Source organism: Myotis myotis, unplaced genomic scaffold (assembly GCF_014108235.1).
Source record: "Myotis myotis isolate mMyoMyo1 unplaced genomic scaffold, mMyoMyo1.p scaffold_m19_p_1, whole genome shotgun sequence".
NCBI lineage: Eukaryota > Metazoa > Chordata > Mammalia > Chiroptera > Vespertilionidae > Myotis > Myotis myotis.
The window spans coordinates 77,354,638-77,602,442 of NW_023416313.1; the positions used below are offsets into that span (position 1 = coordinate 77,354,638).

A 247,805-nucleotide genomic window follows, 5' to 3' on the forward strand; every position below is an offset into this window, starting at 1 on the left:
CCACATGTGTAGAAATGGTACTGTATAGCCTTGCGAATTTTTCCCTCCTTTCCTTCTGAAATGTAAGCAGCACTAAATGGTTTCTGAGTTAAAAAAATACATGCTAAAATATTTTAACAATTTAATTTTTAAAATCAGTTACCGCCACCTAGTGTTATGATACTACATCATCTTTTTCCTTAAAATTTTAAACAAATATCTAAAACAGTATATTTATAATAATATCATGTTACTCAATACAACAAAGTCGCTGTTCATAATTCTTGAGTAATAAATTATTCATATTAGGTCATCAATCACACATTTAGGCATGTAGTTTAGATGATATTATTTTAAAAATGTATTAATCCTGTTTCCTTAAAGTATATATATATTTACAATTTTTATCTGCTTTTGATAGCTAAACTGCATCATCAAGATTGAGTGTCGACCCATGAACCAGGAGGTCTCGGTTTGATTCCTGGTCAGGGCACATTCCTGAGTTGTGGACTTGATCTTCAGTAGGGGCCGTGCCAACAGGCAGCTGATCAATGATTCCCTCTCATCATTGATATTTATATCTCTTTCTGACTCTCCCTTCTGCTCTCTGAAACCAATAAAAACATATTTTTTTAAAAGTATAGAGGTTAATTATTAAAAAAGAGTATTTATTATTGTACAAAGTTGTAATTAGAGTGAGAATATAATATTCTCACATATTGTAACTTATTGAATTTATATATGAGATGTTTCTCAGTAAGTCTAAAAGAAGTTGATTTACATTTGCAGAAAATTCTAGTAATTATATTATTATATTTTAAGATTTTTAGTCTAATTTTTTTCTTAGCCTAGCATTTAAGATTAATCATTATTAGCCTATCAGCCTTTATTTGCTTCAGTCAGTGAAACTGGGTATCCTATATAATAAAGAGGTAATATGCGAATTGACCCTCACGCCTTCACATCATCACAAGATGGCTGCCACAAGATGGCCACCCCCACATTGTCACAAGATGGCCGGCAGGGTAGGGCACTTGGGGGTGATCAGGCTTGCAGGGGAGAAGTTAGGTGTCAATCAGGCTGGCAGGGGAGCGGTTAGGGCAGTGATGGTGAACCTATGACATGCATGCATGTCAGAGGTGACACGTGAACTCATTTTTTTGGTTGATTTTTCTTTGCTAAATGGCATTTAAATATATAAAATAAATATCAAAAATATAAATCTTTGTTTTACTATGGTTGCAAATATCAAAAAAATTCTATATGTGACACGGCACCAGAGTTAAGTTAGGGTTTTTCAAAATGCTGACACGCCGAGCTCAAAAGGTTCACCATCACTGGGTTAGGGGGTGATCAGGCTGGCAGGCAGAAGCGGTTTGGGGAAACCAGGCAAGCAGGTGAGTGGCTCGGAGCCACCAGTCCTGGATTGTGAGAGGGATTTCCCACAGGGATCAGGCCTAAACCGGCAGTCGGACATCCCCTGAGGGGTCCCAGATTGGGGAGGGTGCAGGCTGGGCTGAGGGACACCCCCTATGCATGAATTTCATGCACCGGGCCCCTCTCTCTCTCTCTCTCTCTCTCTCTTTCTATATATATATATATATATATATATATATATATATATATATCCCCCAAATGTATACATACACTTTGAATAATTATAAAGGCAGTGCTTATTAAAATACATTTCATTTTCAAAATTGACCTGACAGCTGTTAAAGTATGTATACATTTTGGGGGGGACACCCTTTACATGCAGAACTTTATGTTCCTGAGTTTGTTTTACAGTCTTCTCCTCCATTCTCAATTATCACTTCTCACTGCTGTCATAGGATGCCTACAGAAGTTCCTCTAGGCTAGGGCCTTCCAAATTTGATGCTTGGAAACCAGATAAGAACAATGACAAGCATAGTGTAGGAATATGGAGCAGTGATTTTCAACCAAGGTGCCACAAGAATTTTTAAAACATGCAGTACCTGACTATTTAGTCAGGCACTGATATCTTTTCCCTTGGATTGTCAAATTAAAAAAATGACAACAGCCAACATAACAATAGCTAACCAATGTGAATGAATCAAAATTATACCTTTTTCTTTGTCAGATTAGCAAAACGTGTGTTTTTGGTGTGCCGCAGAATTTTAGTAATTAGTTTGTGTGTGCCAGGAGATGAAAATCGCTGATATGGAGACAAAGAGGACAAGGGCAAGAGGCAAAAGCGGAGTTGGAAGGGAAGGATCCAATTCAGGGACTGGTGGAGAGCTCCTTGGACTAGGGCAGTGGTCAGCAAACTGTGGCTCGCGAGCCACATGCGGCTCTTTGGCCCCTTGAGTGTGGCTCTTCCACACAATACCGACTTCTGCGCATGGGCCACGAAGTTTCAATCGCACTGTACATGCATGCCTGCACTTGGTATTTTGTGGAAGAGCCACACTCAAGGGGCCAAAGAGCCGCATGTGGCTCGTGAGCCACAGTTTGCCAACCACTGGACTAGGGGAAGATTTGGGTGTGTGTGTGGGGGGGTGTGCGTGGAGGGGGCTGGAGAAGATTGCAGGTGGGAGGGGTGATGTGAGCCACAACAGAGGATAAGGGTCATTATGATCAGACTTTACGTGAGGGCTACACTTCCTAGTTCAGAATTTGCTCTCACATCTGTCCTGCTGTGATTTTTCACAGTATTCCTGTGAGGTAGTTAGGGTGGGAAAGACAAATTTACTTCTGAAAAAGATTTCAGTGGATGTAATTGGTTAACTTTAGATGGACTTTAACAGGCTAGCAATGAACCCTGCTCTTTTATTTTATATTAATGAGCTGGAAATAGTGTTCAGATTTGTCCTCACTCTCTAGTACATTAATTTTGGCAAGCAGGTAACTTCAGAAACTCTGATATGAACCTCTGGTATAATAAGTAAGGATTTGGTCTTATTGAACATAATTGAGGTCTTCTGCTAGGAGGTTTTTGGGCCTGAACTAGCAGGTATAATATCACCATTAAAACGAAGCGGGTAGACGGCCCCACAATCCAGAAGACTTGTGTTGATTTGTGCGTCTCTAAGGGAACACTGCGGGCGCGTTGCCCAAGGGCGCCGCTAGGGGCCGCTCCTTCACGGCGGCTCCGTCAACAACAGGCGCCCTGGGTGCTCTCTCTCCGCCCGTCACTCACCTCAGCTTCCGCCGGAAGCGGCTGCTGTCAGTGAAGCGCTACAGTGTTTGGGCTACAGTGTTTACTTGCACCGCAGCGCCCGGCCGGGTGAGGCTTGGCCGGAGGAGCCGGAGAGAGGACCTCCAGCTTAAACCGGGCGACGACATGGACGTTCTGAAGTCGGAGATCCTCCGGAAGCGGCAGCTGGTGGAGGACAGGAACCTGTTGGCGGTGAGGAGCCTGGGGTCGTGGCGCGGGGTGCGTAGGGGGGGCGGCCAGAGGGGAGCCCGGGAGTCGGGTACTGAGAGGGTTGCGGGAGGCCGGGGGTGAGCGAGAGCCTCCCCCTGGGCCCCCCTCTCTCCCCTGGTTCTCCCCTACACTCCCTACTCGGCAGCCTCCGGAGAAAGTGGGGGAGTGGCAGGAAAACCCAGGATTTTGGCAGAACTCCACCCACATTTGCCCCTCCCTCCCGCGCAGGCTCTCGGCGCCTTGCCGCACGCCCACCTGTCGGTGTTCTTCGGCATTCTGCCCCAGCTCTCCTGTCCCTCACCTGTATGGTGTGACTCAGGGTTTGTGCCCAGCTGAAGCCTAGAGGAAGGGCAGACTCAGAATTAGTCTTTTTAAAGTATTTGATTCCTTCCGACAGTAAAACCGGTTATTTGTTACATTTTCTATCCCCCCCGCCCGCAATACACATAGAAAGGTCGGTCTGTCGGTCAGCTCTTCACCGAAAGGGAGGCTAACACTGTTGGAGAAACACGGGAGAAAGAGGAGGAAGATTAGGAACTTCCTTAAGTTGATCTCCATTACTTTGTTGCATAACAATAACTTAGATCATCGGTTCTCAAAGCTTTTGGTTTGAGGACCCCTTTACACTCTTCCAAATTAGTGAGGACCCCAAAAGGCTTTTGTTTAAGTGTTTATCGATATTTTACTGTATTACAAATGAAAACTGAGACGCTTTAAAGGTATTTATATGTTAATTCATTGATTATTTGAAAGTATTGGTTCAGAGTTATGCAGATCTTCCAGATGTTGATTACACCATATTTCATTACACCATATTTTTAAAATTACATTATTTAATATCAACAGGAACATCACGAGAAATTTCTTTATGTATTGGACCGCCGTCAAGCTCATGATGGCAGGTCTAAGATCTCCACAATTTTATTTCTCACTTGAAAGCTGGAATTTTATCATAGGCAGCAAATACTGTCAGTTGTTTCCCAGAAGTGGCAGGTTCACTTTTTGGAAGTTAAGTCTGAGTTAGTATAGTTTGTAGATATTCTTTCCTGTGAAAATGATATTCCACGATAAAAGCAGCGGGTTTAGCTTGCAGTTTAATCACGCAGGTGCTTTCTTGTCATACTTCCGTAGAAAGGAGAAGTGCTTTAGGGATACTTGCCAAGGCACCTGGAGACTTACCAGTGCCTTTCACCCTCGGTACAGATGACCACAGAAGGTACAGGGAAACAGTACCTTAGTATTGAAAATAGTTGACTTCACAGACTCTCAAAGGATCTTCAGGATCCCGGGGGTCTGAGGACCACACTTCGAGAATATCTGCTTAGGTCCTTGGATGGAATGTAGTATTAATATATATGATGTAGTGTAAGTTGGAATTGTTTGGTGGATGAGACTTTAAAAATACTTAGCAATATAGAGCTCCTTAAATAGAATATTATTTAGCAGATAGAGGGGGAAAGCTTACCCATATTTGTAACTTAATATCTTCAGGGACCTTTTTCTTCAGGTAAGTGATTTGAGAGTATTTGAAAAAAGTAATTTAGATGTTGGAATGCATAGCTGGTTTTAGGAAAGCCAGGATGTTGAAATTTAAGTACTTTAGAGGGAAAATTGAATCACGAAAAGCTGCGCTCGCCCCCCCCCCCCCAGGTTTATAATGTACGTATATGCATGATCAGATAAGTGAGTGCTCTTGAATAATACAAGCATACCTCATTATATTGTGTTTCACATTATTGCCCCCCCACAGATGTTGCATCTTTTACAATGTAAGGCGAAGACCCTCCACCAGCAAAAAAGTTACAACTCGCTTTATTGCAGCACTCATTTTATTTCAGTGTTCTGGAACCTAACCAGCAGTATCTTCGAGGAGTGCCTGTATAAGGGAATATGTGTAACCAGACATCTTTTCTTGTATGCATGGGAATAGTCTTTTGATTTATAGCTGTGTAATTTATAGCTGTATAGAACCTGTTACTTTATAGCCTTTATCTTTCTGCATCATAGTGTCAGTAACTTTCATATTTTTTCACTGCTCCAGCCACAGTAAGAAATATTTTTTTTAATATTTTGTTCTGATATATATGAAAAAAGTTTCATGAGATAATTCTTACCTTAACCACATGTGATCCTATAATTTGTTTTATTATTTTAATCCATTCTGTTTCATTTTAAAAAAAATGCTGATTGGAGATCACTGAATGGTTTTCATTGCCCTATCTTTAGCTGGAAAACACCTGTATTCTTGGTCATTTCAAGTGATGTCCTAGCTTTTTATTGTTAGTCTGACAGTTGAAATAGTAAACACCTTGTGACTGCCCCTTTGTTAAACTGCAGAAGCTCCTAAGATAAGCCTTCTAAGCCGCCTGTCACCTGTCCTAAAACATTCTGTCTGGTGTAACTACTGTGAGGTAATTGCTTGAATACCAATGCTTTGGAGCCCCGGGTTTGGTGAATCTGCACTTAATGCAACACCTCATTTATGTGGAAAACTAGGCTGTTGGGACATAATTAGAAGTTTCATTAGTTATTAGTTATGAAGATTTGTGTAGAATTATATTTATTGGATGTTTCTCATATGCATGATACTACACTCTGCCTCAGAGGATTAAAAATACAGTAATGCTTGATTCTTTAAAGACCATGCATGCATTCAATTTTACAGAAAAAAAGAAGCCAAAAGGCCAGAAATCTCTTCTCTTTTTCTCTGTTGAATAGAATGAGATATCAGTTACAGCTTGGGGTCAAAACTTCTACCTGCATGTTGGATCCCAGCTCATCTTTTTTTGCATCATCAGGAACCTTAGTATTACTTACCCCTTTCTTCCTGTATCTTTAGTCTGTCTACTGGCTTATCTCCATCAGCAATGAAACATAAAAATGTCTCTCCCATTTTTAAAAAGGTTCGTTGTTGTGTGTGTGTTTTTTAAGCAGCATCCTTTTTCTTTATAGCCAATCTTTAAAAGAATATATATATTTTACATGATTTCAGAGAGGAAGAGAGAAGGAAAGAGAGAGATAGAAACATCAATGGTGAGAGAGAATCATTGATTGGATGCCTCCTGCCCCCCCACCCCCACCCCCGGGAACCAAGCCCACAACCCAGGCATGCGCCCTGACCGGGAATCGAACCATGACCTCCTGGCTCATGGATTGACGCTCAACCACTGAGCCACACCAGCTGGGCTATAGCCAAGCTGCTGCTGCTGCTGCTGCTCCCCTCTCCTCCCCTCCCCCCTCCCACTCCCTCCCCCCCTTCTTCTTTCTTCATTAATTTCAGAGGGGAAGGGAGAGGGAGAGAAAAATAGAAACATCAATGATGAGAGAGAATCATTGATCGGTTGCCTCTTGCATGCCCCCTACTGGGGATGGAGCCCACAACCCGGGCATGTGCCCTTGGCTGGAATCAAAGCTGGGACCCTTCAGTCCGCAGGCCGACGTTCTGTCCACTGAGCCAAACCTGCTAGGGCATAGTCAAGCTTCCTAAAATAAATTTTAATTCTCGTTCCTTCACCAGATACAAACTGGTTTCTGCCCCCACAGTGATACTGTGACAACAGTGACCTCCATTTTCCTGACTGACAACAGCATTTGACACACTTGGCTGGTCGTCCTCCTTCATTCTTCCCTTGGCATTTCTTCTGCCACAGCTTCCTATTTTTCCTTCGACCTATCAGGCTGCTTATTCTTGATCTTTTTGAAAGACTTCTTCTTTTTGTGTGTGTGTGTGATTTTTTTGTCCCGTAAATGTTGGTTTTCTATAAAGTTCAGGCCTAGGCCACTTTCTCTCCACACTGAATATTCTCTTATATTAATTTTATAGCCACCTCTAGATTTCAGTTACCATCTATTTCAGGGTTTTTAAAATGCAGCCTTTGGATGGACTTCAGAATATCCATCAGCTTCTTGAAATTTTATAAAAAAATTTAGCATGTAGTTATATAATATAAATGCCCCCTCTTTCCTTTCTCCTGTGTATGATATTATTAAAGGGATCTTTGACTCAAAAAGGTCAAGAACTAGTAATATTTAAAAACAAAAAATAGAAGAAAAAAACAAAACCTAGTAATTTCTATGCTGGTGAAAATCTCCATGCCATTACCTCCTGGCTCTAGTGAACTTTTGAACTTTTTCAGTTCCTTGAACTTGCCTTTCCTCACACTTGTTTACCCCTTTACTTGCAACAGTCTTCTATGAGACATCCCTGAGAAAGGCAGGAGGAATTGATGGAATACATTTGGAAGGGATTGGCCTTAACTAGGAGGATGGTTTCCCCTTCCATTCTGAAATGATGAAGGGATTGGTACAGATCCAGGTAAGGTTTGGTGCTGGGAGGAATTTGGAGAAATTCTTGTTTCATGGCTTTTCATTTCTTTGTAGATTGGCTTAGTCATTTGCTGAAAGTGAGGGGAGAAATGAAGGGATAAGAGGTTTGAGAGAATGGGTTACGATCAGTATAGACAATAGGACAGAAAACTGAACAGTGAATTACACCTGGATCAGTGAACCCCACTGAGGCCCAAGTGGGCTCCCTGCATTTATAAAGGCCCACTAGGTGCAGGTGGGGAGAATACCAATAGGAAGAGTCTTCAAGGACAGTGTTCTCACTTACTGGTCTCAGGATCCCTTCACAGATTTTTTATTGATAGTTCTGGAGAACTTTTGTTTATGTCGGGTGTATTTATTGATAATGACTCTATTAGAAATTAAAACTGAGAAAATTAAAAATGTTTAGATATAGTCCATGTAGAAATACAATAGAAATCCATCATAAGTTAACATAAATAATACATTTTTATGAAAATTGACTATATTTTCCAAAACAAAAGAAATTTAGAGAGAAGAGTGGTATATTTGACAATTTTGCAGATCTCTTTATCTCTGGCATATTAGAAGATAGTTGGATTCTCTTTCGTGTTTCTCCATTCAACCTGCTGCAATATGCTGTTTTTGTTCAATTATGTGATGAAATTTCATCCTCCTACAGATAAGTAATTGGAAAAGGGAGTATTTTAATAACCTTTTCACATAATTGTGGTTCTCCTTTAATATTACACCAAAAATAGACAAGTGGTAAGTTTCTTAAAGATTAGTTAAGACTGGATTGTGACACATATCAATGACTTTTTGTATATAAAATCCATTGATATATTCTGCTCTACATTTGTTCTGATCTGTTCTGCTCATAGGTATTCTGCTTGTGCATGATTTTGTAACATCTTGCCTTTGTGACATGGTTTGCTGAGTTCAGCAGATCTTATAAATGTCGATATATTTCATTAGATGATATAAAATAAATCACGTTCACTAATACTATTTTTAGTTCATCAGAAAAACCGTTAAGTATTGGGAAACCATCAAGTTCACAGTGATGGATACATGTTTCCCACCATTCTAATTTTCGCTTGAAAGATGGAATTTTATAATAGATGATAAGTACTGTCATTGTTTTCCTTAAAGTGACTGACAGGCTTGCTTTGTTCAGTTTTGAGAAAATGTCTACTATGCAAGTCTGAATAATCAGTTGCGCAAGTGCTTTTCTTTGAGACAATGATCCTACTTTATTACGTAGCAGAAGTGCTTTGTATGTTTCATATCTTATTATTTCATCATATCAAATATTTAAAGGCTATGTATTAAAGGGTTGAGATTTAGCATAATTGTACTTTATCAAGACAAAAGAGAAACTGGCCTATTTTCCTGGCAGTGCATGGTGGTGAGGAATACAGTGACCACTGCTACAAAAATAAGGTACTTAGCCTTTATGTATGCTCAGATTCCAGTAGTTTCCTCACCATTGCTTTAGTACCATTAGTACAAGTGTGTGCACAGTGAAAAAATGGCACATAACATCTTAGTATTATTGTGAAAATAAATTTGACCTCACAGAATCTCTGAAAAGATCTAGGGGACACCCAGAAGCCTGTGAACCACATTTTGAGAATTGATATTCTAGGCTTAAGATTTTGTTAGGTGTGTCAATGAAATTGAGACATGTAAGTAAAAGATATCATCCATATATATAAAACCCTAATATGCAAATAGACCAAATGGCGAACAACCAAACAACCAGTCACTATGATGTGTGCTGACCACCACGGGGCACGTGCGGAACATGGCGGGCGTCGGCCATGGCAGGATGATGGAGCGGGTGAGCAGGGGCTCCTGACCAAGGCGGGGCGTTGGTCGCTGTCATCAGGGCAAGCTTCTGGTGGTTACTGAAAATTCTTTGCTCCTGCATGCCACAGTCCCACCTGGTGCTCGCACATGCTGCCGACATTGGCCCCGCTCACACCCACTGCCAGTGACAGCCCCGCTTGCACCCACTGCCGATGCTGGCCCTGCTTGCACCTGCAGCTGGTGCCAGAGCTGCTGCTTGCACCCGTTGCCAATGCCGGTCCCAATCGCTTGGCGCTGTCAGCAGATGCGAGCTATGGCTGCTGGCCCCGATCACCCCTGAGGGCTTCTCCACCTCCCCTTGCTCCTGAGGGGCGATCAGGGCAGCAGCTGTCACTCACACCCACTGACTGTGCTGGCCCTGCTTGCACCCGCTGTTGACGCCAGCCCCCATTGCTCTGTGCCATCAGTACGTGGGAGTGGCGGCAGCGGGAGCAGGGCTGCAGGCACATGGGACCAGGGGCCGCAGTGGGATGTGATGGGCAGGGGGTAGGTGGGGGCGTGGAGGGATGGGCTGAGACCTGCTCCTGTGCCCACAGCAGCCTCACAGCCCACAGTTCCTTTCAAGGTGCACGAATTTGTGCACTGGGCCCCTAGTAGTTATAGATTAGACCATGGACTCTGGCCTGGAGGGTCCTTTTACTTTCTTCCTTTATATCTGCTCTTTTTGAGAGGATACCATATGTGTTTGTCAACTTATTTATTTGAAATATGTAAATTACCTGCTGTATACTCAAAAAGAGCAGTTTAAGATGCTGAAATATCATTTGGGGGCCTTAACCGGTTTGGCTCAGTGGATAGAGCCATCGGCCTGTGGACTGAAGGGTCCCAGGTTTGATTCTGGTCAAGGGCATGTACCTTGGTTGCGGGCACATCCCCAGTAGGGGGTGTGCAGGAGGCAGCTGATCGATGTTTCTCTCTCATTGATGTTTCTATCTCTCTATCCCTCTCCCTTCCTCTCTGTAAAAAATCAATAAAATATATTTTTAAAAAATATCATTTGGGGAGTGAAGAACTGTAGCATGGAATCCTGTATAGTACAAAGGATTTAAGGACCAGAGTTCTAGTCCTGCTTCTGTTACTCATGAGGCTTACAAATTCTGGGAATGTCACCTCATCTTTCTTTTTTTTAAATTCTCACTCAAGAATATTTTTCCATTGATTTTTTTTTTTTTTAAGAGAGAGAGTGGAAGAGAGAGGGAAATACAAAGAGAAATATTGATGTGAGAGAAACACATCAATTGGTTGCCTCCTGCGCAAACCTTGACCAGGACCTGGGCCCGGGAGGGGCTTGCAACTGAGGTATGTGCCCTTGACTGGAATCGAACTCTGGGCCCTTCGGTCTGCAGGCCAATACTCTATCCACTGAGCCAAACAGTATAAGGCAGCTGATCTTTCTAATCAATGCTCAGGTTTCTTACCTCTACTGTGGGATTAATATTAGCTCTACCTTTTTCAGAGTAGTTTTGATATTCAGATGATACCGTTCATTCCTTACCCCAGGTAATATCTTCTTCATCGTTAAATCTATAAAGCTGTGCTTGGTATGTGTAGATATTTATTGAGTTTGTGGACTTTAAGAAACTTTATTACAAAAGTTTTAAACATACACAAAAACATAATCATATAATGAGCCCCTGTCTACCCCTTCACCTAAAGATTGGTAACTCTAGAAAATAAGAATATGTTTTTATATAGCCCTGGCTGGTGTGGCTCGTTTGGATCGTTGTCCTATGCACCAAAGGTTGGTGGATTTGATTCTCAGTCAGGGCACATGCCCGGGTTGTGGGTTCGATCCCTGGTTGGGGCACATGCAGAAGGCAACTGATTGATGCCCCTCAGTGCTTCTCTCCCTCTCTCTCCCTCCCTCTCTCTAAAGTCACTTAAAAAAATGTTTTTACATAAACAAAGTGCCACCTAAACAAAATTAAAATTAGGTCCTTAATATCATCAGGTACTCCTTTCATGTTCAAGTATCTCCTATTGAATTAAAATATGGGTATATATATCTTTTTATGGTTGGTTTGTTTGAAGCAGATCCACACAAACGGCAGTCATTGCATTTGTTTATTATGACTCTTGGTTTCTTTTCATTGAGAACATTTTTATTCCCCCCAGTTCCACCCCTTCTTGATGCCATTAACTTGTTGGAGAAAGTGGGGCTAGTTTGTAAAAACTTCTCAGTGTTTCATTGTTTCCTTAGGTGTTATTTAGTTTTGTCTTTTATTCCCTACATTTCTGGTAAACTGGAAGTTAGACCTAAATATTTTATTAGATTCATATTTACCTTTTTGGCAAGAATGCTGTATCTTACCAGATATCAAGCTATATTACAAGGCCACTGTTCTCAAAACTGCCTGGTACCGAACAGACATATAGACCAATGGAGCAGAACAGAGAACCCAGAAATCATCCCAAGCCATTATGCTTAATTAATATTTGACATAGGAGGCAAGAGCATACAGTGGAGTCAAGACAGTCTCTTTAGTAAATGGTGTTGGGAAAATTGGACAGAAACATGCAAAAAAATGAAACTAGACCACCAACTTATACAGCACACAAAAATAAACTCAAAATGGATAAAAGACTTACACATAATATGGGAAACCATAAAAATCTTAAAGAATCCATGGACAGCAAAATATCAGATATATCTCATAGCAATATATCTCCAAGGACAATGGAGAAAATAAACAAATGGGAATACATCAAAATACAAAGCTTCTGCACAACAAAAGAAACCATCAACAAAATGAAATGGAGCCCAATGTATGGGAGAACATATTTGCCAATGTTACATCTGATAAGGGGTTAATCTCCAAAATTTATAGGGAACTCATACAGTTTAACAAAAGGAAGATAATCCAATAAAAAAATGGGCAAAGGACCTAAATACTAGACACTTTTCGAAAGTGGACATACAGAAGGCCAAGAGACATGAAAACATGCTCAAAGTCACTAATCAAGAGATACAAATCAAAATGACAATGAGATGACATCTCACACCCGTCAGAATGGATATCCTCAACAAATCAACAAACGACAAGTGCTGGGGAGGATGTGGAGAAAAAGGAAACCCTCATACACTCTGGTGGGAATGCAGACTCTTGCAGTAACTGTGGAAAACAGTATGGAGTTTCCTCAAAAAATTAAAAATGAAACTCCTATTTGACTTAGCAATCCTGCTTCTAGGAACATAGCCCAAGAAATCAGAAACACCAGTCAGAAAGGATATATGCACCCCTTTGTTCATAGCAGCACAATTTACAATAGCTAAAATTTGGAAACAGCCTAAGTACCCATCTGCAGATAAGTGGATTAAAAACCTGTGGTACATCTACACAATGAATACTACGCTGCTGTAAAAAAGAAGGAACTCTTACCATTTGCAACAGCATGGATGGACCTGGAGAACATTATGCTAAATGAAATAAGCCAGTCTGAGGAAGATAAGCATCACATGATCTCACTCATTTGTGGAATATGATGAACAACATAAACTGATGAATAGAAAGAGATCCAGAGACATAGAAGCATCGAACAGACTGTCAAACCTTAAAGGGAGGGCAGAAGAGGGGGTAAGAGATCAACCAAAGGTCTTGTATGCATGCATATAAGCATAACCAATGGACACAGACAGTAGGGGGATGAGGGCCTGTGCTGATGGGCGGGAATGGGCAGGGAGAGGTCAATGGGGGAAAAAGGAGTCATGTAATAATTTAAACAATAAAGAATTTTTTTAAAATGCTGTATCAGTGGTGCTGTATACTTTTATGTGTATCACATAGGGAGGTGCATAATGTTTTCTTGATGTCAAATTTGATCAGTGGGTTCAAGTATTGGCAGACTGGTCTTTCCATTGTTCACCATCAGCCTTTCTTGTAATGGTCTTAGCATCCATTATGGTCATTGCCTGAGTGAATTAGCTTTGGATTATGAGGTGCTAAATACCTGAGGTAGTGTTGAGGTACTATTATAATTACTATTAATAAAGTAGGACAGTAGCTTTTAAAAAATGTTTTTATTGATTTTAGAGAGGGAGGAAGGGAGAGAGAAACATCAATGTGAGAGAAAAACATCGATTGGCTGCCTCCTAACCGGGGTTCAAACCTGCACCCTGGTCCTGACCAGGAAGCGAATTCGCCATCTTGTGGTGCATGGGACAACACTCAACCAACTGAGCCACACTGACCAAGGCAAGGCAGCGTCTTTGAGTCAAGTCATTAATGGAATAAGAGCTGTAGATAGTAACAAGCCTCCAAATTAGTGACTGTAGATTTAACAGCAAGGATAGTTTTATATATAGTGCTAGTGTAGGAAGAACTAATGTTTTTTTTCACCATTATAATAGATTTAGATCTTGTCTTTTTTGACATCAAGTCATATTAAAACAAATGCCTTTAAGCTGTCTTTAAATAAAAAGACTCTCTAAAACCATTCTATGCCTAGATTATTTTAAGAATTGATTAATTCAATTTTAAGAATTAATGAAATACAATTAATTGATATAGTAGGGTTTTTAGATGATGAAAAGAATTTGGACACACTCTTGGAACTCTCTTGGTAATGAGATGTAAGATGTTAGCTATAGATACCATAATTTCTGTTTGATTACTTCTGATGGAAAAAAAAACTTAAGCATTCTATTTTATGTGGTTCATAATAAATACGTTTGTAGAGATTATCACTGAACTCAAATATTGGGAAATTAAAAGTGTGAACATTTGGGAAATATTGTTTTCTTCTCTTTGCTATTGGATATGCCTGTTAAAATGATACTGCAAGAAAAATATGTACTTCAAATTTAGAGGTTGAGTACAGGTGTTGTGTTCAGGAAATCAATATAATTTCTATGCAACCAAAAACCTTTACCATTTCTTGAAAAACTGAAGAGTGTTTTCAGGTGTTGATTAGGGGACATTAAATTTTAAGCAAGGATATTTTATTAACTCACTTCTTCTTCAATAGGAAAATAAAAAATATTTCAAGCGTAGTGAACTTGCAAAAAAAGAAGAGGAAGCATATTATGAAAGATGTGGCTACAAGGTATGAATCCCTGCTTTTATGTTACATTGTCTTATTTCTGAGTTTAAATTTATACCGCTGTTGTTAAAGTGACAAAATTATTGATCTCTGTTCAATTTATCAATGTTATACATTAGCCTATAAATGAGAAGCCATCTGGAGAGGTATGAATTTTTGTTTTTGTTTTTCTTTATTTTTTATCTTGAATTTAGGAAAATACATGCATGACTTTTGGCTTGGAATGGTTTGGCCTTCTGTGGACAGCATGAAGTGGCTTGAGATCAAAGCTTGATTTTCTTTTCTTTTTTTTTTTTTTTTAAAGTCCTGGATCTGATGCTGCCTCATTTTCATCTCCCCACCAGTCCCTCACTCCACCTCTCCCAATAAAAGTCTATTTTTAAAGGGCTAAAAACATTTTATTCATTCAATAACAATGGTATTAGCAGTGGTATTTCCCCTGCTTTCTCCTGAATATTTTAAACCAGTTTTTATGTTTACATTGTTAATAATTCCTTTTGGCCTAAGCACCTCTGCCTGAAATATATTGCCGTATAACATTTATATGCTTTTGTGTATAAGGAACCACATTTCAAACACTGCTCAGTCTATTGGATAGAAGATGTAATATTGAAATATTTGTTCGAAACAAATGAGTTGTCTGGAAGACGGTACATTTTAGAACCATGCCTAAAATTATCTTTGATATTACCTCGTTGAATAACATTGGGGTTTTTTATTGGGAGGGGTTAAAGGTTATGTTTAAATTATTTTAAAAAGATTATATCTAGTTTAATAATTTTTAAACCAAATTTCAGAAGGCTCTCTTTTGCTAAATCATAAGTTTGAAATAACTTTTTGCTTGTGAAACATCAATATAAAATAATACTCTTGTGCATGTCATGTTAAAAGTTCTGGAAATTAATTTATCTGGCATAGCATTTCTAGAGGGATGCATGAATAATGCAAATGGTATGTATATGCATTTGGTTTTATTTTGTAGTGTTGGGAGAGGGCAAGTTTTAAAAATGTTATATTTCTGATAGGCTTCTAAATTATGAAAATTTATATTGGTATTTTGATATTTTCCATGAATATATTGATTTCGTTTGCTTCTAATTTAGGAAATTAAAATAATGTTTTGTGTTAGTAACCATTGGATACATATTCAGAAAGAATTCTCATCTTTTGCTTTCCCCCCAACATTGTCTAACTCCAATTTGATTTGGAATAAGAATTACTTACCCTGGGTATAGTCTGCTGACTTGTTGTTTTCCAAGATCCCTAAATTTCAACCTTTCAACTTTTTGATAAGGTAGGAAAAGAATGTAAGACTATGGTGGCAGTTTTGCTTTGCTTAGGTTGCTTCAGTGATAGCGCAGTTCTTCCTTGCTTACATAGAGAAAAGCACTGAAGCAAAATAATTACTGTAAAGGTACTGCTTGTAATGTCAAGTCCAGCTGCCATTCCTTAATTAAAACTACTTTTCATCCTAAGATTTTTTGAGAAATGACCTGTTTTTATGCTTACAAAGAAAGCAGAGGTTGTTCTTTCTTAAACATTTTTAATATTTCCTTCTTGGTAATAATGAAAATATTGCATGTATTATTTTATTCCTTTATATAAACTAGTTCCCATTTTTTTAAGGCTTGATGCTGATTTGGTTTGTGAAAATATGAAAGTTTAGTTTTTATCTCAATTTTCTGTTACACTTAATACTGATAAACGTAACTGTTAATCATAAACTATAGAATCATAAGTTATATAATTTTAACCATTTAGCCTTTCTTAGTTGAATGAATTTTTCCTTAAAGTTGATCTTCTTTTGTGTTGTTTTTTTTTTCTTCTTTTGGCATTTTAGATTGGTCTTATGGTCAGTTGGGAAACCATGTTTCAGTATCTTTTTACAGACCACACAATGGGGCTTATAAATTGCTGAACTCAATTTTCCCAAACTGTGACTTGGGCGGCAGACTCAAGAAAATATATGAAGAGATTTTTTCCCCTGCAGGTTCATATCAACAAGAATGTTCACTCTTTTCTTTGTGTGGTATGAGTAGAGAGGTGCTGTTTTTCATTATTTTCTCACAAGGTTTGTAGCTCACTTTTGTGGAAAAGTTCTATGTAGCATTGGAAATTTTTCTACATGTCCAACAGTGATTTCTGTGCGCTTGGAATAATACCTTTCAAAAAGTAGGGTAGGAAAAAGCTGGCTCTTGAAGCTTCACGGGCTTCTGTTAGAAAGCAGTTCCTGTTTTTGACTTTCATTTTAAACCCAGGGTAAGAATCAGGCAACCCTGTAGGATGATTTTCTCAAAGAGGAGAAGCAGGTTGATTTTTTTCCCCAAAAAACAAAGTAAAATTCTTTAGAGTTGAAGGAGAAAGTGAGTCTAAGTTTCAGCTCTTTTACGGCTTTGATTTTGGAAACCATTACACTTAATGTCACTTTTCTGTAGCAAGAATGCTGTCTCCGATGTGCATGCTTTCTGTGTGTGCTGTCCCTGAAATGGACAAGTTTGATACTAGTAAACTCTTAAAAGCTGGATATTTACTATGAGCTCTTTCCTCGGAGGGACATTTAGACCTTCAATATTTAAAACATGTTTAACTGTCTTGAACATTTAATCTAATAGAATGACAAATACTAACTATATTTTAAAAGCTGAACTTCTTTTTTTTTTTTTTGCTGTTAATATAGATACAGCCAAAAGAGGATGACCAGAAACCATTAACTTCATCAAATCCAGTATTAGAACTTGAACTGGCAGAGGAAAAATTACCAATGACCCTTTCTAGGCAAGAGGTAAGTTTATATATAGTTTCATGAAAAACAAAACAAAACAAAAAAACACAACAAAAAACTCTGCAGAACATTTACATTAATCTTTAGTTCTATCCAATAGTTTTTTGTCATTATTTCCCATATAAGATGACTTACTGAACACAGTTACTGTGCAGCTAGCCAGTTTTCTTCATGGGGTTCTACTAATAAATTACCTCTGCCTTTTTTTTTTAAATTTTATTATTTTTTTTTACATGCCCTTGACCAGAATCGAACCTGGGACCCTTCAGTCCGCAGGCCGACGCTCTATCCACTGAGCCAAACCAGTCAGGGCATCCTCTGCCTTTCTTGATACTATTATGTTAAAACTTTTTTTTTTTTTTTTAATATATTTTATTGATTTTTTACAGAGAGGAAGGGAGAGAGAGAGAGAGTTAGAAACATCGATGAGAGAGAAACATTGATCAGCTGCCTCCTGCACATCTCCCACTGGGGACATGCCCGCAACCCAGGTACATGCCCTTGACCGGAATCGAACCTGGGACCCTTGAGTCCGCAGGCCGACGCTCTATCCACTGAGCCAAACCGGTTTTGGCTATGTTAAAACTTTTAAAGTATCTATCATTCTAAACTTTAAAAACCAAATACTGTATTTTTTGTTTGTTTTTTTTAAATATATTTTTACTGATTTCAGAGAGGAAGGGAGAGGGAGAGAAAGACAGAAACATCAATGATGAGAGAGAATCATTGATTAGCTGCTTCCTGCACACCCCTTACTTGGGACTGGGGGGGATGGAGTCCACCACCCGGGCATGTGCCCTTGGCTGGAATCGAACCTGGAACCCTTCAGTCCGCAGTCCGGTGCTCTACCACTTAGCCAAACTGGTTAGGACTAAATACTGTTTTAAATGTATATATTCTAGATAATTATACTTAAATTATTTTAAATAATGTACTATTTTATAACTTACTTTCTTTTAATACATCTTTCTAGGTCAAAAAATATATATGTATAATTTTTTATGACCATATACTTTTCCATATTTTTAAAGCCAGTTCTTTATTAATGGTCATTTAGATTACTTCAGCATTTCCCTCTTATGAATCATACTTAGAGGAATATCCTTCTATAAACATGATTGCATGCATAATAATGTATGATTATTTCCTTTGGAAAATCTTCTAGAAGTGTGATATTTGGAGTGTATGTACTAAAGATTAAAGTCTATGTACATTTCTAAGATTTTCGATACATACTACCAGAGGGTTCTGTCCTAGTTATACCAGTTTATACTCTCACTTGTAGTGTTTGCCCATACCCTGGTTAAGATCAATTATCATTTTCTTTAAAAATATTTTTTAAGGATATTTATGTGATATAAAGAATTCAAACTATTCAGAAGGTACAAAACAAAAGTGAACTTTGAACAAAAGGAAACTTTCATAGGAAAGGATGGCTAACTCTGGAAGCTGTCATGTGAAAATTAGAGGAAGGTATTTTGAATAATTAGCCTAAATACTTTTAAAAGAATTTATTGACCACAGCTCTAATTTTGAAAAGGAATTGAATATTCTCTGTGGTTCCATAAAATAGAGCTAAGATAAATGAATAGAAATTTAAGGGAGGTAAATTTTAGTTTATTTTGAGAAGCAAACGTATCCAGAAATGGGGTAGGCTGTTTCATGAAGAGATGTGATTCCTGTCATTTGTCAGACAGCGACCTGACAGTTGTTTTTGGGAGTTAATTCAGCATTCATTAGAGAAAGCGATAGATGACCTCTTAAGTTTCTTTTTAATATCAAGCTTCAGTTAATCCATTGGGAGCCCTACCAGTGGTTTCTAAGTGTGTTCCCAGGTAAAGTTCTTGGTATTTTTTTTTTATTTGGATAAACTTATTATAATTTTTGTTTCTCCTTTTTGTGAACTATAGCATGTATATAGTGTATAAAACACATATGTTTAATACAATGGATAATTATTAAACAAACACCTGTTTAACTATCATCTAAGTCAAGAAGTAGAGTAGTATTTTTTTTTTAAATATATTTTACTGATTTTTTACAGAGAGGAAGGGAGAAGGATAGAGAGTTAGAAACATTGATGAGAGAGAAACATCAATCAGCTGCCTCCCACACACCCCCAACTGGTGATGTGCCCGCAACCAAGGTATATGCCCTTGACCAGAATCGAACCTGGAACCCTTGAGTCCGCAGGCCGATGCTCTATCCACTGAGCCAAACTAGTTAGGGAGAAATAGAGTAGTATTATCAGCCCTTCAAAAGCCCCGCATGTGCCCCATCCTGATCATACTCACTTTCTCTCCTAAGAGACAGTGTTTGGTTTAAAAGTTGTATTGCAATGCTGACCTTGGCTGTGGTCATCAGCTGCGTTATCAGCTGACTCCAAACTTTATTTTCCTTCTCAATATGAATATTATCACTTGCTACCATCTTAATGTTTTTCTTATGTATTCGATTATACAAATTGTGACTTTACTGAACCAGCCAAAAAACCTAACCCATTAGGACTGTTTAAGGTGTGACAATGACTCAGTATATTTGTTCATGGAAGATTAAAGAAAAAATAAACCTAACTTTTCCAACTGGCATTTCAAAATAAGTGTTTGGTCACCTAAAATAGGAATTGCTATTACTAACAACATAAGGAATTACTACTATCTTTTGATTTAAAAAACAATAGGTTATCAGAAGATTGAGAGAAAGAGGAGAACCAATCAGACTATTTGGAGAAACTGATTATGATGCTTTTCAGCGTTTAAGAAAAATAGAGATCCTGACTCCAGAAGTTAACAAGGTAAGAAATCAGACCAAAGCTAGAAGAATATCACTGTATCACATAAACTAGAATAGTGTGGAGTTTGATGTCTGACCCATTGCATTATTAGAGGAAAAAATGAAAAAGTTGCCAGGTGACTGCTGGTGAATATAAGTTTAAAAAAAATTTTTTTAAGTACCTATCTTATGTTTGTTTAGTGCATTTTGACAAATACATCCAAGTTTGTAACCACCAACCTTGTGAACATTTTCATCACCCAAGGAAGTTCTCCAGCACCCTTTCTGGGCCAATCCCCTATCCTTCTTTTCTACTCATGGGCAACCACTTTATAAAATTCTATCACCATAGATTAATTTTGCTTGTTCTACTATTTCTTATAGATGAAGTCATAGTGCCTGGCTTCTTTTGATCAGCATTACATTTTTTAGATTCATCCATGTTATTGCGGTTATCAGTAGTTTGTTCCTTTTCATTGCTGATGGTATTCGGTCTTATGAATATACCGTAATATGTTTTCAGTATTGGGCTGTAATGAATGAAACTGCTCTGAACATTCTTATACAAATCTTGTTTGAACCTATGTTATTTCTCTTGGATAAATATGGAGAAGTGGAATTGCTGAATAGCAAGAGTAAATGTATGCTTAACATTTTAAGAAATGCCGAATATTTCCAAATGCCATCAGCATTTTTATTGTTAGTCTTTTAAATTTTAACCATTTTCTTATATGTGTAATAGTATCTCATTGTGGTTGTGTTCACATTCCCCTGATAACTAAAGATTATGAGCATCTTCTTGTGGACTTCTGTAGGCTATATTTTTCTCTGTGCAGTGTGTATTAAAATGTTTTGTTCATGTTTTAGTTAGGTTGTCTTTTTATTTTTGAATTGTAGAAGTTCTTCATTTATTCTGGATAGAAGTCTTTTGTGAGATACAGATATATATTTTTGCAGGGGTCAAACCCCAGCAGGTCCAGGGGGTCCCCAAAGGCGTAGATGGAGTTGGCGAAGAAGGAATGACACGGAGACAGCGTTCAGTTGATCAGCAGCCTAGCCAGGATCTCTAGCGAAGTTCTGGTTAGGATCTCCAGCCAGGTTCTGCGTCCATGTTCTCTTGCTAGGTTCTCAAGCCAGGTTCTGTAGCCATGTTCCCTCGCTAGGTTCTCCAGCCAGGTTCAGTCACCAGGTTCTAGTCAGGTTCTCTTGCCCATTCCTGTAGTCAGGTTCAGTCCAGGATCTTTTGCCATGTTCTCTCCAGCGAAGTTCTTCTGTCTGTAGGTTCTGTGTAGGTTCTGTCTTCTTGGTGCTGTCTTCTGAGTTCTGTGTTCTAAGTTCTGTGTCTTGCTGTCTAGTTACAACTGTATTTATACCAGTTGATTCAATCCTATCAATCTCTATTACAAAGGTTAGGGCGTTTCTTATCTCCATTCCAGGGAGTAAAGATTATGTAGCTTAAGCATGATTGTTCATAGTTAAAGTGATTAATTACCCACCTGGCACTTAGTTAAGAGGTTTTATCCCCTCCCTGACTTCAGGGGAAAATCCCTACCTGGGGAAACAACCTTTCTCAGAGACCTTGGTTAAAACACATAGTGCCAAGAAGGTGAACAAACATATTAAGAACAGTATGCCATATGTGCCAGGTCCCTTGAAACAGCAAGCATGGACCGGCTCCCGGCATATTTTGTGACTATTTTCTCCTACTCTATAGTTTACCTGTTCTCTTATTCGTTTCTTTTGTGGGGGAGAGTTCTAAATTTTGGTGAAGTCCACTTTATCAGCTTTTGGTTTTATTGTTATTGCTTTTGGTATTTTACTTAAGAAACCTTTGCCTGTCCCAAGGTCTTGAAGAAACAGTCTTCTGCATTTTTTTTTTTTAGCTTAACAGTTTTAGCTTTTATATTTAGAGTTCTGATATTGTTTTATGGCTCAGCATATGGTCTCTTTTGGTTAATATTCCATGAGCTTTTGAAAAGAGTGTGTTTTATTTTTTATGCTTTGGGATAAATGTCATTTACAATAGTGTTCAGAGATTCTGAGGCTTTATCATCTACTGGCTCTAGCAATTATTTAGAAACAGGTGTAGTTGTTTATGGCTATGTAACAAACCACCAAAAACTTAGTAGCTTAAAACAATTTATTATTATAAAATCTTTTTCAGTCATCTATGACTATCACAAATCATTCTGAAACCTAGTAACTTAAGATAATTTATTATCTCTCACAGTTCTGTGGTTTGATTGGGTAAGCTGGCAGTGTTTGGCTCAGGATCTTGCACGTGATTGCAGTTAGGTGAGTGGTTAAGATCATCTGAAGGCTCCACTGGATCAGTCTTCTAACTTAACATAAAACCTTTAAGGTTCATCCATCTTGTAGCATGTGTCAGAATTTCCTTTTTTAAAAATCCTCACCCGAGGATATTTTTTCCCATTGAAAGAGAGTAGAAGGGAGGAAGGTGGAGACCGAGAGAAAAAAAAATGGATGTTCAGGAGAGACACATTGATTGATTGCCTCCTGCACGTGCCCCAATTGGGGCTAGGGAGCAGACCCACAATCCAGGTACCTTGACCAGGAATCAAACCCACAACCCTTCAGTCTGTGGGCCAGTGCTCTAACCATTGAACAACTGGCCGGGGCAGAATTTCTTTTTTTTTTCTTTTTTCTAAAAAAGGGCTGAAACATATTCCATTGTATAGAGGGAGAGAGACAGAAGGAGAGAGACATCGATGTGAGAAAGACTAATTGATTGGTTGCCTCCCACACATGCCTGACCAGGGCCAGAGATCAAGCCTGCAACCAAGGTATGTGCCCTTGACAGGAAAGGAACCCAGGACTCTTCAGTCCACGGGCTGACACTATCCACTGAGCCAAACCGGCTAGGGCTGGAACAGTCTGTTTTACATTGGTAAGAACTTAAGTTTGAACAAGTTCTAAAGTTCTACATTTTTACTTCACCCAGCCCATGTTTTATGTTTTTGATGTCACATTTTACATCTTTTTATCTTGTGTATCCCTAAACTAATTACTGTAATTATAATTATTTTTATTGCTTTTGTCTTAACCTTCATACTAGCTTTGTACATGATTAATTCACTACCTACTCTGTATGTACCTTTACCAATGAGATTTATACATTCATATTGTTTTCTTATTAATTAGCTTTCTTTTCAGTTTAAAAAAATCCCTTTAACAATTTCTTGTAAGGCCAGTTCAGTGGAGATGAACTTTAATTTTTGCTTTATTGGAAAACTCTTTTTTTTTTTTTTTTTTTTTTTTTTTTTTTTTTTCAAAGTCCCTAGTAAACAAACAGACAGAAATTTTTACTAGTTAGGCGGGCTGATTCCACCTCTGACAGAGAGCAAACGCCCTTGGGAAAAGAACCCGCTCGGGGCATTTTGCTATCGGTCAGAGCATTCAGCCTTAAATCAAACATTTTTTTCACAGACTTTCACACTTGCATGAACAAATAATTATACCTAATTAGACATACAAACATCAAATAAACATCCACACTTACACCCTTTCAGTGAACAAGTACTTTTACAGTCTTGGGATCTTGAGCAGATAACAGGAACACTGCCCAAGTCCCCTGATGGGGGCCTGACAGGAACAGATGTGGGGGCCTCCCTTTCCCACATCCCAGGACAGGATTCTCGACCCATGTCTCATCCCGACAGAAACGGTACTCATACTGAACAAAGAAAACAAGACTAAATAGACATGACAACTGGATACATTCCCCATTAAAAGCTTTGAATCACCACGGAAACTCAGAAGATGTTGTTGTGCCCAGATTTCATGATTCCCAAGAACCCACAGGGAGCCAGCGAGTCCGATGCAAAAGCAAAGAGTCATTCATTTCAAACCTAGGTTTGGCTCCCCTGCCACACTCACCGATGCAACGGTAAGCTCCAGTGGCTGAGAGAGAGAGAACTCTGTGTGGAGAGAGGTTTTATAGGGGTTTGGGGTAAGGGGAGGAGAAAGGACTGTGGGCCCTGCTGATTGGCCAGGCGCGAGTACACAGGATGTGGTCATAGTGATGGCGTGCACTTCCCTTGACTATCTTCCGGGAAGAAGCTTGCTGAGCACATGGCCAAGTTAAGATGAAGGGCATAGCCCTTACCTTGGGGCAAGGTGGAGGGCGTAGCTCTTACCCTGGGGTAAGGTGGAGGGCGTAGCCCTTACCCTGGGGCAAGGTGGAGGGCGTACTCCTCGCCCTTTCATTCCCCCCTTGTCTTGGAACTTCCGGCTCAATCATGAGACGGACTGCATTTCTATTCCACCATTGCTAGAGGCCCATACTGGGCACACAGAACTATCAACTGAACTATCCCTATAAGCTTAACAAATGGCCCGGTGGAAGGGAACGAAACCATTTTAGATTTAACAACTTCTATTGAAACAGGATTTTTCTTCTTAAAATTCCTCCATGGCTATCAAAAAGCCAAATCAAGATTAATTTATCTACTGTCCTGATGTTTGCATACACACAACAAGAATGGTAACTGACTACCTTTGCTGGAATTTCATGGTTGAATCTTAATGTGCCCCGTAGGGCCAGGAAGCCAAGCCATCCAGCTGCCATCAAGCCTGCCTGCAGTATCTGCTGAGTTAGGTGAATCCCTCACCTGTAGCAACTCCACCTGAGCCCACGCTCCAGGCTTTAAGGCCCATCTCAGTAGCCCTCCTACTTGTTGCGGCCCAGAGTGTGTGGGGTTCTGCAGGGATGCAGAGGCATCTTTACTGCTCCCCTTCTACTCTTACCAACCGCCAGTGATGGTAGGGCATCAGCCTGACGCTCCAGCGCCAGCCATCTTCAGGGCTCCCAAGCAGGATACCAGGCTTTCTTTGTGGCATTCTTAGTGGCTTCAAGTCTTTAGAGTTCAGATAGGGCTCTTTAAAACATGATACTCCAGTCAAAGTTTTCCGTTAATAAAACCACTATTATGAATCAGTCTCATTGGATCTATGCAAAGAAACGTACTTATTTAGCATTGCCAGATTTTGGAGGAATTACATAAGGAGAAAAACATACTGATCTACTCTAAGATTTTCTGACTTTCCTTGCTAATTCCTTTTCATGGATTTAAAACAAAACAGTAACTGTTGGCATAAAACCTTCTTTCTATGCATAACCATGCCTCAGACCTTCTATTCTAAACAGGCTTTTTCCAGCTTTACTACCCCTGACATGGCATGGTGACTCAGGCCTGCAAGACAGTATTACAGGCTGCCAAGTGTTAGCTGTCTCTCAAAAGAGACCAAAACCTGATGGGCACCCTTCCCTGCCCAGTTGGGCACCTGCCCTCTTGGCAGCTAGGCACCCTTTACTTTTGGGGGTCACTGCACACAGTCCCCTTTCAGGATAACCAACATACATTCAAACCTGCAAAAGAATCAAAGGTTAATATAACATATCAATACAATGAAACATAATATTGGCATCATGGCCGCTTCAGGCAGCCAAATCTTCTGCTACCAAACATGTGATCCTATAAATTGTCCTTGTCTCTTTGGAGCCATGTCCATGAAGATGCCGGCATTATCTAAATGTATTACACAGTCATGTTACCGGCATCAGGCAGGTCGAGCACGCCGTAGCTTGAGCTTGAGCGGGTTGCGTTGATCTTGATCGATGCTCCATTTGGTGAGGAAGTCTTTCCGGGTCATGGATGGAACCGCTGACCGGACGTGAGTGTGATGGACCCAGGTTGCGACGTCATCTACCTTGAGAGCGGTGGGGGTCGTCAGCACCACAGTGTAGGGACCCTTCCAATGTGGCTCTAGGGTCTCCCGGTGGTGCCTTCTGACGTGGACCCAATCTCCTGGTCTGTGCTGATGAGGAGTTGGGGTTGGGCTGCTCTCGTAGATGGCGCGGAGGCACAGCCAAATGTCCTCGTGCACCCTCTGGAGCCCTCTCAAGGAAAGAGATTGTTAAAGAAAAGCCACCCAGTCCTCGCCAGTCTCCGATTCAGATTCCTCCTCTCTTGGAGAACTTCAAAGTCCTGATGGCTTCTAGGTAACGCTGTTTATCAGTTACAGCGCTCTGCTTTTTTTGGCCTTTCTATCAGTTCCCTTTGTGGCAGAGCAGCAACCAGGCCTCTTTCAAGGGAGTGCGTTAGAAGTGGGTATCAGCCCCTCCTTTGCTAGCAGCAACAGGTACCAAACCCTTGCAGTACATTTGACCAGCTTCATTCCTGCCCACCTTTACAGATTCTAAGGCCCATTGTCTTCCTTTAACCAGAAAGCCAAATGACACTGGCCTGTATTATTTAATTCAGCACAGGCAGGGGGAAGGGCCCATGAAATCTCTGCCCTGAGGAACTGTGAGCCCCACCCTTAAATGTCCCAATCAGACTAGAAAAGCCACAAATACCTTTTAAATCTACCCCAGAATTCCAAAATCCCAACCCAGCACTGAATATCACATAGCAAATCAAAGTTCCCAGCAAACAAACAGACAGAGATGTTTACTAGTTAGGCGGGCCGATTCCACCTCTGACAGAGAGCAAGCGCTCTTGGGGCAAGCGTGTGCCTTTTTTTCCCACAGACTTCCACACTTACATGAACAGATAATTATACCCAAGTAGACATACAAACATCAAATAAATATTTACACTTACACCCTTTCAGTGACAGTCTTGGGATCTTGAGCAGATAACAGGAACACCGCCCAAGTCCCCTGATGGGGGCCTGACAGGAACAGATGTGGGGGCCTCCCTTTCCCACATCCCAGGACAGGATTCTTGACCTATGTCTCATCCAGATAGAAACGGTACTCATATTGAACAAGGAAATCAAGACTAAATAGACACGATAACTAGATACATTCCCCATTAAGAACTTCAAGGTACATGCCACATTTATACCACAAAATACCAACAAATCAGTTTCAGTTGTGTCGAGATACAGAACAAGTCCCTGAACAGAGGCAGTAGAAAACTGCTTAGGAATGCTTCTTTTCTACCTTTTTAAAAGATAGGCCAGATTCGAACCCTTAGCCAGTCCGGGCTTTGAATTCCCTCCGGAAGTCCCAGAGATGGTGAATACCATCTAGAAGCCATTCCTCCAGATACAGGACAAGTACCTTAGAGATTCTTGATAATCTACATCAGTAATCCATTCACACAATCCCCCAAAAGTTAAAGAGGAAGGAAAGAACCATTCAATGTCCTTACTTTACTTTAGAAATTGGATTACTGCTATCCTGGCATAGCTGCACAATTTTCCTGCTGGGGAATTCAAGAAGCAAACCCATAACTATTAAGGCCAAAACAGTCTCGGGTTTTTATTCTGTACACAGCAAAAGGTCAAGTTCAGCTCAAAACTATGCGCACTCGTTTTTAAACTGGCCTTTTCCTTTACATGTGCACAGAAATCCTGGATGCATTTATGAATTTGTAAAAGCTTTTCAATTCTCTATCTACAAGCCCTTTGAGAAATATGAGCTCTATTGTCGGCCCTTATAAAGCCAACTGCTCAAAACATTGGTCTATCATACCACTAAAATTATATTAAGACCGTGATTGCTAATTTAGTATTAAATAAATCTGGGAGGCAGGCACACTTTCTGCCCCATCTGCATTTCCTTAGTAAAACTCCGCCTAAAACTCCACCCCTGAAATCCCATCCTGCCTCAGTGAGCAGACATTCCTTTTGTGATTGACTAAGTCAGAGGGAGGGGCCTGCTGTTCCAAGATGGCGGCCCCCAGGGGCACGGCATGCCATGCGGCCAACATGGTGGCTGCCAAGTCAGGCAGCTCAACATTGTGGCGGTCTAAACTGTTCTCTGACAGAAAAGATGATTTCCTCATTCTCACAATAAACAAGGGAAGAGCAAACCAAAACCCCTAAAAGATAGATGGCCAACATTATATTGCAGAACTTTTTAAAATCTTAGGTAGCAAATTAAATACGCTAGCCCAAAACCCTATCCGAAAATGGACGGTGCACACATTAGTTTTAAGCCAGCTTTTCTCCTAACACGTGCACAGAAATCCCAGACGCATTTACTTGGGGAGGGGGTGACCTGTTTCCACAGACCCTCACTCAGGCAGCCGCCCGACCGCCACACAAAGGAGCGGGGAGGGCAATCCCCCTCCCTCCACACTCCCACACTTTCACCAGACATTCATTCAGACTTTAAACAATCCATTCAATTCCTAACAACTTCCCAACTCCTGAGGGAGCTCTAAAGCCTCCCCCAATCTCCTTGAAATGATCAATCACAATACCCAAAGGAGCAGTCTGAGTCCATCCCATAACATCCGTCCAGTACAAACACAGAACACTAAACAGGGCCCGAAAATACAGGCTTCCAACTCCATGGAAGCAACTAGACGTTGGCCTTACGCCAAACCGGCAGGAGCGACCTGCCTCGTCTCAAATCCGCGAGGGGTATATCCATCCCTCGTGAGGGGCATATCCATCCCTCCTGGGGTGAGGGGCATATCCATCCCTCCTGGGGAGCGGAACGTCTTCCAACTCTCCCCCGCCTGTGGTCGTTCACGGCGCGTCCGCCTAGACCCCTCAGGCAATTACAGATTCCAGAAACGAGCTCACACTGAACAGAACATACAACGACACACACATACCGCGGTCAGTCAGACTCTTCGGATCGGGGGTCCCTCGATGGTCTTGGGAATCCCGGACGAGCCCCCAAATGTTGTGCCCAGATTTCATGATTCCCAAGAACCCACAGGGAGCCAGCGAGTCCGATGCAAAAGCAAAGAGTCATTCATTTCAAACCTAGGTTTGGCTCCCCTGCCACACTCACCGATGCAACGGTAAGCTCCAGTGGCTGAGAGAGCTGGAAAACTCTTTATCTTTTCTTCAATTCTGAATTATAATTTTGCCAGGCAGAGTATTCTTGGTTGGAACTTTGTTTCTTTCAGTACTTTGAACATATTGTGCCATTGCCTTCTGGCCTGCAAAGTTCCTGCTGAAAAATGTGCTGATTGTCTTATGCATGTTTCATTGTATATAACAATTTTTTCCCCTCTTGCTCCTTTTAAGATCTCTACTTGTGTTTATTTTTTGACATTTTAATTATAATGTGTCTTGGCGTGGGTTGTTGAACTTTCTGAGGTATTGCCAATGGTTTCCCACAGCAGCTCCACCATTTTACATTTCCAGCAGTGCGAAGTGTCCCACTTATTTATATGCTAGTGTCAGAGCCCGGCACAAGCTCTGGTGCTCTGAGTGGCTTTGAGTCCATATATTCTTCTAAATTCTCCCATTTGACTATACCAGGGCTGGTTCTTCCTCGAACCCTGCCCACTGTACTAACTGTTGGGAACTTAGTCCAAGTTCCCCCTTTATCCTCTGCTCACTAGATACAGGTGTTGGGTCTGATCCCCCCTGCCTAGGGATGGACCTCCTTGAATGCTAGGTCTTAGATGGAGAAGCCATGAGAGGTTGTGGGTATATAAAAATGAGTCTTGGTTGCAGAAGCCAGTGGCCACACAGCCATCAGACAAGAACAGTCCTCACAGGAAAGTCCATACAGGCAGCCAGCCAGACACCAGCTGGTAGAAATCCCATAAAGCAGCATCAGTCTCTGTACCCACAGCTATTATCTGAGCAGCTGCATGCTGCCTCCTAGACTTACTGCCTCACATCATAGTGGTACCTGAGCTCTCTGGCTCAGCAGCTTTTCCTGTCTACTGCCCAGCTGCTTTCTCTAGCAGACTTCTTCACACACTCCATCCTAGCTATTCTCTCTCCATACTCCAGCTTACTAGCTGGTCAGTAACTTACTTTTATACTATTTAGACAAAGAAGGCTTTGTGCCAATAGTTAGATCAATCATATTGGCTACTGAAGGGCACAGTGTACTGTCAGAGTGCTATGGCCTTGCAGCCACTCATGGTATCTTGGTCTGATTAGGCTTCCCAGGCTCAGAGTCCTTGAACATCCCATTTAGGCTCATGCTCAGAGCGGCATTTGTCTATTCTGGTGTATAGATAACAAGGCCTCTGTGCTCTCATCGGCCTTGACTATCTGGGGACCTGGCATGGTTCCCACACCTAGCCACCACTTGTTATTTTCTGGTTTGTTTGTTTGTTTATCATAGCCATCTTAATGGGTGTGAAGTGATATTTTATTGTGGTCTCTACTCACTGGTGATGTTGAGCATCTTTTCATTTGCCATGGGCCATTTGCATGTCTTGTTCAAGTCCTTTGCCCATTTTTAATCTTGTTGGTTGTTTTCTGTTTTTAAGTTGTAGGAGTTTCTATGTGTTCTGGATATCAATCCTTATCAGATATATGATTTGAAAATATTTTCTCCCTTTCCTTGGGTTATCTTTTCATTCTATTAATAGTGTCTTTGATGCATAAAACTTTTTAACTTTTCTATTTTTGTTGTAGTTGTTGCCTGTGCTTGTGCTGTTGTATATAAGAAATCATTTCCAAATCCAGTGTCATGAAGCTTTCCCCCTATGTTTTTCTAAGTGTTTTATAGTTTTAGCTCTTGGATTTAGGTTTTTGATCCCTTTTGAGTTAATTTTTATATATTGTGTAAGTTAAGGGTTCAGCTTAAAGCGTTTCCTCCCTCCCTCTTTCGTTTCTTTCCCTCCCTCCCTCCCTCCCTCCTTCCCTCCCTCCCTTCCTTCCTTCCTTCCTTCCTTTCATTTTTTGTTTTGTTAATCCTCACCCCTGGATATTTTTCCCATTGATTTTTAGAGAGTGGAAGGGAAGGAGGGAGGGGGAGAGAAACATTGATGTGAGAGACACATTAGTTGGTTGCCTCCTGCACATACCCTGACTAGGGTTGGGGATTGAACCTGCAACCCAGATATGTGCCCTTGACCAGGAATTGCACCCATGACCCTTTGGTGCTAGGGCCAACACTCTAACAATTGAGTGACAACAGCCAGGGTTTAAGGCTTTCATTTTTATTAATAGCCACAAACTGGGTGTTAATAGAATGTGGAATTTGCTGGTGTTAGAAATGTAGTTGCTAGCCTAGGATATAGAGGAGACACTAGTTTTATACTGTTGACATTTCTGAAGGTTTTTGGAGTTCATAGTAGCCTTCAGGTGGTTCTCAATGATGGTTATTGTACCATTTAAATTGTAATTTTGATATGGTCACGGGAGGAGGTAAGTACAGTGTTTATCTACTCTGCCCTCTTGACTGGTAGTCTGAGATGAATTATACTTATTATTAGAGGCCTGTTGCACGAAGAGATTTGTGCAGTAGGCCTTCCCTTCTCCTGGCTGCCGGCACCGGTTTTCCTCCGGCACCCGGGACCCAGGCCTTCGCTCCAGCCGGAGCCACCTTCCGTCTTCCGTCTTCCGTCTTCGCTGCTCCGGCTTACCTTCAGTCTTCACACCGCTTGGAGCCTATGTATGCAAATTACCTGCCATCTTTGTTGGGTTAATTGCATACTCTCCTGATTGGTTGGTTAGCGTAGTGAAGGTACAGTCAATTTACATGTTAGTCTATTATTAGGTAAGATTAGTGAAAAATCAAGTGAAAGATAGTGAAATTTCAAACTAGGTATAATTTTTCACCTTTCTCAGGGATTGAGGAATGATCTGAAAGCAGCTTTGGATAAGATTGATCAGCAATACCTCAATGAACTTGTGGGTGGTCAAGAGCCTGGAGAAGAAGACACACAGAATGACTTGAAAGTTCATGAAGAAAACACCACAATTGAAGAGTTAGAGGTAATATCTACATCCACCTTACCTCATCTCCCATTACACCTTTCATTCCCTGCAACAAATGGTTGAGTTCATCAGATTACTCTGTTCAGAGCAGACTGTCGGTTTTGGTCATTACAAAGGCCCTCCTTTCATTTCATGCTTTCATTCATTCAGTCTCTTTTTTTCTCATTCTCCACTCACATTCCCCTACTCTCTGCCTTTAAAAGTAGTCATTCGAGTATGTTTGATGTGCATTATTTTATTTGTTGTTGGTCTTATATAATTAATAGGGTTTTGTGAGCATGTGTTTTTTATTTCCATAAATGGTATTGTACTGTGAAATTCTTTCTGCTTTTTCCTTTTCATACTTTGAACTGTTTTTAAAATCCATCCTTGATGCCTTATGTATGTCTAAACATTTGCCTTTAACTGCTAATACTTTAAATCTTGTGGCATTCACTGCCTTTTCCTTGTGTTCCTCCATAATATGAACAACTAGATTGCTCCCTGCTCTCTGTAACCACAAACAGCTTTGTGAAGAATAATCTTGTGCATCACCCCTATGGACTCAGAAGTGGGATCGCTGGGTTTATGTATAATTAACTTGTCTAAGGCTGCTAAGTTGCTCTCCAGATGGCTGTATTAGTCTGTACCCTACCAGTAGGGTGTCTCGTACATCCCTAATCCCTGTCAACACTGGGCAATCTTTTGTTTTCTAATTTTTGTCAGTGTGTTGAATGTGGAGTGTTATATGTAACCTCAATTAAAGAGCAGTATTATATTACTTAAATCTGAACCTCAAGCAAACAGTATGGCTTAGTTTAAAGCTCTTAATATAGTGTGAAGTGTTAGTTTTTTTCCCTTTCATTCCTTGCTCTTGCACATGTTGATGTCACAGGAGGATGTCCTTTTAATTGCACTCTCCCAACCACCACCATAGCACCTATCTATTCATGGAATGGTACAATTATCACAATCTAATTTTAGAACAATTTTGTTGCCCTGAAAAGAATTCTCATATGCATTAGCAATCATTTCCCTTACCCCTTCTTCTGTCTTTTGATTCATAAAAGAGAGCATGCTTTCAAAATTTAAATGGCAAATTACTGTTTTTAAAAATTTTATTTAGAAATTCCATTAGGTTTTTAAATAGAAATTGGACAGTCTGTGTAATAAAGAGCCATGTTTAGACTGGTGTTGATAACGTATATTCATTTGTTGCTCTTTACTAATGAGCAGGAGCATTATTTTTCTTTAGGCATTGGGAGAATCTTTAGGAAAAGGTGATGATCATAAAGACATGGACATCATTACCAAATTCCTTAAGGTATGTACTTTTAGGCTAAGAAAGGAGGACATTTTGGTTAGTTAAGAACTATTTTTTATGTTTTTGTATTGTTAAGAGTTAAAGACTGGGAAAGAAAATCTCAAACATTTCTGGCATGTACATGGTTTATGATATTGCAGTGTGCTTGGATATAGAGGTTAACCAAAGACAGTATATTTCTGTTCCTCTTGGCACTTTAAAAAAACTGATTAACGTAAACACAAAGAAAAGAATTATAGCAGTGGAATGAACAAGATGTTTGGGGAGGTCCACATTTTTTAAAGCATTCTAGGAAGGAGCATAGTGAGGATAGAGTTCTAGAACCTTTTATGAGAGGTGATGACAGTAACAAAAGGAAGGAAGTAAGAAGACATTGGCAAACACATCAGTAACCTTTTAGGGATTTCATTTTCTCATTTCTACAGATAGCTGTTTATTCTTCCTATGATATGCTCATTCCACCTTCTTAGCATTTCTGTTTTTAGTATTTTAGGTAGAGTGTGTGCAAATCCCAGGTTTAGTTCAGCATTTAGTCATAAGTTATTTGAGTTCAGGCCATGAGATTTAAATGCAAAATATGCTTTTACTTGCATTTACAATTTAAATACAACATTAGTCATCAAGATTCTGCATCAACTGAGGAAATGATAGGGAACTAGATAGGGCATGGGAACTGGGTAATATGAACTAGAATTTTCTCTGAGAGTGACTGCCTGTCCTTATATAGGATTACACAGGGATTGGCACTAGGGGAGTATGTTCTCCTCAGCCTTCACTGTTTAACTGCCTCTAGAAGGGTGCTCTGTATATAGATAAACCCAAGGGGCATTGCGGTAGTTTTACGGGGTGGGACGGGGGAGGGTATGGATCATAGTTTCTTTTATTTCTGTTCCTTTTTTTTCTTTCCTGCTCTTTAAGTTAGGCACGTTAGTGGGAATTTTAAATTGAATTATTGTTTCTACTGTAAAAGTAGAAAGTCCAAATACTACAACAACATACTTGGGTGATTCATTAAATATCACAGCACATATATTAATATGGCTGATGATCTAGGTAAATTTTATATAATAAAAATGCAAGTAAAAGCTTATTTCAGATAGTTACTCAGGTAATATTTTTAGGGAAAATGGATTATCTTTGAGCCAGGAATATATAGAGAATAAGAAAGTTTGTGAATTGCCAGAAGTGCTTCTTCAAAACATATGACAGAATAAGCAGGTATAGTTCATTCATTAAATATTAGTGGATGATATTGTAATCAGTTGAGAAATTAGTTTTAAGGATGACAGTTAACTGTTTTGTGTGTTGGGGAACTTTAAACTTGTTCAACAACTGGATGGCATTGTAGTCTAATTTTACCCATTCTTTCAATAGTTTCTTCTTGGTGTTTGGGCTAAAGAATTGAATGCCAGAGAAGATTATGTGAAGCGCAGCGTGCAGGGTAAACTGAACAGTGCTACTCAGAAACAGACCGAGTCCTATCTCAGACCCCTTTTCAGAAAGCTACGGAAAAGGGTAAGCTTTCTCAAAAAAAAATGCTTTTATTAACTGATTTTTAAAAATAGAATATATAAAATTAGAATAAGTGCAGTCTGTAACTACAGAGTCGCTTCCAAATTTAATTATGTTTTCTTTATTTTCCAGAATCTTCCTGCTGATATTAAAGAATCCATAACAGATATTATTAAATTCATGTTACAGAGAGAATATGTGAAGGTATATTATTATGCTGTGCTTTGGAAGTATGGTTATTTGTCTATTTAGGTTGTGTACATTATATTTCATTTAGTGTGGGAGAGTTTTACATAGGAAACTGAGAAGAAATGTAAAATGAATTAGTAGTTAAAAAACAAAAATCTTTTGCCCTGGTCAGTGTGGCTCAGTGGTAGGGTATTGGCCTGCACAACGAAGGGTCTTGGGTTCAATTCCCAGTTAAGGGCACATATCTCCACTGCGGGTTTGTTCCCCTGCCCTGGTCCTGGCACGTGCAGGAGGCAACTAATAGATGTGCCTCTCTCACATCGATGTTTCTCTCTCTCCATCCCTCCCTTTGAGTCTCTCTAAAAAAAAATCAATGGAAAAATATCCTCAGGTGAGGATGAACAACAAAACCTACCAAAAACTAAAACTTGTTATTTTCTTATGTATTGTCAGCTTTACTGTGGGGCATTCAATGTTAAACTTTCAGACCACACTGTATTTTTTAGTCATTTTAAAGATAGGTGTAAAAATTCTTAAGATCATGTACTGGATGTGGGCAAGGTACATTTCATGAGTGGAACAGAATTTAGAAATTTGTAGATTGTTGGTTATAGCTTGGAACAAATTTTCCCATAGAAACAATGCTATGTAGCTATAAATATCTACTTAATTCGTAAAATAGCTGAAGTGTTGTACTAATTGATACAGTGGAGTTTTACCACCCTTTATATGTGTTTCTATGAGAAATGTTCCAAGTCAGGCTCCTAGCGTTCATCTCTCCCATTTCAGGACTGCAGCAGTCCCACCACAGGAGAGACACTGGTTTCAGTGTCTTTCCTCCTGGGTGGCCTCTGGGAGGAGGTGGCGGGGGGAGAGAGCTCTGGTGTCCCAGTGCTGCTGGGGCAGAGTTTAGAAAGGAGAGAGTGGAGACTCTCAGTTGGTGGAGGGGACCCAGAAGAGAAGGGCCGAGTGCACCAGTAAAGGACATGCTTGGTGGGCCATCAGCGGAGGGAGAGGAGGGAGCTCTGGGCGACTGTGCCTCCCAAGAGAGTAGCAGGTAAGAGTTTCAGTGCAGTTGGAGTGACAGTTCCAGAACAGGAGACAGGCCCTGACAGAAAAGTGGGAACGACATTGCTTATGTCTGTCCTCTGAGTATCTGTATTCACGAGAAGGGACCGCTGGCCTCCCTGGGTGATTGGGTGGTCTCCTTGATCAGAGCCTCATGCTGATGAACCTAAGGTATTGTTCTTATTCCCTCTACAGGAGAGCCAGTTAGTTTCATCAAAGAAAATGTTTTTGTTTTATGGCTATAAACTTTATTCTTAGATAGTTTCTGTTAGTTGCATGCTACTTACTAAGGACTGCATTGGAATGGACGGTTAGGTCACTATCACTGCAGAAAGAATTTAGATCACTTGCCTTTCCTCTTGTTACATTTCTCATTCTCCTATGAGAATCAGGTAAAAGTTTATTTTGTGTAAACTACAGAAAGAACTGAGAAATAACCTATTTGGGGAGTTTTCTTTGGAAATTTAGGGAAACTAAATATTGGAAATTTTCAGTTAATATCCAGTATTAAAATTAACATACATAGAAATCAGTGATAAAAATGTGTATACGCCCCCCCTCATTTTTTCAAGTTGTTTTTGTTTGTTTTTTTAATTTCAGAACATCCTGGGTGGTCACTTTAGGTGTCTGAGTTTGCAAGGCCAGGCCAGGCCTCCCCGGAATGGGTCAGGTTAGCATGTGGGCGCCCACTCCTTTTTTTTTTTTTTAAATATATTTCTTTATTGATTTCAGAGAGGAAGAGAGAAGGAGAGAGAGATAGAAACATCAATGATGAGAGAGAATCATTGATTGGCTGCCTCCTGCACGCCCCCCACTGGGGATCAAGCCTGCAACCCAGGCTTGTGCTCTTGGCTGGGATTGAACCTGGGACCCTTCAATCCGCAGACTGACGCTCTATCCACTGAGCCAAGCTGGCCCGGGCTGCCCTTTTAAAATTAAGCTTTAAAAAAATTGAGAAGCTAAGCCAGTGATGGGTGGCCGGGGTTGTAGCATGGGAGCGGGAGGTTGGTATGTGGGCGCTGCAGCATGGGTTGTAGGGCAGGGTGTCCCCAGGTCCCCAGTGCAGCCCCCAGATGAACCCACAGTAGTTTCCTTATATGACTGGGCCCCTTATATAATTGGCAGCGACGCTTGCCCAGAGCCTAAGAGGATTATAACAGGTCAGGCGAACCGGGGAGCGGGACGGAGAAATGAGCAACCCCTTAGGCTAGAGATGAGGGACACTTAGGGAGACCTCTTCCGCTGTAACTGTTAGCCCTGGTCAATGATGACAAGACCACTGCGCAATCTGAGTTCTGGAAACCAGTGATGGAGTGTGTTCGGACTGAGACCGGGCGAAAAAAGAAAAAAAAATGAGTAGAGCAAATTCAAATTTATCTTTAGGGTAGAAATGATCTTTCAGTTAACCTATTTGTATTTCTTTGTACACCTTTGAATTAGGTATTTCAGTTAGCCTAGTATTTGTAGTACCTGATTTAAAAAAATCAACACCGCATATCAAACACATACGTGTTTGATGTTTTTAAATTAAAATCTCTTTGAGGCCTGGCTATGTAGGCTTCTCTGAGACCCTCAGAGTCTTTTAGAATTTACCTGCTTTCTATTTTGTTTTACTACTTTTTTCCCTCTTCACAAGTCGCCAGGTTTGGTTTAGAAAAGGAGCCATTTGTCTTCATTGGTTTCTGTCTTTACATTTCGTAGCTTTTATTTTAAGGTTCTTGCCAGGTGGGAGGTTTGGAGAGCCAATCTCATCCTTTAGCTATTTGACTCATGGGCCAGTACTTAATCTCTGTTTACACATCTGCCGTGGGCCTTATATAACAGTCCCAGCGTGCAGAGCTCCCACTGCTCTCAGAGGTCTGACTGCTGTTCAGGGAGTGGATATAGTTTCAGGTTGGATTATGGAAAACTAGTTAGCCTCTGTCTTCTGTGTGACCGCCTGTTGAGAAGACTAAGTTGAAAGGAGATCCACACTAGGGTTTCTGTCAGTACATCAAATACCTACCTGATAATTCCAGATCTGAAATGCATCAACTGTCAGTGCACAGAGGCTGCAGAGGATTGTTTGTCCTTTTACACACAAGGTTAGCTTTGGTTTCTGTTTTTCCATGGACATCTGTGGCCTGGGCAGGACAGTCAGTCATTACATATTTTAGTTTCTTTTGTTTGAATAAGGAGGATGGTAGTATTTTCAACATGCTTAAGAAATGGATGAAAATTACAGCATGAAGAGTTGTGAAATACTTGAAATAAAAATTTGGACCAATACATTATTTCTGTTTTTCTGATCTCTTCTTAATCTTTCTTTCTAGGCTAATGATGCTTATCTTCAGATGGCCATTGGAAATGCCCCTTGGCCCATTGGTGTCACTATGGTTGGTATCCATGCCAGAACGGGTAGGGAGAAGATTTTCTCCAAGCATGTTGCACATGTTTTAAATGATGAAACACAGCGGAAATATATTCAGGTAAGCAGTTTGGATAGAAAGGACATTTCTCTGGAGGTTAACATTCTCCAGTTCCAAGTATTTTGAGAGCAAAGGAATTATAGCAAATAGGATATAGCATGATGGGATTTAAGTTCATTTCTTATAAATACTTGTGATTAAGACATCTTCACTAAATAAAATAAAAACTTTTTAAGTTTCATATATGATGCAAGACAGGGCAAAGGGTTATGCTTTTAGTTACCTTAGCATTGAAATAAGACTATTGCAGTTTGCTTTAGAAGTTTAGTGATGAGCAGTTAATTTATACTATTTTGCAATCTTGTTATTTTTAAGGTAAGTTTAACATCTACGATAAAGAGTATGAATAGTACAAATTTGGCTTTAATGAACATAATTTTTAAGTAACATATAACAACAATACTTCTCTACACAAATAACTTTAACGTGTTTATAGTTTTATTTTCTTTGTTCAGTTGCTTAGGCTTTTATATATATAGATTAGCATTTAAAAAAATGATTTTAGGGTGTTTTTTTTTAATCCTTCCTCCTTAGATTCCAGATATGCTCTTCTGGTGCTGGGTTGTGAAGTTATAGCCACACTAGAGGCCTGGTGCACGGATTCATGCACTGGTGGGGTCCCCCGGCCTGGCCTGCAGGGATCGGGCCAAAACCAGCTCTCCAATATCCCCCAAGGGGTCCCAGATTGCGAGAGGGCAGTTCTCGGGTGACACACTCTGGATTTGGGTTCCCTCCTTTCTGGTTACGGGTGTGTCACCTGAGATCCACAGCTGCCAAGTCACCACAGCTGGGCAGCTCCTCCATTGAGCGTCTGCCCCCCAATGGTTATTGCGCATCATAGCTACTGGTTGGACAATCGCTTAGGCACATATACAGTGGGGCCTTGACTTACGAGTGTCCCGACTAACGAGTTTTTCGAGATATGAGCTGTCAGCTGATTTTTTTGCTTTGAGTTGCGAGCTAAAATTCGGGTTACGAGCCAGCTTCAGATACCCCACTGCTAGTTGGTGCAGTGAACATCACAGTGAACACCACAACATCAGCCCAGCATCACGTGTCTCACTCGTTCACTTTAAGATTTGACATACGAGTAATTTGAGTTACGAGCTCCATCACGGAACGAATTAAACTCAAAAGTCAAGGCTCCACTGTGTGTGTGTGTGTGTGTGTGTGTGTGTGTGTGTGTGTGTATTAGAGGCTTGGTGCATGATTTGTGACGGGTGGGGTCCCTCGGCCTGGCCATCCATCGGAGCCTGTTGGGGCCGTCTCCTGTTGGGGCCGTCTCACCCAGTCCAGGAGGAGGGACTAGGAGGTTGGTCGGCTGGGGGGTAGGGACTGCAGGAGGTTGGCCAGCCGCCCTGATCAGGGCCGACTGGGGCTGGCCTGCTGGGGGGGTAGGGCCCGTGGGAGGTTGGACAGCCGTGGGAGGTAGGCTGTGGGAGCACACTGACCACCAGGGGGCAGCCCCTGCATTGAGTGTCTGCCCTCTGGTCGTCAGTGCGCATCATAGCGACTAGTTGACTGGTCTTAATGGTCACTTAGGCTTAGATATATATAGATACTCTGCTTTCCCACGAGGTCATGAAGCTCTTAAGAACAGAAAATTAATTTGGGAGTAATACTAATTATCAGGTTATTCAGTATCTAACATAGGCCTGAAGTTGGGTGATTTTAATTTTTGTGAACCCAAACTGAGAAACCTTAAAATAATTTGTGCCAAAAATGGCACTGGATGTAATTAAAATTAAGTGCTGCTGTCCTTGGTAGATGTTATTTTTAATGACTAATCAATATTGCTGTAGATACATAGATTTCAGTAAGACATTTGACAAAGGTTCTCCTTGCAAATAAGAACACATGCAGGCTGGTAGATAAAATAGTTAATAGGATTCATTGCTGGTTGCAGAAGTCTTCCCAGAACTATTCTAATTTGTATGACTTAGAACTGGTGGATGAGAAAGTTAAGAGGAATAACTGAAAACGGAATGCCAACTAAGGGTTTTAAAAGATCACAGACTGAAGGATGAGTTTCAAGAGACCGAATGACTTTTTAGAATGACAGTTTTTGTCATCAGTGTAATTATTACTATAACGTTATAGACTAGGGAATAACTGACTTAATTGCAGAAGAGATAGAAAGCACTTGAAATTTGTGAGGTCATGGGAATTTGTGGTGTGTATTGTAGTTGTCTAAAAAGAACTGAAGGTCATGGTACCACAGATGCCAAAGGTATAGAACAAAGGCTGTGCAGTAGCATAATACTGAATTCTGTAGGATTGGCCAGATTACATTTGGAATGTTGTACTCAGTTTTTACACTATTAAAATGTTCTTATGGTATAGTATCTCATGCATACAAAAGAACACATGTATCATGTAAGTTAAAGTAAACAAAACATATCTAAAGGCCTTGCCCTGCTGGAGTGGCTCAGCTCAGTTGGTTGAGCATAGTCTGGTGCACCGAAAGGTCACCGGTTCGAATCCCATTCAGGAAACATACCTAGGGTGTGGGTTTGATCCCTGGTCAGGGTGTGTACAGAAGGCAACCAACTGATGTATCTCTCTCTGTTTCCCTCCTCTCCCCCTTCCTCTCTCCAAGCATGTCCTTGAGTCGGGATTTTAAAAAGAAAGGCCTAGGTTAAGAAATAGAGCATTTTGAAGTTCATGGATCTGTATTTTCCTTCTGCATCCCAGAATAGCCATTATTTTGAATTTATGTTTGCTTTTGCTTTTTTTATACATTTTTATTGATTATGGAGAGGGAGAGAGGAGAGATAGAAACATCAATGATAAGAATCATTGATTGGCTGCCTCCTGCACATTCCCTACTGGGAGTCAAGCCTGCAACCTGAGCATGTGTCCTGACCAGGAATGGAACCATGGCCTCCTGGTTCATAGATTGACACTTAACCACTGAGACACACCAGCCTGGTTTGCTTTGCTTTTTCAAAAATAATCCTGCCATGTTATATCTGTATTTCTAAGCAACATAATATTTTTTCTTGTTTTTGAGTTTTATTAAAATGCTACTATACTGTATGCAGCCTTTGCCACTTGCTGCTGTTAATTTTTTAAGTATTTTTTAAAATTGATTTCAGAGAAGAAGGGAGAGAGAGAGAAACATCAATGATGAGAGCCATTGATTGACTGCCTCTGGCATGCCCCACACTGGGGATTGAACCTGCAACCCAGGCATGTGCCCTTGACCAGAATCAAACCCGGGACCCTTTAGTCCACAGGCCAGTGCTCTATCAATTGAGCCAAACTGGCTAGGGTGCCACTTGCTATTTACATTCAACATGGTTTTAAGATTTATGCCTATCAGTTGTTTTCAACCAGAATTCCCCATCTGGACCACAGAACACAGATGATGACTTGATTTCCTATTTTCTTTTAAAATGTTTTTATTGATCTCAGAGAGAGAGGAAGGGAGAAGCATAGAGTGATAGAAACATCATTGATTGGCTGCCTCCTGCATGTCCCCTACTGGAGATTGAGCCTGAAACCCGGGCACGTGCCCTGACTGGGAATTAAACCAGCCATCTCTTGGTTCATGGGTTCATGCTCAACCACCAAGCCACAGCAGCTGGGCATGCCTATTATGTTTTTCAAAGATGGTACATATGTAGCACCCTTTAGATACACAGGAAAGGAGCTGTCTCATTATGTACATGGATGCTTTATGCTAGGCAGTGGGGCTTAATTCTCTACTGGAACCTGGTGGAGAAGGGCTGAGCTGTTTCATGTAGGTCTAGTTAATTCATTTCGACTGCTGTAAAATGTTCCATTTGTGAGCATACTTTTTCATATATTCTCCTATGATGGACATTTTGGTTATTTCCGGTTCTTTTGCTATTGTTATTGTGAACAATTCATCTATTACCATCTTGCACATATCTCTGGGTATACATGAATAAACATTTCTCTAATTATACATGTGAGTGGTATTGCTGGGGACTGCCATCTTTTATTTCATTTATAAATTATTTTGATTCTGTTTTTAAATATTTTAAAAATTGTTTTTGAAGAGAGGGGTATGGGAAGAGAGAAGGAGGCTGACAGTGATGTTTAGAGAAACATCAGTTGGTTGCCTCTCATACCCTGACTGGGGATCGAACACACAGTCTGGGTATATGCCCTGACTCGGGATCAAACCAGCAACCATTCAGTGCTTGGGATGACGCTCAACCAACAGAGCCACACTGCCACATTTTAATGGGGATATTGGTAATCAGGAGTGAGTACAGGACAATTAGAAAAGTTTCACTGTATCATAACCTTTATTTTCTTTATTTTCTTAGGGATTGAAGAGGTTAATGACGATTTGCCAGAAGCACTTTCCTACAGATCCATCAAAATGTGTGGAGTATAATGCACTGTGAGATCTGTGTATAACGAGAAGATAACAATAAGAAACTTAAGAGAGCATGATATGGACTTCTGCAGTTACCAATAGGAATGAAGGAAGAAGAAAACGAGTTTCTAGACTCTGGTTTCTACCTAGTGCAACTCGTGGCTTTTTAAGAACTGTCTTGGCTCTCATATCACATCTGACTGCATACTGATTTGTGTCTTGCTTTTATTTTAAATAGTTGAAAAGCTAAGTTCTAATAGACTCTTCCCCATAATTTAAATGTGTAAACAGTGGTCATAGAAGGAGGTTTAAAATGACTCTTTCCCTCTAGACCTGAAAGTTGCAGTTAGATTATTAAAAAGAAACATTTGAGGATGAACTTAAATGTTTCTGTAAAATGTGAATTTTACATTGTCTTTTGTCATATTTTTAGAAAATATTTTTATATATTTCAACAAAAATATGGAACCATTTAATGAAACTTATAGTCCTTAAATGTTTCTGAACTTTTGCCATCTTGCAATAGAACTTGAATGTAAATGTTATGACTGTTTACTCAAATGTTATTTTTCTTGCATTTCAAAGCTTGCTTTTATCTTCTAATGAATGTAAAGTTCATATTTGTCATCTCTTGGGACAGAGAGAATTAACAGGAAATAGAAATTTGAAAATCAAAGATATATTATACCCACAGAAGTTCAAACTAAACCACAGTGCATAGAGGTCAAGGTGGGAAAATGGACTGTCAAGCCAGCCAAGAATGGGGACATTTTGATGCTTCTGGTTCTTCTTAGAATAGGACTACCTGTAAGTTTCATCCTCATGAGACCTGTGGTAGGCTGCTATTCCTAGCTCCATCCCTCTCAGCAGCAGAGAAGGGTGCCATTATTCTCCTTACTGCCTGAGACAGTAGGTCCTGGGACTGATTTCAACAAATGGGAACTTCTGAATCTTGTAGTGTCATACCCAGATAATTGTGATGAATCACTGTGCCTAGGGAGTTGAGAGGGCTCAGCTAATAGAAGAAAGCTGGTTATAAAATGTTAGCAGACCAGGTGGAGAGGCGGTACCAGATAGTGGTTAAGAGTGGGGCTCTGTCCGAACTCAGAACTTCTAGCTTCAAGTTTTAGCTCTCCACCTGACTGAATGACTGTGAGTGAGTAACAATCTTTCTGAGTCTCAGTTTCCTTATGAGTAAGTAGTAGTTAATAACAGTAGCCCATGCCTCCTGGCATCATTGTTGTGTTATGAGTAAAAAAAAAAGAAGCTTGGTACTGCCTGACAAATAAGAGCTCACTCAACATTAGTCCTTATCATTAGGGTGAAGCCAAAGTAGCTGTCATGAACCCTGTGGTTACGGGCAGTGTGTGTTCACGTAATGTAACAGTGGTGGTGTTAGCAGCAACTATGGGAATAGAAACATCTCTTGCACATTTACTATATGCAGGCTCTGTGCTTACAAGGATAGAAGATGTGGGGGCTAGAGTCAGCTGAGTAGGTAAGTGGATATAGCTTCACAGCCACTGATTCTGGCCCCTCTGGGGAAGGCTTGAAAGCTGGTTTTGGCTACTTGTGTTCCAGGCCTGGGCTTATTGTTTCTGCTGGTTACTTGCGTGGATGGTGGCTGAAGCCTACTGTGCTAGATTGAATCAGGTTCCTCACCCCACAACCCACCCACTTCCCATTCTGGAAACTGTTTCTTAGACTTTCCTAAAATAAGACAATCTAGACCAGGGACTTTTCAACAATCTAGCCTCAGCACACTGGTGTGCTGCAAAAACTTTTAAAACATGCAATACCTGACTAGTTAGGGCACTGATCTCTTCTCTTAGATTGTCAAGTAAAAAAAGACAACAGTCAACACAACAATAGCTGTCCAGTGTGAAGAAATCAATACCTATTTTTTCGTCTGATCGACAAAACGTATTTTTGTGTGAGCTACAGAACTTTAGTAATTAGTTTATGTGTGCCCTAAGATGAAAAAGGTTAAAAATAGCTGATCTAGACTTTTGCTATGTAGTCATATTGTATAGGACTAGTTTATAAATATTGTTGACTAAATACTCCCACATTACTTTTTGTTTATTCACCAGGCCACACAAAGCATGGCAGTCAGTTAATTTCACGTCCCTTCCCTTTTGTTAGTTAATAGTCCACATAAAGAAGAAACCACATCACGTGACAGCAGTACCTTCTAAAATTGATCAGTGTGGACAGACAGTTGTAACATATTCCACAGGGCTGTGAATGTCAACCATTTTGAGCTTGGTTAGAGGCGGGCATGTTCGAACTTGTAGATCCCTCAAAGAAAAGTTTTCCATTTCCCTGAAACTAAAGATTTCAGATGATTACAAATATCATATATTAAAAGAAAGACCTCTTGCATTCTCTGAATCATGAAAATTATAGTTTAGCAGTTACTACATATTGTTCTTAGCGCTTTCTAAAACAATGAAGACATATCTTAAAATCAATCACAATCCTGAAATAACTTTATTCTTCCCTTCCTTCTTCCCCACCTCCTCAGAATCGCATCCAAAGTTGTGTCTTCTTAATTCAAATTTAGTTAAAACACTGATTTCCACTCAAAAGTCAATATACTACATTTCCCAGGAAGGAGTATTCTTGTCAACACTAAAGACAGCGATATTTTTCAGCATTGCAGGACAGAGCCTGCCTGCGGCAGTCTATAAGTCATGGCTGTGACTTCAATTTTTGGGGAAAATAAAGCTGAAGTCAGAGAGTTGACACAGAGAGAGAGAACCATCCACTTGTAGGAAGGAGGGGAGGTCCTGAGAGACCAGAGCTAGGAAGGAAGCCGTCACTAATAAGAGACGAAAGGGATCTGCTTTGGGCTCTGAACCCTCAGAATTGGAGGAGTAGGAAATAGGACTGATAGCAGTACATTTTTAAAGATGTTTTTATTGATTTCAAATGAGGAGGTCTGTCCATAGAGGGAAGGAGGAAGAAAGACAAGCAGCATAGAAGCCTCTATAAGAAAACTGCCAGTCAGGATAGGCTGGCTATAAATTATGTAAAGCAAGATTAAGCAAGGTATTCTAAAATAAACGGGAGGTCATTTAAAATTAAAAGACTACTACATCATGATAAATTTTTCAAAGTGAACATCTCCCAAGTGATTAGCACCCGAGAAAGGCAAGATAATGTTATTAGCACCCCAGAAATGCTTTCATACCTCTTTCTAGTCATAGCCATGTTTTCTTGTTAATCCTCACCCGAGAATATTCTTTCATTGATTTTTAGAGTGTGTGTGGCAGGGAGGGGGAGAGATGAGAGAGAAACATTGATGCGAGAGACACATCGACTGGCTGCCTCCCAACCAGGGCCAGGGATCGAACCTGCAACCTGAGACATGTGCCCTTGACCAGGAGGGAATCTGAAACCCTTCAGTCTGAAGACCAATGCTCTATCCACTGAGCCAAACCGGCGAGGGCATCATAGCCATGGTTTTGATTAAGCTCACAGCTTAATACACAGCACTTTAAAAAGGAACCATAAGTATGTATGTTATAGGGTAGTAAGTAGAGATACATACAAAGGGCTACTCTAAATCATTGTCAAATGGAACCTGGTACCCCAGTCCTATCAGTTCCCAGCTATCCTCCCCGCCCCTCCAAAACCCTAAGCAACACAGGATATTGACTCGGTGTCTCAGAGAGAGACGATGTCTGGGTATCTCCGATTACTCTGCTAGATGATATATGGCTGTTGTCATTTTTTTTTTTTTTTAATCTGACAATCTGAGGGAAAAGGTCAGTGCCCCTGACTCAATAGTCAGGTATCGCATATCTTAAAAATTCTTGTGGCACATCGGTTGAAAATCACTGACCTAGAGCGGTGAGAGGAGAAAAAGTTCAGGGAAGCACTTTGGTGGAGGTGGCATTTGAGCCTCGCAGGCAGATCTGTGCGGATCTGATAAGGGGGAGAAGGGCCTGCAGTCCTGATGGAGCAGCATGTCTGGGAAACAGCAAGCATTCTGGTGTAGCTGGCAGTCAGTGCATAGAGAGATCTAGTGATACAGCTAGAAATACAGGTGAAGTCCAAATTCAGGTTTAATAACATGGTTTCAAAAAGCTATTGCATAGTATGGAAGGATGGAATAGAGTTAAAATGACCAACTATCTCTTTAAGAATATTTCCAAACTTCTCACATGGTATAGAAGTCTCTTCACATTTGAGCACCCGAATTCCCTCCACTATTTACTTTGCTTGGAATGCTTATACATACTCTCTTTTTTCCACTAGCTAACTAGTTTTTATGCATCCTTTCATACTTGGCTCAAATGAAAGCATTTGTCACTTCATCAGAATTGAATTCCTTCACTTTCCTAATTACCAAACCAAGACCAGTTCCCTGTGGGGTTCTTCCCATAACATCTTGTCTACACCAACACCTATCACACTATATACACTATATTAATTACTAACTTCTGTTTTTTACCACTTAGATATGAGCTCCTTGAGATTCATCTCTGTACCTTTGCATCTAAGATGGGATAAATGTTCAGTGCAAGTTTATCAAATATAATAAAGGAGGAGGCTATTTTAATAATCTAAAATAAAAATTTTAGATTATTATTTCCCACATGAAAGTGGGAAATAAAAAGTTTAGGGCAGATACCAAAGCTCATGTGTTTTACTCATAGGAGAAACCTTCAGGACCCCACCCTAAATCTATTCTTATTTTAAGAATAATTTTAATAAACATGATCATCAGATTTTATAACCTATAAAAATATAGTTTCTAATAAAGAACCTGAATCATTAAGAAAAGGTTAAATTACAGTTGAGCATACTTCAGCTTAACAAGATATAGACATGTACTATTTCCAAAGTGTTTTCATCCAAATAAACATGAGGCTTTTTTTTTTTTTGCACACATCAGTTTACTGACATTGTGATAGACTGTAACAAAACAGAACTTCATACACTGTGAGGGTGTAATTTGACACAACTTTTATGGATATTATTTATCACCAGCTCTAGAAATTTAAAAGGGGGGATATTCTTTGGCCCAGTAAATCTACTTATAAAAAGTTACCTTGCAGATACACAGGGTGTCCCCCAAAAATGTATACACACTTCGAATAATTATAAAGGCAATGTTTATTAAAATACATTTCATTTTCCAATACTTCATTGAAGAGACTGTCTTTATTGTATGCTCTTGCCTCCTTTTTCAAATATTGAGCATAATGGCTTGGGGTGATTTCTGGGGTCTCTGTTATGTTCTACTGATCTATATTCCTGTTCTTGTGCTAATACCAACCTGTTTTGATTACAATGGCTTTGTAGTATAATTCGATATCATCCCTCCTACTTTATACTTCTTTCTCAAGGTTGCTGAGGCTATTTGGGGTCTTTTTTGGTTCCATATATATTTTTGAAGTATTTGTTGTTGAAATATGCCATTGGTATTTTAATAGGGTTTGATTTGAATCTATAGATTGCTTTGGGTAGTATGGACATTTTGATTGTTAATTCCATGAGCATGGTATATTCTTACATTTGTTTGTATCTTCCTCTATTTATTTCAATGTCCTGTAGTTTTCTGAATACAGGTCATATACCTCCTTGGTTAAGTTTATTTCAAGGTATCTTATTTTTGTTGTTGCAATGGTAAATGGGATTTTTTTAGTTTTTCTTTTTTTTATTTGATTTCAGAGAGGAAGGGAGAGGGAGAGAGAGATAGAAACATTAATGATGAGAGAGAATCATTGATCAGCTGCCTCCTTCACCTCCCACACTGGGAATCAAGCCCACAACCTGGGCATGTGCTCTGGTCGGGAATGGAATCGTGACCTCCTGGTTCAGAGGTCGATGCTCAACCACTGAGCCACTCTGGCTGGGCTTAGTTCCTCTTTCTAAGAGTCCATTATTGTGTATAAAAATGCCACTGATTTCTGGATTTTAATTTTGCATCCTGCTGCTTTGCCAAACTCATTACTAATAAGCCTACTAGGTTTTTTTGGTGGAGTTTTTAGGGTTCTCTATGTATGATACCATGTTATCTGCAAATAATGCCATAAATGGTGTTGGGAAAACTGGACAGGTACATGCAAACAAATGATACTAGACCACCAACTTACACCAAACACTAGAATCAACCCCAAATTAAAAGACTTAAATGTAAGTCGTGAAACCATAAAAATCCAAGAAGAAACCATAGGTAGCAAAATATCAGACATCTCTCATAGCAGTATGTTTGCTGATACATCTCCTAGGGCAGGGGTCCTCAAACTACGGCCCGCAGGCCACATGCAAATACAAATATTGTATTTGTTCCCGTTTTGTTTTTTTACTCCAAAATAAGATATGTGCAGTGTGCATAGGAATTTGTTCATAGTTTTTTTTTTTAAACTCTAGTCCGGCCCTCCAACGGTCTGAGGGACAGTGAACTGGCCCCCAGTTTAAAAAGTTTGAGGAACCCTGTCCTAGGGCAAAGGAGAAAATAAACAAATGGGACTACATCAAAATAAAAAGCTTCTGCACAGCAAAAGAAACCATCAGCAAAATAACAAGCCCACTGCAGGGGAGAACATATTTGCCAAGGATACATCTGATAAGTTAATTTCCAAAATATACACTAGTAAAGAACTCATACAACTTAACAAAAGGAAGACAAACCATTCAATTAACAAATGAGCAAAGGACCTAAATAGACACTTCTCCAAGGAGGACATACAGATGGCCCTGTACATAAAAAATGCTCAAAGTCACTAATCATCAGAGAGATGCAAATTAAAACGATAATGAGGTATCCACTCACACTTGTCAGAATGGCTACCATTAACAAAACAACAGACAACAAGTGCTGGAGAAGATGAAGAGAAAAGGGAACCCTAATAGAATCTTAGTACATTGCTGGTGGGAATGCAGAGTGGTGCAGCCGCCATGGAAAAAGATTTTGGAGTTTCCTCAAAAAAGTAAAAAATGGAACTGCTGTTTGACTCAGTGATCCAAATTCTGGGAATATATCCTAAGAATCCTAAAACACCAAACCGAAAAAATATATGTTCATAGCACTGTTTACAATAGCTACGATCTGGAAACAGCCCAAGTGCCCATCAGAATGGATAAAAAAGATGTAGTACATTTACACAATGGAATACTATGCAGCTGTAAAAAAGAAGGATCTCCTACTTTTTAAGACAGCAAAGAGGGACTGAGAGAGTATTATGCTAAGTGAAATAAGCCAGTCAGAGAAAAACAAATATCACATGACCTCATTATGCAGAATCTAGTGAATCAAATAAACTGAACAAAATAGATCCAGAGACATAGAAGCATGGAACAGAATGATGAATCTCCAAGGGAAGGAGGGACAGGAAGAGATTTCCCAAAGAACTTACATGCATATATGCATAACCCATGGACACCGACAATGGTGTAGTGAAGGCCCAGGGGAGACGGGGTGGGGTAAATGGAAAAATAAGGGGACACCTGTAATACTTTCAACAATAAAGATACATTTAAAAATAAAACACAAAAGAATACATTTTTCAAAATTGAATATAATCTTCAGACACTGTAATTGTTTGTCAACACCTTTCAAACTGATGTCCGTTCTGGTCCAGGCACTGCTAACACAAAGCAATGGAATCACAAACGTCTAGAAACATTTCATTTGGTATTTGAGTGCATTCTTGTTCAATGGCTACTCTCAATTCTGAGACTATTGCCAGTTTTGTAACATAGACTTTCTCTCTTAAGTATCCCCATAAAAGTTGAGAGGTGTGAGGTCTGGTAAACGAGGAGGGTATTCTGCAAAACCCCTTCGTCCAATCCACCTGTTTGGCAAGATCTCATCAAGGTAGGATCTTACACCACAATGGTAGTGTGGGGGTGCCACATCTTGCTGAAAATAAACTCAACTGCAAAGACCTCTCTAATGCTTGACATGAAAAATTGTTGCTGTAAGTTCAAGTAAGCGGGACCAGTCACAATAGCATCAAAAAATAATGTCCAATTAATCCTCTTGATGATAAACCACACCACACTGTAACTCCTGGTAAATTCACATGATGTTTTGTGGGGAAGCACAGGACTTGGTTGGAATGTTTGTAAGGATTTTTTGAAAGGTCAGGGGCCTCTGCAGCCTCTATTTAGACTTTTCCAAACAAGTCTGATTTCCTGGGGTGTTTTGCTAGAATCTTTGTTTACCCTTTAAAGACCTGACCTTGTAGAAGCATATACTTTCTCAAGGATACTTGCCCTGCTGATTGTATCTAGAGGTTAATTTGAGTTCAAGCTTTTATGACAATAAAAAGCCAACAAAGCAGGTGAACAGGACTGCTTTTACTACTGAAGTAAGAGTCCCTTAGCCCTCTCTTTCACAGAAACGTGTGTTGGAGTAATCTGTTCATCCATCGCTCAGGGGCAGCTGGTGGTCAGCCCCGGCAGCTGGTGCCCCCCGCCCCATGTGAGGAGGCCAGGAATGCAACGAAACACAGTGGAACCCTCGGAAACGAAGAGGAAGAAAACGAAAGTAACTGTGCGGTAAGTCATTGGAGCCTGCCTGGGATTTCCAAGTTTGAGGAGATTCTTTCTCAGCTAAGATTTCATAATGGGACAACAGTTGTCCACAAAACAGCAGCAATACATGACAGTGCTGAAACAGGTATTAAACGCAGATGGTGCCTCTGTTGCAGAGGAACAACTAAAAAACTTTTTCTTGACCTAAAATTGTCTTTAAATCATTTCAATAGGCTCTAAAATGCCTCAAATGTTTATTTTCTCTCATAAAAAAATTTATACTTAAAATATATAAAAACTGTCAAATAAAAAAATATAATTATATTCTATTTATATATACATATTAAATAAAATCTAATATGCTTTCATTTATAACTAATTGTTATAAATTATAATATTCTGGAGTATTGTGTTTTACAAAAAAACCAAAATTCCATATTATATAATTATTCTATAAAATTTCTAAATTTACAAAAACACTAGCAAAAAATAAACAAATTTTATTATAAAACTAAAAAATTATATTGTTTTTATAACTTTTATTAAAAATGTTACTAATTCTTGCCCTAACCGGTTAGGCTCAGTGGATAGAGCGCCGGCCTGCAGACTGAAGGGTCCCAGGTTCGATTCCTGTCAAGGGCATGTACACTGGTTGCGGGCACGTCCCCAGTAGGGGGTGTGCAGGAGGTAGCTGATTGATGTTTCTCTCTCATCGATGTTTCTAACTCTCTATCCTTCTCCCTTCCTCTCTGTAAAAAATCAATAAATATATTTTTAAAAAAATGTTACTGATTTTTAAACTTTTTGTTTTTCAAATATAAAAAAGCATTTTTAAAGCAATTTAATAAATTAAATATTTCTCTCAGCAGGCAATCTGGCCTGCGGTAATCTAACTAATGCTACTATGCCTCCCATCCCTCCATGTAAACAAAATAAGCAGTAAAATTCCTCTGCTGAGGCATTCCATTAAAAAGTTTATCAAAAAAATCATGCCCATTTAACAGTCCTAGGGGACCAACAAGTTATAAATTAAAATCGACATAGCCATTTACAAGCCAACCACATTAACATTCTGATACACCATGCGTCTAATGCTAGTTACATTGGTTATACAAACATACCTAAGGTTTAAACCAGGGGTGGGCAAACTTTTTGACTCGAGGGCCACAATGGGTTCTTAAACTGGACCGGAGGGCCGGAACAAAAGCATGGATGGAGTGTTTGTGTGAACTAATATAAATTCAAAGTAAACATCATTACATAAAAGGGTACGGTCTTTTTTTTCAATAGTTTTATTCATTTCAAACGGGCCGGATCCGGCCCACGGGCTGTAGTTTGCCCACAGCTGGTTTAAACTAAAATAAATAAATAAATAAATAAATCCCCCACGACCGCAAGTACTAGGCTTGTCAATTCAAAAAACTTTATAAAAATTAGGCCATATTTTCAGTCCTTTAAAATTGTGGCACAATTTCTACCAAAACTGCTATAGCCACTATAACTTTTACTAATAATCTTACTGACAATAGCCTGATTTACACCACTCACCCCTATGTCTTTGCTATGGGCCCTAATCTACTAATAAGCCATAATTCATCTTTTCTGATACAGATTTTTTAAAAAGCTTATTTTACGTCCTGTATTACCACCCAAAATATTATTTCATTAAACATCAGCACTATTATGGTACTTAAAAAACAAACACAAATCCTAATATCTGTTAATCTCACCAAAAAATGGCAAGGCTCATCAGCTATCAAAGTGTTAAAAAAAGCATTAAGCCAATTATGGCCCAAAAGATTTTTGGGAATACTCACTGTAGCCATTATCTTGGTGGTTGTTATTCTTACTACTGCCAGCATCGCTGTGGCAGCCCTTTCTAAATCTTTGCAAACGGCCACATTTATAGACAATATGGCCTATAATATAACTAAAAATTTCACTATACAACAGCATGTAAATAAAATATTAGCTAAACTACAAGCAATAAAGGCAGCCATTAAATATCTAAAAGAAAACACCACAAACACTATAGCATACAGGTCAGTGCTTAATTGCAATTAAAAACATAAGCACATATATATCACCCCTTTAAAATAAAACAATAGTCACCATCATTAAATTAATATTAAAAAAATCTATAAAGTCTTTCATAATAACCTTACTAAAAAAAAAATATTACAAAGGCAAATCAAAAAATCCTTACTTGCTATCAATAAACATAAAAAACAGACTACTGCTTAAAATACAATAAAAAACATTTAAAATAAATAAACCACATGGTTCCTAAAATCAACACCTAATCGAACTAACCATTGCTGTCATTGTAATTCTCTCTGTTTTTCTTATAAGCTACAAAATCAAAACCTGAGCAATAAATGTGCTTTGCAAACCCCAACCTTCCAAAGCAGAAAGTTCACCATCTCCATCTGTCTTCTGCAGCCAGCAAAACACAAGAGAGGTGGGAAGCACAGGACTTGGGTGGAATGTCTGAGGATTCTCTAAAACAGTGGTTCTCAACCTTCCTAATGCCTCGACCCTTTAATACAGTTCCTCATGTTGTGACCCCCAATTTCATTGTTACAAATTGCACATAATTAAAGCATAGTGATTAATCACAAAAACAATATGTGATTATATATGTGTTTTCCGATGGTCTTAGGCGACCCCTGTGAAAGGGTCGTTCGACCCCCAAAGGGGTCGCGGCCCACAGGTTGAGACCCGCTGCACTAAAAGGTCAGGGGCCTCTGAGGGGACCTTGCTTAAGGCAGCAGCCCCTACATTGACTTTTCCAAACAAGTCTAATCCCCTGGGGTGTTTTGCTAGAATCTCTATGTTTAGTCTTTAAAGACCTGACCTTGTAGAAGCATACACTTTCTCAAAAATACTTGCCCTGCTGACTGTATCTAGAGGTTAATTTGAGTTCAAGCTGTTATTTTTAAAAAAATATATTTTATTGATTTTTTACAGAGAGGAAGGGAGAGGGATAGAGAGTCAGAAACATCGATCAGCTGCCTCCTGCACACTCCCCACTGGGGATGTGCCCGCAACCAAGGTACATGCCCTTGACCGGAATCGAACCTGGGACCCTTGAGTCCGCAGGCTGACGCTCTATCCATTGAGCCAAACCGGTTAGGGCTCAAGCTGTTATTACAATAAAAAGCCAACAAGGAAGGTGAACAGGACTGCTTTTACTACTGAAGTAAGAGTCCCTTAGCCCTCTCTTTCACAGAAACCTGTGTTGGAGTAATTTGTTCATCCATCGCTCAGGGGCTGCTGGTCAGCCCTGGCAATGTTCCACCATAACATGTAGATTCTCAGTTCCCCAGAAGGTGCAGTTGTAGTGGTTAATCGAACCATTTAATTTAAATGTTGCCTCATGACTTCAATCTTTGTTGGAAAGTGTGCATCTACTACACATCTTGCCAAGTACTATTCGTAATACTCCACACTTAGGTCCGATCATCTTCATTGATTGCATGGACTAATCTTGGATGTCACTTTTCCAATGGGAGCGCTTTAAAATACGATGGACAATTTTGAAATTCCTACATCACAACTTGTTTGCTGCACAGATTTTCTTGGACTTTGGAGATACATTTCCAGTACCCTTTCTTGCTTTGTGGGTGTCTGTGGTTTTCCGGAACGCTTTTTGTGGACATTCTGAATACTAGTTCCATCGGCTTCAAACTTATTTCTAATTCAAGTAATGGTAAGTCTCGTAGATGGACCTGTTTGAAACTCCCTCATAAATTGTCTTTGTACTCCAACTACATTTTCAAACTTCCAGTAGCATTTTAGGATGAATTTCCTTTGTTCAAATCTGAGTCTGGCTTCCATTATTAATTCCAATGGGTTAAATCTGAAAAGAAAGAAACATCAATGGAGCTAGCAGCTGTTAAAGTGTGTATACATTTCTTTGTTAATCCTCATGCGAAGATATATTTTCATTGATTTTAGAGAGAATAGAAGGGAGGGGGAAGAGACAGAGAGAGAAACATCAATGTGAGAGAAACACATTGATTGGTTGCCTCCCGCAAGCGCCCTGAACAGGGCTGGGGTTTGAGCCTACAACCAAGGTACATGCCCTTGAGTGGAATCACACCTGTGAACCTTCAGTCTGCGGGCCAGCACTCTATCCAGTGAGCCAAACCAGCTAGGGCATGTGTATATATTTTTTGGGGACACCCTATAGTTCTGGTGTTCTAAATAAAAGACATTCATTCACTTAGCACTCCTTGTAACAACAAAAGACTACACAACCCACAAACGTATCAATAAGGTTACAGCTAATTAATCTATTTCACCCATACATTGGAAAATTATAGAGCAGTTCAAAAGAATAAGATAAATCTACAAGTACCTACATGTTAGGTGAATAACAAAATTTGCATACACAAATAATACTATATTTATGAAAAGGATATATTTGTTAATCCTCACCCAAGGATATTTTTTCCCATTGATTTTTAGAGAGTAGGAGGGAGGGCGATAGAAACATAGGTATCAGGGAGTCACATCGATTGGTTTTCTCCTGCACCCTGATGTGGCCAGGAACCGAGCCTGCAAGCAAGGTATGTGCCCTTGACCGGTACGGAACCTGATACCCTCCAGTCTGCAGGCCAGTGCTCTAACCACTAAGCAAAACCAGCTAGAACGAAAAGGATATATTTTGGTATGTCTATAAATTCATAGAAAACAGTCTGTCAGGATAAACACCCACTTTTTAAAATCCTCATCCAAGGGTGTTTATTGGTTTTAGAGAGAAAGTGAGCGAAAGAGAATGAGAGAAACATCAATGTGAGAAGTATAAATTGCTTGCCTCCTGTATATGCCTGGACCAGAGATCTAACCAGCAACTTTTCTGGTATATGACGTAATGCTCCAACCAATGGAGCCCCCTGCTAGGGCAACACCCACTTCTGAACACTTCCTTTAAGAAGAGGAATAGAAGGAAGGTTTGGGGTTGGGTTTTGGAGGGTTGTTCTTTCATTTTGCATTCTAACTTTTTACAAGAAAAATGTATGTATATATTACATTTGTAGTTAATAAAAATAGTAATAGATAATAGTATGGTGATTACTCGAAAGAAAGGAGGTAGAAGAGAGTATAGGGAAAATAAATGGTGATGGAAGGAGACTTGACTTGAGCTGGTGAACACTCAATACAATATACAGATAATGAATTGTAGAACTGTACACATGAAACATAATTTTACTAATCAATGTCACTCCAATAAATTCAATCTATACTAATAAAAGGGTAATATACTAATTAGACCAGACATCTTCCAGGCGTCCTTCCAGACAAAGCCACAATGGCGGGGGCTGAGGCAGAGGCGGTTAGGGGCAATCAGGCCAGCCGGGGAGGGCAGTTAGGGGGCGATCAGGCTGGTAGGGGAGAACAGTTAAGGGGGTGATCAGGTCAGCAGGCAGGGGCGGTTTGGGGCAATCAGGCGGCAGGCAGATGAGGTTAGGGGCGATCATACAGGCAGGGGAGCAGTGAGGGGCATCAGGCCAGCAGGCAGAGGTGGTTAGGGGCGATCAGGCAGGCAGGCAAGTGGTTAGGAGCCAGCGGTCCCAGATTGCAAGAGGGATCCCAGATTGGAGAGGGTGCAGGCCAGGCTGCTCCCCCCCCCCCGCATGAATTTTGTGCACCGGGCCTCTAGTAAAAATATAACTAAATTAGGTGGAACCAGGTTCACAAAAGCCTTACTTGGAAACTGCTACTGAACGATCCCCAGAAAGGTAAAAGCTGCCACTCAGAACACAGTATCTGTGCCATATGTATGTGTGTGTGCACCTGTGAACAAGCCAAATTCTCCCAATAACTTGAGGGTCATGTAGGACAGGCATACACATTATTTGCATTTAAAGTGTTTCTTATAATATCTGAACTCCTGAGAGGACAGGCCCACCACAGGCCCACAAATTGAAGGCTAATCAGGTTACCAGTCACCAGGTACTTCCCAAGAAGCACCAGCACCCAGGCATAAGCAGACTTCTTAGAACTCTTCAGGAAACCATGGGCTCTGGTGGAGACAGGTGCTTGATCTAGCAGCTACTTTCCAATCTGCTGTGGTATTTGAGAACATGGCCTTTCCTTCCCAGAAATCAGCCTCCATCCCTCCAAGGTTGCCCCAAATATGTCCAAGCCAGAGTTGCAGAAGCCAGAGGGTTGGGTGGAGGTGGGGGGCAAACTCAGATGTGGGGGAGCAGTGCTGTGTCAGGAATTGTTAGAATTTCTCCAGAAAACTGTCGGTTGAGGTGGGGATAGGTGCTTGGTCCAGCAGTTACACTCCACTCTGCTGTGGTGTTTGAAAAAGAGCCTCAGCCCTAACCGGTTTGGCTCAATGGATAAAGCGTCAGCCTGCGGACTCAAGGGTCCCAGGTTCGATTCCGGTCAAGGGCATGTACCTTGGTTGTGGGCACATCCCCAGTGGGGAGTGTGCAGGAGGCAGCTGATCAGTGTTTCTCTCTCATCGATGTTTCTGACTCTCTATCCCTCTCCCTTCCTCTCTGTAAAAAATCAATAAAATATATTTAAAAAAAGAAAGAAAAAGAGCCTCGCCTTTGTTTGAGAAGTCACACTGAGAAGCCAGGTTCTGATTCCCAGAAGGCCTCCTTTGTCTGTTAGGGGTTACTATCCTATTGTAGTTAAGCAAACTGAGGCTCAGAATAGTAGAGTGACTTGCCCAAGTTACCAAGGCAAGTACATCTGGGCCCAAACCCTGAGCTTTGAACATCCCCCCATGTGCTGTCTCCATAAATGCCAAGGCCCATGATCTAGGTTAGGACTTCTGGAGCAAAAGAGCCTCCCTTCTTACTCCACTCCCCTTACCTCCCTAATTCCAACAGCAGTTTGTCACCAGACAGGTCTAAATGATTTCTGGAACTTCCAAAAATACTATCCTTGAAGAAGCAAGATTTGTCATCCGAGCACATACATATATGTATGTCTTCTTCAGCTCACATATACTCAAAACTGTCACACCTTCAAACACTGTGTCTCACAGGCATCTCACACTCACACCCACGCACCCTCATTCACAGAAAGGACACAGTTCTTTAGGGTGCTTATGGTAGAGGTGACTGAGACACTTACGCGCTGCACTTCAGGGACTTTGTAAAAAAGATGTCAGCCGAAACCGGTTTGGCTCAGTGGATAGAGCGTCGGCCTGCGGACTGAAAGGTCCCAGGTTCGATTCCGGTCAGGGGCATGTACCTTGGTTGCGGGCACATCCCCAGTGGGGAGTGTGCAGGAGGCAGCTGGTCGATGTTTCTCTCTCATCGATGTTTCTAACTCTCTATCTCTCTCCTTTCCTCTCTGTAAAAACTCAATAAAATATATTTAAAAAAAAAAAAAAAAAAAAAAAAGATGTCAGTACCAGTGATATCATTATAATTAACTTAGTTACTAATAATAGGAAAAGAGCAAAGGGAAGGCCAAATATTATAGGCATGTATCTTGTGCAGCTTTGCTAGAGAGCTGCAGTTTAATAGTAACACTACCCAGTGAGCCACCAGTCTATTCCCTGCAGATCATGGGGGAAGGGATTGGATGAGGGGGAGAGGGAGGAGAGATAGACACATGTCCAGTAAAGTTTGGGTGAAATAGGGAAGGTACTTTTGGCTGTCTGTCACACTTGGAAACAGATCATGGACCAGAGTAGGCATGGCCACTGTAAGCATGGGAAGATTTGAGATATTTAATCCCCTGAACAAAGGAGTTCACTCTTCTTGGCTCCTGGCCCTCTTGATTTTTGGGGGACTCTTGTTGCAGGGGGTGTGCTCTTTGCTCCCCTGCATTTGTCCACAGGGCTCACAGCTATGTGAACCACACAATGGACTAATGGACTGCAATTAGCCTAATGCTAAACCAGACCCAATTCCAACATGGAACAGAAGCTCTGGCACTGGCTTTGCTTTTAGCTCTACTAAATCCCCAGCTGCACTTATTCCAGGTCTGGATTAAGGGAAATGGGACTTCGGAAAACAAGGTATGTAATATGTAATTCCATGCAAATAAAAATCACTTTAGCCTCCAAAAAAAAAAAAAAAAAAGAAAGAAAAAGAGCCGCAATCCCTCTGGAGGTGGAGCCTGAACCCAAAGCAAAGCAAGAGCTGCAGTCTGTGACAGCGTTGTGGAGGCCGGCAGGGCCTGGGTTAAACTCAAATGTGGGGGCATTACAACTGTTCCTGCACTCAAGAGTAGTCGGCGCTGCTCTTGGTATCAAGTCAGGAACAGGAGGTGAGGTGGGCTTCAGGGCAGTGCGCAGAGCCACTAGGAGTGATGAGCTGAAGTCACATTCTCGCAGAGTCCGTGCCACAGTTGTGGAAGCCAGCTGGGCCTGGGCCAGACTGGATTGTGGGGGTGGGTAAGGGAACAGCCCCACATCAGAATTTCTTAGAATTTCTCTGGGAAACCTTCCGCTGAGGTAGTGATAGGTGCCTGCTCCAGAAGCTACTTTCCAGCCTGCTGTGATTTGGGGGAGTTGGCCTTTTCTTCACGGAAATGAGGCTCAATCCCTCTAAGGTTGCCACAGAGGCAGAGTCCGAGCCCTCAGCAAAGCAAGAACCTGAATCTTGGGCAGGGTTGTGAGAGCTGGTAAAGCCTGGACCACACTCAGATGTGGGGGCAGATCTCCCAGCCTCAAGTCACAAGTCTGAGTGCCCCTTGGTGTCAAATCAGAAAGAGAAACTCGAAGTGAAATGGGTTTCAGGGCAGTGACCAAAGCCACTAGGAGCGACTGAGCAGGAGTCACATTCTCACCTGGTGTTGGTGAGGTGGGTGTCACCTCTGCCAGAATCACAGTTGTTAACTGAAGCGTCTCACAGGTGCTGCTGCCACACCAACTGCCTAGAGCCGTGGTCGGCAAACTGCGGCTCTTTGGCCCCTTGAGTGTGGCTCTTCCTAAGCCTTAGGAGTACCCTAATTAAGTTAATAACAATGTACCTACCTATATAGTTTAAGTTTAAAAAATTTGGCTCTCAAAAGAAATTTCAATCGTTGTACTGTTGATATTTGGCTCTGTTGACTAATGAGTTTGCCGACCACTGGCCTAGAGGCTCCATTCTCCCGGGCCTTCCAATGGCTGGGATGGGAGGTGGGCTGGCATCCCTGGGTCCTCCTGCCGGCACCCATACTGCTGATGGCCTCTCTGGGCAGTGGCTTGATTTACCAGCCCAAGGATGAAGAAGAGGACTTTGAGGAGTAGTACACCCCAATCGGGAGCCCAGCCGAGGCTTTGTGCAGGGCTATTTCACACCACTGACCACTCTTATCCCTTCTCCATCTCCTTATTTCCATTCACTACAATTGTTTTTACCTTAAAATGAACACCTATTGCTGCTGCAAGTTCTGGACATCAAGAGCAGGCTAGCCTTGCCCACACTATTCTCCCCAATGATGATGATCTTCAGGGTGGCCGGCACATCCTTGACCATCCTGTCCCTTGTCAGCTTCAAACCTAGCTGCTCCATCTGGCTCTCAACTCTTTAGGGAGAGCTGCTTATGCAAGAGGTGGGGGTCCTGCAGATACACTGGTGACCCATGTGCCGGAGCCAAAAGCAAGGAGGGCTGGTCAGGAGTGCAGAGCAGGGGGAAACACTAGTGCCCTCTAACTGGAACCCTCTAACCCAGCGGTTCTCAACCTGTGGGTCGCAACCCCTTTGGGGGTCGAATGACCCTTTCACAGGGGTCGCCTAAGACCATCGGAAAACACATATATAATTACATATTGTTTTTGTGATTAATCACTATGCTTTAATTATGTTCAATTTGTAACAATGAAATTGGGGGTCACCACAACATGAGGAACTGTATTAAAGGGTCGCGGCATTAGGAAGGTTGAGAACCACTGCTCTAACCAGTGCCAACAGGGGAACTAGGGGCGGTGCACACCAGTGGCAGTGGCAAGTGGTGGTGGTGGTTTTGCACGAACAAGCTCCTGCCAAGGTGCCGGCACCGACCAGAGGGGCATGGGATGGGCGAGAAAGGGGTGCATGGATGTACTGGGGCCCCAGGTATCAAAGCAAAAGGCGGGGCAACTGGAGCAGAAAGAGGTGGAGGGGCAGCACTGGATGTGGAAGCAGCAGCAAGGCTGAGACGTACAGGAGGGAATGGCCTAAGCATCCAGCTCTGATTTGTGGGATGGGCCTTGTGGTGGAACTTGGGGCCAGCGGAAGGGTCTGACCAGCACACCCAGCAGTGAATCTGAGGGACCCTTTATTTTCTGGTAGAACTTTTGAAAGAGAGTAAGACAGAGGGTGGGCAATGGGGCCCAAAAAAAGAGGATTGGTCCTCCCCACCTCGAGTGCAGGGTTCTGCTCCACCATTTGGTGACTGGAGGCAAGGGGGAATGACTCTGGGCTGGAAATCTGCATACTTGCAGCTTCATCTGGCAGTATGGGGGACTCAAACATAAGGACTAGCATGAGCCTGGGTGAAGGCCCCACCCAGCTGGGCCAGCCATGCTGAAAGATTGGAGTGCCAAGTAGGGCCGATTTTTTAATTTGTTTAATCCCCTCCTACTTATGTTGGAGGCGAGGGGGTACCAGCAGCCTAGGCACAATAAGAACCATCTAGTTTATTTTCCCTGCTATAGGAAAATACTATCTTGTTTTGTTTTGGTTAATTCTCACCTAAGGATATTTTTTCATTGATTTTTAGGGAGTGGAAAGAGAGGGAAAGACAGAAACATCAATGTGAGAGAAATACATTGATTGGTTGCCTCCTGCATGAGCCATCGCTGTGGCCCGGGTCAGTGAGAAGCCTGCAACCCAGGTATGTGCCCTTGCCCGGAATTGAACCCAGGACCCTATGGTCTGCAGGCCGATGCTCTATCCACTGAGCCAAACAGGGTAAGGCGGAAAATACTATCTTGTTCTCTTCTGATTTCTACCATGAACATTTATACTTTAAAATTTAAAAAGAGGATTATATATGTCATTCTTCTTCCTCTATAGTACATAATGCAAAAGTACCACAGAATGTCCTTCACAATTTACTATTATGAAAGATTAGAGGCCTGGTGCACAAGATGCTTGCGTCCTCTCATAGTCCGGGAGCCCTGGGGGTTGGGCCGGGGGGGGGGGGGGGGGGGGGAATGTCCAACTGACAGCTTAAGCCATCAGTAGGACTTCTTTAGCGCTGCTGCAGAGGCAGGAGAGGCTCCTGCCACCGCCGCTGCGCTCACCATGGCTTGTGGCTGAGAGGTGCTCCCCCTGTGGGAGTGCAATGACCACCAGGGGGCAGCTCCTGCATTGAACATCTGCCCCCTGGTGGTCAATGAGCATCATAGCGATGGTCAGTCTGCTGTTCAGTCGATTTGCATATTAGCCTTTTATTATAAAGGACTAGAGGCCTGGTGCACAAAAATTTGTGCACTGGCGGGGGGGTGGGTGGGGGAGGGTCCCTCAGCACGGCCTGTGCCCATTCACAGTCCAGGACCCCTTGGGGGATGTCCACCTGTCGACTTAGGCCCACTTCCCAGGGGATCAGGCCTAAGCTTGCAGTTAGACATCCTTCTGGCAACCAGGGAGCCCTCGGGGGATATCCGACTAAAGGCTTAGGCCCCCAAGGGATCGGCTCTAAACCGTTAACTGGACACTCTTAGTGCTGTCGCGGAGGTGGGAGAGGCTCCTGCCACCACCTCTGTGCTGGCCAGCCATGAGCCAGCTTCTGGCTGAGTGGCACTCCCCATATGGAAGTGCACTGACCACCAGGGGGCAGCTCCTGCATTGAGCGTCTGCCCCCTGGTGGCCAGTGTGCATCATAGCAACCGGCCATTCTGCTGTTCAGTCAATTTGCATATTAGTCTTTTATTATAATTATATAGAATGTCCCTATTTCCCCCCTTTTGCCCTCTCTACCCAGCTCTTGCCCCCCACTTCTCTCTGGCCATCACCATACTGTTGTCTGTGTCCATGGGTTGTGCATATATTTTCTTTGGCTAATCCCTTCTTTAAATTCACTTTTTAATTTATTTCAGATAAGTGCTTATAACTGCACTATTATATATTTTCTATTATATCACTTAGAATTAAGATATCTTTTAACTGAACCCTTGTAAATTTTAGCACAATTTAATAAATTATGCTAGAAGCAATTAGGAGATTTTTCATGTAATGCAGATATGTTTCAATTAATATTTTATCAATTTTTAATTTTTTAATATTTTAATTTAAAATAATCTCATACATGTAAAAAAAAACACCTATAAAATACTACAGCATATTATATGTACCCTTCACCCAATTTCTTAGGTGTTAATAATGTAAACATAACCATTATACAACTAACAAAATTTGGAATATTTTTTTCTTATAATCTCTTTAATGTTACTTAATCCATTTACAGTGGGGCCTTGACTTCCGAGTTTAATTCGTTCTGAGACTGAGCTCGTTAAGGGGCTTAACTCAAATTACTCTGTCAACTCAAAGCAAAAAGTCGGCCAAGAGACAGCTGGTATCTCAAAAAACTCGTTAGTCGGATCACTCGTAAGTCAAGGTCCCACTGTACTTTGTTTTTGTTAATCTTCACCCAAGGATATTTTTCCACTGAATTTTAGAGAGAGTGAAGGGAAAGGGAGAGACACATTGATTGGTTGCCTCCTGCACATGCTCTGATAGGGACTGGGGATCAAGCCAGCAACTGAGGTACATGCCCTTGACTGGAATTGAACCTGGGACGCTTCAGGGACCCTTGCTTGCTCTATCCACTGAGCAAAGCAGGCTGCAGCTTAATTCATTTACTTTTAATCTATATGTGTCTTTATATTTAAAGTGGATTTTGTTTTTGATTCACCCTCATAATCTGTCTTTTAATTGGCGCACTTATGCCAGTGACTTTCAGAGTGCTTACTGATAGAGTTACTGCCATATCAGGTGGCTTCTGGGGCTGGCCTGCAACCTGGGATCAGATCTGATCCCAGGCAGCAGGCAGGAGGCTTCTGGGGTCGCACACAGGGGCCTGGATGGTGACTTGCGCTAGCGGCTCGTGCTGCCCTGCCCTGCCTGCAGTATGCAAATTAGCCACCATCTTTGTTGGTGGTTAATTTGCATATCATGCTGATTAGCCAATGGGAGGCATGGCGAAGGTACGGTCAATTACCATGTTTGTCTATTATTAGATAGGATTGGAGGGATTACTAGCCCTAGATAATTTGTTCCATGAAGATGATTTAAAATAAACTAGGTTAAAAAAATATCCACTTTATAAAGTTATATTTACAAACAGACAATTCTCCCCCAATTCTTATTTTCCATAAAGGCTATCCTTAGCTTCCACAAAGCTCCACAATCAGAATAGCTCTTCACTGTTAACACTTCTATTATACCAGGTTATATTTTTGTCTATCTCACAATCTATTGTAAACTGTACAGCATATAGTACATTTCTCAATAAAATTCTAAAAATAAAAAACCTCTGTTTAAGTTACTATTTCCCCATACTCCCTGAATATCCTCATTATAGTCAGAATGTCTGCAGCCTTTTTCCCATAACAATGTAGAAACTGAGTTGAATCCTTTAAAAACTCCATCTGCTGTCCTCATCTACCTGAGACTACGCATAAATTTGCCCTTATCCAGAATACTAGAGTCCCGGTGCACGAATTCTTGCATGGGTGGGGTCCCTCGGCCTGGCCAGTGACGGGAGCCAATAGGGGCTGTCTTGCCCAGTCTGGGGGGAGGGACCACAGGAGGTTGGCCAGCCGGGGAGGTAGGCTGTGGGAGCACACTAACCACCAGGGGCAGCTCCTGCATTGAGCATAGTGCCCCCTTGGTGGTCAGTGTGTGTCATAGCTACCGGCCAGTCATCCGGTCGTCCAGTCATCCGGTCATAACAGTTGCTTAGGTTTTTATACATAAAAACATATATATATAGATGTTTTTCATCCATTCACCTGATTCTAGCAATAAGTACCTTCAAAGGCTGGCTCTCCTTTACTGTTCCCAAAGAAGCTTTTACTCTGACCTGATTACCACTCCTCAAACCTCTCTCTGCCTTATTGGCAGTTCCCAGAATGCACTATGGGAATGCAGGCTAAGGCAGGGAACCTTTTCCCCATCAGACTCAGTTATAAGCATCACTCCCTCTTGAAAATATTTCCAGACCCCACTCTAAGGCCTTCAGATCAACCCAGGCATGTTTTTATTACTAGAGGCACAGTGCACAAAATTCGTGCCTGGTAGGGTCCCTAGAGGCTGCCCGTGGGGACTCCCACCTTGGCCTAGCACTGCCTGCTCACCTGCTCCACCATCCCGCCATGGTCCCGCTCTCATCAGGGCCCATTAGGCCCTGCACCATGTCACCAATGCCCGCCATGTTTCCGCTGCCCCCTGGTGGTCAGCGCACATCTAACTCCCGGTTGGTCGAACTCCTGCAGTAGGCACAATTTGCATATTAGCCTTTTATTATATAGGACTAGAGGCCCCATGCACGAAATTCGTGCACGAGTAGGGTCCTTAAGCCTGGCCGGAGATCAGGGCCGCTGGCACCACGTTGAGCGTCTGCCCCCTAGTGGTCAGTGCCTTCTTAGCAACCAGTCGTTAGGGCTTAAGATATGCTGGCAGCTTGAACATCGACGCTGAAACGCCAGACGGAGGTAACACCGGAGTCGCTCTTCTTGCCAGGAAACCCCACGTCTTCGCGGGGTATGACCTGTGGGGTCCATGGCCCAGGAAGGGAAAAGCTTCTCTCCGCTCCACCCCCGGCTCAGAGGCAGCCAGTGCGCTGGGCCACAGGTGACACGGGCCGGCCACAGGGCACCGGCAACTTTTCCGACACACGATCAACGGCGGGGAGCGAAAAACGTCCTCGGGCCCAAGGCAGACGGACACAGACAGACGGTGAAAGAATGGCGAGCAGAGAGGAAGAGCCCGAGGCCCGGTGACCCGAGGCAGATAAAGGAAAGCGGCGGCCGGCGCGCAGGAAACGGAGGGACTCACTGTCCCCTGCCGGCGGGAGGCCCGCACTGCACCTCCCTTCCGTCGGGGGGCGCCTGGAGTCCGAGGGCGCCGGCGGCTCGGGGACCGACCGGCCCGGGACCTCCCGCCCCAGTGCGACGCGGTCTAAAGCCGCGGTCTCCCGTCCAAATGCCCCCGCGGAGGCGCTCCCGCCCCGCCTCCCGCCAGGCTTCCCGTCCCGGTGCCCCCGGGGCGCCACTTACCCGGTCCGCCAGGCCGACCCTCCCCATGGGCCGCAGCGCCGCACCAAGGCCCAGGCGCCCGGCGCCAATTCCGGCGCCGAGTCCGCAGGGCGCGTGCGGGCGCGGGGTCAGGGAAGCGAGCGGCAGGCAGGGAGGCACTCACTGTCCCCTGCCGGCGGGAGGACCGCACTGCACCTCCCTTCCGTCGGCGTCCTTCTCTTCTGCCAAAAGGTGTCGCAGTGACTCAAGTTCGTGAAATTTCAGACTCCCGGGAGAGCCTTGCAGTGACCCCAGGTAGTGAGGAAGAGAAATGGTCCAAGGCTGGAAAGATCGTCGTTGGGAGCCAACTGTGTTCTAACAGGAGAGAAGGGGAGGATCCCTCCCAGCCCTTCGTTCTCATTCATTCAGAACCATTCCATTCATCTGTAGGCACAGTGCTGAACATTTCTCACGGTAGGAGAGACGAACGGAAAAGCTGATGCAAAAGAAATGGCAACAAGCATTGGATTAACTCTACGACTAAGGAAACAACAGATATATATGGAGTTTAACGTTACATAAATGTATAAAGCTCCTCAATAGAAAAATGATATAACAAAAGTTGAGAGGAAAAAGAAAATGGGACTTATGTAAATATGATTTTCATATCTATAATTGGGGTTAAATATTTCAAGCTGATAAATCAAAGAGTAGAGATATAAGTATATCTTAGGACAAAGGAACTTACTGAGAAAGAATATAATCAACTAAAATCTGGCAATTAAGAAAAAGGAGAAAATAAAGACATATAGTAATGAGTCAATAGACAATCTAAGGAAATAGATAATTAAGGACACCAGATAAGATAATTATTATGGCAACCCAGAACAAAAATACAAACCTTTCAAATTATCGAAACACATGCACAAAACTACAACAAATCAAACAAAATCACATAGTGAAATCTTTGAAAAAAATTCAAAACAGAAAGCATAACAACACAATACAACAGAACTAAGACCAAACATCTTACATGAAGAAACACAAATGAGCAAAATTGGCTTATTTAAAATAGACAGCTTTAGACTGGAACATAAACCATAACACAACTTTATGTTGTGTACAATTTTGAGTTATTTTAAAAGTTGGAAAATACAAGAATAGAAAAACTATACCAGGAATATACAAACATAAAGAAATCAGGTATCACAAACTTACTATTACACAGGCTTGATTTCATGACAGAAAGCATTGACTGAGATTAAGAAGGGCATTTTATAATCATAAAAGTCATAATTCACAATGAAGAAGATATAGGAATATTTGTACAAATAACAATTTCATTATTCATAAGAATGATAGGAGATATAAAGAAAAAGACAGAAGTAATTGGTATACTTCTTGCTAGCTTAAGAGCATAAAAGATAAATGAGGACAGAGAAGAGCTAAATATATAATTAATATGGTAGATCTAATATATCAAACTCTGTACAGAGATTACATCTTTTTAAGTGTCCTGGGTACACTCAGAACAACTGACCATATTTTAGGTCAGAGAGAAACTCTTAATATCTTCCAATAAGTTCTATTTATTTTATGGATACTATCTGATCACAATTTAAAAACAACTAGAAATTAATGGCAACTGTGGTTTAGTTGGTTGGCCATTGTCCTGTGTACCGAGGGGTTGCTGATGTGATGCCCACTTGGTGCACATGCCTGGGTTTTGGGCTCCATCCCAATGGGGGGCATGCAAGGGGAGGCCAAATTGATGTTCCGATCTCGCATTGATGTTTCTCTCTCCCTTCCTCTTTCAGAAAAAAAAATCAATAAACATATTTTTTAAATAAAAATGAAATAAAACAGAAAAATACAGACTTAAAACAATAAATCCAAGGACTGATTCTTTGACAATAAATAGGTGAGCTGTTAACTAAACAAGAAGAAGGGAGGAAAAGCACAAATATACAAAATATGGAATAGGGAGAATTAACTCCAGATGCAGAGAAAAGTACCATTTTCTTAAGAGCTGACTCTGTTTAGTTTTAGCAAATAAATTAGAAAATATAGATGAAATAAATAATTTTAGGACAATATAATTTCTCAAAATGGACTTTAAATGAGTTATAAAATTTAAACAGACCAACTATCACAGGAGAAATGGGGAAGGAGACGACGAAAGAGCTGCTCTCCAAAATAGCACCAGGTCCAGATGTTTCCACAGGGGAATTTTACCAGGCCTTTAGGGCCAATGAATTCTGATGTACTGTTTCTGAGCCCAGAGAAAGAAGGAAAGCTTCAAATTTCTTGTATGGAGCCAGCACAGTAGTGATTCCCAGCAAATATAGCCCAAAGGAAACTGCAGGCCATTCTCACTTATGACTCTCAATCCAAAAATCCTAAGCAAAATATTAGTACAGCATTTGCACAGAGACCCTCAGTCCTAGAATAATGTTATTCCCAGAGCTTCAGGTATCAGCATCCCCTACCAACCACCACCACCATGGGAAGGGGAACATTCTGGAGGTAAGACAACATGCTTAGGACTGGAGTGCTCAGGCTAAGTTTCAGGAAGACTTAAAATGTGATTAATAACCCTGGCCAGAGTGGCTCAGTTGGTAGGAGCATTGTTCCATGCACTGGAAGATCTCGGGTTCAATTCTGGATCATGGCACATACCTAGGTTATGGGGACTATCCCCCATCAGGTACAAGAGGCAACCGATCCATGTATGTTTCATATCAATCATTTTTCTCTCCCTCTGTCCCTCCCTCTCTAAATCAATAAAAAAATAAATCAAAATTTTAAAAAATCTGAGAGGGGAAAGTCGAACATTTAAGAAGTAAAATGAATTTATCAGGTGTCTTTGATAGTTTCGGCGGGTGGGCACAAAAGCCCTGATGCTGAGGCCAAGAGCCTTGGGGACGCTCCAAGTGGAATCTACTGTCTACCAAGCCTCCCTCATTTGCTGGACATCTCCAATTTGCAGGCTACTGACTACCACTGCCCTCCTTCTGCTTGGAGTTTTGCGCATTTCCAAATCATTAAGTCACACATTGACAACCTTTTGATTACAGACCATAGATGCAATCAACTTCATTGTTTGGGAATTTTCTATTTTAATTCTCAGGAGGAAATCTTTTTGCTTCTCATCTCTGAGTATATTAGAAACATCATTCTTACTTCCACTTCTTGTCCAAGGTAACTAATATTACTTTAGTTTACAAACTGAGAATCCAAGGCTTAATGAGATGGAGGACTGTAACCCAGGACATGCAATTAGAAGGAAGGGCAAACAAATTGTGGATCTTGGACAGAAATAAGTGAAAAGATAGTATTAAAAGAAGGGAAAACATTCAAAAGATTTTCCAGATGCTTTAAAACCAGGGAGCGCATTTAATTCTGGTTCGATCTGGGATATGAATTAGTCCACTTACTTTTTGTCTGAATCATACAACTTGTTCCTGAATTGAATGTTCATCTGCGCCCTTGTGAACAGTTCCACCACAGTTAGAGATGAAATTACTGGAGAGGTTTCCACAAATCTGAGTCATTCAAGGGTAATTATGTTGCTTTTGTCCTTTTTTCCTTTTCATGATTAAAAAAAAAATGTAATAAAAGCATTGTTTTTGCCATAATTTCAAAGACAGAACATTTATAGATCTTAGCAAAGGTGGATCGTTTAGGTAACTACTTATTCCAACTTTGAGATAGATGTAGAGTAACATGCTGTAGGTGTTATCTGTACTTAAGAGTCTCATGAAATATAAAACCCATTCATTGTAAAAAAAAAAAAAAAAAAAAAAAAAAAAAAAAAAAAAAGAGGCACAGGGGCCAGTCCAGGCTGGAGAGCATACATGCCTAGTGACACCTGGTGAAACAAGTTGTATGCTTTTTCTCCAGCAGTCCTCTGCATCCCGGAGGGAGGAGGGCAGAAAGTAGATGGTAGCATCAGTCAAAAACTAGAATTTAGCAAGGCAGGTGTTCTAGAAAGAAGGGCGCTTAGGTTAGGCTGGCAGGAAGTGGCTAGAATGAAAAGACATAGCGTACAGGACAGAGACTGGAGGAGGACCAGGAAGAGTGAAAAACAAGTGGGTGTATTAGAAGAAAAACATATTAGTTAAGATGACAGTTTGGTCAAAATTATAATTTGATAAAAAATGATTATTTCCAGGGACTCTATATATAGTGACACTTTTTATATATCATGAAGGATGGTTTTTGTTCACTTTTATGTAACTCTAAGCAGTTTTGTCCATTTTTCAGAATTTTTTTGCTCCCTCCCCCCCTACATTTTCTTTCCTTCTAAGTCATCCTTTACAGTTATTCCTACTCTGTAAATTTATAAAAGCAAAAATTTAGAAACAAACTAGGTAGTCAATAATAAAGACAGTGAAATGAAATGATTTTTGGTGACAATTTATATGGAAGAATCCCATTTTTGTTTTTAAGTAATGTAAATATATGGAGAGAAGTATGTAAGGGATATTTACCTATATGGTTTTCTCTGGGTTGGTGGGATTATAGCAGTTCTGCATTTATATATTTTGCTTATTTGTATTTTCCCCCAGTGAAATTTAAAAAATATATGTAGAATTTTCTGACATTTTAAACACAGTTTTAACTCCCTTTCTATCAATTGATGTCTGTTCTGCTTGTTGACAAGATTTTCCATAAACTTTGAATCGTTTTGATTTGTTGAAAACTAATCCTTTCAATAAGAAATTTACATTAAAAAATCATAATTTTCCTGCATTTTAAAAACTTTAATGAGGATATACTTTAGATGCTGAGTTTATATATATATATATATATGTATGCACACACCTAAAATGGTCAGTAAAATTAAGGAAATGTTTTTTATCACTTTCCAGCCGTGAAGTTCCCACTTTTCAAGCAGGGAAGCTAAGACCTTGATCTGAGAGAGATGACTCTGTGGGGTCTGTTATCTTTTCCACCTGTAGTTTGGTGCCATCCCCAGAGTGTGTGGGCAGAAGCAAGCCTCACTTCAGAACTTTGATCATGAGTACAGCTTTGAGTGACAACCTTAATGTGGTCCTCAACGTGTAATCAGGTCATCAAAGCCAAATCAGCGATTTACGTGGCAGGATTGGGAAATGAGTTTATCTGTGATCAGAGGGTTTCGAGGGATTAGTAACCCTTTCAGGTTACACTCCCTCCCTCTGTGGAGCAGAGAGTAGTGATGACAGCTACGTGCAGAGATAAAACTTTCATAGAATGGTAGAGAGAACTAGTGCCAACAGAGTGCTGGGAATTTTAATATAAATCATCCCTCTTATCCCTAGAAATCCAACGAGACAGGCGTTATTACCGTTTGAACAGGAAACTGACTCTCAGAGAGGTCAAATAATTTGTTGAAATTACACAATTAGCACATGGCTGAACTGTGATGAGAACACAGGTCTCTCTATCTGAAGCTAGCATGTTTTTTTAATATATTAAGCTGCCTCCCAATGAGAACACAATTTAACTAACGAGTAGGACAGTGATGCTAGCCCAGATGTATCTCTAGCACTCTATGGCTTATGATATTCTACAGTGTAGTCTCCTCACGCCCACTGGAACTCCCCTGTCCTTCCTACTCTGATAAACAATGCCATTTATCAATCACTTTCTATGTACCAGGCTCTGGGCTGAGTAATTTACATATGCTACCTGAGACCTCTAAGGTAGCCATCATCACCCTCACTCACAGATGAAGAAATGGAACTTTGGAGAAATTACTTACTTAAGGTCCTAACTACCTGAACCCAGAATTTCCTAATTCCAAAGCCTGTTTGTTTTCTTAAACTAGCTAAACATGAGCAGAGAGCAAGCTGGTGAAATGCCAGCTCTATAAAATGAAAAATATTTGTAAGGTGAGATAACATTTTATTTCTAACAACATTGCAGTAGGACTTAATATCCTTGGATGCTTTCTTAGATTTTATTGAATTCCACCTTGCAATTTCTGAGCCCAGTTTCATAGGAACTTGTCCAAGATCAGTATCGTAGTTTAGGAAGTTTGTATATCCAAGCCACGGCTAAACAAACCCTCCAGTTTTAAAAGGGAATGGGAGAGTTGGCACTGCTTTTTATCTTCTCAGGTGTCACCGAAAAACAGAATCAGAAACAGAAGTGCAAACTCCATCTTTACCCAGAATGCATCCCTGACTCTGGACTGTGGGGAACGGCTGCTATATGCAGGGAAAGAAAAACAGCACAGGATAAAACTCTCTGCAGTCAACCATCTCAGACACAGAAGAACTCAGCTCTTCAAAGTACCAGGCTTATACTGATGAGCAACATCACATTTCCTTGTTGGGACCAGTAGAAATGAAATGTAGGAGAAGCAGAGAAGGTGGGGTGGGTGGAAGGCACTTTTGCAGGAAGCTGTAACTGAAGCAGGGTAGAGGAGAGAAATTTCATGTGAGTATCCTTGTAGCTGAGTATGAAGAGAAATAACGGCTAAAATTTAAAACACACACACACACACACACACACACACACACACACACACACACAGATTCTAACACAAACTCTCTGTGCCTGAGAATTTCTGCTGCTCTGGACTACGACCCCAGAATATTTCTTATCCAAGCCCCTGTAAATAGATTGTTTAGGAAGGACTTATTGAAATTTCCACAAAAACAAAACAGGAAAATGTACCCCAAACAGATCAATACAAAGTTATACTTTAAAATGAAAGGAAGAAAGTAAGTTACCCAACAAAAATATTGTGATGGAATAGGTGAGTCCTGGAACCAAATGCATTGCCATGGATTTTAAAATGTAATGGAGCAATAGCCTCTACAAACAAGAGCTCATAGCAGAGATTTAAGACAATATAATGTATATTTTAAAAAGGAGGTAAAGCACGGGGTGTTTGTGCTCAGGAAATTAGTGTGAAGGTCACAGTGGAAGCGGCACATCTGATAATAGCCCCGCTGAAAACACAGTTTGAGGCCCGGATGGCAAGGCTTTGAGAAAATGAGAAGAAACCTGAGTGGGCATGAACAGAGTTATAATTTTGGAGAACTTTCTAGGTGAACTGGAATAGTACACCAGTGGAAAGAAATGAACTATCTGGTGTGAGATGTTAGGTATTTGGGAAAGTCAAGGAAACAAAATGATAAGGATAATAGGATTGGATGGTGTCTTAGTTCATTCAAGCTACTATAACAAAATACCGTAGATTGGGTAGCTTATAAACAGAAATTTATTTCTCATAGTTCTGGAGACTGGCAAATCCAAGATCAAGGTGCCAGCATATTCGTTGTCTGGTGAGAGCCTACTTCCTGCTTCACAGATGGAATCTTCTAGTTGTGTTTTCACATGAAGGGGCTAGGGAGCCCCATGGATTCTGATCTCATGTAAGTGCACTAATCCATTCATGGGGGCTCCACCCTCATGACCTAATCACCTCCCAGAGGCTCTGCCTCCTAACACCATAACAAAGGTTAGGATTCCAGCATATGGTTGTGGGGGACACAAACATTAAGGCCATAGCAGAGGCTTTTTCTAGGTTACAGTGGTATTTTACAAAAAGAAAATAAAAAACTGTGGGATTTAACAAGCAACTGAAAGCCAAGTTTAAAATCCAGAGGATAGTTCAAAATATTTTTAATTTCTCTTGAGATTTCGTCTTTGACCCATGTGCTAACCTCTACACATTTGGGGGGATTTCCAGTTATCTTTCTGTTATTGATTTCTGGTTTAATTCCATTGTGGTCTGAGAGCAGGCATTGTATGATTTCTAGTCTTCTAAATTTGTTAAGGTGTGTTTTATGGGCAAAAATATGGTCTATTTTGGTGAATGTTTTATGTGAGCTTGAGAAAAATGTGTATTTTGTTGTTGAATCAAGTAGTCTACAAAGCCATTATACCTATTTGATTGAAAATGTCAAGTTCAGCTACCTCCTTACTGATTTTCTGCCTGCTGAATCTTTCCATTTTTTTAATGTGTGTGTTTTTTGACTTTTGTTTTTGAGAGAGGAAGGGAGGGGGAGAGAGAGAAACATCTATCGGCTGCCTCCTACACGCCTCCTACTGAGGATTTCAACCACAACCCAGGTATGTGCCCTGACCAGAATGGAACCAGCAGCTTCTTGGTGCATAGGATGATGCTCAACCAACTGAGAGAGGGCTGTTGTCCCCAATTATGATAGTGGATCCATCTATTTCTCTTTGCAGTTCTATCAGTTTTTGCCTCACATAGTTTGATGCTATTGTTAGGTAAGTACACATAAAGAACTGTTATGTCCTTTTGGAGAATTGACCTCTATCATTATGTGATGTCCTGCTTCATCCTGGATAATTTTCCCTGCTTTGAAGCCTGCTCTGTTTGAAATTTTTATAGTTACTCCTGCTTACTTTTGACTAGTGTTAGAATGGTGTATCTTTCTTCATCCATTTACTTTGAATCTGTGTTTTTATATTTAAAGTGGGTGTCTTACAGACAACATAGAGTTGGAAGACTTTTGATCTAACGTTAAAAACTTCAAAGGTGAAGGTGTTGTAAGTATTTACTTGGTTCCTAAATATTTGTTCTAGAAGAGAGCTGAGGACTCTCACCTTTGAGCTCTCCTGGTGGGCAGACAGGAGGCCCTTAAATTCCTGGTGCTATTGCCATTTTAAGACAGTGTGCCCACATTCCAACTTTTTAGGATTTCATCAGCATCAACTGTAAATTATGTGCACTGTGTATGTTATATGACTCTTCTCTGGGCTGATATAGAGAGGAAACTTGCAAATGGATATGAGGTATACAAAGAGGACAATGGGTTGAGGAATCCCAAGTGCATTAGATGGGTCACTGAAGTGGATATGTCATAACACACATGAAACACACCAAAATATACCCCAAGCAGATTTCTAGGAATGGGTACCAGCTGTAATTTCACTCACTTTTTCTCTTAAAAGAAGAGCCATACACAGGCCAGTTGGAATGAAGTTCTAAGGATAACTATAGTCTAATTTATGAAACTGGTGAATGCCAGTATTTTTGTAACTGATTACTTGCCACATTTCTCGCCACAGGTAAAGACCCACCAATGTGTAAAGACAGTACCGTTTCAAGTCATGGACTTGATGACCCCTTTTACATAAGGCTCTACTTCTGATTTTTTTTAAGGGACTGGTAATGAGAGGAGAGTCTAGAAGAGGAAATGAAAGGAGAGTCTAGAAGAGGAACTTTGGAACCTAAGAGAATAATGTAAGGCCAAGCAGTAGACAAATTATCTAGAGCTGACTCTTACAATGTTGCCTGTGTCCACCTTCATCCACAAGAGAAGCACTCTTGTTGGATGAGTAGAGCACTTTCTCCTTGGAAAACAAAGTCTTGCTCTTTGGGCTTCCTTTCAAAAACTTTCTGGAGTCAATCTTCCTTTTGTTAGAACATTCTTTCAACAGGCAACCAAAAATGACTAGATTTAAGTTTTTAAAAATTACATTCATATTTCAGCTCTCCCCACTTCATACACACACACACACATTATCTTCGTTGGACATGTATTCCCGGACATTCATGGCAATAATTTCTGATTTGACTTCTATAGGGGCTTACATTCCCCTGTTAATTTTTGTTTCAGGAGGTAATCTATTTCTAAGCTCTAGGGTTTTGTGTACTGGCCACATGCATACTACTTAGTATCTTATATAAAAATGTATTTTGCAATAAAAATTTCAAGAAATTATCTCCTATTGTTACTGGTTGTGTGCTCTTTGTGTATATATACACACACTAGAGGCCCAGTGCACAAAATTTGTGCATGGCGAGCCCTCAGCCCAGCCTTCACCCTCTGCAATCCGGGACCCCTCAGGGGATGTCTGACTGTCTTTCACAATCCAGGACCACTGGCTCCTAAACGCTTGCCTGCCTGCCTGCCTGATCACCCCTAACCACCTCTACCTACTTGCCTGATCGCCCCTAACTGCTCCCCTATCGGCCTGATCACCTCTAACTGCTCCCCTGCTGGCTTGATCACCCCTAACTGCCTCTGTCTCCCCCCCGCATCCAGGACCAGGATTCCCTCCTCCGGTTGGTTGCAGGCACCTGGGACCTGGGCTTCCCTCCCTCTGGCCGGCTGCAGGCACCCAAGACCCGGGTCGGCTTTGCCTGGATTGCCGCAGCCGCAGGGGACCGTGGGTGGGCGACTTCACCTGGGCCGCAGCCACAGGCTCTGAGGAGCAGGCAGCTCCTGGGCCACAGCCCCATCTGCTGGCGCCCAGGACTGCAGGGTGTGCGGCTTGTCCCTTTCCTGGGCTGCAGCTTGGCTGGTCCCCATTCCTCTCTCATGAGCTCATTTGTGCCTGGCTGGTCCCCATTTCCCTCTCCCCAGTGTTGACTGAGCAGTTCCAGTGTGAGGGCGTGATGACCATGTGCATATTAGCTCTTTATTATAATATATATAATAATATATATACTTTTATATTATAATATATATTATACATATGCTTTTATATTACAAAAGTATATATATAATATATATTATATATAATATATATATGAATATATAATATATATAATACATATATATGCTTTTTTTATTTCAGAGAGGAAGGGAGAGGGAGAGGCAGATAGAAACATCAATGGTGAGAATCACTGATAGGCTGCCTCCTGCATACCCCCTACTGGGGATTGAGCCTGCAATCCGGGCATGTGCCCTTGACTGGAATCAAACCTGGGACTCTTCAGTCTGTAGGCCAACGCTCTATCCATTGAGCCAAATCAGCCAGGGCCCCACCACCTGTTATTGGTGGAAGTGGAGCTCTTGGAGTGCGGTGGGAGAAAAAATTTTCTGAGGCTCCCATGGGAAGATGAGGTATGGTGGAAAGCTTTATTGATGAGGTAACATTAAGGGAGTTTCCCTTCAAGGTCCCATTTCCCTCTGTCCCACCATGGAAAAAGTCCCATTTTATCTTTTTTTTTTTTTTTTTTTAAAAAAACACATTTTATTGATTTTTTACAGAGAGGAAGGGAGAGGGATAGAGAGTTAGAAACATCGATGAGAGAGAAACATCAATCAGCTGCCTCCTTCACACCTCCCACTGGGGATGTGCCCACAACCAAGGTACATGCCCTTGACCAGAATCAAACCCGGGACCCTTCAGTCTGCAGGCCGATGCTCTATCCACTGAGCCAAACCAGTCAGGACCCCATTTTATCTTTAGCAGAGATAGGATTAAAGCCACGGCCCAGAGTTTCTATTCCATATTAAGGTCCAGTCCAGTCCATCTGAATTGCTTAGTTTGTGCTCCCAACTGCAGTCCATTGTGTGTGAGGTCCAAATGGCCATAGGCTATGGGGCTTATAGAGCCACATGGCAGGCTAGCACAGGTCATGGAGCAAGCGAGTGCAAGAAAGCAGAAATGAAACAAGGGGAACAAGAGAGTAAGAATTCTTTGTCTGGGGCTTTCAACCTTTTAAGATTTTGTGCCTTCCTCCCTTTAGCCAATTATCTTTTTTTTTTTTTTTTTTTTTTTTAGGTTACATTGACAGGTAAGCACCTTCCCTAGGTCACCCTGTGCATGTCTCCATCTCCCTTCCCCCAGTGATTTACAGGGAATGGACCAGTGGTTACCTGGGGAGTGTAAAATTGCAGCTTCCTGGTGAAGCTGCCCAGATGACTATGTTTATAATGTCTGGCCTCCCCTTTGCTTCTTTCCTAGTATTTTTTAAAAATATTTTTTTATTGATTTCAAAGAGGAAGGGAGAGGGGGAGAGCGATAGAAACATCAATGATGAGAGAGAATCATTGATTGGCTGCCTCCTGCACACCCCCTACTGGGGATTGAGCCCACAACCTGGGCATGTGCCCTGACAGGGAATTGAACCGTGACCTTCTGGTTCATAGATCAATGCTCAACCACTGAGCCACACCAGTTGGGCATCCTATTATTAATATTAGCTAGCTAATTACAATGGTAACTATAATCTCTTAGATATTTCATTATAAACTCAGTGATAGATTATTGATTAATTCAATGACTTGTTTATGATCCTACCTAAAGTTCTCTTTCTAGTCTAATAACTCCAAATAATGATTGCTCACAGTCTACTCTCATATTCCAAAACATTCTTAAATGAGGATTGTTTTCTAACAGGGAACATGAGAATCAAGATGAAAAGTGTGGAGTACACATATATGTGTGGTTAGGAAAATGATAAAGATGACCTCAAAGAAAATAAAAATCTTTTCTTCTGTTTTCCTCACCTGCTACCATTCACTACATCTCAAGGTAAGGTGGCAACTCTGTGGACCAAACAGTACCAACTGTATCTCACTTATCATGTGAAAAGATCACACGAAAAATATCTGTAACTGTGATCTTCAAAGAAACAGAACAACAAGTGCTGGTGAATATTTTTGTTTTCCAACAGGTATCCCTCCTTCCTTCCTTGCCTTCATTTCCTTTAAATTAAGTCTTTATTGTTCAGATTATTACATTTGTTCCTCTTTTTCCCCCCCATAACTCCCCTCCTCCCAGTTCCCACCCCACCCTCTGCCCTCACTCCCCACACACTGTCCTCATCCATAGGTGCACGATTTTTGTCCAGACTCTTCCTGAATCCCCCACACCTCTTTCCCCGCCAAGAATAGTCAGTCCATTCCCTTTCTATGTCCCTGATTCTATTATAATCACCAGTTCATTCTGTTCATCAGATTATTTATTCACTTGCTTCTTAGATTCACTTGTTGATAGATGCGTATTTGTTGTTCATAATTTGTATCTTTACCTTTTTCTTCCTCTTCCTCTTCTTAAAGGATACCTTTCAGCATTTCATATAATACTGGTTTGGTGGTGATGAACTCCTTTAACTTTTCCTTATCTGTGAAGCTCTTTATCTGACCTTCAATTCTGAATGATAGCTTTGCTAGATAAAGTAATCTTGGTTGTAGGTTCTTGGTATTCATCACTTTGAATATTTCTTGCCACTTCCTTCTGGCCTGCAAAGTTTCTGTTGAGAAATCAGCTGACAGTCGTATGGGTATTCCCTTGTAGGTAACTGAGTTTCTTTCTCTTGCTGCTTTTTTTTTTTTTTTTTTTAGTAAGCATTTTATTTTTTATTTTTTATTTTTATTTATTTATTTATTTATTTTTTTTATTGCTTAAAGTATTACAAAGGGTATTACATATGTGTCCATTTTATCCCCCCGCCCTAGACAGTTCCCTAGCCTCCCCTATCCCCCAATGTCTTATGTCCACTGGTTATGCTTATATGCATGCATACAAGTCCTTTAGTTGATCTCTTACCCCCCTACCTCCTGTCCCGCAACCCTCCCCGGCCTTCCTGCTGCAGTTTGACAATCTGTTTGAGGCAGCTCTGCCTCTGTATCTATTATTGTTCAAAAGTTTATAATGGTCTCTATTATCCATGAATGAGTGAGATCATGTGGTATTTTTCCTTCATTGACTGGCTTATTTCACTTAGCATAATGCTCTCCAGTTCCATCCATGACGTTGCAAATGGTAAGAGTTCCTTCCTTTTTAGAGCAGCATAGTATTCCATCGTGTAGATGTACCACAGTTTTCTAATCCATTCATCTACTGATGGGCACTTAGGCTGTTTCCAGATCTTAGCTATGGTGAATTGTGCTGCTATGAACATAGGGGTGCATATATCCTTTCTGATTGGTGTTTCTGGTTTCTTGGGATATATTCCTAGAAGTGGGATCACAGGGTCAAATGGGAGTTCCATTTGTAGTTTTTTGAGGAAACTCCATACTGTCTTCCATAGTGGCTGCACCAGTCTGCATTCCCACCAGCAGTGCACAAGTGTTCCTTTTTCTCCACATCCTCTCCAGCACTTGTCGTTTGTTGATTTGTTGATGATAGCCAGTCTGACAGGTGTGAGATGGTACCTCATTGTTGTTTTGATTTGCATCTCTCGGATGATTAGTGACTTTGAGCATGTTTTCATATGTCTCTTGGCTTTCTGAATGTCCTCTTTTGAAAGGTGTCTATTTAGGTCCTTTGCCCATTTTTTGATTGGATTGTTTATCTTCCTTTTGTTAAGTTGTATGAGTTCCCTATAAATTTTGGAGATTAGGCCCTTATCAGATATGACATTGGCAAATATGTTTTCCCACACAGTGGGTTTTCTCGTTGTTTTGTTGATGGTTTCTTTTGCTGTGCAGAAGCTTTTTATTTTGATGTAGTCCCATTTGTTCATTTTCTCTTTCGTTTCAAGTGCCCTAGGAGCTGTATCAGTGAAGAAATTGCTTCGGCATATGTCTGAGATTTTGTTGCCTTTGGATTCTTCTAGAATTTTTATGGTTTCCTGTCGTACATTTAAGTCCTTTATCCATTTTGAGTTTATTTTTGTGTATGGTGTAAGTTGGTGGTCTAGTTTCATTTTATTGCATATATCTGTCCAATTTTCCCAACACCATTTATTGAAGAGACTATCTTGGCTCCATTGTATGTTCTTGCCTCCTTTGTCAAATATTAATTGAGCATATTGGTTCGGGCTGATTTCTGGGCTCTCTATTCTATTCCATTGATCTATATGCCTATTCTTGTGCCAGTACCAGGCAGTTTTGAGAACAGTGGCTTTGTAATACATCTTGATATCTGGTATTGAGATCCCACCTACTTTGGTCTTTTTCAGGATTGCTGCAGCTATTCGGGGTCTTTTTTTATTCCAGATGAATTTTTGGAGAGTTCGTTCTAGATCTCTGAAGTATGCCGTTGGTATTTTAATGGGAAGTGCGTTGAATTTATAGATTGCTTTGGGTAGTATGGACATTTTAATGATGTTGATTCTACCAATCCATGAACACGGTATGTTCTTCCATCTGTTTATGTCTTCCTCTATATCTTTTTTCAACGTCCTGTAGTTTTCTGAGTAGAGGTCTTTTACCTCTTTAGTTAAGTTTGTTCCTAGGTAGCTTAATTTTTTTGGTGCGATGGTAAACGGGATTGTTTTTATAATCTCTCTTTCTGAAAGTTCACTATTGGTGTATAGAAATGCCTCGGATTTCTTGGGGTTAATTTTGTATCCTGCTACATTGCCAAATTCATGTATTAAGTCCAGTAGCTTTTTGATGGAGTCTCTAGGGTTTTGTATGTATAATATCATGTCGTCTGCAAATAAGGACAGTTTTACTTCCTCTTTTCCAATTTGGATGCCTTTTATTTCTTCTTCTTGCCGAATTGCAATGGCTAACACTTCCAGTACTATGTTGAACAGGAGTGGTGAGAGGGGGCATCCCTGTCTTGTTCCTGTTCTTAGGGGAAATGGTGTTAGTTTCTTGCTGCTTTTAAGATTCTTTGTCTTTTGCTCTTGGCATTTTAATTATGATGTGTCTTGGTGTGATCCTCTTTGGATTCCTTTTGTTTGGGGTTCTCTGTGCTTCCTGGACCTGTAAGTCTATTTCTTTCACCAGGTAGGGGAAGTTTTCTGTCATTATTTCTTCAAATAGGTTTTCAATATCTTGCTCTTTCTCATCTTCTGGCACCCCTACAATTCGGATGTTGGTACGATTGAAGCTGTCCCGGAGGCTCCTTACACTATCTTCGTATTTTCGGATTGTTTTTTCATTTTGCTTTTCCGGTCGGGTGTTTTTTGCTTCTTCTCATTTCAAATCTTTGCCTTGATTCTTGCGCTCCTCTGGTCTGCTGTTGGGAGTCTGTATAATATTCTTTATTTCAGTCAGTGTATGCTTATTTCTAGTTGGTCCTTTATCACAACATCGAGGGTCTCATTAGATTTCTCTAGGATCTCAGTATATTTATCGGCGGTCTCACCAGTCTTTTCGAGGGCCTTACTAAATTTATCGGCAGCTTCTAGACAGTTCTTGAGAGACCTTAAAGTGTGTTTTTTGAACTCTATATGTAGCATTTTGCTTTCCTCCATTTCTGTCATTTGTGTCCTGTTTCTTTGTCTCCGCATTTTTTATGCTTTCTTGGTGCACCCCCTAGTGGTCTTTGTGCGCAGTCTTGTTGTAGCTTAGCCTTGATTGTTATAGGTAACACTGGGGGGGGGGGGGGAATTTGACCTCCAGGCCAACTGGCTGTGAGAATCAGCTGTGTCTGCAGTGGGAGAACTTCTGTCCTCTAGGGAGGTGCTAATCTAGCCTTTGCCTGAGGCTATCCAGCAAATGCCTCTGTGCAGGGCTTGGGCAGGGCAGGTCCCAGGGGATCAACAGGGTGGGCCGAGCGAGCAGTTATGGCTGCTCTCAGAAATGTCCCCAGAGGCTCTGCCTCTCAGTGTCCCAGCAACTGCTGCAAACCTCGGAGAGAAAGCTGCCCTTGAGTTCTGACTGATGCCAGACAGTCCCGCTTCTCCCGTTTGAGTCTGGGTCCCCAGAGACTCGCCTGGAACTGGAGCTCAGAGCCTGAGACTCCCTCCTGATTGAAACATACAACCGCGCCCTCAGCCGCCAGCCTGCTCCGCACGCACCTCCGCACCTTTGTATTTCACTTCCGCACTGCGCCTCCTCTGAGTCTCGGTATGCTTTTCTCATTCCTTCTAGTTGTAGAATTTCCCCTCAGCCAGCCTTCCTGTGGTTCTGGGTGATGTCCGTTCCATCTTTTAGTTGTATTTTTGAAGTGGTTGTGCGAGGCAGCCATCTCCGGTGTTTACCTATGCCGCCATCTTCGTTTCTCTCTTCTCATATTCAAAAGCTTTGTGCCTGCAATGATAATAATCTCTCTCTCTCTCTCTCTCTCTCTCTCTCTCTTTCTCTCTCTCTCTCTCTCTCTTCATCAGCATACCATTATACCATAACTCCCTTCTTAAAAAAAACAAAGTAAAATTTTTTTAAAAAACCTCACTACTTGCCAGGTGTTAGAGGGATGGAGAGATGAAAAGGTGGAACACAGAGGGTTTTTATGACAGTGACACTACTCTGTATTATACTCTAACCCAGCAGTTCTCAACCTGTGGGTCGCGACCCCTTTGGGGGTCGAACGACCCTTTCACAGGGGTCGCCTAAGACCATCGGAAAACACATATATAATTACATATTGTTTTTGTGATTAATCACTATGATTTAATTATGTTCAATTTGTAACAATGAAAATACATGCTGCATATCAGATATTTACATTATGATTCATAACAGTAGCAAAACTACAGTTATGAAGTAGCAATGAAAATAATTTTATGGCATGAGGAACTGTATTAAAGGATCGTGGCACTAGGAAGGTTGAGAACCACTGCTCTAACCCATAGAATGTACACCACCAAGAGTAAACCCTAATGTCAACTATGAACTCTGGGGTGATGATGATGTGTCAATGTAGGTTTATAAATTGTCACAAATGTACCACTCTGGCTTGTTCCCTTACTTCACTGAGATTTCTCGCCAAGTATCACCTTCTCAAAGGGTTTTTTCTTGACATCTTCACCTATAAAAGTATCATTTCCTCCCCTGTCTCAGGCATGCTTTACTTACCTACATTATTTTTATTTGTAACACTTATCACCACGGATCATTACAATATATATTCATTTGTTTATTTGTTTATTGTCTGTCTGCTGCATCAGAACTTAAACTCCATAATAATGACAAGGATTTTGTCTATTTTATTCTCACTTAATGCCCATGCAATGTGCCTGGCACATAGCAGGTACTCAATAAAATAGTAGCAGTAACAGAGCACCAGAAAACGAATAATTGTCTTCTTTGTATAAAGCAGATAAACAAGTCACCAACATGAGGAAATATAGGTAATAATAAGAGAGGTATGGGTTTTTCAAAAAAGATAAACAGGTGAGAAAATTAGAAATTAGTTTTGTCTTTACCATGGATAAAATTAACCTAATCTCAACAGATCTGAATCTCTTCATTTATCAAACAAGAAATAGAAAATTTCACAGTGGTTTGGGGTGGGGAGGGAGAGGAGGTAATTCAAACAAAAAAGTTCTGAACTTCTCAGAAAAAATAAATTTCATCAATTCGAGGTATTGTTAATACCCCATCTGGCCACGACTGATGAAACAGATACGTGGATTCCATGAATTTAAGCACTTGTTAATGTCACTTCTAGATTCTTCAGACAGGTTCTTTTGTTCTATTTTAATCCTCCAGGTGTCACATAAAAAAAGTTGACCTATTATGAAATTACCCCAAAATTCTTCATTTTGTTTCTGTTTTTAATTTTTATTTTATTATCTCAAGTACTGAAAGTAGAAGTTGCTGGAAAAATTGTGGGGAAAGCTGTCAGTTTTTTTAAAAAAATATATTTTTTTATTGATTTTTACAGAGAGGAAGGGAGAGGAATAGAGAGTTAGAAACATCGATGAGAGAGAAACACTGATCAGCTGCCTCCTGCACATCCCCTACTGGGTACTCTGCAACCAAGGTACATGCCCTTGACCGGAATCGAACCTGGGACCCTTCAGTCCGCAGGCTGACACTCTATCCACTGAGCCAAACCAGTCAGGGCGAAAGCTGTCAGTTTTTATGGAGGGGCAAAGTTGCTCAAAACCTAAATAAGCAAAATGTTATCCTCCTCTCTCTTTACCTAGGCCCACACATTCAGAAGACAAGGCTATCCAGCTCAGTTTATGGAGGCCCATCTGCTCTTAAGAAGAGGCTAGTCCAGAGCCAAAGAGAACAAACTTTGCTCTTAAAAGAAAGGAACTTATATCAGCTAGCTAACTGCATCCAATTCTCTGAATTCATTGTTGAGAATACTGACCATCCTGACTCCTGAAACAGAAGATACAAGTACAATCAAACCTGTGTAAACAAACACGTTGCCTAATTGTGGACCCAGATATACCACAATTGAATATTTCCCCTCAAACCCAACTCCATAAAGTAAAAGCCTGATGAAAAACCAGTTGAGGCTGATACCATATTAATCTTGTCTCCCTAAACCAGAGCTCCAATGGGGTTCTCCATGCAAGCATTCATTCAACAGATACTACTGGGCATCTATTATGTGCATAGAGCATCTATTAGGCACTGGGAATAAAAACGTGACTTAGAGGCATTTCCTGCCTCTAAATGCATGTTGGAATGATCAACCATGTCTCCAGAAACCGATAACTCAATTATAAATTTGAAAATGCAGAATGATGGACTAGCAGCATTGTTTAAAAGGTAGGTCTAGACATGCGACCTGGGGATCTAGACATGATACTAAGTAATTGTGAGAGTGTGGGCGTTTCACAACCACCATGAGATTCAATGGCTTCATTTATAAAATGGAAATTGTGATAGTACACTGATCTCATCTAATTCCTGCGAGAAGTCAATGAGATAGATAATACATATGATATGCTTAGCACAGTGCCTGCCATTTGGTATGTGTTTAATCAATGCTCAGCATAGTGCCTGCTATGTAGTATGTGTTTAATCAATGCTAGTGATTATTATTGACTAGAGGCACAGTGCACAAAATTCATGCACAGGTAGGGTTCCTAGGCCTGCCTGGTGATCAGGGCCCATTGGGGCCTTCATTCCCCCGGCTGCCTTTGTTCCATGTCATCCCCTGGTGGTCAGCACACATCATAGGTCGAACTCCCAGTCAGTTGAACTCCCAAGGAGACAATTTGTATATTAGCCTTTTATTATATAGGATATTACTGAGACAGAAGAGAAAGGATACTTCCCAATGTAGGGATAAAGTGAGATTTCTTTTAGGAGGTGGCATTTAAGCTGGATCTTAAAGAGTAAGTTAGATTTGGACTTAGAGATTTTCAGAAACAACCACGAAAAGAGAATGTCATGCTGGGGTATTAGTGAGCAGTTGATTTTTGTTATTGTTTTGCTGTTTGTTTTCATGAAGCAAAGACAGCATGAGAATGCTGTTGAAGAGATAGGCTAGGGCAGATTATGTAGGATCTTGAATGCCAGGCTTAAGGAATCTGGGCTTAATTTCACAGACATTATGGACATTCTTAGGATATGGAAAGGGAAAAAATAGTGTTCTTCAGAAAGACTAAACTGGAAGCAATGGGCAACAATGATGGAGGTGTGAAGAGATACATTGGAAAGCTGGGTAGAAGTCTGGACAAAAAATGGCACAGGCATGCCTACAAGTCTTATCCTAATACCTACAGCCCACTGAGCTCAGCCTAGGCCCCTGGATCTGCTCCAGGCAGCCAGCGCTAACTGATCAGTGCTAGCTTGAAAGACAAAATGTATTATTATCCATATTAAAACTATAGTCACGACGAAGAGGTGAGGGACCTTTTTCTGATATTCATCCCGTAAACATATCCTGCCCTCAAATGGAAAGGGAGTAAAGGAATCTGACTGTTAGACAATCTGTGAGATCTAACAAGAATGGTCATCATAAGTTTCAAACTGATACCAAAGTCAATTTTCAACTATCACAGATGGAGGGCTCTGTCTTTTATTCATATAAGCAACTGTTCTCTTCCAGGGTTTTATAGGCAGAGCAATTCACGATAGTTAGGTAGCTCATTGGGAACTTGACAAGTGAGTAGGGGGCAGTTATTTGATTCATAGTGGATTTTGGTTTTCCACAGTAACTTCTGTGCCCCATCTAGTAAAATCTGGTGGAAATTACAAACTGTAGAAATTCAACTCAGTATAACAATAACAGGATGCACCTGTAGATTTCGTAGAATTGGCAGCAGCATTCTCTCAACACCAGTTTGAGAGAAGTAAAACTGTTTGTATAGCAGCAACTGGGCCAAAATTTGAAGTAGTATTACACATCTCTCAATGATGGGAGGTATCAATCATGGCAGATACTGTTCATTCCTCCACCATCCATTCAACAAACATGTACTGAAGACCTCCATTGTCCAGCTTCTTTTCATTGGTTGATTTGCTATTAGGGAGTTTATCAAGTTGATAGCTGGTCTGCAGTTAGTTGGGGCTTTTCTGCTCCCCAACTCTCATAATTAGATTGTAAACTCTTTGAGAGCAAAAACCTGAGTATTATTTGTCTTTGCATCTTAGGTGGAGTGTCCTGTACCTGGATCCTTAATCTGTACTCATTAAATTGAATTATACTAAAAGATGCATCCAAGAGTACATGAACAATTTAAAAAAGTAAATTGTGTGACCTTAAATGGAAGTTTCAGCCTTGGGTGGTGTTGCTTAGTGGTTACAGTGTCAGCCTGTACACAGAAGGGTTGAGGGTTCAATTCCTGGTCAAGGGCACATATCTGGGTTGCAGGTTTGATCCCCCATCCCAGGTGGGGTGTGTGCAGGAGGCAACCAATTGATTTGTCTCTCACATCGATGTTTCTCTCCCTCTCCCTCTCCCCTCTTCCTCTCCTTCTCCTTCTCTCCCACCCTCCCTTCCACTCTTTCTAAAAATCAATGGGAAAATATCCTGGAATGAGATTAACAATAACAACAAATGGAGATTTCAGGTTCATATCTAAAAGATAAAGGTCAGAAAGGCCCGTGGTTCAGTTCTTACTGAAATGAACAAGAACATCAACTATGTCAATAGTAGGCTCTATTCACCACCTCTGGTCATTCTGCTGCCACTATCCAAGAAAGCAAAGAGTTCTCTTCTTTTTGGATCATGACTCTGAAACCGCAGCTCAGCCCATCACTCTGCTAGAGAAAGGAAGATGTGAGATGAGAGAGCAAGGCTGCTTTTATGTGGTGCAGCTGGGTAAGGCAGAGCAGGGCTGAGTGTTTAAAGCAGTGGTTCTCAACCTTGGCTGCACATTAGAATCACCTGGGACTCTTTTTAAAATCCTGATTTCTGGGCCTCATCCTCCGGCAATTCTGTTTCTTTGTTACTAATGTTGTGGCCCCACCCCATAACAAAGAAACAGAATTTCCAGAGGATGAGGCCTAGAAATCAGGATTTTAAAAAGATTCCCAGGTGACTCTAATGTGCAGCCAAGGTTGAGAACCACTGGTTTAAAGGATCCCTGCAGAACACACCAGTCATTTCTTTTGTCAAGGGCCCAGCTCTTCTCTCTGAGTCAGTATCCTCAGAGTTTAATTTCTTAGATCTCCCCTATATCCTAGCATAATGCTTTAACTGTAGGTGTTCAGTCAACATCTGTTGATGGATTACTTGATGGCAGTGAAATTCTTTTATCGAAATTTCACCTTTCCCTTCCTTAGACTTCCCCAGTAAAAATGCTAGCAAACAATGAAATGGTAAAGAGGACAGCAACAGGAAAGAAAAGAGAAATCGCATGATTCCTGAGCTAAATAGATTTGCCTCTTGACCCTATCTCATAGAGAAAGCTGTGCTCAGCATTTTAACTCATCATCAAAGCTAATTCAATTCCAGAAGCCATGAACAAAAAATGGGAATTTTATTCAAGATTTTTGTGGATTGTTAGGAAAAAGGTTTAATGTTACAAAGCAAATTGAAACTATTATCTTCCAATGATTTTTAAAAATCCCTTTTAAGTTCCCTATTATTTCCCCCAAAGTTCCTCTTAATTTTTCACTCTATCCTAATCTCTTCTCTGGCACTCTCAACTCTACTTCTCCATCATCTGTCCACCATTTCTTTTTTTCCTATAGAGCAATTTTTTTGTTCCTGGCATCTCTAATGTGCAAACTCATGTCCCCCCTATCAACCAAGCCTTGGAGAACTAGTGTTTTAATAAGTAATAAGTGGATTCATTAGAGAGCTCATCTTAGCAACCTTTAGTCTCCAGTATGACTCCGTCCTCAATGATCAGGAGTTAGCAAGCTATGGCAGCCCATTATCAAGTGGAACTCACCATCTCTCATTGTGTTCACTTTTTTCTTACTTCTTTTTTCCCCTTATCCCATCCTTTCTCCTTACTTTTTCTTTCTGTACTCAATCATCATGATCCATTGATTTTATGTTTCTTTCATAAAAGAATCTGTACCACTGCTCATTAGGGAAGTGTGGGGAGAGACTGGGGATCCAAAGCTTAAAATAGTCTGGATGATAAATGTCAAAAATAAGCTTCTGTCTTCAAGGACTTTCCAAAATAGTGAGAATGAGAGAACAACCAAAAGAGAACGACTAATTCCTACCCATTAATGGTACCACCTTTCTGCCACTCACCTAACCTCAGTCTCATGCACGTGGATTTAATCATCTGTTGTCTTCTCCCACCTCCTCTACCCCTCCTGGTCTCTTTGTTTTGTATTTACTTGCATCTTCACCATGGAGTGTCCAAGGAAGAAAAAGATGAAACTCTAATCAGTGAATTCCACCTCTGCCAAAGTTCACAGATTCCATTCTTCATATATCAGGTATTAAAAACTGCATTTTTCCTTTGCAATATATTCTGACATCATTCCTCCTTGTCATTCTCATTGGCATAACTTTATTCAAATCCTTACTATTTCACGCCTAGAGAGCATCTTAGCATTTGTATGTATCCAATCTCCTCTTTACCTTTACTCTCTCCTGCACACTGCACCAGCTCAGGCTAATTATGATGTCACTTGGATCATGCCCTGCCCTTATTTAGATATCTTCAGGGGCTAAAGTCCAAATATCTTATTCCATCCTTCAAGGTCCATCCCACTCTAAATCCAACTAACTTTGTTTCTACCCTTAGCTTTCACCACCTGTGTACACAACTACACCTCTGGTGAACCACAGACCATGCCTTACTACCTCAGTAGCCACCAATCAAGGCTACACCCATCCTTCAAGGATAATTTTTAGGTCTGTCCCAATCATATCAACCTCATAAATTTTCCCTCTCTGAATTTCTATTGCTCTTCTTATAATGAACATAAGTGTTTGTCAATTTTTACTGTTAGAAAATTGTCTCAAGTCAAAGATAAGGCAGCCTGGGTCAGAAATTTATTGTCTGATGTAAAGAACAGTTTATTTTGGTAATTACCAAGCATTTCTGATAATAGAACTGAGCAATTTCCTGATAGACTTAGATTCAGCTTGCACATTTCACCATCTGTCCTGTGAGGAACTTAGTTACCTTTAACCAAATGTTCCTTTCTTGAACCCAATCTTTCAATGTTATCTAACTACCCTTTCATCTTAAGGGGAAAAAAATCTATCGAGAAAGAAATCTTTGAACTGGACTTATTGGAAAGTACCTTAAAGAAGGTTTGAAATTAAACTTTGACATATACTCACAAATAATTTGAGCCCCGTCAGCATGACTCAGTGGTTGAGCATTGATCTATGGAACCAGAAGGTCACTGTTTGATTCCCGGTCAAGGCACATACCAGGTTGCAGGCTTGTTCCCCAATAGGGGTGTACAGGAGGCAGCCACCCAATGATTCTCTCTTGACATTGATATTTCTATCTCTCTCTCCCTCTCCCTTCCTCTCTGAAATCAATAAAAAAACATTTTTGAAAAATGGTCTTAAATTGCTTTAACATATGGTAGTGATATTTTTTATGCAGATATGTCTTAACAAATAACAGCTTGACAACCACATGTGTTACTCACTGTGTTAGGTGACACGAGTTCAAAGATAAATTGGGTGTAGGACTATCCTCTAGAGGCCCACAGTTTGGCATGGAGATCCTTAATCTGTGATTCTCAGACCCTTAAAGTTCAAAGTGCCCATGACTTTTTTGAAACAGCCTGCCAACTTGCTGAGTATATGCTGATGACCATTTTTTCCCCCCAAGGGAAGAAACCATAGATTCCAACAGATTCTCAAGAGGCTTCTTAACCCCCCAAAATATTAACCAACAGAGTAGAGGAAGAAAAGGTGTATAAACAGTGGATTACAATTCAGCATGGCAAGTACCATGATAGAGTGAGTATAAAGGATTAGAAAAGGCCTCCTGGCCTGTCCCTTCGATAGCTCAGCTGGTAGAGCGGAGGACTGTAGTTGATTTCCGGATCAGAAAAGGCCTCCTGGAGGAAGTGGTCCTCAGGTGTTTTTCCATCTCACCTGTAAATTCATTAAGGGCATCAGCTTTGATATATTTAAAGCCTCTGTATGAGATTATATACAATTCATGACAAAATGAGTCTACTTTTTCTTCCCTCTCTCTCTCCATCTTGTCTCTACATAGTGCAGTGAAGCAACAACTGGAAAGCTCAAGGTCATCAATGACTGAGTATTCAGACTGAAAGTTCAGCTCAGTGCAAACTATAAAAGCCAATTGGGTTGTTTGTTTTACATTAGTTCACCCTACTACCAAGAGTTGATCCTCTTATTTTGTCAGAAAAAATTATGGGGGGCTTTGTGATATGGTATTTTAAATTTTTTTCAGTAATATGAATTCAAATATTTTATAATTACAATCAGTTAAATACTTGAAGATATTTGCTCTTCTGCTTTACTAGGAGCCTTAGGTGTTGCTTAGCTACTGAGCTTCAGGCAATATGTTGGTTCAAATATCAAGGTAATGCTTATATGAAACTTAAAAATAATCTTAGGAAGAAACCTTGAATAACAACATGTCAAACAATTGAATCATTTAGTTAGATTTATTGTTTTAAGAAAAATGGCAGGGTCCCCATATTTTGGAAAGATAAGGTGAAACATATTTTATTAGAAGCTCACAAAATGCTGTTTTTCTACTTATGAAGAATCAGATGAAAGCTATTACATTATGATGGTTATTCTTACGTGATTTGAGAATTTTTTTAAAAATATATTTTATTGATTTTTCACAGAGAGGAAGGGAGAGAAATAGAGAGTTAGAAACATCAATGAGAAACATCGACCAGCCACCTCCTGCACATCTCCTACTGGGGATGTGCCCACAACCCAGGTACATGCCCTTGACCGGAATCGAACCTGGGACCCTTCAGTTCGCAGGCCAATGCTCTATCCACTGAGCCAAACTGGTTTCAGCTGAGAATTGTTGAACCATTCCTAAGTAAGCCTGCTGCCCCATGGGAAATAACTGATACAGGAACATGTGGTGTTTGATCTGTCCAACGAGGCTAATTATACTGTTAGGGTAAGCTAAGCTGTTGTAACAAAAGAGCCAACAAAAATGTGGCTTAATGTACAAGAAAGTTTACTGCTTTTTTACATAGTAATTTGAGGTACGTGTTCTGGGTCATAGGCCGCTGTGCTCCAGGCATTCAGGAACCCAGGTGGAGCACAGTGCTGCCATTGTCAACACCCAGCTCCCAAGGTTACTCAGGTCACAGCATTCCAGCCAGCAGGAAAGAAGAAAAACCAGGGTTTCCAGTTAAACAAACAAGGCAGAGGTGCTAAACGTCACTTCTGTTGATGTTTTTTGGCAATAACTATTACATAACCAGACTTGGCCACAGGAGGCTGAGGAATGTATTCTGTTCAGTTGCCCAAGAAGGATTTTGGTGAACTACTGGCAGTCTCTACCATACCAACTGTCAGATTGTTGGTTTATTGGTCTCTGGTCCCTGTCACATAATGAGTTTTAATTTCATCATATGTTTATGGTATTATTCAGCTTAATGAACACCCAACATTTATATCACGCAATCATATTGACTTGGCTCTATGACTAAAAGACTTTTACACGGTTCCCCAGCTGGGACTGCCAGATGATCTGGGGTTAGTTAGGGGCTTTTCTTCCCCCCAACCCTCATAATTAGATTGTGAACTGTTTGAGAGCACGAACTCTATTTTTATTTGTCTTTGCATCTCCCAGACCCTGGGTGGAATATATTGTACCTGGACCCTGAAGGAGAGAGCCCACGTAAATTGATGCCTGCAGATTGAATTTCCAGAGTCTTAGGAGGAGGAAGTTCTCCGATGTCATGTGTCCAGGCCTTGCTCAGGAAGCTCTGTATTCAGGAGGCCATCATTTAAGGTTTTCAGATGAGCTCAGAGGGCAATCTTAAAGTCCAAATCAGATACATCTGAGCCAAGTTTCATGCCTAGTCACTGGTTAAGAATCATCATGCCAACATATTTTTAAACATATTTTTTTAACCCAGAAGACAAAAAAAAAGGAAAAAACCCCAAGGGCAATTTTAATCTGTATAGGAAATTTTAAAAGTTTTGGGAATTTAAAAAGTTTTAAGTGAAATTTAAAGGCAAGAGGGACAAGATAATAAAAAGCTACTGGTATAACTTTACCAATTCAATAGATGCATCTCAAACATGATGCATCTTGGGTGATCAGATCCTTCCCTATATTTTTACAATCAGTCCATATTTAGAAAAGCCACCCACCAATCAGTTTACTCCCCAAACAGATTTTGGCTGATAGTTTCCCCTTTAGTACTGGATCATTTAAAAAACACAAACTTTCACCCGGCTGATGCGGTTCGGTGGTTGAGCGTCGACCTATGAACCAGAAGGTCATGGCTCGATTCCCAGTCCGGGCACGTGTCCTGGATGTGAGCTGGATGCCCAGTGGGGGGCATTCAGGAGGCAGCTGATAGCGATTCACTCTGATCACTGATGTCTCTATCTCTCCTCCCTTAAAACTAAAGATATGATGGCTTATAAGCTAATCCTTGGAACATGGGTTGTTTGCTACCAAATATTGCAGTAATTTTACAGTGACCACAACAGGTTATTTGGTTGTCTTTGTTATGACTATTAAAAGACAATAGTAAACAAAACGTTTGTTGTTATTTTTTTTTAATTAAATCTTTATTGTTCAGATTATTACATTTGTTCCTTTTTTCCCCCCCCCATAACTCCCCTCCTCCCAGTTCCCGCCCCACCCTCCGCCCTCACTCCCCACCCACTGTCCTCATCCATAGGTGCACGATTTTTGTCCAGTCTCTTCCCGCATCTCCCACACCCCTTCCCCCCCAAGAATAGTCAGTCTATTCCCTTTCTATGTCCCTGATTCTATTATAATCACCAGTTCATTCTGTTCATCAGATTATTTATTCACTTGATTCTTAGATTCACTTGTTGATAGATGCATATTTGTTGTTCATAATTTGTATCTTTACCTTTTTCTTCCTCTTCCTCTTCTTAAAGGATACCTTTCAGCATTTCATATAATCCTGGTTTGGCGGTGATGAACTCCTTTAGCTTTTCCTTATCTGTGAAGCTCTTTATCTGACCTTCAATTCTGAATGATAGCTTTGCTGGATAAAGTAATCTTGGTTGTAGGTTCTTGGTATTCATCACTTTGAATATTTCTTGCCACTTCCTTCTGGCCTGCAAAGTTCCTGTTGAGAAATCAGCTGACAGTCGTATGGGTATTCCCTTGTAGGTAACTGAGTTTCTTTCTCTTGCTGTTTTTAAGATTCTCTCTTTATCTTTTGCTCTTGGCATTTTAATTATGATGTGTCTTGGTGTGGTCCTCTTTGGATTCCTTTTGTTTGGGGTTCTCTGCGCTTCTTGGACCTGTAAGTCCATTTCTTTCACCAGGTGGGGGAAGTTTTCTGTCATTATTTCTTCAAATAGGTTTTCAATATCTTGCTCTCTCTCATCTTCTGGCACCCCTATAATTCTGATGTTGGTACGCTTGAAGCTGTCCCAGAGGCTCCTTACACTATCCTCGCATTTTTGGATTCTTTTTTCATTTTGCTTTTCCGGTTGGGTGTTTTATGCTTCCTCGCATTTCAAATCATTGACTTGATTCTTGCGCTCCTCTGGTCTGCTGTCGGGAGTCTGTATAATATTCGTTATTTCAGTCCGTGTATGCTTAATTTCTAGTTGGTTCCCCAATATAACATCGAGGGTCTCATTAGTTTTCTTGTAGATCTCATTAAGTTTATCGGCGGCTTCTAAACAGTTCTTGAGAGACCTTAAAAGTGTGGTTCTGAACTCTATATCTTCCATTGACAATTTTGTCCTGTTTGTTTGTCTCTGCATTTTGTTATGCTTCCTTGGTGCACCCCCTAGTGGTCTTTGTGCGCAGTCTTATAGTTAAACCTTGATTGTTGTAGCTAATACCAGGGAGGGTTTGACCTCCAGGCCAAGTGGCTATGAGAATCAGCTGTGTCTGCAGTGAGAGAACTTCTGTCCTCTAGGGAGGTGCTAATCTAGCCTTTGCCTGAGGCTATCTGGCAAATGCCTCTGTGCAGGGCTTGGGCGGGGCGGGTCGCACAGGATCAACAGGGTGGGCCGGAGAGAGTAGTTATGGCGGCTCTCAGTCCTGTCCCCAGGGGCTCTGCCTCTCTGAGTCCCAGCACCCGCTGCAAACCTCGGAGAGAAAGCTGCACTCGCTCTGACCGAAGCCAGACAGTCCCGCTTCTCCCGTTTGAGTCTGGGTCCCTAAAGACTCGCCTGTATCTGGAGCTCAGAGTCTGCGACTCCCTCCGGATTGAAAACGCCAACCGCGCCCTCCGCCGCCGGCCGGCTCCGCGCACTCCGCACCTCAGAATTTGACTTCAGCACTGCGCCTCCTCTGAGTGTCCGTATGCGTTTCTCTTTCCTCCTAGTTGTAGGACTTCCACTCAGCCAGTGTTCCTGTGGTTCTGGGTGATGTCCGTTCTGTTTTTTAGTTTCACTTTTGAAGTAGTTGTTCAAGGCAGCAAACTCCGGCGTTAAACTATGCCGCCATCTTGGTTCTCAACTTTTGTTGTTATTAATACTGACCACAAATAAAAGACAACTGGTGTGTTTATAAGGCACATTGTAACATACAAAATTCCTTTAGAAATCTTTGTTTTTCACTTTGCTCAGAATTTTCAATCACAAACTCAAAGTGAATAAAAATGAGTTACAAACCAAGAAGAGTAACCAAAAAGAGTACATCTAATCTCATCTTAAGTGTACACCCAAATCTCAAATGTAAATACTTTAAAAGCCCACAATTTGAACATTTAAATTCTTTCTAAGACTCACCTTCACAGTTTTAGATAAAACCACTTAAGAAGCTTGCAAAGCAGTGAAGGATGTTAATACTCTGCTGAGGCAAGTTTTTGACACCCATCTTTCAATTGCTTTTTCCTCTGCACAGAGAGTTTTAAGTGCTTTTAGAAGGTTCCTAAGAAACTTTTGTGCTTCCAAGCAACAATTCAACTAGCATTAACAATTTAAAAATAATTAGTATTTTCTTTTCCCATGAGCTCAATTAAATTCTCATGAACTCTGCCCACTGATGTCTCCAGAGAATTCCCTTCAACCCACAATCTGCAATATACCTAATCTCTCCTCTCCTTTCTTCACCCCCACCCCTCCCAGTACCAGGGTCAACCTGTGCCCTCCCACTCCGATAACCCTCACCCAGGGTCCTCCCATTTGAATGCCAAGATTACTTTGAAATCTAATCAAGTAAAATTCAAGTTAAAAAACATAAAAATGAATCAAAGATCACTATCAGTACCAGGACCATTCTCCTGTCTTAGTCATCTGCAATGCAACTGGAATGCCCAAAGGAGACCTGCCATTTCTAACAGAATTTGGGCATGACCAACTTGTACCTTCCCAGACTGCAGCACAATAAAACCCCCGCCTCCCCTCGCCAATTGCTTCATCCAAGCCTTTGCCTAAGGCATTTCAAACTTGAACTTTTCCCCACAGTTATATCATTACACTAAGAATTTCTCTGACCAATGCACAGGCAGGTAGGTAGGTGGGTAGGTGAGAGGGTCACTGGGCTCCATCTGCAAGCCCCATCTACAAGGCATCACTCTGCACTGCAGCATCAACATAAAATGTTCTACAGCTTAAGAACCTCTGGGAACAAGGATTGTAGCAGAGAACTAGCCTGACAGGAGACTCGATATAGAAGATACAGCATCTGAAAACCTCCACCCTAAAAAGGCGGGGTGCCTGCTGGCATTCATGTGCCTGGAGGTAGGTGTTCCAAGTCAAAATTCAAATAAACACATCTGCTGGTGTCTCGGCTACATCTGATTTGGACTCTAAGATTGCTCCCTGGGAAGCTCATCTGATAACCGTAAATGATGGCCTCCTAAATACAGGGCTTCCTGAGCAAGGCCTGGACACATGACAATGGAGAACGTCCTCCTCCTAAGACTCTGGAAATTCAATCTGCAGGCATCATTTAGGCAGGCTCTCCTGCAGGGTCTCCCCTCCTGCACAGCTATGACTCACACTGTCCCAGGGCTCCATTTCTCCTGGTGCCACCTGATCGCATGATGAACACAATAGTAACAATCCGCAGCCCATAAGGCACTTTTGTAACTTTCATCTGGTACCATCGCTGCGGGCCCACCCAAGGCTGAACATTTACTCCCCACCCCCTCTCCACTGGCAAGAAACACCAACCCACCCCACCCAGAGTCTCAGCAGGGAGAGCCTTTCCTCTTTCAAGATTACCAACACTGACTCCAACGGGGACTTCAGCAACTTTCTCAGGCTTGCCAGATTACGGGAAGCAATGTTTTCAGTGAATGGAATACAGAGAGAGAGAGAGAGAGAGAGAGAGAGAGAGAGAGAGAGAGAGAGAGAGAGTGTGTAAAGGGGAGGAGTCGGGGCAGAGTGAGCTCACAGGAGAGTTTAGCACCGAACCTAGAGGAAAAGTCCAAAAGGAAGCACTGCCACCTGGAACATAAAGTGTGGGTCACTTTTTCCAGAGACATAAAAATGTGCCTCAGCGGCCCTGCCTGTCAGACACATCAGGTGCCGCAACAGTAACTGCTTAAGATATCAGCTTCTCTCCTAAATCACTCCTTGACCACTCTCATCGCAGACCAGGGGTCTGGCCTTGCCCCCAGACCTGCCTTCCACCAGAATGGGCCTGACCTCGACCCTCTTCCGGGACAACCCAAAATTACATACCACCCTGGGCCAGAGCCTTCAGCCCTGTGAAGCTAAGTTCAATTTCCATAAGACCAGGCCTCATCCCCAGGCCAGTTCACAACCCTTTGTCTAGAAAATAAGGGGGCTACTGGTATTGATAAGTTCAAGGTCTGCCCTCCCAACCCACCTGTGGCCTTGTACCCCACTACTTTCCTTCCAAATCATTTTTAGGCATCAACTGCCCAATTCCATCTGGTCTCCAGCAGGGGTAATGAGACCCTCAGTCTCCTCCTCTCTCTGCCTTCCTCCTTCCAGACAAACCAGGGCACTGGAAGATCTCTGAGCCCATGTAGGCATGGCTCCCTCCCAGAGGTCAAGTGCTCCTTCTCCAACAGACAGCAGGGATAGCCTGGACTGGAGTGTTGCCATCCACCCTCTCAGTTACTATGGGTCCTTTCAATGTAGCTTTCCCCAGGATGGTTTCCCCAAGATCTAGTCTCCTCCTTAACCTTCCTTCTCCTTGTATCACCACCTCCCCAGTCTCATTGAACTCTGCCATCGCCCTCATCTATCCGCTAAGGCCCTAGACTGACCACTTCCTCCTGCACAACTAGGCCCAAGCACATGACCCTCCCTGTTGCTAATTCCTCTGATTAATCAGTGAGATTAATTTTTACTGTCTACTTTAATCCAAGTATAACTTATGAGTCCTGGTTAGTATTTTTTTATCTTCAAAATATTTATAAATAACTATAATTAAAATTAACTTCATAGAGAAAAAAGAAACTGGTATAAAACTGAAGAGCTTAGTAAACTTCAGGTAATTATTACTTTCTAATAAGAAATATTAATTCCCAAGATGTTCTAGAGTTTAAAAAAATATGAAGCACATTAAAATCTTAGAGATCATTATGGTTTTGTTTGTGTCTTCATCACATATGACTTTATTCTCTAAGGTTGTCTGGATTCCACATTTTGGCCTCATTTTCCTTTTACCGCCTTACTCTAGAATAGTGGCCACGAACCTTCCTCTTCTCCTTCCCTTTCTGAATAATTCGGTCTTAAAGCTTTCATGCAGAACAAAGTAAGAGAGGCAACTGTGGTGGACAGTGGACAGTGACAGCTAGTAGCCCAGAGCGGGAAGGTATCACAGCACAGGATGGTGAAAAAAGTGTCTCCATAAGGAGACTGTCTAGAATAGGAAGTCAGGGTCCAAGCACAGTGGAGCAGGGACCCCCACAGGGAGCAGCCCATGGGGTAGTCAGAACCTGACCGTGATGAGAAGGGAGTCCACAAAGATAGGCAGATACTCAAGGGCTATCTGAGCCCAAGTCGGGTGGGTTGGAGGAGGTTCACACACGGAGCTGGTGGCAAGGTGTCAGAACCAAGCAAGTGGAAGAGGTTGTCCCCAAGGGGAATGGCCCAGCATAAGCTTTCAGCATCCAGTGTCAGAAGGGTATCCATGGGAGCGTGGGGACTAGCTAGGTAAGGGGTGTCGGAGCCTGATCAGTGTGAGGAAGCCATTCTCTCAGAGTCTGGGCATTGGCTCAGAATAGAGCTTCACAGCCTACACAGGGAGAAGAGGATACCCATGAGGGGAGCAGGGTGGTGGCAGAGGTGAGAGATTGATAGCATATATGGGAATTGATAAAAAAGTAAATAGACTAGGGATAATGGAAGCCAAATCTCTCACAGTCAGAGAAGGGAGTTACAAACAGAGAAAAGGACAAAATTAGAATTCAACCCTGTGGTGTTAGATTGGAATTGGGATGTATCAGTGTGAACTTCGGTTTTCAATATGTACAGATTGATATAGACATAAATATAGATATAAAGGTGAGTGTGTGTATACATGCATTGAATCCCTAACACTCTCCATGGGAAGAGCCTAGGAGTAGTGCCACCCAAATAGCAATGAGCATATCTTGGCTGATAAAGACTATCTGCCTCTAAAGCAGCGCTTCTCAACCTGTGGGTCGCGACCCCTTTGGTGGTCAAACGACCCTTTCACAGGGGTCGCCTAAGACCATCCTGCATATCAGATATTCACATTACGATTCATAACAGTAGCAACATTACAGTTATGAAGTAGCAATAAAAATAATTTTATGGTTGGGTCACAACATGAGGAACTGTATTTAAAGGGCCAGAAGGTTGAGAACCACTGCTCTAAAGGAATCAGGGAACTTTGGATAAATGGCTAATTCCAGGGATTGGACAGAGAAAGCACAAGATGAGCCTGGAAAATATTTTTATCCCCCAAAGCAAGGAAGTATTCAAAGAATGATGGGGACATGTCCAAAGGACACAGAAGCCAACTTGAATGGATTTCCAGTGGACAAACAGGAGACAATTTAGGCATTGAACTAAATGATAGTGATAGATTAGAACCCTCTGAATAAAATAGAAAATAATGAGTCCATATAGATATAAGTAAATGAATACGTTGAAAGTTTGGTATCACAAAGATGACAACAGTGACTTTAAAGTGGGGTGCCTGGGAGATACCACTTTAATCAAGTGATCAAAGTGAACATTGTCAGTAATGGGATAAAAGGGTGCCACAAGTACACAGTATCACTACAGCCAAAGATGCAAAACCTGAATCTAACCATGAGGAAACAATTAAGAAATCCAAATTGAGGGATAAGCTATAAAATAACTTGCCTGTATTCATCAAAAGTGCTGGGTCGGTCATGAAATCAGGAAAAGACAGAGGACCTGTTAAGGACACGTGACAACTAAATACAACAAGTGGTTCTGAACAGGATCCTTTTGCTTGAAAGGACATTATTGAGACAACTAGAGAAACCTGGCCTGGAGATTCAATGGCAGTGATGCATCAATGTCATTTCCTGATTTTAATTATAGTGACGTTGGAGAATGTCCTTGCTCATACGAAATACACACTAAAGTGTTCTAGCGTGATGAAATATCACATTGGCAACACTCTTAAATGGTTTTTTGGGGGGAGGGGATATTACTTGTAATGAAATTCCAATTTTTCTGTAAGTTTGTTTCAGGATGATATTTATAATTACAGGATGATAAGTATAGCTAGGGATTGCTTAAAAGGTAATCTTGTCACATTTTGGTAAGTATCCCACTCTGAGAAAGAGATCAGTTTACTATTTTTCTCTGTAAATTCTTGCACTGGAAAATCTGGAAGCCACTCTTACTCCATTGGCAGAATCCCAAGGCTCTTTCCAGAGGTAGCTATCTTTCTGAGAGGTTAGGGGTAGAAGAAACACGTACTGGAGCCATGAACTGCGTGGGCTTGCCCAGATAGTCTTCCTTTTGTCAATATCCTTGCTTTCTTTCTAATATTTTAAAAATTGTATTTTAATATAACAAGATGATTGTTAATGGACATGAATTTCCAGATAGCAAAAATAGTCAACCATTGCATGAAAATCAGGAGATAGTGCTCTGATAATTAAACAAGGAAGCAAGATTTAATTTTGCAAAAAAAGTCCAAAGTTTAAAACCAAAGCCCACCTTTAATATTTTCCTTTAAGAGAAAGACTAATCTGGAAGCAAAATATAAAACAACAACTCCCATTTGGGAACCCAGAACATCCTGGTAAAATGACTGGTACCAATTATAAATCTTGGGAGATTGTTAATGTATTCTGAGTATGGGTCAATCTGCTGCTTCCTATTCAAATCCTGACTCTTGGAGACCTGTCCTGATGCCCACTAGACTTTTTAAAGGGATCAGTGGTCACACAGCTTTAGGAATTGCCGTCTACGGTCAAGGCTCCTCTTACACAGGCCATGCTCCCCCAACTATCTGACCCCTGCTGACTCCCCAGGGAGCTGCAAGTTTGGGGGAAGACCTCAATTTATGAAGTGCTAGATGAGACCACTGCCAAGAAGTGCTTGCTCACCTTCCTTTAACGGCAGGGGAATCTCCCTTTCCTGTTCTGGGTGAAGCTGAAGAAGACTCAATCCTTCTCACCAACCTCAGCCCACACCTCCCAGCAATTGAACTTGAAAACACCTGGTTAAAACCACTTCCTATCTGAGACTAGAGAAGAGAATGTCAGGCACGATTTCCTGGCTGAACAAATCAGCCTAACGCTTATAGAGAGCCACTCCTCACTGTCACAGAGACTGGATGGACCAGCAAGGATGACAACCCTAATGGATTGATCCTTTCATCTTCCATCCTCCCAGCACGATGCTAACAAGAGGCTGACTGGAAACCCAGAATTCTGCAGAGAAAGATCTTCTCTTCACTGTCCCCAAGTAGGCAGTCTATCCTAGGTGCCAAGATGAAGTCAAGCTTGCTGATGTGGAGATTCTTCACATTCATCATGGTAACTGACTGCGTGACAGGTAAGGGGTTACAGGTGCCCTCAGGAACTTGGAAAGGCTATTGGATGTTACCTCTCCCCAGCCACAGATTCACAGAGAGCACCTAAGTAGAAGGTACAGAGAAGGAGGTTGAATCCTGGGCTCTACCCGTTCTTCACAACCCTCTGAAGGCCCATTTTATGCCCCAATTGTTCCTGATCTATATAAAGAGCTAGGAATGATGGGCTCTCCTGTCATTACCCAGTTAATTTTGGGATGAATAGAGTGGTCTGGTAATTGAAAAGAAATTTTCTTTTATTTCCCAATGGATTTAGTTTTCTGCTGCACCCACCAGCTATTAAGATATGGCTAAAAATATGCTCGAAATCTCTCTAAGAGCAGGTAAATGTGCCTGGATGTCAGTAACTCATATAGGAAATATTGAGGTAATTTAAGATCTCAGAATAGTTTGGCTTCAAGGATGTATACTTGGTTCTCTACTGCCTCAGGAAATCATACCTAGGAAGCTTCTTATATGTGCGACTTTATAGATATTTTGGAAATATAAGTGTGTTCACTTTCAGAACACTTTTTCTTGTGTTCTTATGTGTGTATATGCATGTACTATGTATGTGTATAGGATATATATATATGTATATGCAAGTTTTGAATTTCATTCATCCTTTCACATGGGGTTTGTCAACGTTTTCTGTTTTTTTTTTTTTTTTTTTTTTTTAAGAAATAACTACCAACTTCTACCTCAAAACCATCCTTCCTACCTGAGTGTGAATTTTCTCATAACTTCTCTTGCTTACTCAGGAAGACAGATAAGGTGGCAAAGTCTATAATTTCATATCCTTGATGTCTAGATATGTAACAATGCTAACTGGCCACAGAAAGATGTGCTAAGAAGTGAAACACAATGATGCATATAGTCTTTTTGCTTGTTTGGGGGAAGTGGCCAAGTTATGTTGGGCTGTGAACTGACCCAGGTGTAGGTACTTCTTCACTTTGGAGCTAAAGTGGGCATGATTTTAGGAATGCTTATAATGTGATTTCTCTCTCAGCAGGGTCTTTACAAAGTGGGAGGTCAGTTCAAGCCAGAACAGAGAAGTCTTTACAATTATACATGTCCTATTTCTGGGAAACAAGTTTCAAGTAAACTTGTGTTATTGCTAGCAAATGGTGATTTATCTGAGGAATAGTCTTGGTGGCAGTGGGGCAAGTGGAATTATTATGAGGACTCTTTCATTCACTCAGTTCTCCAAAAATCTATCCAATATCTCTTATTCCTATTTTCAGCACTGTAGGAAATATAAAAATAAACCAGACAGTCTCTATCCTGAAGAGATTTATAACCTAGTAAGAGAAAAAAGGCATAGACATAATAAAAGTAATGCAATAATAAAGTTTGAATGTGATAAGATCTATGGGAGCTATTAGAGAAGGCTTCGTGAAGGAGGCATGCAAGAAGAGCCCTGATGGACTAGTAAATTTCCATAAGCAGAGATTCCAGACAGAGAGGACCATATGAGCAAAGACACAGGAGAGCATTAGAGAACCACAAGTGGTCTGCTGCAACCCCCAGCATTGCATGGAGATGTGAGGATATTGGGAATTAAGATTGGAATGGTAGAATGAGGTCAAATTAATGATCCAAGGCCTTAGATAACAAGTTAAAAAATTTTAACTCCATTTGGTAGTCAAGGAAAGACTACTAGAAAGAAAAGTTATCATCTATAGAGTGCCTTCTATGTGCTGGTATAGATCTTATTTTAATCTTTATAACGACTTTGCAATGTGGATGTCACAAACCCACTAGATGAAGAAGAACCCAAAATTCAGAAGTCTTACAGGCCATAACAGAGCTGGGGCTCAAACCCAGGTCTCTCTTCCTTGTGCTCTGTCTGTTCTGTTCCCTTGAGACAGGGTCAGAGCTCTGTGGAGGGGTCTCTGGTATAGGGTAGAGAGACATTAGGTGCACAGAGGCAGTTCATGAGGCTCTGAATAGTCCAATCCAGAGGCAAATGAGGACTTGGTGGTTAAAGAGAATGAAATGGGTTGGGTAACAAATAATCTCATCTCAGACTTTTTCCTCCAAGAACCCAGTCTTAAGTTTTTTTATTCATCAGGAGTGAGAGGTCTCAATTGAAATCAAACAGGTTGTCAACAGATGCAATTTCTAGCTGATTCATAAGGCAGATTTTCATTCTGAAAGTTTCCAAAGCCACCATTTAAAAATTGTATGTGTTACAATTAATCAACTTGAATGTTTTTAGTCTCTATATTACTGGGTCCTGGGATGTGGTTAAAAGAAAATTCTCCTGATGTTACCATGGCACATTATTGAGGCACTTTTCTCAGAATTGTGGAAATTCTGAGAGTTTATCTATGCCTTGATCATCTTTCTTTCATTCTAGGAATTCTGTGAACAAATCTTTATCCCTTAGACTAAAAAATAAAAAAAAACAAAAAAGCGCAGAAACCCATTAAGATGATATTTCTAATTATCCCTTCTTGTAAAGATTACTGCCCACACTGGAATTTCCCATCTTCACATTTGTCATTAAAACAAAAATTTTTTAACTCTTCACACCTAATCATTCAATTTCTCTATATCCTAAAATGTTATTACCACTATTACCTTGCTCATCTTCAAGGTATACCTCAGTGAGCCCTGGCTGTGTAGCTCAATTGGTTAGAGCAGTGGTTGGCAAACTGCGGCTCATGAGCCACATGCGGCTCTTTGGCCCCTTGAGTGTGGCTCTTCCACAAAATACCGACTTCTGCACATGGGCCATGAAGTTTCAATCACACTGTACGTGCGTGCCTGAACGTAGTATTTTGTGGAAGAGCCACACTCAAGGGGCCAAAGAGCCACATGTGGCTCGCGAGCCGCAGTTTGCCGACCACTGGGTTAGAGTATCATCTGCATACACCAAAGTTTTGGGGCACATACAAGAATCAACCAATGAATGCATAAAAAAGTGAATTACAAACTGATATTTTTCTCTCTTTCTAAAATCAATCAATAAAAAATCATTTTAAAAAAAGATATACCTTGGTGAGGCAGGGTTTTGGTAAGCATAGGAAGTATCTCATAAAATAGTTTCTACTTTTTAAAAAATAGTCTGTCTTGCCCTAACTGGTTTGGCTCAGTGGATAGAGCATCAGCCCGTGGACTGCAGGATCCTGGGTTCAATTCCAGTTAAAGGCACGCACCTTGGTTGTGCAAGCTCGATCCCTGGCCCTGGTCGGGATGTGTGCGGGAGGCAATCCATTGATGTGTCTCTCTCACATCGATGTTTCTCTCTCTGTCTCTTCCACTTTCTAAATATCAATGGAAAAATATCCTCAGGTGAGATTTAACAACAACAACAAAAAAGTGTGTCTTACATAAGCAGTGCTGTATACACATGTACATATGCTCCATTTTTGATTTAAGAAAAATGAGGCACAAAAGAATTGACTTCACAAATGGACAGTTAGAGATGCTAGCAAAGAACTGTGGGTGAGCTCTATAGCCCTACCACTTGACCCCCCTCATCTCAAAGAAAAGTATTCTTAAAACTTTTTTGGCAAAATCCTTGAGTATGCTGAGTACTTCTGTGTAATTTCTTGTTGAAGTCATTCCTATAATAGCTAGAGTGACCCTTAAGTCAGGCTATCCCTCAACATGGTGGCCACTGGAGTTATTTCCCTGTACCTCTCATCGCCCAATGAGCTGTACTGGTAGAAACCTTGCAAATAGAGCTCCCTTAGGGATTAGGGCATGTCACCTGAGGTCAGTGGATAGAAGAATTAGAGGGAAACTGAACTTTGTAAGGAGCTGATAGAGGGCCAAAGCACTTCCTAACAAACATTGTTGGAGGACTAAAGAGAAGACATGTGAAGGATGTGATTTTTGACAAATTTGTATACTTCCCTGGACCTCTTTGTAAAATGAGAGGGTTGATAGAGATGATTTCAAGGCCTCCTTCCAGTCTATGTAAAAAATTCTGATGGGGGGCCGGGGGGGGGGGGCGTGAAATAAGCTCTGCTTGAAAGGCATTTTCAAGCTGGGGTTCTTTGGGACAAAAAAGTTTCCCCCAAATGAAGACATACACAACAGGATCTGGGCCTAGCGACCTTTCAGTGTCAAAGTACCAAAGCTGACATCTCATTGTAGGTTATTTCCAATTCCCTCCGCTGCTCTCAAGCATGACCCAGTGCCTTGGTAATTGTTGCAGTTGTAAGAGGCAAGGCAAAAACACCACTCACTGTTGGCCTTCGGCTACTAGTTTGCTTCTTTAAGGAATTTTTGCCTGAAACCATTTCCTCGTTTCTCACAGGAGAGATCTTAGATGAGTGGGAACCGATTTCTCTTCTCTTTATCCCAGGCCATTCCCTGTGAGAAAAGGAAAGAGTATCTTAATTCAATTGATTGCTTCAAAAAGTTATAAGCCCTTCACCCTGAAAATGTTCAAATAGAAGCTTGGCCACTCCTGTGGGATGCCATGGCGGGGTGCATGCCGGCCAGGAAGGTGGATGGGTGACGTTCTGGGCTCCTTCCTACCTCTTCATTCTGGTTCTCCTCTGCCTCCTTCCAACCTGTATTTATTTTAAAAAACATATATACCTTTGAAGATTTCAGAGAGGAAGGGAGAGGGAGAAAGATATAGAAACATCAATGATGAGAGAGAATCATTGATCGGCTACCTCCTGCACGCCTCACACTGGGGATTGAGTCCGAAACCCGGGCATATGCCCTGACTGGGAATCAAACCGTGATCTCCTGGTTCATGGATTGATGCTGAACCATGCCAGCCAGCCCACCTGTACTTTTTACTTCCCCTCCGAGAAAATGAAATTAGGGATATGTGATTTTCATCCTTTTCAAATCCAAAAGAATCCAGGTACCATATAAGTGTGGATTCTTGGTTTTAATCCACTGTGTGCTCCCCAACTCCAAACTTTGGGTGGCAGTGAGAAACATAAAAGGAAGGAGAATTTGAGTGGGAAGGTGACTGAGGCTGGGTGAGGGGAGCCAACTAAAAAGGTAAAATGTGAACCATGAGTTTATCTGTACAGGGTTGGACAAAAGTAGGTTTACAGTTGTTCATATGGAAATTTCCATAATTAACAAATAATAATACAAGAATAAACTGTTTTTTGTACTCCCAACTGTAAACTTACTTTTGCCCCACCCTGTATTTGGTGAACTTCCAATAGCCAAACACCCCGAGTAAGGAGCTCCTCCACTCCTGCCCTCTCCACAAAGGCAGAGGCTCCCTTCCTCTGGAAGCAGAAAGCGAAAGTGATAGGCTCAGATCCCTTTGGATTTAGAACAGCCAGTGGGCAAACTATGGCCCGAGGGCCGGATCCGGCCCGTTTGAAATGAATAAAACTAAAAAAAAAAAAAAAGACCGTACCCTTTTATGTAATGATGTTTACTTTGAATTTATATTAGTTCACACAAACACTCCATCCATGCTTTTGTTCCGGTCCTCCGGTCCAGTTTAAGAACCCATTGTGGCCCTCGAGTCAAAAAGTTTGCCCACCCCTGGTATAGAACCTAGGGTTTCTTCCCTCTGGACTGACAATGTGTATCCCCCTGGCATCAATCTAGGGCCTGTCCGAGGCCCCTCTGTCACTGGGGGTCTCTACACTTCCCGAGACCCTCTTTCTCTTGTTCAATTCTTTGTCTAGGCAGCTATCAGGTAAGGAAAGATTAGAGACCCTTAAAGAGCTCCCTTATCTCCTGCCAAATCTTTGGTGACCCTTGCTGATGATTTCTTCAGGAAGTTCTGGTTAGGTAAAGTCATCTGCTGCCCCAAGTACCATCAAAAATGGGGAGGGGAGGGGGAGAAAAAGGCCCAGCAAGCCTCACTACATAAAGATGAACCTCATATATCACTCCTATGTACACAGCCTGCATTTCTCAACAGGAAAAACAATGTGATAGCAACAATCCATCTAGCTTTTGGTTCTTAATTAATTTATTTTTTGAGTGGTAAGTTGGTAAATCCTTGAGAAAATTTGATGAGATCTATCAACTGTCTTCTTTAAAAAAAAGTGCAAATGCATGAAATTTTGAATAAAATTCTTGGGGATTAAAGCCCCCCTATAAACCAGGGTCCCCAGGTAGAACATCTGATACATTATTTGATAGCTTAACACCCATTGTCTTGAACAGAGAGAATGAGATACAAGAAGTTAACCTCCTTGGAAAGGGAACTATAATTGGCAAGGGCAACCTAAGAGGTCTGGGAGCCTAGATAAGACAGCAGGTAAAGGGTACCCAGGACAAACCAATGACACAAGGCAAGCAAGAAAAGTGGCAAAGCCAGGACTAGAATCTAGACCTCTTAAATTCCAGTCCAATATTCCCTGCATGTCTCTACACAGACTCTCAATGACAAATCCATCTAGCAGGATTACTGAGATGAAAAAAGTGATAGTCCTTGCCCTCAAACTGCTTTTGGCTGAACAATGAGGATGAAACACCTGCTGAGCAATTCTTCTCTTGACTGACAAGGGAAGCCAACAGTGTTTGCCAATGAGTCAACAGCCCATCACTGAATCCCCCCACAAGGCTTTCAAATAAATCACCCATTTAGGGGAAAAGAGTAATATAATTATTTCTAGATATTTTAGGTATTTTCCATTCTAAGATTACTCAGATAGTTTTTGGCTATTTGACTTGTTTTAAGGTTACTCTGGGACTTGCTGCCTTCAATAAGGAAACACTGGGAAATGCATTTAGGCATATTATGCTATATATATACATATATACACATATATATAAGCATATAAGCATTTGTGTGTGTGTGTGCACGTGTGTGCGTGCTGCACAAAATGAGGCTAAATGGCTAGTGATTCTCTGATTTAAAGAAAAAACTTTTGCTCATACAAAAAGTATATCACTTTAATCCTCTGTCTACACACATCACTGGGACCTGGTAGACTTCATTCACACAGTAGATCCCTGGATCAGCATCACCAAGGCTGCATGACACCTTTGGGTAATAGTTAAGAAGCCCAGGGTCTTATTTCCCCACATCCAAATGTTGTCCCTGACCCAGCCCCAGCTAACTGCATGCTGGTGGCTAGAGTATCCTGACAGCTCACACCTACACCCCACCACCCAGTTCATGGGGCTTTTGATCAGCAACTCTGCCTGCAGCCCAGTGCAAGGCATCCTACAAGAGGAAACTAGGGCACCACAGTGTGGGTGTCATAGGAGGGGGTCACCAGGCTGGGAGAAAGATGAAGGGAAGGAGTAAGGTGCTGGTCAGAAGTCTGTGCCTCTGGGCAGGCCCACCCCATAGTGGAAGGAGAGGGTCAGATTAGCCAGACATGCTTTCTGGGCTGCTTTCTCCCTTGCCCAGGAGTCCCCACACTCCTTATTCCAAATGCAGTGAAAGAATAGGCTGGTGTCAGACTAGGAGCAGTTGAGTACTTTTTCCTCAAAAAAAAAAAAAAAAAAGAAAGAAAAAGAAAAAGCAGCATGTTTCTAAAGATTAAAAGGAAGTTCAAAGAAGACAATTGGTTCCTTTACACTAAAGAGCATGGAAAGTTGACTAGTTTCCAGTAGGCCCTGATCGCCTGTGGTGACAAAGAAGGGTGAGCTGATGAGCGAAGCTGTGAACTGGAAAACAGATGGCTGGTTACGGCAGGCTGTGCCTAAATACTGATACCAACACGTAGTTTCTCCTTTTAGGCTTATTTATTCTCAGCCTGTCCAATAAATATTTTAAACTGTAATGATAACAACAAGAGCGACTATTCATATTCTATAGGCTTTCAGGTATTGTGTGAAAACATAGTATTACTTCAGTTAATCCTCAAAGTAAGGCAGGCCGTATTGTTATTCCCATTTTACACCTGGAAAACTGAGGCTTTACAGGTTAAATATGTGGCGCAATGTCACACAATTAGGCTGTGAGCCAGGCAGTCTTACCCCAGAGCCTGCGTTCTTTACTGTTCTTCTAAACCAGTGATGGCGAACCTATGACACGCGTGTCAGAGGTGAAACGCGAACTCATTTTTTTGGTTGATTTTTCTTTGTTAAATGGCATTTAAATATATAAAATAAATATCAAAAATATAAGTCTTTGTTTTACTATGGTTGCAAATATCAAAACATTTCTATATGTGACACGGCACCAGAGTTAAGTTAGGGTTTTTCAAAATGCTGACACGCCGAGCTCAAAAGGTTCGCCATCACTGTTCTAAACTGCTGCTAAGGGTCAAAGATATATGTGCCGTGTTAACAAGAAGTTCATTTTCACTCTTTCAAAAGTTGAAGTAAATATGTCCTGGGGTATGTCCCACTGCTTCTGTGGCTGTGCATTAATGTGCCTGTGCCTACAGGAACCAACCCCTGATGCCATGGGGAGCTGTCCCTTAATGTATGAGAGGGATGGTCTCTTAAGGCCCATCAAGTCCCTTGAGTCTTAAATTCTCTGAATCTTGCTGTTCCCCTTCAGTGCTCCTTCTACCCTCAAAAGAGCAGCTGGAGTTGTCTTCCTTGCATTTGATGGTGCTTCAAAGAAACTTCAGTCGGGCCACGTCTGCCCCAAACGCCCACAAAACAGAGGAAATTCTGAGCACCTCCGGGCATGAGTCAACCACACCATGTTCAGGAATTGCCATCTCTGCCCACGGAATCACCCACTCTTTTCTGTTTGGGACCAAAATAGATACCTCCTTCAGCAGCCTCACTGCTTTCTGTACTCTCAGCAATAAAAACAAAGGCAGGATAGGTGGGTGCCTCTAAGGCAACATGGTGGGGGATTTCTCTGCTGTGATGGTTTTCAGAATGAAAACATTGCTGCCAAGGTAGAGCCGACAGACAGGGATGGGTGGGGCAGGTGGAAGAGGGAAGCCATAGGGTGGCTGGGGACAATCTTGCCTGTGGCAGACCTTCCAGTCATTTGTTCATTCCTTTGTTTACATTCAGCAAGTATGTATTGAGCAACTACTATGTGCCAAATACAAAGTAGGAGATGAATGTAACTCAGTCCTTAGTCTCCAGGAGCTCATCAGGCAGCAGGGGAGAAATACATGGCACAGATAATTACAACCCAAGATTTAAGGTACAAGAGTAAATAAAGAAAGAGTGATGGAACACACAGATAGATAGATGGTCATTCTTACTGCAAGTCCCAACATCTTAAGTCAATAACTGCCTCAAGTTTACACTAACATTTGGGACAAAAAAAAAAAAAAGGAAGCTGAGAGCATTATTTGGTCATTGTTAATGACTAAGATCAAACACTAATTTTGAATTTGGAATAACATAGAGAGAGGGTGTGCAGAAACTATCTTTTTCTCAAGAAATTGCTTTACAGGAAAATGGAAATATTTCAACTGGGAGTATTTACTGCTCTTTAAGATCCAACTGTTTGATTTTCCCTGAAGCCCCCAAGTGGTGCAGAAGCCCCATTTACAGATGGTGCTGACCACGTGCTGCCTCCCCAGCGGGGCATGAACCCTTCCCCCACCCTAAACACCCAGGGAGGACGGAAGGGAACCTAACAGGTTTGATTTATGTTATTATGTACTTAAAAGCAAAGCAACAGTGGTGGGTTATTTTTTATTTCATGAAATGAGCCCTGTAGAGCAAATTGACCCATCTCCTCATTGAAAGATCAGTTATCACGATACCAAGTAAAGGGCAAAGAATCATTTCTAAGAGTTTTGTTTGAAGTCCCCAAAACACAAGTTGACGTCAGCTTCTTCCTGTCTCAGAGCGCTGTGAGTTTCCCGGGAGTTTTGGGGGCGATGACTTTACAAGAGGTTGCTCATCTGACACCTTTCCTGACTGTGGCCACGGCTGTCTCGGCTTCCCCGACTGATGAGACCGGGCACAGCCTTCAAACCCAACTGAGCATCTGTGTGGTATCTGTTTCCGGCCCCTGTGGTAGTGACACCTCTGTTCAGAGCCTGATTTAGAATAAAAGTATCTTTGAAAAAAGAAAACTCCTTATTTTAAGTGGAAAGCAAAACAAGCAACTACAAACACACACACACACACACCCACCCACCCCAAAACCATTTAAAATAAAAGGGCAATTTCTTCAGACATCCTGCTAACACCCAAGAGAGCACGGAGACCGCAAAGGGTTAGCATTTCAGCTCTCGGTATTCAAACATTTTTTCATTTATTTCACTTTTGGCTTTCACTGCATTTCATTCATTGGGCCATGAATTTCACTTTCCCTCCCCCAGGGAGTTTTGAGCTTCCCTCCTCTGGTCTGGGTTTGCCATAGGCTGGGGCAGGAGGAACTTTGACCCAGAGCAGGCTAGGCCACCTGAGCACCCTCCATTCCGCCTCTTCATGTGGTAGTAATTGCGGCTCTGAAGCCTTTCTGTGGGCCAGCCATGCCTCGAGCTGTACACTTTTCATGTTTTATCTCGCGGAATCCTCAGAACAACCCTATGAGACAGGTACCATTATTATCAACCCCATTTTACAGGTGAGGAAATAGGTTGTGAGGCCCAAAATAGCAGTAGAAGTGGGCTATCTGCTCCATCCTTGTACAAGGAAAGCAACTGTCCCATGGCTTGTATGCAAGCCAGCCTCCCATCTCTCATTTGAAGTCATTCTTTGATTTATCCCCAAATTAATCTCTCCTGAAAGCAAATTTCATGATGACTTTTCCCCGGTCAAAGAGCTCAAATCATTTCCCACTGCCTATAGGACACATCTACTCGTCCTGGCATCTAATATTCTTTTTTTTTTTTTTTGACTGTTTATAACAACTTTATTTGTAATAACCCCAAACTGGAAACAACCCAAGTTTTTCAACAGGGGAATGTTTAAACCAATTGTGATATATCCATTCCATTAAATACTACTTAGCAACAAAAAGGAGCAAGCTATTGATACATAAACTATTTGGATCAATTTCTAGAGAATTTTCAGATTGAAAAATGTCAATCTCAGAAGATTACACCTGTATGATTCTATTTATATAACATTCTTTTTTTTAAAATTAAATCTTTATTGTTCAGATTATTACATTTGTTCCTCTTTTTCCCCCCCCCATAACTCCCCTCCTCCCAGTTCCCGCCCCACCCTCCGCCCTCACTCTCCACCCACTGTCCTCATCCATAGGTGCACGATTTTCGTCCAGTCTCTTCCCGCATCTCCCACACCCCTTTCCCCCCCAAGAATAGTCAGTCCATTCCCTTTCTATGTCCCTGATTCTATTATAATCACCAGTTCATTCTGTTCATCAGATTATTTATTCACTTGATTCTTAGATTCACTTGTTGATAGATGCATATTTGTTGTTCATAATTTGTATCTTTACCTTTTTCTTCCTCTTCCTCTTCTTAAAGGATACGTTTCAGCATTTCATCTAATCCTGGTTTGGTGGTGATGAACTCCTTTAGCTTTTCCTTATCTGTGAAGCTCTTTATCTGACCTTCAATTCTGAATGATAGCTTTGCTGGATAAAGTAATCTTGGTTGTAGGTTCTTGGTATTCATCACTTTGAATATTTCTTGCCACTTCCTTCTGGCCTGCAAAGTTCCTGTTGAGAAATCAGCTGACAGTCGTATGGGTATTCCCTTGTAGGTAACTGAGTTTCTTTCTCTTGCTGTTTTTAAGATTCTCTCTTTATCTTTTGCTCTTGGCATTTTAATTATGATGTGTCTTGGTGTGGTCCTCTTTGGATTCCTTTTGTTTGGGGTTCTCTGCGCTTCTTGGACCTGTAAGTCCATTTCTTTCACCAGGTGGGGGAAGTTTTCTGTCATTATTTCTTCAAATAGGTTTTCAATATCTTGCTCTCTCTCATCTTCTGGCACCCCTATAATTCTGATGTTGGTACGCTTGAAGCTGTCCCAGAGGCTCCTTACACTATCCTCGCATTTTTGGATTCTTTTTTCATTTTGCTTTTCCGGTTGGGTGTTTTATGCTTCCTCGCATTTCAAATCATTGACTTGATTCTTGCGCTCCTCTGGTCTGCTGTCGGGAGTCTGTATAATATTCGTTATTTCAGTCCGTGTATGCTTAATTTCTAGTTGGTTCCCCAATATAACATCGAGGGTCTCATTAGTTTTCTTGTAGATCTCATTAAGTTTATCAGCGGCTTCTAAACAGTTCTTGAGAGACCTTAAAAGTGTGGTTCTGAACTCTATATCTTCCATTGACAATTTTGTCCTGTTTGTTTGTCTCTGCATTTTGTTATGCTTCCTTGGTGCACCCCCTAGTGGTCTTTGTGCGCAGTCTTATAGTTAAATCTTGATTGTTGTAGCTAATACCAGGGAGGGTTTGACCTCCAGGCCAAGTGGCTATGAGAATCAGCTGTATCAGCAGTGAGAGAACTTCTGTCCTCTAGGGAGGTGCTAATCTAGCCTTTGCCTGAGGCTATCTGGCAAATGCCTCTGTGCAGGGCTTGGGCAGGGCGGGTCGCACAGGATCAACAGGGTGGGCTGGAGAGAGCAGTTATGGCGGCTCTCAGTCCTGTCCCCAGGGGCTCTGCCTCTCTGAGTCCCAGCACCCGCTGCAAACCTCGGAGAGAAAGCTGCACTCGCTCTGACTGAAGCCAGACAGTCCCGCTTCTCCCGTTTGAGTCTGGGCCCCTAAAGACTCGCCTGTATCTGGAGCTCAGAGTCTGCGACTCCCTCCGGATTGAAAACGCCAACCACGCCCTCCGCCGCCAGCCCGCTCCGTGCACTCCGCACCTCAGAATTTGACTTCAGCACTGCGCCTCCTCTGAGTGTCCGTATGCGTTTCTCTTTCCTCCTAGTTGTAGGACTTCCACTCAGCCAGTGTTCCTGTGGTTCTGGGTGATGTCCCTTCCGTTTTTTAGTTTCACTTTTGAAGTAGTTGTTCAAGGCAGCAAACTCTGGCGTTAACCTATGCCGCCATCTTGGTTCTCCTCCAGCATCTAATATTCTTACCTGGATGTCCACATGTCCTTTGCAGAGGGCACCCCAGCTCCTTGCATCTCTGCCAGCAGCTCCCCTATTCTTCACCTGTGGTTTCAAAGCTTGGCTCCTAGGGAAGCCTTATTTCCGGCCCCCATCCTCCTTACTGGAATAATCTTCCACATCTCAGCTGCCTACTTGGGATTCTGACCAACTGGAAAATATCTTGGGACAGCAGAAAGGGCTCATTAGGGAATCTATAGGCTTGAATTCAGATCCTAGCTCGGACTTGCATGACTCTAGTTTCCTTTAAACCAGGCATTGAGTGCCATTCTCTGCAGGCACTAGCAAGGTGGTGGGAGCTGATGGACACAGTGTGGTAAGCACTGTCTGAAGAAATGGCAGGGTAGCCTGTGAGTGCAAAGGAATCCCACAAAACTAAGGCTGGGGAGGGCCCAGAAGGCTTCCTAGAGAAAAACCACAACGAGGGAGATCTGCAGGAGAAGCAAGAGTCAAGAAGGGAGAAACTAAGTTTTAAGTCCAGCATGAGCAAGGCCAACGACAAAAGACACAGTGAGTTCCGAGAGTGGCACATAGTTCGAGGCCGGAGCATTCAGGTGCACAGCAGAGGCGGAGACATTTGAAGCCGGGTGTGAGCTATATCACAAAGCCTTGCCAAGTACAGGGGTAAGCACTGTATCCTGAGAGGAACAGAACACCGCAGAGCAGTCTTAGGCAAGGGAGGGACATGATCTGGAGAGTTGGCACCTGTCTTCATTGTGAATGATTAGCAGCAGACGGGATGGGAGTCAGGGAGTGGCAGACCCCAAAGGCGCTGAGTTAGGCTGCTAGCTGAGGTGAGAGTGGATGGTAGGCAGGTTTCTTAAACCTTCAGGGGCTTCAGTTGCTGTGGGTATAAAATGGGAACAACACCCCTCAACCCTCCGCCCACTGGCTATGTAAGACAAGCTGCCTAAAATAAACAGGATATAGAAGGTGCTCAATAAACATGACTTGCTGGATTTCTAATCTGCATGACCAAAGGCCCAGTGGACCTTTCCACATGGCTATCTCTTAGGCTTCTCACACTGAATACATCCAGAATTGCTCCGCCAGGCTCTTTCTCCCCCATTTTCTGTTTCAATGGCAACACCATTATCCACCCAGCTGTCCTGGAAATCTGGGAAAATTCCTTGTTTCTTTCCTTTCACTGGTCCCATGTACCCAATCAAGCCCCAATCTCTGGAGACTCCAGCCCTTACAATCTCTGAACATTAGCAACCTCTCTCCATGATCACTCTCATCACCCCCACTGAGAAGACCCACGACAGCATCCCCACAATGCAGGACAGATGCAGGACAAGGGCAATGGGAGGTCATAGGCTGCAGTGACCACAGGAACCGATGCCGCCAAGGCACAAAAGGGAGGAAAGGTCTGAACGATACAGCTCTTAGGCTGCTGGGTCCAAATACAGTGGGGCCTTGACTTACGAGTGTCCCGACTAACGAGTTTTTTGAGATACCAGCTGTCTCTCCACCGATTTTTTGCATTGAGTTGACAGAGTAATTTGAGTTAACGAGCTCCTTAATGAGCTCGGTCTCCGATCATAAGTCAAGGCCCCACTGTACTGCCTGTGCAACCGACAGGCTATGTGGCTCTGGGAAGGTCATTCACTGAACATATCGGTGCCTCACTTCCACCACCTATAAAATGCAGATGATAAGAACTACTTATCTAATAATTAATTAATTATTCAATGATTCTTACTGATAATTATGTTAATTAAACTATAGTACTTTGTATATTATTTACCATATACTTAATTCTATTTTAATAGTATACTATTGTATTATTTAGCATTACTATTTATAATAGCCTATTTCATAGGTGACTGAGAGGAACAGGGGAGTCAATGTGTGTGAAGTGCCTAGAATAGCTCCTGGCGTGCAGTTAGTTACTCTGAGATACCTTGGACAAAGTGTATGCTCTTAAGCAAGCAAGCAGTTTGAGAGAGGAGTCTTGGAGCCCCCTTTCCGTCCTGACATTCTAGGGCTTAATAAATACTTGCCCTATAATGGAGTGAAAAGTAACATCTCTTCAATATCATGCTGACTATGCCATTTAACTTCCCAGGGGGACAGCTATAACGACCACATGCTTGATGAGTTTCATTTGTTACTTTTTAGCACAAAGCAATTCCCAGTGAATCAGGGTAACAGACCTTAAGTTTCCATGTCCTTAGAAAATTCAGCCACCTTGGATTTAACACCCAATGTTAATGCCCATTGCAGGCCCAGAAACCATGATTTCACGGGGTAACTAAGAATTTATGTAAGGCGGGAATGGTGCAGAGCAGTGAGAACGTGGAAGGCTGTGTTTCCCTCAGTGCTGGCTGAGGGAGAGCAGCCCACTCTTGAGTCCACAGACTGAACTCCACAAAAGCCTTTAAGTTAACACATCGCGGACCCGTAGCTTTATTGCCAGCTTTACCCAGTGGTCAGATCAGTTTCTACTGAATGAGTACAAAAAACGTTTTACATATATGTTAAAGGCACGCTTTAAAATTAAATACCCATTGCATTTTGAAGTTATTTATTACATGTTCTTACAAGCTAATATCTTTTTAAAGTATGATACTTTGTAAAACACTGTGTAATATGAAGTAGAACCAAACAAAGCTGGCAACTGTAATGCATTTCTCTTCTCTTACTATTACTTTTGCATACTTTGCAAACTTTAGTAGGATATTTCTTTTTATATAAAGTTTCTGCAATTGAAACGCTATTGTAATAGTTATCTTGGTGTATGTGATGCCCCAATTCCAGATACAGCTGAAGTAGTGACACAGTAGAGTCATTCAATTTTTTTCCATGCACCTGTGTAAATTTTCATATTGCAAATATACCCAGTCTTGCTCTCACATACTATTATTACAAGTAAACCATATTTAATGATTTTAGCTGGATTGTAAGTTCAAAATATAAGACGTCCCCTTCAGGGAATCATGCCTTCATCTAATGATAATTCTCGCATAGGTTTATAGATTGTTTGAAATTTACTAAAAAAGTGGTCGAGTACAGAATGAATTTTAAATAGCCTGGATGAAGATTTAGTCATGTTTGCACTGTCATTGAAATGCTAATAAGTCCAGATTTGTTCAAAAATGACTTTGACTCATCGTCTGAGGAAATATTGGAACAGCTAGAACTGGATTTGTAGACCAATATTCTTTCCAAGTATCCTTTCGAGTATGCCCCATTAGCACTATAAGTCCTAAAATATTTTTCATATCTGTTGGAGTAACAGGAGACCACTTTATTGCTATTGAAATTTTGTGTTTTCCCAAATTTTGGTTATAATATATGCTCAATTGACAGCAAAATAGTTCAAACAGATCGTCATCAAAATCAAGTTGGTGACTTCAATGATGTTCTTAGAATTACACAGTATAACTGGAACCCCAGAATTACCTTCAAATTTTTCCAAATTAGGTTGAAAGTCCTCTTTTGACCAATCATTATCTTGGCAACCAAGACACAAATTACACTCAAAATCATGTGTAGAATTGTTCAAATTTTCAGGTTCAGAATCACTTGAAATTACTATTTTTCGCCTTTTTGAAGGAATAACTATATCACTGTCACTGTCAAAGCTTTCATCACTTTCACTTGGAAAATCTGGCAAATTGTTAGCAAATATACCCAGAATTTTATCATCTTCTTCGTCACTATCCATGGTTACTGAGCACTTTAAAAATATCAAATTGATATAAAAAACAGTTTTTATTACTAACGACAAGAGACTAATCACTTTTAATTCCTTTTGTAATTTTTAACTTTAGCGAATGCATTTTCCGTTACACCATTTCTCTCTAAATGATAACAAAAAACCAAGAATTTTCATGATTGGCCACAAGCCTTAGAACAGAAAACACGAGAATTCCCGTGATCCGTCCGCAATGTGTTAAATTGGCTTTTCTAGCCCTAACTGGTTTGGCTCAATGGATAGAGCGTCAGCCTGGGGACTCAAGGGTCCCAGGTTCGATTCCGGTCAAGGGCATGTACCTTGGTTGCAGGCACATACCCAATAGGGAGTGTGCAGGAGGCAGCTGATCAACGTTTCTCTCTCATCGATGTTTCTAACTCTCTATCCCTCTTCCTTCCTCTCTGTAAGAAATCAATAAAAAAAAATATTAAAAAAATTGGCTTTTCTAAGGCCAGACCCTGGGGTATAAGAGAGGATTTTTGGTAACATAACCTCCTCCCTATCTTGTGTTTCCCACCCCATCATCCCACTGGAAGTGCAAGGTCAGGGGCAACATGGTGGGGGTCTGGTGAGAACCTGTTTCAGGATCACAGATGCCCACCTCCTTGCTGGGTCATCACATGGCAGAGGGCAGGGAGAGGAAGGCAGCTCTCTCTGAATCTTAGAAGGTCATGAATCCCATTCATGAGGCGTCACCCTCATGACCTCATCTAACTGTAAAGGCACCACCTTCTAATAACATCACATTGGACAGTAGGGTATTGGGGGTGGGGTGGGTGGGTACAAATATTCAGTCCAAACAATATACGCTTGTGTCTTGTTTAAAATTGTGATTCTAAGAGCAAAGAGTGCCTTCGAGTGAGGGGCCCAAGCGTCACTCCCAGGAGATGGGAATGGAGATGACGGGAGAGGGTGGCTGAAGGCAACATTTGAGCCAGGGTCATTCCAGGTTTTGCACATGTGGATTTGGTGTGCTGACACAACTAGTGCCTGTGTCGACGTGGCTGGCCCTTGCCTGACACCCAGACTGGGCTACGGTTCTGAGGAGAAACCCTGTTGCTGAAGTCTCCATTGTTTCACATGACTTTTTCCTTTTTCCATCTTTTCTTTGTTTCTCTTCTCGTCTTAAGTTTCTACCTGGCATCATACTTAACCTATCTAGTATTCTTTACAGTTTCAGTGGAAATTCCGTTGTTATCCAGTTGAAAATCTTCTCAACTCTGCAGTCTAATTCTGCAGAAAACTCTCCTCGTAGTAGAAGACGTAGAAGATGGTGGGTGGGATTCACCCAATTAGCATATTTCTACTAAAAATATTATTCCATCCCAAGAATTAGATTTCAAAGATTTGAAGGAAAACTGCTTTTAGATTTCAGAGAAAGAACAAGAGTATATTTTTACCCCCTTGTTTTTCTTATCTGACAACCCTTTAAGTTTCATCAGGTTGACATTCTGTGGTGAACTTGTGGTTAACCCTTTCACGTACAGAAGCTTGAGAAGACTTGAGGGGCAGAGAATAACAGTCTCAACATTTCACTGGCAGAAGCGCTTGAGATTCCAAAACATGACAGTTTCGATGTAGATTCAGCTGCTGGGAAAACTATTTTTGGTTGCCTGCCTTCTTTTTTCCTTCCAAGGTGAAGAGAAAATAACTGGATTCCCACCCCTGTCTCCCCTTTTATTCTTGGTAACAAGTGTTGAAGAAGGCACCGGTTGTTGTCCAGAAGGGTCTTACCCCATGAGCCACTCATTCTTCAACTGTGGAAACTCTGACTATTTGACCTAGTAGGCCCAGCCAGGCCTCAGGAACTGTGGGTCAGAAAACACGGAGATCATAGATGCTAATCACTGCAGAATGTGCCCGCCTGCACCCAAGTTTCCTCCCTCAGAGCACACAGTCTCCCCTCTTATTTCCCCAGGGAACCAGGTGCTTTTTCTTTTTCTTTAATCCTCACCTGAGGATGCGTTTTTTATCCCACAACCTAGGTATGTGCCCTGACTGGGAATCGAACCTACAATCTTTTGGGGCTCAGGATGGCGATCCAAACCACTGAGCCACCTAGACAGGACAGTGTCTTTTCCTTAATGACAGTAACTTCCCTTGACCCAGTTGCCCCAGCCCCCATCCTTGTGACGTCAAACTTTGCTTCTGCCACATTCCCCTCAACATTTATTCCTGCTGAACAAAGATGGATATTTGTTTGAGTGAATGAACAGTATTACCACTGCCAGTGCTCCCAATAATTTATCCAGTGCCCGTGTTGATGAAATAGTTTAAATAAATAATAGGTGATGCAGGCAGCCAGCAACAACCAGAAGTGGCTGGAAGTATTCAAACTAAACTATGGGGACCTAGCTGGCAGTGATCAGGGAATTGACCATATTTTATTTTATTATTTATTTAAAAATTTTCTTTCTTTCTTTTTTATCCTCTCCTGAGTATAAGTTTGTATTGATTTTTAGAGAGCGAGGGAGGGAGAGAGACAGAGAGACATTTATGTGAGATAAAAACATAGATTGATTGCTTCCCGTACACGCCCCGACCAAGGATTGAACCTGCAACCTCATTACATGCCCTGACTGGGAATCGAACCTGCAAACTTTTGGTGTACTCCAACCAACTGAGCCACATGGACAAGGATACCATATTTTAATAGATTGAAACCCATTATAAACTATTCATGTGAATATAGGTGGGAGGGAGGAAACTAATATAGAACTCTCATAAATAGTTCTTAGATGATGAATCCATAAGAAACTCCATTTCTTTGCTCTGACACAATCAAGCTGTAAATAGTTAACATTTTAAATATTTTTTTTCCAGCTCACAAAGTGACCTTACGTATTTTATTACTTTGTCCTAAAAGCTGCACTGCTTGAGAGCTATAAAGGCAACAAACAGGATTTATGGGGCTTTTTACAGATTTCAAGATCCGTTGGCTTACATTATTTCTACTGATATATTTCTGTCATTCATAACTTTGCCATTCACACTCCAGCAAAACATTCTACTTATAGTCCCCTGAGCACAACATTCCCTCTGCCAAATGGGTGACCTATTCTGCTGAACCTGTCAGGTGAACCTCTTTTCACCCTTCAAACATGGTAGAATCAAGAGCAGCCTTTCTCCTTATCTGGCTCATAGCCAGGGGCAGAATTCCCCATTGGGGGGCGGAGGCACCATGTCAGGAGACCCAGAGGACTAAATGGCAGGGCCAAAGGCAAAGACTTGGAGTGTCCAAGAAGCTCCTATGGACATCTGCTCTTTGATTGGCAAACTCAATCGCTAAAGTAAAGCAACAAAATGCAGTCAACATCTCCCAACAAAAACTCAGTCCGTGTTAGACAAACCCACTTCCTGGATCAAAGGAAAAAGAAGGGAGGCTTGTTATTGTTATAACCAGAGTTGAGTCATACAGGTGGAGAACACATGAAACCTCGCCTCTAGGCCATTTATTTATGCTACTAGTACAATCAGTTCTATGCTTTAGGATGCTTGATTTGACAATATTTTAAAGACATATTAGAGGAATGGAGAGAGGAATGGTAGAGAGAAATGATAAGATGCTATTGCTATGGCAGGTGAACATGAGGAGGTGGTGAAAGTGGAGCTCAGAGGCGATGTGAACAAGGGTATTGCACAGAGTCCCTAGCCAGGTTTCTCAGTTGGTTAGAGTGTCATCCTGATACACCAAGGTTGTAGGTTTGATCCTTGGTCGGGGTACTTACAAGAAGCAACCAATGAATGCATGAATAAGTAGAACAACAAATCCATGTTTCTCTCTCTTTCTCTCAAAATCAATTATAAAAAGAGTATTGATCAGATAAAAATAATGACTCTTAGGAAGAGATTTGATATGAGGGCAAAGGAGAGGTGGAATTTAAAGAGGATGCAGAAGGATCAAGCTTGGGAGACTCAGATGATGGGAATGTGAGGGTCAGTAAGAGAAATGAGGGTCATTAAGAGAAATAAGCCCAAGAAGAGGATCAGAGGGTTGTCTGTATATTTGTTTTTAACTTTTAATTTTGAGATAATTGTAGATTCACGTGCAGTTGTAAATTATAGAGATCCAATATATTCTTCATGACTATAGCACAATATCACAAGCATAAAATTGACATTGATATAATCTATGAATCTTATTCAGATTGCACCAATTTTATATGAACTCAATAGTGTATGTGTATGTCTAATTCTATGCAACTTTATCACATGTATAGATTCGCATGACCACCACAACAGTTAAGATACACAATGGTTTCCACCACAAGAATCCCTCTTGCTACCCTGTTGGAGCCACAGACACCTCCTTCTTTCCTAATCCCTGACAACCACTAAACTATTATCCATTTCTATAATTTGTCATTTTAAGAATGTTATATAAATGGAATAATATAATATGAAAACTTTGAAATTGACTTTTTTCACTCAACTTAAGTCCCTGGAGATCCATTTTTCTCCACTTAATTCTCCTGAGATACATTTTCAGCATCCCTTAGTTGGCATTATCTTATGAAGAAGAGTGGAAAAATAGAAGGGCACAGAGTATGTCTAGACTAGCACTCAGGGCTAGAGATACAGATCTGAAAGAGACAGCATGGCATCATTACTAAGAATATGGGCTCTGAAGCCTAGAGGAGATGCCAGCTCCATTAATGTGGGTCCTTGCGCTGTGCGATCAAGCCAGAAATTACATCGGGCAATTTATCAAACCTTCCAGCACTTTAATGTCTCATTTGAAAAATGGCAGTAATAATTATAACATTTGTTTCATAGTACAGTTTTCAGAATTAAATTAGTAAATATATATAAAGGGCTGAAATGATGAGACTTCTGAGAAAAAATAGAATGACAAGAGCCAAGGTCAGTTCATTGGCAAATTCCTACACTGCACCCTTCTTAACAAATTTTTGGTCATGTATTACTTTGAGAATCTTATGAAAGCTATCTTTCTAATTCCAGGCTAATTATAACAAGAACATCAGACAAATTCCAATAGTGAGACATCCTACAAAATATCTGACTAGTATTCTTCAAAATTGTCAAGATCATCAAAAACAAGGAAAATGAGAAACTATCATATCCTCTTCATAACCAAGAGGAGCCTAAAGAGACATGACAACTAAGTGTAATTTGGAACTCTAGATGGGATCTTGGAACAGAAAAAGGACATTAGGGAAAAACTGAGGAAATCTGAATAAAGTATAAACTTAATAATAAGGTATCCATATTGGTTCAGTAGCTGTGACAAATGTACCATCCTCAGATATCAATAATGGGGAAAACCTGGGTCAGCGAATTTAAAGAATGAGAGTCAAGTGAGTATTCAAAGAAAGAAAGCCAAAGAGATGAGGAACCAGGGGATCATGATGTCTTAGGATAACAAAAGTGAAATTTCAAAAGGGAAGAGTTAAATTTGGGAGAACATGCTAAACAAACTTTGAGGAGAATGAGAGCCACTGGACTTGGCAACTCATAGCTTTTTAGTGTGTGCTTAAAAAGATACTCCAGTGGAAGCAGAAGACACATTGAATAGTAATGGAATGAATTGGTAGGGAGGAAATAGAAACAATGAGGTGAACTATTGTTATGATATACTGAATTAGGAGGCAAAGAAATAAGGATTGATTTTGGGGGGCAACTTAAGTACTAGATGCTTATAGGCTGAGGAGGGGAGTCCAGTGGGAGTTGGGAGCTAGAGCAGGGACAGCTGACAGGGCACAGTGCCAGAGGCAGTAGAGGAGAAGTAATCCAAAGCACAATGGTGTTAGGTTTAGAGAGATCAGGAATATGTCTTAAGTGGAAAGACAGAACAGTGGAAATGATGACTAAAGACGGGGCCATTATGAAATGTAAAAAGGAAAGTTGAGGATACTCAGAAGCAAGAGAGAATGCAGAAGGCAAGTGAGAAAGGGATACGAAGCAAATACATCACTTGACCAAATTCTTAGTATAACTAAGAGTAGGGGTGGCAGTAGAATGCAGAATAGTGCCCAATCTTTTGACTTCTGGCTCTCACTCTGCACCACTAGCTGTGTAATTTTGAGTAAGTTACTCAGACAGACTCTTAGGCTACATTTCTTCATATATGAGTAAGATTGGAATTCTTTTCAAAGGCGTGTCATGAAAAATGTAGGGTAAACTTAAAAAAATATGTGTACCAAAAGATATTATAATTTTCAAGCTAGCACATATCATCTAAGCATCCTCAAATTTTCATAAACTTCACCCAACTATCAAAGATAGCCTCTCATTCCATGGCCCTTTTCCTAGCCTCCCACAGGATTGCCTCCAGGGGGTAAATGAGCTTAAGGCACTGTGAAATTTGACCAGGGACCTGGGAGGAATTCTTCCTACTCCATCTTATGGATGAGCATCCACGGTGAGGAGGGACCACAGTGAACCAGTGAGTGGAACAGGAAGAAGACTTGGGTCTCTGACACTCAGAACTGATTTACTTTCCTTAAACGTTTAGGTGGTAGACTAAAATTGGCCAACAAGCTCTCAATCTAAGGTCATCATACTAAACATCTGTCATTTTAAAATGAAGACAAAGTGTTCTCTTCTTTTAAGGTGTTCACATTTCTTACCTCACCAACATCTACTCTATTGACTGCATCAGCAACTCTCTTTGTCCTACTGGGATCCATTGTGTCATCTCCCTTTGCTCCCCACCTGCCAGTGGTTGTCCAGTCATACTGATCATCCCTTCTCTCCCATCTCTCCAATCTACCTACCCCCTCTGCTCTTTCCCAGTCCCAAGGCTTCTCTTAGCTCTCACTCAGCCTATTATAATGGTTTATTAATTCCTTACCCCTCAAACTGTGGTTGGAACAGCAGCAGCAACCCCTGGGAGAAATTCAGGTTCTCAGGTCCCACTCCAAACCTGCTGGATCTGAATTTGCATTTTAATAAATTCCCCATGGAACTCATGTGCACACAAAAGTTTGAGAAGCACTAGCCTAATTGATCACTCTACCTCCCACCTCTTGCTGCCCCCAGTTAGCCATCTGTAAATGCCCCCATTCCCCCAAAATGTTCTTCTTAAAAAATAGATCTGAATACAGCATCCCATAGTCATAAACCTTCAAATGGCTCCCTGGTGCCTCACAGATGACATTCACATGATTTCCTCCATGATTTTGTCCTAACCATCTACCATCTAGCTTTCTCTGCTAGACGTCCTAAGTGCTGAGACTCAATGCTGACCTAAGTGGAATGGAGAGCTCTCAGTTCCTCATACATACACAGTATTTCCCCAACACATCATCTTGTCTCTCTCATGCTGTTCCCTTTCTTCTACTAATCCGTGCCTGGGAAATCCCTTTTATCCCTCCAGACTCTGCTCACAGAGTCGTTATTTTCATAGCTCTCTTCCACTGTCCTACCTACCATACACAAGTAATTGCTTCCTTCTGGGAGTTCACATCACTTTGCATTTGCTTTTTTTTTTTTTTCCTACCAGTTATCATTTTTCTGCAGTTCATAATGTTAGGGCACTCTTTGAGTTTCATTAAGCAGATAATGTTTTCATTTATGCAGGAAAAAGTTCACTTTACAAATAATTTGGTTTGGCTGCAAAACGCTTATATAAAAGTCATAGCTTTGAGACGTCTTTATATCATAGTAACTTCATATGTTGTGAAATGGTTTTCTATAATCTTGACATTTTCTTCAGAGAGCCAGTTCTTCTGTTTTAGTTGCCTTATAAGAGCTTCCAAAGACTTCAATCTCCCTAGAGTTTGTTGCTCTTGTAGCTCAAGAAGAGTAATCTTTGAATGTAATTTAGAGACTTTCTGCCAAAGATGCTCCTTATTTATATCCTGTCTGCAGTAAGAATGTTCAAGTTGTAAGACTTCTGTCTCATAGTCTAGCTCCTGATTGGAGTCTTCACTGTCTATGTCTTCCATTTCTACAGTTTCTTTTTGGACAGGCATAAAAAAATTAGTTATAGGTTTGGAATTTTCTGTGGGTACATAAATGGCAATAACAGATTCTTTATTTAGGTTTAATTCTTCAACCGTTTGAGTAATTGTGCTGAGTAAGAATGAATTTTCCTGTGCTGACTTAATTTCCACTGAATTATTTGTAACAAGATGATTGGTAGTTATTTCAAGCACATCTTGGGTTTCCAAGGACTGCGGAATACTTTCTGAATTTGAAATTGTCAAAAGTAATAGTTGTTGAATTTAGATTCTCAAAAGATGTGTGAAAACCACCTATGTCTTGGTTAATTGATGTTTCCAAGGTAGATTCTAGTTTTCCAGTATCTTCCAGTTTAACTAGATTAAGAGTTAATATATGTTATTGTGTATACTTCCTGCTTTTGGAGCTGGTGGCTTCACCAACACAGATGAATGGAGTGATTCTGCATGTTCAGGGAGGACTCCTGTATTAACTGTATTTTTCTTTGGCTCTTTTGATGCAAATGATTCTTGTGACTTGCCTTTCAGGCACACCTCTTTCTCATACTCTATTTTTTTCTTCTGACAGTTGTTTTTGGAGGGTCTTTCTCCTGACTGTCTTCAGGCAAAGAAAATATTGTTGGAATTGCAGTTTGTTTCAAATATCGAATCCCCCATCTGATGTCAAGAGAGTCAGGTGTGAAATGGTCATTACACAGGAACTGGTATTTACTGGGCATCCATGAATCTCGTTTCATGTTCTTTAACCATTTTTCTCAACTTTCTTTGTCATGTAGAGGAAACGGGTAAAAACTCAGCTCGAGGTCCTTATTATTCCTTCCCCACGGTTATTACAGCAAATTGCTGCACAGTAGCGAGGCATTGCTCCAGCACGCCCCGGAGGGAGACCCAAGACCTTGCTGACTCCGGCACAGCTAGGCCCTTCTGGCCCATGTGAGCAGGTCCCACTCCAAACCTGCTGGCCCTTGTGGGGGGTGGGGGGCAAGTCCAGGCCACACGCCACCGCGCCTGCGCCCGGACAGCTTCCTTTTCCCCATTTTTTTCTATCACAATCTCTGATTTGTCATTACTCCTACCTAATGTTTCTTGAAAGTTTCTCACCATGGTCTGCCAAATTCCTAATTCATTTTACTGCTATATTCATATTTGTTCCTGAGTCTGCTATCCTGCTTGTTCAATATTTTGAATCTGACTTCTGCACAAAGCCAATGGCATCACCCTCTGAGCTTTTATGGTTCCTTAAGGTCAGTGAAAACCTTTTATCCACACTTCTGTCCTCTTCATCCTTTCTTCTTTCTGAAATATTTAAGTTTGCTTCTTGAAAGAATTTCTAAAAGTGAAAGTAAAAAATTTAAAGGCAGAAAAGAGGGCAGCAATAGTAGGCTTTCTTGTGATTCCTGTCCCACCACCTCTCTCTGAACTTCAGTCTCCTGCCATGTAAAGTCAGGATGACAATATCTACCTTTCAGTGGTGTAGTAAACATGAAAGGCAATCTAGACAAAGGATCAGCACACAGGCAAGGCTGAGCTATTATAGTTACTATTATATAAATGGCCCCAATTGGAGGACCTGAGTTCTCTGACTTCTTCAAAGATAATGATCTGAATTAAACCACAACATTTCATAAGCACTTTCCAGTGACCCAGATAGTTTAGACATAGCTCTACTTCTCCTCGAGAAAGAACCTTCCCCAGCTGGGTGAAAAGCACAGTCGTTCCTGAAGATTATGATTCTATATGATGGGAAAGTACTGAACTGGGAATCAGGTTGCCACACAACCTATTTCCTCATCCACAAAATGTGGAGGTTGACCTAAATGATCTTTAGGGTTTCTCCCAGCTCTCAGTTTTAAGATCCTTAAGAGTTATAGTCAACATGTCCTATGGTATTTTGCACCAGAAATACTTGGTTTTTGCTGGTTGGGCTTCCTAAGGAAGTTGGATACTACCTTTGACATCGGGTATATCATGGTTCTTCTTAGATCTAACATAGAAGATGAATGGCTTTAAGTGAAGAACCAGATCATTTCTTTATTGGGTGCCCTGAACTCTTAATATACTTCTATACCCTTTGTGTAAAGCTTAGTAAATCATCATCTAGAATCTTCTGTGCTTAGTGCAGTGGTCAGCAAACTGCGGCTCGTGAGCCACATGCAGCTCTTTGGCCCCTTGAGTGTGGCTCTTCCACAAAATACCACATGTGGGCGCACACGTACAGTGCGATTGAAACTTTGTGGCTCATGCGCAGTATAGATCAGGGGTGGGGAACACAGAACCTGAGGGCCCTATAAGACCTGCAAAATCACTTGATCTGGCCCTGCCAAGTAAACTGAAGGCAGGACTTGAAATTCAATAAATCTGGGAGCTCTTTTCATAGCAACATAAATTTATATTAAGTGAATTATATCAAAAAAATGTTATAAACATCCAAATGGCCCTTGGCAGAAGAAAGGTTCCGCACCCTGGTATAGATGGAGAAGAAGAGAGGCACAAAGATGAAGCCACTCAGTTTTAGAAACAGTGATGGTTGAGCTGTGGGTAAGCATAACTTGACCTTGATTCACCCACAGAGCGAAGAGTTTTATCACAGACTCTGTCCACATCCTTTTGAAGCCCCATCCTTTCCCTTATTTTTCAAGTTGCTCACACGGGCCACAAGGGCCAGATGAGTTCCTTCTCATTTTAAATAACATCAGACCAAAAAAACCAAACAACAACAACAACAAAAAGCAAGCGTTTTTCACCCACCCATCTTTCCTCCAGCTAGAAAATTTTCACTGCACCCTCTTAGATATTGAGTAAAACAGCCTAGAAACAAATTGCTTTGTAAGCAGGTTGCACAGCACCTGAGGCCCCTGCTCACTGTCTACTGGGGGAGGTAGTCCTTAGGAAGAGGGCAGCTAGAGAGAGAGAGGTTGCAGCAGCCATTGCTACTCTCAGTGTGTGATTGCAGCACCAGCAGCATTTGGGAGCTTGTTAGACATTGTCTTAGCTTCCACATTCACCTATCAAATCCAAATGAGCATTTTAACAAGATCCCCCAGGGGACTTGTGTGCACATTGAAGTTTGAGAAGCGTGGCTGTGAACAACTTAAGCATAGGTCCTACTGGTTGGAAAGAATCCAACTTAGACGTCACTTTCCCAGATCAAATGACTTCCAAGTGTTGATATTTCTAGGACACAACATATCTCAGCACAAAACTCATTTTAGTTATATTCCCTTTAGAAAAAACCAAAAGGGTAAAAAAAATAAAGGAGTGGGCTTTATGTAGGGGGAGTTGGCAAAATAAAATAAGGGGTGTCAGGATTCCAAATCCAGTTAAGAATCCCTGAATCTCTTGCTCCTGTTCTTCTTCCTGTGTGATGGAAACACTTATAGGAAGAAAAGAGAATACCTCCTTTAGCTACATTTCTCATCTTTTTTTTTTCTTTGAAACCCAAGCAATAGAAGCTACACATTTCTATTTGAGAATAGTGATGGGTGGTTGGTGATATGGTCTAACACTTGAAAGGAGAGAGCAGATGTCTGGGAGACAGCAAAGCTGGTTTGAATCCCTAAAATTGTTGCTATGTATCATACAAAAGTCTAATTTTTCCCTACCTAGCATGGCATGTGAGTGACATGGAGAAGTTGAGTCTCCAGCAATCCATTGGAGGGAAAACAAAAAAACAAAACAGCAGGAAAAAGAGAAGAGTGTCTCAGGGCTCCTCACTCTTCTCTCCAGACCTGTTGGGTGATACAAGCCACAGGAAGGTGGCTCTGTTATTGTCACTAGTGTCAGCTGAAGAAGCCAAAAGTGCACTCAGAGTGTTATACTTCAGTTGAGGAAGAGGCAACAAATCCATAAATATCCCAAGGTAAGATGCACCTGTGATAGTATTTCAGAGACAGTGATGGAGGCGGGATGTGAGAAGGGAGTGGAACACATGGATCCTGCTTGTGTCTTCCAAATTACCATTCTTAGAAAAAATGTGAAATAATATGTGAAACATTTTCAACATCAGAAGAGCTCAGTTTAATGCTCTCTTAATGGATGCCTAAACCCTTGGGATTTTCAGGATTAGTAATGTGTTGCTGTTTCCCTTTCCCACAGTTCACATAAAAGGTATAAGAGCTAAAGGGTCAGGCCATGTCAGTGTACTCCTGCATCTATTGTAGGACTTCCCTGCTGTGAGCCCCACTTTCCAAGCTCTGGGAACTTACTTATCACCATCTCCCAAGGTTAGGAATCTAAAGTTTTACTCCAATGCATAGGCAGCATACACTTTTTAAAATTTTTTAATCAAGTATTTTTTGACACCCATATATCTTGGTTTATAATAACATTAACTAAAGAGAGAATCTGGTGTTCAACTGGAAAGAGATATGAAATCAGATGAGATGGTTGGAAGTCTTTACCCATTAGTTCCTCCTCTGCCTCCCACTTCTCCTTAATTTTTTTCTTCTCTCTCATCATTTATGTTTCTGCAGAGTTTGTTTTCAGGCTCTAGAACTGAGGATGGAATGATTATATTAGCTACACTACAGGCCTGGTGCACGAAATTTGTGCACCTGGGGGGGGGGGGTCCCTCATCCTGGCCTTCACCCTCTCCAATCCGGGACCCCTCGGGGGATGTCTGACTGCCTCTTGCAATCTGGGACTGCTGGATCCTAACCACTCACCTGCCTGCCTGCCTAATCACCCCTAACCCCTCTGCCTGCCTGCCTGATCGCCCCTAACCACCTCTGCTAGATTGCCTCTAACTGCTCCCCTACTGGCCTGATTGCCCCTAACTGCCTCTGCCTCACCCCGCACCCAGGACCCAGGATTCCCTCCTCCGGCTGGTCGCAGGCACCCAGGACCCAGGCCGGCTTAGCCAGGGCTGGCTGCAGCCGCAGGGGACCGTGGGTGGGCGGCTTCGCACGCTGCAGGCACTCGGGACCACGGGGTGGGCGACTTGTCCCTCTCCTGGGCCACAGCCTGGCTGGTCCCCATTCCTCTCTCACAAGCTCATTTGTGCCTCGCTGGTCCCCATTCCTCTCTCCTCAGTGTTGAGTGTCTGAGCAGTTGTGGCGCAAGGGTGTGAGGGCATGATGACCATTTGCATATTAGCTCTTTATTATATAAGACTAGTGGCCTGAATTCGTGCACATTGAAAGGAAATTAATTAGAAGAATTATTTTAATATTGCTATTCACCCTTTCTCTACAATAGAAGTGTCAACCAAATTCACATCAACAATGACAGATGGAAACACACACATGCATTTGGCACCAGGAAGAGCTTTATATGTATTGCGCATGTGCGAGTCAACTTAGCCTTTTATAGATATAGAATAAACTTGCTTACTTAGACCTGCTTTCTGATGTAGTTACACTTTTTCTAGCCCTGTGAAGCACCCCAACTTCTCTTTCAGGTAATTGTCAGCAACACAGCAGTAAATATCAACATGAAGCAGATTATTATTGTAGATCACTCAGGGAGAACAAAGGGTGAGATATTTAACTGCAGCAGTGTTTGACTATATTTTGTGCAGTGAGAAAACCTGAAGTCATTTTCAAGGTCCACCATTTCTTACTTCTTTTCAGTTGAGTCAACTTCCTAAGCTTTCTAAGTCTCCATTTTCTGGCTACAGCAAACCTGAAAAGCCAAAGGTACTTGACATCTGTGGGATGCAATGCTAATGGGGAGTTCAGGCTCTGAGGATGACCTTGAGAGAACCACATGTCTTCTATGAGATTCTGGTTCCTCATCTATGAAATGGAGACAGTGTTTCCTCAAACACTGTTATCAGGGTGAAATGCTAATGCAAAAGTCCTTTGGAACAAAATAATCCTATACAAAAGTCACATATTAATGATTTATCAACCTTCCTCCTTCTTTTTCTCTATCTCTTACTTCCAATCCTTCACCCTTCTCCTGTGTTTAACTCCTTATAATTAATTATTTGGGAGTCCAGATCATTCCCTTCTTGGGAAGAACATTTTTCCATTTCTACTCCAAACTTCAACTAGTTGGAAAAGAGCAGAGGATTGTATGAACTAATTTATGTTAATGAGGGATATTAGTCTGCTCAGGCTGCCATAATAAAATACCAGACTTAGCAGCTTAAATAACAGAAATTTACTTTCTTAAACCTTTGGAGGCTGGAAGACCAAGATCAAGGTGCCAGCAGGGTTGGTTTCCTCTGAGGCCTCTCTCCTTGGCTTGCAGACAACGGCCTTCTTGCTGCCTCTTCACAGGGTCTTTTCTCTGTGCCCATCCCTGGCATTTCCCAATTCCTCTTCTTATAAGGAAAAAAGTCAGATTGGATTAGGGCCTGCTCATGTGAACTAATTTAATCTTAATTACGCCTTTAAAGGCCCATTCTCTAAATACAGTCACATTCTGAGTTTCTGGGGGTGAGAGCTTCAACATATGTATTTTGGGGGATGCAATTCATCCCATAACAAAGAGTCAATGATAAGTGATATTCTAAAATTCCTGGCATTGTAAAGAAGATGCTGAAGGAGAAAGCCATAAAGGATGACTAAATGAAGGATGGAGATTGCAGCATCTCATGAGCAGTTGGATAGCAGGGCAAGGGGGGGGGGGCGTGTTGGGGGGATTGGGGCTAAGGGCTGTCTTGGCATCCTTCACAGACCAACACATAGGCAACCACCAGCAGCAGACACTTTAAATACTCTCAGTAGAGAAAATGACATCTAAATCCAGAATTGTACCAATACTTACAATTACAGAGAGAAAATATTTCCCCTCCCACCTTCTAAAGAAAATTCTGTGTTTGCCTCCTGAGCTTCTAGGCCCATTGTGAGCAAAAGAAATAATAGAGCTCAGTGCACAGAACAATTTAGAGTCAGAGCCTTAGGTAGAAATGAGAAAGGTAGGCACAAGAATAAAGGCAGACAAATATCACATGATCTCACTTATATGTGGAATCTAATGAATACAATAAACTGACAAATAAAATAGAACCAGAAGCATGGAAACATGGAACAGACTGAGGAATCTCAGAGGAAATGGGGAGAGGGGTTGGGAAGAGATTAACCAAAGAATTTATATGCATACTAGAGGCCCGGTGCACGAATTCGTGGATGGGAGGGGTCCCTCAGCGTGGCCTGCAGGGATTGGGCTGAAACCAGCAGTCCAAGCCGTCTGCCACTCCTACCTGTGGCTCCCGCTCATCCCGGCTGCCCCGCTGCGCCTGCTGTGGGCTCACACTCAGTCAGTCCTGATCAGGAGAGGCTTGTGCTGCTGTAGCAGCACTCACCAGACATGAGTCCTGGGGTCTGGCGCCTGTGGGGAGGGGGGTGGTGGAACACAATCTGCCCTCCAGGTGGACAGTGGGATGCCCTTGCTGGCCAAGGATCCTGATCTGTCCCACTGATTCGCATGGGTTGTCGGGAGCCACCTGGTGGCCACTTTTATATTGTTTCTTCCTTGTGAAGTGTCTAGGGTGGGGAAGTGGCTGCAGTGCCTGAGGCTGATTTGCAGGAGGCTGGTCCATTGGTGTCTGGTCTGTTCTCCGGAGATTGGACCTGCAGGACTACTGGGGGAGTGAGTGACTGCTGTGGGGCTGGTGGGCCGCCGGGGCAGGTTTGTCAGCTGAGTGGCACTCCCGCTGTGGGAGCACACTGACGACCAGGGGGCAACTCCTGCATTGAGCATCTGCCCCCTGGTGGTCAGTGAGCATCATAGCGACCAGTTGACCGGTCATTTAGTCGTTTGGTTGTTCAGTTGCTTAGGCTCTTATATGTATAGATATGCATAACCCATGGACACAGACAATAGTATGGTGAAGGCCTTGGGTGTGAACCCAGTGGAGGCGAGTAATAGGGGAGAAGAAGGGGAGGGGCATCTGTAATGCTCTCAACAATAAAGATTAAAATAAATAAATAAATAAATACATAAATAAATAAATAAACAAACAAACAAATAAATAAAATAAAGAATAAAGGCAGAGAAAAGCTCCTCTCTGTTAGCTGAATTTTGAGAAAGAATTTTCAGAGATTTTAGTGAGTAAAAGTAGAGAATAAGGAAAGCTGCCATGCTATGTGGGAAGCAATTTTTAAGGGCTATTATAGGGAAAGAAAATTCAAAGACGTTTTGCTGGGTCACGTAAATGGAATTCTCCTTTGTTATTTCTCTGCAAGATTTCAGGATAGACAAAGCACTTTCAATTCTTTTTTAGATGTTGTACTATGGTTTCTTTTATGGCAGCTAAAAATATTCCAGATTTATTACTATTAGAGTAAAAAGGAACAAACCCCCAGGGCTATCTTTCCCACTCACTCTCCCAGCTCCCACTTTTTTTTAGATGGTGTTTTAGCAAGACATTTCAGGGAAAAGCATTTTAACCAAGCTCATTGCTACTTCTTAGCTAGAGACCAGGTAAGTTTCAGTGTTCTAAATTCCAGGAAAGATGCTTTTATAAAAGGAAAGTCTGTAGGAGAAAGAAGTTCTGGAACTTCTTCTCCCCACATGATCTCTTCAGATACTCAGGCTAATTCATAACAACTCAGGAAATTTCCATGATCTTATTTAGAAAAGCATGCTATTATGGCAATTAGAGTTTTTTAAAAAATATATTTTATTGATTTTTTACAGAGAGGAAGGGAGAGAGCTAGAGAGCTAGAAACATCGATGAGAGAGAAACATTGACCAGCTGCCTCCTGCACATACCCCACTGGGGATGTGCCCCCAACCCAGGTACATGCCCTTGACCGGAATCGAACCTGGGACCCCTGAGTCCGCAGGCCGATGCTCCATCCACTGAGCCAAACCGGTTTCGGCAGATTTAATAAAAAATAAAAAAAAAATCATTAAGCAGATTGCTTAACAACTCTTGTAATTATTGGTTACTGCAAATAATCAAGGATTGACCAACCTCTGATGCATTTGGAATCTGATAATTCAACCAGAAACCAAAAAAATTTATAACCACATAAATTTGAAAAAACACACAAATGTCCTTAAAAACTCTAATTGCTTGCCAAAACCGGTTTAAAAATAAATAAATAAATCTTTATTGTTCAGATTATTACAGTTGTTTCTCTCCCCCCCCCCCAAAGCTCCCACCCCCACCCACTGCCCTTACGCGTTCCCACTGTCCTCATCCATAGGTGTACAATTTTTGTCCAGTCTCTTCTTGCACCCCCCACACCCTTACCCCCCACCCCGAGAATAGTCAGTCCACTCCCTTTCTATGCCCCTGATTCTATTATATTCACCCGTTTATTCTGTTCATCAGATTATTTATTCACTTGATTTTTAGATTCACGTGTTGATAGATGTGTATTTGTTGTTCATAATTTGTATCTTTACCTTTTTCTTCTTCTTCCTCTTCTTAAAGGATACCTTTCAGCATTTCATATAATACTGGTTTGGTGGTGATGAACTCCTTTAGCTTTTTCTTATCTGTGAAGCTCTTTATCTGACCTTCAATTCTGAAAGATAGCTTTGCTGGATAAAGTAATCTTGGTTGTAGGTTCTTGGTGTTCATCGCTTTGAATATTTCTTGCCACTCCCTTCTGGCCTGCATAGTTTCTGTTGAGAAATCAGCTGACAATCGTATGGGTACTCCCTTGTAGGTAACTAACTATTTTTCTCTTGCTGCTTTTAAGATTCTCTCTTTGTCTTTTGCTCTTGGCATTTTAATTATGATGTGTCTTGGTGTGGTCCTCTTTGGATTCCTTTTGTTTGGGGTTCTCTGCACTTCCTGTACTTGTAAGTATATTTCTTTCACCAGGTAGGGGAAATTTTCTGTCACTATTTCTTCAAATAGGTTTTCAATATCTTTCTCTCTTCTTCTGGAACCCCCATAATTCGGATGTTGGTACGCTTAATGATTTTTTTTTAGATAAAATTACTAATAGTGAAATGCACAGATGTGTACAATTTGATGAGTTTTGGCAAATCTGAACACCCATATAATCAACGTCTCCGTCACCTCACTTTGAATCAATCCCCACCCACCACAAGAAACCTGATTCTTTCTGTATACTAGTTTTATCTTTTCTTGAACTTCATATAAATGGAATCAGACATTATGTAGTATTTTGTGTCTAACATCTTTGTTCAATATGATGTTTCTGAGGTTATTTAAAGCTACTCATATGCTTTCATTTCTACTAGTCAAATACCTAGGAGTGGAGAGGCTAAATGTAGGGTAGATGTATTTAACTTCATTTTTAAAACTTTCAGTTTCCCAAAGTAATGGTATTATTTTACACTCCTATCAATAATATAAGAGTTCCAGTAGCTTTACTTCCTCTCTAGCATTTGGTAGTGGCTCCAATTTGCTTTTTCTTTATGTCTACTGATGTTGAGCACTCTTTCTAGTGCTTATTGATCATCATGTATTTTCTTTGGAGAAGTGACCCTTCAGGTGTTTACCCGTGTATTTATAGGGTTACTTGCCTCTTTTATTGATTTGTAATTCTTTTTATAATGTGGACATAAGTCTTTTTCTCAGACATATAAGTTGCAAATATTTTCTCCAAGTCTATCTCTAGCATTTATTTTTTCCATTTTCTACTCATCTTAGGATAAGTAGAAGTTTTTAATTTACTCTCCTTTTATGGTTAGTGTTTTTCTTCTTATCTCTAGGAACTCTCTGCCTATAACTAGCTTGAAGAGCTATTTTCCTTTATTTTCTTTTACCAGCATAATAGTTTTTAACTTTTATTTTTATATCTACAATGTATAGATCTAGTGTCTAAATATTTAGATATGTAACAAAATGTATTTTTGGGTATGCAGTATTTGTTGATCTAGCTTGTCCAGTCTTTCACCAATACCACACTATCTTGATTACTGCAGCTTTATGGTAAGTCTTGAAGTCAGGTAGTGTCAGTCCTCCAACTTTGTTCTTCAATATTGTGTTAGCTATTCTGGGCCTTTTGCTTCTCCATATAAACTTTGGAATCAGTTTGTTGACATCCACAAGATAACTAGCTGAAATTTTTACTGGGATTGTATTGATTCTATAGATCAAGTTGGGAAGAACTGACATATTGACAATATTGACTCATCCTATCCATGAACATGGAATATCTCTCCATTTATTTAGTTATTTGATTTTTTTCATCAGAGTTTTACAGTTTTCCTTATATAGATCTCATAAATATGTTGTTAAATTTATATCCAAGTACTTTATTTTTTGGGTGCTAATGTAAATGCTATTGTGTTTTTAATTTCAATTTCACTTGTTCATTGCTGCTATATAGCCAAGCAGTTGACTTTTATATATTATTTTTGTATTCTTTTTTAAAATCCTCACCCAAGGATATTTTTCCATTGATTTTTAGAGAGAGGGGAAAGACAGAGAGAAATATCGATGTGAGAGAAACACATCGATTGGTTGCCTCCTGCACGAGCCCCAAGCAAAGCCTAGGCTGGGGAGGAGCCTGCAATCGAGGTATGTGCCCTTCACCGGAATTGAACCTGGAACCCTTCGATCTGCAGGCTGACCTCTCTCCACTGAGCCAAATCGGTTAGGGCAGTGGTCAGCAAACTGGGGCTCGCGAGCCACATGCGGCTCTTTGGCCCCTTGAGTGTGGCTCTTCCACAAAATACCACGTGCGGGCATGCACGTACAGTGTGATTGAAACTTTGTGGTCCATGCGCAGAAGTCAGTTTTCAGAAAGGAGATAGAGGAAACAAGTATACGAGATGAGTATCGATGGGAGAGTTGGAAGGGGTCCACCTCAGCAAACGTACCTCAATCAGATTGAGGACGTTTTTAGCAAAGGCCAGCTCAGGAGTACCCTAATTAAGTTAATAACAATGTACCTACCTATGTAGTTTAAGTTTAAAAAATTTGGCTCTCAAAAGAAATTTCAATCGTTGTACTGTTGATATTTGGCTCTGTTGACTAATGAGTTTGCCAACCACTGGACTAGGTCTAGCTTTGTATTCTGTAACTCTGTTATAATCACTTATTAGTATGAAGAAGGTTTTTTCTTGTCTGTTCTTTCAGATTTTCTACACAGTCAGTCATGACAACTGCAAACACAGGCAATTTTATTCTTTCTACCCAATCTGTATACCCTTTTTTCCCTTTCCTTTTCTGTTGCATTAGCTAGGACTTCTAGTACAATGTTGGAAAATGGTGGTTAAAAGGAACATCCTTGCCCTGGCCAAGTGGCTCAGTTAGTTAGAACAGCAGCTTATGCACCAAAGGGTTGCAGGTTCGATTCCTGGTCAGGGCGTGTATGGGAAACAACCAATCAATGTTTCTCTCTTACTTTGATGTTTATCTCTCTCTAAAATCAATAAAAACATATACTTGAGTGAGGATGAATTAAAAAAAATGGGGGGAGGGGCGGACATGCTTGCCATGTACCTCCATTGGTTGTTCTGATTATTATGCCTATCTTGGTTTAACAGCCAGATTTACCTTCTAATACTTAAAAAGTTGCTTGGTATTGATGTCTGATAAGTGCCAGTGAGTGATACTGATGATATGGGCTGTAGAGAGAAATGCCCTTTTGCAGGAGTTAAGGGATAAAATAAACTTTAGCCCAGTCTCTATATGAATTACCACTCTTTTTTTCTGGACAGAGAGAAAAAGCAGAACTAGTATCTATCTATGCCTATTATGTGCCCAGTGCTCTGCAAGTTACCTTAGTATGTTATATGTTACATCAAGTAATCTTTAAAACAAATTAGTAAAATAATTATGATAATACCCACTTTATGGAAAAGGAAGCCACATCATAGGTAAGTAAAAATAATAAAGTTATACAACTAGTTAACTGGTAGAGCTAGAATTTAGAAAATCACCTTTCTCCCCTTTCTTTCCTTATTGTGGTGATTATTATGATTACCAGAATGTACTGAGTGCTTATGATACATGTTCCTCTATAACTGCTGGCCCACTGAGCCAGTGAGATTGCTTTTATTTAGTCCTTTCTTGGTTAGAGGTGGGGCAAGCTGTCCACATTCTTCTCACCTTCTGTTCTTGGGGGCAATAGGAGTGTCCTAAGTCTTAGATGGGGGGTGATAGCTAGGATGACAAGATGCTCGTGAGCAGAGTGTGCGGGCACCGGGAACCTTCACTACAATCCAAGTTATTAATAAGCAATTGGCAGATCATCCTCTACCAGCAACTACTGCAGCAACCAGCCCGGATTAGCTGCCTTTCTGGTGGGTGGAGAGGCTGGCTGTGGTAGGGGCCCCAGCTTTCTCACCTTTTCCTTTTTCCTGTGATCCTTCTTATCCACTTCTTTTATCCAATGTGTGGCTTCTTCCTAAAAATCTAGTTTCTTAAAAGGGGAACTTGTTGCATCTTTCTGATTAGACCAATATACTTCCCCCTTTATAGTTGAGTGTTTGGCCACTACATCAAGGGTAGGAAATCAGGGTCCATTTTTTGAGCTGAGTGAGGGGCAGGTCTTTACAGTATAAAAAGGAATTTGGAAAACTCACAAATGGGTAGGAGGGTGAGAAACACACACTTCCTACTAGCCAGACATTGAGGGAAGCATTTTAAATTTCTATTTTTTTTTTTTTAGTGGTGCAGAATCATTAATTATAGAAAGTCAGGCAATCCTGAAAGGTTCTTTTCTCACACACACATTTTGTTTTTTAATTAAATTTACATGGCCCTAAATAAATAAATAAATAAATTTACATGGCTTTCCTCATATTCCTTGGTCTTCCTCTCTCTACTTGCTCAGCATGAGGCATATTCAGAATAAAACTTCATTCATTTCTATTCATTTACTTTAAAATATATTGTAGTTTATGTTTTAATTTGGTTGAAATTAAATTTTGAACTGTCTCTCATAAAAAAGTTTCTAAAGAACAATGGCAATGGACTTAGTTTCTTTCTAGGAAAAAGTGGGGTATATATAAATCCTTTAAATAAAACACAGATATGTGTGATTAAATCACTGCATGGTTAAATGTGTGAATGTTTAACTGGTAATATGCTTCTTTTCCTTCTCAGAGTTTTGTTATCCCAGCCCACCAAATCTCAGACACGCCACATTCAAAGCCATCACTTACGAAATGGGCACCTTGATAAACTGTGACTGCAAGACAGGATTCCGCAGAAGCAGCGAGACGATCTTCATGAATTGTACAGGAAACGCGGGCCACTCTGCCTGGGAAAACCAATGTCAGTGCAAAATGAATTGTAAGTGTTTCCTTTTGTAGCTGCCCAGGGGAAGAGAAGATCATAGCAGAGAGTGAGACAGAGCTTCAGATTTTGTTCACTTGGCCCCACAGACAAACATTGTTCGGTCTGAACTACACAGGAACTAATTTTACTGGTTTCTGGAATATTCATATATTAAACAAATATTTAAGGAGTGTCTTCTAGGTCCAAGTACTGGTCTAGGCATGCAGGATACCCAGTACTCAAGAAACTTGTATTTCAGGGTCAGGAAGGAAACAGACATTACACTAATAATTATCGAACAATTAAAAAACAATTTTAGTTCACAACAATGTGAATATACTGAATGCCACTGAACTGTACACTTAAAATGATTGATATGGCAAATTTTGTTATGTCTATGCTGAAGGCCATTGTCATTACACACATGCATACTGACAGGCCAGTGCTGTTCTGGGCTTGACATGAACAGGGCCCACTAAAATCACCCCAAGGGCAGGGCACATGTGTAGCACATCTTCGTAACCGCAGCACTTTGATATTTCCTGGTGCACTGCAAGCACTAGAAAGATCCTTTCTGAGTAAGTGAATACATGAAGAGTGTTTACTATTATAAACATTTGTGAAGTTATTTGCTTCATTCCATTCATATTCTCTAGCCCTCAGGAACACACAAAAACAAGCTACTCCTAAACCTGAAGAACAGAAGGAAAGAAAAGCCACAGAAATGCAAAGCCAAACACAGCCCACAGACCAAGTTAACCTAGGTAAGAGGTGAATCTGAACAACTGTTGTCTGAGTACTAGGAGCCAGCCCTTTTCTTGCAGGTATATGATGTGGTCCCCAAAGGAAGAAAGTCTGTCCCATTATCCTCTCCTCTAAGGATATCATGTCAACAATAGCATTTGCAGGCTCTTGGCTCAGCATTTCAAGTCACTTTCACAGAAGCCAACCTGGCCTCAGGAATTCTTCCTGGTTTGAGAACTGGCTAAATATAATTCAATTCAACTCAATTCAATTGGATTCGATTCAAAAAGCACGTGTTGGGACTAAAGGTACCAGGCACTGCCAACAGAAGATATAAACATGAGCAGACAATAGCTCCTTCTCTAAAGGAAATACTTTGTTTTTTTTCCTTAAATAGAAGATAATGAACTGCCCGCACAGCAATTTACTTCAAGATGTTTCTTAGGAGGAGTGTGTGTGTGTGTGTGTGTGTGTGTAAAATGTGCTGGGTCATACTGGTGAGTCGTGAAGCTGCAGACAAATACCTCCTGGCTAATGGGCTATGGATTAGTGAGCACCATAACTACCCAGTTGCTGCTGCAACTTTCCGAGATGAATCATGTTGATTAAAGTCAAGTCATAATGTCAGGAGGAAATAGAGCCCATTAGGAAAGCCTGAGCTGTTGGGAGACCAGCTGACCTTACAGAAACCTATGGTCCCATGCTGATTGTATAAGATTATAAAGAATTTGAACATATTGTATAAAATCTCACTTGAACCTCACAACTCAGTGAGTGAGGGAGGAAGAGTATTACTTCAATTTACTGAAGACATTGAGAAGGTAAAAGACTTGGCTAAACTCACATATTTTAGGAATAAGATCTTGGGTCTCCCGAATTAGACTAGAAATCTTTCTACTGATTACTTATTTTAGACTAGTTCGAATTTATTTACATCTTCCATTATTTTTTTTTAAAAGAATAATCCAGGGGCATTGTTGCATTGTGAGGTTTTTATCCATGTACACACACACACACACACCCAACTTTGTACTGGAATGGTATTTCAAAGCAAGTTTAGTTGTTGTTTTTTTCTCTACTTCTCCCATAATACCTTCCACAATTATTGAAAGGTTTCTCAAAAAGTCAATGTTTGTTGTCCTTACTCAAGAGATAACCAGCTGGTTTTAGCTAATGGACATTTCACATATTGTCTTAATTAGTATGTTTTCATTTAAAAGAAGCAAACCCAATTAAAAACAGGTTCAGTCAGTTATAGATATCACTGACTGTAAAAGAAATTTTTTGAGACTAAAACATAAGTTCAGCCATGATTTGCCAGGTGTTAGAGCAAACTGCTCAGGACAGAACCACTAAGCTTCCAGGTGGGGCCGAAGGTTACACAGAGTATTTGTAGAGCTCATATTGGGTATTCAGGCTGTGGAAGGTCAGAGAATATGTGTAGCTTCCTATGTCTGAAGAATAGAGGGTACATATGGTTCCATATGTCCAGATTGGGAATGGAGTGAAAAATCCTGAGATTATATCATAGCAGGACACGATCTTTAGGGTTAAAGGTCAGTCAGGCTTGGGTTTTAGTTTGGGAGTGGAAAGTTACTAAACACAGGGAATTTCCAGAAGCCTTCATTGGTCTAATTCAGGGCAAGCTTCAGGTATGGCTTGATCAGAGACCAGGCTCCACTTCTCTGAGATTCTCTCAGCTGCTCTCTCCTCTGGGCTTTGGCTTTGTCCCCAGTCCTTCTACCATGGTCCCAAGGTGACCATCAGCTGCAACCTGAGGATGTAGCTTCCTCAATCAGCAGTGGAGATAAGGGGTGGTTGGTCTTCACTTTTCAGTGACCCAAATTGAGTTAAGCCTGCTCTTATCCCTCAGCTGAGACCATCCTTCCCAGTCCTGTGCACTTACCAAAGCTCTCACTATCGTCAGAAGTAATTACTCATGCCTCTGTGTTCCCATAATGAACGTCTGTTCTTTAACTATAATACTCAGCACATTCTGCCTTCATATGTCTTTCTTACCCAATTGACTGACCCCTTTTGCAGGAGTGACTGAGTCTCTGTGCCTTCTCACAAAGTACTTATCCAAGTCCTGATACATAGACATTCTCAATACATACTGGTTAAATGAAAGAAAATAAATGAACAAACAAAAAAGTAAGAACCAAGGTCTGGTCTCTAGGAAGGGGAAACTTGGACTCACAGTGCTCTCTCCAACTTGCCTTTGGAATTTCCTTTCCCTCTTCCAGGTCATTGCAAGGAGCCTCCACCATGGGAACATGAAGCTTCAAAGAGAATTTATCATTTCGTGGTGGGCCAGACAGTTCACTATAAGTGCGCCCAGGGATTCAGGGCCGAACAGAAAGGTCCTGCCACAAGCACCTGCAAAATGATCTGTGGGAAGACGAGATGGACACAGCCCCAGCTCAAGTGCACAAGTGAGAGTGAGAATGATCAGTTTCTAGGTATGGTGGCACCTTCCTGAGTTCACTAGATTGCTTTTTCCATCAGGCCGACCAGGGTGGAATTCCTCACCCACCAGCTGTGTAACCTTGGACAAGTTAATCTCCTTGGGCCTCTATTTTTTCTCATTCTATAAAAAACACTAGAGAGACTCAAAGGCAGGGGTCCTCAAACTACGGCCCATGGGCCACATGCAAATACAAATATTGTATTTGTTCCTTTACTTCAAAATAAGATATGTGCAGTGTGCATAGGAATTTGTTCATAGTTTTTTTTTTTAAACTATAGTCTGGCCCTCCAATGGTCTGAGGGACAGTGAACTGGCCCCCTGTTTAAAAAGTTTGAGGACCCCTGCTCAAAGGTCTCTATCACTTAAGGTCCCCTGTACCCTGAGTGGAGATAAGTAGCAGGAGAGGGAAGAAGAGAAAAGATCTTTGGAGTGTTCCAGAGCCCCCAGCTCACTCACTGGTGATAATGCTTCCCCTTTCTTAGCTGATCCTGAAACCCCACTTCTTCCTCTAAGCTACCAAGACTTCCTCTCTCCCTCGTTCAAAGGGGAAAGTCCAACCTGCAACCCACACCTTTCTAATTTACTGATAATGTAAATCCATTATTTGTACAGTGCTACACTGTTGACAGGCAACTTCCCCTTGCATACTTCCCACCTGAGCTTTGATACAAATGCAAATGTGCAGAGAAGAGACTTATTTGAACACTAGCAGGCACACTCACGCACTCATTCATCCATACATACAACCAATATATGTTGAGATCTTCGCTATTTTCATTCTGAAATCATACTACTATTTCTACAATCTAAAATCACTTACATTGTCCTAGCCAGGTGGTTCAGTTGGTTGGAGTATGTCCCATACACCAAAAGGTTGCAGGTTTGATCCCCTGTTGGGACACATACAGGAGGTAACCCATTGATATCCCTCTGTCTCTGTCTCTCCCCTTTCCTCCCTGTCTCTCTAAAATCAATAAAAACATATCCTCAGATGAGAATGATATAGAAATGTGTGTGTGTGTGTGTGTGTGTGTGTATTAAAAGTCAGTTACATTTAACAATGGGTTACAGGTTTCTTTGCTCATCACTCTTTTCCATATTCCATGACTTCCTCTTGGATTCTTGAGAATTCTGAGTTTCTTTCCCATAGCTTGTCTCCAGTAAGCCATACTGCTGGTCATAGCGTGTCCCTGGTTTCCTTTGTAAAAGGATGACAAGGTGGGGCAGTGTCCTGGGTAAATGACAACACCCATGCTGAATGGGGGCCTATAACAGAGAAAAGCTACCCTTTTGTGCCTTTCTACTTTGTTTGATAGTTCAATGGTATTGGCATTGTTATGACCTGTTTCCAAGACACAGATGGAAACCAGGCTGAGTAGGAAGCTTAGAGAAAGGAGTTTCTCAAAGTTCTATGGAAAACCAAGGTCAGAATTAGAATTCCCTCTCACTGGGCTCTGCTGGGGCCTCTTATGCCACTCCCTGTGACTCTGATGTAGAGCCATGTGACGTGGCACCCGCAGATAACATGCCCAGCACTGAGATTCACACCTTAGCTAGTGTGTATAGAGTCAACTGAGGTGGGTGGGTGGGGCTGGATGTGAGACCCCTTCCCCTTTCAGTTCCACAAGCATTGCTCACTCTCTCCACCAGATGATGAAGAGTTTCCAGCAATCACAGACATTCCTTCTGGGAGTGAAGCTTCCTGTCCCTTCACCACGACAAGTATTCCTACAGGTATGGCTAGAATCTGTTTCTATGAAGATAAAAGCCATTATATCAAATGGGAGAGAGGGAAGACAGTTTGCCTGGAGCAGCCTCGCCAGCATGGGCAGAGCTGTCCCATGGATGTTAAGATGATCAAGATCCACATCCGACCTCCCAATCCTCAAAGGCTGGAAAACAAGTGTCAGAAAGAGGTGATACCATACTGAGGGTGGTGTCTTGAGGCAGAAGAAGGAAATACTTGCGCACGGCCTCTCCTTGTCCTTTATGTCCCTTCCATCAGTCTCTGAGGTTCTAGCTCAGGGAGAACCCTAGCACTCTCCAGCCTGTGCAATCCAATAATTGCCTAAACAGAGCATCTTCCCCTCTCTCTTCTGCATAGATTTTCAGAAACCTACAGAAGTGTCTACAACCACAGAGATGTTCATATTTACCACTGAGTATCAGATAGCAGGTGGGTAGGAGTCACTTCTATTATTAACAAAATGTACACAAGACAGCAATTGTGGGACATGTTGCTTGGTGGGTGGGTGGGTTGGTTAGTTGTTTATCATGACCCCCTATTTACACTATATGTCTATAAGAGTTAAATACTAATGCAGAAATTAACATAACCTAAAATCACAATGAAGTCTCAAACTAGCCTCATTCAGCTCCTCCTGAATGGATCCTAAATGACAAAACACTCCATACTTGGAAGTGAGGGTTGAAGCAAAGAGGGAGGGAGAACGTATAACCAGGGGAAGAAGAAAAAAATCCTAAAACAGTACAGTTGTTTCCTGGTAGGAGGGAAAAACATGCTTTGCAGCAAGAAAAAAAATAAAATTAAAAATGAGCTCATGGAAAAAGAATAGGATGGAGATCATCAGGGGCTGGTGCTGGGGCCAATAGGGAGATGGTGGTCAGAGGGCACAAACTCCAGTTAAAAGAGAAGTTCTGGGTATGAATGCATAGCATGGTGGTTGTAGTAAACAATACTGTATTGTATAATTGAAAGTTGCTAAGAGAGGAGATCTTAAATGTTCTTACCACAAAAAAGAAATGGTAATTATGTGACATGATGGAGGTGTTAGCCAATGCCATGGTGGTAATCATATGGCACTATGTAAATGTATCAAATCAACATGTACATCTTAAACTCACACATGTATATCTATATATATAAAAAGCCAGCGACCATAACAACGTAACGACTGGAATGACCGGTCGCTATGACGCCCACTGCAACCAGCGAACCGCCTGATTGGCCTCTCCCACCCTGATCGAGGGTGGGCGGCCGGCCAACCCCCCCATGGCCCATTCCCCAGGCTGGCCATGCCCCCAATTGGCCCACCCCACTCCCATCAGCCCACAGCCCCTCTCCCTGGCTTGCCCTGCCCCTGATTGCCCCCCTCTACCTCAATAGGGGGCAGGGCCAGCCGGCCAATCCCTCATGGCCCCTCCCCCTGTGCCAGCCCCATCCCTGATGGGCCCCCACCATCTCATCTGCCCGCAGCTCCTTCCCCTGCCAGCCCTGACCCTGATCGCCCCCCGACCCCAATAGGGGGCAGGGCCAGCTGGCCAACCTCCTGCAGCCTCTGCCCCCAGCCAGCCCCACCCCTGATGGGCCCCCACCACCCCGATCAGTCCGCAGCCCCTCCCCATGGCCGACCCCACCCCTGATAGCTCCCCCACCCCAATTGGGGGTGGGGCCCACTGGCCAATTGCATGCAGCTCCTCCCCCCAGCCAGCCCAGCCCTGATCAGGCCCTAATCGGGCAGACTGGCCAGACCCCAACCATGCACGAATTCGTACACTGGGCCTCTAGTGTCAATTATCTATACCAGCGGTTCTCAACCTGTGGGTCGCGACCCCTTTGGGGGTCGAACAACCCTTTCACAGGGGTCGCCTAAGACCATCTGAAAACACATATATAATTACATACTGTTTTTGTGATTAATCACTATGCTTTAATTATGTTCAATTTGTAACAATGAAATTGGGGGTCACCACAACATGAGGAACTGTATTAAAGGGTCACGGCATTAGGAAAGTTGAGAACCACTGATCTATACTAATAAAAGGATAATATGCTAATTAGACCTGATAGACCGGACGCCTTCCGGACATCCTTCCAGACAAAGCTGCAGCAGCTGTGAGGGCTGAGGAGGGCTGGCAGCTGCGGCAGCAGCAGTGTGATGGGAGCAGCTCCCTCCCCTGATCACCTAGTCGCCTCCCACAGAGGGAGGCCAGAGGCAGCAGCAGCAGCGGGGTGATGGGGACAGTGCCTTCACCTGTTCAGCCCCGTCGCTTCCCGCAGAGGGAGGCCAGACTGTGGCTTAGGCCCGCTCCCCACAGGGAGCCCACAGGGAGCGGGCCTAAGCCATCAGTAGGACATCCCCTGAGGGCTCTCGCAGGCTAGGCTGAGGGACCCCCTCTCCCAGTGCACAAATTTTCATGCACTGGGCCTCTAGTATGTCAATAAAGCTGGGGATAAAAGAAGAAAAACATGGTTTGTGGCCCATTTAAGATAGATAGGTAGGTAGATAGATGGCTCACTCCAGTACTATTGGGAAATATGAACACTTTCAAAAGATGCTAAAGTGTTTATGATTTATCTTTATGTTCCGATATTTCTTTTACCTGTCACAGGCCTCACTTTCAGCCTCTTTAACTGAAGCCTGGGCTTTGAACCTTTCTGAAAAGAAGGTCTTTCAGTTTGATCTCACCTGAAAGCCTCTTGAGGAAAGGCACCATGCCCTTCTCCATCCATGCCACCTCACCCAGTCTTAGAGCACCTAAGAAATCTGTTGGGGGAGGGAGCTGCACTCTGGGAGGGGAAATCAGAAGCTGCAGAGCCCACCTCTTTGGGATGTCCTTGCTTATGGGGGGATTTTCTCAGCCTGCTCTGTGACTTGGCCCAGGACATACTGTGTTGATCTACTTCTCTGTTGGCAGTGGCCGGCTGCATTCTCCTGCTGATCAGTATTTTCCTTCTGAGTGTGCTCACCTGGCAGCGGAGACGGTAAGTCCCTTATTAAGCAAGCCCTTGCCCAAGCTATCTGTGAAGCCAGAGTAGGAAAACCCTCAGGGCAGAGATACCTGAGCAGTGCTCCCCATCTTCCTACTATCCACCAGCAGTTTGGAGAGCAGTAGAAAAAGAATTGGCCAAGTATGCACTCCCAAAGAGTCAATCACAAATTGTGAGTTTAATCACAAATTAAAGTCACAGGGAATTGGGAGAGCAAAGGAAACTAACATTTGTTGAGCACCTATTGTATACCAGTTTCTTTTTTTTTAAAATTATATTTTTTATTGACTAAGGTATTACATATGTGTCCTTATCCCCACGTTACCCCCTACCCCCCCACCTCCCCGCTCATGCCCTCACCCCCCCCCATTGTCCATGTCCATTGGTTAGGCCTATATGCTTGCATATAAGTCCTTTGGTTGATCTTTCTCCCTTACCCCCACCCTCCCCTACCTTCCCTCCAAGTCCCGACAGTCCAATCAATGCCTCTCCGTCTCTGGATCAGTCCTTGTTCATCAGTTTATGTTGTTCATTATATTCCACAAATGAGTGAGATCATGTGGTATTTATCCTTTTCTGACTGGCTTATTTCACTTAGCATAATGACCTCCAGTTCCATCCATGCTGTGGCAAATGGTAAGAGTTCCTTTTTTCTTTTTCCTCTTCTTAAAGAATACCTTTCAGCATTTCATATAATGCTGGTTTGGTGGTGATGAACTCCTTTAGCTTTTTCTTATCTGTGAAGCTCTTTATCTGACCTTCTATTCTGAATGATAGCTTTGCTGGATAAAGTAATCTTGGTTATAGGTTCTTGCTATTCATCACTTTGAATATTTCTTGCCACTCTCTTCTGGCCTGCATAGTTTCTGTTGAGAAATCAGCTGACAGTCATATGGGTACTCCCTTGTAGGTAATTGACTTTTTTTCTCTTGCTGCTTTTAAGAGTCTCTCTTTGTCTTTTGCTCTTGGCATTTTAATTATGATGTGTCTTGGTGTGGTCCTCTTTGGATTCCTTTTGTTTGGGGTTCTCTGCACTTCCTGGACTTGTAAGTCTATTTCTTTCACCAGGTAGGGGAAGTTTTCTATCATTATTTCTTCAAATAGGTTTTCAATATCTTGCCCTCTCTCTTCTTCTGGCACCCCTATAATTCTGATGTTGGTACGCTTGAAGTTGTCCCAGAGGCTCCTTACACTATCTTCATATTTTTGGATTCTTTTTTCTTTTCTGGTTGGGTATTTTTTGTTTCTTCGTATTTCAAATCATTGACTTGATTCTTGGGATCCTCTTGTCTGCTGTTGGATCTCTGTATATTATTCTTTATTTCAGTCAGTGTATGCTTAATTCTAGTTGATCTTTTTTCATATCCTCCAGGGTCTCACTAAATTTATCGGCGGTTTCCAGAAAATTCTTGAAAAACCTTATAAACATGGTTTTGAACTCTATATCCAGTCATTTGCTTTCTTCCATTTCTGTCATTTGTGACCTGTTTCTTTGTCTCCGCATTTTTTATGCTTCCCTGTGTTGGTAGAGTGGTTTTGTGTGTTAGGTGTCCTATAGGGCCCAGTGGCTCAGCCTCCCCAGTTACCTGAGGTGGACACTCTTGGTGCACCCCTTTGTGGGCTTTGTGCACAGTCTTGTTGTAGTTATGCCTTGATTGTTGTTGGTATCACTGGGAGGAATTGACCTCCAGGCCAATTGACTGTGAGAATCAGCTGTGTCTGCAGTGGGAGAACTTCTGTGCTGGAGACACCCCTCCGGGGCAAGACTTTCTTCAATGGGACTTTGGTGCTCACTGAGTCTGCCCCCTGAGTGTGTCCCTTATGGATCTGAGGAGTTGTAATCTGGATGGTCCCACTCTGACCACTGCGTACACTGGCTCTTGGATCTAAGGAGGTGCTAATTTAGCCTCTGCTTGGAGTTACCCAGCAGGAGCTATGAAGAGATCTGCAGATTCCCCTTCCTTTTTTGGAGTTTGGAGGTGCCCAGATGAGGCCCAGCTGTGAAGCAATGCAAGCTGCTGTGGGGCCTTGGGCCTTCTCTTGGAAGTTCTGGGTCTGTCTGGCCCAGCTGCAATTTTTTAGGTAATTTTTCAGGTTGCAAAGGGCTAGGGCATTCATATGCAAAAGCCTCTGCTGCAGCCTGGATGGGGCGGGGTCTCAAGGAATCAACAGGGCGGAGCAAGCAGCTATGGCTGATCCTCAGCCCTGCCCTAAGGGGCCCAGTGTCTCAGTGTCCTGATAATTGCTGCAAGCACCTCTGAGGGAAAGCCGCCTTCAAGTTCCGAGTTCTGCCTGCTGCCAGACAGTCCAGTTGCTCCCCGTATGAGTCCTGGGTCCCCAGAGACTTCCCGGAACCGGAGTTCAGAGCAGTCGGGAGCTTGTGACTCCCTCCCGATTCAAAAAGACAGCTGCGTCCTCAGGTGCCAGCCCCTTTCCACACGCGCGCTCGAGCCTCCATACCTCTGCACTTTACTTCCGCAGCTCCTCTGAGTCTCAGTGTGCTTTTCTCTTTCCTTCTAGTTGTAGAATTTCCACTCAGCCAGCCTTCCTGTAGTTCTGGATGATGTCCGTTTTGTCTTTTCATTGTATTTTTGAATACAATGTTTTTGAAGTTGTTTTGGGAGGCAGCAATTTCCTCCCACAACCTATGCCGCCATCTTGGTTTTCTCCTGTATACTAGTTTCAATAAACATTATCACACCCTGTCTTCTCAGAAACCTTCTCATAGCTACATCTTGGATAAATTAAGTAACGTAAACTAGATTGCACAGCAGAGCTCCAACTGCAACTTGAATGGAGAGCCCAAGGTCTTTCTGCCCCATCACCTGGCTAAAAGGAAGCTAAGTCCACCCTAAGCTTCTCCTCTCCTGAGCTCTCACCCCACCTCCTGCAGACACTCACACCAGAGCCCCCTTGACTAGGAACATGACCCATGTGTGGCCTTATTTCTACTAACTTGGATTCTCAATCTTGGCTGCAGATTGGAACAACCAGGAGCTATTTTTGTAAATTGATTTGAGAGAGAGAGAGAGAGAGAGAGAGAGAGAGAGAGAGAGAGGTGAGAGACATCAATCAACTGCCTCCTGCCTAAACCCTGACCAGGGATCAAACTCAAAACCTGGGTATGTGCCTTGACTGGGAATGGAACCTATCGCCTTTTGGTGCATCAGATGATGCTCCAACCGATTGAGTCCACCAGCCAGGGCAGGAGATATTCTTTAAAATACTAATGCTTGGGTCTCAACCAAAATCTTTGGGGGTTGTCCCCCAACATCAGTACTTTTTTCTTTTCAATTGAGATAAAATTAATTATTTTAACAATTTTCAAGTGCATAGCTCAGTGGTTTTAGCAATGTTGGAGATACACCACCACTGTCTAATTCTACATTAGAACATTTCCATCACCCCAGAAAGAAACCCTGAACTTCCCAATTCCCCTGGTCTCTGTCAACCACTAATCTACTTTCTGTCTCTGTGAATTTACCTATTCTGGACATTTTATATAAATGGAATCACACAACATATACCGTCATGTGACTATGAATACATGCTTTTAAAAACTCAGATGCATCAAATACATTCACATCCAATTTTTCCAACTCTGCACTAAGACACTGATTCTTAAATTTGATGGGCATCAGAATCTCCTGGTGGTTTTGTTCATACAGACTTCCAGCTATACACCCAGTGTTTCTGATTCAGCAGGTCTGGGGATGGGTCCTGAAAATGTACATTTCTAACAAATCCACAGATGATACTGATACTTCTGTTCCAGGAACCAAACTTTGAGAACCACTGCATGAGCCTAACAGTATTGAGAATCAAAAGAGTGAAATGATTTTACACACACACACACACACACACACACACACACACACACACACACACACCCTGCTTCTCCCTTCCTTTAGCCAACAAGCTATAGAGACCTATTATGTCACTTTTTCAAAGATACAGGCTATCCCTATCCATATACCAGAGTACACTCTGGCCCCACCCTAATATAAACTCCCCAGTAAGACCCTCAGAAGATATTTGTTAGATCTTCTCCTTCCTTCAGTGATAAGACTTAATATCTCTCAAGGATCTTTTCATTTCAGTAGCTTAAAGACAATAAGCCTTCAGACATGAAGGGGTGAAGCTATTTGGGGGTGGTAAAGGTTTTGGAATTCATGTTGTGAAATCATGAGTCCCACAGCTCCTCCAGAATTACAATCTTCCAGGAGACTCAAACTGACCCCTCTGTCAGAGACTAGTCCAAAATCTTTTCTAAAGTCAAATTTCATCTAATAATGCCCTCTCATGGCCAAACAGAATCCTACATTTGATCTTATTTACCTTCCAGCAATTACTAGGAACTAGTGATGAGCCAGAGCTGGCTTACACTGGCTCCTGAGAGCCAACGTTAAATTTTCAGGAATTTTACAAACTGTTTTAAAGCATAACCATTGTGAAAAATTAAAGTATGCAAACTTATAAATAAATTGCATTAAATACAAAATTAAATACTCAAAACCAATCACTTTCCTAATTATTTTACTACATTTTACTGCTCCCTTTGTTCTCAGAGTTATTTACGGCTGTTGTGTCTATATCAAGACAATATTATATAATGATTTGCTAGTGAATATCTCTTTCCAACTCTGTATTCAATGATGACACATTAGTAGCCTGAAAGTAGGTATGGTAGGAGTATTTACACATGGAAATCAGCAAACTTTTTCAGAGAGCTAGTTGGATATACATTAAACATTTCCCAGCACACCACTTAATTGAAGCCTTGCCTCATGGAGCTCTGAGCAAGGTAGAAAGCAACCAACTGGGCGAAGCAAAAACTAGGGAAAATAAGCACAGTTTTGTCTAATATGGTAGCCACTAGACACATGTGGATATTTAAATTTAAACTTAAATAAAATAAATATAATTAAAAATTGAGTTCATTAGTTGCACTAGCCACATTTATATTTCCATCATCACAGAAAGTTCAGTTAGGACAGTGCTGGCTAGAAAATAAGAGTTTTCTCTCATGAAAATCACTGAGCACTGTTAGTTGCTATTATTATTCCTTTTCTGCAACTACTGTCCACACAATTAAAAACTTTTTATAGACTATCTCCTCTGTCGATGTGGGTCAAAGGGTACAAACTTCCAGGTAGTAGATGAATAAGTTCTAGGAATCTAATGCACAGCACTGTGCTTATCATCAACAAAACTGTATTATATACTTCAAAGTTGCCAAGAGACTAGATCTTATATATTCTTACCATAAAAATAAAATGATTATTATGTGATACAACAGAGGTGTTAGCTGATGCTACAGTAGTACTCATATTGCAATATATAAAACGTGTCAAATCAACATGTTTACACCTTGAACTCACACAATGTTATATGTCAGTTATATTAAAAAAAAAACTATTCCTAGAATATTTGAATTTTATTAACCAATGTTACCCTAATAAATTCAATAAAAATATATTGGGGTGGGCAAAAGTAGGTTAAATTATCAGCCATCATTACCTAAAATATAAATCATAAATAAGGATACACAATAATAAGGAGAATAACAAATAATATAATAATTAATATATAAATAATAAAATAAGAAAAAACTCCTTGTTTCATGTAGTACAACTGTAAACCTGCTTTTGCCTATATATATATATATTTATATATATATATATGAATATTTTCCATGTGTCGGGCACTTGTCAGGGGCCTGAAGATAAATACAAATGTCCTCTGTTCTCAAGAGCTTACAGTCTAGTAGAGAAGGGAAAAAATAGAGAATTTAATATGATTTGTTGGAGCCTAAGATTAAGGTGTTATAGGAGCAAAGAAAAAGGGCACTTAACCATATGTGGGGGTGCCAAGAAGGCTTTTAGAGTTGAAGGTGCCTAAGAAGCCTGAGGCCAGATTTTAAAAAGGCAGGACATAGCTGCTGGGCAGAGGGAGTGTGGGGAGAGGGAAAGCAGTGAGAGGGAGTATCATAATGTTTGGGAGAAGCCAAGGAGTTCTGAACATAAAGTGCATGGGGCAGTGGTGACAATGATGCTCTGGGAATGGACCAAGTCATGAAAATCAGGCCAGAATGAGGGGGGTTTAGACCCTATCCTGAGGGCAACAGAGAGCTCCACAGAAGCTTTACTTATGGGAAAAATGGTAGCATTAACCCTTTGAATGGTCCAGCTACAACAGAGGCTGGATGTAAGATGAGTGATAGTGGTGGCAGTCTGGTTATGTTATAATGGAGTAGATCCACACGGGGGATGATTACAGCATAAACTAGGTCAGTGGGTGTATGTTAAAAAGGAGCAAAATAATCAAGAAATATATAAAGGAGGTCAAGGTAGCTGGTTTTAAGTGAAGTTAAGGAAGAGGGATGACTCAGGGTTGAGTCCAGGTTTTAGAGTGTGACAGTAGGACCTGGTAGTCACTACGTAAAGTGAGAATGAAATGTAAAGTGAGGATCTAGAGGAGTATCCCCCTTGGGGATTAACCCCCAAGCAGAGCCCATCCTCTGGTCCATTACACGGGACACGCTCAGCCTCCACACCTACAACTGTCCAGTCCTGGAACTGACAGGGAAATGGAAGGGCTACCTTGGGCTCTTTCTCAGATTACCTCACTGCACAATGATTGAATTTTCATGCTGTAAGAACCACGAGGCAGTCTTGGCTTGGTGGGATAGAGAAGACTTGAGGTCAGATTTCAGCATGTAGGAAGGTAATAGTATCCTGGGGTGGAATTTAAAGTTAGCAGGTCAATGTGGGCTTAGTTGAATGTTCTACCCACTGAGCAGTTCTCAACCTGTGGGTCTCAAACAATGAAAATACATCCTGCATATCAGATATTTCCATTACGATTCATAACAGTAGCAAAATTACAGTTATGAAGTAGCAACGAAAATAATTTTATGGTTGGGGGTCACCACAACATGAGGAACTGTATTAAAGGGTCGCGGCATTAGGAAGGTTGAGAACCACTGGAAACACATTTTTCTTGGTTCAGTATTACACTGATAACTATGACTTCGTTATATCACTACAGGAGGAAGAGTAGAAGAACACTCTAGAAAGCTAGAGTGGTAAGAAGCTGAGAACAGCCCACAGCAGTCATGAAGCACAAGAGAAATCAAAGAAATTAAACACTCACCTAAGCTGCATCTCCTGTGATAACCGTGGGTTTTGAAAAACTCTGAAGTCACATCACAGAACAGGCAACTGCAACCCCATAACGAAGCCAGCTCTGGAGTATCAATGAGTGAGTTCAACCTGCTTCTAAGTACATCATTGGAGGCACAGCAAGAAACAACTACAACTCTCGCTCTATTTTCATGTATATGTAAAGCTTGATGGGCCAGGAACTCTCTCCACACCCTAAATAGTATAAAGAAAATAGCTTAATGTTAATTTCATCCCAACTGCCCAGTTTAGACATCCCAAGGAAAAACCCAGTGCTAATGTAAATAGAGATACACACACTCTCTAGCCTACATAATAGAGGATCTTGTCTCCTAATCCACGTAGTTCCTTTCCCAGCCTCTGAATGACTAATCCATTCTCCTGTCACATTCCTTAATGAATGTCCTCTAAGAACTCTGGACTGGTAACTTGAACACATCTTTTTGTCCTTAGGTCAGTCCTCTAAACTAGCCCGACTCCACTGAACCTTCAATTTTGAATATCAAAAGAGCAGAGACTGGCAGAATTATCTTTGGGTAACACCAAAATGGGGCAATTGAGCCGTTGGAATTGTAGAACTTCAATATTTGAAAGGATTTTACTAGAGTTCATGTTGGATCAGAAGAATAAACTAGGTCCAAGATAATGAATTATACCTCCTATTAAAAAGTGCCACCTATTCATTACTAATATGTTTCTTTAAGAGTTAGTTTCTTTGAGCATGCTGTAAATGACACTCTGAATTTGTCCTGCAAGAATTAGATGTTTGTAAACAGACATATTATGTGCAAATGTTTACACTTTCAAATAAGTGTCATAAAAACACCAGTAAGAGATCAATGTTTATGGAAAGAAAGAAGAAAAAAGGGATGAGTGGGGAAGGAGATCACACTGATAGGATGCAACTATGGAAAAGGTCATACCAGTAGTCCTCAAACTGTTAGCAAATCAGAATCACATGGAGGCCTTGTTAAAACACAGATGGCTGGGTCCATTTCCAGAGTTTCAGAGTCAACAGGTCTGGGTTGGGTCTGAAAATTTACATTTCTAACAAATTCCAGATGATGCTGGTGACTATTCCAGGTACCACACTTTGAGAACCATTGGGTTATATCTCTCCATGCCCACTGATCCCCAATGCCTACTGAAAAATCAGCTTCAGGTGCTGGGATTTCAGTGAAAGTTCTTATACAGCCTTTAGTGTAAGAGCTCAATCTTAAAATCAGTTGACTCAGATGTCACAGTTAGACAAAATCACATGACCAAAGCAATTAATGAAAAGTTTAAACCTGCATCCAGTTTTCATTTTGGAAAGGGCAGGAAAGTGTTAAGAAAAATATAGGAAGTGCCAGCAGGTCCATATTCAGATTAAAGAAACATTTTCTGTTTTTTCTGTGACCAACCAAGTACCATACAGATTCCATTGTCAATATCCCCCCATCACTGCCCCAAATTTGTGTTTTCTAGTTCAACTAAAGTTGAGAGGAATCTCAGACCATAATTTTTATTTTATTTTATTGTATTATTTGAGTAACTTTGAATTGAATTATCATTACTCATTTTGGGGGAGGGAGTTCTGTGAGATCAAAATTTTTTCATAATAATTAAGATGTTTATTTACCTTTTTTACTCTAATTCTCTTACAAGTGTATGGTGGAGTTTTCTAGAAACTATGTGATATGTGATCATGTTATCATTCTGATGTTAACATGCAATGAGTTTATTACTGTTGTTTGTAAAGAAATTAATAAACAATATTCTTTGAATTTCTTAGTTTTAGTATCTAAATATGGTACGTATCACTAGCTGTAACTATATAAACAAAAGGTCTTTGGCATCCTCAATACTTTTTAGTAACATACAGATCCTAACAAATAACTAATAACCACATCATCATTAGACATTTCAGACATGCAGATCAAAACCACAATGAGATTCCATGTCATACCTACTAAGATGACTTTAAACAAAACGAAACAAACAAAAAATTTAAAAAAAGGAGAAGCCTGGCCAGTGTGGCTCAGTGGTTGAGCATTGACCTATAAACCAGGAGGTCAGAGTTCAATTCCCAGTCAGGGCACATGCCCAGGTTGTGGGCTCGATCCCCAGTACGGGCATGCAGGGGGCAGCTGATCAATGATTCTCTCATCATTGATGTTTCCATCTCTTTCTCCCTCTCCCTTCCTCTCTATGAAATCAATGAAAATATATTTTAAAAAAGAAGAAGAAAGAAAAGAAAAGAACAAATGTTGACAAGGACATGGAAAAACTATGGAAAAATAGGAATCCTTATACATTGGTGGTGGAATGTAAATGGTGGTGCAGCCACTGTGGAAAACAAGTTGGCAGTTCCTCAAAAAGTTGAACATTGAGCCCTACCTGGTTTGGCTCAGTGGATAGAGTGTCGGTCCATGGACTGAAGTGTCCTGGATTTGATTCCCAGTCAATGGCACGTACCTGGTTGTAGGCTTGATCCGTGGCCCTGGTCAGGGGGTGTGCAGTAGGCAACAAATTGCTGTGTCTCTCTCATATTGATGTTTCTCTTTCTTTTGTTCACTCCCTCTAAAAAATCAATGGGAAAATATCCTTGGGTGAGGATTAACGACAACAACAACAAAAAGTTAAACACTGAATTACCACATGATAGCAATTCTACTCCTGACTCTAATTCTAGCTATGTACCCAAGAGAAATGAAAATCTATGTCCACACAGAAACTAGTACATGACTGTTTATAACATCACTATAGCCAAATAGCCAAGAGGTGAAAACAACCCAAATGCCCATCAATGGAAAGGTATTGTTAAAACACAGATGCCTGGGTCCATCTCCAGAGTTTCAAGGTCTGGGGTGGGCCTAAAACTTTACATTTTTAACAAATTCCAGGTGATGTTGATGATTCTGCATGATGATACTACACTTTGAGAAACAGTGGTCCAGGTACCACACTTTGAGAACCACTAGAAATTGTGGGATGTCCATACACTGCAATATTATTCAGTCACAAAAGGAATGAAGTACTGATACATGCTACGATGTAGATGAGCCTCAAAAACATTATGCTAAATGAAAAAAGCCAGATGTTGTATGATTCTTTTATATGGCATATCCAGAATAGGCAGCTCCATATAGACAGAAAATAAATTAGTGCTTACCAACGCATGGAAAGAGTAATCACTTAATGGGTATTCATGTTTTCTGGGATGATAAGCACAACAACTCACTAAAAGACTGAAACCTAATCCCTAATTGTAGCATGGTGGACCAGTTCCCTCCCCCAACCTCAACACCACGTCAATAGTTCGCCTGTATGGTAACAGGGAAAAGCAGCTAAAAGAACCCCACATCTCATACTCTACTTAAGAAGTCTCTCCAGAAACCCAGAGACAATAGGAGAGACAAAGACACTAGAAAAGATTTTTGCCTCTTACCTCACAGCAACAGCAAAGAGTAAACACAACCACAACCTAACTCCTAGCCAGATAAACACAAAGCCTCACACCAAAGGCCTGCTTACTTCAGTTCCTTTTGTCTACTACATCATGTCCAGCTTTCAACAAAAAATTACAAGATACACTAAAGGACTGCAGACACAGCTGACTCTCACAGCCAGTTGGCCTGGAGGTCAAATCCCCCCAGTATTAACTACAACAATCAAGGCTTAACTACAACAAGACTGCGCACAAAGACCACTAGGGGGTGCACCAAGAAAGCATAAAAAAATGCGGAGACAAAGAAACAGGACAAAATTATCAATGGAAGATATAGAGTTCAGAACCACACTTTTAAGGTCTCTTAAGAACTGTCTAGAAGCCGCCGATAAACTTAATGAGATCTACAAGAAATCTAATGAGACCTCGATGTTATGATAAAGAACCAACTAGAAAGTAAGCATACACGGACTGAAATAAAGAATACTATATAGACTCCCAACAGCAGACCAGTGGAGCGCAAGAATCAAGTCAAAGATTTGAAATGCGAAGAAGCAAAAAACACCCAACCAGAAAAGCAAAATGAAAAAAGAATCCAAAAATGCGAAGATAGTGTAAGGAGCCTCTGGGACAGCTTCAAGCGTACCAACATCAGAATTATAGGGGTTCCAGAAGATGAGAGAGAGCAAGATATTGAAAACCTATTTGAAGAAATAATGACAGAAAACTTCCCCCACCTGGTGAAAGAAATAGACTCACAGGTCCAAGAAGCGCAGAGAAGCCCAAACAAAAGGAATCCAAAGAGGACCACACCAAGACACATCATAATTAAAATGCCAAGAGCAAAAGACAAAGAGAGAATCTTAAAAACAGCAAGAGAAAGAAACTCAGTTACCTGCAAGGGAGTACCCATACGACTGTCAGCTGATTTCTCAACAGAAACTTTGCAGGCCAGAAGGGAATGGCAAGAAATATTCAAAGTGATGAATACCAAGAACCTACAACCAAGATTACTTTATCTAGCAAAGCTATCATTCAGAACTGAAGGTCAGATAAAGAGCTTCACAGATAAGGAAAAGCTAAAGGAGTTCATCACCACCAAACCAGTATTATATGAAATGCTGAAAGGTATCCTTTAAGAAGAGGAAGAAGAAGAAAAAGGTAAAGATACAAATTATGAACAACAAACATGCATCTATCAACAAGTGAATCTAAGAATCAAGTGAATAAATAATCTGGTGATCATAATAGAATCAGGGACATAGAAAGGGAATGGACTGACTATTCTTGGGGGGGAAAGGGGTGTGGGAGATGCGGGAAGAGACTGGACAAAAATCGTGCACCTATGGATGAGGATAGTGGGTGGGGAGTAAGGGCGGAGGGTGGGGCGGGAACTGGGAGGAGCGGAGTTATGGGGGGAAAAAAGAGGAACAAATGTAATAATCTGAACAATAAAGATTTAATTTAAAAAAAAAGAAATTTCAAAAAAAAAAAAAAAAGATACACTAAAGCAAAAAACAATCAGTTTGGAGAGACAAAGGCAGCATTAGAACCAAATTCATAATGGCAGAGATGTTGGAATCATCAGACTGGGAATTATTTAAAACCACTATGGAAAAGAAATCGTTTTGCCTGGCTGGTGTGGCTCAGTGGTTGAGTGTTGACCCATGAATCAAGAGGTCACCGGTTTGATTCCCTGGGTTGTGGCACATGCCTGGGTTGTGGGCTCGATCCCCTGTAGGGGGCATGCAAGAGACACCTAATTGATGTTTCTGTCTCTCTGCCCCTCTCCCTTCCTCTCCCTCTAAAATGATTAAAACCTTTTAAAAAATAAATAAATCATTCTGACACCTATGGCTATGTCCTCCTAAATCTATCCTTCTATTGGTAATAAAAAAACCCCAGGTTTTAGTGGAACACATCCCTCTCCCCAGCTAAGGATAATGTTTGCTAGCCTCCCTTTCAGCTAGGTGTGGTCATGTGACTAAGTTCTGACCAACAAGACCTGAACAGAAGCAAAGTGCAATTTTCAGGATGTGTCTTTGAAGAGAACAGGTATGCCTTTCCCCTTCTTTGTCTCTTCCACTGGCTGGCAGGTGGTCTTTATAGTGGGTGTTAGGACTACCAATGTGATAGAAACTGCATGTTAAGTTTGACTGGGAAACAAAACCAACGGAGCCTGGATGCCTGACACCATAGAGGTGCCACACCAGGACAGCTTACACTTGGACTGTACCTAAGACAGAAAGATTCTCCCAATCAGGACACTGTGATTTTTTCCCCTATATCAGCATCCTATAACAATTATCCGTTCTTACTAATATATGACATATACATGCTCCTCTACCAAATTTGGCTTATACTGTCATATTAGCAACAAAATATTTCAATAGAAAATGGGACAAGAATTAGCTTTCAATACTTAAGCATGATTTCATGTAAATACATGTTTTTGTTTCCATAAATATTATCTTAAAATTTTTCCCACTAGGAGGTAAATAAGTATACCAGAGAAAATGGTGTCAATTGCTTGTGGTAATATGACTAGTCCCTTACTCATCTTCAAAGAATGACTTCAATTAACTTACAATGTCCCTGAAGTCTTTCCAAATATGTTGGCTTACAGGAGATGTTCCTATCAGATGGTGGTTTCTGGCCAAGTTAGGAATTAGAAAGAGATTTTCAAAGTCAATCTCTGTTATTCCATTCCTTTTTTCAAGAATGTCTTCTTCCTCTTCTACAATATTGAGAAACATGCCTTTGTAGTTATACTACTGTTTTGGGAATAGGGACCAAAAGAAATATGTGGTCAAAAGATAAGAATTATCAAGCACAGTATTAGCATGTGTATCACTTAGGATTCTAAGTAGCAAATAATAACAAATCCAAAACAACTTTTCACATAACTGTGTACTCCTCAGTGGTAGTTTTCTTCATAGCTCAACAACCTTATCAAGAATGTATTTGGGTTTTTTTGTTTGTTTTTTTTCCCTCTCTCTCTTCTCCATTTCCAGTGATGTCAGCTTTAACCCATAGCAAGATTAACTTCATGTGGCCCTTACAATGTAAATATTCCAGAATTTTTATCAGATCATCATATCAAGAAATAAAAATAGCTCCTTTCCTAAGAATGTCCCAAAAAATGGCTTCTCTAGTCTTATTGATTCAAATTAAGCCTTATGTCTACCTTGCACAGTAAGATGACAGTTATTTCTTTAGGCGAGACCCACACATCCCACCCCTAGAATTAAGAGTGGAATCAGCTTCTCTTATTGGCTACTTGGAGTGGGGAGAATGGTAAACAAATGAAAAGTAGATTGTTACCAAGAGAAGGGAGAATGGATGTAAGCAAACATACTTTTCTTTATGGCCTATAAGAAAGTACCTATACTAATAATAGCCTAGGTGGTCGTCACGCCCTCATGCATCATGCCCTAACATCGTCACAAGATGGCCATCACAATAGGGTCATCACAAGATGGCCGCATGCACAGTGGAGGCAGGGCCTGGGGGAGAAGGTGGGTCACAGCAGGGGAGGGCAGTTGGGAGCGATCAGGCCGGCAGGGGAGCAGTTAGGCATAAATCAGGCCAGCAGGGGAGTGGTTAGGGGGTGATCAGGTTGGCAGGCAAAAGTGGTTAGGGGCAATCAGGCAGGCAGGCAGGCATTTGAGCGGTTAGGAGTCAGCGGTCCTAGATTGTGAGAGGGATGTCCGAATGCCGGTTTAGGCCTGATCCCTTCAGGCCTAAATCGGCAGTTGGACATCTCCTGAGGAGTCCCAGATTGGAGAGGATACAGGACAGGCTGAGGGGCACAGTGCCCCCCACCCCATGCATGAATTTCATGCACCAGGCCTCTAGTTATTTTATTAAAAAACCTAAGTTTTCAAATAATCATACCATTACAAAACTTAGAAAGTACTATCTCAAAGCTCAGTCTTGGGAATAGGAAAGAAAATGTGGACTTAGGCTTTATTAGGAGTGGAATGTGGGGTTTTTTTAAGGGCGTAGAGAAACTTCTTTAATGTTCTTCCATTGCCAATGTGCTAGGCAGTCCAAGTAAAATTTGGGCTTAGTATTTGAGATGCAGCACTATGTACTGGAATGTTTGTGTGAAATGCTCACCACAATCAAGCTAATTAACATGTCCATCACATCAAATAGATATAGTTTTTATATATGTGAGAACAATTAAGATCTGCTCTCTTAGCAAATCTTAAGTGCACTAGAAAGTATTAACAGTATTAACAGTCACCAAGCTATAATTAGATCTCCAGAACTTATTCGTCCTGGATACCTGAAACTTTGTATTCCTTGACCAACATCACCCATTTCCCCCCTCCCCACCCCTGGTACCACCATTCTACTCTATAACTATGAGTTTGACTTTTATAAGTTCCTCATATAAGTGGGATCATTTGCTCAAAGTATTTGTCTTTCTGTGTCTGGCTTATTTCATTTAGTATACTGTCCTCCAGTGTTTTCCATGCGTTGCAAATGCAGAATTTTCTTTCTTAAGGTTGAATAATATTCCATTTTGTGTGTGTGTATTTTTTTTTTAACCTATTCATCTGTTGATGGACACTTAGGTTGTTTCCACACCTTGACTAATGTGAATAATGCTGCAATGGACGCAGGAATGCAGGTATCTTATGAAGACACATATATATTTCCTCTGGATATATACCCAGAAGTTGGATTGCTGAATGATATGACAGTTCTTCTTTTAATATTTGAAGAACATATATGCCATTTTCATAATGGCTGTACCATGTCAGCAAACTTTTTATATTTTATTTCATCCCTTCTCCCCAAAATTTAAACTTGTTGTACTTCACAGAATTCCATTGTCTACTTTTGCACTATGCACATACCAGTAATAGGCATCCATTAATATTTGTGGAAAGAATAGTCTCTTACTTCATTAGACCTGTAGAGTAACATCTATTGGTTGAGTAGCAGGTGAAGAGTACAGATCCATTGAGCTTCCCCCCAGAGTTCTAAGTGTATCTTCTGGTCCTTATTAGTGCCCACTGATAAATCCTTTCTCTTATATTCTTTGTGCTTGGTATGTAGGACATTTCTTTGTGGGAAAGGTTTTAAAATTCTGCATTTAAATCAACTGCCAGATAATTTTTTTCCTACATTAATCTGTTCAACATTTATGCACACAGCCAATAGTACCATAGTTCTTTAGGGTATGCAACTGCCATCTCCTACATCTTCTGTTTCGGGTTCCCTGGAAAATATGTTTCCATCAGTAACTTTGAAAGAAAAATAGTGTGGTAAGTTGAATAGACCAACAAGGACAAAATTATACAAAGATCAAATGACAAAATATTATGAGCACACCACTAAGAAAAGAACGCATCTTGGGGGGTAGAATAGACTAATAGCTAACTATCTTTGAACAGTTAGAGAGCAAGGTGTTTTCATTTCTAATTAGATCTGAAAGAGAAAATTTGATTTAAGCTCTTTAGATTACCTTGAAAGAATAGGGCCTAATAAGAGAAGATACTACATGTTTGAAATCTTCAATACTTTAGGTGGAATAAATGCTTTAGAGCAAAGTGATTAATTGTGAAAGTAGTACTATTAATCAGCAAAGGAGTAAAAGACCCAACACCAGAAGTGCTGAAGCATTCCTGTCCTTTCAAACCCTATTCTTTATGGTTAGGGGCTGAATCTTTGCAAATTATACTTCCCAGATGATTTGCCCTTGCTTCTGGCTAGGTTTGGTCAATGGCAAGTCCTAAAAAGAATTAGAAGGCAGATGAAAAAAGAGAAGACACAATCCTTCCTTTTTATCTGCTTCTAGTGATATCTCTATCAGTAAGAGATGGTCCAGACTCCAGCAGCCCTTGGCAGTTCCAACAAAGAGAGCAGTGGTTGACCACTATCAGATTCTGTGAGTTACAGACTTTGAAATGTTTGCCTTTACAGCAGCACTGATTTCAGTAGCAGCAACAGTTTCCACCATATCAGCCATAAGTACTCCTGGACTCAGGTAATACCATCTCTTCCCTTTTGTTCCTCCAGACCTTGCTTTCTGCAAATCGCTGAGCTATTTCACCATTTCAATTTTTCTCCTTCAACCCTTTAGACATTTTTGTAACCAGATCCTGGTTTTTAAAAAAAATCTGTTTAGCCTTCGATTTCTGGCCAAGATGGAGTAATAGGGAACAATTTTACCCTTATGTATACAACAACTAAAAAATGAACAAAATATATGAGATAACAATCTTTAAGACATTGGATATGAGATAATGAATCGGATCCCTAAGAGACAGGAAACAATCAGGGTGAGCCCTCTGCTGGTCCCAGCTTGCTACCATGAGAGAGTTTTGGGGCCTGGTGCCAGGAAGAGAAGCTCAGGTGGAGACTAGCTGAGTGTCCAGAAAGACAGAGCACAAAGAGGAAAGGGCAGCACTGAGAAAGAACCCAGAGACCTGAAGATTATGAAAAGACTGCTTGAGTGTCCTATATTTCAGCAGAGTACTATCACCAATGTGTGTAAGAAAACTACTCAAGGCCAGGAAAAGATGCAGTGGTTCTCAACCTTCTGGCCCTTTAAATACAGTTCCTCATGTTGTGATCCAACCATAAAATTATTTTCGTTGCTACTTCATAACTTTAATGTTGCTACTGTTAGGAATCGTAATGTAAATATCTGATATGCAGGGTGGTCTTAGGCGACCCCTGTGAAAGGGCCATTCGACTGCCAAAGGGGTCGCGACCCACAGGTTGAGAACCACTGGTTTAGAAGGAACAACATTCCGCTTACATGGGGTTGAGAATAATGCCTATTTTCACCAGCTAGCCTGAATCACTTCCTAATTCCATAATTAATGGAACATTAGGTAGGGTGCTCAGAAAGGCTAAGCCTCAGTAGTGGGGAATAATTATCCCTAGACTAAAAGCTGCTCTAATCCTGCTTAACACACCTTAAAAGCAAGACCCCAAAGGATCAAAATATTTCCAGGCAATTAAATACACCCCAGAACTAAGTTCAAGAACTTTTACAGGAATGCAAAAAATATCCAGCAACCAAGAAGGTAAAACCCACAATTCAGTCAAGAATTACCAGCCTTGCAAATAAGCAGGAATATATGACTCATAATGATAAGATGGTCAGTCAATCAAAATCAAAGCAGAACTGACACAGATGTTAGAATTAGCAGGCCAGCACATTAAAGCAGTAACAATAACTTAGTTCAATTTATTTAAAAAGCTAGAGGAAAAATTATACATGTCAAGTAAAAACATGGAAGATAATTTTTTGAAGGCCCAAATAAAATGTCTACTCTTGAAACTATATGGTTTTAAAACACACTGGATGGGATTAACCTGGATTAAATATTGCAGAAGAAAAAGTTAGTGAACTTGAAGAGTTGGCAATAGAAACCACCTAAAATAACCACAGAAGGGGAAATGGTAACAACAAAAACACAACTGTGAGCTCTGGGAAAAATTGGAAAGAAACCATCAAAAATAAAACACTGAGGGAAAAAAGACTAAGAAAAATAATAGCACATCAAAAGATCCTCAATGTCACTAATCCTTAGGGAAATGCAAATCAACACTGTAATAAATTACCTCACACCCGTCAGAATGATGATTAAAAACAAAACAACACAGAAAAATAACAAGTGGTGGCAAAGATGTGGAGAAATTGGAACCTTTGTGCACCATTGGTGGGAATGTGAAATGGTGCAGCTGCTAAGGAAACAGTATAGCAGTTCCTCAAAATATTAAAAATAGAACTGCCATATGAATCAGACATTATACTTCTGGTAATATACCCAAAAGAATTGAAAGCAATGTATCAAAAAGATATCTGTATCCCCATGTTTATAGCAGCATTATTCATAATAGCTAATGCATTGGAACAGTACAGAGAAGATTAGCACGGCCCATGCACAAGGATGACATGCAAATTTGTGAAGCCTTCCATATTTTTTAAAAATCAAGTAGTCATATCAATTGACACAGAAAAAGCATTTGACAATATCCAACACTCTTTCTTCATAAAAACTCTCAGCAAGGTAGGAATAGAAGGATCATACCTCAACATAATTAAAGACATATATGACAAACCCACAGTCAACATCATACTCAACGGTCAAAAACTAAAACCATTCCCCTTAAGAACAGGAACAAGAGAGGGATGCCCACTCTCACCACTCCTGTTCGACATAGTACTGGAAGTACTAGCCATTGCGATCAGACAAGAAGAAGAAATAAAAGGCATCCAAATTGGAAAAGAAGAAGTAAAACTGTCCTTATTTGCAGATGGCATGATACTGTACATAGAAAACCCTAAAGACTCCATCAAAAAATTATTAGACCTAATAAATAAATTCATCAATGTAGCAGGATACAAAATTAATGCCAAGAAATCTATGGCATTTCTTTACACCAATAGTGAACTTATAGAAAGAGAAACTAAAAAAGCAATCCCATTTACCATCGCACCAAAAAAGTTAAGATACCTAGGAATAAACTTAACTAAGGAGGTAAAAGACTTATATGCGAAAAACTACAGGACACTGAAAAAAGAGATAGAGGAAGACATAAACAGATGGGAGAATATACCGTGTTCATGGATTGGTAGAATCAACATCATCAAAATGTCCATACTACCCAAAGCAATTTATAGATTCAATGCAATCCCCATTAAATTACCAACGGCATATTTCACAGATCTAGAACGAACGTTCCAAAAATTCATCTGGAATAAAAAAAAGACCTCGAATAGCTGCAGCAATCCTGAGAAAGAACAAAGTAGGTGAGATCTCAATACTTGATATCAAGCTGTATTGCAAAGCCACTGTTCTTAAAACAGCTTGGTACTGGCACAAGAACAGACATATAGATCAATGGAATAGAATAGAGAACCCAGAAATTGACCCAAACCACTATGCCCAATTAATATTCGACAAAGGAGGCAAGAACATACTATGTAGTCAAGACAGTCTCTTCAATAAATGGTGTTGGAAAATTGAACAGATACATGCAAAAAAAAATGAAACTAGACCACCAACTTACACCATACATAAAAACTCAAAATGGATAAAGGACTTAAACATAAGAGGGGAAACCATAAAATTACTAGAGGAACCCACAGGCAGCGAAATCGCAGACATATGCCGAAGGAATTTCTTCACTGATACTGCTTCTAGGGCAATGGAAACTAAAGAGAAAATAAACAAATGGGACTACATCAAAATAAAAAGCTTCTGCACAGCAAAGGAAACCATCAACAAAACAAGAAAGCCCACTGTATGGGAGAACATATTTGCTGTTATCACCGATAAGGGTTTAATCTCCAACATTTACAGGGAACTCATACAACTTAACAAAAGAAAGATAAACAATCCAATCAAAAAATGAGCAACAGACCTAAATAGACACTTTTTGAAACAGGATATACAAAAGGCCGAAAGACATATGAAAACGTGCTCAAAGTCACTAATTATACTAGAGATGCAACTCAAAACAACAATGCAGTATCATCTCACACCAGTCAGAATGGCTATCATCAACAAATCAACAAACAACAAGTGTTGGAGAGGATGTGGTGAAAAAGGAACCCTTTGCACTGCTGGTGGGAATGCAGACTGGTGCAGCCACTGTGGAGAACAGTATGGAGTTACCTCAAAAAACTAAAAATGGAACTCCCATTTGACTCAGTGATCCCACTTCTGGGAATATATCCCAAGAAGCCAGAAACACCAATCAGAAAGGATATATGCATCCCTATGCTCATAGCAGCACAATTCACCATAGCTAAGATTTGAAAACAGCCTAAGTGCCCATCAGCAGATGAGTGGATTAAAAAACTGTGGTACCTCTACATAATGAAATACTACACTGTGGTAAAAAGAAGGAATTCTTGCCATTTGCAACAGCATGGATGGAACTGGAGAGCATTATGCTAAGTGAAATAAGCCAGTCAGAGAAAGATAAATACCACATAATCTCATTCATTTGTGGAATCTAATGAACAACATAGACTGATGAACAGGGACAGATCCAGAGACAGAGAAGCAACAATCAGATTGTCAAACCTCAGAGGGAAAGTAGGGGAGGGTGGGGGTAAGGGGGAGAGATCAACCAAAGGACTTGTATGCATGCATATAAGCCCAACCAATGGACACAGACAACAGGGGGATGAGAGCATGAGTGGGGGGTTGGGGGGGTTGGGGGAGCTAATGGGGGGATGAGGACACATATGTAATATCTTAACCAATAAAGAAATTAAAGATAAAAAAGACAGAAGATAGAATAGTGGCTGCTAGAGCTGTGGAAACTGGAGGATGGGGAGATATATATATATAAGCCTAATATGGTAAGTGTCTGACTAAGTCAGTGGTCAGCAAACTCATTAGTCAACAGAGCCAAATATCAACAGTACAACAATTGAAATTTCTTTTGAGAGCCAAATTTTTTAAACTTAAACTACATAGGTAGGTACAGTGTTATTAACTTAATTAGGGCACTCCTAAGCTGGCCTTTGCTAAAAACATCCTCAATCTGATTGAGGTACGTTTGCTGAGGTCGATTCCTTCCAACTCTCCCATCCACACTCATCTTGTATACTTGTTTCATCTATCTCCTTTCCAAAAACCAACCTCTGCGCATGGGCCACGAAGTTTCAATTGTACTGTACGTGCGTGCCCGCATGTGGTATTTTGTGGAAGAGCCACACTCAAGGGGCCAAAGAGCCGCATGTGGCTCGTGAGCCGTGGTTTGCCGACCACTGGACTAAGTGGTAGACTGACTGGGTGCTATGACGTGCACTGACCACCAGGGGGAAGATGTTCTGACCAGTAGGTTAGCTTGCTGTTGGGGTCTGGCCGATCGGGACTGGGCAAGATGGGGCCGGACATGCCCTGGAGCCCTCCCGCAGCCCCTCACATGGTCCCGCCCTAGCCACCGGCCCTGATTTGCCCCAATTGGGACTGGGTAAGATGGCTTTGATAGCCCCGATAGCTGGCCAGGCAAAGGGACCCCACCTATGCACGAATTTCGTGCACTGGGCCTTTAGTTGTTTAATAAGTACAGAGTTTCAGTTTTGAAAGATGAAAAGAGTTCTGAAGATGGATGGTGGTGATGTTTGCACAACAGTGTAAATATATACATAATGACACGAATTGCACACTTAAAATGGTTAAAATTGTATACTTTGTGTTTATATTTTACCACAATTTTCTAAAAACAAGAGTATTTACTATTTGAGTCCATTTATTTTATATAAATTTCTAGAAAATGTAAACTAATATACAGTGTAAAAGCAGATTATCAGGAGAGAGGACAGGAAGGGGCAGGAGTGAGATTACAAAGGGGCATTGTCTTGATCGTGGTTTTACAGGTTTTATATGTCAAAACTTATCAAATTGTATGCTTCACATATGTGCAGTTTTTGCATGCCAACTAAACCCCTAATAAAACTCATAAAAAATCGCCTCTGAAATTACTGGCCGAATGTCTGGGATTTGGGGGAGGGATGTCTTTTTTGTTTTCTGGTTGTGGGATTTGTCTCTGACTGAAATGTTCCCTGGCCTCACCAGCTGGTAGATTCAGATAAGATCATGCTATTGATAATAACCAATAATTCCTTGATTTTTGCTCCACCTGATAGTGTAGAATTTTATCCCTACACTCACCCGCGCACATTCAGATGCTTTTGGGAGTCCCCAGGAAACAGTTGGCAGGATTGTATTTGCACTAAAACAATTTATTTGTGCCCTAGTCTTACCGAATCCTCCATGAAACCTGTATCCTCAGGTTATGCCTGTAGTTTTTCTTTCCATCAAGTTCTCACACATGGCCAAGAGGCAGACCAGGGGCAACCTCAGACAAACACCTGTATGTCTTCTCTTTTCCTCCCTATTCTTCTCCCCTTGGGTCCCTCCTCCCAAACTGCCAATAGATTCCTGCATCCTGCCCCGTAGGTTCATCAGATGTGCCCAGAGAGATGTGATTTCCACTGGCCAATTCAAGTGACTGCAACTTCCAATCCACATATATCAAGATGACAGTGTTGACACATCTGTTAGGGCCTCTGGACTTAAGTTCTTTTATTTTCTGTTCATGAATCTCGGGTCCCTTGTGTGCTGCCAGTGGTCACTCCATCTGTAAGGTTCAGTTTTTATTCCCCTCTGGGAATAAACCTCTATGTACTCATGCTACAGTAGGCATCCACTGTGTTGTTTTTATGTTGGAGAAATGTCCAGCTTTGTCCAAGAAGATGTAGAAGCGGTGGTCTTTGACCTTCAGAGGCAACATGGCAGGGACTTTACCCCATTGGGTCATGCAAGATACTTGGTTCAACGGAACAGTGAAATGGGCACCCAAGCCAAAAGGAGCATGAGTGGGGAGGGTCACCTGCTCCCCTACAGCCTGAACTCCCCTATAGCATCACTGAACGCACAGAGAGGAGGGAGAAGATCAGCACCAAGTACCAGGGTACGATGGCGCCACAGCTTACGGCCAAGCCTAGCACCAGAGCGTGGAGCACACGTCCAAGCGGCCCTGTCTGGAAACTCCACATCTGGAGGCACATTGGGACCAGAGTTGAGCCAAGGCTGCCATGGCCAGGGAGGCCCAGAAGATGCCCTGGCCAGGGCAAAACAACCCGAAAGCTGTGAAGAAGTGCCCTGCTCATGTTGGGAGAGCAGCCTGCCCTGGAGCGGGTGGCCTAGTACAGTTAGGTTCCATGCGCGGACAGGTTCTGCAGCGTGACAAGCAGCTGCAGTGGCCACCGCTGCCCAGGGGCCACCATGGCCCACACAGTGCTGCTTCTGGGGGCGGGACTACCTCTATGTACTCATTTTATATGTAACACCACTCCCTAGGGAAAACCGGCAAACAGGAGGCTCCATAGCTGTTGTGATAGGCTGATAGGTAAAGTAATACATTTTGGCAGAGTTAGAAATTAGGCGATCACACTATGTTCTGCACCCCTGCTACCACCTACACTTAGATTCATCGAAACAAAGTCACAAGATGTTAATCTACTGGAACAATAAATGTGGGGAAATATGGGACGACCAGGAGAATTGGTTTCCTTCCCTATACCATTCTCACTGCCCAAACTGTGAAGGAAAAACAGAAAGGAGATAGTGACATGTACGCTCAAGGCCTCCACCTTCCTCCTGCTCTGTGATCTGTGCAGGAAGGTGAGGTTCTGATACACAGTACCCCATTAAATTGAGACGGCCGACAAGCTAGGCAACTACATAGAGTGATGGAGATGTTAATTTGCTTGATTGTGGTGATCTTTTCACAATGCACACATGTATCAAAACATCAAATTGTACACCTTAAGTATATACAATTTTTATGTCAAAAATATCTCAATAAAGCTGTTAAAGTGCGGGGAAGGTGCTAGGGGAGTCTGGCTGTTTTGAGAGCACAGCCAGGAATACAAATCGTGTACCACTAGAAGTGGGAAAATCAAGAAGGAGCTTCCAGGGATGCCTCTGAGTTTTCCTCAGGGCAAATGTGGCCTGAACAGGGCCCAAATGTCCCCATGTGTCCACGTGGAGAAGAGAGGTTAACTTAGGGCCTGAACAGGCACACTTTCCAGGGCATCACAGAGGAAGGAGCCTGAGCACCTGCCATAGACCCCAAAGGAGTTGGGTCTCTGTGTCAAGGAGAGAATGGCTCCCACAGACCTGCATGCTGCCACCTGCCAGGGCCTGGGACAGGAAGTCCTCAGCACTGTTGATATCTGAGGCAGAAACGAGAGAGACCTCCCCTCTCCAGTGTGTGGCCAATTGGAACTGTCATGAGTCTCTCACTCCTGGAATCCCAGACTGCCTGAGCCCTAACAGCAGTATTGGAGGAAGAGGGCATGGAATCCTGAGGTAGAATTCTGAATTAAACCCTGACTGAGTTAATAATTGGCCTAAGAAATTAATGGACAGAGGGGAAACATGGAGTAAGATTCAACTGAAGGCACCTGGCAGATCAGAGATTTAGAATCAGAAATTAAATGTCATGAGTCTAAAATGCTTCTGCCACCCTGGGCCTTGCAAGGGTAACTGCTCACTCTGCCTGGAAAAATCAGATGGCATCTTTGCTCCTCAAAGTATACCTTTGGGATTCACAGTTTTTTCCTTTCCTCCTCTCTAATAGTTTGCCTCCTTGGAGTTGTATCAGTCATTATACACTGATAAACCATTTGCTGCAGCTCAAAGGAATCCTACAAGACAATGATATTAGAGAATAAAAAAACTGCAAGTATGGCAGGTCACATAATCCCTCTAATGCAGTGGTACTCAACCTTCCTAATGCCGAGACCCTTTAATACAGTTCCTCATGTTGTGGTGACCCCCAACCATAAAATTATTTTCGTTGCTACTTCATAACTGTAGTTTTGCTACTGTTATGAATCATAATGTAAATATCTGATATGCAGGATGTATTTTCATTGTGACAAATTGAACATAATTAAAGCATAGTGATTAGTCACAAAAACAATATGTAATTATATATGTGTTTTCCGATGGTCTTAGGCGACCCCTGTGAAAGGGTCATTTGACCCCCAAAGGGGCCGCACCCACAGGTTGAGAACTGCTACTCTAATGGGTACCTTTGTTCCCAAATATTCAGTGCCCCACCATGCAGGAGAATTCTGTTGTTCACCCTCTTAAACTCAGGCATGGCTATGTGACTTGCTTTTACTAATAAACATGAGAAGTGTGTGTGTCACCTCTGGGCTGAAGCTTTAAGAGACAGCACAGCAAGTTTCCAGATAGAAGTTTCTCTGTCAGTCTGGGTCTCAGTGTGAAGGCAAGTTGGAGCAGAGTATTAGCCAACCTGATAAAATGTAACTTGAATAAGAATCAAACTTGTGTTGTGATAAGCCACTAATATTTGCAGGCTGTTTTTCACCGAAGCCTAATCTGCCTCTGATTCATACACTATCATTCAGAAATACACAGAAATCATAGCTTCTGTAATCTATAATAAATCTATAATGAGTCAGGCAGACCCACCTACTAGTTGATAAGAAAAATAACACTATGTCCCATCAATTTAAACAATCCTTGTGGGCAATGTTTAGTCTCTTTAATAGAAATGCTCAGTGTCTCAAATATCCTCTCCCTCCGTTTTTTACCCTAAAATGTTTTCCAGGTAGTGTGGAGAGGGGTGCAGAAGAGAATGGCTCGGGCAACTTCACGCCCATGGGAAAGAGCCAGGATCCTCAAAGGCCATCTCCGTTCCTCCAGACCCTGACACTGATTGCCCAGCTGGAATTCTCAGCTGCAGCTGTAGCGGTCATAAATTATGCCCTAACCTTTCTCGGTCCCAGCACCACCCCTGATAGCTCTGCCCTGCTGACCCAGCTTTATCTCATCTCCCACAGGCTTCACAGGCCATTCTGGAGGGGCCTGGGACCCACAACAGCCTCACTTCTGTCCCACCTTGCAGATGAGAAAATGGAGGCAATGTGTAGGAAACTAAAACTCCAGTACTCTGACTTCAAAACCTATAGGCTCACAGCGCAGAGCATGCTGGCACTGTGACAACCAATGACACCCAGCGCTTCCCTTGGAGCACTGCCTGGGAGAAGACCGATAGTAGAACCATGATTCTGAGTCCAGTACAATAATACAAATGTTTTCTCAGGGACCCAATGATTATTTTAATTCCCATTCTTGCTATTTGGATGGCGTTTTCAATAATTAATCTGATCCTAACTGAATGAAAAGAGAAATGTATTCTAGTTAGTTCCTTCAGATGTTCCTGGAAACAACCTTTCTGATTTCATAGACTGATCTGGGGAAGTCTCAACAGAGCATTAATCAGGAAAGAACATGCCTGGCTGAGTGTGCATTTCTTTACCTACAGCAAGAATCTGAGCCTTGTTCCCTCTACTTTCTCAGGTTTGAAATGAAGGATAAGATCTTGTTCTCCATGGTTTCATCATAAGGGAGCCAAGATCACTCTGCTTTGCATGGATCTCTGGGCCTCTCATTTAATATAGCGAGGAAAAAAAGCTTTCTAGAACTGTAAGCAATTTCTATATTTCATAGGCGCCTATCAGTCATCAAGTTTTCTTCATCATTCCATTCCCAGTATGTATGTATGTATGTATGTATTCATACATTTTGGCTTTTTCTTGTTTTGGATGATTGAAATAAAGAGTCAGATTGATAGTTATAGAAGAGTCGTGGGGATGTAAAAGACAGCACAGGGAATATGGTCAATAATATTGTAATAATTATGTATGGTGCCAGGTGAGTACTGAAAATACTGGAGGAACCATTTTTTAAGTTATAGAAGTGTCTAATCACTGGCTTGTACATCTGATACTAATATAATATTGTATATAAACTGTAACTGAAAAATAAAAAATTGCTAAATTAAAAAAACACACAATGGTGTCCATCTGAGCAACACATTATATTTCACCAGATATTATGCCCTTCTTGATCTCCACTACAGGAATCCCGTGGAGACACACCTCTCCTGGAGTAGTTTATTCATGGGAGAGTTAATTTGCAGACCCATGCATAAAGGCACATGGGAATGATGGAGCATGGCAGAGGGACTATTCAATTATCAAAGCTAGAAAAAGTGGATTTTCCATATGGAAAAAAATGAAATTAGATCTGTACTTCATACTATGCAAACAAATTAACTTCAGATGAATTAAGGACTTGAAGGTCAAAAACAATATTTCAAACTTCTTATAAATACTTGTTATTGAAACCATCAGTACCTGGAGTTCTCTTTGGGGTAGGTTATTAACTACAGTTCTTTAATAAATGTAGGTATATTCAGGTTATCTATTTCTTCTTGGGTTGAGCTTTGGTAGTTTCTGTTTTTCATGGAATTTGTTCATTTTACCTGTTATCAAATTATTGCTCATAAATATTATCCTTTTAATGCCTGTAGAATCTGTAGTGACATATATCCTTTAATTGATATTATTTTTAATGTGTGTCTTTTGTAACTTTTTAAAAAGTCAGTCTGGTTTGTTAATTTTATTGCTTATTTCAAACAACTACCTATTAGTGTCTTTGATTTTTTTCTATTAGTTTCTGTTTCAATATCAGTGATCTGCTAATAAAGTCATTATTCCTTCATTCTGACTACTCTTTGCTTTATTTGCTTTTCTCTTTCTGTTTCCTTTAGATGGAAGTTGAGCTAATTGATTTGAAATCTTCCTTTGTCTTTAATATAGGAATTTAATATGATAAATTTGCCTCTAAGCTTTGCATTAGCTGTATCTCACAAATTTTGAAATGTATCTTCATATCATTAAGTTAAAAATCTCTATCTCATCTTATGATTTCCTTCTTGATCCATGGATTATTTAGAAATGTTTTATTTGTTTTCCAAATATTTTACACTTTTCCAAGTGTCTTTCTGTTAGCCATTTTCATTTTATTATGTTGTGGTGAGAGAATATAGTTTGTGTGGTATGAATTTTTTGAGGCCCAGAATAAGATCCCTTTTTTTCTGACCTAGAAAATGATCTATCTTGGTGGAATGTTCCATGTGAATAAACAAATATGTACTCTACTGTTGTGTGCTACAGATATCAATCAGGTCAAGTTGGTTGGTAGTATTTTCAATCTTCTATATCTTACTGATCTCTTGGTCACTTGTTCTATCAATTACTGAGAGGAGTATTGAACCATACTCAAATTATGCTTATAGATTGTTTTCTTTCTCCTTTCAGTTGTTTAACATGTTTTAAAGCTCTGTTATTAAGTACTTTAACATTTATATTGCAATGTCTTCTTGATTAATTTACCCTGTTAATATATGATGTCCTTCTTTATCCTTGGTAATATTTTTTATTTTTTCCATTCAAAATCTTCTGTTACAGAATATCTAGGTTTGGAACTGTTAATGCCATGTTTTGTGCTTTTTTGAAGGTGTGTTTCTTAAAAGTGAGCATTCATAAATGTCAATATAAGAAATTCTGGTAGTTTACTGTTTAGTTATCATTGGAAAATTAAGGTTTCTAAGAGTTAAGAATTCTAATTAAATTAGAAATAAATTGTATGGTTTTGGAAATAGAAGGCATGAGGCATGGACATGCATTTTGAAGGAAAAAGAAAGTGAGTTAAAGTTGTAAAAAGGTTTGTGAAAGTTATAGAAGGTTTATAAGGAGACATGTTAAGAGAAAGTTATATAAATGATACAGACCAGTAAGTCAGAACAAGCAGAGTAGGGAAACTGAGTTAAATAGCAGTTTGAAGCCATATAGAAAATCTAGATGCCAAGCAGTCCATAGCCATCTAGTAAATCCTATCTCCCCTAAACCAGGAACACTTAAAGAGTAAATGGTTTGCATTTTTCCTCCCAACCAGAAGGTAAATAGTTTATATCAACCTACTTAGAGAGACAGATAGCAGAAATCCAATTAGTGTCATTTGCTGACCACACCCAAAGACAAGTTAAGAGAATAGACCTCGCCTGGCCAACATGGCTCAGTGGTTGAGTATCAATGTATGAACCAGGAAGTCATGGTTTGATTCCCAGTCGGGGCACATGCCCAAGTTCTGGGCTTGATCCCCAGTTGTTGGGCATGCAGAAGGTAGTCAATAAATGATTCTCTCTCATCATTGATGTTTCTTTTTTCTTTTTTTTTTAAATATATATTTTATTGATTTTTTACAGAGAGGAAGGGAGAGAGATAGAGAGTTAGAAACATCGATGAGAGAGAAACATCGATCAGCTGCCTCCTGCACATCTCCTACTGGGGATGTGCCCACAACCCAGGTACATGCCCTTGACCGGAATCAAACCTGGGACCTTTCAGTCCGCAGGCCGACACTCTATCCACTGAGCCAAACCGGTTTCGGCCATTGATGTTTCTCATTCTCTCTCCTCCCTTCCTCTCTGAAATCAATGAACATATTTTTTTTTTAAAGAGAGAGAAAAGACCTCGTCTTGGAATATCAGCATAAAGCTGATGAATTCTATTGAGATCCCCCACTAGACTTCCTGAAAATGCCCACTTTAAAACCCCTTAAAATGAAGACCTAGCATGCACTTTCCTGATTAATAAATTTAATTAAGTAAATAAATTTAAAGATCAAAAGTAAGCTAATACAGCATTAGATTTTGGTTCTTTCCCACTTCATTAAAAGGACAAGGATTTTCCTCTTGCTTTTCAGATATAAGGAGACTTGGTTTTTAAGCACTTTGGTAAATTATATTTTTCTCCCTACCTTATCCCTCCAGAATTTGGCAATTCTTAATGATTACTGAATCATGGCAATACAATTCTTTTATATATATATAGATTTTTTTTTTATTGATTTCAGAGAGGAAGGTAGAGGGAGAGAGAAATAGAAACATCAATGATGAGAGAGAATCATTGATTGGCTTCCTACTGCATGCCCTACTGGGGATGGATCCACAACCTGGGCATATGCCTTTGACCAGAATTGAACCCAGGACCCTTCAGTCTGCAGGCCAACGCTCTATCCACTAAGCCAAAGCAGCTAAGGTGGCAATATGTTTCTTTGCATGAATTCAATAAGACCAATTTTCAATTGTAGTTTTATTAATCAAGACTTTGACTGGCATGTCATGTCTAAGAGAGTCATGCCTGGACTCTGAATGTCACCAGAAAGCTTTATGGAGTGAAAACTGACTTTGAAGCCAATTAGAGCTCCTTGGAGAAAGCTGTTACCTTGCTTGGTCATGTGGTTCTTGGCAGTCTTTCCATGTAAGGAATGAAGGTTACTTTCCTGAGAGATGTCAAGAAAGAAACCTCAAGATATTTGGGGAACCTGAAGAACTTGAGGAATTCACCCAAGTCTACAGGTATTGAAGGGAAGGCAAACCTGATTGCAACTAGGTGGCTCAGATTCTTTGCCCTGTGGGGCTAATTAAAGCTCAATCATGAGATTCCAGCAAAGCAGATTTTAAGAGCCCATACAATCAATTGCTATTTTTATTGTGTTTATACAGTCAGGCCAATTTGAAACTGGACTTAATATAGTAAATAAATTGGTCTTAATTTGGTCTTTAATAAAAATGAGGGTGATTTTAGGGGGGAAAATTGTACTTCAATAGACTCTAATACACAGTTGTGAATATTAGGCACTAATTTAATTAATTGTCTCCAAATTTTTATTTTTCACCTGTGAATTAAACTGGATCCTGAATTTTTCTAATGTTGTTAAATATTTGGCTACAACCTTCCAAACTGATGTTTCCTTTTTCTCCTATCCTTTTACTTGAAATTATGAGAACTAAAACTTTTTTTCTTCCATTGGACCATTTATCATAATTCTTGTTCCAGTTTTTACCCCAATAATACTAAGATTTATAATGAAATTTATCTCCACCAGGGTATAAGCTCTACTCGTACTCAGGAAATACCACCTCTAGACACCATCGCCACCTCCTTTGTGCCCAGGCTTCATCATCCCTCTGACAGAGAGCAAGGATCTCTTGACTCTAAAAAACAACAACACATTGCCCCCATTCGGCAGGAAGCAGCTATAAAAGAGACCCTGCACCCTTTTTCTCTGAGAAATTTCAGAGCCAAGAACCTTGGGGTGAGGGAGGGTCTGGTGCGGGGGGGGGGGGTGGGGGGGGAGGCAATGCTGTAGGCAGTTAGACATAAGCAGAGCAAAGACAATGGGCCAGGTACAGAAGGTCACAAGGGTGGGAAGCCCCAGGTGCCTAGCAATGGATAATCAATTGTAGGGTGAGACTTTGCTTCCAGGGTGACTTTTCCTCCCATTTCATATCATTACTAGTAGTCAGGTGGTCTAAACGGCCTTTTCCTCCCTAAAGATAACATCTAGGCCTCAGAAAAGCTCCAGGCCCAGAAAAGCAGCAAAACCAGACATGTGACACACTGGCTGCCTCAGGACCAGCTTTTACCTCCCAAGTCACTCAACAGGTTTACTCAGCCTTGGATATCACATATAAACCCCACCCAGCATTCTAATCAAACACTGACTGTAATTAATGATTTAGCAAGTGCTAGGGATTTTTTTTTCTACATCCCTTCTTAGCAGAAGACAGGGTTCTAAAACAGGGATGATCAACTGGACGGGAACCTGTACTCTATCTCTCACCCAATGTACACATAGCCCTCCAATAATCAATCTTTACCTGCTCTGTAACCCATCATATCCAACACAAAAGGGCAGTCCAGATAATCCCTCTCCTCATAACCCTCAGGATCTCAGCAGGTGTCGGGACTGACATAGGGGGCTTAACCACTGCTCTATCATATTTTGAAAATTCATGTGACTACTGGCTAAAAAATATAAACTGGTGTCTACTTCCCTTCATAGGGCCATTAACATTCCTATTCCTCACCCTCGTTTTTGGCCCAGGTATTCTGCGTCATTTTTCATCTTTCCTTCAGGACCGCTTTTGAGCTTCACCAACAAGTCTCTCAGGGGAATCATGCTGCTGCAACCCCTCACTCCAACCATGAGGAATCTACATACTGTTCCAGCCAACTGTAATCAAAGCCCATCCCTTTATGATCTCAATGTACCCTCTCAGCAGGAAATAACAACAGAAGAAATGACCTCCATCCCTATTCCATAAAACAAAAAGACTGGAATGTTAGGTCTGATCAAATAATCAAATCAATACCCATTCCCCTAGGAAACTGACTTCTAGGTAATTTCGCAACGGACATTCCCTTTCGCTTAGACCACATTCCATTTGCTGAGACCAGTAAAGTTCCTCTCCAGATTGCCCAGGATCCAGACTCACCCAGAGAATTCCCCACCTAAAAAGCCCTTCTAGAATCCTTTAAAATCTCCAACTCCCCCCATCCTTAGGTGCTGGCACCATTTTGGGGCTTAGCTCATCTGGTTTCCAGATAACCTAATAAATTTATAATTTTAAAAATATGATATAAATATAGCTCCAGTTTTCCTTTGATTAGTACCAGCATGATGTATTTTTCCCCATTGTTTTAACCCATTTGTGTCTTTATATTTTAAATGTTTTTTATAGTGGTAATATAGTTGAGTTGCTTTTTAAATCCAATCTGACCATCTCTCTAATTTATTGGACTGTTTAAACCATTTAATTTCATTATTGATATGGTTGAGTTTAAATCTATCATCTTACTACATGTTTTCTATTTGTACTATCTGTTCCTTGTTAATTTTTTCGTGACTTTTTTTTTTTTATCTCTACTATCAGTTCATTAGTTCTATCTTTTTATGTGTATGTGTGTATGTGTTAATCCTCACCCAAGGATATTTTTTCCATTGATTTTTAGGGAGAGTGGAAGAGAGAAAGGAAAGACAGAGAGAAACACTGAACACTGGACCCTTTGGTCTGAAGGCTGACACTCTATCCACTGAGCCAAACCGGCTAGGGTCTACCTTTTGCTTTTTTAGTGGTTGCTCTAAGGTTTATACTTATCAAAATTTAACTTTAAATAATATTGTTGCACTTTACCTTAAGTGTAATAATCTTTCAATAATATATTTCCATTTCCTCACTCCCATTCTTTGTGCTATTGCTGAAATGCATTTTACATCTACATGTTATAATTCCCATAATACATCTTACTATTTTTGCTTTAGATAGTAAATTATCCTTTAAAGAGATTAAAAATAAGAAAACATTCATATTTGTCCACATTTTTACCATTTCTAGCACTCTACATTCCTTTATGTAGATCCAAATTTCTTTTTTTTTTATTGCTTAAAGTATTACAAAGGGTATTACATATGTGTCCTTCCCCCCCCCCCCCCCGCCGCCCTTGACAGTCCCCTAGCCTCCCCTATCCCCCAGTGTCTTATGTCCATTGGTTATGCTTATATGCATACATACAAGTCCTTTGGTTGATCTCTTACCCCCCTCCCTCCTGCCCCCCAACCCTCCCCGGCCTTCCCGCTGCAGTTTGACAATCTGTTTGAGGCAGCTCTGCCTCTGTATCTATTATTGTTCAAAAGTTTATAATGGTCTCTATTATCCATGAATGAGTGAGATCATGTGGTATTTTTCCTACATTGACTGGCTTATTTCACTTAGCATAATGCTCTCCAGTTCCATCCATGCCGTTGCAAATGGTAAGAGTTCCTTCCTTTTTAGAGCAGCATAGTATTCCATCGTGTAGATGTACCACAGTTTTCTAATCCATTCATCTACTGATGGGCACTTAGGCTGTTTCCAGATCTTAGCTATGGTGAATTGTGCTGCTATGAACATAGGGGTGCATATATCCTTTCTGATTGGTGTTCCAAATTTCTTTCTAGTCTCATATTCCTTCTAAGAATTTACCTTAATATTTCCTGTAGTGCAAGTCTACAAGTGATAAATGCATTTAGCATGCATTTAGTACCTTAACCAATAAATAAATTAAAGATTAAAAAATAATAAAGACACATGCATTAAATAACAGCTATTTAATGTAATTTAAATGCATATGTTATATAATAAATGTAATTTAAAGTATATATATATATATATATATATATATATATATATATATATATATTTTTTATTTTTTTTTCTTTCAGCCCTAGCATGCAGATAGAGTGGACCAAAGTGTCCCAAGTTCGATTCTGGTCAAGGGTACATATCTTGGTTGCAAGCTCCTCCCTGGCCCAGGCCCTGGTCAGTGTGGGTACAGGAGGCAACCAATTACTGTGTTTCTCTCACATCAATGTTTCTCTCTGCCTTTCCCTCTGTCTTCCACTCTCCCTAAAAATCAATGGAAAAATAACCTGGAGTGAGGATTAACACCAAAAATAACTTTTCCCTCTCAATGGTTTGACTCAGTGGATAGAGCGTTGGCCTGCGGACCAAAGGGTCCCAGATTCGATTCTGGTCAAGGGCACATGCCTAGGGTTGCAGGCTCGATCCCCAGGAGAGGGTGTGCAGGAGGCAGCCAATCAATGATTCTCTCTCATCATTCATGTTTCTATCTCTCTCTTCCTCTCTGAAATCAATAAAAATATATTAATAAAAAAAAAAAAGAACTGAGTCAAATATGGCAAATTTTAAGGTGTTTTTTTTAAAAAAAAACAAAAAACTTTTCATCTGTGAAAGATATTTTCACTAAATATAGAATTCTAGGTTGATATTTTTCTTTCAGTACAGATGCTCTTTGGCATATGATGGGGTTCTGTCCCAATAAACACATTGTATGTTGAAAATATCATTAAGTCGAAATATCTTTACTAGACCTAACCTACTGAACATCAAAACCAGGCCTACAAAACATTTACATTAGCCTACAATTAGGCAAAACCATCCAACTCAAAGTCTAGTTCATAATAAAGTGTTGTCTATCTCATGAAATTTATTATGTGTATCACTTTCACACCATTGTAAAGTTGAAAAATCACAAATCGAACCATTGTTAAGTTGGGACCATGTGTATTTTAAATATGTCACTCCATCTTCTTCTGTTGCACAGTGCCTAATGTAAAGTCTGCTGAATATGGACTATTTCATTATTCTCATGCCATCTTTAAGATTTTCCCCTTACCATTGATTTTCAGCAGTCTGAGTATGATGTGCTAGTTGTATTTTTATTTGTGTTGGTTGGGGTTCTCTGAGCTTCCTGGATCTGGAGTTTGTTGTTGTTTTTCATTCATTTGGGGAAAATCTCAGCTATTATCTCTTCTGTCTTCCTCTTTCCCTTAATCCTCATAGGACTCAGTTGCATGTGTGTTTAGAACATTTCATATTATTTCACAGCTTTTGGATGCTGTTTTATTTTTGTCTTGCCTTTTTTACTCCTTATATTTCAGATTTACCTATCTCCAAATTCACTGATTCTTTCCTCTGCTAAGCCCATTATGCTAATAAATCTGTTGAAGGAATTCTTCATGTCTCATATCATGGTTGTATTAGACTGCTAGGGCAGGCCCTATGTCCAAATACAGTCATATTGGGGGTTAGGGCTTCAACATATAAATTAGAGGGGGAAAAGGGGAGGTCACAATTTAGCCCGTAAAAATGGTATTCATTTATAGTATTATCATTTCACTCTTTTTTAGAATTTCCATCTGATAAAATTCCCCATCATTCATGTTGTTCAACTTTTCTACTAGAACCTTTTAACATTAACTACAGTTATTTTAAGGTCTCTGATAGTTTCAACATGTGCACCACCTCTGTGTCTAACTCTGTTGACTACTTTACCTAATTTTTTTTAAATGTTTCATATATTTATTCAGAAGGTGATTCAACTATAGAATGAAGCATTTTTAGAACTATGAAATACAATGTTTTGAAATCGTATTTCCCTGCAATTGTTTATTATAATTTTTATAATCCTGAAGAGATTCTCGTATCTGAAGTTTTTTAAGCATTCAGGTATTTTGCATGATGTCTGATGTAATCAGTAATAAAGGTAGCAATGAAGTAGTAGCTATGACCATAACCCTCTTGTAACCTAAAAACAACAAGGATTTTCTATTCTGTACAGGCAGCTATGAAGTTATCAAGTAGTAACTGTCCATCTGAAAGAAACTGGTCATCTTTTCCTTGATCAATTAGTATGTCAAGCTGAGAACCTGGAAAGGACTTCACAAGATGAGTAGCATCATAAGCTTTCCATTTATTTTGATCTGCTCCCAAATATGCATTAAAGGCTTTTTTGCCCCAAGGACAAAGCACTGGATTGCAAATTAAAGCAAATGCTGACACAGATTTGTATTTTCCAGGATTCTTTAAAGCACAAATCAGCCCTGACCGGTTTGGCTCAGTGGGTAGAGCGTCGGCGTGCAGACTGAAGAGTCCCGGGTTCGATTCCGGTCAAGGGCATGTACCTTGGTTGCGGGCACATCCCCAGTAGGGGGTGTGCAGGAGGCAGCTGGTCGATGTTTCTCTCTCATCGATGTTTTTAACTCTCTATCCCTCTCCCTTCCTCTCTGTAAAAAAATCAATAAAATATATTTAAAGCACAAATCAGAGCTCCATGGCCTCCTATGGAGTGGCTAAAAATAGACATCCTTTGGGGGTCCACTGGAAAATTGGCATTTATGAGTTGAGGAAGCTCCTCCGTTACATAAGAGTACATTCTGTAGTTAGTTTTCCAAGGATGTTCAGTGGCATCCACATAAAACCCAGCACCAGTGCCAAAGTCCTAGCTCTTATCTTCTCCTTTAATATTGCAGCCACGAGGGCTGGTATCTGGAGCAATGACAAGGCCATGTTTTGAGGCAGCCTGATGATAACCAGATTTTCATATAAAATTCTGTTCTGTGCAAGTTAAACCAGACAGCCAATATTAGTGCAGGGCATTTTCCAGTTTCTGCCTTTGGTGGTAAGTATATGGCAAATTTCATTTTGCAGTTCAGTTCAACACTGTCATGTTCAAAAACTTGCTGCAATCTCCCAAAGCATTTGTTGCTGGAAATCTGTTTCAGTGCCATTCTTTTCCTGTCCAATTGCTAACTGCTCTTTTGTCTGTACCAAAGGGTAGATGATCCTCCAGCAACGCGGCAGTACCCTGCTTTACCTAATTTTTATCTTGCTTTTTGGTATCTCTTGTAATTTGGATTGAATGTTGGATTTGGTGTGTATAAGAACAGTAGAGACTGCGGTAAATAATATTTATACCCAGAAATGGGCATGCATGTTCTTTTATAAGGCAACTAGAGGCCCAATGCATGAAAGTGGTGCATGGGTAGGGTCCCTAACCCTGGCCAGTGATCAGGGCTGATCAGGTTCCCTGCCTCCCAGTCTCCCCGCCTTCTCCTTCCCTAGCTCCCTCAGCACCCCACTGCCGCCGCTGGCTGCCCGCCACATTCTGCGCCGCCTCTTGGTGTTCTGCGCACATCATAGCAAGCGATCAAATTCCCCGTCTCCTGGGGACAATTTGCACTGGATTCGTGCACTGGTTGGGGGCATGGCCTATGGGGACCAGCCCACTGTGGGGAGCACAGTTCATCCCCATCAGCTGAGCAATACTCCCACTGTGGGAGCACACTGACCACCAGGGGGCAGCTCCTGCATTGAGCGTCTGCTCCCTGGTGGTCAGAGTGTGTCATAGCAACTGGTTGACTGGTCATTCTGCCTTTTGGTCGCTGGCCTTTTATACATATATTAGAGGCCTGGTGCACAAAAATTTGTGCACTCGGGGAGGAAAGGGGGGGTCCCTCAGCCCGGCCTGTGCCCTCTTGCAGTCTGGGACCCCTCGGGAGATAACGACCTGCTGGCTTAGGCCTGCTCCCAGGTGGCAGAGGGCAGGCCCAATCCCTAGGTGCAGCCCCTGGTCGGGCTCAGAGCAGGGCCGATTGGGGAGTTGGGGCGCCACCCCCTGTCATGCACAGAGCAGAGAGGATTGGGAGGTTGCAATGCCACCCTCAGTCATGCTCAGGGTAGGGCCGATTGGGGGGTTGGGGCACCGCCCTCTGTCACACTCAAGGCAGGGTCGATAGGGAGGTTGTGGCGCCACCCCCTGTCACGCACAGAGCTGGGCCCATCGGGGGGTTGGGGCTCCGTACCCTGTCATGCACAGAGCAGGGTCAATCAGGGAGTTGGGGAGCTCCCCCCGTCATGCACAGAGCAGGGCCCATTAGGGGGTTGGGGAGCTCCCCCCTGTCATGCACAGAGTAGGGGCAATAGGGGAGTTGGGGCACCGCCCCCTGTCAGACACAGAGCAGGGCGGATCAGGGGGTTGGGGCGCCGCCCTCTATCACTCACAGAGCAGGGCCATCAGGGGGTTGGGGCACCGCCACTGTCACACTCAAGGCAGGGCCGATGGGGAGGTTATGGCTCTACCCCGTCACACACAGAGCAGGGCCCGTGGGGCGGGGGGGAGGTTGGGGCGCCGCACCCTGTCACACACAGAGGTGCAGGGCGATCAGGAGGTTGGGGAGCTCCCCCCGTATCAGGCACAGAGCAGGGCTGATCAGGAGGTTGGGGCGCCTTCCCCTGTCACGAACAGAGCAGGGCCGATAGGGAGGTTGTGGCCCCGCCCCCTGTCACACACAGAGCAGCAGGGCGATCAGAGGGTTTGTGAGCTGCCCCCTGTCACACTGATCCCAGTGCCGGGAGGCCTCGCGGCTCCACTGATCCCGGTGCTGGGAGGCATATTACCCTTTTACTATATAGGATAGAGGCCTGGTGCATGTGTGGGGGCCGGCTGGTTTGCCCTGAAGGGTGTCCTGGATCAGGGTGGGGGTCCCCACTGGGGTGCCTGGCCAGCCTGGGTGAGGGGATGATGGCTGTTTGCAGCTGGTCACACACCCTTCAGGGTGGCGGTCCCCACTTGGGTGCCTGGCCAGTCTGGGTGAGGGGCTGAGGGCTGTTTTCAGGCTGGCGGGTGATGGAAGCTCCCAACAGCTCCTTTTTTTCTTTTTTTTTCTTTTTTTTATTCTGGGCCAGCTTTAGCTCTGAGGCTCCAGCTCTTAGGCCTCCGCTCCTGAAAGCAGGTATCTGGTTTGTTTTGGTTCTATATTCGAAACTCTGTATCAACTCCAGCTCTGAGATCCCGGCTCGCTGAAAGCAGGTTTCTGGGGTTTTGTTTAGCTTCTATATTTGTTACAATGTTTCTTAAACTGCAGGCTCAGAGGCCGGCAAGGCAGGCGGGGAACGTTGGAGTCCTCCGTCACTGAAGCAAGCAAGCCTCATGTTAGTTTCAAGCTGCCTGGCTGCCAGCCACCATCATGGCTGGCAGTTAATTTGCATATCTCGCTGATTAGCCAATGGGAAGGGTAGCAGTTGTACACCAATTACCATGTTTCTCTTTTATTAGATAGGACTAGAGGCCCGGTGCACAAAAATTTGTGCACTGGGGTGGGAGGGGCGGTCCCTCAGCCCAGCCTGTGCCCTCTCGCAGTCTGGGACCCCTCAGGGGATGACCACCTGCTGGCTTAGGCCCGCTCCCCGGGGGATTGGGCCTAAAATGGCAATCAGACATCCCTCTGGCAGCCCAGTAGCCCTCGGGGGATGTTCACTTGCCAGTGGGGAGCAGGCCTAAACTGCAGTCGGACATCCTTAGCGCTGCTGAGGAGACAGGAGAGGCTCCCACTACCACCGCTGTACTGGCAGCCATCAGCCTGGCTTGTGGCTGAGCAGAACTCCCCATGTGGAGCTCACTGACCACCAGAAGGCAGCTCCTGCATTGAGAGTCTGCCCCCTGGTGGTCAGTGTGTGTCATAGTGACCAGTCATTCCCAATCTTTCTGCTGTTAGGATCAGTTTGCATATTACCCTTTTACTATATAGGATAGAGGCCTGGTGCACAGATGGGGACTGGCTGGTTTGCCCTGAAGGGTGTCCCAGATCAGGGTGGGGGTCCCGCTTGGGTGCCTGGCCAGCCTGGATGAGGGGATGATGGCTGTTTGCATCTGGTCACACCCCCTTCAGAGTGGGGGTCCCCATTGGGGTGCCTGGCCAGCCTGGATGAGGGGATGATGGCTGTTTGCAGCTGGTCACACACCCTTCAGGGTGGGGGTCCCCACTGGGATGCTTGGCCAGTCTGGGTGAGGGGCTGAGGGCCGTTTTCAGGCTGGTGGGTGACTGAAGCTCCCAACCTCTCCTTTTTTCTTTTCTTTTTCATTCTGGGATTTATTTACCTTCTATGGCTGTCACTGGAGCTGAGAGCCAGCTCCAGCTCTGAGGCCTGGCTCCAGCTTGAGGCCTCAGCTGCTGAAAGCAGGTATCTGGGGTTTGTTTGGCTTCTATAATTGAAACACTGTTGCAGCTCCAGCCTTGAGACCTCGGCTGGCTGAAAGCAGGTATCTGGGGTTTGTTTAGCTTCTATAATTGAAACATAGTTGCTTTCGGAGCTGTTGCTTTCAGGCTCAGAGCCGGGCCACGGCAGGTGGGGAACCTTGGCTTCCTCCATCACTGGAGCAAGCAAACCTCATGTTCGCTTCAGCTGCATGGCTGCCGGCTGCCATCTTGGTTGGCAGTTAATTTGCATATCACCCTGATTAGCCAATGGGAAGCGTATCAGAGGTATGGTTAATTACCCTATTTGTCTTTTATTAGATAGGATATACAGCAATACAGTTATAGTAGGGGACTTCAACACCCTATTGACATTTCAGACATTAACCCTTACTGGGACTATCAGTGGCGAATATCTTCTCTGATTCAGCAGGTTGTCTTCTTGTTTTATTAATAGTTTCCTTTGCCATGCAAAAATTTTTTAGTTTGATATAGTCCCATTTGTTTTTCTTTTGTATCCCTTGCTTGAGGAGACATATCAGGAAAAATATTGCTAAGAGAAATGTAAGGGATTTTACTGCTATTTTGATTGGTCGTATGTCTAAAATTTAAAAATCCATGAACCAAACTCATTCTAGTAAGTTAATATTTTAATATTTCTGATTTCTAGCATGGTGGAGGAATAGAAATATTTAATAGCAGTCTGAATAAAAAGATTACTATCCTATATAATAAAGAGGTAATATGAAAATTGATCCTTACTCCGTCATGCCATCACAAGATGGCTGCGCCCACAGCGGAGCCAGGGTTCCTGTAACACAAGATGGCTGTGCCCACAGCGGAGGCAGGGTTCCCGTAACAAGCAATAAGCAGGTACCTGAGGCTGTGTGGCACCAGGCCGGGGCAGAGGACCTGAGGCTGCACCCCCCACCCAGTGGCGCTTGACGGGGGACCTCAGGCCGTGCCCCCCACCTAGTGGGGCTTGATGGGGGACCTCAGGCCGCATCCTCCACCCTGGTGCTGGGCTGGGGGACCTGAGATTGCCCCCTCACACACACCTGGCGGGGCTTGACGGGGGTGGGGCTGGCCAGGTATGGGTCTCGTGTGCTTTCAAGGTGCACACAGATGGGCAGGGTCTTGACTCTGGGTCCCGCGGCACACCCCAGACTCTGACAGGAGGAAGATTTTCATATACATTTTACTAATTTTCTTTCTTCTCTGACACTTCTATTATAGAGAAAGGGCAAATAGCAATATTGAAATATTTCCTCTAATTAATTTCCTTTTAATGTGCAAGAATTTCATGACCTGGGCCACTAGTATATTATATTTGCAAAGCCTAAAGATGGGCTTTGTCTGGCTTGCATAGTCTCTATTCATAAATGAGGCGATTTCACACAAGGACCTATATTTTCAAAGTTTCTTCCAAAATTAAAAATCTAGTGTCACTGCACACACATTGCTCCCTTACGGTCTGCAATAGCTTCCAGCCCACTTCCTCTTGTCTCATGCTCCCCAATCCTGCTTTCTGGCCCTGACAGGCATTTGGGTTTGAAACTCCCAAATAAATCTTGGGTTTACATTTTTAAAACCCAAAGATTCTGTCACTTTCTTCCTTAGTTTTATCCTGAGTTTAGAGATAAATCAAAAAACAAATGAGAAAGCAAAAGGTTTTCCTCTTCTTCCAAGTTCTAAAATTTTAAAATTCATGAACCAAACTCACTGGGTGATGGGTTGAGGAAAGTAAAGAAAAGGTGGGGCAGAAGAGAAAGGGCAGAAATATTTTGTGAGCATGAAGGAAGTGCCCCGAAGGTGACAGGCCAACTTGAGCTCTTAAGTAGGTGAGGGTCCATACCCTATGTCATTTGTTGTAACTGGGGGCGGAACATGATCCTGTTTCATCTTGGGGTGGTTTGCTTTATAAGTTTATCATCTTAGTTGGGTGTGGTTTTGCTAAAGAAAGCGATACTGCAGTGGGAACATGTGTCCCAACTGTCAGAAGTTCCACCCAGGGTGGAGTTTCTACCCTCACCATCTGTTCATGAGGCCTCCCATCCACCTCCTCGGTGCTCTGGTATCCTGCTGCGGCAGATGGCTTGGCTCAGTATCATGGATTACATATCTCTGAATGCTTGTTCACCCCTAACTTGTACTGAACACTTTTAACTGACAATTTTCTCTACAATCAGCTTAGGTAGTTCACAAAGAACAACATAGTAAACATTATATACTGTATATTATTTATTTAACACTTATTGAGCATTTATTATATGTCAGGCTCTGCTCAAAATGCTTTTATTAACTCATTTACTCCTCACAACTACCCTATGGTGTAGGTCCTATTATTTCCACAAATACAGTACTGGTTTCAAAGACAATCAAAAAGTAAAATTCAAAGCAACGTTGAGTTAAAAAATAATGAAACATTAAAAAGTTGTTAAGCTCACTCTACTCTGATATATTTAAATATTTAAAGATCAAAATTCATTTCATAGCTTCATTTTTCAATTACAAAGGTGATTAAATTATAATATGAGGCTCTAAATTAATATAACTGAATTATCAAAAAATAAATTGGCCTCTTGGAGATTTTTGCTACCAAAGATTAATCACAGAGAGGAAAGGGGTGATTTCCCTCAATAGTAGGCAAGCTTTTCTGTTCCAGAATTTGGAGCTCTCCTGCCTCAGGAATGAAGTTTATAGATTGTTTATTTGTTTGACATTTGTTTATTTGATTGCAGGACATCAAAGTGGCTGACCCAAATAGGCTTTTTTTTTTTTTGGAGGAAGACCTAGGCTGAGATAAACAGCCTAGACTGTCTTTGAGAATAACTGGATATGCAAAAAGTATTTTGAAGGGATTGGGGATGGGCTACCTAGAAGGGAGTCAGGTGGGTTTATAGAGACCAAAGCTTGGAGGGTGGGTCTGGACAATGATCATCTGAAAATAATAAAAAAAGAAACAAGTCACAGGCCTCTCCCTATTTTCCTGGGTCTATTGGACCCAGCGATCCCACTTCTGGGAATATATCCTAAAAACCCTAAAACACCAATCAGAAAGAATATATGTACCCCTATATTCATAGCAGCATTATTTACAATAGCTAAGATTTGGAAACAGCCCAAGTACCCATCAGTAGGTGAATGGATAAAAAAGCTGTGAGACATTTACATCATGGAATACTATGCTGCTGTAAAACAGAGGGATCTCTTCCCTTTTGAAACAGCATAAAGGGACCTGGAAAATATTATGCTAAGTGAAATAAGCCAATCTGAGAAAGACAAATACCACATGATCTCACTTATTTGTGGAATCTAATGAACAAAATGAATTGCCAACAAAATAAGATCCAAAGCATGGAGACATGGAACAGACTGACATACCTCACTGTGGGATTGGGGGGACAAGAAGAGATAAACCAAAGAACTTATATACTGATATGCATAGCCCATGGAAACAGGCAATAGTGTAGTGAAGACCTGGGGGGCGAGGGGGCTGGGAGGAGGAGGGTAAAGGGGGGGTGGGAAATGGGAGATCTATAATACTATCAACAATAAAAAATATTTTAAAGAGGAGGGGATGGGAGGGGAGGGGAGGGGAGGGGAGGAGAGGAGAGGAGAGGAGAGGGGAGGAGAGGGGAGGAGAGGGGAGGAGAGGGGAGGAGAGGGGAGGAGAGGGGAGGAGAGGCGAGGAGAGAGAAGAAACAGGTCACAGGCCTCTCCCTATTTTCCTGGGTCCTGGCAAAACCCAAGGGAAGGGAAGAGAATTATTTGCCATGAGGGTGGGTGGGGGGGGATGATATCAGATTATTGTTGATCTTGGCAAGTGGAAACTTGAAGCCAGATATGATATGATTTACAAAAATAAGTAAGTGTGGTACTTTTATACTTTGAGTATCGCATATCAGTTCTTTTCTCTTATAGCCAATGTTTGTTTTTCTGTTCTTAAGCAAAACTTCTTCTGTGAATGGACTTGTTTTCTTTCATTTTCTCCACCTCATTTTTACTGCCTTGGTTTTCCCAGGTTAGCTGTAACAACTAGATGTCTTTATGCTGATTCCCACAGACTTATCCTGCCTTAGTTCCTAAGTCAGTATCTCCCAAAGCCAATTACACTATCACTTGGTGAGCATTAGAAATGCATCATCCACACTATATACAACTAGCCTGAGAACTAATCGTGCATGGTCCCAAAATGGCTCCCCAAGTCTTCTTGATGGCTTTCAAGAACCTTACAATTACCATATGACCAAAAATTCTACTCCTAAGTATAGACCCAAGAAAGCTGAAAACATATGTTCACACAAAAGCTTGTACATGATGCCGGGGTCCTGCCCCAGCATGTCCAGGGGTCCCCAAAGGTGTGGACGGAGTCGGCGAAGACTATCCACCCTCTCCTACGGTGGAGTCCTATCCATCCCGAGAGTGGGGCTTACCTAGGGGTTCCTGTTCGGGCGCCAGATGCTGGAGTCCAACCCCAGCAGGTCCAGGGGTCGGCGAAGAAGGAATGACACGGAGACAGCGTTCAGTTGATCAGCAGCCTAGCCAGGATCTCCAGCCAAGTTCTGGTCCGGATCTCCAGCGAAGTTCTGGTCCGGAGCCCCAGCCAGGTTCCGTGTCCATGCTCTCCTGCTAGGTTCTCCAGCCAGGTTCAGTCCAGGTTCTCCAGCCAGGTTCAGTCACCAGGTTCTAGTCAGGTTCTCTTGCCCATTTCTGTAGTCAGGTTCAGTCCAGGATCTTTTGCCATGTTCTCTCCAGCGAAGTTCTTCTGTCTCTAGTTCTGTGTGTTCTGTCTTCTTACATCTGTATTTATACCAGTTGATTCCAATCCTATCAATCTATATTTCAAAGGTTAGGGCGTTTCTTATCTCCATTCCAGGGAGTAAAGATTATGTAGCTTAAGCATGATTGTTCGTAGTTAAAGTGATTAATTACCCACCTGGCACTTAGTTAAGAGGTTTTATTCCCTCCCTAACTTCAGGGGAAAATCCCTACCTGGGGAAACAACCTTTCTCAGAGACCTTGGTTAAAACACATAGTGCCAAGAAGGTGAGCAAACATATTAAGAACAGTATGCCATATATGCCAGGTCCCTTGAAACAGCAAGCATGGACCGGCTCCCGGCACATGAATGTTCATAGGAGTATTATTCATAATAGCCAAAAAGTGGAAACAACCCTGGCCAGTGTGGCTCAGTTGGTTGGGTGTCCTCCTGTGAACTGAAAGGTTGCTGGTGCAATTCCTGGTCAGGACACATGCCCAGGTTGTAGGTTTGATCCTTTCTGGAGGTGTGCAGGAGGTAGCCATTATATGTATTGCTCTCACATCAATGTTTCTCTCTCCATCTCCCTTTATCTCTTTCTAAAAATCACTTAAAACATTTTAAAGTGGAAACAACTCAAATGTCCATAAACAGGTGAATGAATAAACAAAATGTGGAATATCTATTTAATAGAATATGATCTAGTAATAAAAAGAAATAAAGTACTGATACATTGAACAACATTATGCTGAGTGAAAGAAACCAAACACAAATAATATATTGTATGATTTTATTTATGTGAACTATTCAGAATGGGCAAATCCATAGAGACAGAAAGTAGATTAGAGTTACCGGGGACAAAAGACAGGAAATTGGAAGTGACTCCTAACAGGTACTGGGTTTCTTGACAGTGGTGCTGGTGGCACAATATCATGAATATACTAAAAACCACTGAATTATACACTTTAAAATTGTGAATTTTATGCTATGTGAATTACATCTTATTTTAAAAATCTAAAGCAAGATGTAGGAGGAAGAGGTTGTGGGAGGGGAGGAGGAGGAGGAGAAGGAAGAGTCAGAGAAAAGGAAAGGAAAGAAAGAAGAGGAAGAATAAGAACCCATTAGCCTTAAAGAGATTTCAAGATGGCAGTAGAGTAGATGGAAGCTATGCTCACATCCTCCCATGAACAAACTGTAATTACAACTAAATTAAAGAAAAATCATCCTGAATCACCAACTGAAGGCTAGCTGAAGAGGAATAAACAAGGATTTACAGAAGAAGCCACATCGAGACTGGTAGGAAGGGCAGAGATGCAAAAAAGGCTGGCTCTGCTCCCACAGGTGGAGGCTGAAGTTCTCTCCACTGTGAAGGATTCCCCTCAGAAGCATGGGGCCTAAACCCCAAGCTGGGCTCACAGCCCAGAGCATCAGAGCTGGGAAGAGGCACTCACATAACGTCCAGCTGTGAAAAGCTGCGGGATTTCTGTCTGCCAGGAAGAGACAGAGTCCAGCTGTAGACACAGGCACCCTCTTAAAGGGCCAATGCACAAAATTTGGTTCACAGCCACTCACCCTGGGCTCTAGGGGAAGAAGGGTGGAGTGAACTAGAGTTTTGTGAGGAAAGTGGGGCTTGTGGTTCTGTGAGAAAGCTGAAGGGAAAGCTGCCAGGATCTCTGTGCTGAGTCATTCTTCCATGCCATCTTTCTTGGGTGGAGCACTCCCCTTTGTGTGGCGGGGGGGCGGGGGGCAGGGGCGGGGAGGAAGAGGGACGACCAATTGCCCCACCCTCTAGACTCCCTCTCACCCCACACTGTGGAGTTTAGGCCCTGCCTTGAGTCAGCTGCCTTGGCTAGGGTGTAGAGGTCTAGGCAGACTCAGGGGGTGTCAGTGACTGAGTTGTCTGGCTTTGAGGCAGGGGCTATTCCCACCACTTTCCCTGTGAACCTGACTGGCACTTCATTCTCAATGGGAGATCAGTTAAAACCACCCTCCCAGCTTCCGGCAGACTCAACCTCCCTGCTTCAGAGGCCCCACCAGCACCAACACACACGATTCTTAGTGGCTTCACCCTGCCAAGGTTGGAGCAAAATCTGAGACAGAGTCTTGTAGCTCTGGGGTGAAAACTACACCCACCCCCTCGCCCTCCGGGGAGGTCCACTAGCCCTATTCTCCCTACTCTGCCAGAGGCTCTTTCAGTGACTAAGCCCAATAGGCAGCCAGCAGGGTAGGGAGGGCGTGGTGGGTCTCAGGGTGCTTTAGGACTTGTGCCGACCTGTCCCAGGCCCAGTGCTGAAACAAGCTGGCCTTGGTGTGCAGCTTGGTCCTTTCGGACTGCACCCAAGCCCAACGGAAGCAACCACAAACTAGATCCCTTGTAACTCCAAACAGGTTGCCGAGGGCCAGGCACAGACAGCATCTGACATTGGCCTACACAAGAGTCCCTCCCAAGAGGCCCAGGACCAATACACCCAGTGGCCAGCTTGAGACAACATCAAAGCAGAATCCAATAAGCTTCCCAAACTGCATATCCAATGGGAGATCTTGGCATGATGTTTCCCTTTGCTCCACATCCTCACCAACACGTATTATTTGTTGACTTGATAATAGCCATTCTGACTGGTGTGAGGTAGTATCTCATTATGGTTTTGATTTGCATTTCCCTGATGATTAGTGATGTTAAGCATCTTTTCATATGTCTGTTGGCTATCTGTATGTCCTCTTTGGACGAATGTCTTTTCATGTCCCTGTTGTGCCCAGATTTCAAGATTCCCAAAAAGCCCATCAGGGAGCCAGCGAGTCCGATGCAAAAGCAAAGAGTCCCTCATTTCGAACTAGTTCGGCTCCCCGACCACACTCACCAATGCAACGGTAGCCCAGTGGCCGAGAGAGAGAAAACTCTGTGTGGAGAGAGGTTTTATAGGGGTTTGGGGTAAGAGGAGGAGAAAGGACTGTGGGCCCTGCCGATTGGCCAGGCGCGAGTACACAGGATGTGGTCATAGTGATGGCGTGCACTTCCCTTGACTATCTTCCGGGAAGAAGCTTGCTGAGCACATGGCCAAGTTAAGATGAAGGGCATAGCCCTTACCCTGGGGCAAGGTGGAGGGCGTAGCCCTTACCCTGGGGCAAGGTGGAGGGCGTAGCCCTTACCCTGGGGCAAGGTGGAGGGCGTAGTCCTCGCCCTTTCAGTCCCCTCCCCATTTTTTTTATTGTAGTGAATTTTTGTTGTTGTTATTGAGTTGCATGGGTTTCTTATATATTTATATCAACTCCTTATCAGACATATCATTTGCAAATACATTCTCCCAGTCAGTAGTTTGCCTTTTTGTTTTGTTGAGGGTTTTGTTTTCTTCACTATACAGCATCTTTTTAGTTTGATGTAGTTCCATTTGCTTAGTTTTACTTTTGTTTTCCTTGCTCAAGGGGATGTGTTCAAAAGATATTACTCAGACTGATGTCAGATAGTTTACTTCCTTTGTTTTCTTCTATGAGTTTTATGGTTTTAGGCCTTACATCTAAGTTGTTAGCCCATTTTGAGTTTATTTTGTTTATGGTATAAGAGAATTATCTTCTTTTTTTCTTCTTTCCTTTCTTTCTTTCTTCTTTCTTTTTTGCATGTATCTGTCCAGTTTCCCAACACCAGTTTAAAAGACTGTCATTACTTCAGTGTTTAGATTAGTGACCTTTGTCATAGATTGGCTGACCATAAAAGTGAAGACTTATTTCTAGGATTGTTATTCTGTTCCATTGATCTATGTGTCTGTTTTTGTGCTAGTACAACACTATTTTGATTACTATAGATTTGTAGTATAGTTTGAGATCAGGAAGATTGATACCTCCAACTTTCTTCTTCTTTTTCAATATTGCTTTGGCTATTCAGGAACTTGTATGGTTCCATATAAATTTTGGATTACTTGTTCTAGTTTTGAGAAGAATGACATTGGTATTTTGATAGAAATTGTACTGAGTCTATAAATAGTTTCGGTGATATGGTCATTTTAACAATATTAGTCCATTTTATCTAAGAACACAGTATATCCTCCCATTTATTATTTGCATCCTCTTCAATTTTTTCTTCAGTGTCTCATAGTTTTGTAGAGGTCTTTCACCTCCTTGGTTAAGTTTATTCCTATTTTATCCTTTTTTGATGAAGTGTATTGGAACACCACAGATTTCTATATATTAATTTTGTATCCTGCTTCTTTACCGAATTTTAAAAAATAGTTTTGTTGATTTTTGGCAAGAAAGGAAGTGAGAGGGATAGAGAAACGGAAACATCAATGAGAGAGAAATCTTATCCATTGACTGCTTCTTGCACACCACTACTGGTGATCGTGCCCCAAACCCGGGCATGTACCCTGATCAGGAATCCAACCGATGACCTCCTGGTTCATGGGTCAGTGCTCAACTCTGAGCCACAATGGCTGAGCTTTACCAAATTCTTTTATTAATTCTATTAATTTTTTGATTAAGCCACCTTGTTTTTGGTACTGTGTTGTGGCAGTCCTAGGAAACTAGGACTAGGATATATATGATTTTACAGCAATCATATATATATATGATTAATATGCTAAGTGTCTGACCATCTGGGTAATGATGTCACGTAGCAATGCCTGGCTTCCTCTTCCTAGTGACTAGCCTCCTTGCAGTTTCTTCAGCCCAGGAACACGACTTGCTTTATAGCCAGGTGGAAACATTTTACACTTTAACCAAATGTCTGTGCAGCGTTTTCCAGTGCCTCATCTCATTTGATCCTCACGGAAGTCCTGGAGTAGGTAGATGGGAGACTCGGTGGAATCCTATTTTCTTTTCACTAGCCAGAAAACAGTGATCTAGAAAGCTTAGAAACTTGACCCCACTGAAAAGAAGAAATGGTGGACCTGGAAAATGACTTCAGGTTTTCTCACTGCACAGAATATAGTCAAACACTGCTGCAGGTTAATATTTTACCCTTTGTTCTCCCTGCGTGATCTACAATAATAATCTGCTTCATGTTGATATTTACTGCTGTGTTGCTGACAATTACCTGAAAGAGAAGTTGGGGTGCTTCACTGGGCTGGAAAAAGTTTAGCTAAATTAGAAAGCAGGTCTAATTAAGCAAGTTTATGCTATATATAAAAAAGGCTAAGTTGACTCATGCATGTGCAATACATATAAAGCTCTCACTGGCACCAATCGCACGTGTGTGTGTGTGTGTTTTCATCTGACATGGTCGATCGTGAATTTGGTTGACACTTCTATTATAGAGAAAGAGCGAATAGCTATATTAAAATAGCTCTTCTAATTAATTTCCTTTCAATGTGCACGAATTCGTGCACTGGGCCACTAGTACATATATGAAAGCAGAGCTATTTGGGTATGGATGGCAGAGATTCATACATTTAAAAAAGAAACTATCAGTACTACTCATAAAAAGGACAGCAACTTGAATGAACCTCAAGGGAATTATACTGAGTGAAAAAGCCCACCTCAAAAGGTTACAAACTGTATGGTTACATTTACATGACATTCTCCACATGGCAAGATTATAGAGATGGAGAAAAAGATCAGTGGTTGCCAGGGTTCAGGGACAGGGGAGAGAGGAAGGTGGCTGTGGCTATATAAGAGTAACAGTAAATATCCTGGGAGGGGGATCCTGGCAATGGTGGTTACAGATCTCATCTATCTATTTATCTGTCTACTGTGTGTGTGTGTTTGACAAAACTGCACAGAACTAAACACATACAAATGAATTCACAGAAAACTGACAAAATTCGAATATGGCTATGATTTGTGTCAGTGTCAATTTCCTCACTGTGATACTGCACTAGTTTCCAGTAAACAAGGCTCCAGCAGGCGTGAACAGGTGGCATGGGCTGCGATTCCCTGCACGTGACCCGGCCAGCCACACTGGGGCGACACCTCCAGGGTCACCCACCAATGAGGTTCGTTCCCCCACCATAACTGGATCAGATTGGTGGAGGGAGCCCAGAGCCACTTGACTAACCCATGGTCTAGGAATGAAGGGAAACTCGGAAGGTGAAGTAGGAGCGACAGGAGGAGACAAGCTATACAAGGTCAACGACTGGAGCAGAAGTCAGGTGTGAACGCCCACCGGCCGAGTTTACTCGAATGACCTTGCTTCCCAATGGCTTTGCCCACTCCCAATGCGTTGGGACCCGAGACCCACTGGGCTTTTGGATGAGAGGTGAGGAGAGAAGCGGGGCAGGGATCCAGTCCTCCGCAGGGGACGGTCGGTCCGGGACTCTGCTCTGCGGGGTTCGCGTTGCCCCAGGGACTGCCGAGGCCGCACTAGGACCCCCTGCGGCTGCCGGGGCTTTTTCCAGAGGGGATGCTGAGTCACAGATCTGCCACGCTTCTCACCTCTCCCCAGCCCTCCGGGGGCTAAAGTAAAAGCGAAAGCGAATGCGACTCGCGGGGCGGCTAGTCCCGAGAACTGTGCCCGTTGCCTCCTCCCGGACCCTTGGGCATCTGCAGGTGCCGGCGAGGGCGAGGGCGAGGGCGAGGGCGCAGGCGAGGTTGAGGCCATGGCCCGCCACCCGCTCCGGGACTGCTGGGCCATCGAACTCCCCGTGCTGCTGCTACTGCTGCTCCGGCCGCCGCAGACGCCGGGTAGGGAAAGGCGTGCGCCCTTGGGGCGGTGGGAGGAGGCCCGGGAGCCGCAGGGGGACTGCGCTGAGCTCTCCCCCTACAGCGGCGGGGAATCGGTGGGGTAGGAAAGGGTGAACGCCGGCCAGGGAGGGGGCGCGGCACCCGCTTGCGGGGAGCACGTGGAGGGAGCAGTGGCTAGGAGCAGAGCGCCAGTCTCTGCGCCCCGACCCACCCCCAAGGGAGGGAGCTGCGAGGCCAGGCTTTTAATACAACTTCTTCCCGATTTCCAAGGCAAAGGGGGAAACCCGGGGCTTGCAATGGGGTATCCGAGTTGGAGTTTTACAGCAATTTCGAGAAACCATGAGCGCGGTTCTCCTAGCCCCAGAAGGAAAGCTGTACAAATGTTGCAAAGCAGGCAGTCCCCGCAGAGACCGGGGAAGACGACCCCATCAATACCCTCAGACAAAAGCAAGTAACACGCGTGGGTAGTAGCAGGATCGGTTAGGGACTGCGTCCCTGGGGAGAGAAAAGGCGTCGGCCAGATTGCACATCTGGGAACCTGGAAACAACTCCAATTCCTAAGCAGCTGGGAACTGTGCCAGGGCGCAGGATCGTGGGGCAGCATGGAGTAAGTGCTCCCAGGCAAAGGCGAAGAAATGAAATCGTTGGTGATGGCTTGGTGGAGGTCGCATAGATGTAATCTCAGTGGAAAGCACAGAATAAGTGACGAATACATTTTTCTCCTGGGAGATACAGAGGAGGAAGAAGAAATAATAGATGTGTGGATTTATCCACGATGGCTCTTCTTAATCTTTTAGTCTGGGAGGGCTTTGAGGGGTCTGATGAAAGCTATGTACTCTCTCCCCAGAAAAAAAAAAAAAAAGCATAAATACATATACTTACAAAACTTGCATATGATTTTGGGGTCATGGACCCACTGAAAGGCACCCATGGGCTCCTCAGGGATTAGTAAATCCATAATATCTCTTACTTCCTTCCCCCTCGTGTGTGTGTGTGTGTGTGTGTGTGTGTGTGTGTGTGTGTGTGTTTAAGGCAAGCCTCCCAATCATTTACATCCAGTCAGTCAGTCAGACCAGTCTAGCCAGTACTTGATCAGAGCCATCCATCCTGGCTGGGTTGGTGTTAACGCCATAGCTCTGTGGATTCCATGAAGTTTTGCTTTCAGAAGGCTATGTTTGGACTTCTCCCATATCTGAGAATGTGAGTTATGTTGGTGATTGTTCAGGTCCTCCCACCTGGCTAACCAGTGTCCTGCATGACCCCTGAGGAGATGTAGGAGACAGCCAGTGGCCTGGGGCAACTCGATTGCAGTGTGAAAGGAAATACAGCTTTAGTCAGAACCCAGCAAAAATGAGCTGTCAAAGTGCAGAGAGCAAAACTGCAGTCAAGGTTTTTAAAGCTCATCAACTACAGCATTGCTCTTTAACCTCACAAGGTTCTTGCTGCCATCTGATAACTCCTCATGTCTCTTAGTTTTTCTTCAACGGCTTTACTGAGGGATAATTGACAGATAAACTGCATACATTTAAATTGAACAATTTGATAAATTTAAAGTTAAATGTGTACACTCATGAATCAATCACCACAATCAAGAGAATAAACATAATCATCATTAGCAGAAGTTTCTTCATGTCCTTCATACTCCTTACCTCCCAAAGGGCTCTGTCACCCAGGCAAACACCATCTGCTTTCTGTCACTATTAATTTGTTATATCTTCTAGAATTTTATATAAATGCAACCATAGTATATGCTCTTTCTTGCCTGGATTCTTCCTTTCATTGTAACTATTCTAAGAATCCATCCACACTGTAACTTGTATCAATAGTTCCTTTCTTTTTATTGCTGAGTACTATTCCATTGCATGGATATCACACAGTTTGTTTACGCATTCACGTGTTACATGGACATTTACATTGTTTTGGTTTGGGGCTATTACATATAGAGCTGCTTTGAACATTCACATTTAGGTTCTTGTGTGGACATAGGCATTTATTTCTCTTTAGTAGAGAAAATGACTAGGAGTGGCTGGATCATATGACACATGATGTTTAATTTTTTTAAAAAAACTGACAAACCATTTTTCAAAGTAATTGTACTATTTTGCATTCCCAATAGCAGTATTGTTTTGGTTTGGTCTCTTTTTATTTTGTTTGTTTATTTGTTTGCTTTTGTATATAACTATCCAATTGTCCCAGCACCATTTGTTGAAAAGATTATCTCTGCTGAATTGATATTATAACTTTAAAAAAACACACACAAAACATCAGCTGTCCCTTTATGTTTGGATTGCTTGCAGAAGACAAAACACCATAATACAAATATCAATTGTAGCTCTATATATTAGCAATAAGCAATTGGAAAATGAAATTTTTAAAAAATGTATAATTTGCTATAGCATCAAAAAGTGTGAAATACTTAGTGATAAATGTGACAAAAGACTAGAAAAGAAAAAAAAGACTAGAAAAGATCACCTGTACACTGAAACCTACAAACTATTGCTGAGAGAAATTTAAAGATCTAACAAATGGGGAAATATACCATGTTCATGGAATGGGCAAATCAATATCATTAAGGTGGCAATTCTCCACAAATCAATATTCCAGCAGGCTTTATTGTAGAAATTAACAAACTGATTCCAAAATTCACATGAAAATGCAAAAGATAAAAAAAAGAAAATGCAAAAGATGTAGTATAACCAAAAAAATTGAAAAAGAATGGAATTCGAAGAACAACACTTCTAATTTTGAGACTAATTATAAAGTTACAGTAATCAAGACAATGTGGTATTGGTAAAATGGATAAAGAGCTAACAGAGCAGAGGATACCTAATATTTTTTAAGTAGAAGAGATCCAAATTATTAAATTTATTACTTGGTAATATGATCCTGGTTATCCTATATAAACCTATATCATAAAAGCCTGATATGCAAATCTGTCCCCTTGACCAGGAGTTCTACTGGGATTTCAACCAGGGGCGGGGCCAACCAACCCTGGGAAGGGAGAACCCAGCGGGCCGGCAGCTGGCAGCCTCTAGGGACCCTATCCATACACAAATGTCATGCACTAGGCCTCTAGTAAAGTATAAAGAGCAGCCCATTTCTTATCCCTAGGTGAGAAAATAATACAGTCTCAGATCTGTTCCTGCTAGTTTACAGACAGCAAGTTGCATCTGTCTGTTCTTATTCAAAAGACCTGATTTGGAGGGAAATTCATCATCTTGGGCAGGTCATTTGTTTAAAGATGAATATCCCTGCTCACTAGTGCTGGTTTGTACAGAGTGTTAGTGCATCGGGGGGTGGTTAGTGTATTGGTGGTTAGTGCATATGGGAGAACATATTCACCAATTATTCATTGATAAGGGGTTAATCCCCAAAATATATAAAAAACTAATACAACTTAACACCAGGAAGACAAACAATCCAAAAATGGGCAAAGGACCTGGATAAACACTTCTCCAAAGAGGACATACAGATGGCCAAAAGACATATGAAAAATAAGCAACATCACTAATCATCAGAGAGATGTAAATTAAAATGACAATGAGGTATCACCTCACACCTACCAGAAGTGCTAGTGAGAATGTGGAAAAAAGGGAACCCTAGTTGGTGGGAATGCAGATTGGTACAGCCACTGTGGAAAACAGTATGGATTTTCCTTTAAAAAATTAAAAATGGAACAGCCTTTTGACGCAGCAATCCCACTTCTGGGTATATATATATATATCATAAGAATCCCATAACACCAATCAGAAATAATATACGCACCTTATGTTCATAGCAGCATTATTTACAATAGCCAAGATCTGGAAACAGCCCAAGTGCCCACAAGTATATGAATAGATATAAAAGCTGCATTACATTTACACAAAGGAATACTACACAGAAGGAACTCTTACTCTTTGTGGCAGCATGGATGGACCTGGAAATTATTATGCTAAGCAAATTAAGCCAGTCAGAGAAAGACAAATACCATATGATCTCACTAATATATGGAATCTAATGAACAAATAAACTGAAAAACAAAATAGAATCAGAGGCATGGAGACATGGAACAGACAGACAGATGTCAGAGGGGAGGGGGATGAAGGTGACTGGATAAAGGACAGTGAAGGGATTAGCTAAGAAACATATATGCACAGCCCATGGACACAGACAATAGTTTGGGGAGGGAAAAGAGAGAGATAGTGGAGTCAAGGTAGATGTAGGCAAAGGGGAGGGCGAAATAAGGGACATTTGTAATAGTGTCAACAATAAAAAATTTTAATTAAAAAAATTTAAGCCATTTTTCAGAACTATGGGGGGGGGGTTGCCCAAACCTTTTATTATTTTATTTCAAATCAGTTTTATCTAGTTATTATTGCTTTGTGCTACTCCTGATAGCAAAAATGGGATAAAAACTTAAATGTACAAAAAATATAGGATTTTTTAAATCAACCTAAATGTTTAACAGTGGAGGATTGCACAAATACAATGGAGTTGCTTTCAAATAGCATGCATCATATGATTCCACTTTTACTAGAAGATCTAGAAGTAACTGTATTAAGCAGAGAGCTATGGATTGTTTGTGTCTGTGTGTTTGTCTGCCTTTTCTCACTTTTCTATCATATTTTGAATTGTGCTTAGCCAGTTAGCTCATTTGGTTAGAGGATAGTGCTAATATTTTCAATTGTTTTGTAATAAGAAAAGTAAAATAAAACCACAAAATAACACAATCAAGATCTAGAATTTTGGAGTTTTTATCATTTATTTTAAATTATAGCTGATCTCCTTGTTTGGCAATGTTTTCATGACTTTACATATCTTGCAAATTGCTCAAAATAAATTATTATAAGGTCACTGCATATAACATTTATGCATACTATACATACATTTTATAACCCTTTACAATTTGTTTAAACAATTCTTATTGCCCTGGATAGTGTGGCTCAGTTGGTTGAAGCATCTGGTACCCCAAAAGGTGTCGGGCTACATTCCTAATGAGGGCACATGCCCAGGTTGTGGGTTCACTCCCCAGTCCAGGCACATACAGGAGGCAACTGATCAATGTTTCTCTCTCACATATCTCTCTCTCTCTCTCTCTCTCTCTCTCTCTCTCTCTCTCTCTCTCAAAAAACAAAACCCAATTCTTTATTATTGGAGCTGTGTGTAGGCTTCAGTTGCCTCTAAATGGTTAAATATTTAGATTGTTTCAAAATGTTTGATGTTCTAAACACACAGAGTAGGAATAATTGGATGAAAACTAGCTACACAGAGTAAAAAAGGCGAGGGGAAACACCTCAAATTCTAAAAAATGGCAGTGTTTCTGGGGATATTCTTTTCCAATCAAATCATCACTTCAACAAACTTGTTTTGGGCTATATCAATTTTGCCAAATGATTTTACTAAATCCTATATAATAAAAGGCTAATATGCAAATTATCCCCTCAACCAGGAGTTCGACTGGGAGTTTGATCAGGGGCCGAGGTGGCCAGCAAACTGCCCACAGCCCCTCCTCTCGGCTGGCCCAGCCCAATCGGGCCCTGATCAGAGAGGGCTGGCCAGACCCCACCCATGCACAAATTCATGCACCGGGCCTCTAATTGTATATAACTGTTTGAATAAATGTATAAAATCCCCAAGTATATACTCTTGGAATCACTCAGTGTTACTCATTACACAGGATTGATGTTATCTGAATACTTTCTATTTGGAAAAACTTAATTTTCTCCTGCATTGTAGGGAGCCACTGAAGGTTTCTGGGCAAAGGAGACATCATTGGAATTGAATGGCATAAGGGTGCAAAGAGTGTGAAGAAGTGTAGTTTAGAGAGTCTGGAGGCAGGAAGCTAAGTTGGAGGCTTTTGCAATAGTTCTAGTAAGTGGTGATGAAATCCTGAACCAAGACACTGTCAATAAGGAAGGGGGGGGGGGGAGATTTCCTCCTGAGTTCCATAAATATAAAATGTATTTCATTCTTTCCCTTTTGTTTGCTCCTCGACCTTCATTCAACTCATCCAAGCCTTGAAAAAGCATTATTTAAGGACTTGAACTATGATGAATTTACCTATCACACAAAAAGTAGATTGGGAAGCTCAGTAAATGAGCCTGACACAGAAAGAATAGATGAGTTAAGGGCAATGACCTGAACTTGGTACTTATAGTGAGTGCCAGAAGGAAGTGTGTTGGCTTGGTTGGCATTTCAACTAGAAAAATTATGAAAGAAAACAGATTACTGTGAACACAGAGCCCTTTACACATTAAATACATCAGCTTCACACTGCGTTTCTTGAGAACAGAAATTACATGGTATCCCACAATTGGCATTTAAATGGTAGAATAAGAGAAATAAAATATTGGAATGGGCTCTGACTCTCCTTAAAGAACAGGAGGGGCATGCTAACCTGATAACTTTTGAACTCCAAAAATGAGACTAGGCCAGAGGTACTTACTCGTATTAAATTGTGTAAACCAACTTGGTAAAAAAGCCTGATTCACAAGTTCTGGGAAGTAAAAACAGGTGTGGCCCTACACACTATTTTAGTGACTTCATTTAAATGATCGTTGGACTTGCTGTATATGTTTTTTAGACAATTTAAGAGTTTTGATATTTCAAGAACCTTAAGTTTACTCCTATTTCCATTGCACTCTATATATTCACAAGCCACTAACTTCAGAAAACACCATCGCATGTCAGGTTTAGCCCTGTGAGTACCAGAGGACTTTAAAATATATCCACCACCATCAAGGAGCTTACAATATTATTAAAAAGGTGAGACTTCCTTACATTGAATATCTAGGGAACAATGTTATAAAAGAATGAATGTAAAGAGAAATTATCACTGAAGTATCAAAAGATGTGATTAAAGCCTCAATGAAAGGTTATTGATAGAATCAAATGCATTATCTATCATCCTCATATAATAAAGAGCTAATATGCAAATGGTTGTCACGCCTTTGCGCCCTCATGTCCTCGCACCCTTGCTCCGGGGCTGGGGGACCTGAAGCCAGGGCAGGGGACCTGAGGATGCACCCCCCGCCCAGCGGGGCTTGATGGGGGACCTGAGGCTGTGCCCCCGCCCCCGCTGGGTCTGGGTCTCGCAGAATTTCAAGGCACGAGTGGGTGGGTGGGGACTTGACTCTGGGTCCCGCGGCATGCCCCAGACTCTCACAGGAGGGAGACTTTCATATACATTTTACTAATTTTCTTTCATCTCTGACACTTCTATTATAAAGGGCAAATAGCAATATTAAAATATTTCCTCTAATTAATTCCCTTTTAATATGCACAAATTTTGTTCACCTGGCCACTAGTCCTATATAATAAAAGGGTAATATGCAAATTGACTGAATGGTGGAACAACTGGTCGCTATGATGTGCACTGACCACCAGAGGGCAGATGCTTAATGCAGGAGCTGCCCACTGGTGGTCAGTGCACTCCCACTGGTGGAGTGCCGCTCAGCCAGAAGCTGGGCTCACGGCTGGTAAGTGCAGTGGCGGTGGTGGGAGCTTCTCCCGCCTCCAAGGCAATGCTAAGGATGTCTGACTGCTGGCTTCGGACAGCCTAAGCCGGTATTCAGACATCTGACTTAGGCCCATGGGGAGCGGGCCTAAGCCGCAGTCTGGCCCCCTCTGTGGGAGGCAACTGGACAATCAGGTATATAGATACTTTCTGAAGGCAGCATGGACTCCTTCCTTATTTCTTTCCTCTGTGGTTGGAGAATAGGGGACTAAAAGGTGGAGACAGAACTGTGGCCGGGCCTGGGGCTTTTGTAGGCAGCAGAAAGAGAGAGAGGGCTGAGGAAAGTCTAGACCAGCTGTGGGCAAACTATGGCCAGCAGGCCGGATCCGGCCCGTTTGAAATGAATAAAACTAAAAAAAAAAAGACCGTACCCTTTTATGTAATGATGTTTACTTTGAATTTATATTAGTTCACACAAACACTCCATCCATGCTTTTGTTCCGGCCCTCCGGTCCAGTTTAAGAACCCATTGTGGCCCTCGAGTCAAAAAGTTTGCCCACCCGTGGTCTAGACACAGTTTCCTTCAATTGTCCTCCCTTCCTCCGGGCCCCTCACTCTGTTCTTTCCTTGTCATGGTGGACACTCGGGCCTTAGACCAACAGGAGCCCAGTGATGGTGGGGTTCAGCCCCCTCACTTCTCAGCTGAATGTACAGCCACCTCACATTCCAAGTGGGGCTGTTTTCAAGTGGCTAAAGCGCTGGGAATTCACGCCTCCTGGCTTTTCCCCTCTCAGTTTCCTCCTTGGGTCTGTTGCAAACTTTACCGAGACACTGAAGCAGCTCTGCCCTGGTAGTTCTGCACCAGCCCCTGTCAGGCACTCTTCCTCGAGGTCTCCAGGTCCACAGTCTGAGCTCAGGGAGGTCGCCCAGAGCCTGTTACCCTGGGCAGGTGGGGCAGGGTGGCTAGCTTGGAGAGCTAGAGGAAGATGGCAGAGTAAGAGTTAGTATGAACCAGCGCCTGCTCAGCCAGACTTCCTAAGCTCCCCACAGGCCCAGGCCAGGCCAGGCCCCTTCCCCGTGCCAGGAGGATTCCGGCTGAGGTCCCCTCCCTGCATCCTGCACCCTCCTCCCTGTTCCACCACTGGGGGGCGGGAGCAGCTCGCCTGCTCTGGACCCTGCCAGCCTGGCAGGCAGTGGTGCAGGTGGTGCAGCCTAGGGCACCAGAGGCTGCGAGCCTCCTCTCCCTCTCTGAGGCATGGGGCGGGATCGCAGCAGCTTGTGGCTGCCCATGGGTGCCATGCATGAAGACACCACTCACCGCTGAGCCACTGTCCAACCCGGGACCTGTGGGGGCTGGGGTGGCCTCAGGCTCCCACTGGCCCCACCAAAGCCAGACTTGGTGCCCCACAGGCCTCGTTGCCCTTGTGAATAGCCATGGCCCGGCCATCCCGTCCCAGCAAGTGGCCATCCGATCGCCATGGCTCACTCCCCGGTGCAGTCGGGTCTGCCCAGCAAGCATATAGGCAGGAGCCAGGCCACCAAGGGGAGGGAGTAGGGATGCGTGGGCCAGGGTGGAAGCGGAGAACTTGGTGGTGTAAAGTTCTCCCCATGCCACGCCAGCCCCTCGTGCCACATTCCCGGACCCCCGGTCACCCCTGCCCAGCGCTGCACTCTCAGGCCTGAGATGGGGTGTGAAAACTGGGGCTGTGGCCTGGAGGTGGCCCTCGCTAGCTTGGAGTCATAGTGGTTGGTCAGGGAGGGATGTGGGGTGCCATGAGACAGCCTCACGCAAGTCCCCGCTGAAAGTCCCTGCCTCTCTCTCTCTCCGAGAGGTCAGCAGTTCAGCCCACTGGCATGCTGCATGTGCAGCCTGGTGTTCAGTAGAGCCTTTGGTTGTTTTGGATGTTATGGACACTGGCTCTTCATATATATAGATACTAGAGGCCCGGTGGATGAAATTCATGTGTGTGGGGGGGTCACTCAGCCGGCCTGCACCCTCTCCAATCTGGGACCCCTCGGGGGATGTCCGACTGCCTCTCGTAATCTGGTACCACTGGCTTCTAACTGATTACCTGCCTGCCTGCCTGCCTGCCTGCCTGATTGCCCCTAACCCCTCTGCCTGCCTGCCTGCCTGATCGCCCCTAACCACCTCTGCCTGCCTGCCTGATCCCCCCAACTGCTCTCCTACCTGCCTGATTGCCCATAACTGCTCCCCTGCTGGCTTGATCACCCCTAACTGCCTCTGCCTCGCCCTGCCCCCAGGATTCCCTCCTCGGGCCAGTTGCAGGCATCATCCAGGACCCAAGCTTCCCTCCCTCTGGCTGGCCGCAGGCACCCAGGACCTGAGCTGACTTTGCCCGGACCAGCTGCAGCCACAGGGGACCGTGGGCAGGTGGCTTCACCCGGGCCGCAGCCACAGCTGCCCGGGACCTTGGGGCGGGCAGTTTGTCCCTCTCCCTGGCCACAGCTTGGCTGGTCCCCATTCCTCTCTCACGAGTTTACTTGTGCCTGGCTGGTCCCCATTCCTCTCTCCCCAATGTTGAGTGTCTGAGCTGTTACGGCATGATGGCATGAGGGTATGATGACCATTTGCATATTAGCTCTTTATTATATAGGATGTGAAGTTGTATAATGTCACTTGGAGATAAACCATGAAAAGGTAAAGATGTATACTATAAACCACTAAATAATACAACAAAAGTTGTATTTAGTAAGCTAATAAAGATGAAATAGAATTATGAAATATACTCAAATAATCCATGACATAAATATGGAATGTCCAAATCCTATGGAATCCACCAAAATATGAATAGAATAAGTGAGTTTAGCAAGGTTGCAGAATACACAATTAATTTACAAAAGTGCATACAATCAAAAATTAAGTACCTATTAATAAATCAACAAAACTTGTCGTGTGAACCACGTCCTGTGTGGTTCAGGGTTCAGGATCTGGAGAAGGGCCTCATGTAAATGACAAAGATGAGAAAAGAAATAATAATTTGGAAATAATGGGGGCCAGGCGGAGAGTCCAATGCAAGGGGAAGGAATTCACTGGTGCCCAGACCTTGCCAACCTTTTATTTCATTTTGGATACACATATAGCCCTTAGTCAGGCAGGCAATTCCGGTAACAGACAGATTATCTTAAAGGTCAGTAAATATTAGTAAAGATTTACTCTGAAACTATTTGGTCAGGAAATTGCTTGAGCTACCATTGTCTTGACTAAACAATCAGTGCATAGCTCTGGCCCTTGCCAGGGCTCAAGGTTCACCAACATTCTGGGCTCCTTGTTTACACTTCTCTGGTAGTGAAGACAATGGGTAGCTTCCAACACTTGTCAGTCCCATATGTAGAAAATGATAAAACTTATTAAAAGAAACCGAAATAAGTAGAAAGATTTACTTTTCAGGTAAGAAAACTAAATACCATAAGGGTGTCAATTCTCCCAAACTACCTTTGCTCTATTAGCTATCAGTACTTACTACCTAAATTATGGTGTAGAGATAGAAACTAAATCAATGAAATAAAATGGCCTAAAAAGAGACAAAATATGGCAACTTATTTTGATATTTATGATAGAGCTAAAAAAAATGGGCTATTTATAACAAATCTTAATAATATAATCGGTTGTCTTTGTTTTAAAAAATTAAATTGATTGGGATGGTAAACACACAATGCAATATGCAGATGATGTATTTTAGGATTGTACACCTGAGACCTATATAATTTTATTAACCAATGTTACCCCAATAAATTCAATAGAAAATAAAAAGGATTATAAGAGAGTACTATGAACAATTGTACACTAACAAATTGCGTAACCTAGATGAAATGGACAAATTTCTAGGTATACAAAGCCTACTAAGACTAAATCATGAAGAAATAGAATATCTGAATAGACTTAGCCTTTTGCTCTAGGGCAGTGATGGCGAACCTATGACACAAGTGTCAGAGGTGACACACGAACTCATTTTTTTGGTTGTTTTTCTTTGTTAAATGGCATTTAAATATATAAAATAAATTCCAAAAATATAAATCTTTGTTTTACTATGGTTTCAAATGTCAAAAAATTTCTATATGTGACACGGCACCAGAGTTAAGTTAGGGTTTTTCAAAATGCTGACACGCCAAGCTCAAAAGGTTCGCCATCACTGCTCTAGGGACTTCATGTCTCTCATGTTCTCTGGAATCACTGATCTGTAGCTGAATGGAGACTGTCCAGTCACCAATAACATAATATTACCTAAGAGGTCCAAAGATCCAAGGTCGATTCTGGTTCCCTTGGAAGGAAGGAACATTTTATTATAGAGCAGAGTCTAGCATTTTAATGGACCTATCCATTCTGGCCTACTGCCAAATTTCTAGAGTTGAGTTTTATTTTCATTCCTCCCACTCTATCCCACAACCTTTAGGTAACCAGGTATATGAACTTACAGGAAAGCATCACAGATGCAGATTTAAGATTTTGGTAGTATGAAGTTAAAACCATGGTACTGCTAAGCTACACACACACACACACACACACACACACACACACACACACACACACACGAGACACATTGATTAGAGATGACAGAGGGAGAACTAGATCCAATTAAAAAGTATTAGAACAGCCCATCAAGAGGAACCTATAAAAGAAACCCTCACTGATGTAATCAATGCCATTAACTAAGAAAGGTATGAACAAGCAGCTAACTATCCCTGAGTCCTACTGACTCAGGAGCTCTGAGAGGAGAATCCAGCACTCTGTATTTTAACAAGCCATGCAGGTGGCTCTGATACCCACTCATTTTTGAAAACCACTGGCATAGAGGACACAAGATGAAGTTGAAGATAGTTAGGAGTAGAGTTCACGTAGCAGAGCAAGGGCTCCGATTTGGCAATGGTGAATACACACAGCAAACCAAAGCTACAATCAGACACTAAATGTAGTCCTGCCCAATTTAGCTCAGAGCTTGGACTGTTGGCCTGCAAACTGAAGGGTCACAGGTTCAATTCCCAGGCAAGGGCATATTCCTCAGTTGCAGGTTCCCCAACCCCGGTAGGGGCATGAGTGGGAGGCAGCCAATCGATTTGTCTCTCTCATGCTGATGTCTCTCTTCCCTCTCTCCTCCTCTCTCCTCTCTCCTCTCTCCTCTCTCTCTCTCCTCTCTCCTCTCCTCTCTCCTCTCTCTCCTCTCTCCTCTCTCCTCTCTCCTCTCTCCTCTCTCCTCTCTCCTCTCTCCTCTCTCCTCTCTCTCCTCTCTCCTCTCTCCTCCGCTCTCCTCATCTCCTCTCTCCCCCTCTCTCTCCTCCCTCTCTCCTCTCCTCCTCCTCTCTCCCTCTCACCTCTCCTCTCTCCGCTCCGCTCTCCTCTCTCCTCTCGCTCCTCTCTCGCTCCTCTCTCCTGCTTCCCCCACCTCCATCTCTCTCTCTCTCTCCTCTCTCCTCTCCTCCTCTCTCCTCCTTCTCTCGCTCTCACCCTCGTCCTCTCCTCTCCCTCGTCGCCTCTCGCTCTCCTCTCTCCTCTCGTCGCTCCTCTCGCGTCCCTCTCCTCTCCTCTCTCTCCTCTCTCCTCTCTCCGCTCCTCTCATCCTCGCTCCTCCCCTCCACTCCTCTCACTCCTCTCTCTCCTCTCTCCTCTCTCCTCTCTTCTCCTCGTCTCGCTCTCTCCCTCTCTCCTCTCTCTCCTCTCCTCCTCTCTCCTCTCTCCTCCTCTCTCTCTCTCTCCTCTCTCGCTTCTCTCCTCTTCCTCTCTCTCTCTCCTCTCCTCTCCTCTCTCTCTCTCTCTCTCTCTCTCTCTCTCTCTCTCTCCTCTCTCCTCTCTCCCTCTTTCTCTCACCACCCCCAACTCCTCCTTCCCTTCCATTCTTTCTGGAAATCAATGGGAAAAATATCCTAGAGTGAGGATTAAAACACACACACACACACACACACACACACACACACAACACCAAATATAGAAAGAGTGAAAACACTACCATTGGACCCTGGAAATTAAAAAGGAACTATAATACTGGACAAGAAAAAAGGGAAAGTTTGCACTATGAAAACCACAATTAGGGAAATTAAAGAAAATTTTCCTGACCAAAGATAATCTTGGCTGAGTTTTCAAAGGCTCTTAGAGTTTGCTTCAAGAGGAATCCTCAAAAAAGGGAAAGGGCTGGCAACTGAGGACGTGGTTTTCTTTTTCAATCGGGAGGGAGTCTCAAGCTCCCCACGGCTCTGAACTCCAGTTCCAGGCAAGTCTCTGGGGACCCAGACTCATATGGGGAGAAACTGGACTTTCTGGCATCTGGAAGAACTTGAGGACAGCTTTCTCTCAGAGGTGCTTGCAGCAATTACCGCAGGATACTGAGACCCGGGGCCTCTTAGGGCAGGACTGAGGATCAGCCATAGCTGTTTGCTCTGCCCTGTTGATTCCCTAGGACCCCACCCCACCCAAGCTGTGAGCAGAGGCTTTTGCATTTGAATAAACTGGCCTTTTGCAATCTAAAATTACCTAACAAACTGTAGCTGGGTCAGAGAGACCCAGAACATCCAAAAGAAGGTCCAAGGCCCCACAGCAGCTTGCATTGCTTCACAGCTGGGCCTCATCTGGGCACTTCCAAATCCCAAACAAGGAAAAGGAATCTGCATATCTCTCCGTAGCTCCTGTTGGGTAGCCTCAGGCAGAGGCTAAATTAGCACCTCCTTAGAGATCCAAGAGCTAGTGTACCCAGTGGTCAGAGTGGGACCATCCAGATTACAACTTCTCAGATCCATAAGGGACACACTCAGGGGGCAGACTCAGTGAGCACCAAAGCCCCACTGAAGCAAGTCTTGCCCCATAAGGGTGTCTCCAGCACAGAAGTTCTCCCACTATAGACACAGTTGATTCTCAGAGCCAATTGGCCTGGAGGTCAATTCCTCCCAGTGATACCTACAACAAATCAAGGCTTAACACATTGTTTGCGGGTATTTTTTATCATGCGCTAACAGGTGGCACGGGCCATTTTTGCTAATTTTTTGCACAAATGGCAATGTTCAGTAAAATTACGATAACTTTAGTTTACGTATTTATACTTTACCTGCATTCTACCACTAGTCTATAAAAAACGTATTAATACGTGTCCCACGCTCTACTACCAGTCAACGTAAAACGAATAAGTAAAATGTATAAATACGTTTCCCACATACAATGTGTTAACTACAACAAGACTGTGCACACAGCCCAAAAGGGGTGCACCAAGAGTGTCCACCTCAGGTAACTGGGGAGGCTGAGCCACTGGGCCCTATAGGAAACCTAGTACACAAAGCCACTCTATCAACACAGGGAAGCAGCCAAAATGTGGAGACAAAGAACAGGTTATAAATGAAAGAAATGGAGGAAAGCAAACTACTGAATATAGAGTTCAAAACCATGGTTATAAGGTTACTCAAGAATCTTCTAGAAACCTCTAAGAAATATAGTGAGACCCGCAACGATATGAAAAAGGATCAATTAGAAATTAAGCATGCACTGACTGAAATAAAGAATAATATACAGAGATCCAACAGCAGACAAGAGGATCCCAAGAATCAAGTCAAAGATTTGAAATACAAAGAAGAAAAAACTCCCAACCAGAAAAGCAAAAGGAAAAAAGAATACAAAAATATGAAGATAGGCCCTAACTGGTTTGGCTCAGTGGACAGAGCATTGGCCTGTGGACTGAAGGGTCCCTGGTTTGATTCCGGTCAAGGGCACATGCCTGGGTGTGGGCTCCACCCCCAGTTGGGGGTGTGCAGGAGGCAGCCAATCAATGATTCTGTTATCATTGATGTTTCTCTCTCTGTCTCCCTCTCCCTTTCCCTCTGAAATCAATAAAGATTTTTTTTTTAAATGAAGATAGTGCAAGGAGCCTCTGGGAAAACTTCAAGTGTACCACCATTCGAATTATAGGGGTACCAGAAGAAGAGAGAGAGCAAGATATTGAAAACCTTGGAAGAAATAATGACAGAAAACTTCCCCTACCTGGTGAAAGAAATAGACTTACAAGTCCAGGAAGCACAGAGAACCCCAAACATAAGGAATCCAAAGAGGATCACACCAAGACACATCATAATTAAAATGTCAAGGGCAAAAGACAAAGAGAATATTAAAGGCAGCAAGAGAAAAACAGTTACCTACAAGGGAGTACCCATACGACTGTCAGCTGATTTCTCAACAGAAACTATGCAGGCCAGAAGGGAGTAGCAAGAAATATTCAAAGTGAAGAATAGCAAGAATCTACAACCAAGATTACTCTACCCGGCAAAGCTATCATTTAGAATTGAAGGTCAGATAAAGAGCTTCACAGATAAGTAAAAGCTAAAGGAGTTCATCGCTGCCAAACCAGTATTATATGAAATGCTGAATGGTATTTTTTAAGAAAAGGAAGAAGAAAAAGGTAAAAATAAAAATTATGAACAACAAAGTGACAACAAATACATATCTATCAACAAGTGAAGCTAAAAATCAAGTGAATAAAAAATCTGGCGAACAGAATAAACTGGTGACTAGAATAGAATCAGGGGCATAGAAAGGGAGTGGACTGACAATTCTCAAGGGGAATGGAGTATGGGAGGTGCAGGAAGAGACTGTACAAAAATTGTACACCTATGGACAGGGACAGTGGGGGGGTGGTAAGGGCAGGGGGTGGAATGGGAACTGGGTGGAAGGGACCTAGTGGGGAAAAAGAGGAACAACTGTAATAATCTGAACAATAAAGATTTATTTAAAAAAATAAATAAAAGTAATTTGGGGATGGAGAGAACCAAGATGGTAGCATAGGTAAACACCTGTACTTGCTGCCTTCCATAACCACATCAAAATTACAACTAAAATACAGAACAACTATCAGCCAGAACCACGGGAAAGCTGGCTGAGTGGACATACTACAACTAGAGAAGTAAAGAAGAAAGCACACAGACTGGTAGGAGGAGTGGAGGTGCGAAATGGGCTGGTCTGGCACCCGGGTGTGCCGCTTTTTTAATTGGGAGGGAGAGTGCCTCTGTGGAGGCTGCCCAGAGGAGCAAGGGTTCCCAGTCCCACACCAGACCCGCAGACCAGGGTTCCAGAGCTGGGGAAAGAAGTCCCTATGGGCCGTAAGAACTACAGACTGTAAAAACCAGTGCAGATTGGGGTTGAGTGACACACAGGCTGCTGGAGACACAGCTGCTCCTCTTAAAAGGCCTGCACCATGAACTGAATTTACAAGCTCATACTTCCTCTGAGCTCCAGTGCTGGGCGAGGCTCTGGAGGACCCAGACACATATGGGAAGAAACTGAACTGTCTGGCATTGGGGCAGGAACACTGGGGTGGCTTTCTTCCAGATGGAGGTGCTCACAGTGGTCATTGTTCCCATGCTGGGACCTCCCCAGTGCAGGGTTGACTGGCAGCCATTTCTGTTTGCTCCACCCAGGAGATTCCCTGAAACCCCACCCCACCCAATTTACAACCACACCCAAGCTGTGTGCAGTGGCTTTTGCATATGAATGGTCTGTCCTTTTTCAGGCTAAAAACCTGTCAAATAAGCTCCAGTTGAGTCAGGGAGCCCCAAACCTGTCAGTAAAAGCCCCCAAAATCGGCACCAGCACCAGCCTGCCTTGCTTCACAGCTTGGCCTCATCTGGGCACTTCCAAACCCGATAAAAAGAGGAGGAATCTGCAGATCTCTGTAGCTCCTGCTGGGTGGCCCCAGGCAGTAGCTGACTTTGCACCTCCCTGGAGACCCAAGAGCCAGTGTACCAGTGGTCAGTGTGAGACCATACCAGATTACAACTCTACACATTCAAAAGTGACACACTCAAGGGGCAGACTCAGTGAGCACCAAAGCCCCACTGCTCCATAAGAGTGTCTCCTGCACAGTAGCTTTCCCACTGTAGTCGCAGCTGGTCCCCACAGCCGATTGGCCTGGAGGTCAATTCCTCCCAGTGACAACAACAGCAATCAAGGCACAACTACAACAAAACTGTGCACACAGCCCACAAAGGGGTGCACCAAGAGTGTCCACCTCAGGTGATTGGGGAGGCTAAGCAACTGGGCCCTATAAGACACCTACCACACAAGGCCACTCTATCAACTCAAGGAGACTTAGAAGCTAACCAATACATAGAAAAAACACAAGGAAGCAGCCAAAATGCGGAGACAAAGAAACATATCATAAGTGAAAGAAATGGAAGAAAGCAAAGTACTGGATATAGAGTTCAGAACCATGGTTATAAGGTTACTCAAGAATATTCTAGAAACCTCCAAGGAACTTAGTGAGACTTTTAAGGATCTTAGTGAGAATGCCAAAAAAATGAAAAAGGACCAGTCAGAAATTAATCATACATTGACTGAAATAATAATATACAGAGGATTCAATAGTAGATTAGAGAATCCCAAGAATCAAATCAATGATTTGAAATACAAGGAAGCCAAAAACACCCATCCAGAAGAGCAAAAAGAATCCAAAAATATGAAGATAGTGTAAGGAGCCTCTGGGACAACTTCAAGTGTACCAACATCCAAATTATGGGGGTGCCAGAAGAAGAGAGAGAGCAAGATACTGAAAACCTATTTGAAGAAATCATGACAGAAAACTTCCCCTACCTGGTGAAAAAAATAGACTTACAAGTCCAGGAAGTATAGAGAACCCCAAACAAGAGGAATCCAAAGAGGACCACACCAAGACACATCATAATTAAAATGCCAAGGGCAAAAGACAAAGAATCTTAAAAGCAGCAAAGAAAAACAGTTACCTATAAGGGAGTGCCCATACGACTGTCAGCTGATTTCTCAACAGAAACTATACAGGCCAGAAGGGTGTGGCAAGAAATATGATGTGATGAATAGCAAGAACCTATAACCAAGAATACTCTACCCAGCAAAGCTATCATTCAGAATAGAAGGTCAGATAAAGAAAAGCTAAAAGAGTTCACCACCACCAAACCAGTATTATATGAAATGCTGAAGAGTATTCTTCAAGAAGAGGAAGAAGAAGAAAAAGATAAGGATAAAAAATATGAACAAAGTGACAACAAATACATATCTATCAACAAGTGAATCTAAAAATCAAATGAATAAAAAAAATCTGGCGAACAGAATAAACTGGTGAATGGAATGGAATCAGGGGCATGGAAATGGAACAGACTGACAATTCTCAGAGGGAAGGAAGGGAGTGTGGGAGGGGTGTGTGGGAAGAGATTAGACAAAGATTTTATATGCATGTATGCATTACCTATGAACACAATAGGGTGGCGAGGGCCTGGGGTGGGGTGGGAACTGGGTGGAGGGGAGATATAGGTGGAAAAAGAGGGACATCTGTAATAATCTCAGCAATGGAGATTAATTTTTAAAAAAGTAATTTGGAGACATTATGTCCCTTTATGCCTAAATATTTCATTATATATTTATTGATTTCAGAGAGGAAGGGAGGAGAGATAGAAACATCAATGATGAGAGAGAGAATCAACTGCCTCCTGCATACCCCCTACAGGGGGTCGAGCCCGCAACTCGGACATGTGCCGTGACTGGAAATTAAACAGTGACCTCCTGGTTCATGGGTCAATTCTCAACCACCGAGCCACACAGCCTAAGCAAGCCAACTATTTTTAGCATATCCGTCAATTTAGGTTCATCGGATTTTGGAAAGAATACCACAGATGCAATGCTGTGTCTGTCTCAGTGAATTGGATCAGGAGGCATATGATACTGATTTGTCCCAATATTACTAAATTGAATTTCGATCTACTGTAAGAGGGCTTTCTTGCCCTAGCTGGTTTGACTCAGTGGATAGAGCGTCGGCCTGTGGACTGAAGCATCCCAGGTTCGATTCCAGTCAAGGGCACATGCCTAGGTTGCAGGCTCAATCCCCTTTCCCAGAAGGGGTGTGCAGGAGGCAGCCGATCAATAACTCTCGCTCATCTTTGATATTTCTCTCTCTCTCCCTCTCCCTTCCTCTCTGAAATCAATAAAAATATATTTAAAAATAAAGTATCAGTTCTAATATTTTTTTTAAAAGGCTTTCTCTTGTCCCAAATTTATTTACTTACTTACTTATTTACTGATATTAGTACAAACTTATGGAATTTTATTTTGTTCCATAATCTGTTACTATTTTATTTTAATATTCAAATTGTCCCAGATTTGGCTCACAAGAGCTGATTCAACCTGGTTACTGTATCCTTTGAAATGTTTCTATCATTCTTTGAGCACTTCCTTACTTCCTGGCACAATATATTCCATACTCACTTGTGCTTTCCATGTCCTAACTCTGGAATCAGTCTTTTTGTAGAGACCAAGATCTGGGTACCAAGTATGTTTTCTGCTAATATGTCATTGCTTCTAGGCACTATCAAAGGACAAAATTAGCACACACATACACAGGTACATCCTTGCATGTACACACTCACACAGACACACAAGGGTACACAAACTCTTGTACACATATGTTTACACATACACACTAATTACATACTAATATCTCCAACCTCAATTCTAGTTCAACACCATAGGGTACATTCTATTCATCCCTTTCCCCTTTCCATAGTTGTAATTTCTTCCTCTAAAACCTGGACTAAGTGTTTTTCTCATACGATAACTAGTTCCTACAAATTTTTCAAAAAGAAAAGTAGAGATGACAGTGACTTTATACCTTTGCCCCCAGATTTAACAGCACAGATGGGCTTGGGAGGAAAATCTACAGAAGCTTCAAACAATCACTATTTTTCATTCATTATCTAGCCCAGCTTGTTTTTCCTTTTGTTTTTATTTTTTTAATCCTCACCTGAGGATATGTTTTTCACTGATTCTAGAGAGAGAGTAAGGGAAAATGAAAGGGAGAGGGAGAGAGAAACATGGATGTGAAAGAGAAGCATGGATGTGAGAGAGAAACATCAATTGTTTGCCTCCCATATACGCCCTGACCAGGAATCATATGTGCCCAGACCAGGGACCACACCTGCAACTTGGGTATGTGCCCTGACTGGGAATCGAACCTTAGACCCTTCGGTGCACGGGAGGATGGTGTAACCAACTGAGCTACACTGGCCAGGGAGGAAGGGAGGGAGACAGAGAGAGAGAAAGAAAGAGAGAGAGAAACATTGATTGGTTGCCTCCCATATGGTCCGGGACTGAACCCATAACCTGCGCATGTGCCTTGACCAGGAATCAAACTGGTGACCTTTCAGTGCATGAGACAACACTCCACTAATTGATCCACATGAGCCAGGGCATCCCTTCATTTTATTTTTGTGGCACCTCTATATTGACAGATGCTGAGAAGATCTTCAGGATAAGCCTGGAGCTGGTCTAATGGCTGCTTGGTATACTGTTCGTTCTCATAGCTGAGCTTAGGAATATACCAGGATCAGGCAATTCGGGTCTGAAAGTCTGATGATTCAGCTCCCTCATAGAACTGTGGACAGCCTAATTCCCAAATGGATGAGGTGAGCTTGGCCACCTATCCAGCTTAAACTGTGTACTAGGCCTGGAGGGAGACAGATTCTGGAAAATTTGATCAGCTTCCACAGCTCTGAATGTGAGGATTCTGAATTCTGGAACACAAATCTCCATCTACCCTGGACAAAGTCTCTGATCTCTAGCTGGGTGTTCAGGTGATGCTGATTTCTTTCTATATGCTTCAAATAAGCCACTCCCGTTTGATTTATCCCAATAGAATCTGTGCCTGCTTTCCAGCAACCTGAACCTTCTATTGGTCAAGCAGGATCTGGGTCAGCTTTGACTAAATAGCAGCTTTCTCCTTCCTGCTCACCTGCTTTCTGTGGACTGGCCCGCCTCATCTGTGATTCTAACTGCCACCATATTCAGTTTCCCCCTCAGACTACCCTCCTTAGTAGAAAGATTGCTTCTCTCGGTTCTTTTGGATGAGTCCTGCTTGCTGATGTCCCAGCTGCTCAGCAGAGACTTACTCACGGTTCCACACTGGAACCAAAAAGCCAGCTGAAGGAAGCCCACTGAAAGATTTGTATGCTTTCCCACTAACTTGGTAGATAACCTTGGTTTCTGCCCTTTGCCAGCACTTCAGCCAATGACCTTTTCAGTAATGGGGCTGGGGGGGGGGGGGGGCAGCAATACTTTCTCAACACGTCCATACAAGCTCCAGGACAATGGAAAATGCTGCAGAAGAATTTCCATGCCTGGGACTTTCCTTCCAACGCAGCCTACTCTAAGCCACCTCCAAGGCCTCAGGCAAAGCTTGGCCTCAGAAACTAGTTCTTGCTCATCTCCTCTGCATGCAAGAAAACCTTAAATGTTTTGAATTAATAGAAAAAAGCATTTAAAAATCATACAATTGTGCCAGATAGGTAGATTTATGGGGGTGATCACTTCCTAAGTTATCTAAATGTCTAATCACTATGCTAGACATCTGATACTAAATTAATAGTGTATGTCAACTATAATTGATTGAAAAATAAAATTTTAAAAAGATCATACAGTGTTTCAAGTGGCTAAAGAAAAATTTTGCTTTTAACCTTTTCTGCAATAGACTCTTTCTGGCATTGGACAGGACCTCATCTTAAGGATAGGCCAACAATATTATTTTGGAACAAACATGGTAGAGCAATACATTGGCTGGTCCTCACCTTTTAAAAAAAATTTAAAAATTTGTTTTTATTAAGTTAAAAAAATATTTTTATTGATTTTTGAGAGAAAGATTAAGGGAGAGGGAGAGAGAAACATCATTGTGACAGTGAAACATCGACTTGCTGCCTCCTGCACACCCCTATTGGGGATCAAGCCTGCAACCTAGGCATGTGCCCAGACCAGGAATAAAACTGGCAACCTTTCCATGCATGAGATGATGCCCAGCCACTTGAGCTATACCAGCCAGGGCTGATTCTCATCTTTTAATAAGTAAAGACCCTTTTGTGGTTTCTTTATAGAGCCCCAATCTACAAAATTGGTGCCGAGGAGGATACTGTTATCAAGGATTAAGAAATAGATTCTTTCCTGGGATCTGCAGCATTTTACATTAGGTACATGATAAATAATGCCAATTTCACAGTTTTTCCCAGTGAAAGAAAAAGTTATTTTTTCTTTTTTGCAAGTTTTGTTGTTACTTAATGTAGAAAAAAGTGAAGTACTCCTACAACTCATTAAACTCATTAAATGTGTTTAACGTTTATGTTGCATGCTTTTATATAGGAATTTTTCTAACAATGCAAAAATATCAACAGGCCATAAATAATTAACAATAACAAAAAGTCAGTAATAAATATGGCATCCTCAAAATGAAAATGGCCAACATTTCAGTCCTTTATTTTCTTCTTGGGCCAATATCCTTAGATATCAACTTGTGAAACTCCTCATTTCCACAGAACAGAATGAAAGCCACATTGCCAGGGTTTTTAGCTTACATTTTGGAATCAGTGTTTAATTCTAGCTGTCACAAAAGTAGAGCCACCTGGGGAAATTCATCTTGCCTCTGGTTTCTTCCAAAAAAGTGAGAAGAATTAGATAAGCCGGTTATACGTGTAGAAATTAAATAAATAGAACTCTTATCTTAGAAGGTCAGACTTAAGCCTGGTGTTGAGGAAGAAATTTTATCCATTCATTCTTTGAATAAGTATTTCTTGAGCACCTATTCTTGCCAGGTACTGTACTATGGAATACAATGTTGGGCAAAACAGATGTGACCCCTGCCCTCTATAGCTTACAGTGCAGATGGTGAGACATACAATTCATTACATCACCTCAACATCTTAAATACAACTATACAGGGAAAGAACAGAGAACTCCGGGTCCTGACTGGGGGGTGAGGGAAGACTTTCCTGAGGAAGGATGACAGATGGCCAGCCAAGAGTGGGGCAATGGGAGGGAGGGGAGGCCTGGTAAGTGGCATAAGGGGACCATAGGCCTCTGTGGCCAGGGGGAAGAGTAGCTAGAGAGGCAAGCAGGGCCAGTTCTGGATGATCCTTGAGGACATAAGGATTTTAGTTTTGTTTTTGATATTTTGTTTTTTTAAATATATTTTATTAATTTTTTACAGAGAGGAAGGGAGAGAGATAGAGAGTTAGAAACATCGATGAGAGAGAAACATCGATCAGCTGCCTCCTGCACATCTCCTACTGGGCATATGACCACAACCCAGGTACATGCCCCTGACCGGAATCGAACCTGGGACCTTTCAGTCCGCAGGCTGACGCTCCATCCACTGAGCCAAACCGGTTTCGGCGTATTTTAGTTTTTATTTTAAGAGCAGCAGATCAGGAAAGAGCGAAGACATCAAATATGCATTTATAAAGATGATGCTGGCTGCCTGGAGGCTATTGCTATTTGTTTAGGCAAGAGAACTCAAAGGCTTGGTATGGATGAGGCAGAAGAGAAACAGAGGGATGGATACCTTTGAGAGAGATTGAGGCTGGGGAGGATGGGAAGTGCGAGTGAGGCAAAGGAGGTTTTCTCTGATAACTCCTCCATGTCTAGCTATGCTGAAAGTCTGGCACCTAAGGCAGGCTTCTGGAAGATTTCTGAACAAGCTGAAATTCGTTCATCTCTCACTCTTATCTGTACTTTTGCAGGTACCACATGCTCTACTCCAACATCTATTGAACATGCAAACATCCAGGTCAAGAGTTATAATGAGAACTCCAGGGAGCGTTATATTTGTAACTCTGGTTTCAAGCGTAAAGCTGGTACGTCCAGCCTGACTAAGTGCCTGCGTAACGAAGACACAAATATTACCCAGTGGACCATTCCCACTCTCATATGCATCAGTAAGTACCTGCCCCTGCACCATCCCTCCCTGCCACCCTTGCCAAGGACACACAGACAGCAGTGCTGCAATGTGGGTCATAGAATAGCCCACCTGAGGGGCCAAGAGATTTGTGTTGAGGTCTGAGGCTAAATAAACCAATAGACCTCTAAACAACACCTCTGGAGGTGGAAATACATGGGCTTTGGAGTGGGGAGGGTGTCACACAATTGTGGGTTCAAATCTTGGCTCTGCCACTTACCTAAACCCATGAGACTTTGGGCCTTCATATCTCAGAACTCTAGGTTTCTTATATAGGAAATGGACCTGATGTGCATTGTGGCTTGTTTGTAGAAGGATTCAGTGAAACCTGGTAAATATTAACTATTATTACCATTGGTGCTTTAAGATTTTGGTAGCAAGAATTTGGCTACAGACAAGGATGTGTGCTCAAGCATAGCTGCTTCCCAGAGAGCTTTTCCAGTTTCTCCCTAGGAGAAGGCCTGCATTCTTCTCCAGTGGTATCCATCCCAGGAGACTGCGGAGACACATGGACGCAGCTTCCCTAACTCGGTTACCCAAGTCTGGTGTCCAGTCAGTGGTCCAGAGCAAGTGTGAGGGAAAGTCGCCAGAATCAATTTTTGTAAACCACCTACAACTGGATAACCATGCCAGAAGGAGCCAATTAATCTTGTGGTGGAAGCCAATTGTGCCATTTCCAGAAATACTAATCCACTTACTCTAGAAAAAATATTAAGCCACAGTCTTCTGATTTAACATTTATTGCTTACTTGGTACAAGTCCAGCAGTGAGTAAGATGCTTTCTCATATAACATTTGTGGAAATTGCCAACTTCTCTATGGGGGAAGCAGAGGGGTAAGGAGATGAGGTTTTGTTTGTTTGTGTTTTTGTTTATCCTCGCCGGATGGTTTTTTCCCATTGATTTTTAGAAACAGTGGAAGGGATGCGTGGAGGGTGGTGGGAAAGAGGGGGGAGGAAATAAATTGGTTGCCTCCCGTAGTGCTCCCCAACTGGGAATGGGTATCGAACTTGCAACTCAGGTACATGCCCTTGACCAGTAATCAAACCAGCAAATTGAACCCACAACCCTTTGGTGCATGGGCCCCATGCTCTAACCACTTAGCGACACCAGTCAGAGCAGACAGGAGGTTGTTCTAGAGCAAACTCACTTTATTGTAGGACTCCTTGGAGAGCCAGACTTTCTTATTGAATTTGTAGTGTTTAGACCACCTGGTACTCCTCCCCCTCAACCTGTCCCTCCCTCTGCATGACTGTCATGCAGACGTCAGAGGCAAAGCAAGGAGGAAGCCTTCTACTTGATGTAGAGGACTGACTGGCCCTTTCCCTGATCTTTTCAAGGATGCATGTATATATACAGCCTTGGAAGATGGAGACAGCACCTCCCTCTGGAGAGAAGGCAGACATGGTCATGCCATTAATAAAAGACTCAGGTTCCCTGAGCTCAGGCTTCCTCTGCTGTGTTGCAGACCACTGGATGTATCTATTCTGGCCCATCCATGTTGCCTCTCTGGGGCTTGGGGATGAGGGAATTGATGCAAATTTGCTGATACTCCTGCTGCCCATTGTGTTTGCAGTCTGTGCTTACATTTGCATGAGAACTGCAGGTTGGGAAACATTGATTGTAGTTTATTTCTTGTGCTTCTGACCTATCCTAGGAGGCCAAATGTATCCATTTTAAATTTGTATGTTTATTTATATCCAGTTCTGAAGCCACCCCAGGGTCCACCCTCAGGATCATAAATGCCATGTGGTTGTCCTCTCTCTAGGAGACCCCTCCCTGACCCGCCAAAGGCCATCCTCCACAGTAGCGCCAGCAGGGGTGACCCCAGAGCCAGAGAGCCCCTCCCCTTCTGGAAAAGGTAGGAATGTTGGGAAATTTTTAAGGACTTCCATTCCCTGCTAACACTCAGGTCCCCACAAATCCCTCAGATTCATGGACCACTGCTGGAGTTCCACTACAAACTTATGTAATAGAACAAAACTATTTAAAAATCAAAAACAAAAACTTACCTTAGCTTAATTTTCTGTTTTAAACCAAAGGGGCTTGATATCCAGGTTTTATATGTGCATGATTAATAATGGCTTGAAATCCACTCTTATTATGTCAGATCAAACTTAATTGCTATCCTTGTCAATACTGCTCTCCGTCTCAGGGAGGTTCTGAGGTTTGGCCTGCCTCACATGTTAGCCCACCACAGTTTCAGGGGTACTGGCAGAAAACACAACACTCCTGGTCAAAGCTGTGGCCATCACTTTGTAAAGCATATAAATGTTGAATCACTATGTTGTACACCTGAAACTAATATAATACTGTGTCAATTATGAATAATTTTTTGAAAGCAACAACAAAAAACAGTATATGAGTTCTGATTCTAGAACGAGCTCTGTAAGTATTAATAACAAAAGATGTGAATTTCAGAAACGTGAGAGACCCATGCAGAATTGCCTCCCAACAATCCTACGCACCAGCAAGTTAACTATGATGGCTCTGGTGTAGCAGCATTGCCCAAAGCTGCCAATGTGCCACATTTCCACTGAGTCTTAGGTAATCATCCATCCCAATTTCCTCAGCACTGACTCCGTGTTAAGAAAATCCGAAACCTTCGGTGCCCCATGTCCTGTGATACCCTTACTTTACACTTAACTCTTGATTTTTTGTGTCCCGTTTTCCAATTTGTGGGTTTTCCTGGCCCCTGTCTCCTCCCATCCAGGCACAGTCATTCTGTTATGCTTGGCATGCCTCCCTAGAGCAGGGTTCCTAATCTTGGCTGTTCACTGAGGTCACCTCGGAACTCTCGAGAGCAATCTGGGAATCAGAATTCTAGAAGCTCCCTGGGTAATTCTTAGGTAGCCAAGGCTGAGAACCACTGCTGAAGGGAGGATGGAAAGGCCAGAAAAAGGTGGTTCCTTCTAGTTAGCTGGCTACAAACAGAAGGCAGAGGCCGAGGTACTGGATATATTTAAGTTTGGGGCAGTTCTAAAGCTCCTTCGATTGGAGTCAAATCTGATTCACCCAAGTAATGAGAATCATCAAGTGGCCTCTCCCAGTTCTGCCTTCATGCACCAAACACTTGATCAGATGAAACCGTACGGTCAAAATCTCAGATGTGAGATTGTCATCTTTGACAGAAAGTGACGTTGCCATGGACACTTGGATGGGAATGCTCTTGGGGAACCCTATGCAAAGTACCTGGACTGCTGGCAGTCTGGGTAGTATGAGGATGTGACTAAGGATTAAAGGGCATGAGGACTTCTCATAGCATTTGTGGCTGGGAACACATGGGAAAGCAGCCCAAATAATGTGGCCGATAGCCAAAGATGCCGAGACCGGGGCAAAGCCCTTCAAATACACTCTATAGTTCAGATGGGCTGAATCTCAGGCTCCCTCTTATTTAGAAGTTTTGTGAAAACATGTATAAAATAAACTAAAACCAGCATCCCAGAGGTCTCAGCTTTGGCAAATACTGTTCCACTTGTGTGTCTTTTTTTTGTTTGAGACCAGTCTTCTCTAGTAAACAGCCTGGATCTACTCTAATCTTTGTAATTTACTCTGCAAATCCTCTAGCATTCTCGAAAGTCTTATGGCCACCCCGGATGGATGACTACGTTACACACACTTAAGGGATTTTCGTAAAGATCCATGGAGCAGTGTCCTGGGGGAGGGCTGGCCCAGGGTGGGCTCCTTAGAGCACGGATTAAGTTCACTCTCCTCTGGAGCTAAGAAAGTTACTATTCTAAACATTTATGTTCTCCATGTGTTGCACCTTCCGACAGAGCCAGCTTTCATTTCCAAGCCAGACACCACAGTGGCCACAAAGCCAGCTGTGGTACCGGGCTCCAGGCTGACATCCAAATCTCCTGCAGGAACCACAGGGGTAGTCAGGAATGAGCCCTCCCAAGCCCCACCTCAGACAACTGCAAAGGCCTTGGAACACACTCCCTCTACCTCCCTCGAGAAGCCAGGTTGGCACTGTCTTTGCACACTTTAGGGGAGTTCAGCTCTTTGCCTGCATGACATAATACCCTCCAAAATCAGAACAACCTGTCAACCCTCCGCCACCGGCTCTCTGCCACAGCCTTCTTGCTCTTGTCTCTGTTTTGTGCTCGACCCTGGCTCAGTCCAGGTGAAAAGGAAGTCCATTTCCCAAATGTGCCAAGTCTCACCGTATTAACCTGCTTTGCTAAGAATCTGAATAATATCGGCCTCCTCCTAATGTGGGAGGACGAGGACGCTTCCCACCCTCTGGGGTCACCATCTATGGGATGGAGGAGCACTCGGTAACCTGTATCTTCTGTAAGGGCACATCTGACTCTTAAGCATGGCCCAGCCTGTAAATGAATTAATGACCTTGCTTGTTCTTTGCTAAAATGAGTTTGGTTTTTCCAGCCATGCATCTCTCAAGGCTTTAAGATAGGAACCAAATTGTGCAGAATTTCTCCTGCTTAATGAGAATAGTACCTTTAGGACTACCATCATAACTGAGCTGCAATCTCTTCCCGCAGGTTCACATTCATCCAGTTCCACAGCTGTCACTGGTAAGTATTTCCCTTTGTCCTGGAAGTGCTGAAGGGCAGGGGACTTGTCCCAGGGAGCTGAACAGTCCTGGTTTGTGCCAGTTGTCCCAGCATGATCACTAATAGCATCCCCTTTCACTCTCAAGTGTATCGTGTAGAAAGTAAGTTACAAGATCACCCTATTTATGGAATTCTTTATTTGACATCACTATTTTCATATTGGTACCTTACCAGTGTCAGGCTCCTGATATGGAAACCAAAGAGTAGATACATCACAAAAAGGGCCTAGTCAGCAATTCAGTTCTACTAAGCAGGGCTAGACGTCTGTCCAAGACTTACTAAGTAACCAGGATTGCGTGTTGGCACCGTGGAGATGACATTGTTCTGCTGACATACAGACTGCACTACTCCCCCAGAGTGTTAGTGAGCACCATGCACCTACAGCCAGACCATTCAAATTTCTCCGTCTAGAAGCCTTTTTACAGGAGATGCACACAACACTAAGACTAGGGGAGAATGTCCCAGTAAATATCAGGAGGAAGATGGAAAATTGTTAGCAAGAATGAAAGAAAAAGATGAAAGGAGGAGAGGAAAGCTCAGAGAAGAGAGGAGAGAAAACGAGAAAGAAGCCAGGAGAGAGAAATGCAATAAGTAAGAAAGGATCTGATACTTTTGTCTGAGAGGTTTTCAATGAACTGAAAACCACTCTAATGTCATATGGGCAAAACGATTTCTATTTTTGATTTACAAGTTTTCCTGCTAGAGAAAGATTCATATTTTTGTGGTTACATTTTATCTGCATTAGTGTCATCTGGAAAAAAAAACAAGTGGCTTTGGTCATCTCAGCAGTTAGTTGATTTAGAATTTTTTTTTTAAAATCAATCATATATACAAAGTCAAGACAGTGTGGAAAGGCTCTTTGGAGAGTATTTTCATGGAGAAACTATGGCATTTAATGGCAAGGATATGAAAACAAGAATATGTTTATCATTTAAGAGGAGACCAATAAATAAAGAAGCCAGTCTAATTTTTCTTTTTATGTCACATACTACATTAACCTTTCTACAAAGTTTTAAATTTTTTATTCATTTTTAAAAAATATTTTTTGATTGATTTCAGAGAGGATAGAAGAGGGAGAGAAATATCAGTGATGAGAGAGAATCATTGATTGGCTGCCTCCTGCACGGGGCCCCCTACTGGGGATTGAGCCCATAACCCGGGCATGTACCCTTGACCAGAATCAAACCCTGGACCCTTCAGTCTGCAGGCCGACACTCTAACCACTGAGCAAACCGGCTAGGGCTTTATTCATTTTTTGAACTAAAATTTTTTGCACATGGTTTAAAAATAAAAAAGTACAAAAGGATATATAGTAAAAAGTAAGCCCTCACTCTGACTGAAAATCATCTGTGGGAAGGAAGAAATCCCCTGCTACCAGATTTCTGTGTACCCATCAGAGAAAGTCAGTATGTCAACAGCACACAGAGGATATATGATGCCAGCCAGTTAGGTATTTTATTTTCAAGGTTCTGTACTTTGTTTTCACTTAATGCTATATTTTGGAGATTCTTCCACATCAGTATATAAAACCACATCATTCTTTTTAAGAACTTAAAAATATTCCATTGTATGGATTTACCACAATTTATTTAGCCAACTCTCTATTTGGACACGAGACTGCTTACATTCTTTGGCTATATTACAAACAATGAAAAATTAGAAAGCCTTGTATTGTTTTGCATATGTGAGAATATATATGTAGGATAAAATCTTATACATAAAGTTTTGGAGACATATTTTCTATGATTTTCAAACTATTTTCTAGATTTTCAAACTATTTTATTATGGACTATAATCTATTTTTTCCAATTTATGTCTTTCACTGGATTAAAATATCAGAAACTCACTCCCAAATTCTGAAATGTAATATAATAAACATTAACTGAACATGTACAATAGATAAAGATAGCTATGTGCAAAGAACTGTGAAAATACCGAGATTTAAAGGGGGAAAAAAAAACCTCAGCTTTAAACCATTCATATTGTATGAATAAGATTATCTTCTTTCAAGCTGCTTAAATATAAAGATAGACATATTGCCCTGGCCACTCAGTTGGTTGAGCATCATCCCATGCATCAAAGGTCACTGGTTTGGATGCCAATCAGGGCACATGCCTTAATTTCAGGTTCAATCCCCAGTAGGTGGGGGGTGGAGGGGCAGGAGGCAGCCAATTGATGTTTCTCTCTCTCATCAATGTTTCTCTCTCTCCCTCTCCCTTCTCTCTCTCAAAAAACACCAATAAAGACATTTAAAAAAAAAGACAGACATATTAAAACTATAAGAAAGCAAGTAATTTCATCAAGGAGATGAAAACTAGCTATATTTCATTATGTATTACTTGAGTTTCATCCGCTAAAAAGGTGTATGCTAAAATGAAAATCATGCTAACTTTCTAAAAAGACTTAGTTATAATGCCTTCAAAGTATGTCTCATACAATCCCAGCCACCTAAGACCTAAGAGTATGCCCAGGCCAGGTATCAGTGACAGAGGTACTCGCTGGTTCCCTGGGCATCAGTGGCTGTTGCTATTTCCACATGAATAAGCAATCAGTTGAGCTCATCTTTGTAAAAAAATATATTAAAATGATGCTTTATACTATAGTGGTTGCTCAGTAAATGTTAACATAATGTTTTAATCAACCCATTGATACTACCAATATCATTTATTTTTTAAATAAGGTTATAAAAGATATCACAACTTTTAAAGTTACTTTCTTTAGTCCAACAGAAATATTGAATGAATAAGTAGTGAATGAATGAGCAACTATTAAGTAAATTTGAGGGCTTTAACATCTAAATAAATATTCAGGAAGTGTTGCTTATCATCTCATTGTCTCAAATATCTACTGCCTCACTTGGCAGCCCTTTTTATCAATAACTTTACTCAATTTTTCCAGTATCTGGTCTCTGATACTTGACTAAGCTATTCTTGAAGTGTCTCAATCCTATTTAATAAAGAGAGAATATGCTAATTGACCCTCACACCATCACAAAGATGGTGGCACCCATCTTCCAATAAGGAGGGAATATGCTAATTGACTGCCCACCCTCAAAGATGGCAGCACCCACAGCCATAAGATGGCCGGCAGGGGAGGGCAGTTGGGAGCGATTGGGCCAGCAGGGGAGCAGTTAGGCATCAATCAAACTGGCAGGGGAGTGGTTGGGGTGATCAGGCTGGCAAGCAGAAGTGGTTAGGGGCAATCAGGCAGGCAGGCAGGCGAGCAGTTGGAAGCCAGCAGTCCCATATTGTGAGAGGGATCAGGCCTAAACTGGCAGTCGGACATCCCCCAAGGGGTCCCAGATTGAAGAGGGTTCAGGCTGGGCTGAGGGCCACCCTCTCCCCCCAAATTTTGTGCACCAGGCCTCTAGTTGTAAAATAAAAGGTCAAAACGTCATCTATGAGTGTGTTTACATGGCCATCTTCATTTAGTACACTAGGAGTGAGGAGTTCCTTTTGCTGCCACATCTGAAATAAGTTTGCTACAGTCCATATACTCAGCCTTTAACAGAAGCTACCTTTGTAACGTTCATCTATTCAATCAATAGAAATGGAGGTTCTATTTTGTGGCAGGTCTGGTACTAACCTGCAATGAAATGCAGATTTCTCATTAAAAAGCAAATGGCACTTTAAATGTATGTATTTCAACTTATGGGATGGTAATTATTTAATTCAGTCAAGTAAGTATTGATTATCTACTCTGAACCCAACACTTGGAATGTGCTTAGTAAAGTAACAGATACTAATAGAAGAAGAAAAGAAAACTTAGGAAAACTGCCCAGAACTGACATTCTTACTTCAAAATTGCCCTCATCAAATGCAGACACACAAGGACTCTGGGCACAGTGACAGAAATACGTACTACTCCCTGACTGACCTAGTTTGCAGGTACTGCTAAGGAATGGTGAGTCCCTGTATGTTCACAGAGGACATTTCATCATCCACATCCAACAGTGGCCCCTGGCTGCCTAGGCTACCTTCTGTGCCCCAGACCCAACATGCATGTTGAATGGTAGGTTGAATGCTAGGCAGGCAGTTATTAGCCTTTCTGGCCTCCTGTGCAATAATCCACCTTTTCTCCTCTCTCTCCCAGATTCTAATCCTCCTCTATCTCATGAAATCTCTTTCACTTCCTTTTCCTATAATCCATGCACCCCTAGTAAACACAAAAGGGTGGAGGGCTTTGGCAGTTGATATCTTAGTCCATTGTTGTAGTAATTCTGGTTTCAATTTCTTTACTAAATATGTCTGTATATAACTGAGGAAGAGGTCAAGGGTTTGGGTTTAAGTCACTGAGCTCAAATTGCTTTGTTGTATCATTGGCTCAGGAGCCCTCTTCTCCCTTGAGTTTGAGTCTGTAGTTTATATTCTCATTACAAATAAACAGGAAGAAGCATTGTGAAATACTGTTTATATCAACTTGCCTTTTCCAATAAATCTCTCCATGAACAGTAAATGAATGCCAAACTGATTAGTTAATGTGAAGAAATAGTTTATTATCAGCTACAATATCTCTGCTAATAAAAGACTCCTGATTTTTAGTCATAGTGATGAGTAATGTTGTTTAAAAAGTCAAAAGAACTTTCACTAGTTTTCCAAGTTTGTTGTTACTTCTTTTAGAACAACTTTTCTATGCTTTTTTCTACTGCGATTAGTTTTGTTTTTTCACTTTATTGTTTCTTCTGACTATAGCATCATTGCAAAAATATCAGGAGGAAATTTTTTAAAGAACATAAAGATTATAATCCCACCATTATTTAATACTTTGATAGATATTCTTCAAGATTTTTGTTTTGCATATGACACACACATGGCTTACTGGATTTCTTTTGGTTCATTTTTATTTCAACCACCTTTTTACACTTATGATATCACTAGAGGCCCAATGCACAAAACTCAGGCAAGGGGCTTGGCTCTCGCAGCCCCGGCTTCATGAAGAAGGACATCCAGAGGTCATTCGGCTGTCTGGTCTAATTAGAATATTACACTTTTATTATTATAGATAGACATCTTTTCATGTTAATATAGATTAATTTCACAATTTTTAAAATATATTTCTATTGATTTCAGAGAGGAAGGGAGAGGGAGAGAGAGAAACAGAAACATCAATGATGAGAGAGAATCATTGATTAGCTGCCTCCTGCACGCTCCCTACTGGGGATCAAGCCAGCAACCAGGGCATGTGCCCTGACGGAATCAAACTGTGACCGAATAATTCATAGAGCAAAGCTCATAGGTTCATAGGTCAAACTACACCAGCTGGGCCATTTCATAATTTTTAAAAGCTGAATAATATTCCATTGGATGAGTATTAACACATTTTAACTAATTTTCTACTGATAAGATATTTAGATGAACATTTTAAAAATTATTTTACACAGTACTTCAGTGAATATTCCTACATATACTTTCCCATTTCCTTAGAATGAGTCCTAGAAGTAGAACTGGAGAGTTAACTTATATGGTCTTCTCTAGAGCTTTTGTTATGTTGCCAAGTACCTTTGAGAAAAACTGTGCCCATTTACATTCACTCCTACAAAGCAGAGAATCTGGGCGTTTCCCATATCCATATATTTAACCTGCATTTCAATAGGGTTGGATTTTAAATGCCAAGCCCTGGGGATTTACCCGTGCCTACAAGGTTGTGTGTTGGTTGTACAGGGACAGGTCTGAAAAGTTTCATGGTCTCGGAGACTAATTGACTCATGGTCCACAGTGAGACAACTATCTCTCCAGATGCTCAGGGTTGTCATCTTGCAAGTGGGGCAGCCGGGTGATTTTTGCAGGGACATTTCATAATATTAAGGCAAACTGGCAAAATCTGCTTGGAGTGTATTATTGACTCAGTGTTTTATTTTATTTTATTATTTTATTTTATTTTATTTATTTATTTTTTATTTTATTTATTTTTATTTTATTTTATTTATTTTATTTTATTTTATTATTTTATTTTATTTTATTTATTTTATTTTATTATTTTATTTTATTTTATTTATTTTATTTTATTTTTTATTTATTTTATTTTATTTTATTTATTTTATTTTATTTTATTATTTTATTTTATTTTATTTTATTATTTTATTTTATTTTTTAATTTATTTTATTTTATTTTATTTTACTTTATTTTTTTTATTTTATTTTATTTTATTTTATTTTATTTTATTTTTTTATTTTATTTTATTTTATTTTATTTTATTTTATTTATTTTATTTTATTTTTTATGGGATGGGTGGCATGGGCAGGTGGCGGCTCCCAGCGCGCAGAGGAGAACATTTCTGTGCTGTATACTGAGGATCAGCCATACACAGCCCCTCCGTGGTCCTGCCTCCCATCCCTCTCTCCTGGGGTGTTCTGGGCACCTGGGCCACATCCCTAGAGAAGTGACTCAGTGTTTTAAAAATAGTTATGTTCACCTGCCTTTTTGCTTCCACACGAGGATCCCACTGTTCCTAATAAATCGCAAATGCTGTTGTGGCTGCTGGCCTTCCACCCTCAAATCCTCCCACCATCCATGCTGTTCCTTTCAACTCCGTCAACAGTTTTTTCCTTTTCCTAAGCATTACTTTATTCTCCTCTTACCTGTAAGATCTCTCTTATCACACCTCTTCTTTCTCTTTACCACTCTTCCTCTGTCATAAAAAAAGTAGCAAATAATGCTAATGGAATTGGAAGAAAAATGGCACTGCAAGCTATCATTTCTAAATCAGGATTCTGCGAAGCTGCAGAAAAGGGGGAGGTTGTGCCAGAGGACAACTGAGGAGGACCCTTACCACGTCTACTTTCTTCACTTTGGATTTAGCAGCAAGCATTTCTTCTCACGAAGTGCTTACTTTCCCCTCCTGACTTATTCCCATCCCTGCCCATCACTCACTCTGCTCAGGAAGGACAAGGATTAGGAGCACGGGACATGGGATAACATGAACTGGACAGTTTGAACTGGCAGTGTTGGTGGGAAAGGAATGTAGTTTTTGCCCAGAGATAGAATAGATTGAATTGCATGGAACCTTAAGAAATGTTAATAACAGTAAGCTGTTTGGGAAGGCGTTTGTATCTCTCTGCGGGAATGTAAACTGTAAAGAATTTTCAGATTCGTAGAAATTAACCTTATAGGGGGATAAATGGTGATGGATGGAGACTTGACTTGGGGTGCTGAACACACAACACATTGTACAGATGATGAGTTGTAGAACTATGCACCTGAAACCTGTATAATTTTATTAACCAGTGTCACCCCGATAAATTAAATGAAAAGGAAAAAAAATGAAATGAATCTGCTACCTGGACTTTTAGCATGATGCCAGCTTAGTTCTCTTCTTTTACAGTGGCAACCATCGCCACACCTGTCACTGTGCTTTGTGGAGCATGCGTGGTATTACTTCTGGTATGTTACCATAAAAAATCAAGGTGAGTGGCACAAGAGAATCACACTGGACAAGATTCTTCCTTTTCTCCGAGAAAAGAGTTCATTATTATGACCCTGGGCCTGCCTTCACAATGAAGAATCCCTTTCCTGACTAGAGACACAGGCTCTCACTCTCACCCTGCTTTTACGTTGGCCAAAAGGAGTGTCGGCCCTGGCTGGTAGCTCCGTTGGTTGGAGCATCGTCTCATATACCAAAAGAAGGGTGTTTCGATTCCCAGGAAAGGCACATACCCAAGTTTCAGTATGCGATCCATATGGAAAGCAACCGATCAATGTTTCCCTCTCACACTGATGTTTCTCTCTCTCCCTGCCTCTCTCTAAAACATATCCTCGGGTGAGGATTTACAAAAACACACAACAGTGTCGCAGTTGAGCAGTCACATTGAGGCAGTCTTAGAAAGCCATTTACTTTCCTAGGCAGGCCACTCGTCAGAAGTGGGGCAGCGAGAGATGATGACACAGGGCCAATTTTACCAAGAGCTAATTCAGAAAGAAAGTATGTGCCAACTAACCAATTTGATAGGCAATTTGTATCACTTCTTATCATATAGGCATGAATATATTCTTCTTCAATGCACTCATTACATATGGATATACTTTTTTATAAATACACTCATTAATGTCAGTCTTACTTTTGTATTTCTGATCATTGAAATTCTACATTTCAGCATTTGTGACAAAATTGTTTCTGCCACTTGCTGAAATTTCAAACCTTATTATTTTTCTAATCTTCAGGCATTTTTATCTTTTTTTTGTTAAAGCTTCAAATGACACATTAGCCTTTATTTTATTTTTTAAATTCTCCTTAAACTTTTTAAAATGAATTTTTCTTTTTTTTAAATATATTTTTATTGATTTCAGAGAGGGAGAGGAGAGAGATAGAAACATCATTGATGAGAGAGAATCATGGATTGGCTGCCTCCTGCACACCCACTACTGGGGATCAAACCTGCAACTTAGGCATGTGCCCTTGATTGGAATAAAACCTGGGACCCTTCAATCTCCAGGCCGATGCTCTATCCACTGAGCCAAACTGGCCAGGGCTAGTCTTAACTTTATACTTCTACCAATTAGTAAGCAATATTTCAGCATTCCATATTGATGTAGTTGCTCTGGATCCTTTCTCAGCTTTATACAATCAATGGACATAAGATTTGTTGAAAATAAACTTTTAGTTACTAGTAAAAATTGTTCTTTTGTAAATATCATATCAATATAAAGACTATACTGCCCTTTGAGCCTAACTTCGAAAAAATGAACATTTCATGAAATACTACTGTAAAGCCAAAATGAAAACATCATCTAAAAATGTACATAAATCTTCAAAAGCTGTCAATACCATCTCAACCAACAAGAAATGCCATAAACCTCATAAATAGTTTAGAGATTAACTAAGATTGCTATATTACTTAAAAACTTATCAAAAAAATAAAAAAATGTTAAAATGTTGGCACAATGTATTTTAAAAGGATTTTTAAAATATAATAATAATTTCCATATAAAATGCTATATTTGGAGTTACATTCTTAAGAGATTATAATGACTATAATCATTGACTATGTATTTTTAAAATATATTTTTATTGATTTCAGAGGGGAAGGGAGAGGGAGAGAGATAGAAACATCAATGATGATAGAGAATCATTGGCTGCCTCCTGCATGCCCTACACTGGTAATCAAGCCCACAACCTGGGCATATGCCCCGACTAGGAATAGAACCATGACCTCCTGGTTCCCAGGTTGAGATGCTCAACCACTGAGCCATGTTGGCTAGGCGACTATATTTAAAAAGAATACAAACACAATCTTTTAAAAGAATAATACATTAAATTATATTCTTTAAAAGTATTTGAAAATGTGGTATATATGGCCAATAAATATGCTCATAAGAAGAAAATATCAATATTCACAGACTATGTTAAAGAAATATTCATAATCACCTCTTTAAGAATTGGTAAACCTCCAAAGAGCTCAATGTGCTTATTTTAAAATGTCCTAAATGTGCTTATCCTCAGAAGGTGGGTTAAATAATGCATGGAAGAAATTGCTGACTCAGACATTCATGGCCTAAAAATCACATTGTTTAACAAAGAAACATGAAATTAAGGTGTTCTGTCCTCCCCCTCCCCCCCCCCGCCGCCCACCCCCTTGATTACTCAGGAACTGATCAATATAGTTGTTTACTTTTTTAAATGTTTTTATTGATTTTTAGAGGGAGAGAGATAGAAAGATACATTGATCGATTGGCCTCCTGCACATACCTCTACTGTGGATCGAGCCCACAACCCAGGCATGTGCCCTGACCAGGAATCGAACCCCTGACCTCCTAGTTCCTGGGTCAACACTTAACACTAAGTGCCAAGAACTGTTTTAAAAGCTTTATAAATATTATATAACTTTTATCAGGATTATCACATCTGGCTTAGCGGGACTCCTAGTTACTCTCTCCTTCTCTTGTTCTTGGCATTTGAACTACCAGTTTTCAGCAGAGGGTCGGCAAGGTATGGGGGAAGCTGCTCCAATAGCATTTGGAAATCTTTGGTGGATAAGGGGATTAAAAATACCGAAAACCATAAAAATAGGATTTAAATAGTATCTGCGAGTGCAGTTTTTTCCATCTGAGTGTTCAGTAGGGACTGTTTACTCAATTTGAGGGCAATGCTATCTTTTAAAAACCTGTGAATTATTTGCTTTACAGGCAAACTTCCCAGACACCCAGTGATCAAGTGGAAAATATGGAAGATATCCCAATGACTGGAGGAAACAATGGCAGAGAGGAGGATACAGAAAACTACCACACAGTCTAGGAAACTCCAAGGGAAAACCGGGCCAGCAAGGGCTACAGCGAAGGCACCAACTCTGCTCTGGCCAGAGGGGACCTAGAAAAGACTCAAGGAGTTGGACACCAGGGAGAAGCCACCAAGATGTGCCCACCCTCGGCACTGTCTGCATGAGTAGGTTCTCCAGGCTTAGGATGGAAGCTCGATGCCTGCCCTGCCTCAGATATGGGGCCAAGTTCCCAGAGTCCCAGCCATTGAAGGCCTCAGGTCTTCCTATCAGAGCTTTTATTTCATTATGATATTTACTCAGGATAACTTATCAGCTTGACTCTTCCATCCCTCCTCCTGACTGGCAGTTTACAAAGAAAAGAAATATATCTGAGACTCTAAGTGAATTTAGTAGGCTCCTCCTGGCTTGAGAGAGGTGTCTATAAGGATGACATTATCATTTCAGCTCCTAAAACTCTCTCCAGTTAGGTGCTCTGCTTACACTGAAAGGGAGCAAAGAGATATTGTGCCCAGTGAATTCTCTTAATTTAAGGATTCAGAAAGAAAACTGAATTCAGTGACATTTTCCATATATATATACATGTATATTTATACTTTGTTTATTATCTTACTAGTAGCCTTGTACACAAATCCGTGCGCCAATAGCTCTCTGCAGGGCCTGGCCACTCCGCACCTGCTTCCCAGAGGCTCTCCGTGGCCCAGAGGCCCATCTGTTTTATCTGTGTTATACAGTCTTGGTTCTGGCATTTGCATGCTCGGTGTAGCAGGAACGGGAAGAAAACACCCATTCATTTGTGAAGTGCCCAGAGTGGCTGTGCCTCCATGAGCCGTGTCTTTCGGATTTCCCCAAGTGGAGTTCTGTGCCTCTTCTTGGGCCTCCAGCACTGCTAGCTTGCATACCTCTTTCCCTCCAATTAAAATGAGTAAGTCACAGGGATGACATGCTCCTGCCAGCACTCACTCATGTAAATTGAGTGAGTGCTGACAGGAGCCCATCTGCGGCTGGGCGGGAAACACTTGCCTTATCACCAGGGTGATGACGCAAGTATTTCATGCCCCGGCCTGGCCAGAGGCCCATCTGCGGCCGGGTGTGGAACGCCTGCCTCATTGCCACGGCGACGAAGCAAACATTCTGCCAGGCCACTCACACTGCCTGCTCTCAGCGGCTGCCCCCCACCAGAACTGGGGGACTCCGGCGGGGCTGAGAGGACTGGGCGCTGCCATCTTGTGGCTATGGGTGCTGCCATCTTTTGTGATAGAGTGATGGTTAATTTGCATATTACCCTTTTATTAGATAGGATATAATAAAAGCCCAGTGACCAAATGGCGGAATGGCCAGAACAACCGGTTGCTATGACGTGCACTGACCACCAGGAGGCAGATGCTCAATGCAGGAGCTGCCCTGTGGTGGTCAGTGTGCTATGACAGTGGGAGCGCTGCTAGGCTGATCGGGATGACAGGCTGCTCCTGCTGCAAACCCTGGGCTGATGGGCAGGAACCCGGGCTGTCATTGTCACCTCCTCGCCCCAGGCTCCTCCTCCTTGCTCCCTGCCACCACCTCCGGATGCCTGCAGGCTGTGCAGCACCACCACTGCTGCTGCTGCCGCCGGGCTCACAGAGCTGATCCTGGAGGCTGGGAGGTGGGTTCGTGGCTGCTGTGGGACAGGCCTACTCTGCCAACTCTCAGTGCCCCGACCGGGTTCCCTGGCGAGGCGAGTGCTCCAGCTCCACAGAAGATGCCGGACCAGGGAGCAGCTGCTCAGAGGGTGGTCCACAGCCACTCAGCTGACTGGAGGAGCAGTGCTCCCACAGCGGGCTGGTACCCACAGGCCACACCCCCCACCAGTGAACGAATCCTATGTACCAGGCCTCTAGTATCTACATATTATGACTTGCATTTTGAAATTGTATCTTACACAAACAAAATAAAATGTCTATTTTCAATTTAAAAATGCAGTAAAACAATCACTGAGAAGAAATGAACATCAACAACAATTAACACCAAGCCCTGACCAGTTTTCTCAGTGGTTAGAGTGTTGGCTTGCAGATCGAAGGGTCTCGGGTTCAATTCCCGGTCAAAGGCATATACTTCGGTTTCAGGTTTAATCCCCAGGCCCAGTCAGAGGCAACCAATGGATGTGTCTCTCTCATGTCAATGTTTCCCTCTCTCTCCCCCTTCCCCTCCTCTCTCGCTTCTACTCTCTCTAAAAATCAATGGAAAAAATATCCTCAGATGAGGAGTAAAGAAAAAGAACACTAAGAGGATAAAAAGCAGGAATGCAGAGTCCCAAATGGTTGAGCGGAGCTTTTCCAAAAGGAGAAAAACAATCTTGCCTAAAGCTGGATCAGATCACAGTTTTAGATAATTTCTAATGGGATTTTCATGTAAGAAGCCACAAGTGGCAGATTATGGGCCAAGTACTCCCGGGACACACATGCTCTTGATTCTCTTTCTCTCCTTTCTCTTCCTTCCTCCCTCCCTTTCTTTCTTCCTTCCTCCCTTTCTCCCTTCCTTCCTTCCTCCCTCCCTCCCTCCCTCCTTCTCTTCCTCCCTTCCTTTCTTTTCTTTCTTTTCTTTCCTTCCTTCCTTCCTTTCCTGTTTATAACATCTATACTAACAAAAGCCTAAGTGACCGTCACGCCCTCATGTCATAACAAGATGGCCGCCACAAGATGGCCGGCAGGGGAGGGCAGTTGGGGGCGATCGGGCCAGCAGAAGAGTGGTTAGGGGGTGATCGGGCTGGCAGGGGAGTGGCTAGGGGGTGATCAGGCAGGCAAGCAGTTAGGAGCCAGCAGTCCTAGATTGTGAGAGGGATGTCCGACTGCCAGACATCCCCTGAGGTGTCCCAGATTGGCGAGGGTGCAGGCTGGGCTGAGGGACACACACACCCAAGTGCACGAATTTCATGCACTGGGCCTCTAGTTTTAAAAATAAAATCAAGGGCCTAATTCCATATCCTCATTTTATAGATGAGAAAATTGAGGCCCAGAGAAGTTGACTTACCCAAGGCCACATGGCTCAATACCAGAGAGTTTGAACAGAATTTGGGATGGGGGGTGGGGAGTAGTAGTCCTCACTGTAAACCAGCTGTCAGTTGCCCAATCACACAGCCAGGGGTAGCCAGGTTGCCATCACAAGCTCTTGAGAGGTGGGGCATAGCAACCAATTCATGCTCTTTCAGAAGCTCTCAAAGTGCCCTTTCTTCTTTGTGTCACCAATTTAGATGGTTTCAAAAGTGAAGGAAGAGTAGGAATTTAAATGGCTGGTGCTGGGAATTTTAGAGCCATACCATTTCCACTATATGCAAATATCTTTTTCAATCAATAGAAAAACTGGCTGCTAACATGTGAGCTGAGCCATTTTTTTCACTCTTGGCCTTAATTACTTCATTATCCTGAACCTACCTGATTTAAACTCTTCAGCTATTTGCCCCTAAGTTTCTAGGTCTGGCTCCAGTTTGTACTTTTTAAGAAGTGTTAAGAATTTGACCATTGCGGAGAAAAAAACACTCGTGCACTGCTGGTGGGAATGCAGATTGGTGCAGCCACTATGGGAGACAGTATGGAGTTTCCTCAAAAAGTTAAAAATGGAACTCCCATTTGACCCATTGATCCCACTCCTAGGAATATATTCCAAGAAACCAGAAACACCAATCAGAAAGGATATATGCACCCCTATGTTCATAGCAGCACAATTTACCATAGCTAAGATTTGGAAACAACCTAAGTGCTCATCAATGGATGAATGGATTCGAAAACTGTGGTACATCTACACGATGGAATACTATGCTGCAGTAAAAAAAAGGAGGAATTCTTACCATTTGCAACAGCATGGATGGAACTGGAGAGCATTATGCTAAGTGAAATAAGCCAGTCAGTGAAAGAAAAATACCACATGAGCTCACTCATTTATGGATAATAAAGACCATTATAAACTGATGAACAAAAATAGATACAGAGGCAGAGCAGAATTAAACAGACTGTCAAACTACAGCAAGAAGGCTGGGGAAAGTTGGGAGGGGGGGGGGGTAAGAGATAAACCGAAGGACTTGTATGCATGCATATAAGCATAACCAATGGACACAAGACACTGGGGGGTAGGGGAGACTGGGGGAAGGTCAAGGGACAAAAAAAAAAAAAAAAGAAAAGGAGACAAATGTACTACTCTTTGTAATATTTTAAGCAATAAAAAAAAGTTTTAAAAAAAAGAATTTGACCCTTGATATTTTGAAACTAATTTGACAGAAAACACCACTTACATAAAAAATTGGGCAGATGTTCACTAGAACCAAATTTTCTAAGTTTTCTATTGAGTGTAAAAGGGCTATGCCACAGGACTAATTGATAGATGCGTGGTTTGGATTCACCACTGTCTTTGGAAAAGACATGATATAACGACTTCTGGGCCCATTTTGAAGCTTTGAAATTACTGGTTCAGGTCCATCACAGAAAAAGCCCATGATCCATCAGTCACCAACCAAGTTCAAGCTGGGTAGATTACATGACAAAAATTAGATCTAGATAATTAGATCTAGACATGGAAGCAAGCAGGATGGGGTGGAGTTGAGGTCTGAAAGAACCAGGGAGTGTGGAGTGGTGTAGATAAATAAATAAACAAATCTAGGATTTGTTTGGGAACACTCAGCTACTTGTCTGTGCATCCCATCTCCCCATTCTTTGTTGACAATTCCAAGCATTGCCTCAAGTTCTACATACATCTGTCCCCCATTTTTACACACAAACAGTAATGGGGTTACAGTGGCAGATGGTGTCTGCAGCATGTTCCAGGAAGCTTCAGAAGCACCTTGGAGGCTACACAGGGGGAAGCTCAGAACAAATCCCAGTCCTGTCTAATTAGAGCAGCTACACTCTTTAAGTGGGGGTGAAATTTGGTTTGAAGAGTATCATGGCTGCCATAGGCAGTTTGATTCCAGTCAAGGGCATGTGTTTAGGTTGCAGGTTCGATCCCAAGCCCTAATCAGGGCATGTGCGGGAGACAACCAATCAGGGTCTCCCTCAATTGATGTTTCTCTCTCTCTGTCTCTCCCTTCCACTCTCTCTGAAAAACAATGGAAAAAAATTCTTGGGTGAGGATTAACAGAACAAAACAAGAGTGTCCTGGCTAAGAACATCTGAAAGTCTGCTATGCTTTCTGTTTTTAACAAATGTGGTTTTGGCTTTGTTTTTTTGAGTTCTAGCTCTAGCTGTTTACCTGAAGGTAATGGAAATACCATGGGTTTTGAGGATGGCACCAAGCTCTGGTCTATGTGCTAGCAGTGGTTTTCAACCTGTGGGTCACGACCCCTTTGGGGGTCAAATGACCCTTTCACGGGGGTGGCCTAAAACCACCGGAAAACACATATATAATTACATATTATTTTTGTGATTAGTCACTATGCTTTAATTATGTTCAATTTGTAACAATGAAATTGGGGGTCACCACAACGAGGAACTGTATTAAAGGGGTGCGGCATTAGGAAGGTTGAGAACCACTGTGCTAGAGCATAGCTGTCTGGGCCCAATCGCTACAGAGCCTATTCCATCATCTGCTCCTCCAGGTTTGCTATGATGACTAAATGAAATAATGAACACAAGTCCTAAGTGTGTCTACCATGTAGGAGGTACTTAATAAAAGCTAAATTCATTTCCCAAGTGAGATCTATTTATATATTAGATGACCTAATACTGATGGCTGCCTATTCCTCTTCTTCCTTCTCCAGTGAGTCCCAACATTTTGTGTACTTATCTGCTTCCACACAGCCATGTGCAGCAAAGGACGCTGACCTCATCTCAAACTTCAGGAAAGGAAACTGATTAGTTTAGTAGTAAACCATCCTCTTTGCTAGTGATTGGTTTAGGAATGGGCAAGTGACCAACTTCTGATCACTGAGACATGAGATCAGCTAGGGAGGCTTCTGGGAAAGGTTTCCTTGCTCCTAAGACAGAGAAGACAGGCTTTCTTCTCTCTGAGATTGCTGTATCTGGAACTGCCTGGAACTGCTGCAGAAGGCTTGTTGCAGAGAAGCCAGCCGGGGGCAAAGCTGACAGGAAAGACGGCAGGGACAAAGGACTTGGCTTCCTCCCAATAGCGGCTGAGGTCACCGCCCTATAGCCTGCCCTCCTTGTAGTCCTAGGTGAAATCGTAACATTTTCTGTTTGATGCCTGTTACGATTTTTGTTTGGGGTTACTCAGCCCCAAATGTCCTGATACTGAATTTAGTAACTAAGTGGAAATATTATAATAAACTCTACAATGAGGAACTGCTGAGCAGAGGAAGTAGGCCAGAGGGCAGTAAGGCCCCTACTGCTTTAGGTTAGGAAGCCAGTGCCACTTTGTTAGGTAGTTATGAAATAACTGATTAAAAGGTTACCTGTTTTACCCTGGGAAGAGATTAGGAAAATGTAATATTAGTAAAATGATTACTTAAAAAAATCCAGAACCATTGAATTGGACATTTAAAAAGGGGGGGGGGGAATACCAGGATGTTCATGTTCTGTTGGCCTTCAGTAAGGTCCTTTAAAAGATGAGCTAGTAAGTTCAGTTGGTTGAGCATTCTCCCGAGCACAGAAAGGTTGCTGATTCAATTCCTCGTCAGAGCACATACATGGGTTGAGGGTTTGATTCCCGGTCCAGGACATGTGCGGAAGGCAATCAATTGATGTTTCCCAATCACTCTCTCTCCCTTCCTTACTCTAAGCATGTCCCCAGGTGAGAAATAAAAACAAAAGATGAGCTTGGGGTGAAGGTAGAGAAGAAAATAAGGCTTTGCTGAGAGATCTTGTCTGCCTGCAGCCCAAGTCAGACTGGCATTGTAATTACAGCGAGAAACCCCTAAATGGTTTTAAGCAGTTTTCATTTTAAGACTGTGTGTCCTTTCACATAGAGAATGGAAAAGAGAGACCAGACAAAAAGGGCAGAGCAACTGAAGGATGTTGCCCTAGGCCAGGTGAAATGAGACCTGGTCTAAGAGGTAGGACAGATGAAAAAAAGTGGGTAGATTCAAGATATTTTAGAGATAAAGTCAAAAGAACTTGCTCAGTAGTAATGTTTTCTGAGATGGGGAAAGGAGAGGGGAGGAATTAGGGGTGAGAGAAGAAAGCGAGAGCTGCATTTTGGATGTGTTAAGTTAGAGACATCATAAGACAGCAAGTGGAGTAAGCAAGAAAAAAGTTAGATAGCTCCATATCTCTCCATCTATTCTACCTCATAGTCCAGGCCACTAAAAATATGAAATATATAAAACTATTGGTGGTGATGAATATGAGGGACAGCTACCACAGGCTCTCTTGGAGAATCTATAAGCAGCAGCCCAGGGATGAAGTGAGAATCCCCTCCAAATGCTCCAGAAGCCCTTGAAACCCAAGGTGACGGTATTTGAAGGGCCCTCAGAAAGGGGTACCTGAGGTCTTACTCAGTCTGGGGCAGTGTCTGGGGGAACTCCTGGCCTACCTCAGCAATCAGCTTTCAGTCTGTGGGTACACACCACATTTCTAAAAGCCCAGAGGTCCGGGACTATGAGGAAGAACTGAAACCAAAAACAAGGCTTGAAGAAACGCATTAAAGCCACAAGTATACTTCGTCCACATTAGTGTTTAGTAAACTGTGTTTGAATCTAACCATTTGCCTTCTCTGCTCCCACATCTAGGCAGCTATAGGAAAAAGTACATATCAACTAAAAGCATGGTTTTAATTTTAACTGGGTTGATACTGTCCAGCAATCCTATGTTGTCAGCTTCCTCTCATCTCTTCTACATACGTTCCAAACTTTCCATATTTTCTCTGGATGGTCTTATTTGTGACCTCACTATAAATAATTGGGTGGGAGCTATCTAAACTTCATGCTTACCCATTTATATGTGCATCTAACCGAGTTTCCTTTATATCTCATGTCACAAACCATCCCACCCCATCAACCAGCTGCCAAGTCTGTGGTATTCTGTTTTGGCAGCCTAAGCTGACTAAGACAGTAATCTTATTAGTATGGCCACTGTCCTCAGCTATGTCTAGCCTCTTAAATGAGATATTCCTCTATTTAATCCTCTTCAGAGATTAAACCTCCAATCTTCTGCTAGGGTGGAGGATGAGAAGTTGTCTACTGTGAAGCTGCATACACAGAATGAGGGAGGGGAGAACTGGAGGATTAAACAAACTTTCTATCAATCTTCCTGGTTTTTTGCTCCACCTTTACACCCCACTTCCAGAAGAGGAATCTGGTGCCATAAATTTCCACATCTTTTCAGAATTCTTGGGCTTAAGACTCCATTTTCTCAAATGAGCTAATTCAGTTATTACTCATTTATCTACTTTCCAACTTCCAAAAAATTTGTGACTATCATCTCTTTTCTGCTTTCTTTGCCCTTATAGGTTTAGACCTTTCAAAACTCCTTTTGTTGTCATTTTAGTATGGTTTCAGGAAGCAACCAAAGTAAATACATATGTTTAGTTCATCAGGCAACATGGAGTCCACCATTCACATTTTAGCCCACTACAATCTGGCTTCTAGCCTCACTAAAACTAATGTTGCCACTGACCTTTAGAGTGTCAGTTAAAAGAACACCTATCTT

The 247,805-nt window shown here is 41.8% G+C and overlaps 3 protein-coding genes, 3 long non-coding RNA genes, 1 other non-coding gene and 4 pseudogenes across 28 annotated transcripts; 6 read left to right on the forward strand and 5 right to left on the reverse strand.

Moving 5' to 3' along the window:
* The first annotated feature begins 3,148 nt into the window (after positions 1 to 3,148).
* On the forward strand, positions 3,149 to 47,872 carry PRPF18 (pre-mRNA processing factor 18). 6 transcript variants are annotated; one of them, XM_036341870.1, is made up of 12 exons: positions 3,168 to 3,349; positions 7,555 to 7,682; positions 14,513 to 14,590; positions 14,707 to 14,733; positions 17,265 to 17,369; positions 20,050 to 20,163; positions 31,674 to 31,820; positions 33,058 to 33,126; positions 34,501 to 34,641; positions 34,771 to 34,842; positions 38,208 to 38,363; positions 42,665 to 47,872. In XM_036341870.1, the coding sequence occupies exons 2-12, from the start codon at positions 7,656 to 7,658 to the stop codon at positions 42,743 to 42,745; spliced, it is 1,017 nt and encodes a 338-aa protein (XP_036197763.1). In that variant the 5' UTR covers positions 3,168 to 3,349; positions 7,555 to 7,655; the 3' UTR covers positions 42,746 to 47,872. The 6 variants fall into 6 exon arrangements, with proteins under 6 accessions (XP_036197744.1, XP_036197778.1, XP_036197756.1 ...); XM_036341851.1 differs by lacking the exon at positions 7,555 to 7,682 and having other exon boundaries at positions 3,149 to 3,349; XM_036341880.1 differs by lacking the exon at positions 14,707 to 14,733 and having other exon boundaries at positions 3,170 to 3,349.
* Positions 37,154 to 37,228, forward strand: LOC118661797. The gene has a single exon (XR_004969479.1).
* A 1,769-nt stretch (positions 47,873 to 49,641) lies between the features above and the next one.
* Positions 49,642 to 85,313, forward strand: LOC118672299. Its single transcript, XR_004973032.1, has 4 exons — positions 49,642 to 51,237; positions 75,477 to 75,557; positions 78,449 to 78,583; positions 84,825 to 85,313. It is a non-coding gene; the product is annotated as an uncharacterized LOC118672299 (long non-coding RNA).
* On the reverse strand, positions 54,385 to 66,525 carry LOC118672293. The gene is made up of 2 exons (XR_004973030.1): positions 66,386 to 66,525; positions 54,385 to 55,075 (listed from the first exon to the last, which is right to left on the reverse strand). It is a non-coding gene; the product is annotated as an uncharacterized LOC118672293 (long non-coding RNA).
* Positions 85,314 to 101,859: 16,546 nt separating the features above from the next.
* Positions 101,860 to 155,889, forward strand: IL2RA (interleukin 2 receptor subunit alpha). Its single transcript, XM_036341929.1, has 8 exons — positions 101,860 to 102,136; positions 140,586 to 140,774; positions 141,416 to 141,523; positions 143,750 to 143,965; positions 145,624 to 145,707; positions 146,078 to 146,149; positions 148,633 to 148,699; positions 155,756 to 155,889. The coding sequence occupies exons 1-8, from the start codon at positions 102,073 to 102,075 to the stop codon at positions 155,778 to 155,780; spliced, it is 825 nt and encodes a 274-aa protein (XP_036197822.1). The 5' UTR covers positions 101,860 to 102,072; the 3' UTR covers positions 155,781 to 155,889.
* Positions 126,341 to 127,511, reverse strand: LOC118672306 (annotated as a pseudogene).
* LOC118672319 lies at positions 155,356 to 158,399 on the reverse strand. The gene is made up of 3 exons (XR_004973035.1): positions 158,347 to 158,399; positions 155,861 to 156,084; positions 155,356 to 155,442 (listed from the first exon to the last, which is right to left on the reverse strand). It is a non-coding gene; the product is annotated as an uncharacterized LOC118672319 (long non-coding RNA).
* Positions 158,400 to 167,175: 8,776 nt separating this feature from the next.
* On the forward strand, positions 167,176 to 167,276 carry LOC118661322 (annotated as a pseudogene).
* Positions 167,277 to 171,502: 4,226 nt separating this feature from the next.
* On the reverse strand, positions 171,503 to 172,103 carry LOC118664653 (annotated as a pseudogene).
* A 12,480-nt stretch (positions 172,104 to 184,583) lies between these two features.
* Positions 184,584 to 185,732, reverse strand: LOC118656471 (annotated as a pseudogene).
* A 13,874-nt stretch (positions 185,733 to 199,606) lies between these two features.
* Positions 199,607 to 239,626, forward strand: IL15RA (interleukin 15 receptor subunit alpha). Of its 17 annotated transcripts, none has more exons than XR_004973040.1 (9): positions 199,878 to 200,296; positions 200,567 to 200,743; positions 224,241 to 224,435; positions 226,222 to 226,314; positions 228,230 to 228,418; positions 228,959 to 228,991; positions 232,853 to 233,041; positions 236,352 to 236,433; positions 239,150 to 239,208. XR_004973040.1 is itself a non-coding variant. In XM_036341956.1 (8 exons), the coding sequence occupies exons 1-8, from the start codon at positions 199,796 to 199,798 to the stop codon at positions 239,256 to 239,258; spliced, it is 954 nt and encodes a 317-aa protein (XP_036197849.1). In that variant the 5' UTR covers positions 199,607 to 199,795; the 3' UTR covers positions 239,259 to 239,626. The 17 variants fall into 17 exon arrangements, 14 of the variants coding, with proteins under 14 accessions (XP_036197849.1, XP_036197924.1, XP_036197842.1 ...); XR_004973041.1 differs by having other exon boundaries at positions 232,918 to 233,041; XM_036341956.1 differs by lacking the exons at positions 199,878 to 200,296; positions 232,853 to 233,041 and adding an exon at positions 199,607 to 199,871 and having other exon boundaries at positions 239,150 to 239,626.
* The last annotated feature ends 8,179 nt before the right edge of the window (positions 239,627 to 247,805 follow it).

Coding starts and splice junctions, on each gene's coding strand:
- PRPF18 (XM_036341851.1), top strand. CDS start 3,284: ATGGACGTTCTGAAGTCGGAGATCCTCCGGAAGCGGCAGCTGGTGGAG. Junction 34,642..34,770: donor TCAGAAAGCTACGGAAAAGG/GTAAGCTTTCTC, acceptor TTTATTTTCCAG/AATCTTCCTGCTGATATTAA. Junction 38,364..42,664: donor CACAGCGGAAATATATTCAG/GTAAGCAGTTTG, acceptor TTATTTTCTTAG/GGATTGAAGAGGTTAATGAC.
- IL2RA (XM_036341929.1), top strand. CDS start 102,073: ATGAAGTCAAGCTTGCTGATGTGGAGATTCTTCACATTCATCATGGTA. Junction 143,966..145,623: donor TGAGAATGATCAGTTTCTAG/GTATGGTGGCAC, acceptor TCTCTCCACCAG/ATGATGAAGAGTTTCCAGCA. Junction 148,700..155,755: donor CTCACCTGGCAGCGGAGACG/GTAAGTCCCTTA, acceptor ATATCACTACAG/GAGGAAGAGTAGAAGAACAC.
- IL15RA (XM_036341949.1), top strand. CDS start 200,212: ATGGCCCGCCACCCGCTCCGGGACTGCTGGGCCATCGAACTCCCCGTG. Junction 200,744..224,240: donor ATCAATACCCTCAGACAAAA/GCAAGTAACACG, acceptor GTACTTTTGCAG/GTACCACATGCTCTACTCCA. Junction 226,315..228,229: donor CCCCTCCCCTTCTGGAAAAG/GTAGGAATGTTG, acceptor ACCTTCCGACAG/AGCCAGCTTTCATTTCCAAG.